This window comes from Mchenga conophoros, linkage group LG15, assembly GCF_057382185.1.
Source record: "Mchenga conophoros isolate Kocher_MC1m ecotype Shallow Benthic linkage group LG15, M_conophoros_male_GT1.1, whole genome shotgun sequence".
NCBI lineage: Eukaryota > Metazoa > Chordata > Actinopteri > Cichliformes > Cichlidae > Mchenga > Mchenga conophoros.
Genome location: NC_140540.1, coordinates 13,112,898 through 13,398,061, shown reverse-complemented (window position 1 = coordinate 13,398,061; position 285,164 = coordinate 13,112,898). Strand labels below are relative to the sequence as shown.

The window sequence follows — 285,164 nt, the reverse complement described above, 5'->3', positions numbered from 1 at the left end:
CGCATGTCCGCCATGACCTGGCCGGAACAGGAAGTGACGTCATGTTGCGGAAATGCAGTTTTTTACCATCAGGGCCTTATGAGCCTATACTTGTGTTTTAAAAAGTTATGTTTGACTTTATGACTTTCTGTGTCGTTTCTGGGATGCTTAGGACTCATATTGCACTGCTGGAAATAGTTTATTATTAGTTTTTGATGCATATGCTGTTTTTTTTGCAAATTTGCATTATAATATTTATTTTCGTTTTTCCTGCAGCATATAAAAATTGGTGTATTTCAAAAATAAAACTATGAAGACACTTAAAATAAATTTCCTGTGGTGGGAAACTATTTTGTGTTTATTGCACTTTTTTGCAATTTATGTAATTACTATGCACTTAATACATACATATTATTAAAATTTGGGCTATACTGGTTGTATTGATGTATAGCAACTTGAAATGCTCCCAGAAATGGCACTACAGCATGTAAAAATATAATATAAGCTCTGGCGGACTTGGTTCTATGGTAGGTCTTAAAGGGTTAATAAAGAGAGTTTAAGTTTATGGGATAATAATTTTGTTTTGTAATCAAATCAAAAATCATTTACTTGTCAAGCGTCACACAGTCATTTTTAGTCATTATTAGTCATTATTAGTCATTATAGGGAGAAACACAAAGTACTAGTGTCTTGATGCATGCTCAAACATCCAAGTAAGGAATCCCAAAAAATGTATTCTGTTCATCTGGACATAGCTTTTTCTACTAGTACTACTAGTATTTCAAGCGAATGAATTACTCCACTTTTGTTGAAAATAAAAAACTAAAATTTTATCACACCATTTCCCATTAGATATGTATGTGAAATTCAGTTGTAATTACTTTTCAATGACAATACTATTTCTGGCAAAACTGCAGTTCAAACACCTGAGAATGTAAAAAACAGAAAACCCCCAACTCACTTATAATGATTGCTGCTTCACTTCTGTCTGTTTCTACCTTTGATAGGCATTAGGTTCACTACAGAGTTTCTGCTGCTGAAAGACACAGTTTATGGCTGTCTTGACAGGACAGGTCCACTGGATAAGGTCTCTACCTCTGGCCTCACATCCTAAAGTGTGCTGATTCAGCTGGCCTCTTTCGTCTGGTTGCCATTTCATTTGCACATGACCTCTGTCACAGCTCAATTTCAAGGGCATGGAGTTACCCTCATGCCTCACCTCTCATCAAGGCCATGACACTTTTTTTCATTGATTATCCAATCAGGCAATAACACCACATGCATATAACTTTGTGTTTAATTGACTATTACCCACCTGATCTGGAATTGAGGTTGAGATGCATCAAAGTGTCTGTTGAATAAAGCAGGTATTGATTACATTTGAACTTTATATTTCAAAAAGAAATTGTTCTAAATACTCGTGATGACATAATATCTAATCTCAAACACCTGCTGATTTGGTCAGATCACACCCTTGGGTGAGAGTTGTAACCTTGAAGATTCTGTAGCAAAGCTGCTGCTGATCCTATTACAGAATAATCAGTCCTTGTCTGGCTCCTGTTCTGCAGCGTCAGCACTGGGTTTGTATTGATTCCATGTAGAAACAACAGAATCGCTAACCTTTCATCATTGACTGTGAAGGAAAATAAATACTAGGCTTTTGTGATTCTGTTGTGTGGAAAGCAACTCAATACCAAAGGCAATTTCACAGTACTGATTGTAAGCCAACAGTAATAATTTCATTAAACTTTTGAAAAACAGTCACGAAAGTTACTGCATTACCAATATAATCAATGCAGAGACTGATCTGTGTCTAGCAATTGTTGATTAGATATTTACCACTGCAAGCAGGTTTCTTTTATTCAAAACAAAGCAGCCCTTACAAAGTTCATATTCTAACAAACAACATTTAGTTTTTTTGATAATTTCCTTTATCTCACGCCTCATGGACTTCTTCTGCTCATTCTCGGTACCTGCCATAACAGCTGAGCTTAAGACTGGTATCCTGAAACAGATTAGAGGTATTCATTAGGGATTCTTAATCAACTCATTTACAGTGCAATCCCTTGTACACAGAACCTTGTATACCTCAGACCTGATTTTGAAAGTCCTGACATACCGTCTTTGACCTTGAACAGGCAAGGGTGCCTAACTGTGGTTGTAATGAAAGGAGGGGAAAGGGATAAATAAAAGGCTGGGTGAGCGGGGGATTAAAGGGCAGAGAATAAATTTCAAGAATGTTGAGGGACTAGAATGTCCAAGAAGAGGGTTAAGGATGAAAAGAGGGTGGAAATGCATCAGGTACTAAAAAAATAAAAAGGAGACATAAATACGGAGAGGTGTCGGTGCCCCACAGAGGGAGATGGGAAGTAAGTAACAAGGTTTGATTTGGTAATCCTATCACTGACCTGCTTTTTTAAGGCCAAACAACAATGTGACAGCAGCTGACTGATTCAGCCTAGACACCAACAACCAACCCCGCACCCCATTTCTAATCCTGTCAGCTGACTATCCACTAAATCAGCTGATGGATGCCGCGCCATCACCCCACTAAGGGTCCTGACAGCTGACTAGGTCCCCTGTTCTCCGACGACCCCCATTCCAACTGCACACTGCATACGTCTCCATTACTGCTGGTGCACTGTGCAACAACAGACCTTCTGGTTATACATTTTTAATTTCCTTGAAGGATTTTACAACATCAAAATTAGACTTAAGTGACAATTACAGACTAATCAACAAGTCGACCTTGACTATTGTCTTGTCGTAATCATCCAAGGCGTAATCCTAACCTTTCCCAGTGACAGACACAAACCTATTTAGCCACTTTGTTACACAACACTCATTTAGCCACTTTCTTATCCTCAGATCAGCCAGGTTCAAATCCGAACGGTCATTTGTCGAGCGTGGGCATTCTTGCAGTGAGGACAGGATTAGAGTGACAGAATCTGGGTTACAGACACTACACAGTCCATCTGTTGTTTTGGTTTTTCCTCTATAACGACCACAAGCAAGGCTTCACCTCCCTCTGCTTCATTCTTCATTTCTCCAAATGAAAACAGTCGGGGCGGAAATGTAAATGCAAACAAAATTAAATGATTTGTAATCATTAATCTAACAGAAATAAAGATACCAAATATCAGATCTTAGTGTTTTTTAACAAAAGAAAGTTAAGTAACGTGTTTCAAAAAGGTGGGACAGGAGCACGTTTACCCCTTTGTTGCATCACCTGTTTATTAATGACCCTCTTTGTTTTCAGAAACAACAGAACTATCCATGCCATTTTGGAAGCTACATTTTTCTCTTTGCACTTGATATACTCACTTACTGAACTCGTCCTGAACCAATGCAGTGATGTGTAAATGTCAGAAGACAGTTTTCTCATTAATGGTTAGCAAGAAGCAACTCCACTAGTTCCAAAAAGTCAATTCTTACCTTTGTCTTTGAGAAAATGGCCCACCTTTGTAAATGTTTTTTGAATATGTTTGTGTTTTTTGTTGCTGGGTTAAAGTCTTCTGCAATACAACACAGTGTTCATTTTGTACACTGTGGATCAATTTAAAGAAAAAGTAGACAATAGAAGGTGTAATTTTGGAAAAAGCGTATATAAGCATGTAGTCCCTGATATGCTTAGTTTCAACATCATATATGTTGTCTTTGTACTTCGGGTATACATTTCACACATCCCTAACTTAACTTTCACAACAAACAACTGACTTTAAAGAGATAGTGTGGTTTTTGAAATCACTAAAAAGGAAATATGTTTTTCTCTTGAACTCCTGATCCATGAAAGCAGAATAATAGAGTTCATGGCGAACAACTCTTCTTACTTATCTTCCTCTCTCTGTCTGTTCCCCTTTGTCTTTATCTCTCTTCATCTATATTTCACTATTCCAGTTTCCAAGGCGAATAAACTAAATAATCCGTTTTAGCAATTTCTACATGGATACACTAAACCCTCAACATACACTTCTTACTTAGCCACATGTGAGCACAGGCGCATTTGAACACACTACGTATTTAACACACACACTATTTTGTTGTTTTTCACAGACTGACTCAAACACACAGAAATTCTGGGACTCTTCTTTTGAAGAACCTATTTATCAATATAGCAAAAAATAATTAACAATTAAGCAATTAATGCATATTTAATTACCACAGGATTAAGATAATACTCCACTATAGACAGTCTTTACATGAACACCCCATTGTAATCTTTGTAATCACATTAACGTACACAGTCAAATTAGATCACAGTCTGTATAAATTAATAGATGATTGTTGTTTTGCATTTTATAAAGCTCACAAGCAAAGTGGATGTAGAAATGTTGTCACAAAGCACAAATGTTGTAAAACAACTGATGTTCTGAACAAGTTTTCTAAAAGTATACAAAACGATCATTTAAAAGTTTATTTATGCGGTTGAAGTAAATCAAATCAAATCAAAAAAATTTTCTATAGCACATAAAAATACAACAAAGTTGACCAAAGTGCTTCACAGTCAGTCAGATCAATAGCATAAGACGGAATAAAAAAAGAAACTGTTAAAAAGAGGGCAGGAAACAATATGACAATTGTTTGAAACTAAAACTAGCCACGAAATAACATACTAGTTTGAAGTAAATAAATAAACCCTTATATAAGATGCTTAATGCTACCTTTTGACAGTTGTTGGTTTTGTTAATATTTGGCAGTAAAGACAAAGCTCTAGTGTGTGTTCATCAGGGTAATTCTCACAGAGGCTTTTCAATAAACACATACATACAGAGTTAGGTCCATAAGGTTTTGGAAAGTAATACGATTTTGCAATTTAGCCCCTTCAAGAGCTTTATTGTTTGTTTTTTTTATTTTAACTGTTGCATTAACATTGCATTAGGAATTGCAGTCACAATCCTTCATTAGAAGAGGCTCAAAATGAATTGATGTATTGACAGAATTATTAGTAAACAATGTTGAAATAGAGCAAGTCTCGGATACAAAATTTCTGGGTGTGATAATAGATAACAAAATCTGCTGGAAACCTCACATAAAGCATATACAAGCCAAACTGTCAAGAAGCATCTCCGTACTAAGTAAAGTTAAATATTTTTTGCCTTCAAAATCACTCCGGGTACTTTATTGTTCACTTATATTGCCATATTTGGAATACTGTGTGGAAATTTGGGGAAACACATATAAAACTGCACTTCAACCACTATGTAAAATTTAAAAAAAAGCAATCAGGATGATTAATAAAGCAGGATTTAGAGACCATACTAACATCATGTTTTTGAAATTAAAAATACTGAAGTTTATGGATCTTATAAAATATAAAACTGCAAAAATTATGTACAAGGCCAGATACAATATGTTACCAGGAAATATACAGAGGATGTTCTATGACAGAGAAGGAGACTATGAATTGAGGGGGAAATTGAATCTAAGGATTCTTAAAGCACGGTCAAAGGTTAAAACCTTTTGTGTCACTATTTATGGGGTAAAACTGTGGAATAGTTTTACTATAGATCTACAGCAATGCTCAGGAATTAGTAAGTTCATGAAAATACTTCGAAAACTGATTTTGGAAGAATATGATACCGATAAAGATGATCACCCATTGTATGTATAAAAATATCAAATTATATCCAAATTATATCAATCACGGTAGCCAAGTTTATATAGGTTCTCCTCGTGTATCGTGTGGAGTATGTGATGATGGGAATTAGGTGAATTATGTGGGATCAATAAGATGTTGAGCAGGGGTAGGAATTAATAAGTATGTTCATACTTCTTCCTACTCCTTTTCAGACCAAACATTGTTACATTATGTCAGACGATTTTGTTTTATTTCATTATATATTTTGTTTATCTGAACACATACGTGTGTGTGTGTATATCTACATATATATTCGTATCTGTAAATGAAAATATATGTAGTGTGTATATATTGTTTTTTGTTTTATATGTCTGAAACAAATAAAGATACAATACAATACAAAAAAGATACAATACAATACAGAATTGGCAAGGTGAGACCTGATCCCTTGTTATTTCCTGACAGATGAAGCAAATCTGGAGCTGATACCAACTGTTGAATTTGCTGTTCATAGGAACTCTTAATATGAGGTCCAAACAGATGTGGATGCAAATGAAGGAAGCCATCATTAGGCTGAAAAACAAAAATAAACCTATCAGAGAAACAGCAAAAGCCCAAATTAGAATTTCGCAGAAAACATCTGAACAAAAAAAAATACTTGAATTGAAGCTAAAAGTCTGTGATTTAGTCACATTTTTACAAATCCACTGTGGTTATGTTGAGATAAATTATTTCATTGTGCAAATATTTATGGCCTAAACTATAATGAAAAGTGCAATTCTCACTAAAGGCCCTTGAATACACGCCATAATTATAAGATAATCAGATAAGCCCCGTGACCCAAGTGCACTAAATAAAAATATGAAAAACAACAACTTCTAAACAATTTATTCTTTTTGACACATAAACATATTTTTCTTATTGACCTTATTTTACATTAATGGTACAAATTCAGATTTTATTCTTTGCAACACACAGGAGAACAGCAAAAGGTTTGGCAATGTAATCTAAAAATTACTTGCATCTGTGTGTTTGGAATAAATGCGATAAAAAAAAAACCCAAACATGTGGCCCTTCACTAAGTGTGGCCCTCCTGTGTATCTGTTTAAGGACTCTCAGTCCAGCACAAAGGCAACCTTACACCAGTGACTAAAAGACGGAGGGAGTTAGGGAGTGAACGAAATGATAAATCAAGCCTGAAGAAAGACAAAAGCAACTGGCCAAGGGGGCCCAAAGTGTCATCTTGCCTCCACTTGGGGTGAAAAGAAGGGAGAGGAAAAAGAAAAAGGAAATCTAGAATTTACCAGAGGAAAGTTCTCTTTCTTTTCCTGGACAGCTGAGCGTCTTATTATGGGATTAGATTTAACCAGTGTCCCCCTTGGAATGTGGAGCAGAGCGCTGGTGGTAATGGGTGGAAGAGTTTTTAGGGGAAGATGTGGGTTGGGGAGTGAGGTTTACGGGTGGGCCTCGGTGAGGGGTGGGGTGCCGCTGGGTGATGGTAGGATGGGTCAGGGAGGCAGTATACAGGAGGGTTTGGCAGGGTGCCCGGGGTGGGGGTGGCGGGGCGCACAACACAGGGGCCCACATGGACCCTTGCCAACAGTGCAATTACTCCACATTCTGAACAGCTGGCACATAATGGGTATTCAGGCACTTGTAGTCCTTCGATAGGACATTGAGATCCCAGGTCGTCCCCCCTCACGTGCCTCAGCACCACGTGGCAACCAGAGATCACGCCACCAAACTCCTGCTGGGAACACCGTCATGCCAACAGTGTCAATAAAACACACCGAGGTGATGTGATTGATAACGCCAGGTAAAGCGTTAAAATGACTTCCCGTGCCTCGTGAGAAGCATAAAACGAAGTAGGTGCAAGCCCAACGCAAGCGTCTGCACACACGAACGCATCAAAGTGCAAATGCAGGCCTCGTCTGCATTTGATCCGCAGTAATATGCTAGCAGGCTGGGACCCGTGAGTTGAGTGTGGGGGAATTCTGTGTTTATAAATTCAGTCTGTTTGAAACTCAGTCCAAGTTTATAATCTACCCACTGTGTGGCGGCTTTGCGCTTTCCCTCAAAGCGCTCACACAGTGTAAACACAGAGTTTAAAAGGGAGATCTTTTTTTTTAATCTAAGGTCTAAAACAAAGGGAGCACAGGAAATAGACTCCGTCTTGAAGAGGAAAACAAACAGACCGCCTGTCACTCAGGCTCACATGGTGCCGTGATGTCATGCAGGACGAGATGTGGGGCCGAGGAGTTCAACCCATGTGTGTGTGTGTGTGTTTGTGTGTGCGCTCGGCTACCAATTCCAGTAGCCGGGAACACATGGCGAGTGTATGTGCGGTCTCAAGAAAGGCTGCATCCGTTAGAAATACGGCTGACTTCCTGTCTGCAAATTCCTTTCTTTGTCAGGTGCTGATGATGAAGATTGATATCCTCTGTGCAGTGATGGAGCTGTGAATCAGCCTGCCTCCGAGGCAACGAGGCCACAACCGCTCCAGGGTTCTTTGTGACTTGCAGAAAGCTTCATCTTCAACTCCACCCTCTGAGGATCATACGCAGGACGTGTGCAGACCATCAAAGAGCATGTGTAGGATGAGATGATAGTATCGATACAATTGTGTGTGCGCACGTGCACGTGCACTCGCACGCGCGCACGTATCATGCCTATGCAACTGTGTGGGGTACAGAACAGATGAGAGCCTTATGTTGAACATTATAAAACACTCAGGCCATCTGATAGAGTTTAACTAGTGTGTTCCACTTCACTTAAAGAGCAGCAAACAAGGGGATCTCTATGTGCTGCTAAGTCAACACAGACCTCCTTCCTCTGCTCTTTAAATGTGATTAAAAGATTTGTTTAGAGTTTATTTATCTGGTCTTAATTTTAGCTGCTCTATAATCTCTATATCAGTCTTCTAATAAACCGATCACAGCTATCATATAGGATGAGCATGTGTTAATCATTTTTTCTTTCACAAATGTTTATCATAGTGTAAACCACTGAGGAGCACCACTGCAGTGTCTGTTTTCACTAAAAAGCCATTGACAGGAACCAGTTTGGGTGACAAACTAACCCCAGTTTTTATCAGCTGGTCTCAGTTCGATTCGAAGCCTCCTGGTGACAAGTGCATGACCTCGATTAAATATGGTATTAGAGCAATAGAAGCCTTTAACAAGATGCACTCGGAGCCTCAATAACAAGTTAATTTTCTTTTGTTCCCATTTTTACCTCATAGAGCCTTAAAGCTTAGACAAGCTGGTCCAACAACATATTTGCTTTGGTTGTGTTGTAAAAAGCATAAGAATGCGCTCTGTGATTTCAGCGCTTTACTACATGACTGCACTCACACACATAGCAAATAAAAGTTAAGTTACATTTCGTTGCAAAAGACTTGCACGCGAGAAACACAGATGTCTGAGGCAGCCGAGTTCAACCTGCCGACATGCTCAACTCAGGTGAGCCCTCACGTGAACTAAATGGAGTATTTCCACAAGGTGAGATTCTGTTTGAAGTTGACTAACTTCTGTTGAGAAATGAAGCCAGGAAGAAAAGTTCATCTATAACATCTGCAAATTCCACACTAAGCAGGACCAGGAGAGCAGTAAAACATGTTTAATGATAAAGAGAATCAACAACTGTACAAAAAGAGACAAAAATCTTTAGGACTCTTTTAAATATCAAGCCAGTGTTTAACACCGGCGGTCCAGTGCTGGAGGCTGAGTTTAGCATGCGTATCAGCAGGAACCGTGCCAAGAACATCAGTTTAGGGCTAACTGTAATATGATTAGAAACACACAACATAAGTCGCCGCCTTCCTGGGAGCATAGCCATAACTCCCATGCTCATGGGCAGGATTATGCTAATGTGAGACAATTTGTGTGCATGTGCGATTGTGTGTGTAATAGACAGGGAGAAAGCAGAGTGGAGGAAAATGCAAGCAAAAGGATGAAATGGCACAAAACTCTCATTTTCTTGATGTTTTTCTTGTCTGAACACACCATTGGGTTTTTTTGTCACTCCCACTCTCCATTGTCTTGTCACCTTTTTATCCTTTTCTCTTCCTCTTCTCGTGCTTTTCAAACTTTTCCTACCATATCAGGTGGCAGGGCCTCAGCATCTGCCCTGTTGGCACGGACCCTGACTGTAGCTGCCAGCAGAGGCTCAGCAGCCCGGTGATGTCAAAAGAACCTCTTTCATCTAAACCTGCTTCATTCACCAACTCCACTTTTTGCCCTTCACTTTTTTCTGAGCCTCCTTTTGTGTGTCTGGGTGTGTGTGCATGCCTCTGTGTGTTTTCTATCAGCGTGTTTTTCCCCATAGGGTGGCCTTCAATTCAGAGACACACCTGTTGTTAGCAGAACAGGAGCACAGACGTCTCGTCCATGTACAGCGAGACAGGTTCAGAAAGATTGGCTGCCAAGAAGCCAGAAGCCAGCATTTGTAGTGACAGCAGGAGCTGAAGTGATGAGTGCAAACATTTGAAACTCAAAAGAAAATTCTCTAATTTATTGGTCTGTTTATTCTGAAGTTGAATATCTCTACAACTTATGAGGACTTTAAAGAAATAGGCCTTGTGCCAAACAAGGCATGTCTGAACAGTGTCAGTTGGATTGAGATTCAGGTACAGGACTACTGCCACAATAAATAGTTATATTTAGCCAAGCTTACAAAAGAAAAGAAAAGAAAAGAAAAGAAAAGAAAAGAAAAGAAAAGAACAAAGCAAAGAAAATAAATGAATGCTATAAGAGCGCTGTGTTCACAGTCAAGAAATCAATTTAAAGTTGAGTGTTAGGAATGGTGTCTCTACTTAAGTGTTGGCAGCGGTTTGTGCTGCTCCAGTGCCTTCTAATTTCATGATTTATAAGATCATTCAGAGCGGAGAGACTGAAGCGATACAAACACATGACTCAAGGGCCCTGTAATTACATGGGATTAGTTCTGCTTTTGTCTGAGCCATTAGGATGCCTCGAGTGGGCCAATATTTACATACATCAATAATCATGCAGGATAAAAAAAAATGATGAACACTTAATAACTTCCTCCCATTGTCAAGTACATCTCTGCTGCCCAAGATCATGGGGACCTTTGTTGGAAAATGTCAACTCATGGGTGCACCCCCACCCAACCATCCCCCAGGCAGCTGATCTGATTCATTCTGGTCATCCCTGGTCTTGGATTCATCATCTAAGACATAACCCCTGTGCTGTTAGAACGCTGAGTGTGAAACACTGGAAGACTAAACTTGGGAGCTAGATGACTACAAATCTAAGTAACCCACCGGCATCCACCTAGGGTTAGTGAGGCCAAGCCCGAACGCTGGTTCTCAGTGTCTGGGGACATTTATGACGTCTGGGTCTGTGAACAGAGGGGGCTGCCATGACTTACAGGACTAATCTGAGGGGTTATTCAACCCCTTGGAGCTTACAACCATGCATGCTTTGATGTCATATATTGTTATTGCATCTGTCCACATTCCATGGCTTGGAGACGTGATTGGATTGTGTTTGCTCTCCGCACATCTGTGTGTTTGCCAGGCAGGATTAATGGCTTGTTGACCGCAGTTCAGTTGGGTGTTTTCTATTTTCAACCCCCGCGGATTTCACATCTTATCACACTTTGTCAATCAGACAGAATGCAATCTATACTATGGCTTCCAGTACAGCCTCTATTCTGTATTCGGATCAAATGCTACCACAGATGTAAAGTTTTGTGTCTGAAGTTCACACCCGGAATACTGACAGACAAACTGAAAGTGTGAGCGACACACTGCCGCTCCTGTCACAGGTGCCATGTTAAATGTCAGCTCCGTTGTGTAATCCCTCAGCTGTCGTGACGTTGCTTGGTGTTTCCAGCGTTGTCCCTGACTTAGCTGCTGTGCTGTGCTGTGCAACTCTCAGCCTTTTGGTACAGAGCTCATTTCCATACTGTTCCCTAAGGAATTGTAATTAAATTTCATAATTACTTTGGGGATCTTAATTCTGCCGCTTTGACCAAAACACTGGGGAAGTAGGCTACTGTGTATGTGCGTGTGTGTGTGTGAATGAAGGTATATGTGGAGCATGGTATATGTTAATGTGCCAGTGAGTGATAAACTATTTTTTCAGACTAGCTTGACTTCCTGTCATCTTTCTTGTCTTGTCCTGTTTCCCTTCCTGTTCCTCATCCCTTCCTCTTTTTTTCTTTCCTAGCCCATAAAGTCTTTGACCTTGGGGAGTTCCACTACTTTACCATATCCCTTGTTTCATTGCTTCCCATTGTGTATACACTCTGTGGGTTAAAGGTCATGGCAGGAGGTCACAGTGCAATGGTGTCCAGACAGCTCACTTAAATGCATTTTATTGGGGATCCTTAAGTTTTATAGGGTTAATGTCTGAAAAATTATACCTATCATTTTTGGAATCAAATGGTTTTATTGCCATTACAGCACCAGGAAATTACCGCACACTTCCAGGACATAAAAATGATATGTGACCATGAATATTTACAGCAATTTAAGAGGTAAAAATGTGAAAACTATTAAAAATAGATATATAAAATAACTTTCCCCTAAATAGCCCTTAACATGTACTTGAGCAACACACTTAAGCCTCAAAATTCCCAATGGTACTGTACAAGGAAGGGTTCAATTGTGTGTGTAAGTGTTTTATGGATGCAAAACTTAATGGGGATGAAAATGAGCAAGTGTTCTTCACAAAACACTCCTCGGGACACAGGGATATTCTATTGTTACAGATGGAATTTGCCGTTGGATTAAGATTGTGTAAATTACTAACACGCCTGAATCCCCAGTTGTAGTGCAGCTGGCGGTGCAGAGGTGCCAGCGAGAGGAAGGGGAAGCGCTGGCACAGTTGGGGCTCCACTAGATTTCCCTGTATTCAAGTAGAAAGCAGTGGGGAAGTGATATAATCCTCAACTGGACATCAGCCAATGTCTTCCATCCTGTGTGTACAGCACCTCCAGCACCTTCCCGCACTTTGCAGTGTGCATATTGTACGCATCTGCTTGTGTATTCCTCTTGCGCCTGCCTATGTGATAAGTGCCGGGATCACAGGGTTCTGCGCTATGAAGACTCATTGAGGGAATGGTGGGCACACTGTGCGCATATGTGTGTGTGTGTGTGTGTGTGTGTGTGTGTGTGTGTGTGTGTGTGTGTGTGTGTGTGTGTGTGGTGGGGCCCTCAGGGGATTCGGCAGCATTCCAATACATCTCCCTTTTACTATTACACACACACACACACACACACACACACACACACAGAGTATTCCTTTGGGGTCAGCACACGACAGGTGCTGACTTAAGAGCCCTTCTTCTTCCTCCTCACACACCCACTTATGCCCCCTTTACATGTACTACAGCATATTCAGCCACCATCCTGCTTGTGGCCAGACCAGTCTGTTGAATATGTGTTTCTGAAGCTACACCTATATGAAATAGGACACGCACATACACACAGATATACCTACATATCAATGGACAGCTGTTGTCATAACAGTAGACCAATGTCCTCTGCACTGCAGATACATTTTTTTCCTGGGACATATAGACAAAAAACTATATTTTAGGCTCTGTAGGTACTTCATCACTGTCTCCCTTCTTTACCTTCTCTGCCTTACTTTCTTCTCCCCTTATATCCTTCCTATTGTGTTCTCACCTCATTTTTCTTCCTATCAGCCACTTGTCTGTTTTTTTTCTATATTACATTTGTATTTTTTTCTTTCCCACTCCATTTCCTTTTCTTAAATCCTTTTCTTAAACCCCTCAACGTCCCAGAGCATCCTATTGTGTCTCTCTCCATCTTTACCACTTACTTCATCATTCTATACATTACCTCTTCCTCCTCCTTCTCTGCATTAAACGTTCCCTTTCTCTCTCTTTTTTTCTTTGTCCTTTTTTTCTCTCTCCCTGCAGTGTCTCTCCTTCCCCTCCCTCACTCGGTCTCCTTTCTCTCTTTCGCTCTCTTCCTCCCTTGTGTCTATTGGTGTTAGCCAGTGCCAGACTGTTGTAGAAAGAGAGTACTGCAGACTCCGGGCGGTTGGTATTTGTGCCAGCCGTTAGGCGCACACACACACATACGCAGAGTCAATGAGGACAATGTGTCTGTGCTGAGAAGGGAAGAAAAAATGCATGCTTTCGCTGCCACCCTGAGGCGACAGAGAGTATAGCTGCAGCTGGGGTCATTGAGGGGAGACAGAGAGGATGATGAAATACTGGAAGCTTTTCAGTAACGACTGAGCCGAGCCGGGCTGGGTGGGCGGGATGAGCCGCTGTGAGCTCACTGCTGCTACTACGAGCTCACGGCTGCTATTATGCAAGAGAATGAAGCGAAGGGAGGGAGAGAGAATCGATGCAAACAACAGGAGGTTCAGCGAGGATAGTCGACTCAGTGGGATGATGTACAGAATATCATCAGCGCTGGCGCCTTAAAGCCAGCCAATGCACGTAGGGATGATTTTTCACAGCTCTATTGTTTCCAATAGTGGTGATTACTTTCTTTAGATGGCATTCCAGTGAAGACTACTGCCCTGAACAGTAATCATCACAAAGACAAATAGTGATGTCCTTAGGCACAGCAGGGACATTTAGGAGATAAATGGCTTTAATTAATCTTGTTGCAGACAGCTTCGAGATATGTTAATCGATGAAATATGGTGAGAGCATCCTTAGTTACATAGATATGCAAATAGTCAACTGCAGGGCAAATTCATTTAAATTTGTATTGTTTCTCAACACACCGAGTGTTAGCTCAAAGGAGGACAATGCATTGCGTGCAAAGGGAAACACTTGTGGAAACACAAGGTGACCTTAACAGAGTGGCTCAGGCATTTTTTAAGGGTACAGCGTTTCTTCATTGCAGGTTTCCACTCAATATCCATTTTTAAGGAGTGATGGAGATGATGAGAGTGACAGTCAAGGGCGAGCCAGTACTGTTAGGGTGGCGTTACACAACTCATAAGAAAACATTGATGAAGGCTGAATGTTATGCCAAAGGGTTCACAGGAGACAGCAATGCTGTGCTTCCTGACAGTTAGTTCTTTTTATAATGCAAGCAGGAACTAAGGTCAGAAATGTTCTTCAGATTTCAAAAAGTGGATATTCAGTTTTATTCTTGATCAGGTGTCTTTGTCCTGATTAGGAGCTAACACGCTCCTGTCTCCTTTGTTTGTGCTTACTCTTCATTTCTGTCTTATTCCACTTACTTCTTATACTTCCACCCCCACTCCTGCTCTACTAATACAGTCAGTGCTGAGGTGACCTTCAGGAAACAGAAAGTGGCATACATGCATACATTGATTCCTATGCCTATGTCTTTTCCTTTCTGTATGTACAGAGGTACGGCTGAGAACGTCTACCTTTCTATGGTGATGTTATGAAAATCCCATAAAACTGTTTTCCTCCTTTTTTGCAAGATGCCTTAGTCAAAGTTGGACTGTCAGTTCATTTTCAGTTGTCAAATCATGTTACTTCTCACATAGGTGGTCATGTTGGCATGTGTTTGTTTATGTCAGCACCTTCCCAGACCCCTGTCCATCCAATGAGCACACAGGCCATCAAATGCATGGGAAAATTGCAATGAATATGAACCTCATAGCACGATCAATTAGAAACAATCGAGGACTGCCGGGACAAAGGGGGGGAAGACAAAAAAGGAAAAACATTTTTCTTTTCACTGCCATCTAAGTACACTGTTTAGACGTGTAAAGTTTAGTGAAATTGAGGCCGACAGCCTTCTTTGAGCCCAGTGGGGTACTTATAATTGTTGGGGGAGTAAGGGAGGGAGGGAGCTGAGGCATTGTCCTTGTTGTACTAGAAGCCTGCGCTACTGTCACTACAGATTGTTACTAGTAATTTGCTTTATGCTGAGTGGAAGGGGGATCAGGGATGAAGTGAGGCGTGTGTTAAATCCTCTACAGGGATCACAAAATCTTATCAGTCTCCAATCACAACTCCATCCGTGGGGGGTTACGTAATGCCCGTAAACTGCCACAGTGACCACCCAGGGCCGGTGCGCACTACTGCCACGTTGATGAGATTGCAAGCAACTGGCATCATACATCTGCCAAAAGCAACGCAGGATCAATACACTGTGGAGGAGCAGACGGGGTCAGGCTTATTCCTGGTCACATCTCTTGCAATGCTCAAATTACTTATGCGTCTTTTCTGCAGCAGCAAGACCGCAGGGATTGATTACGAGTGGCTGTGATCAATAGCAGACAAACAACCATCTCAGCATGGTATGAGCAAAGCAGAACCTAAATCCAGTTCGTTTAGGATGAGCACATGTAAATACAAAATGAGTTCACATGCTAGATCAGTGGCTGACAGTTTGTCCACACGTGTCCACTTAACTGACATCGTCCAACTTCATTCAGTTGGACGGAGGTAATGACAGTAGTAAAAGAGGAAAGAAGAGACCAAGAGATGGCGAAAGCAAGCAAAATAAAAGTTAGACACAGCTAATGCAGGCGGACAGTAGCTTTGTACTAGTCATTGTGGAGTCCACTGTGTGATAGCTTCCCTCAGGCCTCTGTGCCCTTTGTTGGCTGTAATTTGCTGTTGTCACATTCAGTTCATATCAAGACCTTTCTACAGGCCACATCATATGAAAAGATTAGTGCAGTTGCCCTATGCTTTCCCCTGGCTCCTGGTCAGAGGCCCAGCATAAGGGCTCAGGGTGAAGCAGCCGGGATGACAGTTTGGGGAGGGCAGCTTGGTGGCCTCCTGGAGCCTCAAAGGTTCTCAAGCCAGAGCTTCGTGGTACAGACAGCTGTGAGAGGCCTGGGGACACGATTGGAAGGGCTACTGAAGAGGAAGCGCATTTTTTGTTGAAGGGTGTATTGTCACCACCCATCATTTCTCATTGCCCCGTTGAGACTTGAGGAGCTCGACTCACATTTTTCTTTTCAGATGCTCTCCTGCCTTCTCCGATATCACAGTAAAACTTGACAGATGCATGAAAATTGATGATGCAGTCCTGAAATTTCCAGAAGCACATGGTAAATGGAGTGGTGTATATTTACGCAGAGCACTTTTTCAGTCTTGTGGACCACTCAAAGCACTCTTGACACCCATTCACACACACATCCAAGCATACAGCAATGTTTTACACAAACGACACTTGAGCATGCAGACTGGAGTAGCGAAACCATTGACCTTCTGCTTAGTGGACAATCCCCTCTACCTCCACAACCACCCCCCACTCCACATGGCCAGACTAATAGCAGCCAGACTAATGCTTGCATCAACTGCATCTATTAAGTTCATATTTGAGGAATCAGCGCCTCTTAGGATTTTCTTCCATCTCTAAACACATCAGACCCATAGCTAATATTGCAGGGCAAACATATTTAGACTCAGCTGTCTGTTCTCCTACATCCTATCGGCTTTGATCTTCCATTTTCTCCTCTCCTGTGATAGATATTTACATTACATTACCAGTGAAACACACACGCATGAGGGCCCATATGCGCATATACACGTTCCCCATCAGAGAGTGCTACTGACACCTCCCAGAGGGGTCGTGGTGGTGGAAGACATCCTGCACATCAGACCGCAGGGTCATCGTTATTAGTGTACTTTACGACAAAGAGCAGGCTCCAACACTTACGCTCAACTAACTGCCGTGAGACACGGGAAGTGTGTGGCAAAGTGTAAAGGGAATTAGGAGGCTGAAGAAGAGGGGAGGAGGGGGAGGCAGAAAAAGAGGGAGACAGTGAGAAATAAATGGAGTGTCACAGTTCAAACAAAAGGAACAAAAGACAAAGGCAGGAATGGGGCAATAAAGAAAGGTGGGATTGTAAGACAAAGGCACAAAGAGAGTTGGGGTTGATAGAGAAAGACAGACAAAGGGAGATGATGCACTACCTATGCAGAGTACAGCAGGAAAATCTGTCTGGACTCCCCTCCCCAAGCAGAGCACGCTGGGCTATTACAGTAATGAGTGCAAGCACCAGAGTGACGTCATGTATCTATAGCATTAGTGATGTATAGACAAAGAGACTGAAGAACAAAAATCAAGCAAAACCATGGGAGGCAGTGAGGGATGTGAAGAAAGACACTGACTGTGGGGTGTAGCAGGAAACAGCGTAAGCGCAGTACATAGGACTGGAAAGCAGAAAGGGTTAGAGACAAAGAAAACAGCAATAGGAAATTAATTTACATAGGCTCCTCCCTCATTTGCCTCCCCTGCTTTGTTACACCTGGAGGTGGAAAAATCAGCTTGAACATAGCATATTAGATAACAACAAATCCTCCCCACCTCCCTCCTCCCCCTCATCACACACATTGAATCCCCCTCCACAGCCCAGTTCACAAAAACAATAAAACACTTATTGCACACATATGCAAGTCGGTGGCTTTTTCACAAGCCAAGATCGGAATAATGAAAGCAGTGACAAAAGAACATCATTAATTATCTGGTTCTTCAATCCTAATTGGCTGGAGATTATTATCACTGTCTAATGGGATGCACAATGCTTTTAAACTAGAGCACATGATTTGAATGAAACGTACTCACGGAATCTCTCAGTGAATTTACGAGACAGTTGAGCTCATAGTAAACTCACGTATTGGGCATGAATGAGGCTCTCTTGTGCACAATTCCACAGTTCAAAAACCCAAACAGCTGTGAACTGCCCAGACAACCAGTCTTTTTTTATTGGCCACTGGGCTATTCAGAATTGCTGGGGATTTCTAAGGGCACCATGATGGTACGCTGCAAAAAATCCCTATTGTTAAGCAAAATATTTATAAAGTAACTTGGAGCAAGACTGACACTTCAATTCATCTTCTTTGTTATATGTGATGATGCTCACTTTTGGTTTTGAGTGTGACAACAATGCAATGCAACAAACACGTTGAATATCCTGGTACTGGAAATAACTTTGTATGAAAAATTAACCTGACAAGATTTGTCCTTGATAAGAAAAATAAGTCTCTTTCTATGATGAACAACATGAGCTGTGCTTTTTGTTCCTTTAAGAAGGATTCTAGGTAACTGTTAACTTTAAGTGTTTAAGCACTGTAATAGAACAACCAATGATTTAATCTTACATAAGAATAGGACACCTAAGTGTACAAATTAACAGAAATAATTAAAGATTTCTTCTTGTCCACAATTACAAATGCTCATCAATGTCTATTGGCTACTGAAATATAAGCTGCTTGTCTGAGGTATATCAATGATGTTTCCAGAGCACAAAGGCAGACTTTATTCTGGGCAGGCATGGCAGGGGGCGACCTCAGAAGCTATGAAACAGGGGGCCTCTTGAGTGCGACCACCCCAAAGACAGACCACTGCCGGTGCTGACACTGAGATCTGCACAGGAATTTACCGTGACAGCGGAAACAGCCTCTCCTCAGGTGAACGTTCATAAAAAGAGGGCACACACACACACACACAGAAATACACATGCAGACCTTGGCAGTGAACCCTGCTTTAGCTCACCTCCCTCTAACCTTGATGGTGAGAGTCAAGGAAAATGTAAACCTTTCCTCACCTTCTGATCTTCAAAATGTTCTCGGCCTCTCTTACAGGACTGCCTTGTCAGCAAGGTGTCAGATTAACAGTCATATTATCTTTTCTCTTAAAGGGGAAAACAATTAAATCTGAAGTCAGACTTCCCATAACATCTAAACCAGAAACTTCTGCCTTGTATGTTTATGTATGTGACCACATAGTTGCCTCCTAGAGGTCTTGCCGTCCTGGGAGCAAGTAGTTGGTGGAGAAGAAATACTTCCTGTATTTCTAAGTATTTTGAAAGTAGTGGCACCGAGGGGCTTGATATAGACCAAGACAGAAATGTTTACATCATGGTGTCATCACTTTTGAAGATTCGAAAAACAGCCATGTTAAGAAACAAAAAAACTAAGCCAAGAAAGCCCTTAAACTGTCCTTGTGATGTTTTCAAAGTAAGACGGCGGTAGCAGCAGGGCCCCTTCAGAAGGCATCTAAACAACGGCAACCTGGTTATGTATTAGTAACAAAGTAGATTTACTGTTCCTAAGGGCAGGACCAGTCATTGGTTCCGATCCAGATCAATCAGAAAGGCATGCCTGTGAAGAAAGTCTGAACTCTTGTGACCTGGCAGTGCTGGATAAAACAACATGCATCCTGGCTCTGCTTTCAGGTATTTCCGGAGTGCACCTTGGGCCCATTTCACAGTGAACCCACGTATCAGCTTTCAGAGTGAAATAATGTGAATCTGTGTGCTTAAGATCACATGTACCTATGCTGGCATGCACACGGCAGCTCCTGTACGCTCCGCACATACACAAGTATGCCGCTAACATGTGTTTCTGATGAGACAATCTAGATCTGAATTTCAAATAAAGATAATGGGAAGCAGAGCAAGAGTGAATGAAAGGGAGAGGGGGTGGGGTATGGAATCTATAGGTGGGGAGGGAGGGGGGCATTCCTGAGGCCTGATGTAGGAGGTAAATTAAAAATATCCCCAGCTTCTTGGAGGGGGTCCAGGGCAGCTGACACACACTGCTCAGTCAGGGATCTCGCTGCTGATCCAGTAAGCACTCACTCACGGCCAATTATGCTTCCTGTGAAGTGTGCTCAACCCCCCCTGCACATCCCTGCCACCCTGCCTCCCTACCTTTACCCCTCTAGCAACACCAGCCAGAGAGAGAAGGCTGTCAAAGAGCTGGGATCAAACCTCCAATCAAACGCTGGCTGTCACACACCCAGGTGATGATTAATGGCTTATATTCTCTGACCCAGAGAAGAAAGGAGAACAGAGAGCAAGCTACAGATGGGAGTTTTCAACTCATTACAAAGCACAGTAACATGTGTTGAGAAGACCAGGCGTCTTCCGTGTGCCTGTGCAGCTCACCAACTGGCACTGGCACGCAATTATAGTGTCGAGAGATGAAAGTTCACTCCATTTAGTAAGCAAGGCTGTCAAGGTTTTCTTCGCTTCCGGGCAAATTAACAAATTAGATACAAGGGGTTCACAGTTCACCTGTGTTTCAAATTGTCAAAGAAACCAGAGGTTCTCACTTCTTTTCTCACTCACACTCACACACACAGTGAGGGTCTTGCCACTGGCGTCCAACCGTGTTCTACGGTGGAAACCAAACACTGGTCTGTTTTGACTGAATGTGATCCTTGTTTCCGGCCTGAATGCTGCCAGAGGCAGATTGATGGCTCTCACCCAGAGGAGGACGTTTACAGGAAAATCCTCCTGGCTGAAATTTGCCTTCTTTTTTATATTAGAATTGAAACACAGGGTCGCAGTCATGGCTGTGCAAAGGCAAAGTGTTCCCCAAGTGATAATGAAGGGAATTTAGCTGTGCATATCATCATACACACAAGTTTGTACTTCTGGGAGTTGCATCTCTAGACTCAGGCCTTTACATGCCTGACACTAAACTTTAAACTAACCTCAGCCTACCCCTGCTACTAATCCTTATCTTAAACAAAATTCTTCAATCTTGTTTTCATAATTCTGACCATCTCATCTCTGCTATGACAGCACGAGAAAAGAAACTGACAGAGCCCATCCAACCCATCCAAATTGGAAAAAAACAGCCCTATAGTTAAAACTACCTTATAGGTCAAGACTGAACTACTGAACCTTAGTAGATGTTTACAACAGAAACTCTATGTATACTTTTCACCCTGTGTGATATTGAGATAATGCAAAATAAATCAAAACTTGTGTTTTTTAAAAGTCATTAAAGATGTATGCTGTAGAGCCATTCCACCTTGGAAAAAGAACAGTTCAAAGAAATCATTAAAACACCCAAATTACCATTCATGCCCATGATGAGTGCAAAAACCTCTGACCACAAGTATATATGGGTTAACGTGTTTATTAACCCATCACACTCATTGGCAAAGCCATTTCATTTCCTCATATGTCACTGAATAGTGAAAACCTCTGGGCTGTTGACTTATTGACAAGCGGACACCACAATGGATGATTCCACAAATTTGATTTAGCAGCTTTTCACGCCTGATGCCCTTCCTGATGTAACCCTCCAAAGGACTTGTCTCCTCCCGCTCTCCAGACATTAATCATTTGGATGTTAGGCAAATGTGTTAACCACTACACTATGGAGCCACAGTGTTAACACATATACAGTACTGTGCAAAAGTCTTGAATCTTTATGTTTTAGTAGGAAAATGGAAAATACAGACATGCAAACATAAATGGAAATATATTTTAAAAAATACAAAAACAGTTTGTAAAATTCAACCTTGGTGTGGTATGACCACCTTCATTTATCAACACAACCCTAACTCTCTTAGGTAAAGTTTAAACAGTCTTCTGGAACAGTGCTGCAGGCATGTTGAAGGACATTGAAAGCTCTTTTTTAGATGTTGGCTGTCTTTTGTTTTTTCTTTCTCGAGATTATCCGATGCTGCTTCAGTAATGTCTGGGAGTGATATGCAAACCATGAAAGATCCTCCTCTGTGCTTTACAGATGGCTGTAGACACTCACTGTTGAATCAAATCATCTGCTTGTCTAACTTACCCAGATTTTTTAAGGACACACTGCACAGTACATAGAGATATGCCAGATTTACCGATATTAGCTCTTGGGTAATTGCCTTGTTGTTTAAAAATACTATTTTTTAAGCCTTTTTGTCACTGGCAACAAAGTTCCTAAAAATAGAATTTAAAATTGTTAGATTAGCATGGGCTCTTTGCTAAATTGTCTGTTATTTGTAGACTGCTAACTCAAGGGATGAACACTGATTCACTCCTTGAGTTAGGCGACTTTTATATGCCTGAATGATTCATGGGTCTGTGTTACGTGGCTTAAAAAAAACCCTACATAAACAACCAAAAATTCCTTTTAGAGATGGTCAGGTAAAAGGGCCGGACTAAAACTGAGCAAAAGGCAGCCAATATCTAAAGACAAACTTCTAAAAACTTCAGAGAAGCTTTTGTAGCACTGCTGCTCAAGACCATTTTGAAAAATGATTACAACAGTTTGGCTTCTTGGAACCAAACTGAAAGGAGTTAGCAGTGGATTAAACATTTTGCACAGTAATGTAGGCCAAGTTTCCCTAATATCATGTCTTACCGGCAGAGCAACTTTAAAATAAGGAGCACACTCTCAGGATCTGAACATGTAGCTGGTCCTAACTATACAGGAAGTATAAGAAACCTCATTGTCAAGTATACAGAGACATGCAAACACAACACAAAGTCTCATATATACGCATTGAAGGATGTATTTGTACACACAATCCTACTCCCTGTCTTTATAGCTTAAATGTGTTTACACATGTGAAAACTAACAAAGATGTACAGTACATGCCTGCGTATACAATGAAACAAACAGCAACAAACATTATTTACAGTGGGTGTTACAGTTTGCCTCCTCATCCCGCATCTCCTAAACGTCTTGTGTTATCCCCACCCCCACCACACACTAATTAAACTGAACTGAAATGAAAAGCTGATCTGCCATTCCTCCAAAGCAGCAGGAAGATAGAGCAGTGATTTCCGCTGTGAATCGATAAGTCAGAAAGACGAACACTTATTAAAGTTTCAGCGGAAGAAAAAATAAGATAAGGAAAGACAAGAAGGGAAGATAGAGGGAAGAGGCTACACAGGATAATGACTGGTGCTATCAGACATGTTGCATCAGGCAAACTGTTGTGTATTAATTGCTGTGGGCTTCACATTTCTTCATTTCTGTCCATCAGATTTCTTCATGTTGCATATCGGTTACTGTGAGATAAGAAGAGATAAACTGTAGATACAAACACTAAAACAGAGGGGAGAGGAGGAGGGGGTGGCGTGAAAGCAACAAAGAGCATAAGAAACTGAGAGGGGAGATGTGGAGGAAGAGAGATAGACGGGCTGTGGTGACAGTGATAGAGAATGAGCAGACTCCTGGGACAGCAGAAGCGAGTCCATCGATTTAGGACAGCAAGCTGGCTCACATTTCCCCTCCTCAGCAGTAATAGCAGCGCTTTGCCATGGAACTGAGCCTCATATCCCGTCTGGACAGGGTCACCTCCACTTTATAAGTGTGTGTGTGTGTGTGTGTGTGTGTGTGTGTGTGTGTGTGTGTGTGTGTGTGTGTGTGTGTGTTGAATGAGGGGATGTTGGGGGCTGGAGGGTCATGTGCATGTGTACAAAGACAGGAAAACATAAAATGTGGTATTGAATTTTTTAAGTTTGTTTGTTGTTTGTTTTTTTTACACAGACTAAACAACAGCCACATACAAATAACTTACTTCCATGGTATATCACATAGATATAAGACAGCCCGAAATGAGCTTCTTTTTGTTGCCCTGGTTTACAACCACATGGCATCTAAGCATTCTGTAAAGTCTGGCGCATCCCATAAGTCATATGTTGGCCTCATCAGAGGGAACTGATAGCCTGTATGAATCACATCTATCCAGAAGGGTGGACTACAGGGAGACTGGACTGGGTTCTCAAAGCCGTCCAGTGTCATCCAAGAGGGCCAAACCATGTGACAGACGACCGAGCATGTGGCATCTCCCTGACCCCTGACCCGGAAACCTTTCCCCTATCTGCCCCTGCTGTGGCTAACGGATGGCCCGGGACCTCAGTGACCACTGACCACTGGGACTCTTTTGTGTTAGTGATCAATCACATCAGAAGAGGTCACACAGGGGTCAGATCCCAACCAGGTGAACTTTGACTCTCCAGTGTGGGATCTAGCTTGTGGTATTTGGGTAGGGTGTCTATAGGACAGATAACACTGAGATCTGCAGATAGATGACAGATACGACAGATACAACATTAGCAATGTGTGTGTTTATGAAAACTGACCACAAAGCCTGCACACACTTGACAATCCGATGCAAGGACACCAACTCCAAGCAGAGAAAAAAGCAAAAATAAAACAACAACAGGTCTTCTGTATCAATTGAGAATTCCATAGAGAGAAAATCTACAAATTCTCTGGCTATTCACATTTTTCCAAGTGGTCAGCTAAGGACTGTTTTCTGGACTTGAGTCAAAACCTTTTCAGTACCACTTAGGTTTATACCCCACCTGATAAAGATGACCACCCAGGAAGCCAGCGACATTTACAGTGAGCCGTTTCAGCCCATTAGCCAGCATCAGATCCCCAAGCTTCAGCACCTCGTGAGCAACATGACCAGCGGGTCTAGGATTTAACTAAACCACAAGAGCGCCGCCATCACCACCTCCTCAATCATAAAGCCTGGTACTCTAACAGGAAGAAGAAATATGGTTTCTCATAGATTCCTTCCTGCTTGTAAGGGACCAAGCAGTCGAAGGATGCCCAGGCATAGGTATAATTTTTAAAATGTGGGTTTTTTTATACCCCATAAACACAAAGACAATATCAAGAAATATAATCCTAAATAGGCTATTTTAAGAAATATGTCAGTCTAAAAAAAAAAAAAAAGAGGTCAACTGATTAGAACTCTACACGAAAACAATGCCTAACAAAACCTAAACAAAGTGACCTAACTCAATGAAAGACAGCTCAGTCTATATACTAGCCACAGGTGCAATAAATAATCTTATATACAGAAACCACATTCTCACCCATGTGGACAAAGACGATGGTTCAGTCCATTTTGCTGGCCCTTTGGCTTAAAACAGCTGAAAACCAATTGCGCATGCCATCATTTATTATACAATGTAGTGTCATGATGTGTAGTAAAACAACAAACCAAAATTGATTAAATCAAACTAACTGCGCAACAATGTGGGAGCATAAAGTCTTGTGGTTGTGGACGTGACATCACACTGCTGTTTTACTGCTATTATCTCACATAAATTCTCACCCAAAATCATGATGAAATGACAAAGGGAAACTGTGGATAACAGTTTATATCCTATACATGAATCTGTGTGTCGGTTGGGGGACGTCAGTGTGTGTGTGTGTGTGTGTGTGTGTGTGTGTGTGTGTGTGTGTGTGTGTGTGAGTATGAGAGAAAGAGAGACCCAGATGTTCTTACAGGAAGAGACAAATTTAGAGTTCATCCCTCGTATATTTGGACATCACTCACTGACTGATTTATAGAAACAAAAAAAGAAGTTCAAAGACATTTTAACCCAAAATATCTTCAATTTCACGACTCTGAAATGTCAGGGACAGCCCTGTAGACAGTTTCATAGATTTAACTTTCTACGTTCACAGACTGAACTTCTGAACTCGAAGTTAAAGTTAAAAACCACAGAGGACTCGTCATTCATGTACACTAAACTCACAGCACTCTTGCCCCTGGTTGGCTTCGCCGCTCGAGGGACGCATCTTAAGCACTGCTAAACTAACATCACACTGGTCTCGGGTCAGGAATTAAACACAAGAGAAAAGAGGGGCTATAGAATGATTTTGGCCTGTGGCAGGCGCTTCTCACAGGAAGTTTATTTTTGTCGAGAGCCACACGGCTCACATACAGAGAAAAGATCCAGAGAGAGCTGCCCGCGCACACTTTCAAACATAAACACAGACATGAATGATTAACAGGGAAATTCCTCTTTCATTCATACTATATCATACAAGCATATTAGAAATGTTACTAATGGGGCTTTTCTCTTTTGAAATCTTTCTCTGAAGTGCAAGGTGTTTTTAAAAAAACCCTGTTGTGGCATTTTTTTTTCTTTTCAAAATACTGAGCCTCTCTCACTTTGACCATCTGGCTGGTCAAACAGATAGTAGTCTCAAAGGTCACAACAGCTAGGGTCCTTCATGACCCTGTCAATACCAGTGCCGCACTTATCTGTAATGGAAGCCACTCTGTGAGACTGGTAAGTGTGGTGGGGGGTTGTGCGCTGGGTACTGCGAGCAAGTGTGTGTATGCATTTGTCTTCATATGTGTGAGCAGTGACTGTGCTCAAATTATTCAAGTGTGAGGACTGTGTCCTTGAAATGCTCACCGGTCAAGGGTGCATCTGTCAACTGTCTGCTGGTGTCTGAGTGCGCAACAAAAGGCAAAGTAAGTGTGTCACCTGTTTCTGGGAACTAGTACATCAAGGGGTTAGTATGGGCTGGAAACAGCACTCTGATGGGCGGCTGAACACTAAATAATAATAAAAATAATAATAATACTAAGCTTGTTTTTTTGTTTTATGTATTGTACTGTGCAAAAGTCTCGAGTCACTCCTCAAGTCTTTATGTTTTTGATATGAAAATGGGAAAAGGTGCAGCAATTTATTGAAGCATGTAAACATGCATGGGAGTGCAGCATACCCATGTATAACCAGTAAAACCATGTTTGTATAATTCTAATGAGCTTGAAAGCCAGTATTTGGTATGATTGCCTTTAGTCTTGGACGTAGCCTAAACTCTCTTAGAGCAAGCTTATTTGTAGTTTCCTTTAAGTAGTCTTTAGGAAAAGTTCTCCAGGGTTCTTGAAGGAAAATAATGCATATTTGAATTCATCACTCCATAAGATCTGGTGCTTCTGATTTTCAGTCCATTTCTTGTGTAATTTATCATACATCAGCCTTTTATCCCTGTTTCCCTTCCTTAAGAACAGTCACTCTTCTACTGAAGAAATCTTGGACAAAGCTTCAGCAAACAGCAGATGGGTCCACTCAGGGTTTAGAGGCATCCCAAGTCTTTGCTGGATTTTTGTTATTAAGGACATAAGTGTCAGATACTATTCATCTGCAATAGATAGTTGACAAGCCTGCCACTACTTCTTCTGTCCTCCGCCTGTTCAGCTCAATGTTTTTTCAAGTACAGACTGCACACTTCCAAGTTTTCATAAACTGGTGCAAAAATTGAATTTTATGCTTTTATGCATTATCATTGCCATTTTTCATCGATTCATCTGTTGAAATATGAACAAATTATGTGTTTTTGTGACCGCTACACTGCTGTAGTAGATCTTAAAGTACCCGCACCCACCAAATGATGCTTTAACCCATTTCTGTCTACCCTGTGTCTTTCACACAATAAAGGACATAATGTATACGAGAGTAGCAGCCTATAAAAAGCCTTGTTGGAATGAAAGCGTCCTAGCTGTAGCTAGCACTGGGAGCATGGATGTTCCTGCGCTTGAGCCAGATAATAATGAAATGCTGGTGTCAGACAAGAGACAGGGAAAAGAATCAGGCCTGTGGAACAGAGGGCTAATAATAGCAGCTGAAACTGTGCTATTCCCACCACTGACTGAGGGACCATCATCACACTTCTACGCACACACACAGAGGCTCAGACAGACACACACACACTGGCTTGGCACAGAGTTTAAACAGTAACCTGATCAAGCCACCGCAGAAACCAAAGCAATCAGGAATCAAAGCAAATCCAGTATGCGTGCAGAACGTGCATGTGCGTGCATGTGCCGTACAAATGTGAACACGTGAGGAAGTGTGTGTACAGCGAGTAGGGCGAGCGAGCCAAAGATAAATGGAAGCAGAGTTTGGTGGAAACCACTTTCCCCTCCATAAAGTGAAGGAGAGCATGTCTCTGATGTGCCCTACCAGAGAGGAAAGAAGGCCTTTCATTCAGCATGAGGAGATCTGTCTCTTCTCCTCTAGCCCTTCATTTCCCCCCTCATCTTCACTCCTAGAGAGCATCTGAAGCCCATTCTCTCCCTCCGCTCCCCTCTCCATCAGCCGCAAATATAACAAAAGTCTCTCCCTGACAAGACGAAAGGCTTTCTGCTCCTAATTGTACCCAGCCGTCACAGAGACGAAGGAGGTGAGGAGATCGGGAGAGAAGAGGAGGGACGAAAGAGGAGAGGAGAAAGGACTAGGACAGGGAAGTGGACTTAAAGCAGGAGAGAAGAAAGGAAGAAATGAAAGATGTGTTTGTTCAGTACCTCATGCTGACACGTCTCTCTTATCTCTTGCCCAGCCAAACCATATGCCCCTAGGCCACAGAGGGAGGGAGGAGAGAAAGATGAGGTGTAAGTGTGTGAGAAGGATATAATAAGTCTTTGCAGGATGCAGAAAATTGTGAAAGAGGCATATGCCATGCGTACTGTAGGTATGAGTTATTCAAGGTCAGCCAGGGAGACAGACACAGAAATCTGAAGATGAATAGAAGGCGTGAAGAGCGGACGGAGAAGAGATACATGGTGAGGCCCTGTCTCGAACCAAAGGGGCTTCTGCCTTGACCCACAGCCCTTTCACTTCCCCGCAGCTTCTCGGTTGCCTGTTGACCACACACGCCGCCTGGCACAGCGCGGACGCCAACGCCACACGACACAGAGCCGCCATCAAAGTCTCAGACACTCCAGCAGCAGGAGCCATCAGGCCTGGCTGAATGGAGGAAGAAGAAGCAGAAAAAAACATAAGCGTTTCGGTAATGCACAGGCTTTCAGTCTGTGGAAATACAAAAGCGGACTCAAATAGTGAATGTCAAGCATGATTTCGACTGCTACTGTATTTTGGAACAGTTCTGTTTGGTTAATTTTGGGTTACGGACAGAAATCAAAGCTTGTCAAGACCTTAACATATAGCGAAAGGTTTGATTTGTTAAGTCGAATGGTGATTTTAATGTTCACAGTAGCAGCCTGACTGGGTGACCGGGGCATTGGCTATATGTGTGTGTGTGTGTGTGTGTGTGTGTGTGTGTGTGTGGGTGGGTGGGTGGGTGTTTGTGACTGGCCTCACATGTTCAACTCCAACTGAACCATGTGTCTGATTCTCCCTGTTTATTGGCTGAAAACTGATACCTTTAAGGGCTTCATTCATGCCACATTACGTGAGGTAAATTCAATATCTCAGACATCATGATTGGCCCATTCACCTCCTTGCCCTGGGTGATTTTTACATGTTGGATGTCTGCGCCTCCCAGCGTTTTCCTTCACAGAAACTGCTGTGTTTCCCAGCGCTCTGCTGCTCAGCCTAATTTCTCTTCAACACCTTCAGTCTGGGACACTATACGTGCCCAGAGGGCCGGTGAAGTCGGTTTTATTTTATTCAGTGTGAGTTTTACGTGCTTTTAATAGGGTCAGAAATTTATGCGGGTGGGGATTTTATCTGCTAGATTCCGACGTGTGAGCTCACATTACTGGAGCAGCATTAGATGTAAACTCCTGGAAAGTAGGAATAGATTCAAGTGTGGGTGTTTGTGTACGTGTGTGTCAGTGAGCGTGCAGCTATCTGCAGCTCATGCTGTGGATTTACAGTGCGCCTGCAAAGTATGCCACCAAGTCTTCTCACACGCATGCACGCACAAAAACAAGCACACGCTCTTGGGCGCGGAAGGTGCGCTCTTTATCACTGTGACATTTCCATTTAACACGCAGCCCAGCAGCTCGTACATTCACATCCATGTTTCCTGTGACCCATGCCGAGGCACAATAACAACCACTTAACATTTAGCAATAGCAGATCAGCCCCAAATTCTTCCACTTTCCATCGCTTCCATGGGAAAGCTCATTATTTATCTCTGATTTAGAATGACAAGAATTATGAAGGGGCCACGGTCTGCTACCAAGAAACAAAGGAAGCACGGGCTTACTGCTGGTTTATGGTGCACATTTAGAAGGCATTTTAGCTGCACTGAACTTAACTGTTAAGCTGCAGTGGATGCAAGTTATGAGGAGAGACAGAAGGAATATGACAGCAGTTTCCAACCTGAGGGGTGGAAAGCATTCCCGACCTGAGTCCATGGGTCATAGAAGAGATTTAAAGAGCAATTACGCCAAAAAAGTTTATTTATTTATGTATGCTTTAGTCTAAAATTTATGTTGGAAAATGCTTTCACCTCCTGATATTGCTTTAAATCATTCAGGATGACAGAAAATAACTACTGTAGTTGAAGACTGCATGTAGAGGTCATTGGTTTTCATTACTTCACAATAAAATACAAATTACCCGTTTCAATATTTGGCCCAAAACATACCAATAACACTACAATAAACACTATGGGCTTTGATCAGATTATCATCATCAGGTTCAGCAGATGTCACTATACTGTAAATCAACACGTCAGCTCTAGATGGAGTTTTCGGGGTAAATAACATTACAGCAATATGCAAGCTTGTTAGCATGATCCAGAGGAGAGGAGGGACAATCTCCAAGAAGTCCGTTATTTGAAATGATCTTGATATATAGATGTAACTTTGGAGACCTCATATTTTTTCTGCCACCACTTCAGAAACATTTAGGTCACAGTATGTTGGACTTCTGTTTGTGACTGCATCTCACCTCTGCTTTAATGTAAACCATATGTGACGGATGAGGACTTTTCTCCACTCTTTTATTCGCTGCCGACGGATGCTGACCCGAGGCCGTCCCGGCTGCCCCCCAGCCCCCGGGGTTCCACGTCGGCCTACCGGCCCTCTCTCCGCCCGGGGGACGCCCAGCTCCAGCGTTTAACACGGTGATTAATCACGCACAGCGGAGGATGCGCTGCACTGAACACGGGCAATCACCTCCATTAAAGCGGGGGAGCTCCGGCGGACACAGAGAGCACTTTGTGCCGGGAAATACAGGTCATTGTCTGCCGCGACGCCCGGGCCGGTAGGGAGACATAAAGGTGGACTTTGTGTGAGTGTTTAGACAAGCTCAGCCAGGCTTCCAAAAACTGCATGTGTGCCACATTTCCTCTTTCATATATCCTGATGTAGTTACCAGGATTACACGGGATAAAATAACTCCCATTTCCTTCCCCATCCCTCACTGATCAATTAAAGGTGCTTCTCAAAAACTTAAAAAAAAAACAATGAGTCTGTTTATAAATAAATGGCATGGAGGAAACCAAACACGTGTGCACATAATAAGGTTGATTACCTTTCTACGTTTATAAATCTATGCATTGATTGGCATCCACAAGTGGTCTCTACCGCCCCCTACTGATTCTGCTCTCGTTTCGTTAAAGCAAAGAAATCATAGCCCTAAAAGAGAGCCATAAATGTCAGACACCTTGCTATTTATAACTGAGAGTGTCCAAAAGTTGCACTTTGCATGCTCTGGACCATTTTGGGAAACTGGCTGCTAAAGTGGTCTGTAATAGCTATCTTAGGCTATAAACTAAATTGATCGTTTTAATTGCAAATAACGTGACTTTCGTATGTTCGTAACTTCCCTCCCTTGCTTCCACTGCTTGTTTCTCTGATGCTCCTGATTGTATCACAGCATCTGCATCAGTTGTAATAAAAATGTTCACTGCTGCAGAACAGGGAGTTGGTGGACACGTTTCCAGGGTTCTTGACAGGTAGGACATTTTGTTCTGAGCAGCTGAGCAAACTTAATAAGGTGATAAGATCAAAAGCTCTATAAACAGGTATGTGTACAGACAAAAAACAAATGTTATGTGAGGCCAGATGGAATAAAGCGAAGCATTAAAAGCAGATTGCAATCACTACAGATCAAAACCACCACATTGTCAGGGAGGTATATATTTGGTGGCAGGAAGTATAACTCATAAATTTCAACCTTGTTTGAAATACACCATTTTTTTTGTTTCTTATGAAAGTATGCACACAGTATAGTAGTGAGCCTCATCTATACTATCATTTGTTCTGCTACTTTTAGCATTTGCATAGATATATACTAATGTGATCAATGTATAGAAAGTTGACAACTGGCAGACAGTATGCTTTAGGAGTGGAGCTGATCAAGACAGCTGTCAAAGAGACTTTTCATTGGCCCAGTAGGAAGCTGGACAGCAGCGTCCCTGATGGGGGCTCTTCAGCCTGGCAGACATACAGGCGGGCAGAGCCGGGTGAACGACTTGGCACTGGAAGTGGAGCTGGCATTCTGGTGAAGAAGTGGCTGGCACCAAGACCAAGCTGGCCTCTCCAGTGGCAAAGAGGGAGATCTCACACATATACACACACTCTGCCACACTCCTGCTGAGGAGCAAACGGAGGCTGGCAGGGAGGGCTGCTCTTCAAAAGCTGCTGTTGTCTGGAGATGGCTTTCATGTGAATGGAGGCCTTAATAGGCGTTGTGCGACGGCTCTCGTTGCCCGCTGAGCACCGAGTGATCCTCTTCTGTTGGGTTTTAATTAATAAACAATGTTTGAAGGCCACAATGCACTTGGAGGGACAACACAGTGACTTCTTGGTGGCCTTGATGCTGTTTGTTTTTGAGTTGTACTCAGACTCCCACTGAGGTGACCACATAAACGGGAGGGTGCTGACATTTTTCATCAACTTTTTTTTCCCCACTCCAAAAAAAACAAAACACTTGCATGGCTACAAGTGCTGCAAAGTGCTTTCAGTTATGAAGATGATTAGCAATACCTCTTCTAAGACTGATTAAAAGAAATTATAACCTCATATTAGTCACTTATATGAGTTGGCAGAATGAATCATACTGGTATAATACCAACAGGATAACATGTTCTAATGGAGTCTACTTGCAAAATTGCAGTTGTGTATCTGACCTTGCTTTTAAATACATAATTTTAAATACATCTTTAACAATTTGTCCCCAGTGTGGTATATCAAGCACCCATGTTCCACCCATTACCGTCTCAACAAAGAAGTTAAAAAAATGCCACATGTAATACACAGTATTTTAAAAACAACAGCAAGGTATTAATACTTTCTCTGTGGAGGAGTTAATGACTGATTTCTGTAAGGACTGCAAAGCACAGTTGAAATAACCCACAATTCACATAGTTGATTCTCTCATGGACCAAGGATGCCATCTGGTGGATTATTAGGAGATCAGCAACCAAGTACACCCCCAAAAAACTTGGGATACCTTGTCTGCTAGTTGGAACATAATGGTAATACTTTAGTCCCAGGAATTACATATCTTTCTTCAGTTTGACCTTCTAGCTTGTGGAACCATTGTGAACCAAAAAGAACTGTCTGCGCTACAGAAACAGGGGCACCCATCTTCTAGCAAGGAGCCAAAAACTGTAATATATAGTAAAGTAGATGCAGCCAGGAACACTTGATTACTAGAACAAAGGGTAGTAGGACATCTTACAGCAAAGATCATTTTAATGGTCCCAAATTTTCTGAACAACTAGTGTACACTCATGTAAAAGAAAGGAAAAACAAAAGATATGACAAAATTCATCACATCTAGAATTCCACTCAATCTTTAATCAAGACGGGATTACAAATTCTCCAAAAAATCTGCAGTTTCAAAGGGCAAAAAGGGTAAAACTAGCTCACCTACTGAGGTCTTTAAAAACCTGTTCAAGTGTGACTGAAAACGTCCTGAACATTTAAAGGCAGGTCTTTTTTTTTGTAGTCATTTACAAAAAAAAAAAGAAAAAAGAAAAAGACTGTGACAAATACAGAACATAAAAGAAAATAATGAAGAAACTGCTGGCTTTTTTTCCTCTTCGGAGAAACAACGTCCGCTGAGGAACGGCGACACTGATGACATCATCAAATGACAACAAGGACAGTGCTTTGCCACATGCTGCCTCCCATCTGGTCCTATATGCTAACTTAAAAAGGGAGAAAAAGCAACAGACAAAGAGAAGGGAGAGAGCAGGGGAGAAAAGAAGGAGAAAGGAACAGGAAGGAAGTGGATTCTGAGGAGGGGACGGGGGTGCGAGTGGTGGCTCTAGGTCTGAATTGGCCGACCCGTTTGGGCCACTGTGATGTCCTTCCCTGAGTGGGGGGCAGGTGGGGGTCAGTGGGTTATGGTCCAAGCCCGCGAGCTCTCTGGGATTTCTGTCTGTGTTGTATGTGGTCTTTTCCTCCAGTTGCTAAATTACCAAACTCATGGCTCATACTGTTTGAGTCCGTTGAAGATTTATTGAGTGAAATTTTTTTCCCCTCTCCAAACTTTCAATCGTCTCTTCCCATTTTCAGACGGTTTTTCCACTCCTGGTCTCCTGATTGGCACTTGTATGAATTGGACTAGTGTGAGGAGCCTTCAGATCCATTCACAGTCTGCTCCTCATGTGGCCACCCGTTGACACTGAGCGGTGGTTTTCATTCATTCAATTTGTTTACAAGTTTGATCGTTCCTGTGTAAAGTCTATGCGCTGAGACTGCCTGAGCGGTGCACAAGCTGAGACAGTGACGCTTCTTTAGGAGCTCAGCTTGGACTTCTTTGAGGGTGGCAGAGGGTCTTCTTTACTCTCTCCATCCTCCTCCTCTTCCTCCTCCTCGTCATCATCATCATCAGGATAGTCCACAAGTCCCACCAAACCTCCCTGAAGCAGAAACGAGACACCCAGTTTGCAGAAACTGCAATTATTATTTGCAGACATGTTTCAACACTGCTTTCTTTATAACTAGCAATCATATGCCCATTACACATACATGTCAATATTGCATGCAATTCTTCACAACTACTAAACTCACTGCATTTTTTCCCCCCATTTTTGTATATAATTTGGTGTTAATTGTCCTGATTTTGTGCAGCGAGTCTTCCATTTTTAGAAATCTATTAAATCCATAAATAACACACTTTCTGATAATCTCCATCCCCCCTCTATTTTTCCACCATGTAAATAAAGTCAGCTAGAAAAAAATATCCTAGTCCAGTGGCACAATGGTTATCATGTCCAGTTTTTGTATTATATAACAAGAATAGAGGGGGAGTTGTGAGAAATTTAACAGTATAAGTGTGAAGATTCATAGCTAAATCTCATTTCTTACTAAATCCTTCACTTAAGTGTTTAAAGCATTGCCAACACTGTGCAAATCTTTTTTTTTTTTTTTTTTTTTAACTTTGCTCATTAAGAAAAAAAAAAATGTTGACAGGTACCTTTGTGGTTACAGTTGTGGTGGAGGGTGAGCTCCGTGCGCCTGAGCCTGGAGAGCCTGGAGACCCTGGCGATCCTGGAGAACCTGGGTTTAGTGAGGCAGATGAAGGAGGGCTGGAGAGGCTGGTTTTAGTGGAGCCCGAGAAGGAAAGCTTGAAACTGGGATTCTGTCTGCCCGACAAGCTCGACTTTCCCAATACTTCTTTCTCCTCTGAGTCTTTCACTGTGGGTCAACATGATGAGGTGATAAAGAAAAGGTCATTCTCTCATTAAAATTCTTTAAAATTTTGGAGGGGTGAATATAATTGTCTCCTCAGAAATCAGGACAGGCTTTTGCAAGACATATTTTCCTTCTTAGGCGTCTCTCACTACTTATAAATATACCTAGCCAGCATGTAAAAACTGGTTCTGAGTGGCACCGCTATGCTGAACCAAATGAAAACAGTTTTCTTTGAGTGAATCCTTACAAAATGCCATACAAGACAATAACAGAACACATTATGTGCAAAGCCCAATGCACCATTTTAAAAAAATCAAAATTAACTTATCTTGGCTCTGCAACACCTTACAAGCAAATTTCAGGAAATTCAGTTTGGTAGTTTTTGCTTCTTGCTGACAAACAACAAACAACTTTCATCTGGGGAGGAATAATGTAAGAACCATATACACTGGTGATTTCCCCATGACTACACCTAAAGCTATCAATGTAACCGAGACAACCCAATTACAATGTATTTTTCACCTAAAATTTGCCATTACATCTATAACCCTGAAATACCCTTTATAAAATCTATTCTTGTATCAAATTTACAGGGGCTTCGTTTTCAGAAATAATCAGCTAGTAACATTAATTTATATAATTAACAAAAGGAATGGATTCTTTCCAACCCCAATTTCCCACCAAACATCACAAGTTTCCTTGCACGTACATTTCTTTCTTTCCATGAACTTGCTAATTGGTTCCATGAGGTCTTCCTCACTCTTCATTTTATCAGAGGGAGGAACAACTGCCTCGCCATCCTCAAGGTCATCTTCATCTGCATTGAACCACATCTCCTCCTCATCCTCCAGCGTCCGTGCATCACGTCGGAAGCGGTGGTTCCTCAAGATGGAGCGCATGCTGTCAAAGAAAATGCACAGTTCAGCAATCAGGAAAAAAACAAAAGATTTTCTATTCTTTGAAAGCTCTTAGTTAGTCAAATTTCCTCTTACAGAACTAATGTAATCCACAAACATGTGGTTTGCATTAGTATACACATACACATGAAGTATACACATAGCCCAAGAAGCTGTTATAAAACATACACCACATTCGTTTAAAAATTAAGTCGATATTTTATAACATGAAATTTAACAGAAGTATTACAGATTAACAAAACAAACCCATCCAGTTTCGCTTTAAGAGTCATAGATGATCAACTGGTCTATTGCTTAACTATAAACGGTTAGACTGCGTTAAGTTGCAAAACCTTCTCTATAAGTGGAAACTTGCTTTTGTACAGTTGGTGAAATACAAGTGTAAGGATGCGTTTCAAAAGAATATAAACTGGGCACGATTTACAACACAGCAGCTCAGAATAGCACTATGACTCAACAAAGCTGCCTTCAGAAAAAAACAATTCATGAAAAAAAAAAATTCATCAAAATTAGTCATTCAAGATGTCACACGCACTTTTTCCATTTAGTGTCAGACAAACATTGTCTGTCAATACATAATTAGATAAAGGCAGCAGTCAAGACAAAATCTTCTTACCTATCAAGTTTGGGGTTGTCCTGCCTTTCTCGTTGTTGTTCATACCGCAGTTTTAGGCCTTTAAATGTCTGGACGTAGTCCACATCCTCAAGAGCCTTCCAGTAGTTCTCTATTATATGAGCCGTTAGAGACTTCACATCCTCCTGGGAGCAATGGCAATCGGGAGCGGAGAACACAGAAATGGTAGCAGAGGGGGAAAGTATGGAAAGAGAAAAAGATGGGCAGTTTACAGTTTTCGATAAAGCAGAGTGGGAAAAAAAAAGTTGGAAAGAAGCCAATGAGGGAAATACAAAAGGCAGATTAGAACTAATTCTAATGAATGCACACATAACAACTGGACTGAGCATTTTCAGACCTATAGTTCCTTTACTCTGGTCTAAATCAGGTGATGAGTTTGTAAACCTGTAGCTTTTTCTTCTGTTGTTTGCTTTGTTTTTGCATTGACAAAACCCCAAGCTAACTTCACCACCATCTCCTCAAAAGTCTTGGGCATGGTTGTTTTGGTCAGAACCAAACAACCTTAAAACACGTCACAGTTTGGTTTGAATGGACTCAATACTTGTAAACTTTTAGGGATTTAGTTTGACATCGTACACATATCAGTTTCTCTGATTAAATATAAAATCACTTAAGATAGAGAGAATACGTTTTTAATGCCTAACAAATAATTACAGCTATGTTTGCACATCAGTTAGCCATACATTGGTTTTTTAAACCTGTAAGACATGACCAGTTTTTTCAGTACAGGTTTTTCAGGCTCTTCAAATGTGAGAAGCAGAAGCAATAAAAAACAGGAACAAAAATCAGTAACACAAGTGAAACCAAACATATTTTTCCTTCCAGCTTCCCAAACCAAGTTAACCATGAGATGTACAGACCGCTATTATGGCGCTCTGACATCATTTATATGCTGATCATGTCGCTCAAGGTTCTTTTGTGTTAAATATATACTGTTGTTTACCTATTAAATTTTGGTATGAAAAATACTCACCACACGAACATACTCAAACATCTCAATAATAGCAGAGTTCATGAGATTGTAGCGTGAGCCGTTATTGAGGAAGGCCTTGATGACAGGTTCAAAGAGAAAATTTCTCATGATGTAGCGATTGTAGAATTCATCCTTTAGACCAATAATTCTTCGCATGAAACGCAGGGCGCCTGTGCAGGGAGAAACACAATGTTCAATATTAAGCAATAGATGTCCTTATTTGTCAAACAGACTTTAATTGTATCGTTCTCTACTTTGACAGATATAGTTGGAAGAACTGTGACTTACATAGAGCCAGGAAAGCATGCCGGGAGGCTGTGAGCACCAATACCCTCCTGAGAATATCCTTGTTGATGATGTAGTTCTTGATGTGATAGGTGTGATGCTCAACACAAAATGTTAGCAGCTCCAAAATCAAGGCCAGCAACTGGGATGTTTGAAAGTCATCTAAAGGAGGAAAGAAAGAACGTGAGAAAGCTAGCAACATAAAAACTTGTAGATTAAAAAAAAAGAAATCTAACAAAAACTCGGTACCTTTGCTAGGTTTTTCTTCCGTGGTGTTGGCCAGTAGTGGAGCTGATAAAACATGCATACAGTGCTTGTAGAAGAAGCTCAGAAACTCAGTTTTTTCTGTTTTCTGTAAAAAATAAAATAAAAATAAGGAAACAGATACTTTGCTGAATTGCTAAATTTTTAAAATGTACTTGAGCTTTTCACTCCAGTTCAAAAGAATTACAAGCAAGAAAGTGAAGCTGCAGATATCCTGGCCAACCTGTTGAATTGGTGGCAGTGATGTTTTCAGTTACTAGACAGTAACTTGATTAACAAGGAAATCTGCCTTCTTTTTTTTTTTTTACTGATAGGACTATTGTCTTTGTCCAAAGCGCAAGAACCCACCGACATAACATTTGTTCTCTTTTGTATTTAAGCACTTACACATTTTGAAAGCCAACTCTTATCTGCGCAATGGACTTATTTTGTTTTGTTTTGATTTTTGTTTGTTTTACAGTCAGTGTAAATAGTACATACATACATAGTGGAAACTATGTAAAAGCAGCATTCACACTCACATTTGCAGTAGCAAGCATATTCTCTGGATCCACCAGAGTTCGCAGCAGACCCATTAACTGCACTGCACCACCAAGCTCTGGGTCTGTGTCACAGATCATGTGCTCTATGATCAGGTTGATCAAGAGGATGTCCTGAAAGGCAAATAAGTTTTAGTTTATGTGCATCATTGTGATAAATGGACATCATTCCTATTTATCATGTTGCCTTTGTGTATATACTCACATCATCATTCTGCTGTGATTCCTGCATGACGAACTCTCGTACCATGGAGGGGTTGTATTCCACCAGATAAGAGAAGATATCTGTGGCTGCCCCACGCACCTGAACATCGTCCATTCCCTTTTCAAAATAAATCTATTTATTATATTTATCAGCAGATTTTTGATTTGCACGCCAGGAAATTTTGAAATGTACTTTAAAATTGTTCAAAAGTAATAACTTTTAAAAAAGGAACAACCTTTGTTGTTTCTCTCTCTGATAAAATCAAGAGTGATATAATGAAAACAAAAGTCATGATCAGCTTCAAAATCAGCTTGTGTGCACAGGTTTAAGAAGTACATGTAATTGTATCGATATAGTGAGAGCAAACAATTCAAAACCCAACTCAAGATTTCAAGAACAAAAACTATCGATTTAAACATAACAAAAATAAAAAGGTCAGTGGCAAATTATAGAGAAAAGACCCATACAGTGAAAGGACACCTCAATTGCACGTTTACGCATTATTGTTGCCATTTTGTGAGGTGCTAAACTGGTTTCCCCATGTAAAGTTAATCAAGTTGCCCACCCCCCTTTTTTTCCCCCATTCCCCAAGAAAACACTTTAAAATCTGTAAATCTCTCTGCTTTAGTGCCTGACCTTGCTTTAACTCACAATAGTAATCATTAAGCTCGAGTTTGACTCATAGTTGCACTTTAGTAGTTCTTGTAATGTCTAACAAATTCTTTGGACAGTGAATCCCCATTAACCCAATGGCTATATGAGCAGAAGGTCTTTCCTGACCTTCCTCACATACACTTTACAAGCAGATAATATGAATTGTACCACCACCAAAAAAAAAAAAAATCTTATTAGCTTACTAGCCAAAAAGCCCATCATGCCCTGAAACCACAACTTTGATGACTAACTGCATGCATGTTCAATGTATGTTAAGCCTCAGTGTTTATCACATAGCACTTCTTTTAAGCCCATTTAAACTCAAATTCCATGTGAGAAGTTAAACACACGAGTTAACTAAAAGAAAAAATAAAACTTAATTGAAATTTATTTTTGACAAGGGATGCATACAAAAGAAATGTGCTATCTTCTCAGTCACAACACATTTAATGCTACAGATATCACATGCTGGAGTCTGATTCTGCTTTCTCAACTAGGTGTTCCTGTGGTATGCCCTGGCAACCTTCAAGTACTGTTCAGCAAAAAATAAATGTAATGAGCAAACTAGCATGTTCCAGTTATTTTTTAATAGAATAATTATAGATCATTATAACAAAAAAAGAAGATTTTGTTGTTATAGAATTAAGGGACATACTACTAGTATGTCCCTTAATTCAATTTTATTGCATCAGAAAGTTGAAGGCATCACCCATGATCAAAATGCAAAAGGCTGCAACATCACCAAAGCTACTGACGTCAACAGACAAATTATTTTAGTGCGAGAAAACCACAAAACTATTCATCTGAGATTAATGCCACTGGACTTACCAGAATAACCTCTAGTGCAGGTAGAATGCCCATGTTTGATAATGTCTTGAAGAAAGCATCCCTGTTTTGAGGTTGTAATGTTTGAGAGAATGCACAGAACTCCTTTAGGAAGTTTACCTAAAAGGAATAAACAAAGAGAGGTCAACAAAACAAAGATCTTAAGAGTTTGTGACTGCAACAACTTTAAATAAATAAATTATTAAATTCTGGTATACCAGTTCGTGTCTTTTGTCATCATCTGTGGCCTCATCTGTTAGCTGTGCAAAGAGGTCTGTCAGGAACTTCTCATCGTCCTGACATCAAAAAAGGGAGATGAGATTTTAGAAGTCAGTATTAAGAGTATGATTAATATGTCAATGTATGACAGACACCCAATTTTCACAAGTTACAAAGCTGTTATTGGTTTACAATAGTACAAGTCCAACATAATTACACAGAAAACAAAAGTGAATTGCATCATGTTTGTCAATGAGAAATTTGGAGCATAAACAATGTGATCTATCTGGTCATAAAAATACTTTTGATATGTTTATGCTGAAAACACCATCTCATTCAATGACATCTACTACCACTTTAAATATTTTTTTAAAACCTTGGTTAGTGAACGGTTTGATTTAAGCTTGCCTGCCTTATGCTAATTAAGGAAGCAAAGACTCATATCTGTAGTGTTTGACTTCAGAGCGTGATATAGCAAAGAACACCAGAGTCAACAATGTGCCCGTTTCAGTTTTCCTCTAGCGCAGCATAACAGATTTACACAACACTACTGTGCCTCCATGGAGACAGCCATACATAAACAATGCTGAGTTGACACAGGATAAAAACACAAAGGTCACATGATCATAAAAGGGTGCCAGACAATCTCAGACAGGGTAAAAGTACAATCAGTCAAAAATAAAACCAATGTACAATCCTATAATTACTGTAATTTGAGGCTCACTAACATTTCATAAAAGAAATTCTCCTTTGTGAGGATTACAGTATATTCACAAGTTTACCTATTTATAACACTTGCTTCAATTAAACCATTTGTTTAAAATGTAGTGTTTATACAAAGTAAAAACAACAACCCCATACTGTTAGATCATACTACTACATGTCTGCTTATCTCACCTGTAGCATGCCCACAATCTCCACCTTGTTGAAAAAGATGAAGGAGTGCAAGGTGGACAGCATGTTTTCCTCAAAAACAGAGGGCGTGGGCAGCACCATATCCTGAATATACTGCACCCGATATGTCTGGTGAATTTTCTGACGCAGTTCAGGATCAGAGATGGGGATCACCTCCTTAAACCGGGCTGTTTTAGTGAGAAACTCACGATGCCGCCTTGGCTGCGGGAGTGCTGGGTCAAACTCCAGGCAACCAATGACGTCCATTATGCACTCATCAGAAAACATCACCTCAAAGAGTGCAGTACGATTCAGCAGGAAGATGCCTTTCATTATTTCATACAGGTGGTGCAGTCCCTCTCTGTTCTCCAAATCCTCACAAACACGGAACAATTCCAGGAGCTTGCGAATATAGCCTTCATTCTCCACAGCCAGTGCTAGTTTTTCACGCCGCAGTGGTGATGGGAGAGAAGAGGCCACCAACTCGGCCAGGTCCTCCAAACGGTTCAGTTCGCATGGTGGTAATTCCAAACCTGGGGATGACATGTCATCAAAACGCTCCTCCTCCGATTCGTCCACCACATCCTGTGTGATGTCAACTGAAGGGTCCTTTCCCTGCACCTTAATAAAACACAAGTGCGGACAAACATATTAGCACCTCAGGATGTAACTACATAAGGGATCACCAGGAACACAAATAGCATCAAACCCACAAACTAATGGAGATGAAAAACTCAAACCCACACAAATTAAGTACACTAACCTGGCATATTTTCTCCCAGATTTCATCACAGCCAGCCTTCTCCTGGAAACTGAGTGCTAGATCATAATTTTCAGCCTCTGACCACACTATCAATGTGTCCTTTTCAAAAGAAAAACAAAGCCAATTTACAATAAACAGAGCAGAATGGGGGGGGGGGGGGGGGGAATCAGTTTTGGATGTTCATCATGTTATGTACTGACCTGTTGTTTCTGGTAGGCTGTGTTTGGGTTAATTTTGGACTCCAGCAGAAGGGAACCTGTCAGGTTTAAAACAAAGGTAGCCCAAAATTGTAGGTTACTGCATTTGCTTCAAATAAGTAATACGTGTACAAATTTCAGGTGATACAGGTGGTTAAAATGAGTGCGGAACGTCTTGTTTTTGTAGTAATAACTGAGCTACTACAATCTTCGTGTGGTATTCCTGCGTTCGCTTACCATCGCTCTCTGCTCGCACCAGGAGAGACGTGCCTTTCAAGCGCTCCACATAGCCCGACGAGACGTGCCCGGTCCCACGGTCATCCCACTGTCTGTCCTCATTGAGGGTATAGACTTTGACTCGCCGACGAGTGTCCGTCATCCTGGCAGTTTCTTGTAACCCGTTCTCCCCTTCCGGGCCTTTTACGGGGTGCTTTCTTCACCTAGTAACGCCACAACTTCAATTCACTTTTTACAGCTGCTCACTTCTACAAGAGTATTAACTAAATATGAATCGGCGGGGGGTCACTTAGGATAAGTTCTAAAAGCAACTTAAAAGTGGATCGCCTCAACAAGTTTCCAGCAGGATTCCGCAATAATTGTTAAAATTACTACTGCAATATCTCGCATTTCTTGACGAGCTGCCTCAAAACTTACACTGCCAGCGCTATAGGCAAGGCGCCACGCAGACTCCGCGTACAAACCATTGTAGGAAGCTAACGACAAAATTAAAGAGCGGAGGACGTCGTTATCTTACGCGTTAAACGACAAAACAACGAATGTCACTGCAATATACAGCTGAGAACAGAGTACTGAAAAAGAAGCAGATATTACGATGACTGGCTCACGAAACACTCCTGCTTATATGTACAGTTTGTACGCTTACAGGTAACGTTAGCTATCAACCCTTACGAGTTAACTCGCTAGCTAGTACGCTAAGTACCTATGCTCCACATATCCAATGTTAAACTACCATTTGAAGCAGATTAACTATAGAGTTAGCTGTCGATAACATTACTTTATACTTGCGGACAACAGACACCCGTTTTAAGCCTGGAACAATGTTTCTATTCTTCTTTAAATAATACGCCAGCTAGCTAACGTTAGCTGCTATTTCTTTCCCAAGTGTTCCGCCATGTTCTGGCTCGGGGCCGCGGAGAGACCACTCTCTCCTTACTCTTACTCATGCATCCCCAAAACTGTGCAAACCAACAAACTGGAGTCGTATAATTACTTGAAGGTTACGCTTTACATTATACTGCTATTTGCCATTCATTGCCGATGTCTTGCTCAGATAATTGCTAAGTGCCCCCCGTGAGTATTCAGCCATCTTGGGTCCCTTCACAGTCAGTACGGGGTTTCCAGCACGGCAACAACAGGGCAGCCCGCCACATTTAAAGAGACAGTAACAGAGAAAATAAACTGTATTTGAGGCCACGTCCAGCATGAATGGGTCTAACTTTTGCGATACTCACCTGCCAGTCACACTATCATTGTGTATAAAAATTCAGTGTTCATCGCACTAATGGTCGCATATACACGAGTGGACACCAGTCAGAAACAATCGTTTATTTTGTTTCAATAAAAGAAAACAGAAATGCAGAGTTGAAATCAGTTGTTATGCAACACAGCAGAATTACAAAAACGTTTTATATCACAATGGTGGGCTTTTAAAACATAATGAAAACTCAAAAACGTCCATTAATTATAGTAACAAATATCCTGGGTCATCATGTGATCATCAGTCTTCAGCCACTGATCTACTTCAAAAATAAAACGGCTGCTTTCAAAGTCCACAACGTCTTGAAATTCAACCACCCAGGAAAATGTACATAGGAAAAAAAAATGAAATAAAATTCACATAACTTTTAGGGAAACTGAAAAACACACACAAAAAAAAGTTTTTCTACCCCGTGGAGTATTTCTCCATTCTTCCCATCATAGTGTAACAACTTAAACATGCAGGTTCCCAACCATGACCCAATTTTTCAGTATAAAGCCCAAAATGTACAGTTTCACCCCAATTATTCCAAACCTCTTTTGCCAATGAAAACAATGTGAAAACATTCCCTTTGTTAAAATGGGCAATGCAGTCTTTACAAAGAAAAAGAAAAGAAGCCCTTTTCATACATGTAGTCTTTTTTGATGGCACACATCAGATTCATAATTAAATTACTAACCTCATCAGATTTTTTTATGTATTACTTCCAAAAGGTAATGAATACGAATGAATTCATGTATGGCAAATGTCCTGCGAGATCAATGACACTTTTGCCACAGTTGCCAGTATAGCTGTTTTCACACACAAACTTAAAATGTTGGAACAGGCACATCAGGACATTGTGTAAATTTCTTTCTCACATGTAACACAAAAGCAAGCCTTCCATGTGGTTTAGGTGAGGGAGCTGCATGATCCTATAGAAAGGACACAATATGACTATAATATGACTAAGTTCCTATGCAAATTACATGAATTTTGTTCCTGGCTGAAATCCATTCAATGTCCAATCCAACTGCATCACACCTTTGTGTTATTACATGCACCTCTCTCAGGTAATGTCAAGAAAGACTTCAGGCTGCAGTGCACATGTGAAAAGAGCTTACGTGTCTGAATGAAACTGCAAAAAGTGGCCTGAATGGAAAAAGTGCCGTCACTTAAGCACAGTGGTGGAACCATGTCTGAAAAGGGCTTTGCGTTAAAAATTACAAACACATGCTGCCAAGGATGACATTTCCAAAAAGAAAATCCCCAAATTTTTTCACATCCCCCAATTTTCCCCCCCAATCTCTCTTCCTCATGTTTGGTACAATATGAAATAATTCCCCCTGTCAAACTGACTTTGCAGCTTGCTGAGCCTGACGCCGTAAGAGGACGTATATCTTCTCCTTAATCCAGTCTTTGTTGTATGGTTGATATGTTTGAGTGTCAGCTCTGTATCTGTATAAAAAGTAAAATATTTTATTGAAACGTGACCAATGCATCCAAAGGGAATGTTGTGTTGCATTCAAATTCATACACAGCTAATTATACTTACACAAGACAGCTCAGATCTGCCAAGTCATCAATAAAGTCGAACAACTGACTAATGTCATAAGTAATGGAGGGACTGTTTGGATTCATCCTCTTGAGGTGCTCTTCATACATTTTGCAAACACCTGGGGAAGAGGCAAATGACATGCTGAATGGAAGCAAAAACAACAACAACAAAATGCAATCCACAGGAAAAAGCTAAAACAGCAAAAAACAAGCGTAATTTACATAGACTTTACAGTGTGCAGTAATCACTGAAAGAGAAAGACAAGATAAATAAAGAGGCCCTAATAAAGGGAATAAAGTAATAAGTGAAAACAAACAAACCTTTGGCGTCACTTTCTGTATTTGTATCTGTATTTATTAGAGCTATTTTGAAATACCTTATATTTAACTGGTACGTTAATCTGTTATTTACTGGTCTTACTGTCTTGAAGCAACAGTGACCACATCATTTCCTCTGAGATTAATACAGTAGTCTGAATCTGAAAAGTGTATACTGCAGTTCAAGACACACAACACAATTGTAAACACCTCTTACTTTACAGATAATAAAGGCATTAAAAGGTATATGATAACCCCATTACTACGGAATGCATAACTTGAGTAAATGTACGTATTTTTAATCGCAGTCAGTTCTGAATATCATACTAATGATTATTCTTTGTGTAAGTGAACCTTGATTAATCTCTGTTCAATAGAGCTCAACTGCAGTTCAAAACCCATTAATGTAAAGCAAATGGTTTCCAGTGTATACTTTTAGTCTGTGTGCTGAGAGCGCTTTCAGTCACAGTCACCCTGTTCTTTGGGACAAGCTGCCTGCTGACCTGAGGTCAATTAGAGCTGTGTCAACATTCAAAAACAGGTATAAAACCTTTGAATTCTTTATTTTTTTACTAAGTTTTTTTGATGTTATTTTTAAACTTTTATAGTAAGCACAAGTTTACATGTTATTTGTGCTATATAAAAATGATGTTGACATTAGAGCAGGGCGATATGGCCAAAAATATTTATCACGATATACATTTGAAAATTTGCGATAACGATATAACTGACGATATAATTGATGCGAGACAAAATACAACTCCACAACATTACTAGCGCAAAAAGACAACCTTCCATTTATTTTCACTTAAACAAGAAGCTGGTTTTTATGTACATTAAAGCTTTATAAAAATGTAACAGTGCAAATGCAAATTCCTTGCTGAAAGTTTAACTAAAAGGCATTTCCAGTAGAAATGGGCTGACATATCCTGAGCATAACCATGTATAATATCCACTGAAGTTAAAAAGAGGTGCTTTGCAACATTAAACTGCAGTGTTTTTCGTATTTTTCGGACCATAAGGTGCACGGGATTATAAGGCACATTAAGCGAAACAAAGCAGTCAGATAAATCAAACTTTATTCAACTCATTCTTGCTTCCTCCACTTCTGTACCATTGATTCATTAATGTTGAATTCTCTGGCAGCTGCTCTATTCCCATGTTGTTGCAGTATATTAATGACTAACCTCGTATTGCGGATGGATTATCTCAGTTGTTCTCCTGACTGAAGTTTGGTCCGTTTACAGCATCCTGCCATGCGACTGAATTTGTCTCTAACTATCAGGAACCTTAACGTTAACTTTTATAAGTGGAAAAGTGTTAGTGTTCGTCCTCCAGCTTCACTGTTTATGTTATGCTAACATAGCTGTGTCGTTAGCGATCACGTAGCACATCATTATATACCAGCTAGCCCAACTTCAGTAACCCTACAAATGTCACTGCTGTTTAGTTTCCTGTCTTCATTTATGTTGGAAGTGATAGCAGAGCTGTACATTTGAATTTTTTCAGAAATCTCTCAGTCAGAACATGCAATATCATGCTTAGGTAACTAGCGAAACTAGCGAGCTAACTTCCGCTAGCTAACTTCCTGCTAACTTCTAACTCGTTAAATGTAATAAATTTTGTTTTCATGGATGCCTGGAAGTTAAACTTCATAGTTACACCTGGTAAAGCAGCAATGCTGATCGTTTTATTAAAGATGAAAGAATTTAGACAGTTTTTAACTCTCAGTGATGCTGCAGTGTTGTTTGACCTGAAGTATACGGAGTTTAGGACACAGATTACTCCCAGATTTAAGAGCATCTTAGTCCGACAAATACGACAATAACGACAGCCGCTTGCATGTTCTGCAAAAAAATGTGCTTTGTCGTGTATCTGACGGACAAACACCAAACCAGTTCCACATCACTGAAGTTGCACCATTTTTTACAAACCAATTCTGGTTCATTTGTTTCACTCAACAATCGGCCATGTGCGTATGAAAACAAAGGAACTGCGCATGCGCGTTTTACTCATATTCTATCACGATATTTCATTTTCCTATCGTTGCCTAACATTATACCGGTATTACCGTGAACGGTATAATATGGCCCAGCCCTAGTTGACATAAAAGAATTTTGTTTCCTGAGTCCATAGTTTAAAGAGAGTCACATAATTAATATATGTCTTTTCTCATGTTTTCTTTTTTACTTTCCAGAAACTAGAAAGTGATTACTGTCAGTCTGGGTTTTTGTTTTTTTCTCCACAAATTAAGATGAACCACATAATCCCATACACAGACAATACTTGGTACCAGGATTAATTTATTATTCACTGGCCTATCATTCGTATGTATTTACTATGAGAAAAATATCCTTTAAAAGAATGAGGAATCACAATAGATGATGAATTCAATAAAATTGCATCTGCTGCTACTACTAGTTACACTGAAAGTAAATATTTAAAAAAACTGCGAGATGATTTATGAATGAAAACATTAAACAGACTCACCCTCCATGCATTCATTAACTGACTCATAGTCAGCGTATGTGCGGCCCTCTGGTCTCTTGGTTGGTTGGACAAGCAAAATTGTGTGCGACTGTAAAATGATTGATAATGTTTAATACACACCACCACGTAGTTTCTCTGTGTCAAACCAAAGCACCTTAATTGGGCAGCTGATGCGAGTTTTTTGCGAGTTTTTGAGACTTGTGTAACCTTCTGCCCAGACATTTTCCAACACCAGTGTAAGGATGGTCATTCAGCTGCAGACCACCGACTTCATCAGTCTTTTACAAAACATCCACCATAACGTTACTTCAGCCACATCTCACATTAATAGAAATATGTAATTTGATTAGATGGTGAAATTAAGTTTTAAGAAACAACGAAGCGGTGGGCAAAAATGCGTGTTTGATAAGAATAGCAAAGCGTTAGCCTCGAAGCTTATTAGCTTAGCTGTGTGTGATTAGCACAAGCTAGTTGTGGCCTAAACTGAGAATTATTAGCTCTTTAGATGTAAAATAAAACACACTTACCATCTCTGTTTTCAACCCAAAGCCTCGCTATTTACTGGCTATGCAAAACTGAAAAAACTCGTATTCGGTGTAACTTCTCAGAACCCCGTGCGATGTAGCTGTTTGGTCTAAACGTAATTTAGGGGAAGTGAAAAAGACCTCTTCCGGTTGTAAAATCGAGTCCCTTCAAAGTATAATTTTTGCTTCAAAATAAAAGTCCGATAATGCAACAGTAATGATTAAAATGTGATTTTTTTTCAGCAGACTTTGTTTGTAAAGGTACACATTATTTTTTCTAAATTCTCTTTTTTTTAATTATCATAGACATTATTTAAATGGACCCAGGTTGTGCATCTGAAAAGTGTAGCCAGCAGAGAAGCGCTCTAAAGCTGCCTTACTTTTAATAGCCAGTAGGGGCTGAACGCTTTGTCAGCCCCTGCAAGGCTCCTGCATAAAAGACTTCTAGTTGTACAGAAGTTTGTGGGAAAACGGCCCCCCAATAAATTACTTTTCTAATGAGTTTGTGAACTCACTTGCTGATTATTTAATGGGGGAAAATGTAAATTTAAATTGTAGTCATTATATTGTTTTGCTGTTTACACATTCACTTAACATAGAGAGATCTCTGGTTCATCCCTGGGAGGACACACAAAACCCTTCAGGTCTGCATCAAGAAAGACATCCAGCATACAAGTGGAGCTAGCTGTTGTGGTGACCCCTTGTGAACTTGGGAGCACCTCTGAGTAGCTTTTACTATTATCCTGCTCGTGTATTGACATGTCAGTAATGATGCCCTACAAGAAATGAAGATGCAAATAAAGCATTTTTTTTCAAAATTACAACATAGCTGAACATTTATTAATTGGATATATGATTTAATTTGAGTAATTACAATGAAATAATTTTTTGTTTGAATCCCGACCTACAGGGCAACAACACATACACTGACATAGTGGAGATCACAAAAACAAACTGAAAGACAGTGAAACCAGGAAAAATAGCTATAATATTTGTGATGGCAAATCATATTTTTAAATGAAATATGTAATGTGGTTTGTTGTTCTTTTTTTCTTTATTTGGTGTGTATACTATAGGCTACATTTGTGTACCAAAATCACTTGATTTTCTTTAAACAGAGAGCATGACTGGGCACTTTTGGAGATATCAGTGACATGTGTGGTTATGGCCTTGCTCTCAGAAGGTCCCTGAGTGTCGCTCTCCTTGTAGTTTCTCTTGGAGATGTGGATACAGGCACCCTCGCCACACCTCCACACTCTCGTTGGCATGCCTCCAGGGACACAAAGTTGTTGGGATTGCCCTGGCAGCCTCCATACCAGAACTCGGTACACTTGGCAGTGGCAGGATTATAGCAGAACCGGACCGTCCAGGTCTCACAGGGGCCCTCATCACGAGGCAGGGAGCACAAATTGCCAGTGGATGGAGGAGTGGGTGATGGGTGCTGCTGATATAGGAGAAAACAAAGCAATATATACATTATATTTGTAGTGTGGTCTGCAGAAAAAGAGCTGCAATTGTTAGACATTTTAAATGGTGAAAGAAATATTAAGCGTTACATATATGATTATATAATTGTTTTGCAGAGACAAAGATACTTTCTTATGGTTGTTATTGTGAATAATGCTCTAAAAACACATGATATTTTATCCCTGTGGTGCTTCTATTTGACCATATCTTTTTGGTGAACACTCAAATTTAGTAAACTTGGCAAATACTTTGTTACTAAGTGAAGGTCATCACTAGATTTATATACACAGCTGTTATATTATTCAGAAAGGTTAACTGTGACTGGCTCATAAAATTAGTTAATAATGTGATTCCTACCACAGTCTGGTACTCAGGACAGCCAGCCTGTCTGAATCCTTGAGCGGGTGTCACCCCATCCAAACAACAGCCATACCTAAAACAGAGACGATGATTTTTCTTTTTTAATTTCAGTTTGAAAATGGGGAAAAGATTTCTCTACACTTTCACATCATTTTCTGCAAAATAGTGTTTAGAGGTACTCATGTTACCTAGTGCGGACACATTCTTGTGAGCATCCCAGGTTCCTGGGCCCCGTGGCAGAGGTACGGCCATCAGGACAGCAGCCGTAAGGCGACTGCGTACAGTGAGGTCTCACCTCATTAGGGTAAGAGTCATACACACTGTTTGTAGCTGGCCTTGAAACTAAAGCAAGTAAACAAATGAGGTCAAATATACTGTATGCATGCATTCCTTTCTAATTTTAAAAGCTTTTGACTAACATTTCTTAATAAGTCTGTGTAGGTTCTCAGTCATCTTTGTAGGTAATAAAAGATAAGTCATGAAAAGTTTGTTGTTGTTGTTTTTAGTTAAAAAAAACAGCTTTTATAATACAGAAAACGCTTCGTAGAAGGAAAAAGAAATGGCTGTGTTTGAGCTTGTGGCTTACCTCCAGTTATCTAAGTTGGAAATTAGGCTAAAACAAGTTTGGAATTTTCTGTTTGTCTATGAAATACAAGAAGGCAATGGGAGGGCAGCACAGTCATAGTCTAGACAGCAACAATTACAACATGCCGAAAGCGTACATTATCTTTATTGCGTGAAGAACCCTCAACTGTGTTACAATACTAAAATTACTGTCTGCGTCGTCTTAAGAAACGTTTGTTTTTTTTTTGTTTTTTTACAGTGGCTTTGATTTCACATATATAAAATGCACTCTGAGTTGTGAAACACTGCTATGTCTGTGTGGGTGAGTGTCTCTAAATGTTCATTAATTCATTATTCAGCACTGTAATATCAGTTCAGTTCAAATTAGTTCAATTCAATTCAGTAGTACCAAATCACAAGAAAAAATGCCTGAAGGAGCTTTGTACTATAAGGCAAACCCCAAAAATCAAACAACCCCATATGAACAACCATTTTGCAATAGTGGGTAAGAGCATAGAGACAGGACTAAATACAGACTACGGGACAGAGAAGACAAAGATTTGGTGCTGCAGTGGTGTGTAAACATGTGGGCAATGAAAAGAGGTGAGTAGACAAGTTCCTGAAGCAGTCTGTGCCCTATAGCAGTATAGCTACAATCTGCTTCAGGGTCAGCCAACCCAGCCTAAACTATAAGCTTCATCAAAAAAAGAACATTTTGAGCTTAGTCTTTAAAGTAAACTTCCCCCAAATCCAAACTGGGACCTGAATGCTGAAGGCTCTGCCTCCCATTCTGCTTTTAAAATCTCTAGAAACTACAAGCAAGCCTGCAGTCTGAGAGAAAAGTGCTCTATTGGGATGATATGATTCTATGAGGTTCTATTACACACAAGGGTGATCTTATGTTGTAGTGCCACATATAAAGAAATTGCATGCTCAACCATGCAAAGAAAGATGGTAACATTTCCACACTCATCATACCTGAAGGTTCTTCTGGAATATGGGGCACAAATCCTCTAATAGTGCTTCCACCTGGCCTTGGGTCCTGCACACTTGGGGCCGCTGGAAAAGAAACAAGGTTGACAATATAAAATAAATAAATAAAAGTAAAAATGATCAGAACTTGCTGCATTCAGATGTCACTCACTTTGCACCCCAGGGCAGGGCTGCGTGTTGCATTCCTCCACAGAATGTGGTCTGTGAGCTAACCCACAACGATCTTCAGGGTAGGGGTTCAAATCAGTGTCAAAACAGGCAACTCTCCTCTCCCTCACACCACCACCACAACTTCTCGAACACTGCGAGATAAACAAAGCTAGTAACGCTGAAAGGAAAATAACAGTTAAAGCTTTTTTTTGCTTTCTATTCCCTTACCAGGCCGTACTCTGTCATATGCCAGGTTATGCGTGTGTAACAGGCAGGTCTGCGGCAGGCCTGGACAGAAGGAGGTCGAACCAGTCCACTGCATGCATGATCAGGCAGATGTTCGCCTCCTGGTCCAACGCAAACAACTTCCCTTGTCTGCTGTCCTTCTCCACAGGTTGCTGAACACTGACCATCAAATGCAACAATTTAGTTAATATTTTTAACTGATTTGAGTTGATAAATACAAGCAGTGTAACAATCATATGAACAAGGTCATACTTTATCCAAGATAGGTGTTGTATCAGCCCAAAAAAAAATTAAAATGGCAAAGATGGTCTAAGTAGACATAACTGTTTCATATCATTAGGATAGTTCAAATATGATAGTTTTTAACCGTAGGAGACATACTCCACTGAAGCTGGACACGCTGTACTCTGCAGTACATGGATGCATGTTGCAGGCCTGCTGACTCGGTGGCCTTTGCAGGCGCTGGGCAATGCAGTAAGTCTCGTCGACCACATGGGGGTTCACTGAGTCCTCAACTACACACTCCACACTACGATGCTGCATGCCTCCGCCGCACGAGGCAGAGCACTCGCCAAACACACTAGCTCTATAGACATATGTGAATGTCTCTGTTGGACGAGGAGCAGCAACAACAACTGGAGCAGAGGAGTGTACTGAGTTAGTGTCTTCATCCAAGCCCATAAACTCTCCACGGGTCAGTATCTAAAAAAAAAAGACAAATTATTAGGAAATAACTATAAGAAAAAGAACCAACAGGTATTACAAAAGTGAAAAGAGTCCTATAAATCGCCTTTTAGGAGAGTAAAATTCTCTATGACTAAAAGAAAACTAAAAGACTGCATCAAAGAAAGGGAGGATAACAACAGAAATATCTTATGTATTCTTTTTCTACCTTTAACTTCAACAATCTTTTTTTCTAAATCTGGCTGACAAACAAGAGTTAGCAATAAAGAAAAAACTTCTTTGCTTTGAACAATCTGCATCTTTAAAAGTAAAAAATATACAGGCGATCTTTCAACCTTATTTAGATTCATTTTTATGCTCTATTCTAGCGTCACACCCTGCTCTTGGATTATTTGGTACATTGAAACCCAAATATTCAAACTAAGTAAGAGTCACATGCATAGGTCTAATCTGCAGCTCCAAATCTCACCCTGCAGACACCATCCACACAGATATCACTGCGGCCCACATAGCACGGGGTCCCATCTACCACTGCAGTTCTGTGTCGGTAAAAGAAATCCTCTCCTCTCGGGACACAGTTGAGCTCACATGGATTAGCTGCTAGAAAAGGTTAGGGAGTCACAAACCTAAAAACACTTAAATATTGTTGTACATATTGTACATGTACCTCCACAATAAGGCAACCATGTGTAGCGTTTGCCATTAAAGTCCATTCTGTCAAACTGGGAGCACTGCTCCTGTCTGAAATCCCTTGAGCTCACTGGGCATTCCTGCATGACAGGAAATCGAACATTTAAACAAGATACTATCCGTTTTCTCTTTGTGAAAGTATTTTTAAATGGGTTTAAAGGATAATTACATGTGTATTGCAGGTGCGGAATGATTTGGAGGATCCTATGCAGTTATGTCCACCATCTGTCCTGCAGAAGGAAATGAAATAAATGGCATTTGCACACTCAAGTGTTAAAAAAGACACAAATTAAAAACGATATAAGAAGAGTGTTGGGTCTGTGTTTCCACAAGCCCCGCTAATTCTAGAGACTTATTCATCATGAAGAAAACAAGACAGTCGATCGATCGATTATTTGCGCAAGGGAGGCCTCGTCTGTGTCCACCACGAAAATGACCCCCAGATCTGACCTCCTCCTGCTACCTTTTATTGAGAGACAGTTCACACAAAACACGTCAGAACAAAGCCACGCCCCCTTGGTTCTAAGACAAAGCATTTTATGTATATGTGTGAACTTCTGTAAGAGTGTGTGTGTGTGTGTGTGTGTGTGTGTGTGTGTGTGTGTGTGTTATGTGAGAATGTGTGTGTGTGTGTGTGTGTGTGTGTCAGACCTCCTGCTGACCAAAGGGTCGTAAACCCAGGAAGCTTACATCAAAAGAAACAGATCTTTCAGATAGGATGTATCTACACTAAAACCTCCCCCAGCACAGAGTGGTTGGAGAGGTGGTCAGGATTAAAGGAATGGCTTTGATCCTACTGCTTGAACTAAGACTGTACAAATTTAAGAAACACAATGGCAACATTCAACAATTAGACTTAACAAAGAGTCTTTTGTAATGTTACAAATGAATACAAAATTACCTTAAGTTCACATATTCAAAACACAATAGCAATGAATATAAATATGAGGCTCTTTACTTCATGCATTTCTTTGCCCTACCTTGAAGTAATACATTTCCTGGTTCTCACTGCCACCCCTGTGCCACAGCTGCGGCTGCAGGGTCCATAGGCTCCAAACTCACCCCAGTAGTCGTGGGTCGAACGTGTCAACTAAGCAAATAAGAGAAACTCAAAGTCAGGCTCTGGAACATGTTGTGCTCCCACATGGGACATCAGGACCTGACACAAATCCCTAACTCACACACTAAACGCATGCAAGACGCACTAAAAAAATATAGCATTTAGCCACAAACTAACACTTATACATTACACAACATTTTTACAAACCTGTTCTGTGACACATTGAACTAATCATGCTTGCACATCAGAAAATAAATCATTTACCACTTAAAAAAAAATCAAAGGAATATTTTCCTGTGTCATAAGGTACTGTTGATATGAATCTGTAATAATACAATACTATTAATATTGTTAACATAAAAAAACTCACTGTAAAAGCAGGTACAGCCAGCAGCTGTAGGAGTCCCAGGACTTGCAGGATATTCATGTTCACCTGAAGCCACTGCTGAACTACTGACGAGGATAGCAATTAATTAACGCAACTTACAGTGCAAGAAATTCCATTTAACACAAATGATGTGCGTGCAGTTCATTCATCCATTAACAGATTAACGTGTATCAGATGAAACCTGAGTCCCTCAGGACCCCTGCTAATGTCTTAACAAGTATCTATTCCATGCAAATACAAATGAAAAGCTGGATAAAAAAAACATGTAAAATCTTATTACTGAATTACCTGATTGAAGTGAATTCCCAGCTTGCTGACAAGCTGCACGGTGGGATGTGCACTTCAGCAGTGACAGCAGGCAACGACACCCAGCATTTCTTCTTCCATCACCCTCTCACTGCTTACTGACACCACAGCCCATAAAGTGTCAGATTTCAACCACTAAGAGAAACACTGGTTTTCTATTTTTTTTGTTCTGTTTTGATCGTAAATATGTTTCTTGCTGGAGCAGAATGTCTGAAGTTAGAACTTCCACGTACCGAGACTCATGTTGTTAATTTACATCAAGTCTTTTTATTCACACAAATGTTTTGGAGGTACAGAAATTATGCAAATGTAGAGGCAATGTATAGATTCATGCAGAAATGGAACATCATCAAAGTTTGGTTCATTTCATAATATAAAGGAGGTTACATGTGTCATCACGTGCAATTTAAATACGTCTCTGCAACATATCTTAAAGTTGTATTATTTGCGAAGCGCACTAAAACGTGACTCAGTGTGAAAGAGAATTTTCCATTGATTGCCTTTTCTGAAGTGTCTCACCATTGATTGTCTCCTTCACACATCCTGTAACCACTAAATACAGACGAGTAAATCACAACAGGGGAGCTAGTGGGAGGTAAACATAGGTTTAAAGCTCTATTTAGTTTTATTTTTAGCAAGAAACCACAGTGGAGCATGGCCTGGATGTGAACGTAGCATGGAGGACAAGGAACACCGGGAATCAGTGAACATCAACGTTCCTGTGCCAATGAGCTGCAATACTAGAGGAGCCGTTATAGTCTCTTGTCATCGCCTTTAAGATGCAAGTACATAGCAATCAAACAAAAAAGAAAGGCAATAAACTGTGCCTTTGTTGGGTTCATATTGTTAATGTTTGAATGAAACTATTATTTTAAGGGAAAATCCAGCATTCATATATATATATATATATATATATATATATATATATATATATATATATATATATATATATATATATACATAAAGTCAGTGATATTATATTATAAAAATAAGAAAAAATATTGTTGTTGCTAGACTTAGCAATCAATGACAAAAACCTTAACAAAGACAATAAAGCACGATTCAGCGATGTCAAACTTCAGCATCTCGCCCCATCACCGACCCATCCATTCAAAATGTAAGCATCCAAACTCAAAACCACAATCCCAAACACGATACAAAGAGAAGCTAAATCTGCCAGTCACTTTTTGTCCCTCAAAGCTGCTGGTTCAGCTTCTGTTTGCTTCTCTTGAGGTTCAAAGGCACTCTTGGTGCTGAACAGGTCGTCCATTGATTCCACGATTTCCTGTATTTCTCGGGACAGCTCGGAGTAGCTCTCTTTAAGGTCCTCTTGCTGCTTCCTGAAGTCTGCTGCCGCATGCGTCAGCTCAGAAACCTGTTCGCTGCAGGTGGTCCTCAACTGCTCCACGTCCAAAAGCATCACCTCCATGCTGTTTATCAGCTCCACCAGACGCTCAGCAGTTGTTTCAAACCCTGATGTGTCCAGACTTCCTTCTTCCTTGGAATTGTCTGGAGCGCTGGCTCCTTCTTCTGGATTTGGTTCTGTCTCCATCCTCGTGTTGTAGCAACTTTCAGTCACCTGATACTCAAGTCAGTCTTCAGTATAGCAGTTTTCTGGAAGAAAAGGGAAGCATTTAGCTGTAGCCAATAGCTGTGATAGGTTCAACTGCAAAGAAATTATTCAATTTGGGTGAGAAATGTCAAAGATGCAGATCTAAGCTCTTCACAGGGAATGAAAAATGCATTTCTATCTAACAACTTTAATAGCAGGAAATTAACTAGGCATATCATTATCTTCTTACTCTGTTTTTTGCTATATTTTTCAAGTAATTAATATTTGACAACAGCATAATAAAACTGAAAATGCTATTTTTGGTGTACCACCCCCAATATTTTCAGTGACTCCTATATGGCCACCCCTATGAAAAATTTCTGGAGGCGGCCCTGGGTGTATGTGTGTATAGTTGTATGTGTTTTATGTGTATCCAAGTGCCCTTTCACTGACATGGCTATACCAAGCTACAACCCCCTACTCCACCCACACCCACACCCCCTAGTCCAAATTACTGCCGGCTTCGATGAGGGGCAGGCGGGACATGAGATTATGTGTTTCTTCCCTCCTCCCAAATTGAGACTATTTACTCCTTCGGCTGTCTGAGCAGATGGATTAACCTCGTCCTCTGCCTTGACACACATGCACACAGTCATATGCATGTTATAATATAAGCTGAACTATTGAAGACACGTGGAGCTATACTACTGCAAGTCAGTTTGAAATGTCACATGCCATTTGGATAAATGCAGAATGTGGCTGGCCCATTCTTTTACATTAAGGAATTACAGGCAAATGCCAGCAGTTACTCTAACAACTGCATATTGTTCAGTAGTAATGGAAACTTTACAGATGAGCAGGCCAACAGTATGCACGAATGCACCGGCGTGCTGTCAATGCAATGAATTTTTGGGACCTCTCTAAAAGTGTAAAGTGATCATTTCACAGCCTGGACCAAAGACATCGCCACTATTCTTTTACATTGGTTATCCCAAAAATAAACAGCCTAAAATAAAACAGTGTATAATCATCTTCCCGGAGTTTTCTGGCGCAAACGTCAGAGAAGATCCAAAGAATGCTGGCAATAAACAGAGGTGACGGGGAAAAGAACGGGAAACCACAAGGGCTACGTAGAAAAGGGAGGGAAAAGTGATGAGACAGGTGAAAACACAAGGAAAGTAATAATAGGACTTTGGATACGAAAATATTTTTATATTCAATTAGTGCTGTAAAACAAACAAAAAAAAAAGTATTCTTTCCTATTTTTAATTTTTTAAAAGATTCGATTTTTAAAATATACACTCAATCAATTTTAAAGTCTTTAAAGAATTAAATAGTTAAATGCATTAAAACAGTGACAAAATCCAAATCTTCAAAAATGTGTTAAAGAGCCACCAAAGGTTCCTACCCTTTAAATGGCTGTAAAGATAAGGAGTCTAGACGATGACCTCACCACCCTCGGTCTCTTATCAAAACATGACAACTTGCTCGATGGAGGCCAATGTCAGGGGGATACCCTTACTCTGAAAGTGGTGTAAAATACAAGGGTGTAAGTTTCAAAAGAAAAGTAATGAATTATTAATGAATCGGTTCAGGACACATTACCTAGACAACAAAGACAGCAGCTCTGTGTGTGTGTGTGTGTGTGTGTGTGTGTGTGTGTGTGTGTGTGTGTGTGTGTGTGTGTGTGTGTGTAAGACTTTAAGCAGTTACATTACATGTAAATTTTTTGTACTGATGTAATTTTGTTGCATAAGTACAATATAAAATGTTACATTTAATGGAATCTGGTCGAATTACATTCACTTGTACACATACAGTTTATGCCAAGTACAGTTGCCTTAATGATCAATTATTTGAATAAATAAACCTTTAATTTCATGTATTTGAATATCTGAGTTGCGTTTTACTCAAAAAATATTGCTTCGTATTTATGAGGTGGCAGATTTAATTTTTCAAAGCAAAAGCTCACAAAAAATACTGGTATGACAGATCAGGAGGAAAAAGACCCTCATCAGTTCTTCACTAAAGCACGAAGAGACAAAACCAGACAAAAACCGATCAATAAAACAAAAATCAAGCAAAGTATTCATTATAGTATTCAACAAAACATATCAATAAACTTTAAAAATTTCCCATCAGCGAAATACAAGAAAATGAAGTCTTACTTGTCTCTGTGGTTATTTACTGAGCGTATCCGGAATGTGTCAACATGCAGACTAAAGATAATATAGATTATGTGTTAAGTATGGATCCCAGCCAGAGTGCAGCAGGCCTGCCCTCCTCCTAACTCACTCCCTCTGTGCTATGATGCCCACAATGGTGCTATTTAGGGCTAAACCCTGCTGTACGTTATCAACGCAGAACATTTAGTTGTAAAGGACAGATACCTTTTACTTTTCAGAGGCAACATCATGATGAACATGTTGCAGTTTATTTTAGTTCATTTCTTCATTCACAACCACATTTTCAAAACATGCTGGGACCGTGTAAAATCATAATGGTTTGTGGAAATTTAATGCAATGATTTCAAATTCCGGTGATCCCTATATTTAAAATGGGACAGCATATGAAATGTTGAAACCCTTCTGTAACTGTTAATGCGAAATACTAAGCTCTATTTTTGACAGTAACATGTTTTCTCATTCTTGCTTGGTGTAAGATTTCAGCTGCTCAGGAGTTTCAGGTCTCCTTTGGCATTTCATATAATGCTCCAGAGCACCCGGATCCTTACTCTGGAGCCATAAAAATGTAATGCATGCAGAAAGTGGCTTGGTAATGTCATCTGAATGAAACATCACAGATGTGTAAGACACCCATGCTGCGTGCGCTAATGCACCCTCACCTTTATTTATTTATTTTTTTACTTTACAATAATCCAAAGAAACTAGATACTATGGTCTATCTATCTCTCTCTTTGTGTGTGTGTGTGTGTGTGTGTGTGTGTGTGTGTGTGTGTGTGTGTGTGTGTGTGTGTGTAATGCTGAAAGTGTTGATGGTAAAGCCTGTGTATTTCCAAACATTTCCACATGATGGCGCTTTTAGCTAAGTTTTCCATACACTTCTGTGGAAGCTAGGAAGGTTGAGATACACTTTTTCTGTATCTTTTATGTGCACCAACTCGTTTTTTATGTGTGCTTTATTTATTGTCCTTTGCAAATGTGAATTCTCAATTATAGTTTGTTGAGGTTTAAAGTTGCAGGCGGCTGCCAACTCTATACAGGTTATGCATGTGTTTCAATGAGCTCCTAAAAACATTTAAGGACTAAAATGTGTAGCTTTGCATTTGTGGTTAGGTGGGTGCTCTTTATGTAAGTGCTGTGTGGGGGATCAGGAGTATGGATTATTTCACCCTGGGTCGTATTCAGAGAGGCCAGCCAAGCGTGAGGCAGACAGGAGAAAGGGGGCATTGTTGCGGTCTAGATGAGTGTCAGAGGTGCCTCAGAAAATAGAATCACTCTTGGAGGTTTAACAGAAACTTACTTGCAACAACCCCCTGACCCTTCAGATGTCTGACCGTGGCTGAACCCCTCTTTACAACAGTATATAAATGTATCAATTAACATAGCATTTGTATGTGGCTTATGTTAACGGATTGGTAGCGCACTAATTGCAAGTAAACCACAAAGAAACTATGAAAATTAAAATTAAAATTAAAAAACAAAAAAATAAAAGAGGAAGAAACAAAAAAGTGGATTTGATCTGGTTTGAATAATAAGTTTATGGGAACGGGGAAATTCCTGAAGGCTGATTTTGTTTACCTTGAGCATTAGGTGGCTGAGGTTTATCAAGTAAGGTGGTGGTGATAATATCAGTTTTCAAAACCTTGGGACTTTCTGGCACCTTGTTCATTCATCTATCTGTCTAGAATTCAGTCTAGGTAAAACAGTTACGTGGATTATGTGGACGCACATTTGTCTCAGCCGTTCTGTCTCTGTCCTTATCTCTCACTGGCTTGGATTTGCACAAACAATCTGAACACAAACTCTGGATTCGTCTGCATATGCCTTCAGAGAGGCCGCTATCATCACTGCTCATAAAGGAAGAAAAAGTTTCATGAAAATGTTTCCCAAATGTGATTTATTCTCAAAATGTGGGCATAAATAGGCTCTCTGTCACTGAAGAAAAAGGAAAGTTACGAGGTAGTGGCTCACGCATGCCTTCAGTCCTTAGGGCCTTGTAGGGTTCAGGGTCTTTGACACACAGAATTCCTACACTATTTATGGCACCTCATTGGTGTAAATGGGCCAGAAATATATGGCCATTTTTAGACATAGGGCCCATTTTTCAGAGGCTAACATGTAATTAGACAATTCACGGCAAAAGGGGCAATTTCTCTCATTATTCCATGACAAATTAGGCAGATAAAAGAAATGGAGGTGATTCCACATATTGAACTTGCATTTCATGGCTATTCATTGGAAGATTCAGTAGCGGCCAAATCAGCAATCTTCTACATTCTTAAAAAGAAGTGGTCAGCTCAGCAACACCAGAAGGACTGAAATACCTCAGACGTGGATGATGACAGAATTATTTCCATGGTTAAGGAAAACTGCTTCACAACAAATCAAGAATGCTTTATAGGAGCTAAACATATCATAGTTTACGATCTAGAAGGCTTCATGAATGGAAAGAGGTCTGCAAAGAGGATAAAGCAGCCGTTGATGATGTGAACGATGAATTGTGACATGTACAGAGTTATACTCTGCTCACATTCAGCTAAATGCTGCAAAACAGAACACAACTCTTCACATTGCAAATGGATAACAATCCAAAGCATACCGCAAAAGCAGGAGTTTCTCAAGACAAAGAAATGATATATTCTTCAGTGACCAAGTGGGTCACCTGATCTCAACACAACAGAGCATGCTTTTCAGTTACTGACTACAAAACTGAATGATGAACAACTCACAAGCAAGCAACTGAAGAAGGATACAGTAAATGCCCCGATTAACTCGTATGCATGCAAACATGCGCAGTACCAAAAAGAGAAACAGAGGTACATCCAGAGCCCAACCCTGAATGAATGTTCATTTTACTCTGTGCTCGCTTGATGTGTGGGATAGAAACAGAATAAATACTAAATATATGCTTTGTTTGTATTTGTCTTCACAGACTATTTAATGTATCGGCTGGTTAATTAGGTTTTTGTAGATGAAAATGATCATACAAAAAAAATCAAGAAGGGAAAAGAACTAGATTTGAACTTTTTTCTCTCTTTTAATTTAAATTTTGACTTGTCAGTCAACTGTCAGTCAGCTCTGTAAAGGATTTCAGCTAAATATCTTAAAAAGAAAGAAGTATTTTTTTTTCTTTTTAGAATATTACATTCTGAAAAAGATTTGGTCTAAAAGTGAAAGGAAAAACAGCTTAACAGAGCTCCACCCAGATCCATCAGATCGGGATCAGTTTCCTTGAGACGTTCTCGTTTTCTGGTAAATGGGTGGGATTCCCGATCCCGTCCCCCCAGGGAAGTACAAGTGCATGAATAGCTAATGTTCCAATCAGGCCTCCCCCGCTTTCATATGATGCCAGAGAATTTTTTTCTCCCCCTTAGAGAAACAATGTGAAGTCTGCTGGACACTGCTCAGAAACCTGATTGTTACAAAATGTTCCCTGGAATGGGAAGCTTCAAATATTTCCCCCCTTCTTTGCCTAAAACAAAAGGCCCAGATGATGAAAATGTGTGATTTCTGCTACTTTTGTCAAATGTTGAAACTGAAAAGTAATGTGCTTTGAGATGATGCCATTGATGAAAATGAGATTTGGTTTAAAGACTATAGCTGTGCTAGTTGGAGGCATTACCATAAATAGAAATGATAAAACTGGCTCTTACTGCGTGACCTGATCAGTGAACCAGGCCAGAAAAAAATCAGAGCAAACAGTAATGATTCTCATCAAAGACTTTGCAGGGAAATTGCAGGGATTTCATGCAAGGTTGAAGGCATCAAGTTGACCTTCTCATGACTTGTGTCCATTTTGAATGGCTAATGTGTCCAGACTGTCCATCAAGTGAAGCATCTGGGCCTTTTTCATGACAAGTGAGACGTCTGACATCGATCTGCTCACCACCTCAGAGCATTCCATTGTTGGGTCTCTGCTGCACCTGATATGAGATGCCTGCCAGCACTGCACTCTCTTAACAGAGCTTTAATTGTTTTGTATTTCTTCCACATTCTCGGGCGTGCAGTTTCCCCTCAGTATACACTCATACACATGTGCTTCCACACATGCCCACACATTGCAGGAACACTCACCAGACATTATTTTCTCTTTCCAGTGAAGTAAAACATTTGGCTAGCAGTAAAAACAAATAGAAGCATGTGGGAATTTGGCTTTTTAAAGAACCCCTGGCCCTAAAGTGAAACCACAGTTCATCCCAGCAGCAAGGAGGGCAGGATGAGAGATATTTACATGAAATTAAAGCCCTAAGATGGTCTAATTTTTACAAGATTATTTGGTGATAAACAAAAGTGGGGGAGGGTTCATGGAAAGTTTAGACACCATCTAAATTCTTTTTCTCCCGCTGATATATATATTATGATATTATATAAAACAGATATAGATGTTTGAGTTACTCCTGATTAGGCAATGTGGAATATTTGTTTCTCCCACAAAGAAGGATTAAAATTTCCATTCACATTTCCCATAACAACGCCACTCTTTGATAAATGTTGTTGTATGAGCTGCCATGTTTTTCTTTCTGGATATTTTCTGCTGTCTTTGCCAGGACCTCATTTACTCTTTTTCAGGCTGGGAAACGGGTTTTAGACACTGGGGAAATCTGGTGTGCCTCTGCCTCTCACAGCTAATTAGTGTGTGAACTAATTGCGTGGCTAACTTTAGCAAACCGATAGCCTAGTTCCATCTGTCCGCTATGTATAAAGTAGGGAGGGAGATGTAGAAGAGCGTATTGGTGACATTCTAGCTCTTTTTAGAAATTTTTGACAAGAACTCTCACCTGGGAAGCCTGTAACCGGATCCAGTCTGGCGCAAATGATCTTTAGACAGAGTGGCATAAACATTTATGTTGTAATAAATAATTTTATGCTGAGAAATCATTCAGTAAAGCTTTATAAATCAGTGATATGCTGGACTGAGGAAAATCTGATGTGATCTGTCATCTCTGTTTAACTGTGGCTGAACTAAATACTGTATAATAAAATGGACCACCTATGTAATGTGGTCTGAAGCCTCAGTTTTAACATGGTGATCATCCTTATGATTCTTGGCTCCATAATTTGAGAAAAACAATAGCATTATATAATTTACCCCAAAATTAATCTGGGTACATGACTTAGACGAGACCATCCATTCATTTTCCCCCACAGAGTAGCTGTAGCCTAACCTAGATGTCATGGGACACATGTCACAGAGATAAAACAGCGAGACAGACAAGCATTGAACGCCTACATCCAATTTAGAATGAACAGTTACCTAACCTGTAAATAATTTTTTAAGTGTAGGAGGAAACCAGAGAACACAGAGCAAACAGGCACAGGGAGAACATGCAAATCTCACATAGAAATGCTCTAGGCTGGATTTGAACTAACCCAGCACCTGGTTAGCATCTCCCTGACTAGCGGCAACTTTTGTTCAGACAAGACATTTATCCTGGAACAATGATATCACTTCAGGATGAAAACTTTATTGTACCACTTACAAGATTTTAACTTCATGCTTCCTGCTACATGATGACTGTTTTTTATGGAGGACCACAAGAGCCAAAAATAATGAATTGTAGAATAAATTCTCCATTTGTAAATTCATTTTTGAATTCCAATTTAATAAACTGATTTTTAAAATGCTTTTTAAAAACTTCATTTCAAAAAACATTTTTGAATTCCAATGTAATAAACTTCATTTCAAACCCCTTTTTCCAATTGCACTTTAATAAACTGCATTTCAAAATCCATTTCCCTTTCCTGTTCGCTCAGGATTAATTTTTGGATTAGCTGTTGGATCAACAACTTCATTTTAAAAATACTGTGGCTATTCAAATTAGCCACACCGTGGGATGTAAGGAGCTCTCTGATTGGTTGGACAGACACAGGCTGTCTGCCTGGATTTTTCTAGCTCATAGCTTCGCCATGCTAAGCGTGTGTACTTGTACAAAGGCCGTTCAGCCTTGGGATTTACACTCGGCTCAACACGGATATGTGAAGAATGAAGGGACCCTGCAGCAAAATGAAGAGCGCAACCTCTGACTGAGTGCCTGTTTATGCAGTCTGACCACCTGTTGAAGGTAACGTGCTAACATGGCTAACGCTAGCATCACCGCACTTAGCCCCATTATTTTAAGGTCATCTTAGCTTATGAAATTTTTACGTGGCAGCTGTACGAGCTAGCTACGTGATTTTGTAAGCTGCTGTGCTCTTCACAAATAAAGCTGGAAGCAGCTCAGACTATTAGAACCAGCACTGAGGCCTGTTACGTTTATACAGTGTTAGAGCAATGGCTGCAGCCTACAGCCTTTAAACTAGCGATTAAAATGCTGACAGTAAACTCGTCAGTCCAGATGTTACCACATTACTTTATGATACTTAGAGTTAAAACAACTGAGACAGGCGGATTAAAATAACAGCTGTCAGTTCTGTCATTCCTTATATCAAGACTGGAGATCACACTACTGATTTCAGTTCATTTAATATGTGAGTGCACTGATTCATTCTCAACTGGACATAAATGATGATCAAAGGTTGTATATATGATAAATTCATCAAATCCCAGCCTCTAACACAGTGCGCTGAATCTTAGCTTTGAATGTCCAGTATATTCTAATCAGTGCAATTTAAGCATTCACTTAACCTACAGTATCTAAACCTGTGTAGCAAATGTGTGGTAAAGACACAGATAATGAAATTTAATTATTAATACAATATACATCATGAAAAACGAAAGCCGAAATTGATTCAGTTTAGTACTTTTTTCTGTATGCTCTGTGATTTTAAAGGCCTTAAATTCAGTGATATATACTGTAAATGATTTTCTCAGAGATCTTAAAGTAGTTAAATCACTGCTGATAGTCTGGTTGTTTATATTTCCTCTTGTTTTTGTCTGTAGGGCTGTTCGATGATGATTTGGACTCCTCTGGGAGATGAGGACACACCCACATCTGTTCCATACTGCAGCCATTGATGGTGTGACAGATGCACACACTGGAAAACCAGCGCCTGGACTTCATGCAGGAGAGACGGCCTCAGAGATGGACCAATCAGAGAGCTCCTTACATCCCACAGTGTGGCAAATTTGAATAGCTGCAGTATTTTTAAAATGAAGTTGTTAATCCAACAGCTAATCCAAAGGTTAATCCCTGAGCGAACAGGAATCAAAAATGGATTTTGAAATGCAATTTATTAAATTGGAATTCAAAAATGAATTTACAAATGGAGAATTTATTCTACAATTCAATATTTAAGCACAGAATTCTTTATTTCGATGCGCGTGGCTCTTGTGGTCCTCCATAGTTTTTAGCTTAGCTTCATCAGCTCCAAAAAGATATTATGTCATGGTAGGGCTGCTCAATTAATCGAATTTTAATCACGATTACGATCTGGGCTTTCAACGATCATTAAAAATGACTGAGCCGATTATTAGCCCCTCCCTCATTTATCCGCGACACCTTAAAGGCCGTCCGTGAAAATATTGTCGGGCATAAACCGGTCCGTGGCGCAAAAAAGGTTGGAGACCGCTGATTAAGAGGACCCGAGGGAAGCTCGGAAAGCTAAGCAGAAGTTATTTGGAGAGGAGAGTGACTGCTGTTGGTTGAAAAGAGAGGTTAAAAAAAAAAAACTTCAGTGGTGTTGCACACTATTTTATATTATTTTTTAAAGTCATTGTTAACCCTTTAAAGCCGGTCAGAGCAGCACGCTCCGTTTTGCGTAACTATTTTTAAATCCCTGTAGAACCTGAACCGTGTAAGCTAGCGCAATAATTTGTTTTACATATGAAACCAGAGGAGTTGTACTTACATCTGATGCCATCAGCTTGTCCTCGGTCACGGTTTCCTTCCACATAAAGCTTTGCAAAAACTGCATAAAAAGCGCTTGCAGGAACAAAAACACAATATTCCAGAAACAGGCTTTGCCGATCCGATCAGCTGTTCGTAACACTTCCCACAGTGAAACAGACGTCAGCGCGAACGATCACATGTCCGCCATTCCCTGGCCGAAACCGGAAGTGACATCATTTTCGCGGAAAATGTAGTTTTTTACTTGTAGGCCTTAAAAGCCTATACTGGTCATGTTTGACTCTTCGGAATAGTTCCTGGGATGCTTAGAACTCGAATTGCGCTGCTGGAAATAGTTTATTTTGATGCACATGCTGTTTTCTTTGCAAATTTGCATCATAGGATTGTTTTTTCGTTTTTCCTGCAGTGTATATAAAAATTGCTGTATCTCCAAAATAAAACTTTGAAGACACTCAAAATAAATTTCCTGTTGTTGTAAACTATTTTTTGCAACTTTTTTGTATTTAAAGTTTTGAGGGATAAGCCTCTTAAATTTCTCCAAGTAGAAATATATGTAAAAAACAAACAAAAACGATTTTCAATTTTTTTTTGTAGTTTATTGCACTTTTTTGCAATTAATGTAGTTACTATGGACTTAATGCGTACATATTATTAAAATATGGGCTATAACAGTTGTATAGCAACTTGAAATGCTCCCACAAATGGCACTACAACATGTAAAAAAATAATATAAGCTCTGGCGGACTTGGTTCTATAGTAGGTCTTAAAGGGTTAAATAAATATCGTCAAATAATCGAGATCTCAATTTCAGTGAAAATAATCGTGATTATCATTTTTGCCATAATCGAGCAGCCCTATGTCATGGTTTGCTAAGAGGACTCGTGTACAGGACACACTGAAAGCAGGTTAACAATGTTTAACTAACAAAGTCAATATCAATTGAAAACAGCTGAAATAAACCAAAAAACTTTCTTTGAAGCAAAACTCAGAGAACTGTTAGTCAAAAGCAGGTAAGTAGCTGAGGTTTCTTTGATAATTTCACTGTAAGCTATATAAAGTTTCTATGAACTTGGCTTTAATATCATCGATTTCCTCGGATACAGTACTGTACAAATGCTTTGAGCCAACCTGACTTTCTTTGTATTTTTTCTCCAATAGGCACACCTCATTGTAGGCTTTTTTGAGGTCCTTGTACTTGGCTTCTTTCATCAAAATTAGTTTTTGTTTACTAAGCCCTGTAACACCAGCATGAATTATTCAAACATAAAAAAGGCACTCAATTCCATACTTACCCTTATTCACAACAACTTGGCATAGAACTGACTGAAATTGTGTCTCTAGGGACTTTGTCTGTCTGTCTGTCTTTGCCCATCAGAGACCCATCATTTGTCATTTCTTTTCTTGTCATTTCTGCAGGGAAGGGGTGGTGCAGCAGGTTTGAGGGGCAATGCCAGTAAGGCTGGGACACGAGCTGCAGCCTCATCCAACCTCTTTTTTTTTTTTTCCAGGTGCCCAGCCACCCTTCAGTTTCATCATATCATCCCAAACAATAGCTGTAAAGTTGGATGTAGGATGAAGACAGCAGAGAGAGCAAAAGAAACAGGTAAGAGCGGACAGGTAGTCCGAGTTAGAGCAGGGCGATATGACCAAAAATATTTATCACAATATACATTTGAAGATTTGCGATAATGAGCTTCTATCCCCAAGCCATCCGTGCCCTAAACACACACACCCGCCCTCTCACATCATCTATAATTGACTGAGACAGGACTCTCTTCCAGACACTCTAAACCAAGGCACAATGTACATTTCAATTCCTTTAATTTTAAATATGTTTATGTTGTCTATCCTGTAAAATAGTCAGATGTCTATTCATATTAATGTACAGAATTCACCTGCTTGCTGCTACTACTGCACATACTATATGTATATATATATATATATATATATATATATATATATATATAATGTTCTTCCTCTACACCCCCCCCCCCCCCCCCCCCCCCAATTTTTGCACATGTCGAGGAGCGTGTCAGGCTACATTTCACTGTGTGTTATACTTGTATAACTATGCATGTGACAAATAAAGAACCTTGAACCCCCTTGAACCCTTGAACGATATAACTGATGATATAATTGACGCGAGACAAAATACTTTACAACTCCACGACTTTATTAGTGCAAAAGAAACCCAATCAATGTATGTTCACTTAAACAAGCAGCTGTTTTTTATGTGCATTAAAGCTATATAAAAATGTAACAGTGCAAATAAAATCGTTTCGAGGTCAGTAAACACAACCAGAATTCATACATAAGGCACACGGGATTATAAGGGGCACTGTCGATTTTTAGAAAAATCAAAGGATTGATTTTAAGTGTGCCGTATTTTCCAAAAAACACGGTAATAACGACGGCCTGCTAGCATGCTCTACCAAAAATGTGCTTTGTTGTGTATCTGATGGACGAAAGCTAAACCAGTTCCACACCACTGAGGTTGCAGCATTTTTACAAACCAATTCTGGTTCATCCGTTTCATTCAGCGATCCACTTTCGCCCTTCTCATTCTCCGTCGCCAGCACGCTTTTTCCACCATGTGCGTATGAAAACAAAGGTACCGCGCATGCGCGTTTTACCCATATTCTATCGCGATTAGGGATGGGTATCGTTTAGGTTTTATCTGATACCGGTGCCAAATCGGTACTTTTGAAATGGTGCCGGTGCTCAAACGGTGCTCAAACCGGTGCTTAAAGAATGGAGAACACAAAATTGGTCCAAAAACCTCTCATATTCAGCTGGTTTTTTGTAAAAAGATAACAATGTTAGCCTTTTCTGCAGCTATGGGGCATATATGGTATCACTCTTAGCTGGAAGCAGTGCTTAAACAATGGAAAAAATACAAACCTTGTCCAAAAACCTCTCATGTTTAGCTGTTTCCCTCTTTTTTTTTGGTCATTTTAGCCTTTTTGGCCAGGGTGAAGGGAGTATCTGCCATCAACCAAGAAGACAGCCGCATGTAGCTATGATGATGTTTGCTAGTTCACCTTACATGCATTAATGTAATAACGTGGTTAGCCTACTCAACGTAAATTACACACAAACAACATTAAGCAACTCACGCAGAGAAGAACGGCTGCTGCTGCCATCAAATACGGCGCATTTCTCGGCTTTTAAAAAAAAAACGCTACGCGTCGCCAGGTGTTTCATCGGATTCGAGGTGTTACTTCCTTTGACAGTATCACAGTATCAGCTTAAAGCACTTGTTGCAGGCTGCTGAGTTTGCATATTTTGCTATGAAGTACAGCCAGACTTTTGACCGCTTCGCCTTGGACATTTTTAATCTGTAGCTCTGCATAAAAGAACGTACGTACCTGGCCCCGCCTACTATCCTCGGAAACGTAAAATGATTGGCTAGAAGTGTATCACAGCTCAGGAAAAAAAAAGCACCGAAATAAAGCACCGAAATGTGCGCTGCTTTTCGGTCTGGTTACTACCGTTTATGTCAGAACACCGGTACCCATCCCTAATCGCGATATTTCATTTTCTTGTTGTTGCCCAACATCATACCAGTATTACTGTGAACGGTATGATATGCCCTAGCCCTAGCCAGAGTTAACAAAAACTTTTAAAGCCAGTGTAGCTTCTGTTTTGAACACATTTATTGATGATGATTTTACATAAATAAGCAGTGTATTATACTGTAATCAGATGTGGATTCTCACTAACCGCTTTACTAGTAATTGTCACAAATACTGTTTATTTGCCGTATTTACAGATAGTGAAATAAAATGGAAAATAATTCTTTCATAATTGTATACTCAGCTTGGTCAAGATAATAACTCCAGAACAAGAGGCATAGGATTTTGAATTAATACCAATGGTGCATCTACTGATATTCAGTTTGAATATCAGTGACCTTGACCTCAAGGTCAAAGGTCAAGTTTTCTGAAAATCTTGTGAATGTTACAACTTGGTGACAGGAAGGAAGTCACCTAGTTTGCTCAAATTTGTACCATAGGTGTTCAGAAGGGTTAAAGAAATCTGAGCTGGCAGCAATCACTTCAGAGTGTCGGGTCAGGACACTTGCAAATGTTCAGATGTGAGAGGAACAAACAGGCAGAGTCCAGGAATAAAGTTGTCATTCTTTGTATTTTCAATTGAGAATGTGCCCGCAGCTGGGCGAGATAGAGTGTGTGTGTGTGTATGTGTGGTTTCTGCAGACAAAGCATAATAATACAATCAATTAGGAATCAGATTACATAATAAACATAAAGATACAACTGAGGTGTACTCAAGTACAGTATATAGCTAAATAAGCTGACATTATACTTCAGCCTGGTTACATAAACTTAAAGTCAGACATTATGCATTAACACACCGCATACAACTATGCACTGAAGGCAACTGTACATTGGTTTATCATCTGTTACACGGAGCACAGAATCAACAACACGATAACAACGAATCTCTCTCCTAGAAGCTAATTAGTAAACAAATCTGTTATGCTAGCGAACTACCACTTGTACATAATGTCACATAAACAGAAGCAGAAACTGCTGGTAAGTCATCAAATACACTCATGGCTGAACACCAACACAACTGAGTGAAGTAAAACATTAACTTACGGTCTTATGAACGCACACACTGTCCGTTGTTTGGCTGCCGTTTGTCTCTGAACTAAAGTTGCGGACATGCACCCCGATGGTGCATTCAGGGGGCATAGGAAATCCCATACACAACCCTAACCCTTTTGTACAATAGGTGCAATTACTAGTAGGCTGAAGGGTTGCGCTAGGGGCCATCTGTAGAGATGTAGGGTCAACAACCTGTCTGTGAACGTGGACAAAACAAAAGAGATGATTGTTGACTTCAGGAGAGCACAGAGAGCTCACTTCCCACTTAACATCACTGGATCCTCTTTGGAGGTCGTCAAGAGCACCAAATTCCTTGATGTCCACCTGGCGGAGAACCTTTTCTGGTCCCTTAACCCAAGCTCCATAACTAAGGAGGCCCAACAGCATCTCTACTTCTTGCGGAAGCTGAGGAAAGCCCATCTCTCACCATCCATTCTCACCACCTTCTACAGAGGGATTATCGAGAGCGTCCTGAGCAGCTGCATCACTATCTAGTATGGTAACTGCACCGTATCAGATCGCAGTACCCTACAACTGATAGTGAGAGCAGCTGAGAAGATCATTGGAGCCCCTCTCCCCTCCATCATGGACACTTTTAGCACCCGCTCCATCCGCAAAGCCACCAGCATTATGGAGGACCTCACACACTCTTCACCCTGCTGCCTTCTCGAAAGAGGTACCAGCAAGCCGTCAGACTCCTGAACACTCAGTGACTGGACTCACACACACACACACACACCTTCACACATCGCTACCAAGCACTTATCTGCAGTATCTCTCACACACACACACACACACACACACACACACACACACACACATAGGGCTGGGCTATATCATACCGTTCACGGTAATACCGGTGTAATTTTGGGCAACGATAGGAAAATGAAATATCGTGATAGAATATGGGTAAAACGCGCATGCGCAGTGCCTATGTTTACATACGCACATGGCGGCGACACAGAATGAGAAGAGCGAAAGTGGAGCATTACGGCTATATTAGGCAGGCGCCTCGCGGAGTGATACGTACTGTGCTTCAACATAATATTACTGTATTGTGTGTGTATAACCTCTTTTTAAGTTTAGTGGATATTATACATTGTTATGCTCAGGATATGTCGGCCAATTTCCACTGGAAATGCCTTTTGGTTAAACTGTCAGCAAGGAATTTGCATTGTTACATTTTTATATAACTTTAATGCACATAAAAACAGCTGCTTGTTTAAGTGAAAATACATTGATGGTTTTTTTGCACTAATAAAGTCGTGGAGTTGTAAAGTATTTTGTCTAGTGTCAGTTATATCGTCAGTTATATCGTTATCGCAAATTTTCAAATGTATATCGTGATAAATATTTTTGGTCATATCGCCCTGCTCCACACACACACACACACACACACACACACACCAAGTTACTTTTGCACAATACTCAGCATTTTGCACATATCCATTGCACTGTCTTGTCTTGTTTATTTTTGCAATTTTTTGCACATTGCACTGTACATTTCAAGCATGTACAGTGGGGTTGCTTGGAGACGAGTACCACACAGTTCCAATGAGCATACATTCCAAAATATGCAAACTAGCCCCATACATTATGATGACATATGTTCAGGGTATGAACATTCTATGCTGAAAGCTTATAAATATACAACTATTGAACTTGTTTTCAGTTGAACTTTTGCATAGCACAGAAGATTTTCACTGCGATCAAATTAGGTTCAAAGATGTTCAAACGCTTTTTTCTCAGAAAGGTAAGTTTGACGAGACTTGTAGCACATTTCTCTGTATATTTTCTTACAGTAAATAAGCATTTTGAAGCTTTTAATGGAGCTTCATAGATGATTTTTGTAAAAACTGAATTTTGAACCAAATGAAGTATTTTGTATTTCATACCATAAACTTTAAAACTCAAATTGAGGCATGAATAAATTGTTTTTAATTTATTTAAACATATTCATATCGGTCCACTTCATGAGTCGATAGCTCACTAAATTGATAAATAATCTAAAATAATACCAAATTTTCTAACTGGACACTTTTCATGTAGAGCCTCCCTTGGAATGTTTGTTTTATGCCATTACTGATGTTGGTTTTCTTCTTTCTAAACAGAGATCAAAAAACCAAAACGTGGCAGAGAAGGAAATTCCTTCTACGTCTCAACAGAGGTAAAGAAATGTGACTCTTTAATCCAATGTTGCCGGAGATATTTATAGCAGTGGTTTAGTGTGAGCTGTTTTATTTCCCTTTTATTGTTGTTTTTCTTCCGCCTTGTGTGTTTATATCGTTTTTACTACTTCTAGTTTTGTCTATTATTTATATCGATTCAGAGATTAGTTGAAAATATAGAGTGTAAATGTACAAAATACATGATTTTGTTCATTTTGGTATTTCATAACAGTTATTATTTTTTATTTGCAATATCCAGGATGCGCTCCTTGTTAAAAATTTCCACTTTGAAAAATAACATTTACACTTTTGTCCTCGATCAGCGTCCCGGATGCTTCTGTTGCTGCCACAACACCTAACCATGAAAATGGTATAAAGAAGAAGAAGAAAATAAAATGGAGACACTTCTTCTGCTGTTTCTCGGTTTGCTTTTACAGAAGACATATGAAATGCATATTTTCCTTAAAATGTATTTGTTAATTTTAAGTGACTTTTCTTTTTTAATAACATTATGTTTGTTCGTTCTCTACAGGAAACTGACAGCGATACAGAGGCAGAGACCCCCACTGTAAAGCCACAGAAAAAGTCCCGCTGGTCTATTTTCAAATTCTGGAAGGTATGTTTTATGGAAAGAGTCACTATCATCAAGCATTTATTCATCACAATGAAATGGGAGCAATTAAGAGCAATGAAGCACACAGCTATGTCCTGTCTTTTGGTTTCTTTCTACAGAGAAGAAACCAGGTTGCTCCAGAAACAACAGGGGAACCTGATAAAAAGAGTGACAAGTAAGGGAAACTTTAATCTTCTCACTTTAAAGAAAAAATCTTTTGGGATCCTTCTGGTTGCAGATTTGATACTTAATCTTCTATATATTTGTATATTTTTGCAGATTAAAGAACATGCAGCAGGACTGTACACCTGCCGAGGCAGCACCACCAAAAGAAGACTGCCTAGAAACAAAAGGTCGAGAACTGGTTGCTTCAGAAACAACAGGGGAACCTGATAAAAAGAGTGACAAGTAAGGGAAACTTTAATCTTCTCACTTTAAAGAAAAAATCTTTTGGGATCCTTCTGGTTGCAGATTTGATACTTAATCTTCTATATATTTGTATATTTTTGCAGATTAAAGAACCTGCAGCAGGACTGTACACCTGCCGAGGCAGCACCACCAAAAGAAGACTGCCTAGAAACAAAAGGTCGAGAACTGGTTGCTCCAGAAACAACAGGGGAACCTGATAAAAAGAGTGACAAGTAAGGGAAACTTTAATCTTCTCACTTTAAAGAAAAATTCTTTTGGGATCCTTCTGGTTGCAGATTTGATACTTAATCTTCTATATATTTGTATATTTTTGCAGATTAAAGAACCTGCAGCAGGACTGTACACTTGCTGAGGCAGCACCACCAAAAGAAGACTGCCTAGAAACAAAAGGTCGAGAACTGGTTGCTCCAGAAACAACAGGGGAACCTGATAAAAAGAGTGACAAGTAAGGGAAACTTTAATCTTCTCACTTTAAAGAAAAATTCTTTTGGGATCCTTCTGGTTGCAGATTTGATACTTAATCTTCTATATATTTGTATATTTTTGCAGATTAAAGAACCTGCAGCAGGACTGTACACTTGCTGAGGCAGCACCACCAAAAGAAGACTGCCTAGAAACAAAAGGCCAAGAACTGGACATCAAGCCTCCACTGAACAGTTCAGAGGACCTAGTACAGGTCATAACTACAGACAATCCCAGGTAAGTGCTTTTAATATTTTGGCCGATTGCTGATCACAATAAGAATTAGATGTTTGAATGCTTTTCTCCAGAGAGACCATGTTTGTTTGTTGTCCTGTTGTGCTTGCTATGCATCCCTGACTCCTTTCTTCTTTCTGCATGCAGCAGCACCCATAAGGAATGTGGTGAAAGTTCCAACCAGGTTAGAAACACCACTGAACATAGTGAGCCATCAGACCTGAGTTGGGACACTTTGCTTATGGAGTTTCTGGCACAAGAGGATGGATTGGAGCAGGTGTTTGACATGTAAGAGAAAAACGTCCTCCAAAATGTTTAAACTTCAAAGCTCATGCATACATGCACATACACTGCTTAGCTTCTTGACATCTTTCCTAATTGTGTGTTTGTGTTTTTACCTTTTTGCAATAGTTTAGGGAAAAATTTGAAGGATAGAAAAAAAAAGAAAAATAAAGTTCAGACTGTGGACCGCTTCGGGTGAGTACACGTGGTGCACGAGGACCAAAGCTCTCTTTGTCAAAGTGGAAATGAGTTATTTTACACTGATAGTGTAAACTTTGTGTATGTGTGGCAGGTTTCCAAACATTGTAAACAGCTGCTACATGAACTCCTGCCTGCAGAGCCTCTTCAACAATGAGGAGTTCATTAGAGATGTCAGCCGTCAGGAGACTTTGTGGAGAGCAGTCCCAGAAGCTCGGCTCTTAAGGTGCGCTACGTCAACCTTCTACTTTCTTCAGAAACCTGAAGAACAAAGATATCTAACACCAGAAATGTCTGTTTACCCTTTCCTTTTTACAGAAGGCTCATGAACATCAGGAACTGTCATGAATCAAGAGATTATGACCTTAAAAAACGCCGCCTAATGTCTTTTAAGAAGGCATTCAGCCAACAGGTTCCTGAATACGAAGGCAGTGCACAGAAAGTGCGTCAGCTATTTGGACATTTTGTTTTTTGCTTTACCTTCTAATGTTTATGTTCTAAATCTCCTCTGTGTTTTTCTTTCAGGACGCTCATGAATTCCTAACCTTTTTCCTCAATGAGGTGAAAAGCCTCTCACCTCACCTGAAGAGGGAAGCAGCTCTCCTGGGCCGAAGTTATACCTGCCCAGTAGAAGACCATCATGTTTTCAAAATGGAAAACATGAGGACATGCAAGAGGTAAGCCAGTCTTTCAGAAACACAGGGCTGATTGCAACATTTTCATATACCTCTTTTCCACCTACTTGATCGTTACTTTAACTACGTTACTCCTTAAATGTGTAGCTGCGGTCACCAGTCATCACAACAGGAGGAATTTACAAGCTTGTCCCTTGACCTGGTTCCAGAGGGGTCTGTTGAGGACATGTTAGGGACATACTTGAAGGTAAGATCACAAATTCCAGTAGAGATGTAGTATCACTGATCTTGTGTGTGCGCATAGGTTGTGATTTTTTTTTCTACCATAAAGCCTGTTTTCTCTTTGCCGTTGTTTAGGAACAAAAAATCGAATTTACCTGTGACTGTGGAGGGACGACCTCGGAAGTGAAGCAGTCTTTTGATACACTGCCAAGGTGAGTAAGGTCACATCAGAATTGATCGACTGACCTGATTTCCAAACTGTGGCGCACTAAACATCAGAGTTTTTAAGACAACACTTGAGCAGTCATTTTCTCCCATCTTCGGTTTGTGTTTGACACTCATTCTTCTTATTTTGTACCTTGGGTTTTTTTTTCTTTTCTGCCAGCGTTCTCATCTTTCACCTGAAGAGGTTTGGCTTTACAAAAACCCACAAACTTCAGAAGGTGAATGACCCCGTCAGGCTGCAGAGGGACTTGGTGGTGTCATCCAAACAGGTAAAAACAGACTGCAGAACATCTCAGAGAATCAGCTTAATTATCGCACTGATGTGAGACTTTATGAAACTGATCTTTGGATTTGTTCCTTCTCAGGGTGATGGCCGTTATGAACTCATAAGCATCATTAGTCACTATGGAGGCACAGAATCAGGTAAAACAACTGACTTGTTACAAACAGAAAATGCTACTTTTGAGTGAAGGACTCACACACAAAAGCTTTTGATGTTTTAAGAAGCACTAAGTCCAAACCACTGTTTGCTTGAATCAGTTGACTTTTAGAAGTTGGATTCATTTGTCTTAATGTGATCTTAGGACACTACATCTGTCATTCTGTGCATCCTGAGGAGAGCCCACAGTCTACATCAGATCATTGGCTCACCTATAATGATGCACGGGTGCTCCACACAACTGGATCGGCAGTTTTTGAGGAACAGCAGCAGTCTGCCTACATCCTGTTTTACAAGAGAAACGTAAGAAGACACAGCAGCTGAGAGAATTTTGAAATGTCCTATTACCTTGTTAATCATTTTTCTCTTCATTCTAAAACAGGGTGTGGAAGCAAGTTAGAGCCATCATCGTGCTGAGAAGGAACAACCGTCGTCTCAGACCGCTGGTAAGTATTGCCCTTAGGAGGAAGGGTCCTCCCAGAGAGCCTGGTTCCTCCCAAGATTTCTTCCTCCAGGAGGGAGTTTTTTCTTGCCACCGTCGCCCCACATTCACCGGTCATTCACTAGTAGTGCACCACTACTAGAGATAGTCAGGACCAGTGTTTGGCTTGCTCTCTGGGAACAACAAATAAATTAATAATAAAATAAAATAAAGATATTATTGTCACGGGCTGAAAGCAGGGACTCAAGCGCAGAGCAGGTTGATGTCTCAAAACACAATTTATTTACACACCCGTGCAATAATATATACAGTGACGGGAAATTCAGGGTTCCAGGGGATTAGGGGAAGGCTCTCTCTCTCTCACGCTCGCTCACGTCCTCACACACGTTCGTACCGCGGGGAGGTCACAGGTCCGGGAAGATAAGCTGGAACAGGGAAAGGGAGATATCACTCACAAATCACGAAGGCATAAAGGTGTAAGACCACGGGAGCTGGAAAGGTAGACTAACGTCAGTAGCGCAATCATCCCGCGATGAGAGGATCTGTGACCCAGCCTCAAATAGAAGACGGATAATCAGCTGATCGCCAACAGCTGTGAGAGCCAAGGGCGGGAGCCAGCTGTGAGCTCCGCCCAGGCAGAGAGATAGGGGGAGAAAGAGAAAAAAAACACAAGTGTAGCCTTGTGAGGCCGGCTGGGCAGGCACGGGGACCATGACAATTATTTACTTATTTATTTATTTTTTATTAAAATTAACGTAACAACAAAAACAAAAATAACTAATAAAAACTAATTAACTAAGTATTCAACTGTGTTTTGTGAAATTTGTAATGAGTCTCAGTTAAGTTGATGTCACAGAAGTTTCTGAATCAACCATTTAGATTGTTCAACAAACAGATTTACTCAGGTAAAGATGGTAAGCTGGAGCACTGGTACCCTTCTAGTTCAGTTTAAGTTTTTAGACAAATATTCCCTCATTCAGTTGCAGTTTCTGCTTACATTATACATTATTTAGCTGCAAATGTTTAGCTGCAAGTAGCAAAGTCCAAAAGTGACAACATTTCCACTGCACTCTCTCCAGAAATGGCATATAGAACTTTTGATCAAATTAGACATTTATCCTTGAAAAATCCATGAAAATCTTTAATTGTACCTTTTATAACATTGTGGTGGGGCGTGGTCTGCGGTGCCGTGCAGGGAGGGCGGACGCACCTGCACGGCATCCTTAATCACGCCCGCCTAGTTAAAAACACGGGGACTCAGGGGTTTGGGGATTGTTGTGGTGAGATGTAAATAAAGATGGCTCCGAATGATACTCCGTGGTCCCGCCGTGCCTTATTCTCGCCACATTGGTGCCGAAACCCAGGAGGCAGCACGGCGGGTCCGTATCGGAGCCAGGGAATGGAGGAGCTGGCCCAGATGGTGGCCGAAATGGCGGCCGCCCAGCGGGAGCAGGCGGCGGCGGAGGGAGTAGTAGTGACGGAGGAGTCGCGCGATGGGCTGCTCCAGCGGGGAGCGACGGCAGTGACGGATGGACCGCGCAAGGAGCTGGAGGTCCCCGTGCCAGGGGAGCCTGCTCGAGTGGAACTGGCGAGCGAGGCGTGTGCCACGCTTGAGATCGCCGTGCTCACCAGATCGGCCTCAGCACCACCAGAGGCCAGTACACGCCACACCTCTGCCCAGCCACCTGTGAGCTGGGGCTCACAACTGTGCCGGCCGCGCCGGGTGCACACGCCACGCGTCCGACTTCCGAACCAGCTTGGCCTGCACCGCTGGATTCGCGGGCGGCCACCTGAACTCGCACCTCCCCGTCGCTTGGCCGGGGCCTGGGGGCGCCAGCTGTCCGGGCTGATTCCCTCTCCCACTGGCGGTGGGGGAGTAGGTTCGGCCGGATGGCTCCCCAGCCTCAATCAGGCGATGGGGGTATGTGGTGGGGCGTGGTCTGCGGTGCCGTGCAGGGAGGGCGGACGCACCTGCACGGCATCCTTAATCACGCCCGCCTAGTTAAAAACACGGGGACTCGGGGGTTTGGGGATTGTTGTGGTGAGATGTAAATAAAGATGGCTCCGAATGATACTCCGTGGTCCCGCCGTGCCTTATTCTCGCCACAAACATTTTAACAAGTTACTGTCTCCTGCTGCATGTTTCTTGTTTTGGCTTAACTTCATCAGCTCAAAAAACACACCGTGCTGTGGTTTACTGAAAGAACTCATGTACAGGACACACTGAAAGCAGGTTTACAACGTTTAATTAACAAAGTCAAGATCAGTTAACAACAGCTGAACGAAAGATTTACTTTTTCTCGTCGATAAAATGGTCAGATGAGGTCCATGCCAATGTGCTCAAATGGTACCTCCATTAAGGGCAGTAAGGGCATAAAGGCACTTTTGGAATGGCCAGCTGGTTCACCAGCTGACACCACTGGACGCACAACATCAGCGCACATCCAAACAGATTCTTGGCCAGTAAAATCGGTCAATTTTTGGGTCCAGAGTCTTATCTTATTCCAGGTGACCAGCCATCGAGTTGTAACGAGCCACCTAAAAAAATCATTTCTCAGTGGCTCTTCTGCGACCAACAAGTAGATGTGTTCTTCCATTTTACAAGTGTCACGACACGCTCAACATGGTCTGTCGTTACAAAATGTGGAAATGTCAGGGCGCACTATTTGACTATCAGCTCTCATCATTTGATCAAAGGGCGAATTGCATAGTGCCATTATCTTCTGTGTAGCGAATTGCTGGAACCGGCAAGCTGAACGCGGCCCAAACGCCACGTGTCCCTATTGGCTGTGTGTGCAGCCCAGCATACTGCCCTATTGAGCTACCAAACCCCAACCAATCAGTTTTGAGATTTAAGGGGTATGCTAGCCGCCAGCTAACCGCAGCCGTTACTCTATGCATTTCCCCCCGATCTTTCATTTCCACCAGTACTATGGGGTATTTGTGAATATCCATGACTGAGCCGGACAGGTCGCCAGCTGGTCTTTGGCCAGGGTGATGGCAGTTTCGAGGTTCACCGGCTAGTGATAGCAGACTCACTTCACTGTCCTGGCCGGTAGCCCCCCCCCCCACAAATTTCTCTAGCACTACCATTTTCAGCAATCCAGCCTTTCTAAGTGTGGGGCCAGGCTGCAGCCACCTGGTTTAGGCAGAGGACTGGTCCTCCAGCCCCATTTGCCCCATGAAAGTTGCTGTGATGGTCTTCTGGAGAGACTGATGGCAGCCACTTGCAACAACCGGAGGGCACGTTCCTTCCCTGGCCACCAACACACATAATGTCACATAAACAGAAGCAGAAACTGCTGGTAAGTCATCAAATACACTCATGGCTGAACACCAACACAACTGAGTGAAGTAAAACATTAACTTACGGTCTTATGAACGCACACACTGTCCGTTGTTTGGCTGCCGTTTGTCTCTGAACTAAAGTTGCGGACATGCACCCCGATGGTGCATTCAGGGGGCATAGGAAATCCCATACACAACCCTAACCCTTTTGTACAATAGGTGCAATTACTAGTAGGCTGAAGGGTTGCGCTAGGGGCCATCTGTAGAGATGTAGGGTCAACAACCTGTCTGTGAACGTGGACAAAACAAAAGAGATGATTGTTGACTTCAGGAGAGCACAGAGAGCTCACTTCCCACTTAACATCACTGGATCCTCTTTGGAGGTCGTCAAGAGCACCAAATTCCTTGATGTCCACCTGGCGGAGAACCTTTTCTGGTCCCTTAACCCAAGCTCCATAACTAAGGAGGCCCAACAGCATCTCTACTTCTTGCGGAAGCTGAGGAAAGCCCATCTCTCACCATCCATTCTCACCACCTTCTACAGAGGGATTATCGAGAGCGTCCTGAGCAGCTGCATCACTATCTAGTATGGTAACTGCACCGTATCAGATCGCAGTACCCTACAACTAATAGTGAGAGCAGCTGAGAAGATCATTGGAGCCCCTCTCCCCTCCATCATGGACACTTTTAGCACCCGCTCCATCCGCAAAGCCACCAGCATTATGGAGGACCTCACACACTCTTCACCCTGCTGCCTTCTCGAAAGAGGTACCAGCAAGCCGTCAGACTCCTGAACACTCAGTGACTGGACTGATACACACACACACACACCTTCACACATCGCTACCAAGCACTTATCTGCAGTATCTCACACACACACACACACACACACACACACACATATAGGGCTGGGCTATATCATACCGTTCACGGTAATACCGGTGTAATTTTGGGCAACGATAGGAAAATGAAATATCGTGATAGAATATGGGTAAAACGCGCATGCGCAGTGCCTATGTTTACATACGCACATGGCGGCGACACAGAATGAGAAGAGCGAAAGTGGAGCATTACGGCTATATTAGGCAGGCGCCTCGCGGAGTGATACGTACTGTGCTTCAACATAATATTACTGTATTGTGTGTGTATAACCTCTTTTTAAGTTTAGTGGATATTATACATTGTTATGCTCAGGATATGTCGGCCAATTTCCACTGGAAATGCCTTTTGGTTAAACTGTCAGCAAGGAATTTGCATTGTTACATTTTTATATAACTTTAATGCACATAAAAACAGCTGCTTGTTTAAGTGAAAATACATTGATGGTTTTTTTGCACTAATAAAGTCGTGGAGTTGTAAAGTATTTTGTCTAGTGTCAGTTATATCGTCAGTTATATCGTTATCGCAAATTTTCAAATGTATATCGTGATAAATATTTTTGGTCATATCGCCCTGCTCCACACACACACACACACACACACACACACCAAGTTACTTTTGCACAATACTCAGCATTTTGCACATATCCATTGCACTGTCTTGTCTTGTTTATTTTTGCAATTTTTTGCACATTGCACTGTACATTTCAAGCATGTACAGTGGGGTTGCTTGGAGACGAGTACCACACAGTTCCAATGAGCATACATTCCAAAATATGCAAACTAGCCCCATACATTATGATGACATATGTTCAGGGTATGAACATTCTATGCTGAAAGCTTATAAATATACAACTATTGAACTTGTTTTCAGTTGAACTTTTGCATAGCACAGAAGATTTTCACTGCGATCAAATTAGGTTCAAAGATGTTCAAACGCTTTTTTCTCAGAAAGGTAAGTTTGACGAGACTTGTAGCACATTTCTCTGTATATTTTCTTACAGTAAATAAGCATTTTGAAGCTTTTAATGGAGCTTCATAGATGATTTTTGTAAAAACTGAATTTTGAACCAAATGAAGTATTTTGTATTTCATACCATAAACTTTAAAACTCAAATTGAGGCATGAATAAATTGTTTTTAATTTATTTAAACATATTCATATCGGTCCACTTCATGAGTCGATAGCTCACTAAATTGATAAATAATCTAAAATAATACCAAATTTTCTAACTGGACACTTTTCATGTAGAGCCTCCCTTGGAATGTTTGTTTTATGCCATTACTGATGTTGGTTTTCTTCTTTCTAAACAGAGATCAAAAAACCAAAACGTGGCAGAGAAGGAAATTCCTTCTACGTCTCAACAGAGGTAAAGAAATGTGACTCTTTAATCCAATGTTGCCGGAGATATTTATAGCAGTGGTTTAGTGTGAGCTGTTTTATTTCCCTTTTATTGTTGTTTTTCTTCCGCCTTGTGTGTTTATATCGTTTTTACTACTTCTAGTTTTGTCTATTATTTATATCGATTCAGAGATTAGTTGAAAATATAGAGTGTAAATGTACAAAATACATGATTTTGTTCATTTTGGTATTTCATAACAGTTATTATTTTTTATTTGCAATATCCAGGATGCGCTCCTTGTTAAAAATTTCCACTTTGAAAAATAACATTTACACTTTTGTCCTCGATCAGCGTCCCGGATGCTTCTGTTGCTGCCACAACACCTAACCATGAAAATGGTATAAAGAAGAAGAAGAAAATAAAATGGAGACACTTCTTCTGCTGTTTCTCGGTTTGCTTTTACAGAAGACATATGAAATGCATATTTTCCTTAAAATGTATTTGTTAATTTTAAGTGACTTTTCTTTTTTAATAACATTATGTTTGTTCGTTCTCTACAGGAAACTGACAGCGATACAGAGGCAGAGACCCCCACTGTAAAGCCACAGAAAAAGTCCCGCTGGTCTATTTTCAAATTCTGGAAGGTATGTTTTATGGAAAGAGTCACTATCATCAAGCATTTATTCATCACAATGAAATGGGAGCAATTAAGAGCAATGAAGCACACAGCTATGTCCTGTCTTTTGGTTTCTTTCTACAGAGAAGAAACCAGGTTGCTCCAGAAACAACAGGGGAACCTGATAAAAAGAGTGACAAGTAAGGGAAACTTTAATCTTCTCACTTTAAAGAAAAAATCTTTTGGGATCCTTCTGGTTGCAGATTTGATACTTAATCTTCTATATATTTGTATATTTTTGCAGATTAAAGAACATGCAGCAGGACTGTACACCTGCCGAGGCAGCACCACCAAAAGAAGACTGCCTAGAAACAAAAGGTCGAGAACTGGTTGCTTCAGAAACAACAGGGGAACCTGATAAAAAGAGTGACAAGTAAGGGAAACTTTAATCTTCTCACTTTAAAGAAAAAATCTTTTGGGATCCTTCTGGTTGCAGATTTGATACTTAATCTTCTATATATTTGTATATTTTTGCAGATTAAAGAACCTGCAGCAGGACTGTACACCTGCCGAGGCAGCACCACCAAAAGAAGACTGCCTAGAAACAAAAGGTCGAGAACTGGTTGCTCCAGAAACAACAGGGGAACCTGATAAAAAGAGTGACAAGTAAGGGAAACTTTAATCTTCTCACTTTAAAGAAAAATTCTTTTGGGATCCTTCTGGTTGCAGATTTGATACTTAATCTTCTATATATTTGTATATTTTTGCAGATTAAAGAACATGCAGCAGGACTGTACACCTGCCGAGGCAGCACCACCAAAAGAAGACTGCCTAGAAACAAAAGGTCGAGAACTGGTTGCTCCAGAAACAACAGGGGAACCTGATAAAAAGAGTGACAAGTAAGGGAAACTTTAATCTTCTCACTTTAAAGAAAAATTCTTTTGGGATCCTTCTGGTTGCAGATTTGATACTTAATCTTCTATATATTTGTATATTTTTGCAGATTAAAGAACATGCAGCAGGACTGTACTCCTGCCGAGGCAGCACCACCAAAAGAAGACTGCCTAGAAACAAAAGGTCGAGAACTGGTTGCTCCAGAAACAACAGGGGAACCTGATAAAAAGAGTGACAAGTAAGGGAAACTTTAATCTTCTCACTTTAAAGAAAAATTCTTTTGGGATCCTTCTGGTTGCAGATTTGATACTTAATCTTCTATATATTTGTATATTTTTGCAGATTAAAGAACCTGCAGCAGGACTGTACACTTGCTGAGGCAGCACCACCAAAAGAAGACTGCCTAGAAACAAAAGGCCAAGAACTGGACATCAAGCCTCCACTGAACAGTTCAGAGGACCTAGTACAGGTCATAACTACAGACAATCCCAGGTAAGTGCTTTTAATATTTTGGCCGATTGCTGATCACAATAAGAATTAGATGTTTGAATGCTTTTCTCCAGAGAGACAATGTTTGTTTGTTGTCCTGTTGTGCTTGCTATGCATCCCTGACTCCTTTCTTCTTTCTGCATGCAGCAGCACCCATAAGGAATGTGGTGAAAGTTCCAACCAGGTTAGAAACACCACTGAACATAGTGAGCCATCAGACCTGAGTTGGGACACTTTGCTTATGGAGTTTCTGGCACAAGAGGATGGATTGGAGCAGGTGTTTGACATGTAAGAGAAAAACGTCCTCCAAAATGTTTAAACTTCAAAGCTCATGCATACATGCACATACACTGCTTAGCTTCTTGACATCTTTCCTAATTGTGTGTTTGTGTTTTTACCTTTTTGCAATAGTTTAGGGAAAAATTTGAAGGATAGAAAAAAAAAGAAAAATAAAGTTCAGACTGTGGACCGCTTCGGGTGAGTACACGTGGTGCACGAGGACCAAAGCTCTCTTTGTCAAAGTGGAAATGAGTTATTTTACACTGATAGTGTAAACTTTGTGTATGTGTGGCAGGTTTCCAAACATTGTAAACAGCTGCTACATGAACTCCTGCCTGCAGAGCCTCTTCAACAATGAGGAGTTCATTAGAGATGTCAGCCGTCAGGAGACTTTGTGGAGAGCAGTCCCAGAAGCTCGGCTCTTAAGGTGCGCTACGTCAACCTTCTACTTTCTTCAGAAACCTGAAGAACAAAGATATCTAACACCAGAAATGTCTGTTTACCCTTTCCTTTTTACAGAAGGCTCATGAACATCAGGAACTGTCATGAATCAAGAGATTATGACCTTAAAAAACGCCGCCTAATGTCTTTTAAGAAGGCATTCAGCCAACAGGTTCCTGAATACGAAGGCAGTGCACAGAAAGTGCGTCAGCTATTTGGACATTTTGTTTTTTGCTTTACCTTCTAATGTTTATGTTCTAAATCTCCTCTGTGTTTTTCTTTCAGGACGCTCATGAATTCCTAACCTTTTTCCTCAATGAGGTGAAAAGCCTCTCACCTCACCTGAAGAGGGAAGCAGCTCTCCTGGGCCGAAGTTATACCTGCCCAGTAGAAGACCATCATGTTTTCAAAATGGAAAACATGAGGACATGCAAGAGGTAAGCCAGTCTTTCAGAAACACAGGGCTGATTGCAACATTTTCATATACCTCTTTTCCACCTACTTGATCGTTACTTTAACTACGTTACTCCTTAAATGTGTAGCTGCGGTCACCAGTCATCACAACAGGAGGAATTTACAAGCTTGTCCCTTGACCTGGTTCCAGAGGGGTCTGTTGAGGACATGTTAGGGACATACTTGAAGGTAAGATCACAAATTCCAGTAGAGATGTAGTATCACTGATCTTGTGTGTGCGCATAGGTTGTGATTTTTTTTTCTACCATAAAGCCTGTTTTCTCTTTGCCGTTGTTTAGGAACAAAAAATCGAATTTACCTGTGACTGTGGAGGGACGACCTCGGAAGTGAAGCAGTCTTTTGATACACTGCCAAGGTGAGTAAGGTCACATCAGAATTGATCGACTGACCTGATTTCCAAACTGTGGCGCACTAAACATCAGAGTTTTTAAGACAACACTTGAGCAGTCATTTTCTCCCATCTTCGGTTTGTGTTTGACACTCATTCTTCTTATTTTGTACCTTGGGTTTTTTTTTTTCTTTTCTGCCAGAGTTCTCATCTTTCACCTGAAGAGGTTTGGCTTTACAAAAACCCACAAGCTTCAGAAGGTGAATGACCCCGTCAGGCTGCAGAGGGACTTGGTGGTGTCATCCAAACAGGTAAAAACAGACTGCAGAACATCTCAGAGAATCAGCTTAATTATCGCACTGATGTGAGACTTTATGAAACTGATCTTTGGATTTGTTCCTTCTCAGGGTGATGGCCGTTATGAACTCATAAGCATCATTAGTCACTATGGAGGCACAGAATCAGGTAAAACAACTGACTTGTTACAAACAGAAAATGCTACTTTTGAGTGAAGGACTCACACACAAAAGCTTTTGATGTTTTAAGAAGCACTAAGTCCAAACCACTGTTTGCTTGAATCAGTTGACTTTTAGAAGTTGGATTCATTTGTCTTAATGTGATCTTAGGACACTACATCTGTCATTCTGTGCATCCTGAGGAGAGCCCACAGTCTACATCAGATCATTGGCTCACCTATAATGATGCACGGGTGCTCCACACAACTGGATCGGCAGTTTTTGAGGAACAGCAGCAGTCTGCCTACATCCTGTTTTACAAGAGAAACGTAAGAAGACACAGCAGCTGAGAGAATTTTGAAATGTCCTATTACCTTGTTAATCATTTTTCTCTTCATTCTAAAACAGGGTGTGGAAGCAAGTTAGAGCCATCATCGTGCTGAGAAGGAACAACCGTCGTCTCAGACCGCTGGTAAGTATTGCCCTTAGGAGGAAGGGTCCTCCCAGAGAGCCTGGTTCCTCCCAAGATTTCTTCCTCCAGGAGGGAGTTTTTTCTTGCCACCGTCGCCCCACATTCACCGGTCATTCACTAGTAGTGCACCACTACTAGAGATAGTCAGGACCAGTGTTTGGCTTGCTCTCTGGGAACAACAAATAAATTAATAATAAAATAAAATAAAGATATTATTGTCACGGGCTGAAAGCAGGGACTCAAGCGCAGAGCAGGTTGATGTCTCAAAACACAATTTATTTACACACCCGTGCAATAATATATACAGTGACGGGAAATTCAGGGTTCCAGGGGATTAGGGGAAGGCTCTCTCTCTCTCACGCTCGCTCACGTCCTCACACACGTTCGTACCGCGGGGAGGTCACAGGTCCGGGAAGATAAGCTGGAACAGGGAAAGGGAGATATCACTCACAAATCACGAAGGCATAAAGGTGTAAGACCACGGGAGCTGGAAAGGTAGACTAACGTCAGTAGCGCAATCATCCCGCGATGAGAGGATCTGTGACCCAGCCTCAAATAGAAGACGGATAATCAGCTGATCGCCAACAGCTGTGAGAGCCAAGGGCGGGAGCCAGCTGTGAGCTCCGCCCAGGCAGAGAGATAGGGGGAGAAAGAGAAAAAAAACACAAGTGTAGCCTTGTGAGGCCGGCTGGGCAGGCACGGGGACCATGACAATTATTTACTTATTTATTTATTTTTTATTAAAATTAACGTAACAACAAAAACAAAAATAACTAATAAAAACTAATTAACTAAGTATTCAACTGTGTTTTGTGAAATTTGTAATGAGTCTCAGTTAAGTTGATGTCACAGAAGTTTCTGAATCAACCATTTAGATTGTTCAACAAACAGATTTACTCAGGTAAAGATGGTAAGCTGGAGCACTGGTACCCTTCTAGTTCAGTTTAAGTTTTTAGACAAATATTCCCTCATTCAGTTGCAGTTTCTGCTTACATTATACATTATTTAGCTGCAAATGTTTAGCTGCAAGTAGCAAAGTCCAAAAGTGACAACATTTCCACTGCACTCTCTCCAGAAATGGCATATAGAACTTTTGATCAAATTAGACATTTATCCTTGAAAAATCCATGAAAATCTTTAATTGTACCTTTTATAACATTGTGGTGGGGCGTGGTCTGCGGTGCCGTGCAGGGAGGGCGGACGCACCTGCACGGCATCCTTAATCACGCCCGCCTAGTTAAAAACACGGGGACTCAGGGGTTTGGGGATTGTTGTGGTGAGATGTAAATAAAGATGGCTCCGAATGATACTCCGTGGTCCCGCCGTGCCTTATTCTCGCCACATTGGTGCCGAAACCCAGGAGGCAGCACGGCGGGTCCGTATCGGAGCCAGGGAATGGAGGAGCTGGCCCAGATGGTGGCCGAAATGGCGGCCGCCCAGCGGGAGCAGGCGGCGGCGGAGGGAGTAGTAGTGACGGAGGAGTCGCGCGATGGGCTGCTCCAGCGGGGAGCGACGGCAGTGACGGATGGACCGCGCAAGGAGCTGGAGGTCCCCGTGCCAGGGGAGCCTGCTCGAGTGGAACTGGCGAGCGAGGCGTGTGCCACGCTTGAGATCGCCGTGCTCACCAGATCGGCCTCACCACCACCAGAGGCCAGTACACGCCACACCTCTGCCCAGCCACCTGTGAGCTGGGGCTCACGACTGTGCCGGCCGCGCCGGGTGCACACGCCACGCGTCCGACTTCCGAACCAGCTTGGCCTGCACCGCTGGATTCGCGGGCGGCCACCTGAACTCGCACCTCCCCGTCGCTTGGCCGGGGCCTGGGGGCGCCAGCTGTCCGGGCTGATTCCCTCTCCCACTGGCGGTGGGGGAGTAGGTTCGGCCGGATGGCTCCCCAGCCTCAATCAGGCGATGGGGGTATGTGGTGGGGCGTGGTCTGCGGTGCCGTGCAGGGAGGGCGGACGCACCTGCACGGCATCCTTAATCACGCCCGCCTAGTTAAAAACACGGGGACTCGGGGGTTTGGGGATTGTTGTGGTGAGATGTAAATAAAGATGGCTCCGAATGATACTCCGTGGTCCCGCCGTGCCTTATTCTCGCCACAAACATTTTAACAAGTTACTGTCTCCTGCTGCATGTTTCTTGTTTTGGCTTAACTTCATCAGCTCAAAAAACACACCGTGCTGTGGTTTACTGAAAGAACTCATGTACAGGACACACTGAAAGCAGGTTTACAACGTTTAATTAACAAAGTCAAGATCAGTTAACAACAGCTGAACGAAAGATTTACTTTTTCTCGTCGATAAAATGGTCAGATGAGGTCCATGCCAATGTGCTCAAATGGTACCTCCATTAAGGGCAGTAAGGGCATAAAGGCACTTTTGGAATGGCCAGCTGGTTCACCAGCTGACACCACTGGACGCACAACATCAGCGCACATCCAAACAGATTCTTGGCCAGTAAAATCGGTCAATTTTTGGGTCCAGAGTCTTATCTTATTCCAGGTGACCAGCCATCGAGTTGTAACGAGCCACCTAAAAAAATCATTTCTCAGTGGCTCTTCTGCGACCAACAAGTAGATGTGTTCTTCCATTTTACAAGTGTCACGACACGCTCAACATGGTCTGTCGTTACAAAATGTGGAAATGTCAGGGCGCACTATTTGACTATCAGCTCTCATCATTTGATCAAAGGGCGAATTGCATAGTGCCATTATCTTCTGTGTAGCGAATTGCTGGAACCGGCAAGCTGAACGCGGCCCAAACGCCACGTGTCCCTATTGGCTGTGTGTGCAGCCCAGCATACTGCCCTATTGAGCTACCAAACCCCAACCAATCAGTTTTGAGATTTAAGGGGTATGCTAGCCGCCAGCTAACCGCAGCCGTTACTCTATGCATTTCCCCCCGATCTTTCATTTCCACCAGTACTATGGGGTATTTGTGAATATCCATGACTGAGCCGGACAGGTCGCCAGCTGGTCTTTGGCCAGGGTGATGGCAGTTTCGAGGTTCACCGGCTAGTGATAGCAGACTCACTTCACTGTCCTGGCCGGTAGCCCCCCCCCCCACAAATTTCTCTAGCACTACCATTTTCAGCAATCCAGCCTTTCTAAGTGTGGGGCCAGGCTGCAGCCACCTGGTTTAGGCAGAGGACTGGTCCTCCAGCCCCATTTGCCCCATGAAAGTTGCTGTGATGGTCTTCTGGAGAGACTGATGGCAGCCACTTGCAACAACCGGAGGGCACGTTCCTTCCCTGGCCACCAACACACATAATGTCACATAAACAGAAGCAGAAACTGCTGGTAAGTCATCAAATACACTCATGGCTGAACACCAACACAACTGAGTGAAGTAAAACATTAACTTACGGTCTTATGAACGCACACACTGTCCGTTGTTTGGCTGCCGTTTGTCTCTGAACTAAAGTTGCGGACATGCACCCCGATGGTGCATTCAGGGGGCATAGGAAATCCCATACACAACCCTAACCCTTTTGTACAATAGGTGCAATTACTAGTAGGCTGAAGGGTTGCGCTAGGGGCCATCTGTAGAGATGTAGGGTCAACAACCTGTCTGTGAACGTGGACAAAACAAAAGAGATGATTGTTGACTTCAGGAGAGCACAGAGAGCTCACTTCCCACTTAACATCACTGGATCCTCTTTGGAGGTCGTCAAGAGCACCAAATTCCTTGATGTCCACCTGGCGGAGAACCTTTTCTGGTCCCTTAACCCAAGCTCCATAACTAAGGAGGCCCAACAGCATCTCTACTTATTGCAGAAGCTGAGGAAAGCCCATCTCTCACCATCCATTCTCACCACCTTCTACAGAGGGATTATCGAGAGCGTCCTGAGCAGCTGCATCACTATCTAGTATGGTAACTGCACCGTATCAGATCGCAGTACCCTACAACTAATAGTGAGAGCAGCTGAGAAGATCATTGGAGCCCCTCTCCCCTCCATCATGGACACTTTTAGCACCCGCTCCATCCGCAAAGCCACCAGCATTATGGAGGACCTCACACACTCTTCACCCTGCTGCCTTCTCGAAAGAGGTACCAGCAAGCCGTCAGACTCCTGAACACTCAGTGACTGGACTGATACACACACACACACACCTTCACACATCGCTACCAAGCACTTATCTGCAGTATCTCACACACACACACACACACACACACACACACATATAGGGCTGGGCTATATCATACCGTTCACGGTAATACCGGTGTAATTTTGGGCAACGATAGGAAAATGAAATATCGTGATAGAATATGGGTAAAACGCGCATGCGCAGTGCCTATGTTTACATACGCACATGGCGGCGACACAGAATGAGAAGAGCGAAAGTGGAGCATTACGGCTATATTAGGCAGGCGCCTCGCGGAGTGATACGTACTGTGCTTCAACATAATATTACTGTATTGTGTGTGTATAACCTCTTTTTAAGTTTAGTGGATATTATACATTGTTATGCTCAGGATATGTCGGCCAATTTCCACTGGAAATGCCTTTTGGTTAAACTGTCAGCAAGGAATTTGCATTGTTACATTTTTATATAACTTTAATGCACATAAAAACAGCTGCTTGTTTAAGTGAAAATACATTGATGGTTTTTTTGCACTAATAAAGTCGTGGAGTTGTAAAGTATTTTGTCTAGTGTCAGTTATATCGTCAGTTATATCGTTATCGCAAATTTTCAAATGTATATCGTGATAAATATTTTTGGTCATATCGCCCTGCTCCACACACACACACACACACACACACACACACACACACCAAGTTACTTTTGCACAATACTCAGCATTTTGCACATATCCATTGCACTGTCTTGTCTTGTTTATTTTTGCAATTTTTTGCACATTGCACTGTACATTTCAAGCATGTACAGTGGGGTTGCTTGGAGACGAGTACCACACAGTTCCAATGAGCATACATTCCAAAATATGCAAACTAGCCCCATACATTATGATGACATATGTTCAGGGTATGAACATTCTATGCTGAAAGCTTATAAATATACAACTATTGAACTTGTTTTCAGTTGAACTTTTGCATAGCACAGAAGATTTTCACTGCGATCAAATTAGGTTCAAAGATGTTCAAACGCTTTTTTCTCAGAAAGGTAAGTTTGACGAGACTTGTAGCACATTTCTCTGTATATTTTCTTACAGTAAATAAGCATTTTGAAGCTTTTAATGGAGCTTCATAGATGATTTTTGTAAAAACTGAATTTTGAACCAAATGAAGTATTTTGTATTTCATACCATAAACTTTAAAACTCAAATTGAGGCATGAATAAATTGTTTTTAATTTATTTAAACATATTCATATCGGTCCACTTCATGAGTCGATAGCTCACTAAATTGATAAATAATCTAAAATAATACCAAATTTTCTAACTGGACACTTTTCATGTAGAGCCTCCCTTGGAATGTTTGTTTTATGCCATTACTGATGTTGGTTTTCTTCTTTCTAAACAGAGATCAAAAAACCAAAACGTGGCAGAGAAGGAAATTCCTTCTACGTCTCAACAGAGGTAAAGAAATGTGACTCTTTAATCCAATGTTGCCGGAGATATTTATAGCAGTGGTTTAGTGTGAGCTGTTTTATTTCCCTTTTATTGTTGTTTTTCTTCCGCCTTGTGTGTTTATATCGTTTTTACTACTTCTAGTTTTGTCTATTATTTATATCGATTCAGAGATTAGTTGAAAATATAGAGTGTAAATGTACAAAATACATGATTTTGTTCATTTTGGTATTTCATAACAGTTATTATTTTTTATTTGCAATATCCAGGATGCGCTCCTTGTTAAAAATTTCCACTTTGAAAAATAACATTTACACTTTTGTCCTCGATCAGCGTCCCGGATGCTTCTGTTGCTGCCACAACACCTAACCATGAAAATGGTATAAAGAAGAAGAAGAAAATAAAATGGAGACACTTCTTCTGCTGTTTCTCGGTTTGCTTTTACAGAAGACATATGAAATGCATATTTTCCTTAAAATGTATTTGTTAATTTTAAGTGACTTTTCTTTTTTAATAACATTATGTTTGTTCGTTCTCTACAGGAAACTGACAGCGATACAGAGGCAGAGACCCCCACTGTAAAGCCACAGAAAAAGTCCCGCTGGTCTATTTTCAAATTCTGGAAGGTATGTTTTATGGAAAGAGTCACTATCATCAAGCATTTATTCATCACAATGAAATGGGAGCAATTAAGAGCAATGAAGCACACAGCTATGTCCTGTCTTTTGGTTTCTTTCTACAGAGAAGAAACCAGGTTGCTCCAGAAACAACAGGGGAACCTGATAAAAAGAGTGACAAGTAAGGGAAACTTTAATCTTCTCACTTTAAAGAAAAAATCTTTTGGGATCCTTCTGGTTGCAGATTTGATACTTAATCTTCTATATATTTGTATATTTTTGCAGATTAAAGAACATGCAGCAGGACTGTACACCTGCCGAGGCAGCACCACCAAAAGAAGACTGCCTAGAAACAAAAGGTCGAGAACTGGTTGCTTCAGAAACAACAGGGGAACCTGATAAAAAGAGTGACAAGTAAGGGAAACTTTAATCTTCTCACTTTAAAGAAAAAATCTTTTGGGATCCTTCTGGTTGCAGATTTGATACTTAATCTTCTATATATTTGTATATTTTTGCAGATTAAAGAACCTGCAGCAGGACTGTACACCTGCCGAGGCAGCACCACCAAAAGAAGACTGCCTAGAAACAAAAGGTCGAGAACTGGTTGCTCCAGAAACAACAGGGGAACCTGATAAAAAGAGTGACAAGTAAGGGAAACTTTAATCTTCTCACTTTAAAGAAAAATTCTTTTGGGATCCTTCTGGTTGCAGATTTGATACTTAATCTTCTATATATTTGTATATTTTTGCAGATTAAAGAACATGCAGCAGGACTGTACACCTGCCGAGGCAGCACCACCAAAAGAAGACTGCCTAGAAACAAAAGGTCGAGAACTGGTTGCTCCAGAAACAACAGGGGAACCTGATAAAAAGAGTGACAAGTAAGGGAAACTTTAATCTTCTCACTTTAAAGAAAAATTCTTTTGGGATCCTTCTGGTTGCAGATTTGATACTTAATCTTCTATATATTTGTATATTTTTGCAGATTAAAGAACCTGCAGCAGGACTGTACACTTGCTGAGGCAGCACCACCAAAAGAAGACTGCCTAGAAACAAAAGGCCAAGAACTGGACATCAAGCCTCCACTGAACAGTTCAGAGGACCTAGTACAGGTCATAACTACAGACAATCCCAGGTAAGTGCTTTTAATATTTTGGCCGATTGCTGATCACAATAAGAATTAGATGTTTGAATGCTTTTCTCCAGAGAGACAATGTTTGTTTGTTGTCCTGTTGTGCTTGCTATGCATCCCTGACTCCTTTCTTCTTTCTGCATGCAGCAGCACCCATAAGGAATGTGGTGAAAATTCCAACCAGGTTAGAAACACCACTGAACATAGTGAGCCATCAGACCTGAGTTGGGACACTTTGCTTATGGAGTTTCTGGCACAAGAGGATGGATTGGAGCAGGTGTTTGACATGTAAGAGAAAAACGTCCTCCAAAATGTTTAAACTTCAAAGCTCATGCATACATGCACATACACTGCTTAGCTTCTTGACATCTTTCCTAATTGTGTGTTTGTGTTTTTACCGTTTTGCAATAGTTTAGGGAAAAATTTGAAGGATAGAAAAAAAAAGAAAAATAAAGTTCAGACTGTGGACCGCTTCGGGTGAGTACACGTGGTGCACGAGGACCAAAGCTCTCTTTGTCAAAGTGGAAATGAGTTATTTTACACTGATAGTGTAAACTTTGTGTATGTGTGGCAGGTTTCCAAACATTGTAAACAGCTGCTACATGAACTCCTGCCTGCAGAGCCTCTTCAACAATGAGGAGTTCATTAGAGATGTCAGCCGTCAGGAGACTTTGTGGAGAGCAGTCCCAGAAGCTCGGCTCTTAAGGTGCGCTACGTCAACCTTCTACTTTCTTCAGAAACCTGAAGAACAAAGATATCTAACACCAGAAATGTCTGTTTACCCTTTCCTTTTTACAGAAGGCTCATGAACATCAGGAACTGTCATCAATCAAGAGATTATGACCTTAAAAAACGCCGCCTAATGTCTTTTAAGAAGGCATTCAGCCAACAGGTTCCTGAATACGAAGGCAGTGCACAGAAAGTGCGTCAGCTATTTGGACATTTTGTTTTTTGCTTTACCTTCTAATGTTTATGTTCTAAATCTCCTCTGTGTTTTTCTTTCAGGACGCTCATGAATTCCTAACCTTTTTCCTCAATGAGGTGAAAAGCCTCTCACCTCACCTGAAGAGGGAAGCAGCTCTCCTGGGCCGAAGTTATACCTGCCCAGTAGAAGACCATCATGTTTTCAAAATGGAAAACATGAGGACATGCAAGAGGTAAGCCAGTCTTTCAGAAACACAGGGCTGATTGCAACATTTTCATATACCTCTTTTCCACCTACTTGATCGTTACTTTAACTACGTTACTCCTTAAATGTGTAGCTGCAGTCACCAGTCATCACAACAGGAGGAATTTACAAGCTTGTCCCTTGACCTGGTTCCAGAGGGGTCTGTTGAGGACATGTTAGGGACATACTTGAAGGTAAGATCACAAATTCCAGTAGAGATGTAGTATCACTGATCTTGTGTGTGCGCATAGGTTGTGATTTTTTTTTCTACCATAAAGCCTGTTTTCTCTTTGCCGTTGTTTAGGAACAAAAAATCGAATTTACCTGTGACTGTGGAGGGACGACCTCGGAAGTGAAGCAGTCTTTTGATACACTGCCAAGGTGAGTAAGGTCACATCAGAATTGATCGACTGACCTGATTTCCAAACTGTGGCGCACTAAACATCAGAGTTTTTAAGACAACACTTGAGCAGTCATTTTCTCCCATCTTCGGTTTGTGTTTGACACTCATTCTTCTTATTTTGTACCTTGGGTTTTTTTTTCTTTTCTGCCAGAGTTCTCATCTTTCACCTGAAGAGGTTTGGCTTTACAAAAACCCACAAGCTTCAGAAGGTGAATGACCCCGTCAGGCTGCAGAGGGACTTGGTGGTGTCATCCAAACAGGTAAAAACAGACTGCAGAACATCTCAGAGAATCAGCTTAATTATCGCACTGATGTGAGACTTTATGAAACTGATCTTTGGATTTGTTCCTTCTCAGGGTGATGGCCGTTATGAACTCATAAGCATCATTAGTCACTATGGAGGCACAGAATCAGGTAAAACAACTGACTTGTTACAAACAGAAAATGCTACTTTTGAGTGAAGGACTCACACACAAAAGCTTTTGATGTTTTAAGAAGCACTAAGTCCAAACCACTGTTTGCTTGAATCAGTTGACTTTTAGAAGTTGGATTCATTTGTCTTAATGTGATCTTAGGACACTACATCTGTCATTCTGTGCATCCTGAGGAGAGCCCACAGTCTACATCAGATCATTGGCTCACCTATAATGATGCACGGGTGCTCCACACAACTGGATCGGCAGTTTTTGAGGAACAGCAGCAGTCTGCCTACATCCTGTTTTACAAGAGAAACGTAAGAAGACACAGCAGCTGAGAGAATTTTGAAATGTCCTATTACCTTGTTAATCATTTTTCTCTTCATTCTAAAACAGGGTGTGGAAGCAAGTTAGAGCCATCATCGTGCTGAGAAGGAACAACCGTCGTCTCAGACCGCTGGTAAGTATTGCCCTTAGGAGGAAGGGTCCTCCCAGAGAGCCTGGTTCCTCCCAAGATTTCTTCCTCCAGGAGGGAGTTTTTTCTTGCCACCGTCGCCCCACATTCACCGGTCATTCACTAGTAGTGCACCACTACTAGAGATAGTCAGGACCAGTGTTTGGCTTGCTCTCTGGGAACAACAAATAAATTAATAATAAAATAAAATAAAGATATTATTGTCACGGGCTGAAAGCAGGGACTCAAGCGCAGAGCAGGTTGATGTCTCAAAACACAATTTATTTACACACCCGTGCAATAATATATACAGTGACGGGAAATTCAGGGTTCCAGGGGATTAGGGGAAGGCTCTCTCTCTCTCACGCTCGCTCACGTCCTCACACACGTTCGTACCGCGGGGAGGTCACAGGTCCGGGAAGATAAGCTGGAACAGGGAAAGGGAGATATCACTCACAAATCACGAAGGCATAAAGGTGTAAGACCACGGGAGCTGGAAAGGTAGACTAACGTCAGTAGCGCAATCATCCCGCGATGAGAGGATCTGTGACCCAGCCTCAAATAGAAGACGGATAATCAGCTGATCGCCAACAGCTGTGAGAGCCAAGGGCGGGAGCCAGCTGTGAGCTCCGCCCAGGCAGAGAGATAGGGGGAGAAAGAGAAAAAAAACACAAGTGTAGCCTTGTGAGGCCGGCTGGGCAGGCACGGGGACCATGACAATTATTTACTTATTTATTTATTTTTTATTAAAATTAACGTAACAACAAAAACAAAAATAACTAATAAAAACTAATTAACTAAGTATTCAACTGTGTTTTGTGAAATTTGTAATGAGTCTCAGTTAAGTTGATGTCACAGAAGTTTCTGAATCAACCATTTAGATTGTTCAACAAACAGATTTACTCAGGTAAAGATGGTAAGCTGGAGCACTGGTACCCTTCTAGTTCAGTTTAAGTTTTTAGACAAATATTCCCTCATTCAGTTGCAGTTTCTGCTTACATTATACATTATTTAGCTGCAAATGTTTAGCTGCAAGTAGCAAAGTCCAAAAGTGACAACATTTCCACTGCACTCTCTCCAGAAATGGCATATAGAACTTTTGATCAAATTAGACATTTATCCTTGAAAAATCCATGAAAATCTTTAATTGTACCTTTTATAACATTGTGGTGGGGCGTGGTCTGCGGTGCCGTGCAGGGAGGGCGGACGCACCTGCACGGCATCCTTAATCACGCCCGCCTAGTTAAAAACACGGGGACTCAGGGGTTTGGGGATTGTTGTGGTGAGATGTAAATAAAGATGGCTCCGAATGATACTCCGTGGTCCCGCCGTGCCTTATTCTCGCCACATTGGTGCCGAAACCCAGGAGGCAGCACGGCGGGTCCGTATCGGAGCCAGGGAATGGAGGAGCTGGCCCAGATGGTGGCCGAAATGGCGGCCGCCCAGCGGGAGCAGGCGGCGGCGGAGGGAGTAGTAGTGACGGAGGAGTCGCGCGATGGGCTGCTCCAGCGGGGAGCGACGGCAGTGACGGATGGACCGCGCAAGGAGCTGGAGGTCCCCGTGCCAGGGGAGCCTGCTCGAGTGGAACTGGCGAGCGAGGCGTGTGCCACGCTTGAGATCGCCGTGCTCACCAGATCGGCCTCACCACCACCAGAGGCCAGTACACGCCACACCTCTGCCCAGCCACCTGTGAGCTGGGGCTCACGACTGTGCCGGCCGCGCCGGGTGCACACGCCACGCGTCCGACTTCCGAACCAGCTTGGCCTGCACCGCTGGATTCGCGGGCGGCCACCTGAACTCGCACCTCCCCGTCGCTTGGCCGGGGCCTGGGGGCGCCAGCTGTCCGGGCTGATTCCCTCTCCCACTGGCGGTGGGGGAGTAGGTTCGGCCGGATGGCTCCCCAGCCTCAATCAGGCGATGGGGGTATGTGGTGGGGCGTGGTCTGCGGTGCCGTGCAGGGAGGGCGGACGCACCTGCACGGCATCCTTAATCACGCCCGCCTAGTTAAAAACACGGGGACTCGGGGGTTTGGGGATTGTTGTGGTGAGATGTAAATAAAGATGGCTCCGAATGATACTCCGTGGTCCCGCCGTGCCTTATTCTCGCCACAAACATTTTAACAAGTTACTGTCTCCTGCTGCATGTTTCTTGTTTTGGCTTAACTTCATCAGCTCAAAAAACACACCGTGCTGTGGTTTACTGAAAGAACTCATGTACAGGACACACTGAAAGCAGGTTTACAACGTTTAATTAACAAAGTCAAGATCAGTTAACAACAGCTGAACGAAAGATTTACTTTTTCTCGTCGATAAAATGGTCAGATGAGGTCCATGCCAATGTGCTCAAATGGTACCTCCATTAAGGGCAGTAAGGGCATAAAGGCACTTTTGGAATGGCCAGCTGGTTCACCAGCTGACACCACTGGACGCACAACATCAGCGCACATCCAAACAGATTCTTGGCCAGTAAAATCGGTCAATTTTTGGGTCCAGAGTCTTATCTTATTCCAGGTGACCAGCCATCGAGTTGTAACGAGCCACCTAAAAAAATCATTTCTCAGTGGCTCTTCTGCGACCAACAAGTAGATGTGTTCTTCCATTTTACAAGTGTCACGACACGCTCAACATGGTCTGTCGTTACAAAATGTGGAAATGTCAGGGCGCACTATTTGACTATCAGCTCTCATCATTTGATCAAAGGGCGAATTGCATAGTGCCATTATCTTCTGTGTAGCGAATTGCTGGAACCGGCAAGCTGAACGCGGCCCAAACGCCACGTGTCCCTATTGGCTGTGTGTGCAGCCCAGCATACTGCCCTATTGAGCTACCAAACCCCAACCAATCAGTTTTGAGATTTAAGGGGTATGCTAGCCGCCAGCTAACCGCAGCCGTTACTCTATGCATTTCCCCCCGATCTTTCATTTCCACCAGTACTATGGGGTATTTGTGAATATCCATGACTGAGCCGGACAGGTCGCCAGCTGGTCTTTGGCCAGGGTGATGGCAGTTTCGAGGTTCACCGGCTAGTGATAGCAGACTCACTTCACTGTCCTGGCCGGTAGCCCCCCCCCCCACAAATTTCTCTAGCACTACCATTTTCAGCAATCCAGCCTTTCTAAGTGTGGGGCCAGGCTGCAGCCACCTGGTTTAGGCAGAGGACTGGTCCTCCAGCCCCATTTGCCCCATGAAAGTTGCTGTGATGGTCTTCTGGAGAGACTGATGGCAGCCACTTGCAACAACCGGAGGGCACGTTCCTTCCCTGGCCACCAACACACATAATGTCACATAAACAGAAGCAGAAACTGCTGGTAAGTCATCAAATACACTCATGGCTGAACACCAACACAACTGAGTGAAGTAAAACATTAACTTACGGTCTTATGAACGCACACACTGTCCGTTGTTTGGCTGCCGTTTGTCTCTGAACTAAAGTTGCGGACATGCACCCCGATGGTGCATTCAGGGGGCATAGGAAATCCCATACACAACCCTAACCCTTTTGTACAATAGGTGCAATTACTAGTAGGCTGAAGGGTTGCGCTAGGGGCCATCTGTAGAGATGTAGGGTCAACAACCTGTCTGTGAACGTGGACAAAACAAAAGAGATGATTGTTGACTTCAGGAGAGCACAGAGAGCTCACTTCCCACTTAACATCACTGGATCCTCTTTGGAGGTCGTCAAGAGCACCAAATTCCTTGATGTCCACCTGGCGGAGAACCTTTTCTGGTCCCTTAACCCAAGCTCCATAACTAAGGAGGCCCAACAGCATCTCTACTTATTGCAGAAGCTGAGGAAAGCCCATCTCTCACCATCCATTCTCACCACCTTCTACAGAGGGATTATCGAGAGCGTCCTGAGCAGCTGCATCACTATCTAGTATGGTAACTGCACCGTATCAGATCGCAGTACCCTACAACTAATAGTGAGAGCAGCTGAGAAGATCATTGGAGCCCCTCTCCCCTCCATCATGGACACTTTTAGCACCCGCTCCATCCGCAAAGCCACCAGCATTATGGAGGACCTCACACACTCTTCACCCTGCTGCCTTCTCGAAAGAGGTACCAGCAAGCCGTCAGACTCCTGAACACTCAGTGACTGGACTGATACACACACACACACACCTTCACACATCGCTACCAAGCACTTATCTGCAGTATCTCACACACACACACACACACACACACACACACATATAGGGCTGGGCTATATCATACCGTTCACGGTAATACCGGTGTAATTTTGGGCAACGATAGGAAAATGAAATATCGTGATAGAATATGGGTAAAACGCGCATGCGCAGTGCCTATGTTTACATACGCACATGGCGGCGACACAGAATGAGAAGAGCGAAAGTGGAGCATTACGGCTATATTAGGCAGGCGCCTCGCGGAGTGATACGTACTGTGCTTCAACATAATATTACTGTATTGTGTGTGTATAACCTCTTTTTAAGTTTAGTGGATATTATACATTGTTATGCTCAGGATATGTCGGCCAATTTCCACTGGAAATGCCTTTTGGTTAAACTGTCAGCAAGGAATTTGCATTGTTACATTTTTATATAACTTTAATGCACATAAAAACAGCTGCTTGTTTAAGTGAAAATACATTGATGGTTTTTTTGCACTAATAAAGTCGTGGAGTTGTAAAGTATTTTGTCTAGTGTCAGTTATATCGTCAGTTATATCGTTATCGCAAATTTTCAAATGTATATCGTGATAAATGTTTTTTGGTCATATCGCCCTGCTCCACACACACACACACACACACACACACACACACACACCAAGTTACTTTTGCACAATACTCAGCATTTTGCACATATCCATTGCACTGTCTTGTCTTGTTTATTTTTGCAATTTTTTGCACATTGCACTGTACATTTCAAGCATGTACAGTGGGGTTGCTTGGAGACGAGTACCACACAGTTCCAATGAGCATACATTCCAAAATATGCAAACTAGCCCCATACATTATGATGACATATGTTCAGGGTATGAACATTCTATGCTGAAAGCTTATAAATATACAACTATTGAACTTGTTTTCAGTTGAACTTTTGCATAGCACAGAAGATTTTCACTGCGATCAAATTAGGTTCAAAGATGTTCAAACGCTTTTTTCTCAGAAAGGTAAGTTTGACGAGACTTGTAGCACATTTCTCTGTATATTTTCTTACAGTAAATAAGCATTTTGAAGCTTTTAATGGAGCTTCATAGATGATTTTTGTAAAAACTGAATTTTGAACCAAATGAAGTATTTTGTATTTCATACCATAAACTTTAAAACTCAAATTGAGGCATGAATAAATTGTTTTTAATTTATTTAAACATATTCATATCGGTCCACTTCATGAGTCGATAGCTCACTAAATTGATAAATAATCTAAAATAATACCAAATTTTCTAACTGGACACTTTTCATGTAGAGCCTCCCTTGGAATGTTTGTTTTATGCCATTACTGATGTTGGTTTTCTTCTTTCTAAACAGAGATCAAAAAACCAAAACGTGGCAGAGAAGGAAATTCCTTCTACGTCTCAACAGAGGTAAAGAAATGTGACTCTTTAATCCAATGTTGCCGGAGATATTTATAGCAGTGGTTTAGTGTGAGCTGTTTTATTTCCCTTTTATTGTTGTTTTTCTTCCGCCTTGTGTGTTTATATCGTTTTTACTACTTCTAGTTTTGTCTATTATTTATATCGATTCAGAGATTAGTTGAAAATATAGAGTGTAAATGTACAAAATACATGATTTTGTTCATTTTGGTATTTCATAACAGTTATTATTTTTTATTTGCAATATCCAGGATGCGCTCCTTGTTAAAAATTTCCACTTTGAAAAATAACATTTACACTTTTGTCCTCGATCAGCGTCCCGGATGCTTCTGTTGCTGCCACAACACCTAACCATGAAAATGGTATAAAGAAGAAGAAGAAAATAAAATGGAGACACTTCTTCTGCTGTTTCTCGGTTTGCTTTTACAGAAGACATATGAAATGCATATTTTCCTTAAAATGTATTTGTTAATTTTAAGTGACTTTTCTTTTTTAATAACATTATGTTTGTTCGTTCTCTACAGGAAACTGACAGCGATACAGAGGCAGAGACCCCCACTGTAAAGCCACAGAAAAAGTCCCGCTGGTCTATTTTCAAATTCTGGAAGGTATGTTTTATGGAAAGAGTCACTATCATCAAGCATTTATTCATCACAATGAAATGGGAGCAATTAAGAGCAATGAAGCACACAGCTATGTCCTGTCTTTTGGTTTCTTTCTACAGAGAAGAAACCAGGTTGCTCCAGAAACAACAGGGGAACCTGATAAAAAGAGTGACAAGTAAGGGAAACTTTAATCTTCTCACTTTAAAGAAAAAATCTTTTGGGATCCTTCTGGTTGCAGATTTGATACTTAATCTTCTATATATTTGTATATTTTTGCAGATTAAAGAACATGCAGCAGGACTGTACACCTGCCGAGGCAGCACCACCAAAAGAAGACTGCCTAGAAACAAAAGGTCGAGAACTGGTTGCTTCAGAAACAACAGGGGAACCTGATAAAAAGAGTGACAAGTAAGGGAAACTTTAATCTTCTCACTTTAAAGAAAAAATCTTTTGGGATCCTTCTGGTTGCAGATTTGATACTTAATCTTCTATATATTTGTATATTTTTGCAGATTAAAGAACCTGCAGCAGGACTGTACACCTGCCGAGGCAGCACCACCAAAAGAAGACTGCCTAGAAACAAAAGGTCGAGAACTGGTTGCTCCAGAAACAACAGGGGAACCTGATAAAAAGAGTGACAAGTAAGGGAAACTTTAATCTTCTCACTTTAAAGAAAAATTCTTTTGGGATCCTTCTGGTTGCAGATTTGATACTTAATCTTCTATATATTTGTATATTTTTGCAGATTAAAGAACATGCAGCAGGACTGTACACCTGCCGAGGCAGCACCACCAAAAGAAGACTGCCTAGAAACAAAAGGTCGAGAACTGGTTGCTCCAGAAACAACAGGGGAACCTGATAAAAAGAGTGACAAGTAAGGGAAACTTTAATCTTCTCACTTTAAAGAAAAATTCTTTTGGGATCCTTCTGGTTGCAGATTTGATACTTAATCTTCTATATATTTGTATATTTTTGCAGATTAAAGAACCTGCAGCAGGACTGTACACTTGCTGAGGCAGCACCACCAAAAGAAGACTGCCTAGAAACAAAAGGCCAAGAACTGGACATCAAGCCTCCACTGAACAGTTCAGAGGACCTAGTACAGGTCATAACTACAGACAATCCCAGGTAAGTGCTTTTAATATTTTGGCCGATTGCTGATCACAATAAGAATTAGATGTTTGAATGCTTTTCTCCAGAGAGACAATGTTTGTTTGTTGTCCTGTTGTGCTTGCTATGCATCCCTGACTCCTTTCTTCTTTCTGCATGCAGCAGCACCCATAAGGAATGTGGTGAAAATTCCAACCAGGTTAGAAACACCACTGAACATAGTGAGCCATCAGACCTGAGTTGGGACACTTTGCTTATGGAGTTTCTGGCACAAGAGGATGGATTGGAGCAGGTGTTTGACATGTAAGAGAAAAACGTCCTCCAAAATGTTTAAACTTCAAAGCTCATGCATACATGCACATACACTGCTTAGCTTCTTGACATCTTTCCTAATTGTGTGTTTGTGTTTTTACCGTTTTGCAATAGTTTAGGGAAAAATTTGAAGGATAGAAAAAAAAAGAAAAATAAAGTTCAGACTGTGGACCGCTTCGGGTGAGTACACGTGGTGCACGAGGACCAAAGCTCTCTTTGTCAAAGTGGAAATGAGTTATTTTACACTGATAGTGTAAACTTTGTGTATGTGTGGCAGGTTTCCAAACATTGTAAACAGCTGCTACATGAACTCCTGCCTGCAGAGCCTCTTCAACAATGAGGAGTTCATTAGAGATGTCAGCCGTCAGGAGACTTTGTGGAGAGCAGTCCCAGAAGCTCGGCTCTTAAGGTGCGCTACGTCAACCTTCTACTTTCTTCAGAAACCTGAAGAACAAAGATATCTAACACCAGAAATGTCTGTTTACCCTTTCCTTTTTACAGAAGGCTCATGAACATCAGGAACTGTCATCAATCAAGAGATTATGACCTTAAAAAACGCCGCCTAATGTCTTTTAAGAAGGCATTCAGCCAACAGGTTCCTGAATACGAAGGCAGTGCACAGAAAGTGCGTCAGCTATTTGGACATTTTGTTTTTTGCTTTACCTTCTAATGTTTATGTTCTAAATCTCCTCTGTGTTTTTCTTTCAGGACGCTCATGAATTCCTAACCTTTTTCCTCAATGAGGTGAAAAGCCTCTCACCTCACCTGAAGAGGGAAGCAGCTCTCCTGGGCCGAAGTTATACCTGCCCAGTAGAAGACCATCATGTTTTCAAAATGGAAAACATGAGGACATGCAAGAGGTAAGCCAGTCTTTCAGAAACACAGGGCTGATTGCAACATTTTCATATACCTCTTTTCCACCTACTTGATCGTTACTTTAACTACGTTACTCCTTAAATGTGTAGCTGCAGTCACCAGTCATCACAACAGGAGGAATTTACAAGCTTGTCCCTTGACCTGGTTCCAGAGGGGTCTGTTGAGGACATGTTAGGGACATACTTGAAGGTAAGATCACAAATTCCAGTAGAGATGTAGTATCACTGATCTTGTGTGTGCGCATAGGTTGTGATTTTTTTTTCTACCATAAAGCCTGTTTTCTCTTTGCCGTTGTTTAGGAACAAAAAATCGAATTTACCTGTGACTGTGGAGGGACGACCTCGGAAGTGAAGCAGTCTTTTGATACACTGCCAAGGTGAGTAAGGTCACATCAGAATTGATCGACTGACCTGATTTCCAAACTGTGGCGCACTAAACATCAGAGTTTTTAAGACAACACTTGAGCAGTCATTTTCTCCCATCTTCGGTTTGTGTTTGACACTCATTCTTCTTATTTTGTACCTTGGGTTTTTTTTTCTTTTCTGCCAGAGTTCTCATCTTTCACCTGAAGAGGTTTGGCTTTACAAAAACCCACAAGCTTCAGAAGGTGAATGACCCCGTCAGGCTGCAGAGGGACTTGGTGGTGTCATCCAAACAGGTAAAAACAGACTGCAGAACATCTCAGAGAATCAGCTTAATTATCGCACTGATGTGAGACTTTATGAAACTGATCTTTGGATTTGTTCCTTCTCAGGGTGATGGCCGTTATGAACTCATAAGCATCATTAGTCACTATGGAGGCACAGAATCAGGTAAAACAACTGACTTGTTACAAACAGAAAATGCTACTTTTGAGTGAAGGACTCACACACAAAAGCTTTTGATGTTTTAAGAAGCACTAAGTCCAAACCACTGTTTGCTTGAATCAGTTGACTTTTAGAAGTTGGATTCATTTGTCTTAATGTGATCTTAGGACACTACATCTGTCATTCTGTGCATCCTGAGGAGAGCCCACAGTCTACATCAGATCATTGGCTCACCTATAATGATGCACGGGTGCTCCACACAACTGGATCGGCAGTTTTTGAGGAACAGCAGCAGTCTGCCTACATCCTGTTTTACAAGAGAAACGTAAGAAGACACAGCAGCTGAGAGAATTTTGAAATGTCCTATTACCTTGTTAATCATTTTTCTCTTCATTCTAAAACAGGGTGTGGAAGCAAGTTAGAGCCATCATCGTGCTGAGAAGGAACAACCGTCGTCTCAGACCGCTGGTAAGTATTGCCCTTAGGAGGAAGGGTCCTCCCAGAGAGCCTGGTTCCTCCCAAGATTTCTTCCTCCAGGAGGGAGTTTTTTCTTGCCACCGTCGCCCCACATTCACCGGTCATTCACTAGTAGTGCACCACTACTAGAGATAGTCAGGACCAGTGTTTGGCTTGCTCTCTGGGAACAACAAATAAATTAATAATAAAATAAAATAAAGATATTATTGTCACGGGCTGAAAGCAGGGACTCAAGCGCAGAGCAGGTTGATGTCTCAAAACACAATTTATTTACACACCCGTGCAATAATATATACAGTGACGGGAAATTCAGGGTTCCAGGGGATTAGGGGAAGGCTCTCTCTCTCTCACGCTCGCTCACGTCCTCACACACGTTCGTACCGCGGGGAGGTCACAGGTCCGGGAAGATAAGCTGGAACAGGGAAAGGGAGATATCACTCACAAATCACGAAGGCATAAAGGTGTAAGACCACGGGAGCTGGAAAGGTAGACTAACGTCAGTAGCGCAATCATCCCGCGATGAGAGGATCTGTGACCCAGCCTCAAATAGAAGACGGATAATCAGCTGATCGCCAACAGCTGTGAGAGCCAAGGGCGGGAGCCAGCTGTGAGCTCCGCCCAGGCAGAGAGATAGGGGGAGAAAGAGAAAAAAAACACAAGTGTAGCCTTGTGAGGCCGGCTGGGCAGGCACGGGGACCATGACAATTATTTACTTATTTATTTATTTTTTATTAAAATTAACGTAACAACAAAAACAAAAATAACTAATAAAAACTAATTAACTAAGTATTCAACTGTGTTTTGTGAAATTTGTAATGAGTCTCAGTTAAGTTGATGTCACAGAAGTTTCTGAATCAACCATTTAGATTGTTCAACAAACAGATTTACTCAGGTAAAGATGGTAAGCTGGAGCACTGGTACCCTTCTAGTTCAGTTTAAGTTTTTAGACAAATATTCCCTCATTCAGTTGCAGTTTCTGCTTACATTATACATTATTTAGCTGCAAATGTTTAGCTGCAAGTAGCAAAGTCCAAAAGTGACAACATTTCCACTGCACTCTCTCCAGAAATGGCATATAGAACTTTTGATCAAATTAGACATTTATCCTTGAAAAATCCATGAAAATCTTTAATTGTACCTTTTATAACATTGTGGTGGGGCGTGGTCTGCGGTGCCGTGCAGGGAGGGCGGACGCACCTGCACGGCATCCTTAATCACGCCCGCCTAGTTAAAAACACGGGGACTCAGGGGTTTGGGGATTGTTGTGGTGAGATGTAAATAAAGATGGCTCCGAATGATACTCCGTGGTCCCGCCGTGCCTTATTCTCGCCACATTGGTGCCGAAACCCAGGAGGCAGCACGGCGGGTCCGTATCGGAGCCAGGGAATGGAGGAGCTGGCCCAGATGGTGGCCGAAATGGCGGCCGCCCAGCGGGAGCAGGCGGCGGCGGAGGGAGTAGTAGTGACGGAGGAGTCGCGCGATGGGCTGCTCCAGCGGGGAGCGACGGCAGTGACGGATGGACCGCGCAAGGAGCTGGAGGTCCCCGTGCCAGGGGAGCCTGCTCGAGTGGAACTGGCGAGCGAGGCGTGTGCCACGCTTGAGATCGCCGTGCTCACCAGATCGGCCTCACCACCACCAGAGGCCAGTACACGCCACACCTCTGCCCAGCCACCTGTGAGCTGGGGCTCACGACTGTGCCGGCCGCGCCGGGTGCACACGCCACGCGTCCGACTTCCGAACCAGCTTGGCCTGCACCGCTGGATTCGCGGGCGGCCACCTGAACTCGCACCTCCCCGTCGCTTGGCCGGGGCCTGGGGGCGCCAGCTGTCCGGGCTGATTCCCTCTCCCACTGGCGGTGGGGGAGTAGGTTCGGCCGGATGGCTCCCCAGCCTCAATCAGGCGATGGGGGTATGTGGTGGGGCGTGGTCTGCGGTGCCGTGCAGGGAGGGCGGACGCACCTGCACGGCATCCTTAATCACGCCCGCCTAGTTAAAAACACGGGGACTCGGGGGTTTGGGGATTGTTGTGGTGAGATGTAAATAAAGATGGCTCCGAATGATACTCCGTGGTCCCGCCGTGCCTTATTCTCGCCACAAACATTTTAACAAGTTACTGTCTCCTGCTGCATGTTTCTTGTTTTGGCTTAACTTCATCAGCTCAAAAAACACACCGTGCTGTGGTTTACTGAAAGAACTCATGTACAGGACACACTGAAAGCAGGTTTACAACGTTTAATTAACAAAGTCAAGATCAGTTAACAACAGCTGAACGAAAGATTTACTTTTTCTCGTCGATAAAATGGTCAGATGAGGTCCATGCCAATGTGCTCAAATGGTACCTCCATTAAGGGCAGTAAGGGCATAAAGGCACTTTTGGAATGGCCAGCTGGTTCACCAGCTGACACCACTGGACGCACAACATCAGCGCACATCCAAACAGATTCTTGGCCAGTAAAATCGGTCAATTTTTGGGTCCAGAGTCTTATCTTATTCCAGGTGACCAGCCATCGAGTTGTAACGAGCCACCTAAAAAAATCATTTCTCAGTGGCTCTTCTGCGACCAACAAGTAGATGTGTTCTTCCATTTTACAAGTGTCACGACACGCTCAACATGGTCTGTCGTTACAAAATGTGGAAATGTCAGGGCGCACTATTTGACTATCAGCTCTCATCATTTGATCAAAGGGCGAATTGCATAGTGCCATTATCTTCTGTGTAGCGAATTGCTGGAACCGGCAAGCTGAACGCGGCCCAAACGCCACGTGTCCCTATTGGCTGTGTGTGCAGCCCAGCATACTGCCCTATTGAGCTACCAAACCCCAACCAATCAGTTTTGAGATTTAAGGGGTATGCTAGCCGCCAGCTAACCGCAGCCGTTACTCTATGCATTTCCCCCCGATCTTTCATTTCCACCAGTACTATGGGGTATTTGTGAATATCCATGACTGAGCCGGACAGGTCGCCAGCTGATCTTTGGCCAGGGTGATGGCAGTTTCGAGGTTCACCGGCTAGTGATAGCAGACTCACTTCACTGTCCTGGCCGGTAGCCCCCCCCCACAAATTTCTCTAGCACTACCATTTTCAGCAATCCAGCCTTTCTAAGTGTGGGGCCAGGCTGCAGCCACCTGGTTTAGGCAGAGGACTGGTCCTCCAGCCCCATTTGCCCCATGAAAGTTGCTGTGATGGTCTTCTGGAGAGACTGATGGCAGCCACTTGCAACAACCGGAGGGCACGTTCCTTCCCTGGCCACCAACACACATAATGTCACATAAACAGAAGCAGAAACTGCTGGTAAGTCATCAAATACACTCATGGCTGAACACCAACACAACTGAGTGAAGTAAAACATTAACTTACGGTCTTATGAACGCACACACTGTCCGTTGTTTGGCTGCCGTTTGTCTCTGAACTAAAGTTGCGGACATGCACCCCGATGGTGCATTCAGGGGGCATAGGAAATCCCATACACAACCCTAACCCTTTTGTACAATAGGTGCAATTACTAGTAGGCTGAAGGGTTGCGCTAGGGGCCATCTGTAGAGATGTAGGGTCAACAACCTGTCTGTGAACGTGGACAAAACAAAAGAGATGATTGTTGACTTCAGGAGAGCACAGAGAGCTCACTTCCCACTTAACATCACTGGATCCTCTTTGGAGGTCGTCAAGAGCACCAAATTCCTTGATGTCCACCTGGCGGAGAACCTTTTCTGGTCCCTTAACCCAAGCTCCATAACTAAGGAGGCCCAACAGCATCTCTACTTCTTGCGGAAGCTGAGGAAAGCCCATCTCTCACCATCCATTCTCACCACCTTCTACAGAGGGATTATCGAGAGCGTCCTGAGCAGCTGCATCACTATCTAGTATGGTAACTGCACCGTATCAGATCGCAGTACCCTACAACTAATAGTGAGAGCAGCTGAGAAGATCATTGGAGCCCCTCTCCCCTCCATCATGGACACTTTTAGCACCCGCTCCATCCGCAAAGCCACCAGCATTATGGAGGACCTCACACACTCTTCACCCTGCTGCCTTCTCGAAAGAGGTACCAGCAAGCCGTCAGACTCCTGAACACTCAGTGACTGGACTGATACACACACACACACACCTTCACACATCGCTACCAAGCACTTATCTGCAGTATCTCACACACACACACACACACACACACACACACACATATAGGGCTGGGCTATATCATACCGTTCACGGTAATACCGGTGTAATTTTGGGCAACGATAGGAAAATGAAATATCGTGATAGAATATGGGTAAAACGCGCATGCGCAGTGCCTATGTTTACATACGCACATGGCGGCGACACAGAATGAGAAGAGCGAAAGTGGAGCATTACGGCTATATTAGGCAGGCGCCTCGCGGAGTGATACGTACTGTGCTTCAACATAATATTACTGTATTGTGTGTGTATAACCTCTTTTTAAGTTTAGTGGATATTATACATTGTTATGCTCAGGATATGTCGGCCAATTTCCACTGGAAATGCCTTTTGGTTAAACTGTCAGCAAGGAATTTGCATTGTTACATTTTTATATAACTTTAATGCACATAAAAACAGCTGCTTGTTTAAGTGAAAATACATTGATGGTTTTTTTGCACTAATAAAGTTGTGTAGTTGTAAAGTATTTTGTCTAGTGTCAGTTATATCGTCAGTTATATCGTTATCGCAAATTTTCAAATGTATATCGTGATAAATATTTTTGGTCATATCGCCCTGCTCCACACACACACACACACACACACACACACCAAGTTACTTTTGCACAATACTCAGCATTTTGCACATATCCATTGCACTGTCTTGTCTTGTTTATTTTTGCAATTTTTTGCACATTGCACTGTACATTTCAAGCATGTACAGTGGGGTTGCTTGGAGACGAGTACCACACAGTTCCAATGAGCATACATTCCAAAATATGCAAACTAGCCCCATACATTATGATGACATATGTTCAGGGTATGAACATTCTATGCTGAAAGCTTATAAATATACAACTATTGAACTTGTTTTCAGTTGAACTTTTGCATAGCACAGAAGATTTTCACTGCGATCAAATTAGGTTCAAAGATGTTCAAACGCTTTTTTCTCAGAAAGGTAAGTTTGACGAGACTTGTAGCACATTTCTCTGTATATTTTCTTACAGTAAATAAGCATTTTGAAGCTTTTAATGGAGCTTCATAGATGATTTTTGTAAAAACTGAATTTTGAACCAAATGAAGTATTTTGTATTTCATACCATAAACTTTAAAACTCAAATTGAGGCATGAATAAATTGTTTTTAATTTATTTAAACATATTCATATCGGTCCACTTCATGAGTCGATAGCTCACTAAATTGATAAATAATCTAAAATAATACCAAATTTTCTAACTGGACACTTTTCATGTAGAGCCTCCCTTGGAATGTTTGTTTTATGCCATTACTGATGTTGGTTTTCTTCTTTCTAAACAGAGATCAAAAAACCAAAACGTGGCAGAGAAGGAAATTCCTTCTACGTCTCAACAGAGGTAAAGAAATGTGACTCTTTAATCCAATGTTGCCGGAGATATTTATAGCAGTGGTTTAGTGTGAGCTGTTTTATTTCCCTTTTATTGTTGTTTTTCTTCCGCCTTGTGTGTTTATATCGTTTTTACTACTTCTAGTTTTGTCTATTATTTATATCGATTCAGAGATTAGTTGAAAATATAGAGTGTAAATGTACAAAATACATGATTTTGTTCATTTTGGTATTTCATAACAGTTATTATTTTTTATTTGCAATATCCAGGATGCGCTCCTTGTTAAAAATTTCCACTTTGAAAAATAACATTTACACTTTTGTCCTCGATCAGCGTCCCGGATGCTTCTGTTGCTGCCACAACACCTAACCATGAAAATGGTATAAAGAAGAAGAAGAAAATAAAATGGAGACACTTCTTCTGCTGTTTCTCGGTTTGCTTTTACAGAAGACATATGAAATGCATATTTTCCTTAAAATGTATTTGTTAATTTTAAGTGACTTTTCTTTTTTAATAACATTATGTTTGTTCGTTCTCTACAGGAAACTGACAGCGATACAGAGGCAGAGACCCCCACTGTAAAGCCACAGAAAAAGTCCCGCTGGTCTATTTTCAAATTCTGGAAGGTATGTTTTATGGAAAGAGTCACTATCATCAAGCATTTATTCATCACAATGAAATGGGAGCAATTAAGAGCAATGAAGCACACAGCTATGTCCTGTCTTTTGGTTTCTTTCTACAGAGAAGAAACCAGGTTGCTCCAGAAACAACAGGGGAACCTGATAAAAAGAGTGACAAGTAAGGGAAACTTTAATCTTCTCACTTTAAAGAAAAAATCTTTTGGGATCCTTCTGGTTGCAGATTTGATACTTAATCTTCTATATATTTGTATATTTTTGCAGATTAAAGAACATGCAGCAGGACTGTACACCTGCCGAGGCAGCACCACCAAAAGAAGACTGCCTAGAAACAAAAGGTCGAGAACTGGTTGCTTCAGAAACAACAGGGGAACCTGATAAAAAGAGTGACAAGTAAGGGAAACTTTAATCTTCTCACTTTAAAGAAAAAATCTTTTGGGATCCTTCTGGTTGCAGATTTGATACTTAATCTTCTATATATTTGTATATTTTTGCAGATTAAAGAACCTGCAGCAGGACTGTACACCTGCCGAGGCAGCACCACCAAAAGAAGACTGCCTAGAAACAAAAGGTCGAGAACTGGTTGCTCCAGAAACAACAGGGGAACCTGATAAAAAGAGTGACAAGTAAGGGAAACTTTAATCTTCTCACTTTAAAGAAAAATTCTTTTGGGATCCTTCTGGTTGCAGATTTGATACTTAATCTTCTATATATTTGTATATTTTTGCAGATTAAAGAACATGCAGCAGGACTGTACACCTGCCGAGGCAGCACCACCAAAAGAAGACTGCCTAGAAACAAAAGGTCGAGAACTGGTTGCTCCAGAAACAACAGGGGAACCTGATAAAAAGAGTGACAAGTAAGGGAAACTTTAATCTTCTCACTTTAAAGAAAAATTCTTTTGGGATCCTTCTGGTTGCAGATTTGATACTTAATCTTCTATATATTTGTATATTTTTGCAGATTAAAGAACATGCAGCAGGACTGTACACTTGCTGAGGCAGCACCACCAAAAGAAGACTGCCTAGAAACAAAAGGCCAAGAACTGGACATCAAGCCTCCACTGAACAGTTCAGAGGACCTAGTACAGGTCATAACTACAGACAATCCCAGGTAAGTGCTTTTAATATTTTGGCCGATTGCTGATCACAATAAGAATTAGATGTTTGAATGCTTTTCTCCAGAGAGACAATGTTTGTTTGTTGTCCTGTTGTGCTTGCTATGCATCCCTGACTCCTTTCTTCTTTCTGCATGCAGCAGCACCCATAAGGAATGTGGTGAAAGTTCCAACCAGGTTAGAAACACCACTGAACATAGTGAGCCATCAGACCTGAGTTGGGACACTTTGCTTATGGAGTTTCTGGCACAAGAGGATGGATTGGAGCAGGTGTTTGACATGTAAGAGAAAAACGTCCTCCAAAATGTTTAAACTTCAAAGCTCATGCATACATGCACATACACTGCTTAGCTTCTTGACATCTTTCCTAATTGTGTGTTTGTGTTTTTACCTTTTTGCAATAGTTTAGGGAAAAATTTGAAGGATAGAAAAAAAAAGAAAAATAAAGTTCAGACTGTGGACCGCTTCGGGTGAGTACACGTGGTGCACGAGGACCAAAGCTCTCTTTGTCAAAGTGGAAATGAGTTATTTTACACTGATAGTGTAAACTTTGTGTATGTGTGGCAGGTTTCCAAACATTGTAAACAGCTGCTACATGAACTCCTGCCTGCAGAGCCTCTTCAACAATGAGGAGTTCATTAGAGATGTCAGCCGTCAGGAGACTTTGTGGAGAGCAGTCCCAGAAGCTCGGCTCTTAAGGTGCGCTACGTCAACCTTCTACTTTCTTCAGAAACCTGAAGAACAAAGATATCTAACACCAGAAATGTCTGTTTACCCTTTCCTTTTTACAGAAGGCTCATGAACATCAGGAACTGTCATCAATCAAGAGATTATGACCTTAAAAAACGCCGCCTAATGTCTTTTAAGAAGGCATTCAGCCAACAGGTTCCTGAATACGAAGGCAGTGCACAGAAAGTGCGTCAGCTATTTGGACATTTTGTTTTTTGCTTTACCTTCTAATGTTTATGTTCTAAATCTCCTCTGTGTTTTTCTTTCAGGACGCTCATGAATTCCTAACCTTTTTCCTCAATGAGGTGAAAAGCCTCTCACCTCACCTGAAGAGGGAAGCAGCTCTCCTGGGCCGAAGTTATACCTGCCCAGTAGAAGACCATCATGTTTTCAAAATGGAAAACATGAGGACATGCAAGAGGTAAGCCAGTCTTTCAGAAACACAGGGCTGATTGCAACATTTTCATATACCTCTTTTCCACCTACTTGATCGTTACTTTAACTACGTTACTCCTTAAATGTGTAGCTGCAGTCACCAGTCATCACAACAGGAGGAATTTACAAGCTTGTCCCTTGACCTGGTTCCAGAGGGGTCTGTTGAGGACATGTTAGGGACATACTTGAAGGTAAGATCACAAATTCCAGTAGAGATGTAGTATCACTGATCTTGTGTGTGCGCATAGGTTGTGATTCTTTTTTTCTACCATAAAGCCTGTTTTCTCTTTGCCGTTGTTTAGGAACAAAAAATCGAATTTACCTGTGACTGTGGAGGGACGACCTCGGAAGTGAAGCAGTCTTTTGATACACTGCCAAGGTGAGTAAGGTCACATCAGAATTGATCGACTGACCTGATTTCCAAACTGTGGCGCACTAAACATCAGAGTTTTTAAGACAACACTTGAGCAGTCATTTTCTCCCATCTTCGGTTTGTGTTTGACACTCATTCTTCTTATTTTGTACCTTGGGTTTTTTTTTCTTTTCTGCCAGAGTTCTCATCTTTCACCTGAAGAGGTTTGGCTTTACAAAAACCCACAAGCTTCAGAAGGTGAATGACCCCGTCAGGCTGCAGAGGGACTTGGTGGTGTCATCCAAACAGGTAAAAACAGACTGCAGAACATCTCAGAGAATCAGCTTAATTATCGCACTGATGTGAGACTTTATGAAACTGATCTTTGGATTTGTTCCTTCTCAGGGTGATGGCCGTTATGAACTCATAAGCATCATTAGTCACTATGGAGGCACAGAATCAGGTAAAACAACTGACTTGTTACAAACAGAAAATGCTACTTTTGAGTGAAGGACTCACACACAAAAGCTTTTGATGTTTTAAGAAGCACTAAGTCCAAACCACTGTTTGCTTGAATCAGTTGACTTTTAGAAGTTGGATTCATTTGTCTTAATGTGATCTTAGGACACTACATCTGTCATTCTGTGCATCCTGAGGAGAGCCCACAGTCTACATCAGATCATTGGCTCACCTATAATGATGCACGGGTGCTCCACACAACTGGATCGGCAGTTTTTGAGGAACAGCAGCAGTCTGCCTACATCCTGTTTTACAAGAGAAACGTAAGAAGACACAGCAGCTGAGAGAATTTTGAAATGTCCTATTACCTTGTTAATCATTTTTCTCTTCATTCTAAAACAGGGTGTGGAAGCAAGTTAGAGCCATCATCGTGCTGAGAAGGAACAACCGTCGTCTCAGACCGCTGGTAAGTATTGCCCTTAGGAGGAAGGGTCCTCCCAGAGAGCCTGGTTCCTCCCAAGATTTCTTCCTCCAGGAGGGAGTTTTTTCTTGCCACCGTCGCCCCACATTCACCGGTCATTCACTAGTAGTGCACCACTACTAGAGATAGTCAGGACCAGTGTTTGGCTTGCTCTCTGGGAACAACAAATAAATTAATAATAAAATAAAATAAAGATATTATTGTCACGGGCTGAAAGCAGGGACTCAAGCGCAGAGCAGGTTGATGTCTCAAAACACAATTTATTTACACACCCGTGCAATAATATATACAGTGACGGGAAATTCAGGGTTCCAGGGGATTAGGGGAAGGCTCTCTCTCTCTCACGCTCGCTCACGTCCTCACACACGTTCGTACCGCGGGGAGGTCACAGGTCCGGGAAGATAAGCTGGAACAGGGAAAGGGAGATATCACTCACAAATCACGAAGGCATAAAGGTGTAAGACCACGGGAGCTGGAAAGGTAGACTAACGTCAGTAGCGCAATCATCCCGCGATGAGAGGATCTGTGACCCAGCCTCAAATAGAAGACGGATAATCAGCTGATCGCCAACAGCTGTGAGAGCCAAGGGCGGGAGCCAGCTGTGAGCTCCGCCCAGGCAGAGAGATAGGGGGAGAAAGAGAAAAAAAACACAAGTGTAGCCTTGTGAGGCCGGCTGGGCAGGCACGGGGACCATGACAATTATTTACTTATTTATTTATTTTTTATTAAAATTAACGTAACAACAAAAACAAAAATAACTAATAAAAACTAATTAACTAAGTATTCAACTGTGTTTTGTGAAATTTGTAATGAGTCTCAGTTAAGTTGATGTCACAGAAGTTTCTGAATCAACCATTTAGATTGTTCAACAAACAGATTTACTCAGGTAAAGATGGTAAGCTGGAGCACTGGTACCCTTCTAGTTCAGTTTAAGTTTTTAGACAAATATTCCCTCATTCAGTTGCAGTTTCTGCTTACATTATACATTATTTAGCTGCAAATGTTTAGCTGCAAGTAGCAAAGTCCAAAAGTGACAACATTTCCACTGCACTCTCTCCAGAAATGGCATATAGAACTTTTGATCAAATTAGACATTTATCCTTGAAAAATCCATGAAAATCTTTAATTGTACCTTTTATAACATTGTGGTGGGGCGTGGTCTGCGGTGCCGTGCAGGGAGGGCGGACGCACCTGCACGGCATCCTTAATCACGCCCGCCTAGTTAAAAACACGGGGACTCAGGGGTTTGGGGATTGTTGTGGTGAGATGTAAATAAAGATGGCTCCGAATGATACTCCGTGGTCCCGCCGTGCCTTATTCTCGCCACATTGGTGCCGAAACCCAGGAGGCAGCACGGCGGGTCCGTATCGGAGCCAGGGAATGGAGGAGCTGGCCCAGATGGTGGCCGAAATGGCGGCCGCCCAGCGGGAGCAGGCGGCGGCGGAGGGAGTAGTAGTGACGGAGGAGTCGCGCGATGGGCTGCTCCAGCGGGGAGCGACGGCAGTGACGGATGGACCGCGCAAGGAGCTGGAGGTCCCCGTGCCAGGGGAGCCTGCTCGAGTGGAACTGGCGAGCGAGGCGTGTGCCACGCTTGAGATCGCCGTGCTCACCAGATCGGCCTCACCACCACCAGAGGCCAGTACACGCCACACCTCTGCCCAGCCACCTGTGAGCTGGGGCTCACGACTGTGCCGGCCGCGCCGGGTGCACACGCCACGCGTCCGACTTCCGAACCAGCTTGGCCTGCACCGCTGGATTCGCGGGCGGCCACCTGAACTCGCACCTCCCCGTCGCTTGGCCGGGGCCTGGGGGCGCCAGCTGTCCGGGCTGATTCCCTCTCCCACTGGCGGTGGGGGAGTAGGTTCGGCCGGATGGCTCCCCAGCCTCAATCAGGCGATGGGGGTATGTGGTGGGGCGTGGTCTGCGGTGCCGTGCAGGGAGGGCGGACGCACCTGCACGGCATCCTTAATCACGCCCGCCTAGTTAAAAACACGGGGACTCGGGGGTTTGGGGATTGTTGTGGTGAGATGTAAATAAAGATGGCTCCGAATGATACTCCGTGGTCCCGCCGTGCCTTATTCTCGCCACAAACATTTTAACAAGTTACTGTCTCCTGCTGCATGTTTCTTGTTTTGGCTTAACTTCATCAGCTCAAAAAACACACCGTGCTGTGGTTTACTGAAAGAACTCATGTACAGGACACACTGAAAGCAGGTTTACAACGTTTAATTAACAAAGTCAAGATCAGTTAACAACAGCTGAACGAAAGATTTACTTTTTCTCGTCGATAAAATGGTCAGATGAGGTCCATGCCAATGTGCTCAAATGGTACCTCCATTAAGGGCAGTAAGGGCATAAAGGCACTTTTGGAATGGCCAGCTGGTTCACCAGCTGACACCACTGGACGCACAACATCAGCGCACATCCAAACAGATTCTTGGCCAGTAAAATCGGTCAATTTTTGGGTCCAGAGTCTTATCTTATTCCAGGTGACCAGCCATCGAGTTGTAACGAGCCACCTAAAAAAATCATTTCTCAGTGGCTCTTCTGCGACCAACAAGTAGATGTGTTCTTCCATTTTACAAGTGTCACGACACGCTCAACATGGTCTGTCGTTACAAAATGTGGAAATGTCAGGGCGCACTATTTGACTATCAGCTCTCATCATTTGATCAAAGGGCGAATTGCATAGTGCCATTATCTTCTGTGTAGCGAATTGCTGGAACCGGCAAGCTGAACGCGGCCCAAACGCCACGTGTCCCTATTGGCTGTGTGTGCAGCCCTGCATACTGCCCTATTGAGCTACCAAACCCCAACCAATCAGTTTTGAGATTTAAGGGGTATGCTAGCCGCCAGCTAACCGCAGCCGTTACTCTATGCATTTCCCCCCGATCTTTCATTTCCACCAGTACTATGGGGTATTTGTGAATATCCATGACTGAGCCGGACAGGTCGCCAGCTGGTCTTTGGCCAGGGTGATGGCAGTTTCGAGGTTCACCGGCTAGTGATAGCAGACTCACTTCACTGTCCTGGCCGGTAGCCCCCCCCCACAAATTTCTCTAGCACTACCATTTTCAGCAATCCAGCCTTTCTAAGTGTGGGGCCAGGCTGCAGCCACCTGGTTTAGGCAGAGGACTGGTCCTCCAGCCCCATTTGCCCCATGAAAGTTGCTGTGATGGTCTTCTGGAGAGACTGATGGCAGCCACTTGCAACAACCGGAGGGCACGTTCCTTCCCTGGCCACCAACACACCTCCGCCAAGCGTTGGAAAACTTCCAGGAAAAGCTTGCTGTTGATTTAAGTCAAAATATATTTGCTGATGTTGAGTGTGTGGATATTCAGAAGGACACCCATTCCATAATACATCATTTCCATAAGTGTAAAATCACCAATTATGTTGTCATTAATGTCCAAAAACAACTTGGAGTTTATCACAGATGCGCTTCTTACTACAGTCAGTATATTTAGCATGAAATGGAGTTGAGGAAAATGGTAGAATACTTAATATCAATGTTTTGAAGACTATGACATTAGGGACATTAGGGGATGTATTGGTTGGCACCATCACCTCACAGTGTGAAGGTCCTGGATTTAAAAAAATCCAGGCATGGTCTGTTCTGAGTGCAGTTTAGATGTTCTCACTGTGTACTCTGTCTTTGTCCTGGAGTCCAAAGACATGAATGTTAAATTAACCCATGATTTTAAAATGTCAATAGGTATGAATGGTTATCTTTTGTTCTGTGTTAGTCCTGCAGTAGACTTGTGATATGTTCAGGGTGTGCTCCACCTTCTGCCTGATGACAGCTGGGATATGATTAATTCCCTCCACAATCCTGAATTGCATAATTGAATGGATTTATTGCATTCAGATGATAGCACATATCTTAAAGATGTTTCAGAAAGTTGTACAAATAAAAGTATGTCAGCATGGCTAAACACCAGTAGACGTAAGTAAGGAAATTGTGGGGAAGGGGAATTTTTTTTTTTAACTTATCAGTATTTCAGTTCTTGAATTCGTTACAGTTTGTGGCTTTTTCATTTAGCTGTGCGGGCATGTTATAGCATTTGCAACTCACAAGTTTGTATAAAGAAGGCAAATCCAAAAAGCACTTCCGTCTGCCAGTAAATCTTAGATGGAAAAGTTTCAGATTGTGATAATAATGGTCCTTGTTTGAGGCTTTAAACACTGCTCCCTTTCTGGCAGACAAAAGCAAAGTTTGTCTGAGGTGAACCAGAAGCTCTTGAGATTTGATGACCTAGACTTCCCCTAATCTCTTTCTCAAGGTTAAGGCTGATGAAGAAAACAGGCTCCCTTTTCCAACGGCCTCCCCATCTTCCACCTTTTTTTTTTCAACAACCAAGAGGATTGTGACAGCCAGAGTGTCTGCAATGAAGTTAAATGGGCAGATAGAGTTGCTCTCCTCTGCCCGATATGTGATATGTAAGGCAACTAAAATGCAAGAGACAGTGGAGAGAAAGAAAGATGGAGCAAGATTAGGAGGAATGTATGTTTGTACGTATTCGTAGTAGATCGGGTTTCTGGGAAATTGAGTAGAAAGTTATATGGGGTTGTCACACTGAAAGAGTTCAGTACAGGTAGACTGAGTCTCAGTTTCTGATTAAAGTGAACTTGTCAAGTTCATGTAGAGAAAAAAAAAGAGGCACTTGGCTAAAATGTCCACATCTGCTGCTAAATGAGCAGCTTTTTAAAAAGAGCTATGGCTGATATCAGAGATCAAAGGTTTTTGTCCTGCAGACCGATCACAATGAAAAACTTAACTCAAATCTTCTGTTTGTTTCAAAGCAAAGTGGAACCTTATTTAAAGATCGGCTATGCTGACAGCTCGATAACTTTGGAAACCTCACCTTTATACTTGGCCAGCCCATTTGTGTTATTAACATCCAGATTTATGTGGTGTTTTATTGTTTAAAACTTCTGGCTGTTGACAACATTTACTGATTCATGAATGGATTAAAGAGAGATATTCAAAATCCCCTCCGAAGAACACCGAAAGGAACTCCGAGGATTAAATTTGCAATTGTTAGTAGCGGTTTTTGTTTGACCCCAGACAACGAGCAAGGGAAGCCAATGTTAACTAAACAAATATAAGGGATATAAGAGATAAGGGATGTGAGAGGTAAGCATAGAAAGGAAGGGGAAATAAAGAAGTCTTTGTAATTTGGTCTTCAGTCACATACGGTGCTTAAAACATTTTTTAAGCCACCACCCAATGTAAGGCTAATGCTACCGCTCCTCTAATTTATAATACTGGTAATTAACAAAATGATGTTTTATGTTTCTGTAATTGTTAATCTACCTGCACTCCCACATTTAAAATGCATTTTTTTGGAGGGGGGTTGTTTTGCTTTTTACAAATTGTCACTATCCTTACCCATTAACCCCTGTGTGCAACTTTGGACAATTTGTGAGAAGGTAAATGTACATATACTGGCATTAGTATAGTGCAATAAATCTCACTAAGCACCTCAAGTGTTTGTTTTTTTGTTTGTTTTTTTACCGTGCATTGGGTTTTTTGTTTTTACGTATATCCATATAGCACAGTGCATTATTTCTATACACTATAATCTGCGCCATACCCAAAGTCACTTTAAAATCATTCATTAACCTAACGTGTATGTGTTTGGACTATGGGAGAAAGCTGGAGTATGTGGAGAGAGCCCACGCAGGAATAATAAATAAAAATAAAGAATAAGAAAAGAGAGGCGACAAAGAGTGATTCATTTTCTTCCCATGAATCAACAGCAGTCTGCAGAAAAGTTCTCTCTTGAATGTCAGACACTAATGGATTGCGGGGCTGCAGGTGTGTCTGTGCTCCTCTCACGCTGATGGTTTTTACGTAACAGCACAAGTCAGGAATCATTTCTGCAATCATTCTCCATTGTTGGTCACAGAACAAGTGTGGGCAACACATCTCCGGTTATATATGAGATGGAAACTTCTGGCTGGTACGGAAGGACAAACTGGTCACAGACATTTCATAAAAACATGTTCTGGAAATTATCTCATCAACATCCTGGTATCATAACTACAGCCTTTATAATGTGAGATGCGGTTTATGCTGGGACCTCAGGGCCACCCGCTTCTACATCCAGCCTTTCACGGTTGGTTTAACAGAAAGAAAAGAGTTTTGCTGTTTCATCGTTAATCGGTGAATTCAGCAGAATGGTAAAACTGTAAACTCAGAGTATTTCATGGGATTTCGATGAGGTTAAAGATGGTGATGACAGACCTACTGCAGTTATTTAGATTAGATAGCAGCTTGTTCATTCTCTTTTTTCACTGTTGACATGGTTGGGTTCAGCCACTGATTAGCAGCTTTTGCACAGCTCAACCCACCTCAAATCCCAGAGAAATCCATTTAAATCAACTTAGTTTTCAATGACTTCTTTTATGCATTATTCATACTTTTTCGTCTGATCTGGCTTCCTGTTTACCTCCTGATGATGAACCTTTAAGTCAAGGGAAAAATATAATCAGCTTAAATAAAAATGCCTACTGTACAGATATATTCCTCTCATCTTTTATCTTTTCTACAGTTGTGGCCAAAAGTTTGGGTTTTATTTATTTGGCAATAAAAGTTTTTGAAATTATTTAGATTGTTCTTCATATGTCATAGAAACATACAAAAATCATCTAAATAAAAAGTGAACAGCCAAAGTGCATGGAAATTCTGTTTGTCTTACAGGTGGGACTTTGACTTGAACAAAAATCCAAAAACTGCTCTGGAGACATGTCAAAATATAATAGGTGTATAATTAGTGATATGGTACTATGCAAAAGTCTTGACGCCCCTCATTTCTTTGTGTTTTGCTTCCAAGGAGCTAGAATTATTAGTGAAACATGTTAGCTGAAAACTTTACATCTAGTGGCATTGTGTGTATTCTGTCCTTAAAAGATTGAGGAAACTGTGTGGAGGACAGATAAGCAAAATTAAAACAACAACCAAGTTTTTCTATAACGAATGAAAATTTTCTGACAGTCATGTCCTTAAGAAATAAGGTGGAAAATCCAGCAAAGACATGACACAGGAGCTGAAAGATGCATCTGACCCATCAGTTGATACTATTCACTGAAGCCTCATCAGAAATAGTCTCAGTGTCAAGAAGCCATTCTTAAGAAAGGGCATCAAAGAGAAGATATAGTGGCCCGCTAGAGACAAAGCAAGTACAAACTCCAAAACACGTACAAACTCCGAAGCACGTACAAATTCCAAAACACAACGGAAGTGCTCCAGGACGCTAGGATCAGTGTTGAGCTCGATTTGCAAAATAAACAGCAAGTTTGTTGCAAACACTGGTGGAAAACACCTGCAAGGATAGAACAACCACACTCATATATATTCAAATAATTAATTGTGTAGCCACTATAGGTAACAAAAGCTCAACACTGACCCTAGCGTCCTGAAGCACTTCCGTTGTGTTTTGGAGTTTGTACGTGCTTTGTCTCTGGGCGCCACTGTACAAAAGCACTGCCAGTGCATGAAAAGCACACCTGGATAGAAAAGACACAATGGAACATCAGTAGTCATGGACTGGCCTCCCCAGATCCCAGACCTCATCATTAAATGAAGCAGTGTGGGATCATCTTGACAGAGAACAGAACAAGAGGCAGCCAATATTCAAAGAGCTTTTCAATGTCCTTCAAACCTTGAGAACTATTCCTGAAGACAAGAAATAACAAGAAAGCTTGCCTAAGAGATGTCATGCTCGCTCTGGCCAAATTTCCCATTTTCACAGCAACAGATAAATAAACCAGGGGTCGAGTTTTACACAGTAAACTATTTTTGTTTTTTATTACTTAGTGTAAAATGTAGATAGTTACATTTTCTTACATGAGGATATTTTATTTATAATTTAAGGAAGTTCCTCAGTTTTAAATTGAACTTCAAACTGGTAACAGACATGCAGAATCTAATTTTCAAAACTGCCATTCATTAATAAAAAAGTAACCAATCCATCTGATTCATCCTCACAGTTAATTACGTTATTGTTACTCTGGCACTCATTGTGATACTATTTTTCTTATTGCAATCACTTTCTTTCTAAAGCATCTCAGAGTTGTTGTTTTTTTAACATAATTAGCACTCCCACTCATGTGCTACTGTAAGTACAAAAGCCACCAGTATTTTCCCACTGCATCAGCATACATAATGCGGGTGCCACACGGACAGTGATCAGAGTTGGCATTACACACCCTCTGAGGCATTTCCTGTGGCGTTTCCTGCTTTCTTCATGGCTTCATGTGCTAATGTCCATTAATCCTGGCACACTCGACAGCTTTTTCTGTCCCAGCGTCTGATAACACAAAGGCGCTCTCTCTCTCACTTTCTGTCTCACAGTCGTTGCTCTGGACTGAAAGCAGCAGAGCGGGTCGCCCAGTATTTCTCAGCTGATGGTGGAGATAAGCTTTCCCTTGTGTGTGTCTCCCATGACTTGTGTGTACACATATGAGGGGAAAAAACACTGTATACAGTTCTGCCCTCGGGGAAAAAAGTGTCTGGGAATTGTGAAACTCATGCCAAAGTGTTTTACACTGAAAATATCCGTATTAGTCAAACAGGAAGGGCTAAGATTAAAACTATCGGCTTTGAGCGTTTGATCCTGAAATGCATTTTTCTGTAGTGTTGTGTCTGCAAGGCTTAATGATTATTCCAAACGTACATTGTTTGTATATGCTCTCTAATCCTAAATGGGATGATGACATCTCAGTCAGGTCTATAATGATGTTTGTTATGGCTGCCCTCATCTTGCCTTCATTTATTGCCTTTGTCTATATGAGCGCAAACTCACCTAGTCTATTTTTGGCATCTCATCTGTCACACTGCCCTTTGACACTACAAACACCAGACACCATTTATCTCCTATTGCGTCACTCAGATCAACAGCACTCTTGCCCATGTCTCCTCCACAGTCTGCCACAGATAAGCATTTAATTAACCATTTCACTGGACTATTATGCAATTCACTCACTAATACAGGGACCGGCACTCTGAAAATGATGTATACTCGCAATTCTGTTTCAAGGACAATCAGAATCAGAATACTTTAATAATCCCTAAGGAAATTATGTAAATTATTATGTGGGTTAAATAATACAATATATTGCAAACTTTACAAATTTAAGAAATGGCACTAATCTATACAAGGTGAGAATATTAGAGAGGTGATATATTTGACTCTAACCTGTGAACTTTGTCATCTGTTATTTTACTGTAGAATATGTGCAAAAGGGTGTAACTATTGCAGTGTTTACAGTGTATTAAATGCAGGAGTTGTACAGGGAGATGGCCTCACTGAGCGTGCTCCTGTGACTGGCCAGCACGTCATGGAGTGGGCGGAGGTATTATCCAACATTGTCCTTATCTTGGACAACATCCGCCTCTCATACACCACCCTAAGGGGTGGGCTCCATCCCCACAACATTACTGGCCTTGTGGATCAGTTTATTCAGTCTGTTGGCATCTGGGACCCTCAACCTGATGCTCCAGCATGCAACAGCATAGAGGCTAGCACTGGCCACAACAGACTCGCAAAAAATCCTGAGCATTGTCCAACAATGTTGAAAGACTTCAGCCACCTCAGAAAATAGAGTCGACTCTGGCCCTTCCTGTAGAGTGCAGTGGTGTTTTTAGCCCAGTTCAGTTTATTGTCTATGTGTACTGCAAGGTATTTATAGTCCTCTACAATGTCCACATTGACCTCTCTGGATTGAAACGGGGGTGAAGGTTTTCCTGGTCCTCCTAAAAAGTCCACAATCAGTTCCTTGGTCTTTTGCCACGTTGAGCTGCAGAAGGCTCTGCTCGTACCACAGGTACAAGGAGACCATGCAAACTCAATGCAGAAGGGCCTCGGGCAGCAGGTCCTGGGTTCAAATCCAGTGACTGGCCAAGGCCTTTGTGTATGGAGCTTGTTTGTTCACTCTGTGCCTGCGTGGGTTCTCTCTGTGTACTCCAGCTTCTTGACAAAAGCAACAGGCTTTTGTCAAGAAAGCTCTCCAGGGTGTACCCTGCATCCTGCCTTGTGACAAACTCCTCACATCAGATAGCATCATAGTATCACCAGTGAGTACAGGACAGCTCATCAGTGGCAACAAGACCAGAATTGGCCTGATGAAGACTCCAATTAGGACTTTTAACTGTATTTACATTTTACAGCTTTTCCTACTGATAAAGACACCCCACCCCACCCTAACACCACTCATACTGCAACAAAGTAATTAAGTTATAAATAAACAATAAAATGACAGAAAAGTTCCTTTTTCTGTTTGTTTGTTCAAATGGATCCACAGTGAGAAAAATGACATTTTTCTGTGAATAAACAAAATCTTTCTGTTTTATAATTATATGGTATTCAGGCCAATGCGTTACCAGAACCTTTCTCTGTAATTTAACTTTTTAAGATTTAATGGTTACAGCTGCAATGTTAAAAAACATTTGCGTGAGGAATGATGTAAAATAGTGAAAGAAAAAATGTTTAAAAGACAACTGGTAAAAATAGATGGCCGGACAGCGAAAATAAAACAACATCTGTATGTATGCACATAATTGAAACGCATAAACAATGTTAAATGCAGGAAATCTTTATCAGGTCGTCAGGAAGTCGTTTTGAGTGTCCCAGAGTCATCTGAGATAAATTTCTGTTTTGAACAGCACATAATTTTCTCGTGTCACAGAATGTCACATAACACATCAGTCGCTTTGAAGCCTGTAATGTGAAACGAGATTAAACACATTTTTATCAGATGCTGTTTTAATATTTCGGTGCTTAAAAGTGGCGTTCACTCTGAAAATGATAAAATCATGTTGTCAAATCAAAAGCTGAGCAGCATCAGTGCGTGTATACTTTCAAAATGAAACCAAAGGAACAGATTTTATCTGTCACCATCAGCATAGTAGGAATTGTTCTCAATCTGCCCTATAGCTAGGTGCATGTCTGTTTCCACGGACTAAGGGATTTCCACGCTAAAAATGATCAGGCATGTCTCTACATGTACAGGGAAAAACAGCAATTAACAAGCTATATTTTCTTCCACTGAAAACTAGACACTGACATACTAGAAGGACAGCAATGTAAATAGACAGCTTTGGCATTGTTTGTCAGCTTTTACCTGAGGGAAAATCCTCCTCACTCTCAGGACTTCAGCAGTTTCAGTTGACAATGAAGTCATCTTATTCTGAGAAAGCTGATATCACAGAGAAAAGCTCAGTGGCTAAGCCTGTCCTCTGTGGAATAATCATTCAGGCCATGACCTCCCCAGTGACAAAGATAATACTCACCAGAGAGCATGACACCTATAAATCAAAATGAAAAAAGAATTATCAAAACTGTACAGACAAAAGAATATTGTTCAGTGAGTCACATAAAAGCTACAGATGTAAAACTATCGTCTGTCTGTCAGCAAGGTAAGCAGTAAGGAAAGGCAGGAATGTGAGAAATAACCACAACGCTGTTAGAGATATGTCCTATCCCGCATTCTGTTTTATGCCCAACAATAGACAGTGGGAAGATAAGAGGTTAGTTTTGGTTTTCCCAGTACAAAATACAAAGACAGTCACTATAAATAATGTATAAGAGATTTAAAATAAAGTGTTTTGAAGTCATCAAACTACTGGTTGCTTAATGTTTTTCATTAAAAGGGCCAATAAAAGGACAATTAGAGAAAGACTGAAGAAATAATGTACAGCACGGTGACTGGAGAAATCCAAGCGCAGCATGCCACCATTAACACCTTACATCCATTGTCAAGCAGTGGAGGAGGGGTGATGGTTTGGGCCTGTTTTACAACCACAGGACTTGGGCATCTTGCAATTATTGACTCAACTACAAACTCCTCTGTAAACCAAAGGAGTCTAGATTAAAGTCTGAATGCTAAACCTTAGATAAAAAAGGATCACGCAACATAACAATGATCCCAAACAGCAGCAGATCTACAGCAGAATGGTTGAAAAAGAAAATAATCCAAGTGTTGCAATGACACAGTCAAAATCCAGACCTCACCCTGATTGAAATGCTGTGGTGGAACCTATAAGTGAGCTGTGCATAAACAAACGCCCACAAAGCCTCAATGAACTGAAGCAACATCATAAAAAGACTGTATCAGAATCCCTGCACAACGATGTCAGAGACTGATAAATACATAGAGAAAATTATTGCTTCAAATTATTGTTGCTGAAGGTGGTTGCACATGCATCTTAGTGCCTAGTTTTTGATAGGAGTGTAAAAAATTTTATTTTTCAAATGACTGTACAACTACAGAAAAATGCCAACAGTATTTTCATTTTAATGAAATAGAGCAACTGTAGGTCTCTATAATATTTGACGTGCAGATTAAAAAATAAAACGATTGTCTCCCAAGAAGTCAAACCCGAGACCTCTCCTGAAGTAGAACGATGCGACTTCTAGGAAGTTGAAACCTACATAGATGGCCTGTTTTCCTTCTTACTAACAGTAACTCCTATTTCATAGCAGAAACTGTCAAATGGGGGCTGTGACTTTAAACATTATCCGATCACGTTGGTAAGCAATGAACATGTTCATTGATGTAGAGTTATATGAATAAGAAAGACAAAATTACACAAACAAATACATAACTAATGAAAAAAAATTCACAAAAATCTTAAATAATTTTTTTAAAAATTATAAATATATTTCTTCACCTTTACATCTAAACAGCTCATTTTATTTATTATTTATTTTAATTAAGTCCAAAAAAGTTTAACTGTTGAGTATCGACGCTGATAAAGTGAGCCGGAAAATGACGCCACGCAAAGGTAACGTCACTGAGGTTTTACGACCAGGTAAACGAGGGCGCTGGCAAAGTGAACAGGTGAGCCAGCGTGGCTGCGATTTAATGAAGTGTCGAGGAGGGTTTTCAGCGCTCCAATTCAAGGTTGACATGTCTCCGGTGGCTGCAGGAGGACGAGGATTTGCTCATGTGCCCTCTGCAAAGACACCCGCAACAGAAAACAGCGAGCGGAAACTGCCTCGGTGCACTTTTCGAGCAGGTCCCCCATCAATCCCTTCCCGTGAGTCTAACGAATTGCCCTAAGGTGAAGTTGAAACACGGATCCCGCGCTGTTATCAGCGGAGTGATTTCAGAAACAGGTGTGCTGCGCAGAGGAGTTACTGTGCGTGTGAACAGCCTGCAGGTCAGATCGCAGGACTGGAAGATAATTGCTGGCAGATGAACGCTGATAGGAGATAAGGAAGAGACTGCTGGCGGAACAGGTTGCATGAGAATGACTATGAATCAATAACACCGGTTATGTAATGACATGTAGCTAGTGGTAAGCTATGTGTCTGGTGAAGTTCTGCTTTTAACAATGTTTGGGTCTTTGATCTTTAAAAAAATCATCTTACAAAGAATCGGTTTTGCTAAAAACTGATGCTCTCTGTACTAAGAAAGAGCTGACAGTTCTGGACACACTCCAGGCTCTTATGAAACGCCAGCAGATGGCTGAAGGAAGTCAAATGTCACCACAGTGTTTTTCTCTCTTTTTGCCACTCACAGGTGACTTTCACACTGAATCACTTTAATCTTTATAAATAATGATTAATGCAGAACATCACCACAAATAACATATTAAGCTTTTGCAGCTTTGACTGACAAGGCACTGTTGTCATCACTGTGACTGTTCCTGCTGTTGTATGCTGGATTAAAGGGATAGTTTAGGTTTTGGGGATGTTTGCTCACTTGTTGAGGGTTAGATGAAAGGTTTGATACCGCTGCTGCTTATGTGCGGGTTGAGGGAAATGAGGGAAGTGGCTAGTTTTGTTCCAGCTGCCAGGAAACCAACATGTTACTGATGCAACACGTTGCCCCCATGGATGCATTATTGAAAAATGGATACAGGACTTAAAGATGGCACCTGCGCGTTTGAATTAATGGTCTTTGTCTCCCTGGTGTTGTTCTGTACCCTCACCTCCAGTATGAGGGGGAGGGAAGGGGATGGACCAGCCACCCGTTAGTATTTGTCTACAAAGAAAGCAGCAGGTATCTGCACATCTCTGAAAAGCAGTTGTGTTTACCCAAGTAACACTAAATCGTCGTTGCAGAGAATCAGTCATTTATGATGTTAGTTTATTTACCTGTAATAATTTTGTACTTTAAAATGTGGCTATCAAATCTTGCAGTTTTTTCTAATAAGTTCATAGCTTGCTATGTTTGACTGTGATAGAGCGGGTTGTATACCAAGTGGAAGGTCGGTGGGTCGATCCCCGATTTATCCATTTGTTTCATTTGTTTCTCAGGCACAAATGAAAACGAGCGCAAGATAAACAAAAAAATCAGGTATCAGCAAAACTGATATTTTGATCACAGATATAATCTTTTACAGAAATGCACATCCCTTATTAATATCATAACAGCAAAATTGAGTCACGTAGAAATATTCAGTTAAGCCGTCCGTGTTGCCTTCTTTCGTCACAGTCAGAGGAGGACGGCAGGTGCTGTGCTATTCTAAATCTCGTGAGAATGTAACCTGAGATTTAGTGACCTTAGCACCTTCACCCCCCGTGTAATGTTAAACCCAGGAAAGACAGGACCTCATATCCTGTAATCTAGTCCTGCTGATTTACTGTCTTCTGCTTGTCTAATAACACTGTGGCCCTAAGATTACGTATTACGCCGCCATAGGGATCTATGTTAGCGTAGACCGAAGGATGAAAATGCTAATCAGACTGTAAAATGTGTAGGCTTATGTAGCTCATCTTATCTTTGAGTTTAGGATGAGCTGCACCTGTCAAGTAGCTTTCTCTCTGAGTGATGTTTTTACCAAAGTACCTTCAGACAGATGGCTCCAGAGAATGCCTTCGGTCCCACGCTGTATCCAGTTTCTTTCTCACAAAGTTGATCATAAATCACCCCACATTTAAACTAAGGTCCAGGTGATGTGCGCTCGAAATATGCATGATGGTTTATAGGAAAGATTGAATGTGTGGCGACTGTGTGCGTACACATGGCTGCGTTTAAGGATAATATTCATACCTTCCTGATGTCCACTGTAATCCAACACTTTTATCTCTGTTCTGCCTGAAGCAGATCCAGATAGCATGTGGAGTTCAAACGCGCTCCAGGCGGAAAGGACTCAGTTGTGCTTCCATAGGAGCCTTGGCACATATGTGATGTATTCTTGATGAGAAGAGCTGCTACTGTGCATTCTGGGAGACCGATACAGAAGCAGAGCTGATTAAAAACACAAACAGGAAATGACCTATTTTGTCCACTGTTGTTTTCATCTCCACTCCTTTTGTTTCATTTTAAACAACCTCAAGTATAGATGCAATTTCACAGCAGTTCGATTTTAGGACTTGTTGAATCTCCATTTCCTGCTTAAGGCTACTGTTGTTGGTATTTTGTAATTGTTCCTGGTAAATTGTCAGTGTTGAGAGATGTGATAGGCTGCTGTTTTTCCAGTCTCTGCTGAAGCCGAGGAAGAGGGCAGCGAGTCTTTGTGTTGGGGGTCGTGATCTTTCACCTGCTGCTGGCGACCTTCCCTGCTGGGAGGTCACATGTAGGAGCTGAGGCGTGAAGGAGTTGACAAAGGGGATTCAAAGGAAGATGTGAAGAGAAGAGGTTGAAAAATATGAGGCAAAAAGTTTACCCGTCAGCTGTTTGACCTTTCAATAACTTTCTTCACTGTTGTTTATAGATCATTTTTACCCTCGAACTCGAAGCAGCAATGGCTTCTGTATATAGTATGCATGAAGATTGCTACAACAGTGAGCGGATGAAAACTGGTGAAATAAGCAACAAAAGGCCTCCAGCTTCCATCATCACCTGACTTTGTCTTAATCAGGCAACGTGGGCTTCAGCTGCACAGCTGAATGACCTTTCTTGCTTGTCATACAGGAAAAGGAAATGAGCTTTGCTAACAGCACATCCAGCTCTAATTTAAACTTCTTTGTAGAGACATACAAAGTGCACACTCTTAAAATCTTTAAATTTAGCATAAATTATAGGCAGTATTGTCAACCTTTTACTAAAAAACATGAAAAGCTTTACCACCACTTTTCCATCAAAAGGTGCTCATCTGTGAAGTGTTTAATAACAACAACCGAGAACAAATGCCTGTCATTTTTACTCTTCCTGCCGTGAGTGGAGATGCAAACAGTGGTGTTGGCCTTGTCTGAAATGCAAAGCATGTCCTTTCACATGCAAAGCTGCGTAAGGAGAAGGGCGCACATGAATGTTTGGTTTATTTGGACAAGTTCTGATCGCCCCCGCGCATGTTTGTGTGTTTTTAAAAATGTCGTCCCGTTGCTTTGATGGATGAACTTGTGCTGCTCTGACTGCAGCTTCCTGTTATAATTTCCAAAATGCCTGTGATTGTCTGTATGTCTGTGTGCGTGAATGTCAGTCCACAAAAAGGTTGATGGATATCACCATGTGCTTCCTATTTTATAGGAAGGTGTGTGTGTGTGTCTCCACGTCCAACCCCTGACAAGAGCTGTTGGACATGCAGAGACCTGCTTTGTGTTGAACCGGGATATTTTTGGACTGTTGTTACTGCGAGACAGAGAACTTTTAAACTTCCTTTTCAAAACCAAAATATACTTTTTTTTAAATTATTATTATTATTCCTCTGGTCTGGGTTACTGGATTGTCTGTTTACCACCAGACTTCCATCTTTCTATTCATAGTGTAGAGCTTTGCATAAAGTGTTTTTGTAGTAGGTGCTGACAGTGGAAAAAGCGACCAGGTGGTTTCATGGAAACACCTGCAGGAAAATAGTTCACTGTACTCTTGAGATTTGAGGATGAAAGATTCTCTTGAAGTTAAAAAGGATACTGTCCGCTGTCAGGACTTTCTCTAGCTATAAAACTGGGCTAACCTCCTTATCTGAGTGCTAAATACCAGACATGCAAAACTTTGAGCTGATTGATTGATGATGGTGAATGTCGTTTGAACAGACAAGACCAAAGAGCTGTTTGGCCATAAGTACCATGTGTGACATTTGTTCAACAGCTAAAACTTGTCCAAAATTGATCATGCAATTGATCTCATTAATGGAGATAGTTTGTTTTTGTTTTTTTCATTAAATTTTGAATTAAAGGATATTGAACTATTAAAAAGGAATTAAATTAATGATGTATACACAGTAAAACAGTCGTGTTCACTGTCAGACTGTGCAATATAGACAGACTGGTATGGCATCTAAATAGCTTAGTATTATTTAGATCTTTTAGTTTAGATGTTTATGAGACTGCGTGTGTCCGTCTTTGTTACACAGAGGAAAAGAGACACTGGGATTACAAACTGCATCATTTTACCTGAGCAGTCTAACGAGCACATATAGAAATGATGCCCCCTTTGCACACTTCATGCATCTACTTCACATGTTAAATGAAGCGTGGCTGGGATTATTTGTGTAAATTTGCTGTGTGTCACAAACCATTCTGTGCATCTGATAACAGAGATGGGTTTCTGTATTTGCTCAGCAGGCAAAGACATTCCAGGAGACATACCTGTAGTCTGTGATTTAAGTGCGTGTGTCTGCTCAAGCTTTTTCTATACTACTAACCACTACTTAAAGTACTTAGAGATATGCTGTAAAAACATGTTTTACCTAATTACAAGGTTTGCGACGGGGAGAGGGAAAGTTTGGCCCACTGACTTTAGTATTTGGCATGAGGTGCAAGTATGAAAATACTTTAAGTGTGGCTTCACAGCAACTTTAAGACCCACCTAGTTGAATAAGAAGTGTTAAGAGAAAGATTACCATGAATGAAGGTAGACATATAGTAAAATAGCCGATGACCCCAATATGTAATTTAATTTTAAATGTTTAAAAATTCATATTGGTTGGTATAGAACAGAAGTATAGTATATAAAGTTCTGTACAAAAGTGTTGTGCCACCCTTATTTCTTTATATTTAGAAATTTGGGACATGTGTGCAGCAATTTATTGAAACATGTGCAAACATACATGGAAATACAGCACATAAGCAAACACAGTTTCATAGTGAGTGAAAGCAAGTTTTCACAATTTAATTAAATTGAAAGTTGATATTTGGTCTGACCGTCTTTTTCGGGTTTGGGTTCCTTGTCATGCTGAAGAATGACCAATCAGCTTTCCCGATTGCATTTCATGGTACTTTTCTGCATTTATAATGTCATCAGTTTCATAAGATCTCTAACACCACTGGCTCAAATGCAGCCTCACATCTAAGAGCCTCTGTCATGTTTTGCAGATTTTTAGATTTGATGAAAGAAATAGAAACAAATTGTTTTTCTGACACATTGCTAGTAACAAAGTTTACAGATACAAATGCTTTGTTACTGTACTTAAGTAGAATTTTCAGGTATCTGTACTTGAGTATTTTTGTCTGAAAACTTTTTACTTTTACTCCCTACATTTTTATACAGTGTGCAGTTTGTCACACAGTGTGATGCTACCTAAAACTCCAGCTGCTGTACTTCAAAGGGTTCTGCCTGACTGAGAGCTAACTTCACTGAGAGATGGAGTAAGAAAACAAAGATAAGACAGGAGATAATCAGGTTAGTCTGCAGTACTGTGGTGAATACACAGTAAAGCAATATATTGGACTGCTGAACAGTGGCTGTGATGCTCATGGTTAGATTTAGGTTAGAGGTTATATCAAGCATAGCAGAGATGAATTTCCATTTAAGGTGAATATGCTTATTTTAATTAACTGAATTCCAAATTTATATTGTGTAGTGTAAAAACAGTATAGTGTCAGTGTAGGGAATGGTCATCGGCAATGACAGCTTGTCAAACATCTGTTGTTGGGTTCCCCACCTGCTAAATCCCACTGTGACTCCTGATTACTGTTTAGGTGTGGAGGGAAAGTCACACAGTCAAAAAGGTTAGCTTGAATCTGAATTTCAAGGAGCTACTTTTTACTTTCTTATTTTGATTACAATTCTGAGCCTGTACTTTTTCACTTTTACTTGAGTACAAAAGTTGCTTCGGTACTTCAACTTTTGCTGGAGTGTAGTTTCACGCTGGTATCTGTACTTCTACTTAAGTAAAGGAAGTCTGTACTTTTGCCAGCTTTGCTTATATGTAGAAACATCACTGGTTTGTTTCTTGGGTTATTTTCCTTTTTCATGCTTGAATGATCTATAGGTCAGTGTTAAGTGACTTCACACAAAGATGAAAAATGTCTTCTATATACAGCTAGACTGAAATTGAAAGTGAAAAAGTCTTGCAGTACTGTTGCTCAAGACCAAAATTTAAATAAAAATACAATAAAATCTGGCTCCTTGGAAGCAAAATATGAAGTTATTATATGTGTAAAGCTACACACACTTTCATGCACCGGTTTCCAAAGACCTTTGAGCTTTCTGAAGCTTGAGTAGTACTTAAAATATTCAGTACAAACAACTCACCGGATGCACTTACACCACATCTTAAATATGAAAGAATTACTATTTGAATTTACTGACAGCAACTGTACACTTGTGTCCACTGCGCCGGCTTTTCAAAGGATCCGCCTATGCACTTGCACGTCCCAGTCCATTGCTCCCTGCTGATTGTACCGTGTAAACCAAAGGCTAAAAGGTTGGAGGTCAGGGCCAGGGTGAGACTGAAATACTTGCTGAAATGCTGCTCCAAATGAAGGAGTCTAATTACAGGTTGTAAGAAAGTAATCCTGATTGAAGTCCATATATGGGAATGGAGCTCCATCCATATACTCACTTATTGTACATTGACACTATCACTGCATGCTAAGGGTGTGTATACATTATCAGGGGTTGACTGTTTTGGTTTGCATTTCTTACTAAGTGCGTCTCAAGTCCCATCTGTGTCCTGGTCTGCACTCAGTGTGTGGCAGTAGAGAGCTAATTCACTATAATAAGGGCATGTAAACATACATGCTTATCAAGTGGGTAATTATGGCACTTTGTCCTTTGTGGTGTGTGCAAGTGTGTGTGTGTGTGCCTACTTCACCCCATTGGTGGTTCAAGGTTCAGTTTATTCATCCATTAAAAACACAGCAATCACAGCACTCCCATCCAATCAACCAATAATTATTTACATAAGATATCTTTAAAAATGCAAGGTTTATTCTACAGCTAGGTGTTTATACATATTTGCCTAACACATATTTGTATTTTGATGTTTTTATCGTCTCGCCACATGTGTAGTTTATCCAGTTTTGGCCATGCCATACTGCTCAGCGGAGTGACGAAAGAAAGGCCTGCAAGTTGAAATTATAAGTGTAGGATGTGAGATGATGTTCAGTAAAAGCAAACCTTTGAGTGGGTGAGGCAGTTTTAGAGTAGCTGTTTGCTTTCTAACTGGTGAAGTCTTAGTGCAGGATTAAGCCAAGCTCCCACACTCCGCCCTGAGAACAAACCCCCATGAGGCGTTTTCTTCAAACTTTATCATGTTCATCTGTATTTAAAAAGAAGGCGGGCATATTCTTGCTAAATTTATCAGTTTAGAACTCTTATTGGGAAACTATGCAGAGATAAATGCTGTGGTAGAAAATGAATTCCTCTAGTTACATTTAAATACCCATTAGAAATGTTTCCCATCCTTAAGAATGGCATCATTTTTTGTAGATTCGGCTAAAGAAATGGGAACAAATTGTTTTTGTGACACACTCCACACAAGTTCATAAAGGTATCTTTGCCAAGTTGTTTATTATGTGTAACACAATAACACTGGTTCATCCCATTGAGTTGGGTTCCTTTTTATGCTTGAATGATTCAAAGGTCAGTATCTGTGTGTGTACCTGTGTGCCAACTTTCTGAACTGGTCATGTACGAGGATTTTGCCAGGATTTGGTGTGTTATAATAAAACGTGTCACCCCGATTTTACATTTCAAATGGTTTGTAAGTGTTTGAGTTTTTTTTTTTTTAATACATTAATGGTCTTTATTCAATATCTCACTTAATCAATGTGATTGTGACGGCACCTTTCAAAATATTGGTGCATTCCCCTAATTTTCCTGGGCATTATGTCTGTCAATGTTTTACTAAAAAAAACCTGAGATTTCATCAGGTATGAATAAGAGAGATTAAAGTCTGATGACTGAGGTTAAAGCTATGCAAGTGACAAGGGTGGTTTTGTTGGGAGATTATACTTTCTATTTCAATGGCTCAGTGAATAAAACATTTTGAATGTTTGGTTGTGTTGTGTCATGTGCCTCACTAGTTGCATTTCTCATCAAGTTTTTCACGATTACCCGTTTATTTTTCTGCTTCCCATCTTAGAAGAAAGCTTGTCTGTATTTCAAAAAACAAACAAGAAAGACTAATTATCAATAGTTGAAATGATAAAATTGACAGAATTTAAATAAAAACGTAATTTGACTCATTTCTGTTTGATCATCACAAACGCTGTCGTGTGGGCTGGAAGAGCAACCGCCAACCCTGTGATAAGTAGATGTGGTACCTCAGAGTCTATAGACATACCCAACAATGTGATAATAAGGCTATTTTAAGGAAGTGGGAGAAAGGATAAGGCAAATAACATGACTACTTATTTTCTACTTGGTGTAATTTTATACTAGAAAATAAAGGCAGAGTTTGAGTAGTCGGTGTGCTATCAATCCAAGCAATTAGTCGGCCTTCTGTTGTTTAGAGAATAAATCCTTTTGCACATTAGCTTTAGACTTTAGCACTTTTTTATATTAACATCCTATCAGAATTTTATTCTGTGTGGTGTGTCGCACTTAACAACTACAGAATGACACCCAGCTAAAGCAGAAAATGAATGTGTGCCATTGTTGGGCTGAGTGCCTCCCTCCCTTCTCCTCATGTCCCCTTCTGTGTGGCCTGGCTTCTTTCCCTGCTGATTTTGTTGTCTTCAGTCGCACCCCAAAAATACCCTGCGCTATTTCTGGCACGTATTCATTTTAATGTACATGTGAAAAGTACTGCCAGCTGACTAAGGCGGAGAGCAAAAGAAAAAGAGTGCGTCTGTTTAAAAAATGCTGAGGAAAAAAATGGAAAGCTGTGGAAAGGAAGTTGGCAAATTGAAACTAACAAACCTTTTTTAAGCTTATGGGCCAAATTATAGACTAACCAGCTTCCTTTTATTTGGCCAAAATATCCCAAATACGTTTTGTTTTGGGGCTACACTTGCAAATCTGAAAGTTTTCATTTGCTTACTTGTGTTTTTACGGGAGGTTAAGTGAAGTGAATGGTTATATTCGGATGTTCCCAGTGGCTGTATTAACTTGAACATCAGGTGTGTGACCTATGGATCGAACCAGGTGATCCAGAAGGGTGTGTAAAGTGTGCAACTCACATATTTGTGCCTCATTGTTTTGTCTTCAAAACATTCGAGTAGCTAACAGCAGGCTGTCAAATGGACTTTGAAAATGAGGTTATGATGTGTTGCTGAATATATATATAAAGTACTAAAACAATCAGAGTGCATTATGCTGTAAATTTATGAGAACATTTCTAAGAATTGCCCTTTGACATCAACATGTGTCTGCTGTCATAAAGACAACTATTCTGAGAGCAACACAACTCTTTCCATGTAGTGTTGGAAAAGGATTAAAGACATTTATTATTTTTTTGAGAGCAGTGTTTAAGTTAGCGGTGTGTCTCAGTCTTCCACATGAATACCAGAATATAAGGTTTCTCTTGTTGCATTCTAACAGCGTAATCAGGCCTGACGTAGTCAGTGATCACTTTATTGTGCAGGAAGAGAGTTCAGGGTACCTCAAGCCAACATTGTCACGTGTAGTTGTAAACAATTCGGTTTGTGAATGTGCAGCTTCTGCTGAATTTGATGAGCTTCGTGGTGTTTCAGTATGTTATTTACTTGTCTGGCCTACAATGGCAAATGAAAGTAACAAAAGAATGTTGGGGGGAAAAAAACAGAAACAAAAAAAACCAAGAATTACTATCTGTCCAGCTGACTGTACTTTTCTGACTTTTACATTTTTTTCCCAGGGCATTGTATCAAACAACGCGTGAGTGTTTCATGAGTCTTATCACATCGTTGCCTCCAGATCACCACTAGTTGTCAGAAATTACAACTGGTACACTGGACAAAAAGTACCAAGTACCAGTACATTGCACATAGAAACCCATGCAATGAAGCTCCTGGCGCACAGTTTTTATGCTGATGTTACTCTAATGATACAGTTGATGGTGGACTATCTGGACAAGAAGTAATTTCACAAACTGAGTTGTTGCAGTTGTGGCATCCTTTTGCATTTTCACAGTCAAATTAATTGATTACTTTTTAATAGACCTGTTCTTTCATAAATGTCTCTAATTTCTGCATGATTAGGTGCATGAGTTTATACACTTATATAAAACAGGTCCGAAAACACCTGAATTCAACAGCAGAATCAATGTTTTTCATCTGTCAGTTGTTTTAATCTTGTGATTGGTCACTTTAGGTGGCAGTAGCAAAAACAGATGAGCGTCACGGAGCTGAGTTGTCTGGCCTACAAGAGAAGAATGAAGATGGGCAAAACAATTTTGGGGGAAAAACACCATGGTTATTGCAAATAACTGTAGTGTATGTTTAATTATTAGCTCCAGATATTAAACCTTGATATAAGAGAAGGGCAAAGGTTCAATCCTGGCGAGTAAAAGCTTGTCACACAGACACAGTTGGTCTCTAGCTCTTGACTTAACAGCAGTTCCTAGTTTTCATCTCCATTCCTGTATTTAGCTGATCTTTCAGCACTCAGCAACTTCAACCACAGAGTGACACACTGACTGTAATATGGAAAATTCCTCACACAGAGGTATAGGACTATCTGTAAAGTGCAAAAAAAAAAGAGTATGTGCATGACAAGATGGCAGATGTGGACTTTCCACACTAATCCAATATTCTGGAGAGAATAGTGTGGCTATGAGCTACATCTTTTGTAAATTTGCGAATGCTTAAAGAGAACAGAGGTGGCCCATAAAGTGAAGCAAGGGGGGTCTATTCCTAACGATAGCTTAGCCTGAACAGGCTGCAAATATAAAAGTAATTTATTTCACTGACATAGAAAAGAGAGAAGCCCCCCCTCCCTTCCTCCAGCTTTCTTTTTTTTTTCTCCTATGCTCCCCCCTCATCCAGCTCTCCCACTCAGCAGCTGTTCCTCTCACTTTCCGCCCTCCCTCCACCCCACCCCGCATCCCTGCATGCCCACCCTGCTCCCCCTCCTCCTCCTCTGGCCCCAGTGCGATGGCTTTGTTTTATTGTTGCGCAGCGTTTGGCAGGGAAACCCCCGTCTGGAGTGGGGCAGGGGTCCGACTCCCTCTGAGCACTGGGGTGTAGCATTGTGGATGCCCAAATAAGCAAAGGATTAGTGGAGCCAGTTGGGCATTTGGTTTCTAAATGAGCTTTATGATGAGTTTAAGTGGTTAGTTTTGGACATTTTTCAACACTTAGCACTTGTTGTGAAAATGTAGTCCACTCATTTTTTTTATCTATTTATTTTTTGTAACTGAGTCAAATGAACCTGTGATTAATGTGAGTGAGGAAAAACATCTCTTGAGCCTAAATTGCAACCCTTGTTGCTGACTCTGTATGTTTTACTTTCTCTGTAAATAAAAGGCTCAGTCCCATATTTTTCTGGTTTGCTTGGCTTAGGAAAAACATGTATCACATGTCAGCACACACGGACAGACAGCAGATCAAGATCTGTAAAGCTGGTCCAAAAAAGGAGGAAAAAGAAATCCCCCGTCCAAGACAGGAAACAAACAATTTATTTGTGGTGTTGACAAACGACTGTTTCCTGTACCGAGGAGAAAATATGTAGAGGGAGGGGGAATCGGGAGCAGCTTTCATTCCAACAGTGCCAGCCAAAAAGTACAAGTACAGCCCCCAAATGAAAACTTAAGGATGTGTGTTTATCCTCTAACCACCTTCCTGTGGTGTGTATGCGTGCATGTTTGTTTCTTGCTATGGCAGATTCTTTTTGGCACTTGATGGTACTGTTGAGCTCGAGTTGGATGTCTCTTCCCATAGGTCTTACTCTGTTTTTAAATGCAGAATTATTCTATTTTATTTAGCAAATCACTAGATTTCAACTGGTGTTCTTCTAAATTTTGGAAGCCAGGTTAGAAAATCACATTATAGGTCATGTGTTTATGTGGCTGATGTCAATTTATGAGTCATATTTTTAACTACTTTAATTTATATTATTGTCTACCTGGATCTGATTTATGGGTTTCTGTGGTGAGGATGGTGGGTTAGTGGCTTGAAAATGAAGCCGTACCGGTTTCCTGTTCCCCTACTCTGTCCTACCACTGTAGCCCTGTGGCTTGCTGGTGGAGGGTTGGGAAGATAATGGTCTAAGCTGTTTACACTGGAGAGGCCTTTTTGAGCAGTTCTTGTGCTCATAGGAAGTAACTTGCTGAAAGGGCTGAGGTATTATAGTATTTGGGGAATCAGAGTTTATTGCGCATGCATTTCGTTTATTTTGTTTAGGAGCAGCTGTGTTAGGCCCTACAAAGACGTGGGGCCTAACACAGCTGCTGGAGAATGAAGGGCTCTATTGTGTCACGAGATGACATCTTCAGCACTTAACCCGGTGTCCAGTTATGCCAGGAGAAGTCAGCAGAACAGCAAGTCTGTGCTGATTTGCATGCAGGCATATATGAATTAATTCGGGTTTGGTATCCGGGAGTACGGCTTTGTGCACGCGTATAGAGTGCTAGTGCAAGAATGTCATTCTGTGTAACAGGTGGCATCGGCTTTTTTTCTTATTTGGATCCTGAACAAGGCCTGTCAATATTTCGTGTGTGTGTGTGTGTGTGTGTGTGTGTGTGTGTGTGTGTTACATATATGGATTGGCCATTGTGCCCTTGGTCCTCAGCAGATGTGGTCTGAACAATGAGCTGGGTGAATAAAAGGAAGTGGTGTATAAATAGCCTCTTACGTCTGCATGAGTGGACTCCGTGTGTTTGTGAGATCCTGTTTGATGTGACTGAAATGTACGATAGGAAGTTGCACTGTCGAGCGCTCCACAGGTGCCGTTTGGTGGACTTTTATATACATTCCCAGAACATCAGTATTTTGTATGGCTTTGATTTCATGCCCGGTGTGTCTGTTTTTGGAGAGTTTTTCTCTTCTTTTGAGTGATTCTCACCTGAGAACACACAGTAAGTACTAAAAGGCTCATCAGTGCTGTGTAAAAACTTTGCAGGTCCTTATAAGCCCCTACAGACAGCTCATAATGAGCTGTGAAGCTCAGAAACTCGTCTCTAAATCACATCCTGGTGATAAGTGCACATGGGGACCGGTGCTAAAAATAAACAAGCCTACTCCCTCTTCTATCTAGCTTTCCCTTCGTCTCTCTTGTAGCCTCTCAACAGACAGACTTGCACCTTTCTGTGGTTCATTTCACATCACAAGCACATTCATGCAGAGTTTGTTTTCATTCTCATTCATTTGTCCTTTTTGGTCAGGATTATCACAGCCAGCACCCACGCCCTCATGAAGGATGTAGTGCAGGGGGGTCTTGAGTGTAGTCTTCTGCTGCTGTAACTCATCTTCTTCAAGGTTTGATTTATTTTGAATGCAGAAATGCTCTTCTGCATACCTTTGTTTTTTACAAGTGGTTATGTGCTGAGCCTGTGCACATTGCAGCCTCAGTTTCTTGTTCTTAACTGACAGGAGTGGTATTTTAGAAATATTCACCTGCTGCCAACAAACATGGCACGTTCAGAGGCATTTAAATCACCTTGCTCTCCCATTCTAATACTCCATTTCAGCTTCAACAGGCTGGTTTGACCATGTCTAGCTGCCACATCCATTAAGTTGCTGTCATATAATTAGCTGATTAGATATTTGCATTAAACAACCATACCTAATAAAGTGGAGAATGAGAGTGCAGTAGAATAGTTGGGTATAATATCTGAAATTTGGAGCAGTTAGAAGCAGAATTGTTACACATTACCTTACGTCCTATTATGATGCACTGTTGTTATTTTATGGCTTGAGTCATTAATCTATGAAGTGAACAAAAGGATACAAGAATAATCATCTTTGTTCCCTTTGTTAATAGAGAAAAACAAACGGTTCCAAACAACCTACTGTAATCTGCGCTGTTTAAGATGAGTCACCGATTAGTAAGATTAACTGTATTGACTCTATTAGTGTATTATCTTGCATAAATGATTATGTAAATAGTAAATCTCCTTTTGATGGTTTCAGTTTTAAGCTGTTTTCTATCTAATGTTATCTCTCTCACTCTCCTCTCTGTCATGTCCTAGATCCTGAGTTCTGTTACAGCTCCATGGGGAAGTGTGTGCGCGTGCTTGCGTGTGCATTTGCATTGCAGGTTTAGGGTCTGGCCCGGGCTCGGGCGGCTGGGTGTTGTCATTGAAGTCCTGGCCTATATTAACAGCACACTTCGCTGAAACATTATACAGGTGGCAAATACTGCAGCGAGCCTCACAGCAGATAACAAGAGAAAGAGGGTAGGAGATAATTAAAGGTAGAATTACAGTGACGATGTGAGATAAAATAGAATAAAATCTAGTGGAGTATCTCCAGGTTAACGCCTTTTGGCTCGTGCCTGAATTTCACTCTTATCTTTCCATATGTTGGGAGCTGGATAGTTTATAACTTTAAATGCAACACAAATATGCATTCTGTCAGCATATAGAGAATAGCTGCTGATTTTGGAGCTTGTGATAAGATTTTCTTAATCTAACTCCGTAGAGACTGTAGAATGATTGCACATGTAGACGAATACTGTAGACGGTAAACTGCTAACATCTTTCTGTTGTGCAGTCACTTCTATCAGATAGTCTGTGTGCACTCTCTGCAGATAACCCAAATAATAAACTTCTCCATGGCAACTTTAATTACCAAACCTGAAAGGATAATGAGTGTTATTCACTTCACTATTTGCACAATGTTAGGTTGAGACTTTAGCTGTTTTTGCACATTGGCTTCTTCATTTTTGTTTTTTCCTTCAGTGCTGTGTCAGGATATTTTTGGGTGCTGCCATGTTTTTGGGGCCCTCTCCGTCACATCTGTGTCAAGTTAGGACCTGTCAGTAACATCTGTGCTTACAGTAAACACAAGGGCAGAAACTTTTCTTGTTCCACATCCTTTTGAAAATGTTCTTTGGTCAGACTGTCACATATTTCTAGTCTTGTTCTCTAGCTGTTATTAAGTAGCACGTGACCTCAGCACTTCTTTTTTTTTTTTCTTCTGTCAGCACAACCGGCAGTAACACTGAGCCAGTAACTGGACCACAGTTTACTCTTCATACAGTAGCTTCCAATCAACAAGTTGAAACAGGAGTCGGCTGCCCAGTCGATACCACAACAGATTTGAGGATAATGCTGCTAAGCAACATTAGAAACCAGCCATGCAAATAACAGAAATGAATATCTCTCTGATCTCTTCTCCCACGCATGAGCAGGACTCGCACTCAATGTGTATTACTCATCTGTACTGTGTAACTTTAAGTTAAATGGGGATAGTGTGAAGATGGTCTAGTGCCAGTTTACCAGTATTATTTGAAGACTGTAGTTTAAATCTGCGGTAACTCGTATTGTATGTTCTGTTCAGGGTTGTCTTTTTCTTAAATTTACCTATATGATAAAACAGAAAGTGGGGGAGCAGCTCCCTCGGTGCAGAACAGAGCAAACATTTATGACAACAGATTGATGAAAGAGATTGAATCAGACATAGGAGGGTTGCAAAGTGGCTTGCAGATGTATTGCCTATGCTTTATATGAGATTTCCCATTTGGGTGTTTGGGGGATGAAGATGAAGCAAGCGTTGTGGGATGAGATCCATCTAAAGTCACACATTCAGCAAATGCCTGTTGCTAGGGGAAAATTTTTTGTATTTGTATTGTCTCCTGTTCCAGACAAGAGAGACCTGTCTGGAACAGGTCTCTCTTGTAAATGAGACATTATACATTTGCATAGAAGAAAACTAAGATACTCCAAGTATATTTGGTCTGTTATTAATGTTTTTTTTAATAGTATCAAAGCATTTTTATTTGTTACACACTTCAAAGGAAGCATTTGTTTAGTTTAGATGGGATACGGCTCATTTAATGCATTCAGTGGCATGAAAAGACCCAGCTGCTTTTGAAATTTGTAATTTGCCTAATCTGCAATTGTTGTTAGTTTCAAATGATTTGTGAAGTTTAGAAAAGTGAAGCTGTTATGGAAAGCTTTTACTTATTTATTTATTTTTTTTAAGCAAACTTCACCAAGTGGAGTTTCTTCTCTTTAGAGGGATTTATATGATCAGGAAGGATTTTTCTGTTGGCTTTGAATGGCTCAGTGAAGATTGGCAAAGCTTCAGTTTGGGGCTTACGCCTAATTTTGGGCTTACTGGCTGCAAAACCCACAATTTACTTTATTATGTTATGAGACAGAGGGCTATAAAGAGAGAGAGGGCTGATTGAAGGAAAAGAGGAGGAAGACAGAGAAGACTTAAAGAGAAATGAAGGGACTGGAAAAGGGCAAAAAAAAGGGAAGCATTACAAGGAGACAGACGGCTGACGCTTGTGGCGGAGGGGGGGTAGCGTTTGACAGAGAAGCGATTTTTCTTTTGGTACTGTAAATAATAGCCCCTGCTTGAGTTGGACGGCTTTCATGGCTCCTTTTGTGTGCAGTGACATCTTAGGTTCCCTAAGAGAGAAGAGGGCCGGAGAGGGCTCGGCTTCCAGGGTTTTCACTGGCACTGCGTATTAGCCCAATATGAATATGAGGGAAAATAAAGCCTCCACAGGTCAAAGCGATCCAGCCAATACACACTCATGGCTCTTTATCCTTCACAAACCCGCATGCCTGAACAGATGCAGGCAGACGCACAGATTGTGGCGCCTGCACACACATCAGCATTTCACCATCAGCTGTAGTCAGATGCAGACAGCTTTCCTCACCCCTCCTTTATCTTCGTCCGAGCAGTCGTGTTTTGGCTCGTACTTCTGACGAGAGCAGCCCAGCGGCTGACTTGTGGCCTCTGCTCGGTTTCGAACTGTAATTTAAAGCTTTTAATCTTAATCCCAAACACATGTACTTGCTAAGATGTCCCATTCATATTTATAGCAGGGGGCCTAGTATCAGTTTCTCGTAGTGAAAGTCCCGCAAAAAAACTTTACTCTAACTTTGTGTATTTTACAGCTGCCCATGTAAAGTGGTGATGACTTAACAAATTGGTTACTTTCATTCTTAGTATGAGTAGTTTTCACGGTTTTGTGAATACAGAATAATAATACAGAAGAAATGACGTGTCTGAAATGACGTGTCTGTCTCGAAAGTAACATTGAGACATACTCAGAGTGAGATCAGAATAGGATGGCCACCAAACAAACAAAATGAAAAGATGATGATCTCATTAACATGTACTTTCCTTCACTTACATGACCGGAGGAAATCCCTGGAAAAGCTGCATGAGTGTGAATCACCTGCATAATGACATCACATCCTGTTTAATTTGTTCATTTGTAAACAAGAAGCTTAAGATAAGCAGGAAATGGTAGCGGGAAAGGAGGGGAGGGACATTCCTGCTGTTGCAGTTGTCCCTGCATCTCAGAATATCCACTCAACAACACCTAATAATCTCTTACTAGCCCCTCCAGACCAAAATATATTGACCTCTTAACGTTGTCCACAAGAAACATAAATTTAATGTAGTGTTCCTGGCTTATGGACAGGCACGCCCAGTATTGGGGAGTGGGATATGACTTATTTCCTTTGAATAATCACACGGCTGAATAACACCCACGACTTCACACAGGATACATAGTTTAACTGGACCTACTTTTTTGGTCCGTCATTATTAGCATATTAGCATTGCTTTAGACAAATTTAGCTTTTTTATTGTTTCTTTTATTGTTGTAATTTTAATGTTTGTCTGGAACAGGTCTCTCTTGTAAATGAGACATTATACATTTGCATAGAAGAAAACTAAGATACTCAAAGTATATTTGGTCTGTTATTAATGTTTTTTGTTAATAGTATCAAAGTAAAATGCATATAAGCAAGCATTACTTTAACTATTAAGTACTGTTTTGACCATTAATCCCAGATTTTAATTATTAGTTTACTGACTTCAGTTATTTTAGTCTACTTTTCTGGGTTTGAGAAGCTGCCCAACACTTCAGCCATCGAAGTAGAATTAAAAGCTTTAAAAGCTCGAACGTGTCATTGTCTCTTCAGGTTTTAAAGTGCAAGGTGTGGTGTTCAGTTGCAAGGGCTTAGCACAGTGTCTGTGTGTTTTCCTGGTTGGAATAATGGCAGCCAGTTAAGTGACTCACATCAGTCCTGTTTGTGTGGTCATTGCTACAGTAGGTCACAGATAAGGGTTAAAACAATTGCTTGGGTTGTTTGATGTATGCTAGTAGTTTCTGCACATTCCAGTGTTCACTCAAATGTATTTTTCAGAAGATTAAGGTCATTAGAGTTGTGTTTTTAGTTGGTTTCTTATCAAAGGTCAGTGTTTACCACCATATGCGACTGCCGTAGCACCACGTGCAGTTTTGTTTTTCCTGGAAAATCTCAGAGCAGTAAAAAAGAAAAATGTGGAAGTAAGAAAGTGTGTGTGCTGGTTGGAGCTGCTTTATCAATCCCAGGAAGCCTCGCTACCAGGAGGCAGGAACAACAGTCACTGGCTTCCAGAAAAGGGACTTTCCTCCATCCTTCTCTGTTAGGATGCAGAACAATAACCAAATGACTTACGCACACACCATGACCACTGGCTTGGATATTTGTTGTGTGTGCTCATACAGACCTGTTCGCAGCAGGTTGCACTTCAAGCTCTAAACCATGAAATATATTTTCTTGACCTTTTTTTTAAGTAGTTTTACCTTTTTTGTGCCCTGACCTTGACCTCGAGCATCCCATAAACTGCACCGTTGAAAGTAACTCCAAGGAGTAAAGAACAACAAGGGGGCAGAACACGAGGCTCCAGAGTGCTGCTGTATGCGACGTGACCCACTTGTTGGTGTGTTTTTTGGGGTTAGATGAGGCAGCTCATCCTTGGGCTGCCCTCTTTTCTTTTCTTCCCTCTCTCCCTGAGCATCGGATCATGTCGCCCACCCACACTCCCGATTGTTATTTCACATTGCCCAGTCACCTCATCACCATTGCTTCTGTTCGGTCTCTAGGCATGTTGTCACAGTTTCACTGACGGCACCGCTCGCTTTTTTCCAATTTCTGTCACATGTGTCGCCTGCAGCGCTGGCAGCTCTCCAGTTCTTGCGGCGATTCCACACCGCAAAGTGAGAGAGGGGGCAGAGCGAGGGCCCGGCTGGAAAGAGGGAGAGCGACCAGTCTTGCAGCAGTAATTGGTCAGGAAGTGGGCTGCTTGGATCTACGAGCTCTTCTCTCCCAGTCTCCCCCCCACTCCCTCCCGACTCCCTCCCCTCCCAGTGGGCAGTCAGTTCCGTTGCGTTTTGCTTCCATCTGTCCCCCCCCCTCCACACCCGCCCTCGCTCTCCCTCTTCACACTCGGTGTCTATCTTTCTCCCTGAACTGACCTCATACTGTAGAAGTGTGGACCACGGACTGGGCCGCCTTGACGCGAAGCCTTACCTACCTCGTGTCAGCGTTTCTAAGAAGGTGTGAAACTTTCTAAATGGATCTAACCTGTGAAAGGATACTGGGATACCAGCAGCTCAGGAAAGGCTAATCGTAGAAATGGTCTGTCTGAGGTGAGTGACAGGTTATCATAGCCTCTTTGTGGATCAGTAAACTGACAAGGCATAGAGTTTGGCCTCTGGTTTTGGCTGCGTGAACTGCTTTGATAATTACTGTAAATAAGGCTATGCCTCAGTGTGTCTGCTCTCAGACATTACAGAACACCACGTTTTGTGTCGTTTCCTCCTTTTTAAAAGCCCAGGTCTTTATTTAATCATAATTGCAGACGTTACTCCTCCAAACCCAGTCTGGCCGGCAATTATACATCCCAAAGTTTCAATTTAGCATGACTCTAATAGCACGTTTTGCCAACTTGTCTAATTAGACTGCATGGCAGCCCGCTGTAGTTAGTTTCTGTTTCAGCTTGAGGGATGCTGACCATTATTTTTGTGTTTTTTAAATCTGCGATCCTGAATTTGCTGTATTATTCTCCCCTATCTTCTAAATGCCAATAGATCCAATTATAATAGATTTGTCATCATTTTCACAGCAGTTTGATTAGAAATGAGTTTTTAAAAAGATGTGGACACAGTGAGTGTTTGACAGTCAGCTTTAAATACAACATAAATCACATTTTACAGCTTGTAAGTGAAACATTGTTACTTTATATTGCGATGCAATAACACAGACACGCCACAGTGTTTGGTGTATGTGGGTGTGCGTGTGTATCTGAGCATATACTCGTGTGTTCTCCTTTGTGGTTTGTCCTCATTTGAGGTGCCCTAACTGGAGCACCCAGCTTCTGATGGGCACAGATTTAGACTTATATTTTTGCTTTCCCCCAGAAGAAAGTGAACTGACCCAATAAAGTTACAGTTAAAATCTCTGGCATGTGTAGCATGACTTTAAATATTGTTTAAATCTGTTTAGCAGTAGAGTACCTCTAGGATCATTTTTGATAGTTCAACAATAATACATTAACTTCTATTTAAATTTGTATATGTGGATCGCTTGTATATATGTGTATATTATTAGGCTTGTGTCATGCATTTCCCTAATGTGAGAAAAATCCCCCTGTCTGGTCTCCTTTCCTGAGGCAGGACCCCCAGGTCCTGCATTTTAATCTGAGGCCAAACACCGCTTCCTCCTGATATCCGCCACACATGCTCTCATACTAGCTTAACGCACAATAACTCTGTGTATATACATGTAACACACACGCACTGTGGCCCTGCACATTACTCTCTCTTCTGTTTCAGAGCTTTATACTTTGTCACATTTTTAAGTATAATTTTCCTGTGAAAGATCGCTCAACAAATCTTGCTTCTTTTCATTTATCTGCCTTTTCTTGATGAAAATCCAAACATACTGAAAATCCCTCCTATCATAAATACTTTTCCAGAGTTTTGCTCAAGCCCCTGGTGCCACCCAGCTCTATCATTAGCTGCGGCTGTTGCTGTTGACGTTGTTGTTCTTGACGTAAATGCTTGAGTTATTTCTGTGTCGCTGTTGTTGTTGTTTTGTCTGCTGGAATGGCGAAGACACTCCTTTGCTTTCCTGGACGCTCCTTCTCTGGCCAACTTTGAGGGATTCCTACTCTTATATAAGCTGTATCTGCTGCTTAAGTCAGATTTCTGGCTGGGATGAGGCAGAAATTCCTGAACTTGTTCTGGCACCGAGAATGGACTGCTGCAGCCTGAGGGAATACCATCCGAGAATCAGAAAGACTTATAAATCAGGAAGTGGGGGGAAAATCACCGCATCACTTTAGATAATCGGGATCGCAGATTCTGCTTTCCTGTTTCACAAAATTAGTCCTAACACAACAAATGCTAGAATTTCCATACATCTGTTCATGATTTATAGACCGTGTTGATGCGTGAGACAGGCAGGCAGTAACAGGACAACAACTTCTCACATCACAGGTGGTGTGTTAAGAACAGTCAGTCTGTGTCACTTCAAAATACTTAACTGGGATGCATGTGGGTCAGTTGTTGCAAAATCATGCAGTTCAGCTAAGCTTGGTTCAAATTGTCACAACTTTATTTTGTATACCTTTCAATTATAGTTCACATGTGTGAGAACGTTCAGTAATTTTCAGTAACGTTCAGTAATCTCTTCCCCATGTTGATGTTGCAGGGGACAACATCAAGCCTTCTATCTGCTTTTAGTCCACTTGTATGTAATATTGACCGTGTAGGTAGCATGCAGGCAAACAGTCCAGGTCGATACCAAAAGAGTTACTGCATTTGCCAGAAAAGCAGCAACAGAAAACTGGCAACACACATGGATCAGATGGCTGTAGCTGTGTACAAGCTGCTGAATGTTGACTGAGATGAATCTGATATCCCTGTGTCAGTGGTGTTCCTGCATCATCATCATCATCATCAACCTGCAACATCATAATGTTGGTCCAGGATCAACATTGCAGCTGACCAATCATCTTGTTGTGATGTCATAGCTTTGCAATGCGGGGAAACGAGAAACAAAAGCTCTTGTTTATATAAAACGCTGTTCAAGGACAAATACTCTGCATTTTGAGTGTTTTTCTTTTTTATGTGATTTGTGCAACTTCATAAATATATTCTCAAGTTAGGTTTGCTTTAACCTAAATTTAGTTTGGCTCACTGGTGGTAGTTTTTAATATCATTAGCCAGCTTCTTGGCTAATGCTAATATGATTGTTGCAATGGTGATCCTGGACCAACATCACTTTGATGCTGTAGGAACAGGAACAACACCGACACCGGCGATATCATGCGTTGACTGTTAAGTTCAACTGTAATGTAACCACTTTGAGTTCCTGTTTGTTGTTTCTTAACGTTAAGCATACACTAGTGTGGAGGAGCTGGCACTGTAGGTGGATTTGGCTTGTTATCTTGATTTAAGGCGGGTTCTGCTGTTTCTGGTGTCTTTGCTGAGCTAAACTAATCATCTGCTGGGTGCAGCTTTATTTTTCATGATTATATTGGAAGGGATCTTATTGTTACTGAGCTACATTAGATTTCCAAGATTGCCCCCTTAAGGTCTGTTAAAACAGAATTTCCCAATATAGTATTTGTTGCCTACATATCTACTCCTTGATAGATACTGACGCTTCTTGGAGCCATTACTTTAACTTCCCTGTGAACATTAAATTATCCTCGCTACTGATTGCTTAGGTCCACTTCCAACAAGTTTTTGCTTCACAACTCTATGCTTATTGGACCTATTGAACAGCTGCTATTACATGGAGAGGTTAAACAAGATTTGAATCAATATAAACATTAACATAACATCTGGAACAACTTAAAACAGCGAACAAAGGCATCAGATGTTTTGCAAATGCCTCCAAATTACCTTTGTTTACATTCATGTGACAAAGCCCCCGAACAGCAAAGGGAAGTCAGGAGAGCTCAACCAACTTTTGGACACACGTTGCCCATTTCCTTTATTTCCAGCTGTGAGTAAACATTTTTCAATCCATGGAAATGATGTTTCCCTTACTTTGACCACATGGTTTGTTATTCGAACTGTGATGACAAAGGTCTCCTATGAAGACTTGTTTTAAGTGATAGTGATGCTGCTTCTGTTGGATATTAATTTCGAAGATATGTTGGATACAAAATAGATGATGAGAGACAGAAGATTTTTTTTTTTCATCCTTTCGGGTGAAAAGGGACAACGCTGTCTTTTTAAAGGGTTAATGAATAGCTCTGGCGGCAAGAACAAAGGCTTTAAGTGTTTATGACAGAGTCTGTGAGTGGAAGAAAAGACTGTGTATATGTGTCTGCTGATGATCCATCTCAGTAATGACAAAGACAGACAGGGTCACACAGGGAGGGGGAAACTGTATATGAATGACCTCTCCACCCACTAACTCCTGTCATTAATCACGGTCGTTCCCGTCCTCTGAATCTGTTTCCCGCTGTATTCTCACTTTACATTTCCTCGTTACCACAGAAACATTCCCCCCCCCCCCCCTCCCCGACTTTAAAATGTGAACAGCTGAGAAAATGAAGAAGCTGTCAGGCTATCAGAGTTGGAGATTGGACCTGGTTTCACACACATGCAAGCACAAATTCAGTCACCCACTGCCCACTGAAATAACAGCCATCAAATTAGTTGTCCGCCTCTCTCCGCCTGCAGTCCTTCCTCCTCCCTCCAGGACATGCAAAAGAGGTTTTGGAATTTTTGCTTTTTTTAAATTTCTGATTACACACTCACACAGTAAAACATTTTCAAGTGCCTCCGGTCTTTTAAGTCATGAGTTTACAGTGCTGTTATGATTTTGTGTGTGTGTGTGTGTGTGTGTGTGGCAGTAAAAGCTGATAAGAGTGTGTACGAACCTTGTGCCCTCCTCCAGTGTTTGCACTGCCCAAGTGTTATGAGGAATGGAACGGTTTATTGACAATAAGCATTTTCTTCCCTCGTTTCCTCCCCCTTTCTTGCTCTCTCACTGTCTTTCCACATGCCGCTCAACCATGGAGATGGATACCTCGAGGTTGCCATAGTGACCACTACAGCACAATGGCTCGAATTATCTTGGCAACCCCAAAAACTTTAATACTTACATCTCCTCTTAAAAGCGATGTCTACATTCCAGTGATAATCACACTTATTATAAAAGTTATACTGTTATTTTTTTAGTTAACATTACGCAAGGGAGGAGCATAAAGGGGGGCATCAGATAAGGAACAATGCGGCTGTAGGTTTCTGTCATCAGCAAGTCGTGCTTAGCTGAACTGAGGAGTTTCGAAGTTCCTGCTGCATGTTTGCCAAGCTGGAAGTGCTCGTCATGGACTGTGTGTGTGAGGGGTGAAAGGTAGCAGAGAGGGGGAGTGGCAGGTGGATAGTTTTGGATTTAGAGTGGAGCTTCAGGGGCTTCGTGGGTCAACGATCCCTCAAGTCATTAGAGAGAGGGGTCGTGCTTCTTTAGGTCTGGCCCTTGTGTGTTTGTGTTTGCGTGTGAGAATGAGAAGCAGAGAGAGAGAAAAGTCCAAGGGGGTCTCTATTCTAGTATTTGTGACGAGATGAGGTTGGCCGTTAGCAGGACCCCATACTGCTTGGACCAGTCCTTATCATTTAAGAGGGACAACAAATAGGCAACATATTTGCTTTAGTGTGTGAAACTGATGGTTCATTGTCTCACGTGTGCCATCCTGATGGGACACACGGCATGTCCTGATCTAAGTGTTGTGACATCCACAAGGGTTGCATGATGAATCTGTGGGATCCTAAGGAGGCAAGAAAAAGGACTAAATTCTGCTTTTAAAAAGTTGTTTGTTATGCAAAGCCTTTATTAAATTTAAGATTAAAGATCTTTTAAAAGTAGATGATGGGGAAAACAAATCAGTTCCCATAAGACATTAAATCTGCTGGTCACAACCTCTAACACAAATGTGTATGGAAACATTCTTACACAGAGCAAAAAAACCAAAGTTTGTAAATTATTGTCAGACTTACGAAATGTGTGCAGCAGCCTGTTTAGCTCTTCTTAACATGCCTATGTTAACAAATCAGAATCATTCCAAACGAACAGGCTTTGCAGTCTGTGTACAATACATACTATCTGAATACTGCTGAACCCAATTTCCTTACCTACATAAGAAAACATGTTCCCGTTCAGACGAGGTGGAGAAAGTGGTCACAATGTTGCAGGAGAGAAAGCTACAAAAATGTAAGGCAGGAAAACGGGAGAAAAAGCTAACCAAACAAACTGAAACTATTGTGTCCATGTGGAAAACAGCTTGAAGCCCTGACAGAAACGGCAAAGCAGTTCACAGTCGTGCACCAACTGTGCGCTGGATGGAGCAGGCTGTTGGAGATTAACCAATTGGATGTGTACAAGGATATCGACAGAGCCATAAGTAAGGAGATCAACCGATTCTCAGTTTGCAGCCGACTCTGACTTGGTGGTGTGCCTAAACTAACACTATGTTCCTTTTAGATACGGCTGTGTATTAAGCCTCAACACTTGTCATCTAATGATTAATGAGGTTTTAATAGTCTGAAGCAGGATTTACTCTCAATTTTTCACGTGTGTTTCTTGGAGTGTCCCTCTAAATTAGATGAGAGAATGATAAATGTTTAAGTTCCTGGAAGGAAGGGGGTTATTTTCACTTCACAAAAACATTTGTGTATGTCCACAGAAACACAACTCCAGCTTTTATCCTTAACCAAATATTCCAGCATTTTGAAATAGATTTTTATTAAAAACATCCTTTTTCAGCCATTGTGTTAAAGCAACATTAAAAGGATATTCCAGCCATTAAAAATGACAATGCTATACAGTTGAGGAGACTTAATGTGAATGATTAAAATTAATGATATCATTTGCTTTAGCCCCTAATCATTACTCAGTCCAAAAAAAGTCTAAGATCCAAAAGATTTTTTTTTTTTTTAAGAAGACCCTCCCACCTACTAACTACTACACACCTGCAGTTTGATATGAAGGCTTTCTGTTATACCCAAAACATATTCATCCTAACGATCTTAAAGTTTTAGAAACTTTTTAGAAACTTTAGACTGCTTCACAGCCCGCAGACGACATGATAGAGTGGAAAAGTATAAAATCAAGTTTAACATGGCATCCACTGTCCACATCCTTCCTCTTCTGAGATTTTGTGTTCTCGTTCCCTCCAGCCTTTCTCTAATCTGGGCACAATGAGCCGTGCGGTGGACGAGGAGCTTTTGTCTGAGCCGGCTCGCAGCCTATTGATCAGTCGTAACCCCCTCCCCCCTCCTTGTAACGTGCGTATATGAGTGTGATCTGTGGAGCTGTGCACTAACAACAGCAGTTCAGCTGCCCGCTGAGCGTGATGGACACGCGCGCACACACACAAAAAGGGTGCCGCCTGGCCTACAATGCATTGCGGACCATGCTAAAAGTTTTATTTTGCAGTACAAGTGTAAAAGAACGGGGAGAAATAAAGTAGGGGAAAAGATAAAAGAAGGAAAAGGGGAGAGGAGGCACTTAATGTGGAACTCCCAGCTCCTTATAATTTGCTGCAGGAGAGAGAAAGCAAGGGAGAGGAGGAGTCAGGGGGAGGGGAATACCCAGCGGGGAGGGAGCAGGAGAGCAGAGGCCATTCACTCCGACACACACACACAGACTCTCTCATATGCAGGCACACACATGAACTCTTATAGACACACACATGAACAAAATAGATGCATTGCCACAGAATAGAGGGAGGGAGAGAGGCATTCAGAAGGGCAGGCAGAGATCCTCGGCCAGCTGAACTAGAAGAAAGAAAAGAAAGAACATCAGCCTGAGGAGTGTGTTCAGGAGAAAATCCAACCTCAGTGTTTGTACCTCTGTGTGTTTTAGTGGAGCGGACTGCATGTTGGATCCCTGGAAAAAGATTCACAATGACTGGGAAAAATTTGGAAAACTAGGAGATTAAAAAAAAAAATCCAGACTGTGCTGGGAATACTGTTGGAATAATCTGAATATGTGACTCTTGTTGGAAATCCTTCTTTCATTTCTGAACCCATTTGTCAACTCATTCACTTGCATTTTGTTAAAGGGAGCGCTAAATCAAAATGCCTACTGGTAAGCAGCAGCTCTTTTTTTATTATTCATGTCTAATCTATTCTAAGTCAACTTAAACACATTTCCCAAGAGTTTATCTATTTTATTATTTTATTTATGAAGTGATGGGACTGGATTTTGCATGGGATTTTCACATCTGCACATCTCTTGACGGGAATTAAAACCACGTTCTTGTTGAAGAATATCTGGGTTATGTTTCCATTTGGTGAAATGAAATCTGTGGTGAACATTTGTTTGGTCAGCAAACTCAAAAAGTATAACAGCAGCCCTTTTCAAGTGGCAACTGGTCAAACATCAGACAGCGAGATATGATTACAAGGTATGCTTACTGGCCTCTGAAGGCTTGCTTGTTTATGCTCTTGGGTCTTTTGCTGGGTGTGTGTAATATTTGTCCACAGCTGACAGCGCTGCGTGAAGTGTATTTGGAGCGTTGGTCTCTTGTCAGCGCTGTTCAGTTAACGCCGTCTTCTGCTTGTTGTCCTCACCTCTGGCTTTGAGTGAAGCATGTTTGTTTTCTCGCAGACGTGTTGAGTTAAACTTCTTGTGATGCTGAGGTGATGGTGCGCACACACACACACAGCCTTTGGTGTTCTTTTACAGTGGTTAGAAATTTTATTTACTTGTTGGCAATTACAAATAGAGATCTGCTGCTGCAGAACATTACAAAACTTTGTGTGTTTATTTACCAAAGTAGATTTTCACCGGTAGCTACATTCAAAGCATCAGTTCAAATCCACATGTAAACTACCTTTTAAATCATTTTCTACTTTGCTTGTATATCCTCATGTCTCTGAAAGCCAACACATGTCTCAGTGTCCTCTGACCCCGGGTGTAGGTTGGACTGAGTGTTGAGATGCCATTCTACAGCCTGTGACCCAAATTAGAGCCTTGAAGACAGCAGTTGGGGGTGAGGCTACAAATGGGCAAAAGGAAGAGGAGGGGGAATAATTACTGTTTAGAGCAAACTCTTTGGTTTAGAGGTGCAGGAGACAATGGACCCCTCCGTCGTCCTCCTTGCACCCTGCTTGTCCAGTCATCTGGTCAGACATCTGCCCCCATCCAATCATGAGCACTTGGCACAAGGCACTAGAGGCACACAGCGGCTGGACGGGTGGAGGTTCGGGGCAATTTAAACAAATGAGATCTCACGGTTCATGTAGAAAGAGATTGAGAACTGATGAATCTTTGCAGAAAGCAGGCTGAAATCCAGCTTGGTCAGAGAATGAGGCTAGTGTGTCACTCTCATAGGGAGTTGAAGGGCGTGTGCGGCAAAGGGTCGCGTGAGTGTCCCAGGAGTGGGTGCGACACTGAGTGTCTGAAAATAGGGATGGGTTGTTGGTGAATGCTTTTCCCACAGCTAAACACCGGTGCTGTCAACTAAAAGCACACTGCACATTCCTCAAGTCCGCAGTGTCGGTAACAGAGAGTCTCGGCTTTTAACTCGCATCTTGTAAACATGGAGATACAATGTGTTAATCTGTGTACATAATGTGTGTAAATGAACCTATGTGTGGTGGCTGTTTTAATCATTTAAAGGGTTTTATGTAATTACGTGAAAGAAGAAGGCATTTGTTTGTAATTATCCTGCCAGCTGTGTGTGTTGACTTTGACTTTAACCATTTTCGTGAGGCCATGAAACCCCAGGGGTCTGCCGAGTCACAGATCGAGTTCAAGCTTCAGGCTTTACCAGCGATAACGTGCAAAGTGATGTTTTAAATCTGGCTGGCGGATGTGCACAGAAACACATTGAAGAAAGAAGGCTTCATTTTCCTCCATCAATCCTCCAAAGTGTCTGCATTATAACACATGTCCTGGTCATTGTTGGTCCATTGGGAAGCTGTTCAGTGGAAACCCCACCCCATGTCTCAAATCCCATCTTTCGCCTCACTCTGTCTCTCCCACCTCTGCAATCCCCCACCCCTTTTCTTCCTCTGCTCTCTACATTTGTTTGACTGCAGTGTGAAATCCAGGCTGACACTTTAAGGTCCTTAGTGTCAGTTGAAATCAAGTCTACGTCTCTATCAGAAACAGAGGTTGACCTTAAGTGGACGCAGCGGAAGATCGGGAACCTCTCCATAGCCTGTAAAAAAGATGAAAGAATTTGGTAGATTGGTTTTAAAATGGAGATAAAATGTGTTGGTTAAAGTGCCACAAAAGGCAGGATTCAACATGGGAGCGAGAGTGGGAAATGGAAAAGAGAAAAAGCAGTGGAGTGGGTGTTTTTCGACCTTTGGCCTCTCTTCTCATCTTTTCTTCCTACTTTCATTCCTCTGGGATCTCTCCTCCTCATTTCTCACTCTGTTGCAGTCGCACAAGTCTGATTGCTTGACGACTTTACAAAGATGCTGCCAAAGTGAAGACCACTGGGCTGCTTTACTTCCATCTTGCCTTTTACATTCTCGTCACTCATCATAGCATATCCTGGATTTAGTTACGTTTTTAAAGTCCTTGGATACCAGAAAAATGCAACGTCAGCAACAGACTGCATGGCATTGAACTCATTTGCCATCTGGTAGGCTTGGTGAAGAATAAACAAGAACACACACGAACAAACAGCTTTGATTGAAGGCTTTTTGAGATGTGCAAAGTGTGTGGTCAAGTCATGTCTGGTGCGCTCACTCCTGTCTTCAAATTCTGGTTCTTTACAGGTAAATATTTTTCTGGTGAACTTGTACAGATTCATTTTAAACCCTCCCACAGCTCCAACAGTACGATGGTTGGAATATAGTCTTGGCTATACAAGAGGAAAGCTGCATTTATCGGAGTATAAGTGCTCTGAGCGTGAAAGGCAAGTGTTATGAACACATGCGCTCCAAAAGCAAATATGAGCCCCGGTGGTCTGCAGCCATGTGCTATATGCATGCTGGTCAATGTGTATTTTTACATAGTAAAGTATATACTTGCAGAAGCATGGTTTGAGCCTGTAGGAATGTAATGTGCAGCTCATATTTAAACACAGCGAACTTGGCCGACTTATTTTATGAGCTGCCAAACACATTCAAAGCTTCAATGCATAATAGAAGGAGGGAAGAGAAGAATGACAGGAAGGGAGAAAGAAAATGGCCGGAATTAGGAGAGGGGTAGGATAGTTGTGAGAATTTGGTGAAAATGACCTAAATTGGGGGGGAAAGGAGTGAGCAAACAAATGGAAGCAGGAATGATTCAGAGGGTTGGGAGGGGGATGCAGCCTGAGCTTATTGATATGCCCAGTCTCTCCATGCTGTCATGCTGCAAATGACCATGTTGATGCCTTTTTATCTGTGTTAATCTTTAACCTTTGAATCATACTCATAAAGCAGGTGGCTTGGAGCATTTTCTTGAGGGTTGTGAAGTGGCTGTCTTTGCTTGTAATGAGTTTTGGCTCAAGTTGGCTCTAAGGAAGGTGGTTTGATCGGGATACTTTTTGTCAGGAAAGAGGAAAGGGATGAATGCTACAAAGCTACTACAAACCTTAATTTGTTTTCAAAACCGTATTCTGTTTTTGGTGAATTTCTTTTTGACTTTTCAGAAGTTTAGTTCATTTTCTAAAGAAGTCCGTTTGTACTTTCTGCCTCTGCATTCCCATAAGGGTCTCATTTGTTGAAATATTGCTGCGGACTTGCATGCAGAAATAAATTTGTGAACATCTGTGTGTGTGCATAAACAGATCTTTGTGCACATGTGGCCTAATTCACAGCATACCTGCCTTTTTTTTTTTTTTTTTTTGTTTGGCACTTTGTTTCCCCTCCTACGTGAGTCCCCCTCTCACTCTGTAAGATTGCTTTAACTCACACCAAACCAAGCTAGCCATACCAAGTGGGTATTTTCCATATGTCCAGTTTTTTGTTTAAAAAAAAAAAATCCCCTCTTTCGTATTCACATGCCTGTGTTTTATTGCTGAGGGATCCTCCCTGGAAGTAGCATGGCGGCTTTGTTTCTGGAATCCCCAAACTGCTGCGCTCAGTTAACTACTCGTGTACAAACCCAGTGATTAGGGATACCACTTAACTTAAAATAAACAATGTGAATTGTTTTTCACTCCAGAATCTGAAGATGACATAATACTTTCAACTTGTTTACCCCTTGGAGGTTCACATGTCCTTTACAAAGCACTCACATAGCTGTTTGTGCCTGCTGAGCTACTTGTAAGGATCCTGAGGGCCATAAAGAGAGAAGGTTGCTAACAGCTGTTTACTGACCTCTCCAGAACAAAGAACACTTCAGGTGACCATAAAGTGTGTTACTGAAGTTGAGTGCCGCATGAGTCATTAAACCTAGCTGGACTGGTAGTGAGGCTTGTCTGGCTAACTTTGTAAATGGAGCAAAACTGGCGCTGTGGCGGGTTGTCATGAGCATGTGAATACACTCTGTGTTTTGATGTGTGCTAGTGGCAGTCTTGTGAATGTGATTGATTCCACAAATTTGGATTTTAAATGGTCTTAATGCACGTTAATGAGGAGAAGTGGTGTTGACTCCTTTATACTTTGGAGTAAAGTGTTTTTGACCACTTCAGTGCATTTTACAAAGTAGACAACAGGCAGTTATGCTATCCAGATTTACATCTTCCTCAGTATTGCTTGTTAAAAATAATTATTGAGACTGTTTAGTTAGTTATATGGTTGCTTGCCATAAAATATTTAACAGATATGTAAAAGTAGATTTTATGTTCTATGAAACAATGAGTTAGTGAAGTTTACCTGATCTTCAAGAGCAGAACCGATTAAGAAAGGCTCTTCTTTGTTTCGCTTCTGACTTCCAAGTTACTGACTTGGTTCCCTCTCCATTGTTGTCATTGTTTTGGTCTCACAGAGTCATACTTATCCATAACATAAGCTGCTTTTTGCATGCGCTGCTACACGCAGACATATTATGTCAAATTCAGTTCATTCTGTCCTGCAGAAACTGAAAAGAAACGGAGAGACTGAGATGGTCCATTTCCCAAGTTTCTGCAGGGTTGAGGTGGAGATTGACCATGAAAAACTATTTTCATGGTCAGTAATTTCTGATAAGTTTAATAGTTTATATGGGGCTCATTCACCACTAAATTGCATGTGAAGAAAAAAATGTAAATAAAATCCAGATGAACGGGATTGTTTTTAATCATTTTATAATACCACCATTGCATTCTTTAAACAGTAAAACACAAAATGCGACTCATTGTTTTTTACCACTGTTTCTTTTTACTGTGTCTGCACAGTTTTCGGTCTGCTTCCTTTTAGTTGTTGCTGTCTGCCTTACAGATGGGTGTGATGGTCAACATATTAAGAATAGCTGAATTGTAAAGCACCCCTCAGCTTCTTGTGCCAGGGTGCTTTACAAAGTTTAAATGAAAGCCAGAGATTGAAGCCAGGTTGCTCCGGCACTCACTGACTCTCTCTCCCTCTGCTCTGGCAGGAAACTTGGCCCTCACACACTAGCCTAATCCTCATATGCGCAGACATTTGACACACACACAGAGGAGACACAGTCCCAACCTGCATGCTTAGGACCATAATTAGAGATCATTTACAAGGATCAAGTTGAACATAATCTGGACAGGAGGTAACTAAAGACTGGCCATCATTGGTGTGTGTGTGTGTGTGTGTGTGTGTGTGTGTGTGTGTGTGTGTGTGTGTGTGTGTGTGTGTGTGTGTGTGTGTGTGTGTGTGTGTGTGTGTGAGCCATTTCACCCAGGAAACGGACAGGGTGTGCCCCAAACATGAAGCTGGGAGGTGGTAAGGAGGGGTTGGGCAAACACACGATGGGGCAATCTTCTCTGTGATGTTTGGGTTTCACTCCAAGCTTGGCTTCTCTGTATTTGCTCTCTTTGTATGTTTGCGCATGAGCGTGCGTCTGTGTGTATGGGTGTAGGTTGCACGTGTGCGCACACTGCCTGACCATATCTAGCTGCAATGGCTGGTGTAAGGACCATTAAGTTATGAGCTTAGTTAGTCTTATCTTTGGAGTGATAAACCTAATGCATTTTGTGTGAAACATGCACACACATTATAGATACACATACATTAGCAGCTGTGATAAGAAACGATGTATCACAGATTTGTCAAAGTGCAAAGAAAACTGTCTGTTACCTATTAATGGCGAGATGTGTTATACAACCCTTTGGCCATTGTGTATGGTAACTTGAAAGCAGGGCGCTGTTTATAAAAAAGCCAAGGCCCTTTGGTTTTTCTGTGAATTGTTTTTGCCCAGCAAATTCTTTTTCTACTATCTGATGTTTTCGTTAGGGGGGGGGGAGTCAGGTTTGGCACTGCAGAAATTTGCATGGACACACATGCACAGGGAATCTGTTCCAAACTTGTCTGAGGGAAGTGCAGTTTCATGCTCCTTCAGTTTTTGGGCGCTCCAGATCCTTCCTGTTTTTCTTGGCACACTAGCGGAGCAAAATTAAAAGTAGAGAAAGATATGATGGAGCTCATTAGATCTCATTGTTGGGTTTTTTTGAGAGGTGGATTTAGAAAACTGGCTTGACAGCGTGAGGAAACATATGGCTGATAATATCGCACGGCTTAAGTGATTTTTCTGACTTAAAGCTCTTGTTTGTATCTGTTAATAAAGGATCAGATAAACGTGTCACGGGAAAGGTGTGTCGCAAGCATTATGAGACATTATCAGCAGACCTTGCAGTCCCTACAGCTTCACAGGACTCTGTAAGCAAATGTGCTTATTCAGTTGCATTTCCAGGTAAATTCTGACGAACTTTCAGTCCCAGGAATTTTTTTTTTTTTTTCCTTTCAAGGAACTGAAAGATTCCTTCAGACCTGTATGGGGGGTAAGGTCTGTACACAATGTTGGACGTCTGAAACTTTCGGTGACAGATGATCACACTTCCCATTTGATGTGTGTTTGAAAATCTGAAAGGCAGAAACATTAATTTGCTCCCAATTAGAGATCATTATAAAGAGATGACGGATGATATATTTTGAAGCGGCTCATAGCTAGGCTATCTCTTTTATTTCCATCCATGCCCAATGTATTTCTTGCAGAGTGTGTGTTATCTAATTCTTGCTAAATGAAACTGACTTTTAGCTCTAAATTTTAGAGCTAAAAGTCCCCACAGAACTGGATGGCTTTCAGAAGTGCGTACAGACATTTATCTTGCAAATGGAAAATGTGTCCAAAAAATCTGAACCTTGATCCAGTAAAGTTACATACAGGTTCAGTATTGATGTTATAAAAGCTGCTCCAGTGTGATCTTCTTATCACGGGACCAGTCTGACTAGTGTGCAGCCACCAAAGGGGGAAAAAAAAGCTGTCGCTGTAACTAAAAGCGTCCGAGGTACCTGTGTGAAAGGTGAGAGAGCGGGTTTTTACCAGGATTCTTTGAGCTTGTTCTCAGGTTCACGTTTCATGTTTTTGAACCTGAACCTGTGATCTCTGAGCCTTTGAAGTAAGATGGGCTTAGGGTGAGTAGGTGCTACTGGCAGCAAGCGAGCTACGCTGTCCTGAACGGCGCTGGATATCATTGTTGCCACAACATGGCAGCTGCCGGTTCACTGGTGCTTCTAGCTTTGATGGTGTCAAACCCCCACAGAGCTGTTATAAGGCTCTTGCACGTTGTTCTTCCCTTTGCTTCATCACATTTGTTCTCGGTTGTTGCCATCAAAGCCTTTCTGTGAAGCAAGACCTTGGAAACTTGGAAGGCTTCTGTCTGATACGCTGCATTTGTGGTTTCACTTCAGCTGCCCTGACTGTGGGGCCTTGGGAGCTGGTAATCATATCTTTAACACAAACACAAGGTCTTGAGCCAGTTTGGCATGTGCTGGATGCCAAGTAGACTCCTGTAGGTACACACAAACTTGTCTGCCTTGGAAATAGGGGTTTCATTCATAACTGTAAGTGGCGTGCTTTCAGCATTACACTGGTAATCTTTTTGTATTCTTGCAAAAATGTCTACTCACACAAACATAAAATCCTCGTCTATGCAAATAAATAAGAATTCAAAGGGTTGTGTTTCCTGTGGTTGTGTATGTTTTCTCATCTGGAATTGGAATTACTGTCAGCTCCTTGTGAGTCAAAGCATTTCTTTGGATACAAGTGGGGGCAAATCTGTGAAGGTTGGTGATGGGTGGTCAGTTGGCCCGTGGTCAGTAGGAATGTAAGGAATCGGGATGCTAAACGGAGACTGTGAAGAGTATAAAAGTCGTAGTGTTAAGTGTTTAAAGAGGGCAGCACAGCCTTTCAACTGAGTGAATATAATCAGAATTTTAGTGTAGGTCAGCGATTGAGTTTTTTTCCCCATGAATATTAATTTAGACAGTTTTTTTGAACTTCTTCTGTATAGTGTCTATTATGTCCATCCTTGTGGCTTAAAGTTTCCGATTGAGATTCTTCTTTTAAAATCTTTGTCCGAAAAGAGGACGTTGTATGCTGGAAAGAAGTGAAGACCACAGAGTGTGCTATCTTGGTTTATGAAAATAAAATCTGATTATTTTGTGTGACTTATGCTGGGGCATGTTGTACGACCTGTTCAATGCTGTGGCTGTGTTACCATAGATTACTTAAGACGGATGATGATACACAAATGAGGACGTGCAGTTTTGAACTGTATTATTAAACACCAAGACAAAGTACAGTGGTTTATGTAATGTATGTCTAGCTTTTACATCTCTGGTTCTCTTCTGTCCAGGGTAAATAGAAAGTCACCCAAAATGTAATTTCGATCAGGCATTCAACCCATTTGCACCACAATCTTTGGCCAACTCACTGACAATGCAATGCCATAAAACTTAAACCATGGCATTTTCAGTATTTTTTTCTAACCAGACTCCATGGAGCCCTCAGCAGTCTTCCAAGTCAGGGGCTTGATTGTAATAAATGAGGAAGTGTGTGAGTGTGTGTACGATCTACTGTTGTTGTCCTTGTTGTATTTCACTCTTTTTTTTCTTTTTCTTTTGGGGGCATCATCATCATCATTATTATTATTATTATTATTATTATTAGTATTATTATGGCAAAGCCAATATCTAGGACATGAACACAGAGCAATATGAATGTAATCTTAGCACTGGTGAATTAATGAGAATCTCTTCCTTTGCTTGATTTTCCTTCCAGACGATTACAGCTACCTACCTGATGCATTGCCTCCTGTTCCTGAGGTCCCGGACACCGGGTCAGTCCTGAGCTCCGTTGACATCCCAGCTCGCTGCCTCCGCAACCCAGCCTTCCGCCACGCTTCTTCTCGCTACTGCTCCGCCCTCAGCATGGACTCCTCTCCCGACAGCGCCGAAAGGCCCATCAGCTACAGCTCCACATCCTCCTCTGCCTCCTCCAGGGACAGTCACTGCTCGTTGGGCAGCCGCACAACTCTTGTCGCTGCCCCGCACTGTAACCCCATGACCGCAGACCGGGACTCTGGGGCGATTCGGTTGGAGCTGGTCCCTGCGAGGCAACTGGAATGCAGAGAGGAAGATGACAGAAATGATGGAGCAACGGACACAGGGACAGGGCAAGGAAGATACAGCAGTGGACAGACTCCAACTGAAAATTCAGAGCCTGAGCTGAGCCCAGAAGGAGGGGAGCGGGCGAAACAGGGACCAAGAACATATGTGGACCGGGTGGTGCAGGAAATACTGGACACAGAGAGAACCTACGTACAGGACCTACGTAGCATTGTAGAGGTAAGGGACTAGAATTCCAAATAATATATAACTTGGCTACACAACATGACATGTGAAGGAAATTGGAAACAGAAGGATCCTGCACATGCACAGAAACTTCAAAGCTTCAGAGTATTAGCATATTTGGCAGAACATCAAACAAAGAGAGAGATGTGGAAAAAAGTTAGAAAGACTACAACTATTTTTTTTGGGGGGGGGGGGGTGGCAAGTTATTGGTGTGTCTTACTAAAATATATATCAATTATATATAAAATGATTATTATTAGATAGTTTTTACCGATTTCTCCCTTTTCAGACATGTTCAAGCTTACTGTTGCTCAAGGTGGCGAGGTAATTTATGTCTCTGGTCTCAAACCAAGGGATCCAGCCACCTTAATGGATTATAAAGGCGATCTCAGGGGTCCTGAAATGAATAAAGCCAAATAAAGGACAAATTTTATGTAGTTTTACTTAAAAAAACACATTTTTAAGATGTATTTTTGGCGTTGTTAGACTTATTTTTGATAGGAGAGTAGAGAGAGAATAACAGCAAAGCAGAGAATAGGGAATTGAGTGAAAGAAGTGCCTCCTGACACAGGCAATCATTAAATGGATGTCAGTCCAGTGACTGCCTGACCCTGATCTCTTCAGGAAGGCTTTAAATTGCCAGATAATACATATTTAATGCACGTGACGCATACTGCTTGGTGCCTTCTGGAAAACTTTAATGCAATAAGGTCACCAGCCAGAGTTTGGGCGAGTTACATGACACCAGCGCCTTTTGTGCTGCACACAGAGGCACACACATACTGTATGCACACACACTCGAGCTAATGCACTCGTTTGTGTGTGTGTCTGTGTGTTTGGCTGGCTTTGAACTGCAAGGATACACCTTGCCTGTAGTCAGTATCTAAGTGGCTTTGTTAAGGATTGGGTGTAGAGCTTTTTATCAAAGGTTGCTCTCTTTGGCCTCTCCTGCCTTTTGGTTTCTGTATTCAGCTCTATGTAAAACTAAAAAATTCACTGTGTTGAATGTATGTGGTGCATGTTGTATCCTGCAGCTTTATTATAAAGTGGTGGCTTGAAATCTTCATCCACTTTTTCCCCACATTGTCCGCCCTTGGCGAGCTGTCGATTCATAGGCCAAAGTGTCTGTGCATGTGTTTGTATGTCTAGGTTGTGTTATTTTGGCTTTGGAGTGCACAATGGATCCATCATCACACATATTTTTTTTTTTTTTTTTTTTTTGTGATATGTGTTTTTGGTGTTTCACTCCTGATATTCCACCCTCTCCGACTCCTCCTCCTCCTATCAGAGGTGAGGAAATGGGATAGAGGGTGAAAATAGGAAAAGGGATTTAGCTCCAAGATAACAGTATCCTAAGTAGGTTAAGAAAACACTGAACAGGGCTTAGAAGCTGCACTTAATAACCCTCTACTGCTTCTACTACTGCAGCCCGCCGATTGCCATCAGTGGATCAGACCACCCAGCACTCAACCACACTTGCATTTCAAGAAAGCTAATTTGTCACTAGCACTTTGGAAAAGACACATGCATTCAGCCTTACTTTACTTTTTTAATGACTGTTTCAATGAGTGCATCGGGGATGGATTGCACTGATTGTATATGTGTGAAAAGGGCTTTTAACATCACAGTTAACCTACAGTGAAGAGAAAAGCACAGCTAGCAGCCACCACAAGCACAGCAACAGCTCATCAGTATTCAGCACTGTCCTGCATCATTAGCCATCTTGCATTTCAATAATCCAATGCTGCTGTAGGAGGGTGTGACGGCCTTAACACAAATATTTACCCAGACTCCCCTGGGCTCAACTGTGTTTCATCTTTCTGCAACTTTGCAGGCTTCTTTTTTTTTTTTTTTCTTCTTTTTTTTTTTTTAAATGCTCCTTAAGTGTTGTTAAATTGGTGAATATGATGTTTGTTTGCATGAGCCTAAATCCTCATTAGCCAACAATGTCACGATCCGGGAACATCCCTTTTCTGTCGTTTGCCCTCATCAGTGTCTGGAGAAACGGTTTCCCACTGAAGGGCAGAAGGACAACTTAGTTTTTTTTTTTGCGTGTGATTGTGGAAAAGGAGTGTGTGCTTGAGGAGATTAATGGTTAACACAATAAAGTTATTAAGCTTGCACATGTGAAGCCTGATGCTTAGCAGGAAGTGAACCCTCAGGTGTGTGTCTGTGAACGCTTCCCGTTGTTGAGCCTGCAGAGGCTTTGGCTGAGTGTGATGAGTGAGCGGGTCAGGCCAGGTCAGATCTTTGACCCTGTGGCTAATAAACTATCAGTTTACACATTACTGCCAACATCAACAAAATCTTAACATGACCTCTTTATGTGACCTTAGACATAATCACCGCCTTCCCTTTTAAGCACGATTTCTTTCTGTATCTCAAATCCTTGCCCTAAAACGTTGCCCTAAAGCTCTTGCAAAAACTCGTACACTCTTTACATTCAGATCACTTTTTCCAGTTGTTTCTGTTTTTCTATGCCTTTGCCTAACCAAACACAGTTTAATGGATTGCAGCTCAGACTTGAGCTAGTTAAACTAATAATGAATAAATGCATAAAACAATACTTGGAACAGAAACTCTTGGCAACCGACTGCAAATTAGGCCGACGGGAGAGAACATTAAAAAAACAAAAAACCAACCTCTCCCTCCCTGTCTTTGGTCTCTTAAAAACACACAAGTATTGTCTGCACTGAAATGGCGAGTTGTGTTTGTGCATGTCGAAGGCAGCCTGGCGCTTTTCTCAGTGTTGTAAGATTTTCCCAGTTTCAGACAGTAATGTGGTTTAAAAGCACTTTTTCTATTTCTATGTGCTCGTAGCTTGAAGGGACAGTTCACCCCAAAAACAAGTTAATATATTTTTCCCCTTCAATTCAATCTATATTGTTTTAGCGGCCTTCTTTGAGATGTTGTTTGTAGAAATGTCTGCCATCTCCTGGATTTAATGGAGACGGATTAAACTGTTACTCAAAGCACCAAAGAAAATAAATAAAATGAAATGCGTGTCTTTTGCCCAACAGCCAAAGGAAACATGGAGCACCATTAAAGATTAAATCCTGTAACTCAGTCACAAGCAAGAGGCTCTTTTAGATTCATTTTGTGTTTTTCAAATACATTTTTTCTCGAATTTGGAGATGTCATTTCACTGTATACAAAAGAAGACACCTTGCCAAAGCTGGGCAGGTCAAAAGGAAAATGCATAAATTTGATTTGGGGTTGAACTGTCGCTTTTCTAGATGAAATCTTTTGTGTTTATTTGCACTGCACTTCTCAGTAACTGCAGCAGTGTTGTGTTGGTTTTTAGTTGCCTGCAGAACGGGCAAGATCAGTTGATCTATTTGTTCTGTTCTTTTGAAATGTATAAAAAGCAGTGAAAAGTCCCCGTGCAAAACACACAGCTCCATTCAATGCTGCTGCTCCCAGCTACCGGTCGCCGCTCACCTTTCTCTTTCTTTCTTCAGGCCAGATGGATATCTGGCAGTGCTGTTGTTTAATAGCAGTCATATGAGCACTCATCACTAATGTCACTGATGGAGGCGGTGATAAGCGCCACAGAGTTAAAGCTTCCTGAGGCGACTTTTTTTTTTTTTTTTTTTAATGTTTTAAAACTGTTCTTCCCAGCAACAGCCAGACAGTTTCAGGGCTACAAGCTGTTGACCTGCTTTATCCTCTTATCAAAGTGTTGACACGAATCAGCAACAGAGGAAATTGGCTTTTAGTTGAACATAGTACACCAGGGTTAAGTGTTTTTACTATATTACTGCAGTTTAAATCGTTTAAAAGTAAGTTTTCTGTTTTGTTTTCTTGTTTTTTGGATTATGGCATTAAAAAAACTGATTATGAAGAACCCCCAGTTTACCCATCACTCATTGGCTCATAACGGTGTGCCTTTATTCTGCAAAAGTAACATAGTTCATAAAATCTTTCCTAAACATATTTTTTGATAACCTAAGAATGATATTTAAAAACAAATCAGATTCGTTTCAGTCATGGATTTAATATTGGTTTTCCTAGCAGGTGTAGTTGTTCCCCAACAACCCTTTTTATTTATTTATTTTTTTGGAAAGGCTTCTTAAAATGATGAAACAAAACCTATAACTTATAAGATCCACTCTAAAGATAAAGATCAGAGAGTCTGAGTGTGTCTGGATGTTGTCAGTATGATTCTGTTTCCAGAGTCAGCCGTCCAGGGGAGGTTGAAAGCTTCCGGTGTCTGCAAGAGTTTATGTGGGTGGGCTGCTGTATGTGTGCCGAGGCTGGTCCCAATCAAGACGCCAACCTCCTAACAGACTGTTGCTTCTTTCTCTCTGCAGGACTACTTGGAGTGCATAAGTAACCAGTCTCGACTGGCCTTGAGCTCTGAGGACAAAAAGTCACTATTTGGCAACATCCAGGACATCTACCACTTTAACAGGTACAACACAGAGCGACAGACATAATCAGGAAAATATAATATAATGAATAAGACTGTGTGGCATAAAGCAAAGACACTCAGATTTCCTATATTTGTTGGTTTCTGAATTTTTGGAGATCAGAAACGGAGATCATGTGTCGCTAAATAATTTGGATATTAAATTATTGTGTTTCCTTATTTCACATAACACCCAGTCTTGGTTAAATGGCTCTAATTTCTTCTCATATCATCGGGAATCTTTACTAAAATGACTCATTAGCCAAATATTGCAAAAAAAAAAATCATTTTAAATTACATTAAAATATATTATTTCCTCACAGGTATAACCGTCTGTGTTATTTTAATGCATCCATTAGCAGCTCTGCTCATTTAAATTTTCGCTTCATGTTTGTACTTTTATGAGAGGTGTATATTACTTTATTAATTGTGTCTCTCATAATTCCCAGGATATGCTGGTGTAATTTCAACTATTCCTGAACATGTTTGACAGCATATTCAGGGGTTAAATACACAACACTCCAATTTTACATCCACAATAGATTTGTGACTTTAACTATTTGCTGCTACTGCAATAAACCATTTAAAATGTGAGTTGCCTGACTGAAATTCAGTTTCACTCTGTTACTGAGTTCTGAGTTACAGATCTGTTTGTGCCACAGATGTTATTCTAATATCGAGAATATTATAAAATATCTCTATTAAATCTACTCTTTTTGTTATGGCATCGCTATGGTCTTAATGGAAAATTACGTTTAATTGGTGCCTCTCCGAAGGGCTAATGAAATATCATAAGCATCATCGTGGTCTAAAAATGATAACCAGCTTCTCACTCAGCTGTAAGATCATCCATCAGCTGCAAAATGTTGCAGTATCTGTTGGGATAGAATGACATTAGACATTAAAATCAACCTGGATTTGCCGCAAAGCTTCTCTAAACGGCTTTGTCTCTCCACTCACCAGTCACTTTATTGGGTACACCTTGCTAGTACCTGGTTGAACCCCCTTCTGAACTGCCTTAATTTTGGTCCATGATGTCGTCACGCAGCTGTTGCACATTTGTCAGCTGCACGTCTATAATGTGACTCTCCCGTTTCACTACATCTTATAGAGCAAAGGTGCTCTACTGCACTGAGATGTGGCGACTGTGGACTGTATACAGTGAACTCATTGTCATGGTCATGAAACCAGCAGTACTTAGGTAGGCTGTGGTGGTTTTAAAACAAGAAGTCAAATAGGTTTAAGGGACCCCCTAAACTGTTACATCACTGTCCGTCTGAATTGTTGATACAAGACGGGATGGATCCAGGCTTTCATGCGGATTACATTATATTCTGACCCTACCATCCAACAATTTTCCGATCTTCCACTGTCTATTTGCATTTGTCCACATATGTAAATGAACCAAGCTGCTGCCATGTGATTGGCTCTTTTTATGACCTCTTTGCCTTAAAGACCAACTGAACAGGTGTACCTAATAAAGTGGATGGTGAGCATAATGTGCCAGCAGCCTCCCCAACACTGAAAATGGACTGTGCCACCTGTTGTTGTTCTATGAAAGGCATTGTTGCAGCAGCCAGGCCTCTAGTGTGTGTGCATTTGCGTGTGTGTGTGTGTGTGTGTGTGTGTGTGTGTGTGTAATCAGTCCCAGTCTGCATGCTTGTCACCTCTAGTACCGCTCCAGACTGTGTGTTTCAGTGTGTGAGTTTTGTATTCAGATGAGATGGCAGGTCCAGCATCAGTCATGGTGGTCTGGAGACACAAACATTCACTCCCACCTATTCATTTCTCAGCTGCCCCACACAGTCAAACTGGCCAGTAAACGGAAACATAAAAGCAGTTAAAAGAGGTCACAATGACCTCATGCTTTAGCCATGAAACAATAACTTCAGGAGTGGCTGTTTCTTTCGTTCTTTTTGTCCCTACACTGAATTTACAGCTGCACAACAGGAGCTGCTCCCTGTTTGAATTCATGGAAGTTCTGAATTTGTTCAGTGGCCTATCACCTCATTTTGAACACCGAGATTTTACTCGTGAAATTCAGCACAACTGTTGGAACAATGAACCACGGGAGAGTCATTTATATGTGTGTGTATTCAAGGAAGAAACAAAAGAAGGTATAAAATGTAAATCCCGGGAATACAGTGTTAACTGCTGTGAACTTTTTTGCTTTAGGGATCTTCTTCATGATCTTGAGAAGTGCAACGCAGACCCCGTGGCCATCGCAGAGTGCTTTGTATCCAAGGTAATCAGTTTCACTGTTCACAGTACTGGAAGTAACTGAATACATTTAGTCAAGTGCTGCACTTTCAGGTACTTGAGTACATACATTTTATAATACTTTATATTTAGCTTTTTACCCCCCACTGTATTTATTTAACAGCTATACTTGCTAGTTTCCAGCAAATGCAACATATTGTAATAGTTTAATGCTTTTTAGGCTTATACAAAGAAACAATGTCACAATTCAGATCTTTAGAAGTTGTCCTCTGAATATCTCAGATGCTTTCATTTATATAGCCATTGAGAGCCAAGCTTAACTGTTGTTTATTTAACAGAATATCTAATATTAGAGAATATTGTGGAAAAACTAAAGATTTTGAATGAACTTTTACTTGCAGTGGAGTACTTTTGCTTAGTTTTATAGGTTTAAGTAAAGGTCCTAAGTACTACCCTGTACTGTCTGTTTCTTTGCTTGCATGGGCTCTCCTCCTCTGCTTGTTGAAACCTGTCCATACAGCTGCTTTGGACACATGCACACGCACACAGAACAACATCAACGAGACAGAAAATGAGAAACTAGAAATGTGAAATTATCGATACCTTCCTCAAATCAGGTGATGACATTGCTAAAATGAACTTCCTAGAAAGTGCATTGAGGTAAGAAGCATTATTGTGCTGGTGCGAATGTCAGTTTTAAAAGGAACAGCAGGGCGGGGAGGAATGACAGCACCTAATCACCTTTTTGCTTAAGAGGGATAATTGTAGTTTTCATCAAGGAAAATGGACTCAGACTCTGCTCACGGTGTCAGAGGTCCTCTTTTCTGTATGATTCAGCTCCTGCTCTGTCTCTCGGTGCCCTACAAACTGGTGGCACGATTATGTCCCATTATAAAGTGCTGCATACCAGCACTTTGTGTAAAACACTTTGCGTTCCCTCCCTTTCCTTCTGCAATTACACCCAAAACCGCAGAGCAACTGTCTGACCATGTACACACAAAAAAAGTCACAGTTAGTGTCACAGACTCTCTAAATGCAGCAACTGTTGTTGAGACAAGCTGGTTTTATGGCTGCATAATTAACTGAGAGCTATAAACAAACCAGCCTCATGACATCTTGAAACCAGCTGATTAATCTTACAGTTATCAAAAAGAGGTCTCAAAATAAAATGGCATTCATGTAGGGAAAAGAAGCTTTTTGTTGATGTCTTGGTGTCAGACGATTGTACCGCTTGCAATGTGCAAAAAATCGTGCGATATTTATTGGTTGTTTGTGCAGTGGATAAATTGGGAGACAGCCAGCTTGAGAGCAAGCCTCGGGCTTCTGAAAACACATCCGTACTGCTGACGTACTGCTCTTGTAAGACTCGCAGATACCCATTAAAACCATTTAAAATATTCTGTTTTTACTGGAAGTGGTAGCAGGTTCCTGCCCCGTCTTGCTGTCAGCATTTCTGAACACGGTTTAATTATAGTTGTACGGCAATATGTAAAGCTTCCTCTTCTTCTCACAAAACGCCAGAAATTTCCAGCTCATATCTAACTGGTTGATTGATTCAACTGGTTTCTCTTAAAATGTGTATGTGCGTTATAGTTTCACACCCTGTTACTAAGCCTTAAAGGTTGAAAGCACTATATTTTCACCTTGAAGGGACTAAAACTAGCAATGAACTTGCACACCTGATGTTAGAGTTAAACCCGGGCGCTAACAGTCTCACATTAGGCTCTTCTGTTTAGTGATATTTGTATTGAGAGTGGCTCAAAACGCTTGTTACCGATATTTATTCATGTCTGGATTTCAGTGTGTGTTTGTTTTTAAAGGATTTAGTTTAGTGTAGATTTGTCATCAAGTAGCTTTAATACAGTTGTATAGGGGGGTGGTCAAGAGTTGGACCAGCACCTGGAAATGTTTAGTCTCCACTGACCAACCCACTACTCTAACATTAAGAAGCCACAGTTAGAGCTCTGTGTTTGTGCATGTGTCCTTAATGATATCACAGGCTTCTGGTAAACGGGTTGTAGCTCAAATTCCACTTTATTGCTAAAAAAAAAAGGTTAGTCAAGGTTTCAAAAACCCTGGAAAACTCCTAAACCTCTCTTTCGCTATCTACAGTGAAATGCACACACTCGGAGACGCACACAAACACTGCTAATACCTTTCTAGTCTCAGCAGCCAAGGATCACATGCAAGCACAATGTTTGAAGAGGAGACAGATCTAGCTGTAAATCTCCGTCTCTCCCTTCTGGATAATTGGCTATCTATCCTCATGTTCTTTTCTGTTTGACTAAATCTTCGCTGTGCTATGTGTTGAGTAAGCCTTTAAAGCATTTTATGGGTTGCTACATGCTGACTGAAGCAAAGAGAGAACAATTACGCTGAATTTTTTTTGGTCCTAATGATCCTCTGAGTTCAGCGCATACCTGATGACTCACTGTGACCAGTCCGGTCTCGTAACAATAAAACCTGCAGCTTTATTACCTTGCTATTAAAGTGATGAGTGGGCGCGTAGCCATCTATCAAACTTAAACTTTTTCTGTCTCCCTGCATACCGATTAGTGGCCGCAGTTCAAATAAGTACAAGTCTTTTCTGTGTAATTTGAATCTTGATCTCTCAGAGAGGTGTGTTTATTTTTCGTGATGTGAAGCAGCTTAAAGTTAATAACTTTTGGATATTTTGACATGATGAGTATATGATTTTAAGATAGCTTATATGTATTTTAAAGGATAGTGTATTATAGGCATGAGTTATTTCAAGGCCTTCTGGTTTCCTGGTTAGGTTCAAAGAGTGTGCACGGACGGGTGCATGTCTGCGCTCATGCGTGCGCTCTAAAATTTATATTATATAGCAGACGTTATGCACTTTGTGGTCTTGTGTTCACAGTGCAGGAGGATATTAGGAGTGTGTATTAGGAGTGTGTTGGTTTGTGTCATCAGAAATCGATGGTGGCACATCTGGTTGTGTTTAGGCCTGGTCTGTGGCGGCAGACTGCTGGAGACGTGGAGAAGAGCTCTGCTCTTCAATTAAGAAAGGTTCCCACGAAGCACCTCAGGCTAACAAATCATGGGAGGATGTCTGTGTCTTTATGTACGTGTTCTTCTGTTCAGTATATTTTGGTGGGATATACTGTGTGCATGAGGTAGATTGACTCTTTGCTTCCAGCTGATTGGACGTCGTATTTAGTTCAAATCAAAACACGCACACATCCAAAGTGGGTACGTGCTCGAAGTTTATTAAGAATCCAGCGATCACATTGTCCTGGTTCATAATGTGCACTCTTTCACACACATGCAGAGCAAACTTCTTCTGCATGTTTATGCTAACACTTCCTGAAAGCTGTACACATCCTGCACCCTACTAGTGATTACGGACACAAATGGAGTTCAGTTACATTCTCACGTTACGCAAGAGAAACGAGTTTATCACAAGGCCTCCAAGAGAATATGATAAAGGGGAGCGATGAAGAGGAAGCGCTTGCAGGGAGAAAGGAGGGATCGAGGAGAAGAGAATATCCATAAGAGATTGGTGAAGAGAAGATATCAAAATGTGTTGTAGAAATAATCGTCGGGAGCAGGCAGGGATGATGGGAGGATGAGAGCAAAGAGGTTTAGACTAGCTTTGATAACTCATGCTGTCTTTGATGTCTTTGATGTTCAGGGAGGTATGCGAGGTGGGAAAAGTCTCAGTTAAAAGGGAGGTGGGTAAGGTACGAGGGGATATTTAATCTGAGTGCTCAGGGCTGTTGGGATAAACAGAGAATTAAAGGCCAGGATGGAAGCTAATCATAAGCTACAGGGATGAGGTTCAATTAGGATCAGTGAACGAAGGAAGAGTGGAAGCCTTGTCTGTGGGCTTTAAGTAAACATGAAATAACCCAATTCATCAAAGTGGACACAATCCACTGCAGATGTATTATAACCACTGATTAAACAGGCGAAAAAGCATGTGGATACATATTGACCTGTAAGGGATTATGCAGTACCACAGCTTTCCTGTCTGAGCCCATTTAATCACAGCCGCACATACTTTAAGTTACTGCTAATAATTTGGCTAGTAGTGCTGCTGGGTTTAATTTGAATGTATTCGCTCTTGCGTCGTGTGTTTTCAAATCATATCAATCTGCATGATATGAAAACCCATTAGAGCCATCTTCCTTGTCTTCCTCAACAAGCTTTGCTTTTTGACTTTCTGCCCTGCATAAACAAGATTTTTGTTTTAATCACTATCTTGCTTTAAAATCTGTATTTTCACAGAGAAATTATTGCTCTGAGAAAACAGAGCAGCACAGTCTGCAAATAAAACTATAATAGCACCAAGGAGTTGTGCAACACTGACAAAAACAAATGCCGACCTCGTGTGACTGTTGTGAGCCAGCTAATTCTTTTTTCAAAGACCTAAAATTGGGCAGACAGACATGATATTATTAGTAAATTGCACAAATCCAGACCAAATGCTCAGAGGTGTGATTGTTCTCCTCACAGACTTACAAGATATTTCGCTACCACATAATAAAGTGTCAAAAAAAAAACAGTCAAAGCAAACTCCACACTATCTCAACAACTATGCAGTTGCCAGTGCCATAAAATCCGGGCATTAATTCCCCTCCCCTTTCATCTGGTATAATCATCAGGTCAGCTTTGGTTAATACCTCTAAAATTATATACTTTCCCATCGGCTGTTGATGACATGGTGGACTTTACACCTGCTAAGTTGCTCTGTGTTAGCATTTTTATTGTTGGCTTCTTACCATTATCAACACCAGCATTTAACTCAAAGTACAGGTTTGTGCTTTCGCTTTGCTATGCACCTTCATGCATCCACTAAGATACAGTGCCAACAAGTGTGACATGACATCATACCGTCTGACACGTTTCTCCTCTACACTCCTCAGTCTGTCTCGTTTCATGTTACAAAGCTGCATCGACTCATTTGCTCTTTTTGTTGTTGTGTTTTACAGAGTCAGGAGTTCCACATTTATACCCAGTACTGCACCAACTACCCACGGTGAGAAAGCTACGCCCTGTGTGTGACCAACCATGCTTATTCACTAATGGGGCCCACTGTAGAATTGTTAAGTCATCCTGATCTCACCTTCACATGCCATCTTCCCAGCATCTCACATAGCTCTATTGTGTATGTTGTTCAATGCATTACCTTATCCCCCCTTTCTGATGAGCTGACACTCTCTATAGAAGCCTCCTCAGCAGGAGTCAGAGTGTCTACTGTCAGTTGTGCCTCAAGGTCTCTCTAAATCCCTCCCTTCTTCTTTCAGTTTTTTCTTCTTTTCCTTTATTGGTGTCCTATTGACAGAGTTACAGCCCACATACTGACAGACAGGGTATTAAAGTTGTCACCTTATCATAGCTAATGCTGTTAATGTTTTATCCTGCTTTGTCTGAGTGCCTCAGTTCCATGGTGCACCTGTGTGTTACAATGTACGGGGCTTTTTGTGTCAATTTCTATATTGTGTGTAATTAAATGAACTGAAATATGATGCAGTTCTTCCTGCCATGACACAGAGCACCTTTAAAACACTGATAAAAAGGCATAAGAAGGAGGAAATGCATACAATCTAATGATGACTAATTGAATGTTCTGTGTATGTGTGTGTGTGTGTGGGGGGGGGGGTCTGTTGTCAGCTGTTTAAGATAGACTTTCTCCTACATCCACACCACAGCTGGTGACCCCTATCAAGGTCACACACGACACACACAGACTCATACACAGACTGGGAGACACTTACATATGCACAGACACACACACACGAGCTGTAGATGTATCATGGTCATACTGAGCTCAGAGGTCAGGTTTCCTCCAGAACAATGTGAGGCCTGTGTGGAGCTGCGCTGGAATTTAGACATGCAGACATGCACATGAGTGCACACACACTTACACAAGACACAGAAGAAAGAGACAAGTTCACAACTGTCTTCCTCTGTCTTTTTCCACTGTGCGTGTGTGTGTACACATAAACTCAAACACATACAGCCTCCATTGGGTAGTGAAAAAGTTCTTTATTCTTCAGTAGGTCAGACAGCAAATGAGCTCCACCGAGCAGTAAATGTGGTTTTACGAGGCTGTAGAGTGGTACAATATGTTGCAAAAATTAGTTGATACAGGCCAAGCTAACAATAAAAGCATCAAATACGCAAATAGAAACTGATATTTGAGATTCTGGCCCTATTTTTGAATAAAAGACTCAGCAGACCAGGCAGCATTTTTCCAATCTTCTGTTGAACAGTTTTGGCAAGGCTGTGCGAGTTGTAGGCTCGGGTTTCTGTTCTTATCTTAAACAAGTGGCAGCCAGCGTGGCCTTCTGCTGATTTGGCTCATCTGCTTCAACGTTGTGCATTCAGAGATGCTCTTCTGCATGCCATGGCTGTAGGGAGTGGTAATCGCCTTGAAGCAGTCTTTCCACTCCAAAAACTGCCACTCACTTTGTATTTTCTCTTTTGTTCTGACTGTTGCCTGTAAAGCCTAGAGATGGTTGATCAGTAGATCTGGTATTGCTGAAATACTCAGCTCAATCCAAACAACTATGCCATGTTCAAAATCCTCATTCTGATGCTCGATTTGAAGATCAGCAGGCTATCTTGACCATGTCTACTTGCCTAAATGCATTAAGTTGCTGCCTTGTCATTGACTGATTAGATGGTGTTAATGAGCAGTTGAACAAGTGTACCTAATAAAATGCCCAATGACTGTAGCATGATAGCGGGACACAAATTTGGCTTATTTTTGTATGCATTTGCAAATGTACGTGCACACAGTGTATGGCTGCCAGAGCTTCAAGAATAATAAACCTCATGGAAAAAGTACACATAACAGCTCAGATATCATATTGTGTATTAATTTACATACCTCACTGTGTTATTCAGAATTAGCATAATATTAATTTAACCACATTGTTCAAGCGAAAAACTGAAAGAGAATCTCTCAGTCCTCCTTAAATGTTTTTATCAGGGCACATACCGATCCCTGTTATGTCTCTCACTCTTGGTTAATAATCCCTTTGTGTTTGGGTGATATATAATTTTTTTTTTTTCCGCCTCCTTCAGTTTTACTTTACAGCTCTCACTCGTCATCGCTGTCAAATTACAGTTTCCTGCAATTCTCATCTTATTTGCTGCTTTTTGTCTCCACAGGTCTGTTGCTGTGCTCACAGAATGCATGAGAAACAAGGCGTTGGCCAAGTTTTTCCGCGAGCGCCAAGAATCTCTGAGGCACTCCTTGCCCCTGGGCTCCTACCTGCTCAAGCCAGTGCAGAGAATCCTCAAGTACCATCTACTATTGCATGTACGTCTTTTTTGTCTATCCCAAAGCGCGTGCGCGCGCGCGCACACACACACACACACACACACACACACACACACACACACACACACACACATAATGTCATCCAAACAGTTAGTCTTTACCCACAAAAATGTGAGAGCAGCCATAATTATTATTATTATTTTAACCTATTCCAGTGCGAATGCATGTCTACGGTTAAGTAACTGAGCTGAGATTCCAGCCCACCTCTGATGGAGAAGCCAAATGTTTAGACATATGGTGCTCAGTATGCATGTTCCTGTGTGTCTGTGTGGTTGCATTACACTGCATGCATTGTTGTTATGAACACAAAACAAAACATAGTAGTATGAACATGCTCATGAATGTTTTGCTTTCATTGTGTGCAAATTCCAATTGGCAGCATTTAAAAAAAAAAAATATATATATATATATATATATATATATTATTATTATTTTTATTTTTATTTATTTATTTGTGCCACCTGTGCAGGAGATAGCCAACCACATGGAGAAGGACACAGAGACCTATGAGGTCGTACAGGAAGCCATAGACACCATGCAGAGAGTGGCGTGGCACATCAATGACATGAAGAGGAAGCACGAGCACGCTGTGAGGTTGCAGGTACAGCGAGCTCTCTCACATACATTAAAATTGCGACTGAACCTTTCCATAAATCATTACATGGATGACGTGTGATGGCGTCTCCTGCGTGCGTTCCACAAGTAAACAGCTACAATACTTTGAAAACCTTTCAAGGAACAAATTGTTTTAGCGTTCTGCGCAACAGTTATGTGAACTCCAGGTTTGAATCGGCCAAGGCCCCGATGCTCCCCGCATCTTACACAAGTCAGTGCATTTTCCACTGGGCTAATGATGGCCTTGCATAAGGAGGACACATAAAAGGGAAGCTTGTTTCTTTTATCTGCTCGGGGGACAGAATGGTCTGATGAATGCAGGAATGTGGGGGAACAATTTCCGTAAGAGTCTGAAGGAAGTATTTGCTTCATAAAAATGGTCAGTTTATGCTTGTTTTGTAATTTTCTTCCCTTTTAATTTTCTAAACATTTATTTAGGCTTCAGTGTGTTTGTCCTTCCACCCAGTAACCTTGTTCAGGTCATTTAACACTCTGTTTTCGTCTGTATTTCTTGTTTTTTTTGATAAGTTGAGTTGTCTCATCGTATTTATTTTTTGTGCTCCAGTTTGGCAACACAAATATGCTTAGTTTTTTCTTTGTTTTTTTTCCTCAATTTCGTCACAAGGGCATGATTGTGTGTCCCCCTTCTTGCTGTTACCATGTTTAACTCTCGTTACTCTGTAACCCTGTGATTGCTGCAGGAAATCCAGAGCCTTCTTACCAACTGGAAGGGCCCTGATCTGATTGGCTACGGAGAGCTGGTCCTTGAAGGAACATTTCGTCTGCAGCGTGCCAAAAATGAACGAACACTCTTCCTCTTTGACAAACTTCTATTAATAACTAAGAAACGAGAAGAAACCTACACGTACAAGGCTCACATCCTGGTCAGTGACGCAGCTTGGAGAACTTCATGCCCTGAAGAAATGCTAAGGATTTCAATGCTTGTGCTCCGTATTCTAACACTACTTCCTGCCTGTCTCTTGTAGTGCTGTAATCTGATGCTGGTGGAAGTCATCCCTAAAGAACCACTGAGTTTCAGTGTGTTTCACTACAAGAACCCCAAACTACAACATACAGTTCAGGTATAGCAACATTACATAAGAGAAGACATGTCAAACCAGACACCAAACACCCTTTGAATTTAATTACACGTTTGAAAATGTAGCTACGAGCGACATCGTGCAAGTCAGAAGTTGTGATGGTTGTCGCTTCGTGATTTGCAGCTGTCTTATTGTTTTGTATTTAGTCCAGGCTCACGTCACGGAGCTGTTCAGACACGTAGACTGTTTAAAGGCTAACGGTAGCCATTGTTGTTTCCTAATAACTGTTTTTCGACGAGCGCTGAAAAAGAAAGCTAATATGTGTTATGCAACAAAGCTGCTCTCCAGTTCTTAAGGATTTAACCCAAACCTTTTGAACTGTATTTAAAATACATGTATGAGATTATCTCTTCTGTGATGTTGTGCTATCTGCCCGCAGGCTAAATCCCAGCAAGACAAACGCATGTGGATCTTACACCTCAAGAGACTCATACTTGAAAACCATCCTGCCAAAATCCCTGCCAAGGTAAGAGGAGCTTATCTCCTGACAGGCCCCATCTTTATTCAAAGATTTTGTAACTGCTCTGAGCGGGATGTGCTGAAAATGTCACTCCCTCCTACTCACTCCATCTCTCTTACTTTCTCATATTCCCTTATCCACCTATCCTGCTTTTACACTTTCTAGCGTCTTCCTATCAGCATTCATCATCAGTTTTTAATGAATTCTTTTTATTCTATGTTATTCTGTTTTGGCTTTTTTTGTAATGTTTTATTGGGGTTATTCCTAAATTTTTGTATTTAATTTTAAGTTGTAAGTAAAGTATATTTATGAAGCACTTTGTGGCTACACATCTGTGAAAAGCACTTTGAACATAAACTTTACTATCTCTTCATCTGGCTTTTGACACGTGCAGCAAAAACTAAGACTTTTCAGAGAAAGTAAAGAGTGTCCATGAAGAGGCTCCTTTGATAAGTTTCAACTTGAACTGTAACGTGAATACAGTAATATGGTGCCACCTAGTGTCAAAATGCATTTAAAAAAAAATGCATGCATTTTTTTCTAATCCAAACTTGTCTTCTTGCAGTTCTACTAAAGTAGTTGAATTGTAATTAATTTAATAATTATTATCAATAATTCAATATTCTTGCATTCAAAGCAAAAAAAAAGGGAAAATTATTGAGAATGACAAAGATCCTCACCAAAGCACTAAATTTTTAACGCAGCTTATCAAAAAAGACTCAATTGCAACAAAGTGTTTAAGTTATTCAAAAGACTTCATCCTAATTTTTTTTGTTGTTGTTTCCGAATTCCAGGCCAAACAAGCTATTTTGGAAATGGATGCGACACGTAAGTACCAATTTCTAAATTAGTGATCATTTATTAAAATTGTACCTTTGGTATATTTTAGTCTAATGTTCTTTTTGCTGCAGGTATAAAAAAAAAAATTAAATATTCATTTATCACTTATTTGTTTTCCTCTACTGACATTTTTTTCCCCAGATCATCCCGGGTTTCACTATACCCCCGACGGTGAAAAGAAGGATTCCCCTCAAACCAAGGAAGGCCCCACTCCTCGCAGAGGGCGCAGGAAAGGTGAGAAAAGTCTCAGTCAATATTGTGTTGAGCAAAAATTATGTTTCATAGCTTAGTGTGTAAAATAAATACAAATTAAAGGAATTGAACACACATCTAAAATTTATCATATATTTATTTTTCTGTCTTCCCAGAACCTCTGTCCAAATTACTGAAGAATGCTAAGCAGAATGCAGCCAATGCAGACGGTGAAAAAGTGAGTCATGCAAACACAAACCAGGAGTCGGTGTACACACACTCGTGAACAAATTTTACTTAACCCAAAATGTGTTCCTTCTCCATGCAGCGAACAAGTCTAGGTGCCACACTGCTTTCTCCAGTGTCCCAGCTGGCTCTGGGCACAATTGGCCGCAGCCGTAGCCTCATCAACCAATCACAGGAGTCCTTAGATCCTGGCGATCACTATGACCACAGTGACCGGGAGGAAGGGGAGGAGTCACATCAGCAGGACGCTGACGATGAGGATGACAGTGGTCTGGTGGGTTTTGGCTACCTATAATTGTGCACTATATTTAAATTTGCCAAAAATATCCCTGTGAAATTCGGGGTTACATGAAAATCCCCCAGTTTGTTTCCATGTTAATCCAGTCTTTCAAACATATTGGTAATACTCTAAATTCTGCATTCAGGGAGGCGGAAAGAGGCTGCGGGTGCCTGGCAAAGGCAGTAGAAAGAGGCTGAACCCTCAGGCTTCTGTTGATAGCATTGAACAGTGGAAAACTTTCAACATGAGTTCAGCAGACCTACAGGTACAGTATCAATTTGGAGCTAATGAGAGATGCAATATAAAATTGTACTGGATCTCAGATTTTTCAGCTGCTTCAGTCACGTGCAATACAAATGATCTCTGCTGTCCTTCAGAGAGCCAGAGAATCCCTTGTACGGGACGGAAGTCACCACCCACCACTCCTCAGGACACCACACGTGACAGAGGAGCCTCCAGACTCCCCCATTCCCTCTGTAATAGTAACAGAAAGTGACCCGTCAGTGAGGAACATTTGGGCAGACCATCAGGCTCGCAGGGCAATGTTCCCCACCCGCCAGAGAACAATGCAGCCTGACGATGAAGACGAGGACATCTACCAGATGTTTGTTCCCACAGAGCCAAACGGACAAGAGCCAGAGGTGCCTTCAGAGAGATCAGAAGCTCCCTCATCGCCAAGGACCGCTCGGCCCTGCAGCTGGCATGTTGAACAGGTGCCCACGGTGCAGGTTGAACCTCCACCCAGCGGTAGCAGAGTCCTGCGGAGGGCAAGCAGTGCCGGGGAGAAGGCTACAGAGCCTCGAGAGAGCCCCGAAGATGACCAGGCCGGTCACAGCAAAATGGAAGTGATCCACACTGAATCATCCAGCAATGATATATCTGGATCATCTTCAGCTGAGCAGCTGACAATGGATGATATTGAAAATGTTTATGACAATATCAGCTATGAGGACCTAAAGAGCATGGGACTCATCAGAAGAGACCCTGAAGAAAGCCAGTCGCAGAAAGATGCTTCTACAGATGCACAGCGTTCCCGGAGTGAGGCAGAGAAAGCAGTCAATGTTCCAGAGGTCAAAGAGTCTATGTCCAAACCAGACAGTTTGCCAGAGGACCATAAGTCACTAACACAAGAGGGGAAGTCATTTGGGACATGTGAACTCAAAATAGTGGAGGAGGAGAATATCTATGACACAATCTGTTTTAGGGATCCGCCATCAACCGAGGTCATGGAAAAAAATGAAGGTGATAAATTAAAAGAAGAGAGGAACAGTGTGCTGCTTAGAGCATTTGTTTCTGAGCAGAGCTCCCACTTTAGAGAGGATGAAGGACCAGCCCCCTGCCTTGCCCCATGTTCTTCTGAGCCCGATCTTTCGTCTTCTTCCACCTCTGAGACCTTTTCTCAGAAAGGAGATAAGATGTCCGAGCAGGTCGATGAACTCTGGAACGACTTGGAAAACTACATCAAGAAAAACGAGAAGAAAGCTGATCGACTTCCTGCTGCATTCCCAGTGAGTGCCAGCGAGTCGCCGAAGAAGACCTCGTCTGTCAAAAAAAGCCCTGTGAAGAGCACTCCTGTAAATACTCATGCAGCCTGTGCACCCACCAGTTCCCCAACACATCAACCTAAGCCCCCACCTGTCACTGCCACACTCTCATTCACCATCCCACTTATCAACCTTCCTGAACAAAGTGAAGGTACCACTGAAGAAGAAACCCACAGCCCTTCTCCTGCATCACGCCCCCTTCCTGTCACCCCAGAGCCCGTCCCAGGAACCGTGAAGAGCATCCGCAACCGACTGGCTCGTCTAAGCAGCGGCAGCTTTCGCCTGGAGGATGACGATCTGGTGGAGCTTCCCCAGCGAAACATCTCTCAGAGAGAAAATTCCCTCAAGGACCTTCACAGTTTGTTCCCAGGGGAGCTGGCAGGTCTGGACTCACCCCTGGCATCCTCCTCTCTCCTGCTGGGTGAGTCTGTGGACTTTCCCCTGGAACTGATGGACAAAACTAAGAGCCGTGTGTTCCTCATGGCACGCCAGTATAGCCAGAAGATTAAGAAAGCAAACCAGCTGCTTCGCATGAGGAGCATGGACCCTGGAGACTCTTGCAGTCGGGCCAGAGCAGAGAAGAAACAGAAAGATCTCGCAGCCATCTTAGAGGAGAAGAAACAAGGAGGTGCAGCCATAGGTAAAAAATAATAATAATAATTCTCAGATGCTAGAGTATAGGTTTAAATTTGTTTCCATTTTGTGTTTCAGTGGGTAGAAATCTGTAGATCACCTATTCAAATAGCCATAATTTGACAATACAGCCCTTCTCTGGCAGCTCTCCTCTCCAACCAGACCAGCACAAACAAATGCAGTCACTTCATATGTGAATGAGGGTAGTAGCTTCCCTGTGCAGGAGAAGAAATGCGAGCTCAGAATTCAGCTCGAGGCCAAAACAGTTACAGTGTCACCATCTGACATATTTTGCCAGCAGGCCCTCTTTTAACATATCCAGTTGTTGGCAAAGCTGGAATAGCAGTTGATTCAAGTTTTTCATTGTCTCAATGGATTCACTTTTAAAACAACCAATAGGATTTTTTTTTTTTAATGAAATGCCAATGATTGGCCAAAGGTGAGCTATAGATGTCTCGTTTCCTATTGAGACCACTTAAATTATATTTTGTTGAAGTTATTATTGAATATTTGTCCAGTGAGAGCCAAAAATCTGAGTTTTAAGATGCTCAAAATATGGTTTGAGCAAAAAATGGTGCCTTTATTGTATACCAGTGCTGTTAGTTTATGAGCAAAAATGCAAACATGCCTCACTCACACTTCTTTTGCATCATTTTTTTTCTCCCATCTTAAGGTGCAAGGATAGCAGAGTACTCCCATCTGTATGACCAGGTGATGTTTAAAGATTCCTCCAGTCCAACCTCTGCTACCCCACATCACTCCCATCCAGGTCTGTCATCTTCTCCGTCCATGCCTGAGACCTCTCTGGAAGAGGACTGGCTCCACTCCACCTACAGCAACGGAGAGCTGGCCAGCTTTGTCTCCTCGTCTAGCGAGGTGGGAGAGGCTCGAGCATCTTCTACCCCTCAGCGCAGGCTTACTTCAGCCTGCTCCACCCCTTCTTTCTTCCCTCCATCTCCGACCAGTCCACCGGCACAGAGATGGAGCTCGTGCATTTCCGCGCCTATTGAGAAAGAAGAGCACGTGTACAGCTCCATTAAGAGACATCCTTCCTTTAATGCACCATCTTTGCCCGCAAAGTCCTCCCCTTCTGCTCAGTCAGTCAGTTCTACTGGCAGCCAACAGCAGGAGAAGTCTGGACTTAAATGTAACGGACTCGATGTAGATCGATCCACAAACAGACTTCATGGTCCAAGTCTAGGCCGAGCTGGCCGGCAAAGTAGCCTCCCAGAGCGGTCTACCCAGGGGCTTTCAGACCTCACTTTACACGATGGCCAAAAGGTGGTGGTCCTGAATCGGGCTTCTGCACTGAGCATACTCACCGCTACCCAGAACTACTTGGCCAACTTCAAGGACAATGGGGAAGATGACGATGACTATGTCGAAATCCGCTCAGAGGATGAGAGTGAACAACAGCGTGACAGGTTGTCGCAGAAGAACGGCAGCTCAGCCGCTCTTGCCGGTCAGAATCGGGGCATTATCCAGTCTCAGAGTCTACCGTGCACCCCAATCCGCTCCTGCGACCCGCTGAGACCTTTGGACCACGAGCATTTGGAAAAATACCTGTGGAACGAGCCGCAGCAGAGCCAGCCCAACATCGTCCAGTCTCTGAGGGAGAAGTTTCAGTGTCTGAGCTCCAGCAGCTTTGCCTGAGGCTGTGTGTCAACTAAAAAGCCAAATCTATATCAACAAAGGGAACAATGCTGCTTGGCCTTGACTGCCCTACATCTTAAAACACAAAGAAATGTAAAGCAAATATAACACAACTCTCAGTGTAGATCAGCCATATTTGTAATGACATGTTAATGCCTTCGCCTTCTGTTACAGTGCTTTGAAGTTTAACATAACAGGTGACCATTAACGGTCAAAACGCCACATCAAAGCTTGCATGTAAGCTGCCTTAGCACTTCCGGAGATCGGGGTGGGTGGGTGAGGGGTCGCTAGAACAAAGCAAAGTTCTCAGTTGTCTGTAAAAGGAGTCCAGTGTGACTGAAAAGATTTTAATATTCAAACTCTTTGATTGCTTTTTGTGTTGAACCTTATAGACATAACTGGTGTCATATGAACTGTTGTACAGTAGTTCAGGATACTGACTGAAATGTACTCTCTTCTGTGCTCAAGGTCTTAGACTTAGACTCAAACATCTAGTGGACTTTGACAGATTGTGTCAGTAGTACCTCTTCAGTGGTGTTCTTAAGGTTAATTTTAACTGCACTTTCATCTCTAGTTAATATTTACCTATATAGGAGAGGTGGCCCAGATTCGTGGCTAGTTTTAAAAAAAAATTTGCTTACACTATCAAACCGTTCCAAACAAGCAGCTTTACAAATATACAGTTCAGATTCGCAGTCTTCACATGTGCTACTCAGGCTAGTTTTTCACCTTTAGGTGGCTAATACAAGACCCAATAGGTTAAGTATGACTAAACATAGACTTGTAAGTCTATTTGAAGTTATTGTACGTCACTCTGCCTACCACCTTTCTAGGGTATCGTGCTTTAAAAATTGAGAAGATGCTGATATTTTAGATGATCAATAAGAAATATAGGATTAAATATTTATTTTGAATCTGTGAGCAAATCGGAAATGTTTTTTACGTGTTAATGTCTGGGGCCATCCATCGTGCACAGCTTAAATGTTCATCTCAATAAATAAATTGTGCGTGTGTGTGGATTTTTTTTTATTTTATATATTATAATTTAACCTTTGCTTTTAAGAGGGACCACAAAGGAAAGGATTAAGGAGATTTACTACAGTACTGTATATGGTGTAGTTTTTTTTTTTTTGTTTGTTTTTTTTTAATTGATCATCATCTGTTTACCTAGTTTACGTCTTGGGGCACTCCCAACTGTCACACTACTGATATTACATCCTCACTCCCAGAAAGTCACCTCGACAATTCGTCAAGTTTTTTCTTTCCCATCAAAGCAAACCCAAGATTTATGCCACACTTGTTTAATTTCTGAATGTCCTATTTATTTGAAAGCATCCCTCTGTTACTGCCCCGTGTCACTATTACTGCGAGCCACCGACTGGTTGTAAATGAAAGAATATATTTATTGAAAGAGTTTTATTATTATTTAGGAGCTCACAAAATTTGTATCAAATACTGTGAATATTATCCGAAAATGTTTCTATCACGCACTGCTTGATAAATACTCACGAAAATGAAAACCACACAAACATTTAAAAAGCACAAGATTGTGGCCTGTTGTTCATGTCAGGAGAACTGCGTCAAACACAAGTTAGGAATATGAAGTATTTTTGTTCCATTGTACATTTTTGTCCTGTTTCACTGGTGGGGATTGTCAGTTTTCATTTACTTTTTTTTTCTTTTTTTGCACTTTTTTTTTGTCCTTTTTTTTTTTTTACGTTGAATTTGTAAACACTTTGTAAAGATGTACATTTTAGGAATGTTATTCTTCTATGCCATAGGTATGCTTTTTAATGCTTTGTTTAAGTTAAGTCTACTGTATTTTTTTAACTGGCTAGATGTCGTGGCTCAACAAACTATGTTTGAGGTAATAAATACAGATTGAACTCACCTTTGCGTGTGTGGTTTTTTTTTTTTCCCCTCTTGTTATCTCACCACACTGAATAATAGGACTCACAGCAGTCAGGAAGCTTTTCGTTGTGTACTATAGTTCTTATTAGCAGAAGAGCATGCATGTCATTTACTTAAGTAAAACTGTTTGCAATGGCAGAACACTTCCCAGCACTGAAAGGCACTTCCCGGCACCAATGGTATGACTTTCAAAATCCTACATCACCTCATTCTTAAGTTATTCCATTCACAAACTTATGTGTCCGCTCTTCCTGGCTAGTTGACGACAATACCCCAGTCAGCCTTTTATAGCTGAGCAGTCAAAACTAAGCCAAAATTCTAAAGTGTGTTTAAAACAATTTAATAATAATAATAAAAACTACACCCCATGAACCTTTCAGCTGAGCTCTGGACTTTGACTGCCTCATCTCAGCAACTTGCTTCTTTTCTTTTTCAGCCATTGTATTGTAGAGTTGCTGTTGTGTAGGGACCTGTGTCCTGCATAATTCAAGTTGGCAAAGCTTTAGCTGTCAGACAGATGGCCTCACATTTGACTCTAGAATGCTTTGTTACATAGAGGAGTTCATGGTCAACTCAGTGACTGCAAGATGTCAAGGCCCTGTGACTGCAAAACAAGCCCAAATCATCACCCTTCCACCGCATACTTGACTTTTGGTTTGAGGTATGTTCAAATGCAGCTTTGCAAATATAAACCATGCTGCCATCCTGGTTTTTTATTTATTTATTTATTTTATATAAAGTAGAGGCTTTTCTTTTTCTTCCAAACATGTCATACTTGTTCCCTCTTAATTCTTAAAGTAAGGGTGTACTTAGATTTCCACTCACTGCTTTCACTCTTCATTTTGGCTTAGTTTTTGATAAATAAAAATAACGGCATATGTCATGTTTTACAATTAATCTGAGGTTGTAGTTACCTAATTTTAAGATCTGCTAAGGACTAGATTATCCTGATATGTAAAACAGAATTTAAAGAGGGTGTACTTTCGTTTCATCATGACTTTGTAAATAAAAATATTTAATTCATTCGAAAATAAATGTGCTTGAAATGGAAATATCATCTCTAATATATTATTTCCAAGCAACTAATTTGTCTCGTCGCTAAGCATATTATGAAATTGTTGAGTATATGGAATTTGTGAGTGAAAGCAAATATAAAATTAATTCAAATAGTTTGGACTTTCTGTTGATGTACTGACCAAAAATAAATACAAACAAATATTCATCTTTCAATACAAAAATAAAGAAAATACCGCATGAAACTAACGAAAAAGAAATAGGATATTCATCCGCATAACAACAGTATCAACCGTAGCGTGCGCACAAACAGCTTTAGAGCTTCGGAAAAACCAAGAAGAAGAACTAGGGCGCGGCGCGGCTGTTTTAGGGCATGCTGGGAAATGACGTTTATAAGAAATGACTCAACAAAAACGTTGATTTGTAATTTAAAAAGGGAACGACATCACGTGAAAAAATGTAAAACATTTAATAGCGAGTTCTACCACACAATTAAAAGCTCTCATACTGAAAAGATCGAGATTTTTAAGATATTTTCTTCTCGAACCTTCTTTCCAGTACCGGTTTACCCATAGTGCACTGCGCCGCTTCCTTTCTTCTTGGTTGTGCGGTGGTCCAAAAATGTCGCTATTAGATGGTCCGTTAAATGTGCTCGGCCAGAGGACAACTGGCCAATCTGTTCGCACTCAAAATGGTGAGTTTATGCGCTGCTTGACTTTGTAGGTCAGATAAAATTAGCGTTTCTGCTATGTGTTTATTATAACGGGCAAGAGAACGGTTTTATGCAACACACGTGTGGATCACGCTAATGCTAGCTAATGTTAACTTAGAGATTGTGCTTCCTGTCTATTACTAATATTATTAGTAGTATTATCATTATACTACAACACTGCAAATCTATTCTTTCTCAACTGCAGCACGTGTTGCAATTGTCTAATCCCATTTTAGTACCGTCCACTCGTACTACAATGAATGGAGGGTTATGCTAATGGGATAGAAAAACTCTGTCATGGTCTGAAGGTGTGGCGAGCTGAATGTGCGCCTCTCTGAATGAAATGACAGCATATCCCTCTGACTGAGGTCCGAAAGGTCAAAGGATGTGCCTAGTATCTTTAGATGCATTGAACTTTTTGCTTCACGCTCGCTAGTTACAGTTTCCTTTTTGCTTCTGCAGTTATGGCCGCTGCATCCATTGCCAACATCGTCAAGAGCTCGCTCGGACCCGTTGGCCTCGACAAGATGTTGGTGGACGATATCGGGGTCAGTATCACGTTTGTGTTCACTGGAGAAAAGAGGAATGAACGTCTCCAGAAACAAGATGGAATACATGCACGAGTTTTATTGACACTTAAACTATCATTCATGCTGCTGTTTCTTCTTCGTTATACTATCTTGTTGGACTTCCAACAGGTGTTGCTTAGAAAGTATTAAATCAACTTCAGATTGTGCAAAATGCAACAGCCAGACTTCTTACAAAAACCAATAAAACTGAACATATTACACCAGTCTCAGGAGCTTTACACTTGCTACCCAGTGCTTTAATAATTGATGTTTAGACTTTACATATTGAAAGCCTTTCATGGCCTGGAGAATATATACTCAAATTGCTGTTCCCACATTAACCAGTGCATAGGTTTAGATCACGAGGCAGAAACTATAATAACCACGTAAAAGCCATAGTTGCTTATCAGTCGTGTTTTGTGGTTGTTTCGACAGGACGTGACCATCACCAATGATGGAGCAACCATCCTGAAGCTGCTGGAAGTGGAGCACCCAGCTGCAAAGGTCCTGTGTGAACTGGCTGATCTGCAGGACAAGGAGGTCGGCGATGGGACAACATCTGTGGTGAGTAGCTACCACTAGCTCCACTGGTGTTTGTGAATGTTTTAGCAGCTAATTTGTTGGATTTTACATAATACAGAGCTTCAGAAACTGAATTGCAGCATCCTGTTTTAGTACTATGCACCTGCTTCTTATTACGGGTGTGTGGCTATGCTAACAGGAAAGAGAAACTGTCCATCATGATCTGAAAGGGTCGAGCAGCCTCATTTCTGCCACTCTTAAAGAAATGATGGTACAGTGCATGATCCGTATCTTTTGAGTTTTATTGTTGATAGAAAATTAAGCTTGTTCCCATATTTTAGCTCTCATTGTTTGCGTTGCTTTTTCTCAGGTAATTCTTGCTGCAGAGTTGCTCAAGAGTGCCGATGAGCTGGTGAAGCAGAAGATTCATCCCACATCAGTCATCAGTGGATACCGTCTGGCTTGCAAGTGAGATGATGTTAAATGTAAAATCATCCAAATAAGATCATTTAGGATCTGTTGCAGTTTTGTGATGCTCAAACTTGTCGTTATCTTTTAGAGAAGCAGTCCGCTACATTAATGAGAATCTCACTATTGGAACAGACGATCTGGGAAGAGAATGCTTAATCAACGCCGCTAAGACCTCCATGTCTTCCAAAATCATCGGCGTGTATCCTTTATTTGTTTGCAGGAAATCAGCAAAATTTACCAGTGTTTATATTTTGCATGTGCAGAAAGCTTTTCTCACTCTCTAAAGTAATTGCCTTGACCCAAGCCTTCAGTGATGCAGACTTCTTTGCTAACATGGTGGTGGATGCTGCCATGGCTGTGAAGTTTGTGGACAGCAAGGGGGTAGCTAAATATCCTATCAACTCAGTTAATGTGCTGAAAGCCCATGGCCGCAGTCAGAAGGAGAGTTTCTTGGTCAACGGGTATGCAGTGAACTGCACAGTCGGTTCACAAGGTAAGTCTGTCACAAAGCCTGAAATTCATGGATTTTAAGTGTAAAAAGTGAGGATGTTGGTGATTTCTTTTGATTAGACTCCCATTTAAATTTGCTGCTATGTCTTTCCTGATGGTGTATGCAGTGATACGCGTGGGAGACAGTAACCATGGCTAAGAGAAAGGTAGTCACAGCAGTTTGTGAACTGTGGCAAAGCCTCTTTTGGCCTGACAGTAGAATAGTTCAGGGACCGTTTTTCCCTTCAAACAGTTTTGTAACTGTTTTTATAATTAATTTTTATTGTCCTTTGGATTTTTAAAATGATATATTGTGTCACAGGCATGGTGAAGCGTGTCGTTAATGCCAAGATCGCTTGCCTGGACTTCAGCCTGCAGAAGACCAAAATGAAGATGGGTGTGCAAGTTATTATTAATGACCCAGAGAAGCTCGACCAGATCAGACAAAGGTGATTTTTGAACATTTTTTTTTCTTTTTCTTTAAACAGACACATTTTTAAGAATCATCCCATTAAATTTACTGTGTTGCTTCATCATTAGCTGACACAGTGATACGCGTGGGAGATATCATAAGCAGCCACATGTGAAGGCAGCAGCTCTTCCCTGAGATGCATGACTACTAATGTTGGCTGGACACTTTGTGCATAGCATGCCTTTATAAATATACTGTTTAAAGTGTTGCAGCTTATTGTGAAACTGATAACAAAGCTCAAAACAAAGGAAATGTGGAGGTAAAACTAAATATGTATTTTTGGTTGGTTGCAGGGAATCTGATATTACCAAGGAGAGGATCCAGAAGATTTTGGCATCAGGCGCAAATGTTATACTGACGACTGGTGGCATTGATGACATGTGTTTGAAGTATTTTGTGGATGTAGGAGCCATGGCTGTTAGACGAGTTTTGAAGAGGGACCTCAAACGCATCGCAAAGGCAACAGGAGGTAAGAAAGAAGTAAGCTGCAGTTTGTGTCGATTGGCATTTACTGCTTTTAATATTCACGTATGCATTTAGATGCGTCTGTCACACACTTAAATTTAGAGTTTCCACCAGCAAATATTCATGTTTGACCTTGTGTGTGTTTGTCCATTCATAGCCACCATCTGCCCTTCTCTGACCAATCTGGAAGGAGAGGAGACGTTTGAGGCCACTATGCTTGGCCAAGCTGAGGAGGTTGTGCAGGAGCGCGTCTGTGATGACGAGCTCATCCTTGTCAAAAAGTAAGAAATAAGAACTAGCAGCTGCTTGAGTAGTGGTGAGTTGCAGTTGCATGAGTATAAAGGATTTAATTAAGTGCACTTCTTCTACAGCTTTGGCAAAAGTTGAGGGTTTTCCCTTGTACAATAATTGTCCACATAAGACCCCTCCTTTTTTTTGTTTTTGTTAATTAAAGGCTGATGTCGTATTGTCGTCACCCTGCCAGGTGCGTGGCATAGTCACCCAAATTAGTAAATGCAGTAATTTGAGTAAAACAGTAATGCAGGATTTTGAAATTGATTCCATTGGTGTATCTACTCAAAATCTGAGTTTGTCTCAGTGACTTTTCTAAAAATAGCTTAGATTTTGCTGGGAGGCTGAGGAGCAGCACTGGCAGCTTCCAGTTTTTCGTTTTTGTTTTTTTTATCCCGGCAGTTAGCTTTGAAAAAGTCAGGACTGTGTGATGTTTACAGATGAGACAACTATGTGTTTGCATGCATTGTTTTTGAGTGATTATGAATAATACAAAGCCATTTGGAATAGGCTCACATTTTTCTGATAAAAATTGGAAGTAATTGAATGGCATGGTCAGTTTGAATGAGCCATATATTTTCAAGTTTAGCATTAATTGGTTTAGAGCCTCAATACTGCTAGGGTATTGGGTTTCTCTGTTTATTCTGATACTGCGTGTTGGCCCAGTTTAACTTGAATGAGTTGCTGTAGGTTTGTAAACCATTGTATGACAACTGGAAACAAATTGATTGCATTCATAGCACAGCATATGGTGGACGTGGACCAAAAAACAAACAAACAAAAAAAAATATATCAGTCAAATGCCAAGAAATATGGCTAAGAGATGAGTTGAGAGCCTCAGAAGTTATTTCAGAGATAGTGACTTCCAGAATGAGTCTGTAACTGATGTCAGATGCCTTATGCAAGATTTTGTAACCTACTTCATGTTACATTAACATGAAATGTGAGGATTCAGTGAGGACTACATTTTCCTTGAATTTCCTTGAATACCCAGGGAAAGTTTACAGACCTAAAGGACGGGTTTGGCTCGTCTTCTTGTCTCTAAAAACAAAGTTTGTTGCAGGGGATCAAGTTCTAGTTTTGGATTTGATAATTTTGTATTTGATTTTAAAGTCCTTTTTTTGTTTCTACACCTAGAGTTGATTCTCATTCTGATCACTATATTTCCTGACTTTCTTTCCCCTCAGTACCAAAGCACGCACATCAGCCTCCATCATTTTGCGTGGAGCTAATGACTTCATGTGTGACGAGATGGAACGTTCACTGCATGATGCTCTCTGTGTGGTCAAGAGGGTGCTGGAGTCAAAGTCTGTAGTGCCCGGAGGAGGTGCTGTGGAGGCAGCCCTGTCAATTTATCTGGAGAACTATGCTACCAGCATGGTGAGCTAGCAGCTGCTGGGAATCTGCGGTTGATGCTTTTTATTTATTTTTTTTAATTAAAGTAAATTGTGCTCATCAATTTGCTTCAATCTCTTTAGGGTTCCAGAGAGCAGCTGGCTATTGCAGAGTTTGCTCGATCTCTCCTCGTCATCCCCAAGACGCTGGCTGTGAACGCAGCACAGGACTCAACTGACCTGGTGGCCAAGCTGCGGGCCTTCCACAATGAGGCTCAGGTTAACCCTGAACGCAAGAATCTCAAGTGGTGAGTCTTACCTCAGCTGCAAGTTTGTTTATTAGGCATTTCCATTCAGTTAGTCCTTAAACGAGCACACTACTAACATGTAATTACACTGTCAGTGGTTTGTCTCTGGTTCCTTCTCAGTCAGTTTTGATCCTAAAGTTAATCTGCTGTTAGATTTTCCTATTTTGTCTTTAAACTGTTTAAATATGCCAGATTTTTTAATTATATATTTTTTTTAGACAGAACTGTATGAAAGTAAGATTTTATTTTGAAGTTAATCTGTCTTGGACGCTAAGTGAATTTGCATATTTTGGATTCCTTGTCCTTTAGGATTGGTCTGGACTTGGTGAATGGCAAACCCAGAGATAACCGTCAGGCCGGTGTGTACGAACCCACGATGGTTAAGACAAAGAGCCTCAAGTTTGCCACTGAAGCTGCCATCACAATCCTCCGCATCGATGACCTTATCAAACTGTTCCCAGAGCCGAAGGAGGGCGGGCATTCGTACCAGGAAGCTGTGGAGTCTGGATCACTGCAGGGTTAAGAGGCTCCAAATTGGTCCCAATAGATTCAACTTCTGTATTTATACTCGAGAAGCTCTCCGTGGCTGTTGCTCTAGTGTAGGCTGTGCACGTTGCCTGTTTACTGTTCTCCCACTCCCTCTGCCTTGGAGCTCTGTCTTCTAGAAGAACTGTAAGCGATTGCTTTTTTTTTTTTTTTTTTTGGACACTTAATAAAGCTCAGATGGTTGTAAATGAGTGCTGGAGTAGTCCCTTCATAATAACTTTCAAACACATTCAAGTTTATAAATCTTTAATTTCTCAGATTACAGGAAAAATATCTGCAGACATGCCCAAGTACAGGAAGCACGAGGTTTAAGAAGGCAAGCATACTTATGGCACTTTTCTGTTTGAAGGCTAATGCCTACGCAATTTGAGAAGGTCCCTTTAATTCCACATGGGAAGATACTGGAATGTTCAGGTTTTTAGAGCAAGCGTATTTAAAATCCTATAAGATTAGGAATAAATTACATTCTTTAGAGACAGTAACATGTTTGTCCATACTTGGTACTAAAAACTATCTTTTACAGAGTTAGTGTTAAACCTTATTTGCCTGTATAAGTAACTGATAGCAGCTGGTTTTTAAATGGAACAGTATTAGTTGTCTGCTTGTCAACTATTGAATGTAATATGGGCTCTGTCATATTACCAGCATTGTTATATTTAAGCTGCTACTGGTATTACACATTAGCCATCAGTATATGCTAGAGTTACATATTTGTACTGACAAGACTTCTATCATTAATTCACAAAATTCAAAAGCTAAAACCTGAGGACAGTTGAGTTTAAAATGAAGATCACAGTGAAAATTACAGCACACACTCAGTTTTGCCTCAAGTGTTGTGATGTAAAGATGATAAGTAAACTTTCTATTGCGTATTAACCCTGTTGTGTAAACAATGATTTTCAGTAGCCATTAAAAAAAATAAGATGAGATCAAGTGCAATATATTAAACAGCACAGAGGTACATGTCTCAGACTCTTTCTACACACATGGCGATACCCATTCCTCCACCAATGCAGAGAGATGCGATTCCCTTACGCCCTCCGGTCCTCTGGAGAGCATGCAGCAAGGTCACCAGCACTCTGCAGCCAGACATGCCAATAGGATGGCCCAGAGAAATGGCACCACCGCTCACATTTACCTGAAGAGAAAGGGACAGGGATGATTAACATCACTTACTCTTTAAGGCTGATTCTAACCAGATGAAAGATGGTATACTGTAATTGCAGCTATTGCACAATTACAGTATACCATTAAAAACTTTAAAAAGTAAGTAAACTTACTTTTTAATGTTTTTTGTATAATTATGTGTTTGTATCTGTAGCGCAGCATACCGATCCCATGGATGATTAATATATCTTTTCTTGCCATGAGCTGAAACCACTGCAGAAACTTTGAGGGATCACAGCAGGCTTGAGTCAAAATCAATTTCCAATTCATATGGTCTTTTCTTACAAAAAACATACAAAAAAAAACCCCAAAACAAAACATACAAAAAACAGTAATACTGTTAAGAATCACCTTTTCTTCATTCAGGCCAAGCTCTTTGACCACAGCAACTGACTGTGCAGCAAATGCTTCATTGATCTCAAATAAGTCGACCTGGTCCAGCTGCCAGCCTGCTTTCTCAACCTGGGAGGAAATGAAAGTTGTAAGTAGTAAAAGATATATAAATAAAATTCCTATTATCATATTTTAATCGCTGCAAAATTCTCACCGCTTTCCTAATGGCTGGTATTGGTCCCGTTCCCATGATAGAAGGGTCGAGACCAGCTTGAGCCCAGGATACAATTCTGGCCATTGGTTTTATGCCACGCCGCGCAGCCTCTGATTGGCTCATCAGGACAGTTGCTGCTGCTCCATCATTTATACCTATGAAGAGATAAAAGCAGGTTTCAAAATATCAGTGTAATTCTGCTCCAACCTGCTGGCAGATATCTCAGTGTAAGTGGTGGTTCACGAATAACCCTGGAACCTGAAGCATTTCCTGCGGTGACAGTGCCGCTGCTGTCCTTGACGAAGCAGGGTTTGAGTTTTGACATGCTGTCCATGTTGCTACCATGCCGAGGAAACTCATCAACCTTCACCTCCACTGGACCTGAAGGTCAGAGAAACATGTTTGCACTTTATGCATCATCATAACTATCGTATAGAACTGTGGATTAGAAACCTACCTTTTCTGGATGGCACCATGATGGGGACAATCTCCTGATCAAAGTACCTCGCCTTCTGTGCAGCTTCTGTTCTGCTCTGAGACTTGACAGCAAACCTGTCCTGTTCCTCCCGACTGACACCCCACTGCTTTGCAACATTCTCAGCTGATAAAAGAAGAATCAAACAAGAAGTAATGAGTGATACAATGCAGCATACAACCACCGGCTGCTGTGTGAAAACAGATCCACATCCTAACCCGTGATTCCCATGTGGTAGCAGTGGAAGATGTCCGTCAGGCCGTCTGCCACCATGGAATCCTGCAGGGAGGCATCGCCCATCTTCACTCCTGCTCTCATATGCACTGTATGAGGAGCCTGAGTATACAAAGAAGAAAACAAGCAGATTGTTTCTTATGCTGAGATTCTACCTGTTTACACAGGTTCACAGGTGAAATAGTGAATTGGTAAGCTTGACTGGCCACTTTGTTAGGTACACCTACTCAACTGCTTTTAGCACAAATAATCAACCTATAACATGGGAGTACATTCAGCTTCATTTTAGAAAAGTGCTTTGAGTAAAAAAGCGGTATATACCAGTCAAGTAGATATCACAAGTTCAAATTGAACAATTTGTCATACTGTACAAGTATACATACTGTCATACTTTCACAATAAACTTTAAAAATCTCTAAACAATCTGATCGGTTTCCATTTTCATATCTTTCTTCCTCATTCATTACCTACCCTGCTCATACTCTCCATGCCTCCTGCCACCACCACAGTGGACTCTCCAGTCAGGATGGACTGAGCTCCCAGGCACACAGCCTTTAGCCCAGAGCCACACACCATCTGGCAGCTCCAGGCCGGGACAGGGTAGGGGATACCTGCTCCAACACTGGCTTTACGTGTTGGATTCTGCCCATGACCTCAAAGAGAGAGAAATGTAATTATAGAAGGCTCATGACTGGCTGGAAGTATTGCCAAACATGTCAAATCTTTGATGTTCAGTAGATATTCCCAAATCTGCCTTCCTTTTATCTTAGTTTGTTCAACAGTTTCTACCTGCTGTTAGGACATGTCCCATGATAACCTCAGAAACCTCATCTGGTTTCACCCCAGCCCGCTTCAGGACATCCTTGATCACTGCTGAACACAGGTCATGTAGAGGCACTGTAGACAAAGCACCGTTCAAGGACCCTTCATAAAAATGGAAAGTTCGTTTTACGAAGAAGTAAAGAACTCCAAAATGTTTTTATTTACACGGTGAGTCATTCTGGTAACAGTTTTAGGCCAGTAAGGTATATTTAAGTCTATTCAAAATAGAATATAGGAATGTTTTCAGACAATCTGACAATTTCAGCCCCTGAAAAGTCCAGCCAGCTTTCCAAAAGTCAAAACATATTTAATTTAAACGCTTAAAACCAGATCAAGACAATGCAGATGAAAAAACTACCAGTTATTAATTCCAATTCAATTCTATATCAAAGTTAGAGTTGCAAAATCAAGACTTTTTATTTAGTTTATATCTGCAGAGAATAAAATAATACACATAGTAAAATTTGGTAAATGACTGAATTTAATGCCAAATTTAAAAATAATCACATCCTGATAAGAAATCACGCCCATCTTGCTCCACACAGCGTGCACGTTGTAGGTAGCCAATGGTAGCAGTCTCGTGCTCCGTGGCACTATGACCAGTGAACCAATCAGTGACAGCAAAACACTAGACATAAGAGCGAGCCAATAGCAGGTCTGCATGACTTGGCGTGAACTGAAGGACACGATCCAATTAAGGAAATTAAAAAAATGTCAAGCAAAAGCTGCTAGTGCTAATATAAATAGTACAGGATATACGCAGTATGCTATACACAAAACAAGCTAGCAACGAAAAACGTATTAACAACAGAAATCAGTACAGCTATCTGTCTGCATCAGTAAGCCGCATTACAGCAACGTTGGGCGAGCTCCGCTTAATGAATATTTTTACTTATTGTGGTTTAGGCTTTACCAATCGGCGTCCGGGCGGCAGAAACGATGACGACACTGTCGGTGCTCATGTTGACAAGCAGGTGTTTGAAGCTGGAGTCCTCGCTCAGAGTGCTGGTTCCTGTCTGCACACTCGCTCTGCGCTGTTGAAAGTGCGTGGACGTCTGTTTTTCTACAAATGTAACTGAGAAGGGGGCGGGGAGCCACAGCGCCACCATATGGTTGGGAGGATAAATGTTTATTCATAAAATTTATCCACCTTGGATGTTTTGTGGAGTCTATTTAATATTTTATTTATATTTACAGTCCATTGGATTATTGCCATGTTAAGCTTGCACTTAAATTTATAAGCACTTTAACACCCCATGTTTTACCTTTTTCTACTTCTTAGCATGACCCAATTTTAACCAATTGATGCTTGACATTTACATTGTATAACAGAGTTTTTAATCTTATTTTCATAAGGCACATAATGAGTTTTATTGGTTCTTAAACATTTTTAAAAAGAGCTGCTTAAATTTTTTCAAGCTCAAAAACCTTTGTTTTGTGGTAATAAGACAAGTCATGGGAAAATGCTGCTTTGTCACAGGTTGTAAGATAAATTACACAAGTCCTTTTACATGTTTATGTCTCCTCTGACTCATCCGATTATAAGGCTACATGAAATAATGAGTTTCCACATTTAATTTAGTTAATAATAGGTTTCACACCATAGTATTAAAAATCTTTATTGGTATTTGGTCAGTACATGAAAAGGACTGAAGTCAGAATAATATGAACATCGCATATGAACTACTCACATTTCAACAGAAATTTTTTTTTTTAACCGAATGGGTCTTTTTTGCCAATGAAAAATTAAAATTGCACTAAAAAAAAAAAGAAAAAAAAAAGAAAGAAAACACAGGTCAACATCTAAAAATGACCTTGAATATAGCGAAGCTACTGTAATTCAGTGATTTTACTGACTTTTGACAATGACTTACACCAGATGCCTGATTTCAGTGTCAAGAGCTAAAAGAAGAACAGCCTAGACGTGCTCAAATAAACATCAGAATCAAACATCCACGCAATTTAAATCTAACATTAAACCATTCCTGTTATATCCCCGTGTAGCAACACAAATGTGACAGAGGCATCACGATGGGCAGGGAGAGAAGAGTGAAAACAAAACATCTTGGACAGCAGTGCTGTGTTAAAGACTATGCATTTGTTGCTATGTCTGTATACGGTATAAAAAAAAGAAAGAAAAACAAACAAACAGATAATACATGTCAAAGTACACTACAAAACTGCACCATCGCTTGTCCCGGTGTCCAGGCCGTTCTGAGCGTGCCGTGACCCAGCAGTCCTGCTGCCCTTGGTCACCAGGGCAGCCTTGTCCTCATGGGGGTCGGTGGTGGAGTCTGTGTCATTCGAGTGCTGAGTCAATGATGTCTCGCTGCCTGTCGGAGAGTCCACGCTCTCGTACCCCGCACTCAGCTGGCTACCGAAACCCACAGGTCCTCCAACTCTGCCAGCAGCAGTCTGACTCCCTGTCACTTCCTCTGAGTGGTTGGAGAGTTTGGTCTCAGCTTCGCCAGGGCTTGAAACCATGGGGGACATGGGAAAGTCTTCCTCTGTGCTGCTGACCTCTCGGTACAGGCTGGGTGTAGTGGTCTCGCTCCTCTGGGATGAGCTGCCATTGCTTGGACCATTGAAGACCCTTCCGTAGTCTTTGCCCATTGTTTCAGAGGGTGCGCCGGCCTGCCCGGGCTGAGCGGATTGTTCCGCACATGAGCTGGAGGCAGTGGGTGAAGTCCTACTGGGTCCTGCTCCAGCTGAGGACCCCTGAGACTGGGAGAGCTGCTGACGGGTCTCTTTCAGCTGCTGCTGCAGGACGAGGATGGTGCTCTGCATGCCTTCCACCTCCTCATCTAGCTGGATGATAAAGTCATTCAACTCTGGGATCGACAATTCAGGAACAGACAAAGAACAAAGTCAGAAATGAACACAAATGTCACAGGATTAATGGCGCAAATATGAGATACGGTCACAGTTGGCCAGGCTGTAGGGTATAGATGCAATGTTCTCACCGTCTTGGCTGCTCTTAAGCTCCTCGCTGTACTTCTTCTGGAGGGCCAACTCAGCCTCTAATTGGGCAATGCGTCCCTGGGACAGCTGCCGACCCAGCTCCTGGTTTTCCTGAATCAGCATTCGACACTTGGCCATCAGTTTCTTCCCTGTTTGGCTGTAAGGGAAACAAGTCTCACATCACACGGTGAACCAGGAGACAAACAACAGGCAAAGAGGTCCCATTGATCTGACCCACTTTGCGATTTGCCAAGGGTCAAAAGAAACTCTTCAACCTGGTTGTCCGTAAATTGATCTAACCAAAACACAAATGTCATTAAATCTTTCAGACTTCAAAACAACATCAGGAACCCACTGACACAAATCTGTCCTGTACAAACACATATCAAAATCCATGGAAAAAACACTTTTTTCTGCAAGTGAAATTAAAAGTTGAATGATGTGTATTGAAAATGGTCCCCACTTTCCTGAAACTCAAAAACAGTGTTACACTTTAACTGTATGTTGAAGAAAGGTGGGCATTTTGGTATCGATTCGGTCACTAGCAAACTTTCAATTTTAAATAATCTTGCTACATCACTGGGTGTGAGGAACAAGCACAATGAAAAAAATGTAACATAGCAGTGTGATATTAGGGTGACCCAGGACATTTTAAATACCAACCTTTAGCTATGAGTAGCAAAAAGCAAATGTGCACTGCAAAACCAGGCACAGGTTTTCTGTAACCACTTGAAATACACAGAAAGTAAGTGCTTCAACAGTAAACTCAAATAGCTTCAGGTGCTGCTTTCTCAACATTACAAAAGGTCAAGAAACAGGGCAACAGTCCAGCACACCATTTTACATTAGTAGGTATTGTGGTTGTTCTTTTAAAAAGGTCTTAATCAAGAAGCCAAAGATAACTGACTTCATGTAATGCTTTAAACCATTTTTCCCACCATGCATTTGGTCTATAAATAAAGACGTTATATAGTCAGAAGACACTAAAATAGTAACATAATATTAAAGTAAGCAAAGTGATGATGGTAGCTTCAAAGTACCTCACAACCCTGATCAAGAACAAATGTTATTTATAATTATAATATATGATTATGTATTTACATCAGTATCATTTACTGGAACCCTCCTCCATTCTTACTCATAACCATTACTGCCTCTGCAGGAGGAAATGTGTTTTAAGATGTTCAGATTTCATCATTTAGTGTGAGAGCAGAGTAAAAATTGTTGTTGTTATTTGTTTTGTTTTTTTAAAGACAAAAAGTAAAACAGACCCCATGAGGGATTCACAGCGTGAACAGTGCTAAGAGCTGTGCTACACAGGTGAGAAAGGAAAATATAATCATCTATTTGTGTAAATGGCTGAGGGAAAGATTGTTTGGTCAATCACAAAAATACACAGAAATACAATCAATACAATCTCATAAACTCATAACAGGACTTCTTGAAGACATCTTTAGTCACAAATTGAAAACAGGACTTCGTGCACCTACAGCAGTGTGTTTTGGTAGGAGAAATTAAGCAAAGCTTAATTCGGCATTAAATCCCATGTGAATATTTTTACACAAGTATTCAGGGAAGGCCAATCATGCTTCTTAGCTCACACACACTGCAGTAAGTGCTTGTTTCAGAGAAACAAAATCAAATTAAATACCAATAAAAATAAACAAGTCACAAAATAAAACAAGTAAATACACTCTACCGTGTGCAGGCCCATGCTCAAAGACACAGGCGAATGGACCCTCATGCCTGAACCATAGTCCTTGATGGACCGAGGATCTGGCTCCGCTCACAGTCTTAATGTCATTTCTAGTGGCTCTTCCCCCAAAGTCTTACTTTTAAATCCTAGAAACTTTCCTCATATTACTGGAATGTATCTAGACTGTCCAAACAGTCTCTGCATTTCTCAGCAGGTCTTTGTGTGGTCTATTCCACTGTTAATGTCTTTTTAACCCAAGTATGGGAATCGTCTTTAAAATGTTCAATTGCCGTTTTAGGCTAGGGATCCTCCCTGCCTGACTCAACCTCCATATTACCTCCACCATAACCCCCCTATTTAATAAGCGAACTGTCTGGTTTGAGCGGCGGGGGCAGGGAGGCCATATCCACGTCGGGAAGCGAGTGACCACCTCTTCAGGAACAGTCCGGACTCCTTCAGGCCCTTGGACGGTGAGGGGAACTCGAGGGGAGAGAGCTGAAACACAAGTGTCACCTGACCATACTGTCTTTTCTCTTTAGGTTATGTGATATGTAGCTGGCACAGTGCAAGAGTACAAAAACAGTTTGGGGTTTGTTTGGTTTTTTTGGGAGTGACTGGCTTTCTGTAAAGTCTGAATCTCGTGGTGAGTACAGCACTTTGTCAGCCTTCCCCCCCACCATTGTTCCTGCATGTCTGCAGTGAGAGTGAGGGTGGGGGGCGTGAGGAAGTCTTGACTTTTCTGTTTTGTTTTGTTTTTTGAGGGGGATTATTTTGATTGTCTTTACCTATCAGGTGTAAATTTCCAGGCACTCAGTTCATTTTGGGCCTGCTCCAGTTTGTCTTTAGTCTGTTCCAGTTCAGCCTTCATTTTGAGGAAAAACAAGTTGATGGACGGGTCCACCATGGACGACCGCAGTTGGGCCACGCTCGGCTGCTGGACTTGCTTGAGGTACTGGATCTGCGTCTGCAGGATACAACAAACACATGTCAGTGGCAGGAACAGATAAACAAGTGTTTTATCATGGTTCAAGAGAACATTCTTGAGTTTGGCTCCGATCTCCAGTAGCCGTGTTTTTCCCTCTTAAAAAATAAACAAAATGTATAAAATTGGAAATCGCAATCTTCTGATGGAAACTTTTGATGTGGACTCAAACAATTTAAGCATATTGCCTTCCATCTACAAAGTTTTCAAGACAAAATCTCTAAGTGAACAATTACTTCCAATTATTTGACAGCTGCCTTTCCAGGCCCGGGGAGATCAGACTGGTCCAAAAAAAACCCAAAAAAAATAAAAAAAACTCACCTGCCAAAGTTATGAAGACATCAACCATTTTTTGTTGGGGTTTTTTTTTTGTGTGTGTCTCAAACACATTTAGCTTAAAATTCTGGCATTTCTGTTCAAAACTGTGTCCCCATGCTTTCCATTTCAATGTGACTGCAGGGTTTCCAAGTTTAAAGCCTGTGCGTTGAGCTCACCTCAGCTGCACTTTAAGAATGGCATGTGCTACCATAAAGCAGCTGTTTGATCCACTGAACTGTCAATCTGGCAAGAGCAAAGGATGCCTTGGCTTGAAATAATTTACTTTTAGCCTCTTTTCCATGATCATGACAGTTTACTAAGGAACGCTCTCTGCTGGAGTGTTGCAAATTATTCAATTCATTGAAATTTAGTAAAAAAGTTAAATTATTTTGCACTTTGAAAACTTGTATTATCAAATTTAGAATATAGGATAATAATTACTCAGTTTTGACTTGTTTAATAGCAAACTGTAACATCATTACTTATTCACAAAGTTACCCATGTTCTTATCCGTGAAATCTTAATGAAAAAAAGATCACTTAAACGTTATGTTAGAAGGGCTCAATATTCCTATAAGAAATAAGAACTCAAACTGTGGGACAAATAGAAACTGAATTCTATTCAGTCATGTCAAGCGTAATCAAAATGAGAGGAATAAATACATACTGTGCACTCTTGCATTTCCTGCTCCTTGGTGGCAAGTCGCATGACCAAGATGTTTTCCCTCCGCGCGGACTCCTGCTGCTGCTGCTTGAGCTTTTCCTCCGACTCCTTCAGCCCTGGAACGTCATTGGCTGAGACGATAAAAGCGGTGCAGAAATGCAAAACATATCAGATTAATTCCTTTCACTGACTGCCACAGACAGCAGCACCAGGCAAAAACATGGTGATTGTTGAGATGCTGACAAGGTTAAATCATAACCATGTCTTATAGCAGGTGTACTTACAACATAGCTCCGCATATTTTGCCTCCAAGACCTGGACATAGGCTTCATGCTGTTTCCACCTGTGATGGGCAGAGCATGTTTTAGCTGCTCATCCAAAACAAAAACACCAAATTCCCCCTACCACATTATTAATCACCAATAGCAGAGCTGTTACCTACCTTGCACACAACTCTTCTCTGGTCAGAGTCTTCATGTCCGATTCACTAAGGCGAACCTGTGTGAACGAAAACCCAAGCACTGGTTACATAAAGAAACCCATTAGAATATTTGGAGGGTGGTGGGCAGGGTCGTGACACATAACAAATTACAAGGGGTACATTAGAATAAGAAAAGAAACTCACTTTCTTGGGTAGAGGCTCCTCGTTGGTCATTGTGAACGCTGTAAGTAAAAAGGCGACAGGAGATCAGCAGTAATTACAGCTTGGGCTCGTGTGCTTGAAGGACTGCATCATGTTTTAACGCGATGGCTATCAACACGCAGTACAATGTACAGCAACTCTGCTAACTCGGTACAAAAGCGGTGCCTTTCAGCTAATAGATGACCCTGATGGCGTGTGAGGAACACATTAACTATCCCGCAAAACTAAATCAAAGTTAATATAATAGCAGTTTATAAGCGCAGCCGAGCCTTGTGTTAGCTCGTGTGACAAGCAGCAGCAGCAACGGACCGCGAGAAATGGAAAATATGCTAACCAAGGTTAACACCAGGCTGCTAATAAGGTTTAGCTGTTTCCGTTAGCAAACTAACTACACGTAACGAAACAGCAGTACCGAGCTTCACTATTTCCCTATGTCCAGCCTGGCAGCATACAAGTCTTGGCTCTATTTTCCGCTCCTTGTTATCACAAAATGGCGGTGAAGGAAATGACTCCCTCCCTAGCACTCCTTTTCCTGAAACTAGCGGGTTCTGGGTTGCAGATATCGGGCCTTCAGCCATCAAAAAAAAAGCACTTACCAGATCAGTTTCTTTCGATGTTTCTCGGTCCTCTTGGCGTCAGGGGTTCTTTATGAAACGAGAACCTGCGACTTGGTTAAAATTTATGGGGAAGTTATTTGTAGTCGTCTCGCTTCGGCGTGGTCAACAGCATCTTCCTCGCGGTCGACTAAACAGAATGGCTGTAGCTGGGCGCTGCGCCGCACTTGCCTTACTGCAGAGTTCTAGCACAGATGGAGGGAAAGAGCGAGAACTCTCACTCCGCAGCGATTTTAAGATCAAAAAATGTACCCCTCAAATAACAGTAAACAGTAGATATTTTTTATATGATTTTGATGAATTCATGCCCGCATTACTATTTTTATTGTATTATTTTTAGCCTTAGTTTGTATGAATGCATGTTTTTAAGTCATTAACTAATGTATTTATGTTAACAAATGTATTTAAATATATACACAGCACAAAGCTCTCCCTTTTGTACTATTGGTAGGAGTAGTTTGAAGAAATATTTTTAATTATTATGAGTCTTCATAAACCTAATTATTTGAATTAATTCATTAAATAAATCTAGAGTAGAGAAAGCCTTAGTGTACCTTGACATTAGTCTTTGGTGCATCATCGACTGTGAGTTGTACCGAAACTTGTTTAGGCTACTGAATAAAGAAGTGGTTCTTTTTAGGATCTTGAAATGTAGACTTAATCAAAAATAACTCGAAATTGTGAGATAATAAGCCATATTTTCTTTTTTATTTCAGTTGCAGAAATAACTTCCTGTTGTTCCATGAAGTTGACACTTCTGGTGGATGCTAGAATTGTTCTCAGTTTAGTGTCCACCACAAGTGATTATGTGTTCCGAATTCAAACCTGAGGGTTTTCCCTTTTAAGCAAGCGTTGTTTGCTTCTTAGTGCGCCATTTGTCTTAATATAGACGATCTCCGCCATTGCCTCCACTGTTGCGGGGGAACGTTCACGTGACTCTCTGCTGTTATTTTTTTATTTTTTTAATTATGCTTGTAGACAGTAATAAGAACTACTCCTTTAAATATATGCTTTGTTTTGCAATAAATAAACAGAGTGAACAGATTTACAATAAATTAAACGGATTAGAATAAAAAATATCTAAAGGGAGGAGTTGCAAAATAATACAGAAGGTAAGGAGCTTTTTTATTATTATTATTCCAGAGTATCGGGATGCGTTTTTAATACAGTCTCTCTCATCTGCCAAGTGTCTCTAATAATGTGTATCGTTGTCACATGTAGCCGTTGACTCTGTGTTTATCTAATTCCCGGACACCCCCACAGCATAGATGTAATGGTACGGTCGCCTCCTCTGTCAACTTGAAATTGCACATTTCAAGGGCAGTTGTAATCAGCGTGTGTATTCCTTCATTCTGTCTATTGAACAGCATTAGGAACATGCTTTGCAGAGCTGGACAAATACGTAGGTAAGATTGTTGTCACATTGTTGAGCATTTGGTGCGTGTACTGCGCTCAAAGTGCATACGGAATGGGGACTCTTGACTTCTGCTAGCAGCAGTGACAGTTGCTTATTGAGAGCTAGCACTTAGCTAACCGAAATGCTAACTGGCAGCTCAGCTAGGTTAGCTTATGGCGCACTAAATACAGGTTTTTGTTTATTAAACGCGTAATCATGCTGTTATGAACTCGTGCATGAAGTTATGAACCGAATGTCTTAATATTGAGCCAGTATCATATGTTCAATGAACTAATATGTAGATGGCTGTGCTTCAAGAGCTGCGCAAATCTAGTATCAACAACAGTCATTTAGGTCAGTTGCTTAAGTAAGCTAAAACTAACTGAAAATCCTACCTCTGATACCCTGCAGGGAAGTAATTTGGTACGGCTTAGTTGCACAGCCTTGTCAATTGCTCCTTAGCAAATTACTAGTTGATTAGGAAACTAAAGTTTTAAAAGTAGTTCTGTTTGGTATATCTCAATTTCTGTTGGAATGTATCCCTAAATAACTGAATAACAGTTTTCTTGCTGATGTCATGACATTTTCATGATGTCATGCCTTATTTCATGCTGTATTTATTCATTATTTGTTTTCAGGTGTGCAGCCAGCCTCAGCCACACTATTAGCAAGGTAGCTGCATCGAGGCAGAAGCATACTCTCCCTGACCTGACATACGACTATGGTGCCCTGGAGCCCTACGTCAGTGCAGAGATCATGCAGCTGCACCACAGCAAGCACCATGCTACATATGTCAACAACCTAAATGTTACAGAAGAGAAGTATCAGGAGGCACTTGCAAAGGGTATGGGCAGAGTTGCATGATATTTCACTTCGCTTGAACTCGATTTGAAAATGAAGACTTTAAAAGTAGTTGTCTATATGAAGTTGTAATTAAGATTCTGATACATACATTAGTTTTTTTTTCCTTAAAGATTTTTCCCCAAAACATAAATGTGTAAGAGTTTGACAGAAGCTGTATGTTGTGTATTTTTGACTTACATTTTTAGGAGACGTGACAACACAGGTTGCTCTCCAGCCTGCTCTCAAGTTTAATGGAGGCGGCCACATTAACCACACCATCTTCTGGACAAATCTCTCTCCAAATGGTGGAGGCGAACCACAAGGTAAGACAGAGAAATTTACAAAAATTGAAACAGGGTTTTGTATTTTGTTTGTTTTTCTACTCGGGAGTGGATATTGAACTTAAAACCAACAGGAGACCACAAAATGTCTCTGTTAGATACATGAGTATTTATGTAACTGTTAACTAGCAGAGTTGCCTGAGCAACTTGGTAACTTGCTTGTCTGTCAAGGATTATAGTTTCCTTCCCCCTAGTGGTATGAAACTGTATATGACCAGACTAAAACTATTCATAGCCAGTTAACATATCATCTTGTCTGTCTTTAATCAGATCACTTCTCTGAGACATGACTCTTATTGAATGTGCAACTTCATTTTATGACGTGTTAAAGTTGATTAATATGGTTGCAGAGTTTGTTTGTTTTTTATTGTTGCATAATGACTGAAAATTGCACCATTTCCTAATTGGCTTAAAGCTCAGTTTTGTTAATATGGAAATTGAATAGTACTCATGGCCACTGGTCAAATTTCATGACAGTTGGGGGAATGGTTGCATCATCACTTGGATGATGCAACGTTTCTTTCACTGAAAACACTCCAGCCAAGACATTTGTGTTGTGCCATTTCACAGAAGCATACTCTGTTTGACAACTTTGTAGGAGAGCTAATGGAGGCAATCAAACGGGACTTTGGCTCCTTTCAGAAGATGAAAGAGAAGATGTCTGCTGTTACGGTGGCTGTGCAGGGCTCAGGCTGGGGGTGGCTTGGCTTTGACAAGGACAGTGGAAGACTTCGCATTGCTGCCTGTGCTAACCAGGATCCTTTGCAGGGGACAACAGGTCAGTTGGACTTTCTGTGATTTGGTGCTATATAAATAAAACTAAATTGAATGAATGCGACTTGACCTTCTAACTGCAACATGGCCTATTTATATTAATTTTTTCCTTTTTTTTTTTTTTTTTTTTTTTTTTTTTTTTGGGCGCTTAGGTCTCATTCCCCTGCTTGGTATTGATGTATGGGAGCATGCTTACTACCTTCAATACAAGAATGTGCGACCTGACTATGTGAAAGCTATCTGGAGTGTAGTCAACTGGGAGAACGTGAGTGAGCGTCTTCAGATGGCCAGAAAGTAGAAGCTGATGCACAGCAACCACTAAGACTTGGATCAAAGGGTAGTTGCCTGCATTAAATCAGACTTATGACAGTTCAAATCTTCAGAAGGTAACTGGTATTTAAACTGTCTTTAAATTTTTTTTTTTTTTTTTTTTTGGTACATATATTGTACGTGGAAAAGCTGAAGCTAGCGGGCAAGTACTGTTTATCTCTGGTCTGTTCTCAACTGCCAGTAATTTTGAAAGCGCACAATAATGGACAACTTTAACATCAAAGCTGGCTTTTGCCATTCTCACATCTTATGAGTGGCATACTAGGTGTAAGATAACATGAGTGCATATTCTTATAGCTGTCTCAGTCAAGTTAAGCCACACTAAAATCGGACAATGTTATTGCAGTCCTTGTATTTGCTGTATGATAATAAAAAGCAGAAATTGTAATAAAACGGTTGTAAAAGCTTGATTCTTCTTTCTTTCCTTTTTTCATTACTTGTAAGATTCTAAAATTTCACTTTTTCCCCCTCTAAGCTATAAGAGAAGCTGGAGTTAAAAATGCAGTTTTAAACTTTATTTAGTTTAAATCCTCATGGCCCCATTATAGGGCAGTGTTGAATACTGGTCACTGAAGCTCATGTTTTCAAATGCATTTTAGCTCAATTGGTGTTAAAAGATGGATGTCAACATTGGGTTGTTGTTGTTGTCGTCTAGCACTTTAGAGTTTCACCCAAGATGAGTTCAGTCCAATCAAGATTTAAATCCAGGCAGGAAATGTATAATAAGCACATGAATGGGGAGGCATTAAGTACCTTGATTTCTTAACAAAGGTCCTATAAACCTCACGATTCTGTCAAGCTGAAAAACTTTAGGTTTTATGCCTACATCTGGTCATAGTGCTACTATTTACAATGTTGCCAGAAGAGGGCAGTGTTCCCTTAACATTTGTGCTTAGGCTCCTGCTGTGTATACAGGACTGTGCAAACTAATTTACAAAGTTTTGGTTCAATGAAACTGGACAAGATGACGACTACCTGAAATTCATGTGTGTAGGGGGCAAACAAAAACAAAGCCACCTGCTGTTGATGGAAATTTCATCAGAAATGATCTCAGTGGAAGGGTGGCTTTTCATGGGGAGAAAAGACTGAGGTAAACCAAATTACACAAGAATCAAGACCTGTACAACAGTAAGTGTCTACAGCCATCTGTAAAACTCAGTGGAGACTCTATCATGGTTGGCACTTCAATTCAGCCAATGATGTTGGAGATCTTATCAAGACTCACAGAATTATAAATGCAGAAAAGTGCCAACAGATTTTGATCCACCATACACTACTACCTGGAAGGCATCTGATTGGCAATGGCTTCATTGTTCAGGATGACAATGATCCCAAACGCACTACCAATAAAGTAAAAGCATAGCTGGATAGGAAAACACACAATGAATCACTATCAGTCATGCATTGGCCTCCCCAGAGCACAGACCTCAACATTATTGACACTAACAGAACAAAAGGCAGCCAGCATCCAAAGAAGAGCTTTTCCTTCAAAAGTCTGGAGAAGGAAAAAGAAATGACAAGAAAACATGGTGAAGAGAGTTCAGACCACTTTAAAGACTAAAGGTGAACACACCAAATATGAACTTTTAATAGAATTGAAACTCTGTTCTTGCTTTATATACAATAAAATCGCACTCATTTCCTATTTCACAAACAAAATTTAAAGAAAAATACTGTTATTATTATTATTACCCACTGGTGTAGCATGAGTTTAACGTACCGTTGCATGGACTATAACTTCAACAGCAGACTTACAGGGTTTTGTAACAGATTATGTACTAAAGCAAGGAGGATTTGGATTCGTCAGAGCAAAAAGTATAAGCACGCAAACAGGATTGGTCTCATTTGTGACGTTGACATTGCCAGCCTTTAAAAACAGAAGTCTCCAAATTTATGAGAGGATGACTCTAAATGTGGCCTACTTTTGCTCTGTAAAAGTTTGAGTATGCCAAAAAGTATTTCCCTCATCTACGAGTTGTAAAAAAAAGATGGAACTCACACAGGATAGTTTCTTTAGCTTCTGGAAGGGAAGAGAGGAAAATCTTGAGCAAACGTCTCAGTCGCTGAGTTTAACTCCTTTTTCAAAAACCACCTTTGTTCCTTACCCCTCTACCCTCTTCTCTTTGTACTGCTTTTTCCTAAAAAAGTGCATCCAAGACTCAAGTAATACGTAGACAAACATGCATATATATTTAGCTTTGTTGCCTATCCCCTTTTCTTCAGAAACGACATGAACTTTCACATTTTTATACACACGTTTCATAGGAAACACAAGTTCTGCTGTCGTTGTGGTTTCTCGCACACAGGCATGCAGCGAGACTCGCATGCGGCTGAGTCTCGCATCCTGATTTTTATTGTCAGGGCCTTTGGGGTAGAAATGCGTGCCCAACAAATACTTTGGTCTTTACTGATTAAAACTGTGGCCTCTACTTCCACACTCGCAGACTTTACATTTTCTTCCACAGTGCTGTTTAAGGTTGTCACAAATTTGAACCACAAATGTTGGGTGGGCAAGAAAGAAGAAAAACAAAGAAGCCTTCAAAAATAAGAACATAATATTCAGTCAGACTTTGCTCCTTTCTTCCCTTTTCAAGCCTTTTATTGTGTTTTCAAACACAAAGTGCTGACAGAATCATGCAAGGGAACGTCCAGAGTTCTTAAAGTGGGTCATTTTTGTTCGCTGAGCTCTCTCAGTTTTTGCTCAGATCTTTAAAGGTCAGGGAAGGTGGAGTTGGAGCTAGATGACCTGACCTTGTGTCTTCTGTTTTGCTTCTCTGAAGGCCTCAGGGACTGTCTGCTTTCAGGGAAGAGTAGATAAAGACTAAACCTCTGTACTCTTGTAGCACATGTGCTCATTTCTTAACTCTTTTATTTTCATAACAAATGTTTATTTTGTACTTTAACTGAAAAATGATCTGTGTGCTTCTAAAACCTGATCTGCTCTTCATATGACGTCTTCCTGAATAAATGTCAGCATCTTCAATCTCTTGTCTGCCTCCTAAATCATTTTTCAGCTTTGTCATCACATTTCTATGATCCGCCATCCTGTCCTCCAACCAGCAAAGCTGACCCGTGGTGTTTCTCTGTGTGAACTGCCCTACACAAGCTGTCATTGTCCCATTTGGACTGGAAAAGCGAGGTGTCAACACTAAGGAGGTAAAACTTTCCAGGATTCGTCGTCCGTTGTTCCTGGCAGAAAGGGCGACGGAGCTAAAATTCAGGGCACCCGTTTGGGTCTGAGCCTGAAACTGAGTGCTTTAGAGAGGGAGCTCTTCAGCAGGCACCGCGAGCCAGGAACCAGGCAGCAGGGTTTTGTGGGAAACTTTGTCCATGTCATTTTTGTTAAAAAAAAAAAAAAAAGACCAGACACACAAACAGAACTTGAACATAGTAGAAAGGCACGCAATGTGCTTCTTCCTCTGGTAGCGCTTCGTGTGATCGTTGACATTTCTACAAGTGAAACACTGTGAAAAGTCTGTGCTGCAAAGAAAAGAAAGGAAAAGACTGTTTTAGCGAGAGGGTGTGACGGTGTCTGGTTAATTCTTTGCAGTTATGTAATAGTCACTCGCACCAGTGAGTCCAAAGGCTTGTGGACATCGTTTAGGCAGCAGAGTGTGATAAATCACTGCAGGCCTGGGGTAATTTGGGTTTATGTGGGACTGATCCAAGCTTGACAAATCCACACGAGCTCACTGACTTTTCATTTAAAAAATGAAAAGTTCACCACACTGCCAACTGTAGCTCATGAAAGGATGCTAACTGTAGACCTAAGATCCCTTCTCTCTATAAAGTGAACAATAGTTCGTGGATAACTTTTCATATTTGTGGATATATAACACCCGTAGTGTGTTCTTTTAATCTTAAAAGTGAGAAGTTTTGAACTCAGACATTTTCTTTGTATGTATTTTCCTTTTCCATATCCATCATTTTTTTAAGCTGCTTCCTCTGTTTCTCTAGTATTCGTCTTGGCAATTAAGCTTGAATGAGATTCAATCATTTCTTTGGATTTAATCAAGAGAGCGGATAAGTTTTTCTGTCAAAAATTGGCTGTCTTCTCTTCTCCTTTACAGAGTCAGCACTCGGCAGATCCTTTTTGGCTGGGTACTCAGGATGTCAGAGGAAAGAAACTGAAAAGAAACAGAGAAACTGGAGGACACCCAAACACTGGAGTATTAAAATACAATAAGGTGCCTTCATCTGCAGCAGACTTGACTTCCTTATGGGATGGAGCTATTCCCGGTCTAAAATGACCATGCCCAAAATTATGTAGCTCCTGGTGGTCTTGTAGAAGAAAATCCGTAAACACATAAATATTGTTTCAATGTTTTAAAAGAGCAAACAGACAGTAACGTGATGGGCAACTTGTTTTTTCTTTCTCTTTCTTAAAAGATTAGCATTCATCACACTACATACAACCCTGTGAGCTTCGTGCTGAGTTTCTAAATATAAGTCAAACTGTGAGTAGAGTAAATACTCGTTAAGTGCTTCTTATAGACTATAAGCAGAAAATGGGTTTAGTTTTCTCTGAATGTATAAAATTGTCTGACAAAAATTACACTGCTTCTTACTCAGCACACTTTTTCTTAATGGGTCTTAGTCTTAGTTGATGGTTTCTACTTTTCTGCAGTACACTATATTTACTTTTTATGGTCACATTTAGAGTAAAATACAGAATATAGAATAAAGAATAAGGAAGAAATTTTTACCTTATGGTTTTCTCAATCAAGCACACCCCTTGTTCATGACATACATTTTGAAAACAAAACAAAACAAAAAAAATCGGGAAAAATTAAAGAAGAAATATTATGCTGATATTTTTCAATAATAATCCACAAACCAGTTGGTAACAGAACTACCTGCATGTTTTTTATACAGTTTATGGTGCCACCCTACTAGGTTGTAACAACTTTGTCTGTGAAAGACAGTTGTGTTTAGACAGAACAGAGAAATTCTTGTGTCCTTCTATATTATCTCCAAGGATCAGCTGTACAACAGTGTACTGGCTTTAAAAACAGGGAAGGAATTTTTAGTACCAGGTCAACATCTTGATAGAAAGAAGTGTACACGATTAAAAGATTCAAAGTTCAATGTCACAGTGGGACAAAATTGCAAAATTTAATAAAGATCGAAATCATTTTATTGATTCTAAACAATTAATAATACTAAACACCCCTAATTTCTTTAGACTTTGCTAGGAAAATGGGAAATAAGAGCAAAGATTTATTAAATTGTGTGCAAACATACTTGAAATACAGTATATAACTTAAAAAAAATAGAGTTTGTACAATTGCAATGAGCTTGAAAGTCAATATTTGGTCTGCCCACCTTTATTCTTCAACACAGTCTTAACTCTCCCAGGGAAGCTTCCTTGTATTTTCTTTAAATAGTCTTCAGGAAAAGTTCTCCAGGCTTCTTGAAGGACAGTCAAAGATTTTCTTTGCATGTTGGCCTCCTTTTGTTCTGTTTTCTGTGAAGATGATTCCACACTGCTTCAATAATGCTGCGGTCTGGACTCTGGGGAGGCCAATCCATGATTGATTGTGTTCCATTGTGCATTTTATTTTATCCAGGTATGCTTTTACTGCAAGATCCCCAACACCACTGGCTGAAATGCAGCCGCCAAATCATTGCGTTTTACAGATGACTACGGACACTTGCTGTTGTACCTGTGAAGATTGATGATGATTTGAGCCAAAAATGTAAAGTTTTGATTCACCACTCTATAAGACTTGTTGCCACTGAATTTCATTCCAGCTTTTGTGTAATTTGGGCTATTCTCCCTGTTTTCCTTCATTAAAAATGGTTTAGTGAGAGGCACACTTCCACTGAAACCATTTCGATGAGGAGAGATCATTAGAGGGAACTGAACATGATTTATTTACAGAATTCAATCAAGCTGTTTGGTGATTAGACTACAATGGCCCATCACAGCAGAATGGATCCCAGCGGTGATAGGAACTGGGGAAGGAACCCCCGGAGTCTAGACACTGGTGGTGGAGAAAAAGGTGGAGGCTTCCATGGAGCTTGAGTAACATGGGAGAGGCAAAGAGTTCAGTTGGACAAAAGTGTCTGCAAGGGAGAATGACAGATGAGATTTTGGGCAGATAGATGATTGGACTAGACCAGCTATGTCAGAAATGAGGTTGACAGCATAGGAGATTGGAAGTGATGTAAACGATCAATTAGCCACCAAACACCCGGGAAGCAGACAGACGTGTGAAGAAAGATCTTACAGACCTTCCATCTTAAACTTACGCATAAGCTTAATTTCTGCTTAATAATTGCACCTTAGAACACACATGCATCAACACTACAATGAGCGGGTGGAGGGAGGTTTGGAGTCTTCTCTCACCCCCATTCTCTGCGACCTGCTGGAGCGGGGGGGCTAGGAGGAGGAGTTGGCCGTCCGACTGCGGTCTGGAGTGTGGGGCCTCCCTGCTGCTGCGGAGTCGGGGCGGTCTGCCTCTCCCCACCGCAGGGAAAAGGGTAACACCACCTGGGTCTGGGTGCAGTTCCCCCCTCCAGGGGCAAGGGCACCTAGACCCGGTTTGTAGAGTACGCTTGGGGAGTGTGATCGTGTGTACAGCGTCTCTCTATGTCTGTCTCCACGTTGGTTGTGTGGAGTAAGTGCATATGAGAGCATGAGGGTGGGAATGGATGTTTGTATATGTGTGTGCCTGTATTTCTGTGTCTATATGTCAGGTTGGGTGTCAGGCGCCACCTCTCTGGGGACATCTCAGGCCCTCCAAGGTTTGGAGGCCTATCTCCCCCTACCACCACTTCCCCTGCCAGTGGCGGACTCCCTCAGACATCGGTGCGTTGGTGGTTCTTTGTGTCCGGGGATGGGCGTCCAGGTACACACCGGCTCACTCCTTGGCGGCCGCTTATCGGGGCCTGGAGCCTGGGGCTCGCTCGGGCCACTTCGGAGGTGGGGTGCCCCCGGCCTCTCGGCCTGGGGTTCGGTCACTCAGGCACGGCTGGCTGCCGGCGGAGCTCACGGGCGCGTCACTGCAACTCCCCCTGGCTTCTGCTCCGCGGCTGCTGAGTGAGCCCTCATCTGGGACTCTCCTCAGCTCTTTCTGGGACAGTGGCGCGGCTGCCCCTCTGTTGGTCTTCCTTGGTCTCTTGTGTTCTGGGGGCCTCTGGATGTCTGGAGTTTTGATCTCCTCCATACCTGCTTCATGCCCTGGAGGACGGGGCTGTGGCCCCCCACACCCTCTAGCAGATCATTACATGAAGGAACCTTTTTTAAAAAAAAAACAAGCGCGTCCATGCTCACAGGTGTACACACGGGTGATCACACCCACAAACTACACCCTTTTTGGCTCCTACCTCAAAGCACACTGTGTTCTGTTGATCTTATGTGCTGCACAATAATGTTTAATATTTAGTATTTACTGTCATATTCCCATATATCATTGTGATGTTGTTTATTCTATTACTCTTGTTCTCTTCTGCTTGTTTTCTTTTTTCTTTCTCAGCAGGTGATCCAGGTGATTGATATATGCTTTTTTCCCCCTTTTTTCCCCCTGCTCATTCTGTTGGTTTTTGTTTTTTGCCCTTCTCCCCCGTCCCTCTTCTCAGCCGTTTCTCTTTCCCTCTTTCTTTCTCCCCTTCTTTCCCCCAGTCAAGTCTGTCCCGTATTCAGTAAGTGAAAATAAAATAAACAATAAAAGGTGAATCAAATGGATCATTACGGCAAGGCTGGGATGGTCAATTTGGTAAAGTAAATCCGTTGGGCATCTTTCTTTGCCTTTAGACAACAATTCTGATGGCAAAAGAGCCAAACGGGACAGGCAAAAAAAAAAAAGAAAAAAAAAATTCTGCTGAGCTTCAACAAAAAGTAATAAGTGATAACTGAAAGGTCAGATGGACAAAAATAAGAAAACCAAAGCCTGAAAAATATAACACTTTTACACAACGTGCTATAATGACTGCAATATTGATAAAACCTCCTTTGCAGTAACAATGCTATGTAAAACTTTATTCAGATGCTTGTTATATGATTGATGACTTAATTATGACACTTAATCTCTGCTGTTGTCGTTATTACCTATGCTGTGCTGCAATGAGTTTAAAATCTATACACTACCAGTTTTGTACATTCACATACAAATGCAGGATTTTAAATGCAAATAATACTTTTAAGAAATGTCTGGCAAGCTCACATTAGTCTTGTCTATGTTAAAGGTTAATTGCATTACTTAATGAGATCTGTAATTTTTGTAGTAAAAAATTTTGTTATTTATCAGCTGATACCACAAGCTTTGATCCACTATCTATCAGCGACACTCTGATAAAATCAGAGGTTCACTTGAGGTGGAACACGGTATATTCTATTCTAGTACTCTGATATATGCTGTCCCTGTGCATTTTTTCCTCTTAACCCTTACCAATTCACCGTGGAAAGCTGGCTGTGTTAGCAGCAGCAGACATATATTTTCCTGGAGGTATCATAGCAGAGAATCTCTGCATAACACACACCATCTGGAAAGCAGGTCATTTGAAAAATACACATCCAGACAAATAAGAATGTAACGTAAGCTGTGGCTTATTGTAGCTAAGCACATGTCTCCTGACTGAAACCATAGCCATATAGACCTCTGCTTGTCACAGTCTGAGGGGCTTTATGCCATTTTGAGCTTTGAATTGTTAGTCCATAGGTTTGAGTTTGGGTTTCTGTATACATGTTACTGCTTTTCTGTTTGAAGATTTCATTTTTATGTTTCTTAAGTTGATTTTCGATTCTAATTTTAGTGCCTTATACCAGCCTTAGTATTAATGTAATATTTGAGTTCTGGTTCCTGGTTTCCTCGAGTTTTGGATGCCTTTTAAGTTGGCTTTATTGTCGGAGTGTTTTATTTTGAGCTCTTGGTCTTTAGCTTCACTTCCTGTTTTGGATTTTTCCAAGTGTTTTGTTCCCTCAGTGTTTCCCTGTTTCTCTCTCTATCATGTCTTTCTTTCCTGTCCCATTGTCTGTGTCTTCCTATTTAGTCAGTCTTGCCTCCATGCTTAATATGTGAATCTTTAGCTTGTTTCCTGTTTCAATTTGATTTGTTTTGGCTTTTACTTTCTGTCTGGCTGACTATTTTGATTACTTTCACCTGTGTCTCAGTTCCCCCTTTCCATTTCCCAAATCCTCAGTGTATACATAATCCTGTTCCTGGTATTCCCTGGTATTCCCTGTGCTCCTAGTTTGTGTATTTTTATGTATTTATTTGGTTTGTGTTAAGCTTTGGACTTTGTGTTTCAAGCTGAATAAAGGCTTAGTATTAGTTCATTTGATCCTGCTCTTGGGTTCTCTCCACACCACATTACAACACTGTCTTTTTGATACATGTGTGCTTCCAGTCAGCAACATTTCATTGAATGTGTTTTTAAACTGATGTTGATGTCACATGGCAGTTTATGAGGCAACATGTGAGCTCAGTGGGAATATTTTCTATGAACAATGGTCAGATTTCCATCCAGATGTGCTGAAACCTTTTAACCAAAGAAAATCTGATGACCCATTAAAGAAGATGTTTTATTTTGATGACAAATAGTAAATGGCACTGGTTGAATCAAATCTGCCCATTTTCTTAATTTATTTTAGGCTCATTGGGGACTAGAGATTATTCCAGCTGACTCTGGACAAGAGTCCAGTCTATCATATGACTAGTGGAGAGACACAGAAAACCATGTAATTTAGGATATCGAGTTAGCATGCACCTCTTGAAGCTGGAGTACCTGGAGAATCCCCATGCAGGCACCCCGGAAAACTTAGAAGCTTGGAAACACATGCAGAACAAACAATGGAAAATCTTTGTGTTTTTATAGAAGTAGAAACTTCAGTATTTCATAATTTGTTTGCTTGCACTATTTTGGTATCTCTTTCTCCTGTTTTGGGGTTTTCGTGCACTAAGAATAATAAAAATAAACATTCCCAGTGATCAGTGGCCAGATGCACTGAAGTGAGGATTTAAATGTCTCGGAGCTGTTTTCAATTCTTCACACGCCTATTTTAAACTTGTGTTTGAAACCGTGAAGAAAGTGATGCCAAGTAGGTATTTTAAGGGTCCAAAAACCTAGTTACTGACAACATGTGAAGAGTTTTTAGGGTCAAACAACAGTTCCACTTAGCTAAGATCACCGACCACAACAGAAAATCACCCTAGAAAGCATTCGATTATCAGCTCATTACCTGTTCTAGAGTGTGATCCAGCAATCATAGCAAGTTATTTTAATCTGTGAAAGCAGTTCTAAGCTGACTTCATATGTCATACATAATGAGATCATGCTGGACAGAAGAGATGGTTGTCTGTATTTTTGCAGGAATACATGAGAATCTATTTATCATTCTGCTCTGTCATATTTCATTGTCTGTCTAAACACATCTCCAAATGGAAAACTAAGAGCACAAACCAGCATGGAAAAAATGACTGGGTCACATCAGAAGGTATTTTGAAAAGAGAAGAAAAAAAAGTGGTCAAAGCTACTTACGATATCACAACAGAATATTTTTCATCTCTTGTCCAGCGAGTTTGATAAAGAAGAGAAAAGCTCATTTTTCATCGGAGTAGTTTAGAGCAGTTTTCAGTATAGGAAAGAACTAGGGCTGGAGGACTGTTGAACTAGTTTCCTCGTGTACTTGATTCTCCTGCTCTCAGGCCTCACAAGTCTGAATTTTATTTGAAATGTTGACTAAATAAGACAAAAAGTCTAAACAGCAGTTCTTTTCTGTGAACAAGCCCCCTGAAAGTCAAGTTAAAACCCTGGAACGTGACCACTTCATGTCACAGGAAGGGACATGTGAGGAAGAGAAAACTTCTTATATAACAGATATGCAGAACATAGAGATACAGGTTTAATGTCTATGTTTTCCTGCATGTATGTGTGTGTGTGTGTGTGTGTTTGGAGATTATTCCTGCCAGGGGATTTTCCATAGTAACTGCTGTGTTCAGAAACAGATGCAATATTGGCAGTGTGACCAGTAGTCGGGTAGACGGACGTAGAAATTTAAGCCCTCAAAGCATTCTTCTGACTGTCCCATCTAATTTCACACTCAGTCAACTTCATACTGCTATTCCTTTTTTAATACAATCGCCTTAGTTATGTTCATTTCGGGAACGTGCACTATTTTATACTTCTATTTCTTTACTCGTTTTTTTCCACTGTTCTTTAAGGTTTGTGATTTAAGTGTCTTCTGTGCAGCCAAGCATGCAGCCAATGCCACTCATTTAATATCTGAGAGATGAATGTCATAGCTAGTGTTTGTTTCTTGCAGACTTAAATCTTGTAATTTTTCAAAAGCTTTTTTTTTTTTATCAAGGTAGAACAGAAGTATTGCTGTGGCCTCTCCTGTGAGCTCTCTGTCCATGTGAGGTGATTCAGCATCAGCATAAGTCTTTAAGGCAGCATGTGAGTGACCTCATCCTCACACATCTGCTGCAGTGTTTTACTAACCCGAGCACCGCAGAGGGCTTCGACACTTTGCAGGGGTTACGATCAACACACGAGTGCACAGCCGCACAAGTCCCGATGAATGAATTAACACAGCGCACATGTGTCCTTTCAGATATATAAACATAACACATTTCAAAATGCGTACTGCATGCAATGCTGCACACAGACACACAATTAATTGCTTTCACAGCCTCATAACAGAAATTTCTCAACCTCATAAAGAGTGCTTGTGTGTGAGATTAAAAATAGCAATTGTGAAATAACTGGTTTTGTGATTGAGGTGCTACATATTGCAAAATAAAAACCTGATGTTACTACTATGGATAAAATGTGCTAAAGTCATATCATAATTTAATACAGGTATCGCATTAAAAGTTGCGTGTTTGTAATACATTTTTCACTCCTGAGCTTTACTGGTCAACTTCAAAGCTCCTTTAACTGATTTATCGTGGCTATTTTTAGCTATGAGACAACAAGTGAGCATGTAAATACAACATTGCCAAATTATCACCCTGTAAAGTATCGGTGAACATGTTGACAACAATGGACTTTTATGTAACAGGCCCACCAGATATATTAGTATTAAATTAAAGCTAATTTGTTCTTGTAACTCTGTAATTAAGTGTGTTGTGAGCTCTGTCAGTGTCTTATCTTGTTTCCCAGTTATTTACAAAAGCATGGATTGGTGGATTTCATTAGCAGTTACACAGTCAACGTTTCCTTCGCTTAAGACATTCCATGTATTTAAACATCACGGAGATGTTGCACCTATCCATAAACAGCTTGTGTTGTGTTGCCTTTGTTCCTCCCATGTGCTTCTGTTTTTTGGCCATTGTCTTACCTTAGCCAGCGAATGCAGGCATCTCCCGTTGTGATGTGACTTTTCCATGCAGACCTGTGGCCAATCAGTCTGAGAAGAGCTCAGTTTGTTCTTTCACAACAACTCCTGGCTCTGCGATTTAGGATGTTTTTTTTGTTGTTGCACTGAATGATTAATAAGAGTTAAAATAAAAATACTCCCCTGGAAACCTCTTCAGGAAACAGCATTCTAAATTTTCCATGTATGACTTCTCTTTGCTGTGAGATTGCTTTTCAAGATGCGGGGCTTTTCTTTTCTTTTCTTTTTTTGAATCAAGATTTACTGGTGTCATGAATTTGCCAAGAGGGGAGGAGAGCAATGCATATTTTTATTTCCCACTTTGAGGGCTATAAGACATTAGACAACATGTGGGTCGAGCATCACTTCAAATCCTTGAGATGATGAGTCATACTTTATGTCTTTACGCATATTTGTGTTGATATTGTTCGTGTGTGATCTCTGCAGGATGGCGCAGGCTTCCACACACGGAAGCACTTCTTTCTGTTTAGTCCACATCTGTCATTATCCCTCTGTGTATAAATAAATCTTGTCCCTGAAGTGTTTTTTACTTGTTTTTCAAGGTTGTTAAATGGTAAGTAACAACATAATAATAATAATGGATACTTTATTGATCCCCATGGGGAAATTACTTGTTTTTCTCTGCATTTGACCCATTCACTCAGTGAAGCAGTGGGCAGCCCACTAAGCAGGCGCCCGGGGAGCAGTGTGTAGGGACGGTACCTTGCTCAGGGGTACCTCAGGGTAGCCGTTAAGTGGATTCGAACCGCCGACCTTCCGATCATGGGGCGACCACTTTACCTACTGAGCTATCCCTGCCCACATCTATTGTGCACACAAGGACTAAATTTATTATGTCTTCGCTCAGAACTACCCCCTGCAAATCCCAATTTGTGTTGTCAGTCTGTTTCTTTAACCTCTGGCAGGAGAGTGAAACATTCAAAACCTTGAGAAATAAGGAAAGATGGTACCAAGTGTAGAAGATATATAGAAGTAATTTCAAGTTTTATATTTTTTAAATGCACTAAATCAAAGGTTGGGGCTCCCCAGTCTGGATAAAACTGCATTTTAAAACAGTTCTTTGGATTTAAAAATGTATGGAGCTGTGTTTGACACATAGAGACTTGAATTAGCCTTAGCTGAGCAAGTCTATTTGAGCTGTGTGACACTCTAGTGGGTTAAAACGAATGCTAATAATTATTGGCAACAAGTGTGCGTGCTGATCCTGCGCAGCCAAGGTTGATTGATTTTGAAGGATCACAGCAGCTGAGAAGCACAACCCAATAACTCAATGGCATATGGGGATAAATTCCAACACAATAACACACATATTCCACCTTCATCCAGCACCTAACAGAGAGGAATAAATCAGATTTTTTCAGGTGTACAAATGAGCTGAGAGAGACAGAGAGAGAGAGTTACCATAAGCCAAAACACTTTCTATCCTGCACTAAACAGAGAGCCGTATCTGCCTCATGCTATTAAAGAATTATCCATGCCCTACTTTACAGTGTGTTTACAGTTTGATCTGTTCTGATGATGCCATTCCTCCTCACTGTATTCCCAAAATCTGATGTAACATTCTATTAATTTAATGCTAAATATGTTTTTTCGAACCAAACAGCTAAGCATAGGGTCAGTCATATGAAAAAAAAAATGCTTTCATAGCGCTCTATGTAATCCTCTGGATCTCTTCCCTCTGAAAAGAAGATGGCAGCATGGATCACGTTTGCAAAGTTGCATCTGAACAAATCACCAGACTTCTGGAAAAATGCCTTTTGGACACAGAGAACCAAAGTAGAGATGTTTGACCATAATTCACTGCCAAAACGAAACACTGTGTATCAACACAAAAACCTAATGTCATCTTTCAAGCATGGTGGTAGAGGCGTTACTTTTTATAGCGTCTGAAACTGGGGGCTTTGTCACACAACCAGTGGCTGTCCACCATGAACTCCTTTGTATACCAAAGCATTCTAGATTCAAATGTCTGAAAGCTAAAGCTTGGCTGAAATTGGGTCATGCAACAGGACAGTAATCCCAAGAACAGCAGAAACAACAGAATGGCCGAAGAATTACCTGAGGAGAGCCGTGCATAAATCAATGCCCCGAAACTTCAATGAACTGAAGCAATGCTGTAGTGAGCCAAAATTCCTCCACAATAAGAAATTGATTAAAGTCATATAGAAAATAATTACTTCAAGCTATTGCTGCTAAAGGTTATTCTACAAGCTACCGACTCATGGGATGTTCGAAGGAATACATAACAATTTTTCACACGACTGCATTCCAGGTGAAAAATGGCATGCTACTAGCTCTTATGGTGAAGCATTGAACTTTATGGTCAGTGCACAGTTTAAAGGAACTAGTTCATGCAGTTTGTCATACTACTAATAAAGCTGAACCCTGGCTGTCAGAGAAGTATATACAGTCACAGACTTTCAGACCTTCTCATCTGAAAGGCATTCGTGTTGGACCAAGTCTTTACACATGACAGGTGTAAAAGAAAAAACTCTTATCTGCACACCAAAGTGATTAGTGCTCGAAGAAGGTGCAAATATCTGAGTGATAGTTTAAGGCATTTCTGACATAGGAAAAAGGGGGCTGGGGTGCTTCTATGGAACAGTTTAAAGCTGTTTTACCATTTATCTAGGTGTCTGCTGGAGTATAAGATGCCCTGATAACTTTCCATAACAGTCATATCTGGCTTTAAAGGCTTGTCTCAACTACAGTGGAGAGTCTTGGCATCTGATAAGCCTTCAAACTGAATTTCCTGGTTTGTACTTTATCTTATCTTTATCTTTTATCACTGGTACCAAGACAGCCTCCATGTGTCTTTCTTTTCTTTTTTAATGTAATTTTTCAAATTTTCAGTCTGATTACAGCCTAACAATTAGAAGAACTGGCTCTTTCAGAGAATTTCCTGAACAAATATAGGAAAGCAAATCACTTTTCCTCTTTCTTATTTGAAGGAAACAATAGACCATTTGTCTAATTCCAGATTTATTCTACAAAATTAAGATTAATGCACTGAAGAATTTGCTTAGACGCAGTTGTTATCGGTATGTTTCCAAGGACAACAAGAGAAAATGCTGCACGCTCATTGCATTATAATAAAATATATTATATTATGTTCTGTTATATTTTATTTTGAGATATATTCTCATCCTTCAAAAAGATCACTAAGATAGATACCACACTTGCCAACAAAAGCAAATGGACTGTTTATCAAATGCTGACCTCTCACTTTGTTCTTGCCTCTGTGGGAATTTTTGCAAACAATCGTTATGAGACTATTTTTAAAATGTTTTTTGAGTGATAAGTGAAAAAAATAACACAAGAGCAATTAAAAACTGTAATTGATGAAATCATTATCTTAGAACTAATCAATGGGGGGGTTACATGCTGAAAAGTTAACGCAGAGGGAGATGCCTTCCAAAAACAATAAACTTGTCGAAGGTAAGATACCCCTGCCACGTTTTTGTTTTGATTATCAAGGAAAGCCGCTCCTGGCCTTGGCGTTCACTGATACAGACTTTTCCGATGATGTATTTGTATCTGCTGTGAGGAGGAGGATAATAATGGAGTAACAGAAAATATGAGCAATTTGGCATTTGACAAAAGCATTTTAGGTGTTTTAATAAGCCGTAGGTGCCTGTGAGCTGGAAAACGGTGCCCGATGATCTCAGTATCAGCTAGCTAGATATATTATGAAGTTCTTACTAAATACACCTTTGGTTTTTTGGCACTAAGCAGTCTCACTTGGATTAAACTTTATAAATATTTGTTTAATCACGCTTCACAGCTCACATTACAGAGTCCCACGATTCTATGCAGTCCTGCAAAAAAATGAAATACACCCCACAATTCGTTTTAGCAGTAATTTTTTTCTGTATGACTTTATCTGTCTCTCACATCATTGTGGAGGAATGGTGTGACAGAAAACATTCATTAGGGTTGGCAGATATTGATTTATGCACATCTCTCTTAAGGTCCTGCCACAGCATTTTAATAAGGTTGAGGTCTGGACTTTGGCTGGACCATTGCAACACCTTGAATCTGATCATTTCCAGCTATTCTGTTGTAGATTTATTGCTGTGCTCTGGACTATTGTCCTAATTTGTGGCAGGCTGACTTTAAAATAATTTAATATAGAGAGTTTAGGGAGAATTCACTGACTGCAAGTTATCCAGGTCCCATGGCTGCCTTAAAACACACCCATATCACAACCTCTCCACCATCATTTTTGACAGTTGGTATGAAGTGTTTGTGCCAATACACTGTGCTTGGTTTCAGCCAAACATGGTGCTGTGAATTCTAACCAGACCTCTCCACTTTGGTGTCATCTGTCATGTCATCTGCCAGAAGTCTGGTGATTTGTTCAGATGCAAGTTTGCAAACCTAAGCCATGTTGCCATGTTCTCTTTAGAGGAACAAAGGATTTCTCCTTGCCTCCCTTCCAAACAAGCAATTTATATTTTCTAATTATGCTGTCATGAACTTTGATGTAGCTCTTGGGTTTTTTATCATTTCTGTGAGGAATGGACACATTGTGTTAACACCTGAATGCTCCAGACCAACAAACTGCCGAAACCTCTGCTTTCATAGAGACGGTTAAACTTGCTGATGATCAGCCAATGAAGTGCTTTGATTAGCAGCTTATGGCTGCTACTTGCCCTACTAATTCAATAAGGGGATCCTTTTTTTTCACAGGACTGCACAGAGTCGTTTAAAAACTTCTCCTCAAAACTGTATATGTACTCTATGCTTAGCTGTTTGGAATACAACATTTTTTAACATTGGTTAAATTAATAGAATGTTGCATCAGATATCTGAAATACAGCATTTCAAGACTTATATCCCCGGAATAAGTTATTTTTTCTTTTCCACACTACTGTAGGTGAACATTTTGAGAAACCCACTTACTCCTGTTAAATTAAGATCAGAAAATTGATACCAATTTTAGATGTGTTATATATGAAACTATAGGCAAGGGACAGTTATCTAAAGCTTACTGTATTTTCTGGGATAAATAGGATAGATAAATAGTAATATTTAACATTAAGGAACTTCATTCTGAATATGAAAAAGTCACTAAAGTAGAGATTTTCTGTTGTGTGAAACAACAGTACCCTTGATACAGTGAATCAAAATAACTGGGTTGCAACCACATAAATACCTCTGCTAAAAAGGTGAAAGATCCTCTCTGTAGTCATTCTTTAGTTTTCCTGTTCTGGGCTTTTGTAACAACATGACCGTGCAACACGGCTATCTGCCTGTTTTGGTAGAAAAGGCTCATTTTAAATGACAAAAACACAACAGTGATATTTTGAGGTGATTGTGCATGAATAAAAATGTAATTTTAAATTTTACATTACATTTCTGCCAATAGACCAAATGACGCTGAGATCATTCTTCCTAATGACAAATTCTGGTTTATTAAAATGTGGGTCTAATTTAGCTAGGCAGCCAGATAATCTGAACACTGGCTCGTGAACACACCCAAACTCGTGTGTACACAATTGTGGAAAGTACAGCGGGTCAACAGTGCAAGAGGATGCTTGTCTTTAAATATTTACATATTTACAATGCAGAGTTTGAGTAAGACTTTTGCATTTATTTTCTCATCTGCATAGTTTGGTTGAGCTGGGCGTGTGTGACCACTCTGTTTCTCCCTTTTTCAGAGTTTTGCATTAAAACTAATTAGAAGAATTGGCATGACTACAAAGCCAAGACCCAAGTTTGACAAAACTGAAGCTTGCCTTTTATTACTGTCTAGTATTCTTTGCTAGTATTAGAGTGGTCTAATTGTATGATTTAGATGTGACATCTTTTGTCTGTCTGGAGCGTTTCTCAATGAAATGGGATATTAGTAGCTTTATTTCTTTTCACTCGAGCTTCAGTGCTGTTTCCTTGTTTCCTTGAAATGGATTTTCTAATAGCTAACACTGTACAAAGATTAAACTAAGCTGGAGCAGCTAAAATGCCTCTCAGTCCTGGCAGTCAAGATGTTAGGAGCCTCATTAGTCAATCACAGTGTCTAAAATGGACTTTGGATGTAAAAACAAACAGTCAGGCCTTTCACTGTTGCTTTATTACTGTAGATCTATATAACCAACATGTGTAACATAACATGATGTAATGCTTTAGGTAGCTCGCAAATAATTATAATAATTACCCAGCAACCCTAAATTAAATCCATCTGTTGTGGTTTAATAGCCAAAAAAGTGAATATTATCCAGAAGCCGTTGGATTAGGGAGGATTTGTTCGCATATTTGCCTTGACCTGTGGAGTCATAATGGTGTGCTTTTGCATGCATTAATGCATCAGCACTTGTTTACGAGCAGCATACGTGTTTTGGTATGTGTCATTGTCGGTGAATATTACGACTCACAAGCAACATAAAAGCACATCAGACCTCACACACAGGCACACAGGACGGTCAGAAACAATGAATGTCAAAGCTTAAGTGTAAGAAAATACCCTGCTGTCCTTGAGTTAATGATGTCTAAAATCTTCCCTACTTTTCCAGCTTTATTTCCATCGCGCAAAGTAATTTTAGACATCCACGTCATAAAATGAGTTTACCCGTTGACAGAATCGGGATATAGAGCACTTTCTCTCTGCATGACCTGATTATCTTGGATATTAGTTTCCCTTAAAAAAAGTATCAGAATTTTACCGCTTTAGATTGTGGTTCTTATGTGATTGTGTTGTCCACACAATCACATGATGGGAACATGGCTTTCTTATGAGGACAACAAGCAAGTTCCCATAGTATAAATACTTGGATTTTAAGGTCAATGCACATTTTGAGGTTATTGTAATGTAAAGTTAGGTATTAAGGCTGGGGATATGATGAAAATTGTTAGAGTGGGGACTGCATGATGTCCTCTGAAGTTATGGATACACTGTGTCTGGGTGTGTGCACGCTCGTGCTGCACACATAAAACGATACACTATTCCTTTACGAGTGTGGTAACTGTTTAAAAGTGGATTGGATGAATGTTGGCAACAGGAACTAAGCTTAAAGATTTCCACAGTCTCCAGTTTCCATTGATTTCTGCCCCCAGATTGAGTTGATTTTTTAATTTAGAAAAAAAATATTTACTGCAGTTACTCATCTTATCTCGCTTAAGATTGTACATTATAGAGACAAACCAAAAGCAAACCTTTTACAGCAAGCATCTGGCAAAAAATAGGAAAATAAAGATACCTCTTCTTATAGGTTCATATTTCACATTTTGGATTTTAATGTGTTCTGTGTAACCCAGTCTGTTAAATGGAGATAACAAAAGACCAAGTGCCAATCATTTCATAGGATAAGAATGATTTTTCGCTCCTTTGCACTGACCTTGCTCGTCCCTCCTGCAGAGCTTTCCCAGGATTATGTATGGCCGAATTATGTGCCAAGAGAATGATACAATCACAAGGCTCAAAGCTCAAGGCTAAACAGGCTGGGTTCATAGGCCCAACTCACTTTTACAACAAGCTCAGAGCAGTGAATAAAACAGAGCCGCAACTTTAATCCAAGCCCAATTAAAAGAACAGTGAGCTGAGAGCAAAACAACCAAGTCTCTGTCAGTGTGTCCTGGATATTATGTCATCTTGGAGTTTGGTAAATATTATGTCTGTGAGCAATTGAAAAATTCCCAGATCTTTTATTTCGTTGAGAGCTTTAGGGACCTTGTTCAAAGGGGAAGGGCATTTCCTCTGTTTTTCTGTTGTTTATGGCTCTTGTTTGTGATCTCCAGTACCATGATTCATTGCATGTCCTCATCCTTGCCAGCATGGACTCCTTTCTGATGCAGGTAACATTTTTTATTGAGTTGCTTAAAGCTACCTTGAACTTTTTAAATCTATAAAGAACTTAATATTCCATCGTAGGGTGAAAACAATTACAGCAATAAATATATCAGAGAAAGAAACCCCAAGTATTTTGTTGCTTGTAGATTTACCATGAAACTAAGGTTACATTCCAAACAGCACATTGTGGACATTTGAACAGAGTAGGGCATTTAATAGGTAGATGCATAACCTTCAGGAGTTAGTAAAGACAAAGAACTACAATTGAAAGTTTATGTTGGACTTAAATTAAAAAATGAGTCAAAAAACATGATTACAAATTAATAATATGCTATCAGCTTGATAATGACTTAAAATAAATAGGCAATATCATTTGACTGTGACGGTGGTACACCTTGTTGCACTGATGAAAGATACATCTCACAGATTTGGTGGGGTAACCTCGTAACTTGGACTCATCAGGGGTTTCAGGTCCTTCACCATCAGGCGGGCTTTTCCAGGAGACCCAACCAACCAGGATGGATCCCAGCACCAAGCTATCCACAAGTACGCACTCTTGATCCTAATCCACCTTTTGGTTTTCTCTGCAGTTTCAGTATTTGATCTATGGCCCTATTTTTATCCTTCCAGTGATGCCTAGCAATAGAAGTGCTTTGCAGAGTGAACGCCCTGCAAATCCTTGGCAGCCAACCTGCACTGGCTCACAGTGGGATTACCGGCCTTTCCTTTAGCGTGCATCTGCTAGTTCATGGTACCTGGCATGCTTTCTTTAATTTTCTTTGCCCATTGGGGTCCCAGCATGGATTCAATACAATGATTATGTCTGGTTACAGCCATGTTGGTATCTGGGTTGGGTACTTCAGTTGTTTGCTAAGGTCTTCTTCCATATGTCAGTGAAGAGATGCCAGGATTTGTTTCTACAAAGGTATTAGTGTTTGGCAGATGGTGGTGTTTTCTCGCACATGACTACACTGCCAGCAAATATGTTGAGGACCTGGTCATGGTCCAAACAATAGTCTAAAAGAGCTTATAGGCAGTTGCTAAGAAGGTGTTACAAGGAGCCACTCCCAGAACAAAGAGGTAAAGTGCTTCATTCTGCCTACGTGTGGAAGTTTGGAGGATAGATTAGGACATCATATACAGTTTAGACCAAAACTCTATGGAGTGGTGGTCAGCTTATCAGTCCCAAAGTCAACTGAATAAATGCAGGTTTTACACTCTAAAATATTAATTTGAAAACTTTTTGGTGACACTTTGAATCAAAGAACATGTGCTTCTCTCAGGTGTCACCATTTGGCAGTGATGTGCAGTTGTGTTAAAGGTAGAGAAAACTTCAAGCAAAAGGCAGATGGCAGTTTCCCCTCAGTGCAATGCAGCTACTACTTTATTACTGTGTGAAATTAATGTAACTTAAAACATGCTGTGATTTGCTGGCTGATTACAAGGTGTATATTACAAAGGAGAAACAAAGTTCTTGCAATCATATCATACAAAAATCAACTTATTAAATGCTCCTTGCCTAAATATTTCCATACACAAATAAAAGAAATAAAACCTGTAAACGTTTTTTTCTGAGTATGTTTCACACCCTTCTCTGCTCTTTTTGCTTTTCTTTCCTCAGCCTTCAACTCGTTCTTCTTGCGATGATTTCAGCTCTCTAGAATGAAGTCTAACTTTTTCCAGTCCAAGTAGCATGTGACCCACTTCTATCAAAGAGAAACAAAAAAAGCTGCATGTGGAAAACAGTCAGAAGACCTGCATTCTTTTGAAACCACATTTTGTTTCTTTATACATTCTTAATGTTTCTGCAATTAAACTATTAAGTGTTACATCCAAATATATTGAAATGAGCTCTTTCTAAATCACTACAGCAATGGCAGGGGAGGGGTAACTTACTGTTACTGAGAAGCTGGTTTAAGAAGTAGCTAAATTTATAATGCAAGAGCCACGTGTGGAAAGTCAGCTGGGTCTGGACTCAATCAAGCTAGCATGGCCTTTTGCCCCTTTTTTATAAAAAAGGATCAGCAGTTTGCTCTGTGCAGAGACCTTAACTGAAAACTCTTACAGAGTTTGTGCCAAACACTGTAAAATAGCTGACATATGATGTTTCAGTGGCGTGTCATAATGGATTGGTGTCGCAGTGTTTACTTGGCTGAAAAAAGCAAAATTTCAACATCTTTGAACAAAATTAAAAGGCTGCATTTGTGTATGGGTGTGTGTGTGTGCGTGCCTTTTTTTGTCTATGTGCGCATGGGTGATACCGACCACCACTTCATCCCTTCTTTATCTTCTGATGTCAGCTTTTGGCTGCATGTCCTGAACGAACCAGATGCAGTAAATTACATTTCAATTCTAAGTCCAAAGTCTAATGCTGCAGAGTGAGAAAGTAAATTCTTAATCAGGAGACAAAGTAACAGCAGCACTTGGTTAGCCAAACTTAGTCAAGGCCATTGGTATGCATGGCACATTTTTTGCCCCAAGTAACAAACAAGGCCACCCTGCACTGATGAAAACAACTGTATACGTGACGTAAATGTGGTCTTAAACAGACATTTGTCAGTATTAACTTCACTCAATGACACCAGGCTGCAACCATCAACAGTCAAATAGTCTTGTGATCAAAAGAATATTTATTAATATGAGATAAATTAAATTCCTTTGGCACAATAGATTAGCTTGGAGATTTTTGTATGAATGTATTTCACTGTTTGGATTTTAATACTACTTCATGCCTCTGCCACTTCCATTCCTTACACCCTTTGTTGTAATGACATTAAATTAAAGTCAAGTGCTGCTAACTACCCCAGTATGATGTGTATGTGTGTCAGTATGATGTCATCTGCCAATCTTTTTGTACTGCTTTTTATTACTCATTGAGATTCAAAATATATAGCTCTATACATTTTTATTTTTACCGTCTTATTTCTTTAACAAAAGTTTGTGGACTGCCTATATGGGTAACAGAGGTTAGTAGTCCAGCAGGGCATATGCTAAGATATTAGCTAGCCCTAGCTAGCTGGCTGATAGGTTAGCTAGGTTAGTGAGGTAAAACCATAATTTATTTGAAAGTGTTATGTTGTGTTAAAGATTTGCATTTGATGCTTTTAAGCTAGCACTAAAACAGTTGGTATGAGGGGCTGATATGTTTTGTTAGGCTTTTGACACTGAGCATTATGGACGAATGTCTCTACGTTGATCTCCTTTGCCCTACGACATTGTTCCAGAAGGCTTCTGGTTTGTTCAGATACAAATGTGCAAGCCTGAACTGGGCTACCATGTTCTTTTTAGAGAGAAGTGGCTTTCTCTTGGCAACTTTTCCAGAAAAACAATATTTCTTCAGACTTCAATAGCTGTATTGACATAAGCTAATAGGACTGTCACGCTTACTGAGGTCTTTAGCATCTAAGATGTAGCTTTTCTTCTTTATGCAGTTTCTTTGAGCATTGCACAGACTGACTTTTGTGTTACGTTACTGAGATGCGTACTGCTGGGAAGATTAAGGAAATGGGTAAACCTCAGAACATCAACCGGCCCAAACCTCTCCTCTTATGGAGGTGCTCATGCTTGCTGTTACCAGTGTATTTGATTAGCATATTCTTGCTGCTACTTACCCTCTTAATTTCTGTGGAAGCAGTAAGGGTGTTCTTTCTCTTCACACGACTGTAAATTTGCTTGCTGCCAAGGACATCCATCACAACAACTTTATCTTAAAGAATCCAAGGTAGCTGTGACTTGAAATATACCCTATCATCTCTATAAAATCATTATAAATCTGTATACACTCTAACATCAAAAAGTAACTTTACACACTGGTATTGCATATGGAATCAGTTTTCCAAACTGGCTGCATTTAGTGAGCTAATGTGTGGACAATAGCCCGATGTTTTATGACAGGCCTCAGTTATTTAAATCTTTCTCTAACACTGTATCCCTGAAAGCAATATATTCATCTGTCTCTGTAAACCTCTGATCTTTTCCTTGATCAAAAACGTCTTTTGTAGATAAAGACTGATATTGAAATTTCTTGTCTCAATGGCCATCTCAGGTCTCAGAGTAGGCTGGAGTTCCCCAATGTGCTTAGAATTAAATATTGCAATATTCTCCATTCAGGCCAAATGGCAATACAAGCTGCAGCCAATGAAAATATTTTGGGGCAAAGAGACTCTCATCACTCACTGAAAACACATGGTAGCAAAAGCATTCATCCACACAGTGTACCTGGAAACTATGTTCGAAATCTGACAACCACCCACTAAAGCGTTGACAAATTGGTCTGCTGACTCCAAAACAAAACCATTATCCATTATCTTTTAGTCATTGGCCAGGGGAAATATTTTTGCCCTCCCAGATCTCACGATGCATTTATTGTGTTTTAAATCTGACTGCCATAACAAATCTGAGCCAAGCTCAACAATTGACCGCCTGTGCTCCTCAGATAAGAGACTATGTTTGGACCTTTGATATATTTGAAAAGGAAGCAAAATGACTGCCTCAAGAAAATAAGTGATGCGTTTGCCTACAGTGAGCCTAGAGAGGGGTTTTTAATCAATGCAGACGTGCTTCCATGCAGTCTTCCAAAATCCCAACTGTACAGTGCTCGACATTGATGACACTATGCTTTGACTGAATGCTGATTTGTCGACAAGTAAAGGGTAAGGCAGTTAAGCAGAGTATAGCTCCTACTCCATCTGAGGTGTTACGGGGATGTCCTACTGGGAGAAACCCCAGGGCAGACCCAGGACACCCTTATATCTCAGGTGAATTGGAAATGACTTGGTATCTCCCCAGATAAGCTGGAGGAGGTGACTGGGGAGAAGCAGGTCTGGGCTTTTGGTCGGATGGATGGATGGATGGCCAAAGTAGTATTATGAGTAGTAAAGATTGATTTCAATCTTTTTCATCTTGCAGGGATAGAAAAAGTGTTTTCCATTCTCATAAGAACGATGGGGATTTGTAAGAGTAGTACTTGGTTTTCCTCTGACACAGAGATGGTTAATATCATCATTTTCCTTACAGTCACAAATGACTGAAAAATGTTTGCAATGACTTTTAGGCAAGCTCTCAAAAGAGTAGCTGTGGTTCTGCTGTTGGAAAATAAATCTAACCACAAAAGATTCACCTCAAAATCTAAAAAAAAACGCAGCACTGAATAATCGGCAATCAATACAAAGAAAGCTTTCTATTCATTCAGCTTAATTGGTGAAATACTTTCCACCAGGTTTATTGTGGCACAGACCCACTTAGGATTAAGTTTTCTTCTGTCAGTTATTTCACCAAGAAGCAGAATCATTTCCACTCAAATAACACAGCAAAATATGAGCACCGCAGATGGTTTTGAGTATGGAAATAAAGTTGATTCCTTGAAAAAACTTTCTCTGAATTTTGTAACAATAAGATAGGCAGATAATTAGATTAATATTTATTTTTACATTATCCAAAGTATACCAGTGGTAATTGGCTCAACAAAATCTTACTGAAAGTCTTTCCAAATCCGACCCTGGAGATGTGATTCGTACATCAAGCTGCTGTGGTTAAAAAAATAGGTATTCTGATGCTTTAAATATAAATACAACTGTGTTCAATCACCCATTTTTATACAATGGTTTAGAAGAAGAAATTATACATTGTAGTAGTTTATCAAAAGTTAAGTCAGGGGCTGGTAACAAACAACATTTAACAAAGTAACAAAGTATACATTTCAGATACATCAGTGATTCCTTTTTTCTTCCTCTTTATTACATGAATAATGTAATCATAATGAAATTATGCTATTTCATTTATATATATATATATATATATATATATATATATATATATATATATATATATATATATATATATATATATGTATATATATATATATATATATATATATGTATATATATGTATATATATGTATATATATATATGTATATATATATACATATACATATATATATATATATACATATATATATATACATATACATATACATATATATGTATATGTATATATATATATATATGTATATGTATATATGTGTGTGTGTGTGTGTGTGTGGTGTGTGTTGGTGTGTGTTTGTGTGTGTGTGTGTGCAGGCAGGGATAAAGGTGATTTAAGGTGTTGGTGTCAGATGTGCAGAAGCTGCTGATCCACTGGGATTTTCTCACATAACCACCTCTAGGGTTTATAGAGGATGGACCAAAAAGAGAAAATTTCCACTGAACAGCAGTTCTCTGAGTAAAATTACCTCATTGATGCCAGAGGTCAGAGGAGAAAGGTAAAACTGCTTTCAGCTGTAAGATGCAGAAGAGCATCTGAACACACAACAAGTCAAACCTTGATGCAGGTAAGATACAGCGCCAAAAGACCAAGTCAAGTGGCACTACTGTCAGCTAAGAACAAGAACCTGAGGCTACAATTTGCACCAAAATTGGGTAACAAAAGATTTAAAATATTTTGCCTGATGTTAAAGTCTTGATTACTTTTGCATAATTCTAATTTTAGGCAGAAACAACATGAAAGCATGGCTCCATCCTACCATGTCCACCTCTACATAGCTACTGGGTACACATCTTCTGATGGCTGTTTCCGGCAGGATAACACACCATGTCAAAAGCTCAGATCAACTCAAACAGGCTTTTTGAACATGGCAATGATTTCATTGTACAGTCATCAGATTTCAGTTCAAAAGAGCGCCTGTAGGAAATTTCCTTTGAGGACGTGCAAAACAAAAATATCTGAAGGATCTCTTTGTTACTGTCTTGTCAGTATGAAGCAAAACCCCCGAGGAATTTTTCTAGAATCTTTTTGAATCTATACCATGAAGATGAATATTTAAGGCAATTCTGAAGGCAAAGACTGGTGAGTGTAAATGCGAAAATGTGCAATATTTAAACACATAATACTAACTATATAATGCTAACTATGTAGTGCTAACACGCAGAAATTCTATTTTGGATTAAATGTTAAATTCCAAGTAAAATGACATTATCAGAACTCTGCAATACACAGAGGTACATGTCGAAGCTGACTAGTTTTCACTGACTATGATTGCTTTTCAGTTTTTCTTTGTGCACCTGCTGCTCTCCACAATGTGTTGTTTTTGAGATTATAATAGGTGGTGTTCCAACTGGCTCAGCTAAACCGTATCTGATACTCTGATCTTCCATTAAGTTGATTAAGTAGCTCTGGATCATGTGTAAAAGCTTTTGGTAGAGAAGAATGTGTCAGGAGAGGAAAGTCCAATATGATTCATGTTTTTGGATTGCTGTTTCCCATACCACCTTTATTAAATCTCCCACAGTTCCTGAGCAAATATTTGGTCTTTTATTCTTTCTCCGTACACATACAAAACTTACACAGTAACTTTTAATGGATTCTGGTGAATACCAAAAGTTGTAAAAACAGTATGATTGTTTATGAACACAATAAAGCTATTACATTATGAAATACAAATGTCATGATTAAAAATGACCTATACACACACCTCAAGTGCCCATTCTTACAGTTTGCTTTGCAGCTTCTTCTTTGGTCCAATGTCACTGCATTACTGGTCAAATAAATAACACTGGGTGGGGACCTGTCACTGGAATGGTTGGAAATAGGGCACTCTGAGACAAGAGTTAAACTAAGCAAGAGCACACATGCTTCTTTTTCCCCCTCATATACAGACTGCTTTATATAAAAAGTGCATTGTAAAGATATACACTGAATTGTTTAAAAGTACTATATTCTCCTTTTGTGTGAAGCTGTAACAAATTCGAAGTGGTGTCTTTTTGTAGTGGCAGGCAAAAGTCCATTTTTAGGGCAGGACCGGAAAAGGTGAAGGCCTGCAGCAGGATGCAGAACAGTTGCCCAACAATGTCTTTTCTTCTCACTGTGTTACCATTTTCCAGGAATGGGCACCCCGCATTCATACCAGCCCACAAATGGATGGGGCGTGCGTCGGCCAATAACCCCAAATGTAACTGGCTCTTGTCTGTAGGAACGATAGTATCCTGCAATAGAGAAAAAGTTATTTATAGCTAAAAGCCATCCTCATTTAGACAGGTAAATAAATAGAAGCATCCCCATCCATTAAACTGCACAACAAAATGAGATAATGTGCAACAATTCAATGTGTGAGTAGTAAAAAAGCGCTGGTCAAAACCTATACAGGTATGAATGGCATTTCTCCACTGGCACATCAGTGGACATGAGTTTATGGCAAATGACATGTAAGTTGGTTTCTAATGGAATTTGAAAACAATAACACTATTTGAGAATTTATCAAATGCATCTATTTTTATGGAACTGCAGTTTTGTGAACGCATCAGAGACACTCTCATTGTGGCGCAGAGTGGCATATTCTTTGAGCATAATAGATATGGTGTTTTAGGCAATCCTACATACCCTGTTCTGATGCAAAGGTACTGCTTCCACAATAGTAATAGAAATAGTCCACAACAAATGCACTATTTACTCTTGTTTCAGTTATGTTTGATAGAAAAGGACAGCACCGCAGCACAGAGAAGCTGCTACCCCGGAGGTTGTGAATTTGATCATTTCTTACATTGTAAAACTTTCAGAGATAACTGCCATTAATGTGGGAATTAGACAAATCTGAGACCTGTTTCATTTGCTCCAGCACAATGTGACTGGCCTCCCTCCCATTCATACATATTCCCAACTGGTCTTTCCCTTGCCAGGTCAATCACAGCTGTATATATAATACGGGGTGGGTTTGATACACATCTGTGTGGTTGCTCAGCACCACATCTCTCTCTCTCTCTTTCTCTCTCTCTCTTTCTCACACACACACACACACACACACACACACACACACCACACTCCCAATCGTACATTCGCCTGATGCCACAATGCTAAAATGCCTGGCATATAAGAAAATACCCTTAGAAGATTGCATACTTACCATAAATATAGTCAACTGCTTATATGGAGCAAGTTTTAAGCATTTTCATGGTGTACCAAAATGACCCGAAACTAATAACTACCAGCAATTCATGACTTTAATCTAAGAACTTATGGTTTAATTAGAAAAATTGGGGTAATGAAAAGCATGTGAAATTTGGGCTAAAACACAACACAAAAATCACTTTAACGAGCATTCATGCAAACAACATTCTGCATCTTTATATGTTGCATGGGTATAAATCAACCAGCTGGCCCTTTACAGAGCCAGAAAGGCAGACGGCATAGAAACAAATGATAAGTAAGGGCTAACAGTGCAGGCTGCAAATTTAAAACAATATGCACAGTCTGTTTTTATTTACCTTGTGCTGTGGGCAGATTATTTGACAAGTAGGCTGGGCCTGTCCTTCCATCCCTGTAGGAGTCCACAAACTGGCAGTGGTCCTCTCCCTGGCCAAATGTATCTCCTATACTGTAAAATGGGTCTGTGGGTAAAAGGGAGAGGTATCTTTATTATAACATTTCCCATTGCTATGGTGGGAGGCAATTCATAATAAATCTTGCCAAATGGTGTAATAATAATGGCAGAGCCAGGCAAACTATAGAAGCGTTTTACCTGAATAGAGCACTTTTCTTTCAGACCTGTTTCTGAAAACAGAATGAGAGGCAGAGCCCTCAGCTTTAAGGCTCCTCTTTTTTGGAACCAGGTCCCAGTTTGGGAGAAAGAAACATTCTCTACTTTTGAGATTAGGTTTAAACTTTCCTTTTGGACCAGGCTCATGAAGGGCCTGGCAGGTTTCTTTCTTCTGTTAAAAGGGAGGTTTTCCTTCCCACTGTCATCTTTCTTATAGCAGGTAAGCAGGTAGCCAAAAAGAAAAGGTTTAGCAAAGAACAGTAATTACCAATTATAACTCCAGGTCTGTGGCTATGTGCTTTGCATCCTAATAGCCTTTATCATTGGTTGTGTGATCACACTTTAGTCGGTGGTGACTGCCACACCTCTTCCTCCATAGAAACAGTCTTTATTTCAGATTTTTAAGCATCAGAAATATATTTACCTCTTAGACTGTCTCCCATGAAGATCTTGTATCGTAGGGAATTGCACAGAACCACACCCACAAACTTCCTGTACCATGTCCGCTTGACATATTGGCTGCCCTTACAGCTGCTGTGGACTGGGTTGAACTTGAAAGAAAAGGGAATCCAGATTGGCTCGCCTCCTGATTGCATTAAGGAATAGAGGAAGAAGAGCATTAAGTTGCATTTCTACCTAAAATGTTCTTTGATATTTTTACCTTTTGGTTTCTTTTTTTTTATATGTCAAGTGTTATATTATTCAGGAATTCATCAAGTGATGAATATATGTTTTGCCTACACACAGAAGCATTTAAATGTTTTACTTATCATCATTATTGCCTTTTAACCAAGTCAAAATATCATTGTTATGAAAAATCACTTGTGGCCAGATCACTCCTGGGGTCATATTGTTATAAACATAAATACAAAGGATAACAATAGACAAACGCAACTGTCACACACTAGAAAATAGTGAACACAATATCCAGTTAATTATCACAGAAGTTCAACATTAGCTATGTTACTATTATAAGGAAAGCTTTGGAAGAGAAAATCCATCCTAAATTACTGTAACTTTTCATTATTTTTCAGTATAACTTGTCTCTAAGTTGGAAATGTGTTGTTAGTGTGCAGACCTACCAGGTGGTCTTTCAATGAGGAGAGGGTCATCTGAAAAAACAAAAAAGAAAGTAAACACCAGGGGCGAAAAAGACTGCATATCAAGTTTAATGCATTCACCTGATGATGGGAAAGAAAAACCAATAGACCGTGTAATGCAGTGTACATGTGCAAGTCGGCTTCTCTTCAAGGGCGACTCTCTGTGTGAATATTGTGCGCTGAATATAACCGCGAGAATTATTCTTCTATTTTTGTACAGTAAGGAAAGAAAATGTAGAGTCAGTCTGAACTTTAATCATTAGGGTATCTCAAAGTTTACAGTTGCAGGTGATGACAGAATACAACCTGATTCAGTAACATAGGAGAGCGTTTCGCTGAATGGTCCCACACCAAACACATTCTTCGCTTGCACCCTGAAGTAGTACCTGAATGACAACAGAGCACAAAGTATAGCTTTAATAAAAGTTTTAGCATTTAACGTGCCACTCCACCTGTTTGTTGTTACTGGTTAAAAATAGGAAAATGATAACGATCGCAGCAGATCACTTGACATTCTTTAAGATTTAAGAGTAGCCCGATTTATGCTTGTATGAATCCAAAGTGAGCGCAGCACAATAAAAAGGCTCTCACGTTCAAGGGAAAAGGAGAGCAGGACTGAGGTGAGGCAAAAGGGATTGTTGAGAGGAAAAAGACACATCTATAAAAGCAAAGGTTAACAGCTGAGAGGAAAGTAGAAGAATGAATGACAACAAAAAGGAAGGATGTGGAAAAGTAAAGAAAGCGAGAGAGACTCTAATCAAAAGAGAAATTTGTCACCCAAAAGCGTTACTAGATGTCACGAGCTTTCTTGCCAGAGTGCAAAACAAAGCCAAACAGTGATCTCATTTCATCTCCAGGTGGTTGAGGAATTATAAAGTCCTGTCACATTTGAAAAAAAAACAGCAGTGACAACACTGAGAGACTGCAAATTTTTCCACTGTGCATGATGTGCGCGCGTGAGCTTTCGTATACTGTGCAAGGTCACACACAGTAAGTTCATCATCTGTCAATTTCAAGTCTAAAAACTTTCAACACATACAGCCATGAAGCCTGGATCCAATCACCACGGCCATATGAAGAGGTTCACCAAATTATGTCACGGGAGAGGGAGAGAAGAAAGCAATGCAGCTATAGAGAGATGACGTCATGGAAGAAGAAAGACGAGAAGAAATCTGAGTGGGTAGGAAAAAAAGGACATTGTGAAAATAAATACAGTATCAAGGACCAAAGTTGCTTGCTATTTGAAACTTTCAATGCAGAGACCTTCATTCAAAAAGAAATTCTATGTGGCAACTGCACATGTTGTACCTTTTCAAGCCAAATCTGGCCTGGCCTCATAATATGCTTTTCATAATAAATGACAGCTGAACCACAAGATGAACCCACAAAAGCAAATTTTAAACTGTTTCAAAAATATTCACATATGTAAGAAATTCACAACCAATTTGTATTCTGTAAACTTCTCTTACATACAGCAGGAGAAATAGATGCTTAGAAAACCAGAAGTAGGGAAATTAGAAAATTGTCAATTTCTATGCATAAAAAGGCTTTAAATGAATTACTACATGTTGTTAAATGGTTGCAGATTTCCATTTTTACAAGTTCAGGTATTCATTAGCTATTTAGAGTGAAAACTGCTAGACTTTTGTTTGACGAAAGCCAGTTTTACATTTAAAAAAACCTTATATACAATGGAAGTAGAATATATATATTATGTATGCACTATATGGCAATACTTTAAAACAAAGCACACTATTAAGGGTTAGTAAGGTATTAGGAAATACTCAAGTCATCCTTTATAAAGCATTACTTCTCTGTAATATGTCATTTATAAACACAGACATAAAAGGTTCTTGCTAAATAAGCTCATATAAAGGGACTAATGTCAGCATTTTATACTTTACAAATGATGGATTCACCACTTTTAAGTATTACATCAAGTAAAAAATAGCTTTTTAGGAGCTGTAATGGTTTATGAAATAATTTAAAAAGTCTTAGTAATTAACAGAGTACATAGATATACATTTATACATGTAATGATTAAGATATCAGTTATTTGTGAGAATGTTAATTGAGGTTTTATAAATACTTATCTAATATTGTAATTCATGGTCTATTAAAGGAGTTACGAGTTTTTCTAAAGTGAACCTATTTATGCCTTACAAAGCTGTTATAAATGACACAACAGGAAGAGCACAAAGCAATACGCAACATATAAATATTTATTGTAAAATTCATGCATAACCCATCTGAGGTCTTCACTAATAACTTATTAATGCTTGTGTAGTTATTATAAAGTATTACCCACCACATGACTCACTGATAGAAAGAGGGAAACTTGTGGATGCAAAAAAAAGGATAAGTTTCACTTATATGCAGTTATGCTGTTAGTCAATGCAATACAAATTTGCTCAGTAGTTCTGGAAACCATGAAGGAGCCTCCAGCATGGGAAATGCTAACACTATCCCATAAACCATTCCGTGATCCTGGATATAAACTGGTTGGCGGGAATAAAAACCCTTTGCATACTTTTGGAAAGCTTTTTGTGTTCATCTGTTTTTTTGACAGTTCACAAACCTAAAAAGACTCTTGCTTTAGACTGTGCAATATACTATATAAAAGCCTTTAGTGTCCATTAATAGCATTCATTTGAACTATGCATGGTTCACACATGTTGTTTTTGCTAAAGGATATAAAGTAGTTTCACTTTTGTGTCTTCTTGCACTTGCCAGTACTTAATCACTATATTTATTGAGAACTGCTGAAGATTATCTGGATGGCCTAAATGCACCAACTGACTAAATAACACATAAACTTTGTGTATCGATTTCGAAAAAATTAATCTATTTTTAAATTACTGCAACTAGGTATAAGTTACTGCACCATTTAGAGTATCGTAAATTCTTTTAGCAGAAACCCCTAAAAGCACAGGTGAACAACAAAGGAATCCAAGACTCTCTTTCTGTCTTGGGTTCATGTTTCCATGCATTTATTTTGACAGCCATGACCCATGTCTCGTAACACACGGCTGTGGAAACATGCTCTAATAACTGAAACAGACTGAGATGGCTGTATCTCTGTGCAAGTGTCAGATAATATGTGCTGTATTTATGTTCCGCTGAATTTTCTCGGGTCTCATCTGAGTTTTACTGCACGTCACAAAAAAAGATTCATATCTGTTTCTTAACCAAACTGCTGGTTTTCCACTTTAAAGACTTTTCCTGCCACTACTGCATAAAATGTACATGCTTTGAATAATATAAAACTAATTTGATCACAGTCAGCCATGTTCCAAACAAAACAAAACAAAAACATCTACATGCAATCACACAGAACACACAGGCAACATGCATATTTGGTCACGCAGAGGTCAAGGTAAAAGATTCATGCAGCTAAGTAAGTCTTTGTTTGTAAAATAAGCTTCTTTTGTTTTTATGACTCCCACATGGGAGATGATCTTGTACACTGCTCCAGCTGGAAAGTATTTTGGATGTTCACACATTGTACGTGCAAATGCATCTAGAGAACATTAACATACTGTAAACATACACAATAAAATATGTTACCTAGAGTTGGGCTTGAGATTTTCCACAGCCAGGTGTGTCCCAGTGGCAGCTTTAGAGGACCACCTATTGTTGAGGATGTCATCGTATGAGGCACTCTGGACCATGTAGCCTGCAGAGAATAACACAAAATTAATTGCAGGTCTCCTTAGTCATTAAAATGAAAATCTCTAAAGCAGATGTAGAATTTTTATGTTTATATCAATTTGAGGGTCAGCATAACAGGAAACGTTTGATATCTTGAGAAATAGACCTACATCCTTTTTGTTTTCTTTTTTTGGCCACCAGAATTTGGTTACCATAGCACAGCACAAAGACTGAAACATATGGAAAGAGCCAACCTGGCACAGTTCAAAACCAAGGTGTAAAAATAAGGGCCATATACCAGAAGTTCTTGGCAGCGTGCAATAAGTTCCTCAAGTCTCCACTGGCAGCCCAGCCAACCTTGCGGTGATGAGGTTAAGCCTCCTAGTGGCTGGTGGCAGCTTCATATTTACAGTTCATGTCAAACTATTCCTTTGTGGGAGTAGGTGGTCTCAAACACTATAAAGAAAATCTGCAGTTCTGCATTTTCTGTTGCTCATACCGACTGTCTTCCAGCCTGCCTTCCTCTCTGTCTGCTTTCTTCTTCTTCTCAGACACACAGACAAATCCTCAGAATCCGGTGAATACCTGAGGTCACACAGCCCTCGATCGCTCACTTTAAAACTATGGAGACCAGTTCAGCTGCACGTCAAACTACCGACTGTTTCTATTGGACTTTTGAGCAGGACTTTCTGTTTTTACTGGCGCTGGACCAACACAGCTGGCTGCTGACAGATGAGAAGGGAAATACTAGCTACTTTGTTTTTCTTCTGTTGAGTTTTTATTCCTCATTCCTTTTGCATAGTTAAATCGAGGTTTGATAGAGTAGTATCCTTGCTTTTGCTGTCTGTCTGTGTAATCTATAGAGGGCAATTTCTCCTACTATGGGTATAAATTGTGTCTCTTGAAGGTAGTTCTTTAAGCCAAAAGCAACAATTAAAGTATTCAGTGAATAAAGTGTATGTTTTGTCTAAAGCCTTCAAAGGAAATGCCCTCAATGCATCAGAGTAAATGGAACCAGAAGTTGGGTACAGGTGAAAACTCACAAAACCAGATGCTAACAGCTGTTTCCATGCAATAGTTATTAAAAAAAGCCATGACCCGCAAGTCGTAATGCATGGTTGTGCAAACACCCCCTAATTACAAAAACAGTCCTTTGTGATTAGCTCTGGATGTGTGAACTAATCCCGCATATATATATGCCAGTTAATGTATATTGTATATCTAGAGTAATATATAGTAGCCTAGACCATTAGGAAAGGAAAGGAAAGGAAACACAGGAAATTGTGACAACAATGGAGGTCAACAAAATACTAAAGAAGAAACTACATCAGATTTTGTGCACATGGAAAATCCTTCTTATTGCGATCGATTCTTCCTTTTTTTCATTTCTATAATAAGATTTGTGGGCAAGAAAAAAGTAGATATCTGAAGTTATTATTTAGGACAGTTTAAATGGGAGAAATAGTAATCACTGATGCCAAAAAAGCACAGACAGATAAGGCACAAAAGTCTAATAAAACTTTAAGTAACCAAGAACAGTGGGTAAGAATCCAAGGAAAGAAAAGACTAGTGACAGCACAGACCTATCTGTTATACACATCAGATGATGAACCTGTGCACTGCATGACCATGAGTCTGTGGTTGCCTGCCAAAGAAAACATACTGCTTCTCTTGCTGGCCAGATTGCTACCTCTGATAGCGCATACAGAAGGCCGTTATCTCCACTCTCCTCTCTTTTCCCTTTTTCCATGTGTCAGTTTCAAGGTCAGATGAATTCTGGTTTTCTCTGAGAAGCGGTGGGAGTTTAGGAACACTATTCCAAGTGTTCTACGCCGTCTGCGCTTTCACAATTTATTCCCAATAAGCTGCTGGACTGAGTTCTAAAATGTGAGTCTGGAGGGAGGCTGATAACATGTTCAAGGTATCTGGTGAACCACAACAGATGAGAATATGATGAAACAGACTATGTATTAAACAGGTGTGGATGTCACAGAAAAATGTAAACACAGCAATACTTTGCTGGAATTTGACTGATTTGATTGATCTAATTAGTGGTCCGGGTAGTTTTTGTTGCCAAAAAACAGCTGTATTCACAGTGTGCTCTAATCTGCCACACAATCAAACTCTGGAGTGCACCACAGCTTCGGTTGTTGTTGTTGAAAGTTCTCCCATCAGATGCCTCAATACTGAACAGTAGAAGTCCTCACTAAAATTCTCACTTTGGGGGACAAACTGTCAAACAAAATCAACAGCAAGCTCCTGGTCTGTCTCTTCAGCTGACTTTTCAACTGCTTAAAAGTACTTGGTCGTCACGGGCGATGATCTTGCGCACAAAACTGAGGTCAGTTTAAAAGTGAAGAGCTTATGTGTGATTTCTGCACACATTGAACGATCTGCCGGAAAATGTTTCAACTGCACTGAAACCTATTGAGACGTGACGACCTTTAGGGTAACATTGACCAAATTTAAATCAGCTACAGCTTTCCTGTTTTCAAAGCTTTAGTTTCATTTCATTTCTTTAGTAACATTTTATAATAACGCTCAAATAATGTAATCACATGCAGTGCAAAGGTGAATTTAAAACACAGACACTGGTCTTTACTTTTGTCATTCAATACATTTAAACATATTTATGACTGTCATTAACACTGCATTTTGTTAGTTCGTTAGTAGTAAGTTGGGAGATTTGTTCACAATAAAAATTTTAGAACTTGCTGAATTTTCAAACAAATATCTCATAGTTAGGTTTTTCCCATGTGGCCCCCACGGGGGTCCCCTCTGCTCCACCACGTTTAATTTAAAAAAAAAAACAAAACGTGGAAATGTCTCTGATAAAATATGTATAAAAGCCAACAAAACAAAACTACCGATGCATAGTCACTGTAAAATAACAGAACCATCTTGATTAATGACATTTCTTACCTGACACCATATCATCCTTGAGAGGGCGGGCCCAGTCTAGGATGATAAAGGAGTGGCAGCCTTCCATAGCGACCACAGTGAAGTTATGAGGCTTGTTTTTGGGAGGCTGGTTGTGATTGGTTGCCAGGCTGTCATTTTTCATTAAGTTTTCCAGGATGTCAACCTGAAGGTACTCCAGAGCCTCTGTTAAAGAGCAAGGTGCTCCCGGGTCCTTCTGGATGTAGTTTACGTATGGAGCTGATGGAAAGAATAAATGTAGGATTAGGTTACTTATTTTAATAACATAAATTTGAGGAAGATATCTTCTTAATATAGAAAATTTGGAAAAAAAAACATATAACGTTGGTAATTTTTAAAATATTTATTGTAAATGCACACAATAAAAGACATGACAAGATTCTAGTACTTTTTCTGGTTACCCAATTTTGATTTATTATTTTCCCTCTACAAATGCGGTGAAAACTATAATTCTCTTTTCTGAGTTGTAATAAGGAAGTCAGATTCTAGCCACATGCTCATCTGACTGTCCCTTCCCTGTCCTTTCCATTTAAAATTTTACTTGTTTTCAGTGATTCTGGAAAGGAGAGCTGAACCTACAGCTGTGAATACTGCAAGTATCACAAAATTCCTAGTCAAACTGGGATTTGGAGGGAACCACTGAAGTCTGGCCTCGCTCCCACCTCCCCAGATGACTGGCCCTCTTTGAATGCCGAAAGTCTAGCACATGTCAGTATCAACTCATCAACCCTCAGACAGTTAAACTGCGTGGGTTTCGGCTGGTAAAGCCTTCGATATGTGGTCATATGGCTTTTGTTCTCTGCATTCATACGCTGAAATACATCATCTGCCACCGCAGTGAGCAGATTTATGTGCCTATAGGGTGCTTGTAAGGCTGTGTCCACATGTCTAGGATCTGTGGAGGCCCGTGCTTGTGGATGATCCAAATGTTTTACTTTCCTCATGTGTTCATTTTTCACTGCTTAAAGCACTTCCCTACAGAGACACACTATCTTCTTCTGCTTGTTAAAAAACCAAAAAAACCCCCCAAACAAATCCAAAATCACACAGGCAAAAACTGGCGTGTGTAAGTCTGATGTGTATCAAAAGTCACTGGGAAACAGTATGAGGAAAGTTCATATAATGTCAGCTGTAATATTAGTCTAGTAAGGCATAAATTTGCATTCTAATAGTCCAAATATCCTGATGCTCATTTTCTTGCCCAATGCGGCAAATTCCATCCATCTGGAAGTAAGTCCAACGCATATTCACACAACTGCTGAAAATGATTAGTTAATACTTTTTGTCCCATGTCTGCTTTTGCCAGATTAATGCAAAACAAACCAAGCATGGGCAAGGACAGGAAGGGGAAGTCAATGTTGGATGGTTGATGAAACGCATATCAGTAAACTGGCAGGCTGCTAAAGAGGACCTAAGATATATTAAACTAATAAATAGGAAAGAGGAAGTCTCCACATTGAGCCAAAAGACTCTTCCTTCTCTGCTGAGGTCAGCAGCCTTAACTTTTATGATTTCCATTTTGGACTCAGGAAAGTAATAGCTTTCAGATGGCTATGTGAGGTGTGTAGTCGCAGGACAGTCGTCGTGTACCGAGAGAGAAGCTGTGCTATCGTTTCACTGTGGCTTGACATGACTGATAAAAACACAGCAATAAATCTCTCCCTTCACAATGCTTCTTGAAAAGATCATTCTAAATGATAATGACATGTTGCATTAAATCTGTCAGTAAGTTAAAGTAAAGCTTTTATTTATGTCTTATATAGAAGCTAATTGTGCTCTGAGCTCATTCACAAGCAGAATAGATAAACCTTGACTCTCATTGGCCACAGTGACTACAAAACTTTTACAACAGCTTCATGCTGCCACAACTCTACTTTAAAGGTGCACTCCCAGTATTTTTTCCACAAAGTCAATAGACGCGCCATGAGGAAAACTACAAACTCAGTCTTTACAAACTCTTGTACAACATCTTCTGTTGCTCTGCGGATGTTTAGGCGTATCTGGAGTCCACAGCGAAGCAGAAATCCTTATTGACACGAAGGAACTGATGCTTTTGTAGTTTGAATATTGCAATAATTTTGACTATCATTAGTCATCCTACTTAACAGCTCTCACTTTATGAAGTCTGTCTTGCACTAATTACAGAACAGTCTGTTTTCAAACTCTCCGTATGTTCACCATGAAAACATCCACAGTTAAAAGAAGTTATTGATCATGTTCTTGAAATGCTGTAATTTATTTTTAAAGCCTGTGGCTAGAGTCTACATGCTATTACAAAAAGGCACCTATTAAAAGGACCTTTAACATTACGTAGTGTTTGGAATAGTAACATAGATGTTGCTTTTATTTCTGTTGAGAGAACATTTCAGTCTGTTTGTGAAACCATATGAGGTGACGGGGTATGAGAGGCCAAAGAAAGCACGCAAGAACAGTTAAAAGACAGTAGGGGCCATAGTTAAGGATGAAGTCTAAAGACCCTGAATAAAATGTCCTTCCTGAACGTAGTTATTATGATCCAATTAAGGTGTGGTTGTATATTTTCTTTTTTGTGGCACGTTGTCAACGTGCAACCTGAGAAGGTCATGCATTTATTTATTGATACGAAAACCAAAATCAAGGTCCAAAATGTATTACTCCTCTACAAAATAAAACAGAGCTCCGGTTATTATTTACAGCAGGGTAAGACCTCCATCCATATGAATAAGAAATTGAGCTGTCTCTTGACTAAACTCACAGTAACCCAAATAAAGATATACTCACAGCTAATTGGAGGAAGTGGGAGAAAAAGAGAGTGCAGTGTAAATGCTTGTTTAACTAAAGGGTATATCATGCATATAGAAATCTGTAATATTAAACTTAAAATATGGGAGAAGCTAAAGTAATTTAAGTCTTTGAACTAACATATTATGTCTATATTTTAGTGTAGTGAGTGGAAATCTGCGCCAAAACATCCTGTTTTGCTCCTAAGGTGTAATGTAGACTGATCAAGCAGTTTAGGAGTCTGAATGCTCAGAAAGCTCCCGGCCCAGACGGTGTGTCTCCTGCCACCCTCAGACACTGTGCAAACGAGCTGGCCCCAGTGTTTTCTGGCATCTTCAACTCCTCACTGCAGGCATGTCATGTGCCTGCCTGCTTCAAGTCCTCCACCATAATCCCTGTCCCCAAGAAACCTAGGATCACTGGACTAAATGACTACAGACCCGTGGCTCTGACATCTGTGGTCATGAAGTCATTTGAGCGCCTAGTTCTCTCCCATCTCAGGACCCTCACGGCCCCCCTCCTGGACCCCCTGCAGTTTGCATATAGAGCCAACAGGTCTGTAGACGACGCCATCAACATGGCCCTACACTTCATCCTGCAGCATCTGGACTCCCCAGGAACCTACGCCAGGATCCTGTTTGTGGACTTCAGCTCTGCCTTCAACACCATCCTTCCAGACCATCTCCGAGGCAAGCTTTCCCAGATGAATGTGCCTGATCCCATCTGCCGGTGGATCACTGACTTCCTGACGGACAGGAAGCAGCACGTGAGGCTGGGAAAGAATGTCTCGGACTCCCGGACCATCAGCACCGGCTCCCCTCAGGGCTGTGTTCTTTCTCCTCTGCTCTTCTCCCTGTACACCAACTGCTGCACCTCCACCCACCAGTCTGTCAAGCTAATCAAGTTCGCAGATGACACCACCGTCATTGGGCTCATCTCGGACGGGGACGAGTCTGCCTACAGGAGGGAGGTTGAACGTCTGGTGTCTTGGTGCAGCCACAACAACCTGGTGCTGAATGCCCAGAAGACAGTGGAGATTATTGTGGACTTCAGGAAGCACACAGCCCCACTCCCCCCCATCATCCTGACTGACACCCCCATCACCTCTGTGGACTCATTCCGCTTCCTGGGTACCACCATCACCCAGGACCTGAAGTGGGAGCCCACCATCACCTCCGTCATCAAGAAAGCCCAGCAGAGGATGTACTTCCTGAGGCAGCTGAAGAAATTCAACCTGCCAACACGGACGATGATGCAATTCTACACTGCAATCATCGAGTCCATCCTCACCTCCTCCATCACCGTGTGGTACGCTGGAGCCACTATCAGGGACAAACAGAGACTGCAGCGTGTTGTGCGCTCTGCTGAGAAGGTGATTGGCTGCAGACTCCCATCTCTGCAGGACCTGTACACCTCCAGGACATTGCGGCGTGCAGCTCGGATCTCAGCTGACCCTTCTCACCCTGGACACAGTCTGTTTGACCTGCTCCCCTCAGGCAGGAGGCTCCGGTCCATTCGCACCAGAACCTCTCGCCACAAGAACAGTTTCTTCCCCTCTGCTGTCGGACACATGAACAATAACCACATGACTGTCCCCGCCACTAACACATGACCCTACGCTGTGTCACTGCATCATTTCATGTTTGGCACTGATCACCACCTGCACTCATGTATATATCTTTCTACGTAGCACTCATAATTCTTATTCTCATGTATATATCTCATGTATATCTCATGCACACATCTTTCTTTCTACATAGCACTTTAATTCTTATTGTCTGCACTGAAGCACCGCAGCAATTTCCTAATGTTGTAAACCTCAACATCTGGCAATAAACCCATTCTGATTCTGATTCTGATTCTGATCAACAGATGTTCACTAATGATTCTGAGACTGATCCAGCAGAATGGTCACTAAAAATGGAAACCATGAAGCTTTTGGCTGCAAACTCTAGTTCAGTACATAAAGATTTTTTGTTATATGTAGATTTATACTATTGGACAAAAGTACTGCCACCTATAGGAGCCTATAGTGGCATCCTATTACAGCACATCACTTGATTTGAGTTTGTTAGAACAACCTATTTTTTCACAAATGTTTGTAAAGGGAGACTGCATGACCCTGTACTTTACACATCTGTTGTAACAGGACTGGCAACACACAAATTCAAAGATTAAGACAATACTTTTGCCTATATATTGTATTTTTATATATTTTCTGTGGCCACTTGGAGCACCAGAAAACAGTTGTAAACATGGTGCTGACAAACCATTACCTACTTAAACATCTCATGTTTCTGGAGAAATATCAGTCAAATATTCAGTCTCATCATAGCGCTGTTTTGAGTCTATGCTAACTCCTAAAACACCTGGTTTTAAAATAGAAATACAGGCTTCCAAATGCCTCCTTATGTTATCTAATTATCTACTTTATCTCTGTTCTTTAGTAATGAGCAGGTCTGTGGAGGTTTTTTTTCTTTTTGATGATAAGAACTGTTATAGCTGTGGCTCTGCAAATTCCAACAATGACCTGAAAAACATGACCTGAACGACACTATGAAGTGTCCAGTTTCAGTCTCATCACACTGTGTGATCCTTCCTCATAAAAGCAGTCATATCACACACTTTTTTCTTTTTACATTGTAGTAATATTTGCCATTGAAGAGTGGCATGTTGTGAAACTGCATAGATCGCATTAAGGCACGAGTATGTACAAGCATGGATTTGTAAGAAGATATACAAAAAAGACTTTAAGTACCTGTGAACCTCTTCTTCCCACTCAGGTCAAACTCGTTTGAAGGGCCTTTGTTGATGGGTCTGATGTGCACCTTTGGCATCGTGATCTCTGTGGTGGTGGTGGTGGTGGTAGTAGTGGTGGTGGTGGTTGGTGGCGGGGTGGTCTGGACAACAAGCTCATCTAGCAAAAGCACATGTGTCAGTGAGGTTTTGATCCAAATAGATTTATGTTATTTATATCCTAGTTTAATAATCTGCTGCTGTGTTTCATTAATCCTTTGTAAGAGTTGCCATGATCTGTGTAATGAGAATGTCAGATTTAATTAATTGAGGGCAGATGTGTGACCCAACACCCAAAGCTGTACTTTTGCTACCCATATTTTCCATGTGGGAAGTAGAGGAGGGGGATGGGGGGTGGTGGGGGGCTTGGGGGGGAGAGACTTGAAGACAACAACTGTTTCAAAAGTCTCCAAAGCAAACCAATGTGGCGGGATTCAGTGGGCTTCTTCTTTCATCACATATTTTTTTCCTGCGCTGCACCAGTGGACCTTAGCATTACATCATGGTCCACACACATGCAACCAGCTATGAGGCACGGCAGGGAAATGCTAAGAAAATACTGCAACACTTACTGTGACCTTTCTAGCAAACCTAAGAATAAAAGCAAATGTCACATGCAACTGATTCCTTTAGATCTCAAAATTTACTGTAATAAAATAAGAAAGTGCAACTGCTAACAGCAACCAACCTCTGCAGCTCGAGCTTGAGTTCAGCTATTACATTACAAAAGAATGTTAAAACATTGAATGCAATGCAAGTGCATTGCATTCTCTTCAGCAAGTCAGTTTACATGCAGTGTGTATCCAGGAAGAAAAGTGATTAAATACAGCGTGTAATGGAAAATATCCTAAATCCAAGCAATGAACCATGACCAAAACAAGCAAAATGAGAAACAAAGAAGGACACAGCAAGGAAAAGGGAAGAGATGGGAATAGCCTGCAAACAGATGCACTGACAAACAAACAGACAATAAACAAACAGTGCAGCGTAACAGACAACAAACAGTGAGCATACAGTGCAGTTTAGTTGGTCCCAGCCCAGTGGCGCTATGATGGTCCGAAGCCAAACTCAGCCAATACCTTTCTTAAGAACTAAAGCATCAGGCACCCTGGTCATTGTAAGCATGAAGTCCATTTCCATTCCTGAGGAGTCCTCTGTCAGAGAAGTAGAACAAGCTATAGCATCAATATCACATGACTGCAGACACATTTCGAAGTGCATTTTATTTTAGCTTATAATGTAAGACAAATACGTATTATTATTATTGCTGTAACATTGTATCTGCAAATTTGATCGTCTAGTATAGTGTTGTTGGTATAGCTTGAATATTTTCAAATTACTCTGTATGCATCTATATAATTTACTTTTTTGTGTTTATGCATTTGTCTAAGTCTGTTTCTTTGATTTTGTTTGTGTAATAACATTAATGCAATGCACAACTGATGGTTTCATAGTGTGTTTAAACCAGCAGGACTCTGGCTATAGTTAGCCTCCAGATGTCCATGTGGTTTCTGTGGTCTCACATAGACACTCACAGGCACTTATACATCCAGACACACAAACTGACCCGATCACACGTTTATATACACATTTAAAGGGTTATAGTGGGATCTGTGGCTGCAAACGGGAAGCACTGTTGGCCTTGGGCTAGATGGTCATGACAAATAATACAACTGAGAGATTTAGTGAAGTCATAGTTTTTTATGTGAACATTCTGGCTCTGAACTTGACTTCAGCTCTGTGGAAAAGCTATTAAGTAAACAATAGTGTACGTAGGTGAACTGGAGTATATTCTACTATTCCTGCTGTACATATTTCTGTTTTGATGAGCATTTTATGACAATGTCTGCAGCATATGAATTTTCAGTTAAAAACATACCTTCTGGATAGCAGTCCAAGATTCCATCTGAGTCCAGAATGGGATAACCATATTCATCTGTTTTGGAAAAGGTCCCAGGTGGACAGGTTGGGTATGGAAATCCAGTGGTAAACTCCTCTGTGGTCCAGTCAGTGGTGGTGGGTTCAGGTGTGGTAGTAGGAGCCATGGTGGTAGTAGTGGTGGTGGTGGTGGTGGAGGTCCTGGGGCGAGGCCGATCCAATCCAAGTACACGTTTCCCTCCAACCATGAGGACCTTGTCTTTTGGATTGATCACAGGTTGACTATCTCTCCCATGGCCAAACAGCGCAATACCGTCCTGGCTTACCAGAGGACTACCCATGTGATCTGGCGATGTGTGATTGGGTAGAAATGAAGCTGAATATTAATGCCTGTGTCTTCAATACAAACCAGATTTGCACTAAAATGCATAAAGGTGCAAAATACCAGAGTTTCTTTTGTAACGCAAAAAAAAAGATTAAGCTTGTGATAACTGTGAAATATTAAAAAATAGCAGGTGTGAAAGAATGCTTTTCTACAGCTGTTTTGTTTTTAACCTGCATCCAGACAGCTGACAATGGTCAAAGTTTCTAAAGCACTTTCAGCTGATATTTCATTAAGCAGTCAAGTCCACAACAATACAGCTCTTGTAGTTCTGCCTCTGCAATAATAATACCAATAAATAAACAAACAAATAAATAATAATCTGACAGATGCATCTCTGACTGTAGACCTCAACATTGGTACGCCTGCCTGATTAAAAGTGTTTTTGACATAGTTACATGCCAAATAATTTATGATCCGTTAAGTACTCTCCTTTATTTGGATACTCCTATAACCCTATACTCTATTGCTTATAACTGTTGTCTCTTGTGGCTTTATATTTAAAATTACAGAGAAAAACTCTAAAATACAAAATCAACTTTGGATGAACTTCAGACATTATGTTTGCTTCATTTGTCATGTCATACTGTACATGACAGGCCTCATCTGGTTATGAAACTTCTTGTCAGTCAGTTGAGCTGATAAAATAGGGGGCTGTGTATAAAACTGGCTATAATTCCTGAAATCTGCACCAAAACATCCTGTTTTGCTCCTAAGGTGTAATGTAGACTGATCAACAGATGTTCACTAATGATTCTGAGACTGATCCAGCAGAATGGTCACTAAAAATGGAAACCATGAAGCTTTTGGCTGCAAACTCTAGTTCAGTACATAAAGATTTTATGATTTTATTATTGCAAAATATTTATGAAGCCCAAAGGATTAAACCTGGAAGACTGTAATGCAATCGCATCTTGATTGTTTGATTTAAAATTCACTGTGGCAGTGTACAGAGGCAAACATACAAAAGTTGTGTCTGTATCTAGCCAATAATGGACTCACTGCACTTTTTAAATACATTGTCCAAGCTGTAGATGTTAAGATAAAAATGGCTGAAGTATTTCACCAAAAATAGTGCGTCCATCCTCTCCGAGGACCACTCTTTTGGGTTTGCCCTGGGAGTCCTGGAGAACTCTTCCATCCCCGTTCATAAGTATCCCCTGCTCCAAATCTACCACCTAAAGAAAGAAACATGTTTGCAAAATTGATGGAGCCACATGTGAGGAGTACGCTTCATCCTGACTGTGATGCTTAGGAAAGTCATAGTCCTATTCAAAACGGGTTCTCATAAACATAGACATACAGTAAACAGTTTAAGTGGGAACATCTGACTTGTGGAATTTTGAAGACTTTTTAAAGAGGTGAATAACTTTCCACATTTGTTACTTTGAAAGACAGCTTTTTGAACAATTAGCTCTGTTACTTTTTTTCTGAGAGTAAAACTAATATCAGCCGAAGTACAAAGTACAAAGGTGACGAATTCTAACCACAGACACAGCTTATGTTACATCTCATCTCACTTCTGAACAACAAACATATTGTACTTTCATTGTTCAGTCCCAGAACATTTTGCGTAAATGGGTGGGTAAACTCCTCGAGTCTAACCACCACTCTGTTTCCAGTTTTTAGTCTAAATTAATAGCTTTATTTTTTATTTTTAACAAAAATATAGTCCCAGTCAAAAGAAAAATGGCAAAAAAAATCATATTTTGCATGGTTGGATCTTAACAAGGTTTCAAGTAGAGCTTCAAGATGCAACAAGAAGAAATGGGAGTGAGACAAAACATTTTTTTAAAGCATGCAATTTATTGAAAACAATAAACTAAAACTGACACATTTTCTGTCAGGTAGGGTCTCTCGGAGCGCATCCTCACTGCTGAGGTGGGATGTCTTCAAAGGCCTTGTCTTCTTGAACGCCACAGAACTGATCATTTGAACTTTGCAAGAGAGCACCAAACATAGGACATTGAAAGGTCAAAGAAAGTTTTAACCTCTGATGAGAAAAAAATGTAACCTTGATGGTCCTGTTGGTTTCCAACATTACTGGCACAACAAGCAGATCCCACCTGAGATGTTTTCTATACGCCACAGTGGAGGGGGTGCCATAATGGTCTGGGGTGCTTTTTCCTTCAGTGGAACAACAGAGCTTCAGAAGGTGCTGGGGCGTCAAACAGCTGCTGACTATGTCCAGATGTTGCAGAGAGCACTCCTCATGACTGAGGGCCCTCGTCTGTGTGGTAATGACTGGGTTTTTCAACAGGACAACGCTACAGTACACAATGCCCGCAGGACAAGGGAATTCTTCCAGGAGAATTCACTCTTTTGGACCATCCTGCATGTCCCCCTGATCTAAATCCAATTAAGAACCTTTAGGGATGGATGGCAAGGGAAGTTTACAAAAAAGGACAACCGTTCCAGACAGTAGATGCCTTTCGTGCATCCGTCTTTACCACTTTGAGAAATGTTCCCACTCACCTCATGGAAACCCTTGCATCAAGCATGCTGCAACAAATTTTTGAAGTGATCAACAATAACGGTGGAGCTACTCATTCCTGAGTTCATGTATGGAACTTGGATTTCTGTTTTGGGGGGGGGGGTTACGTGTTTTGTGGAGGTGTGGTCTTAAACTTTTGATCAGCTCTAAAACAGTTGGTTTCAGTTTAATTTTATTGTTCTCAATAAATTGCACGCACAAAAAATGTTTAGTCTCACTCCCATTTCTTCTTGTTGCAGGTCAGAGCTCTACTTGGAATCTTGTTAAGATCAAACCATGCAAAATGTGATTTTTTGCCATTTTTCAAGTGATCTTAAACTTTTGATCGGGCCACAGGGAAGTTGCAGAATGGCCTCTGGTGGACAAACAAGTCAAGACTCATTACTAAGGCTATTGATGACTAATCGATTAAATGTTTGAAAGTCGCTGCCCTTGCTAGTCAGCACCAGAAATACTAGTCGGTTGCATGCAATATTCTTATTTTATTAATTTCGGTAATGGCAGTTACTGGCTGAAAGAATTTACAGCACTAACTGATGGCTACACCCCACCCTCCCACTCTCTCCATAAACAGAAGTTGTTAATGATTGACATTGAGATGTAGATCTCCTATATTTTGATGTAAAAAAATAAATATAACCAACCAATGTGTAACCACAGGCTGCACCAACATGTGGATGCTCCCACTTAAGAAACCAGAGCTTCTGCTACAAGCAGCACTAACATTAGTCATACTAATCTGACACTGTGTGCATGTGCTACCCAATATAAAGTGCTGAACATTTCAACAGTACTTATTGTATAACATTATTTGATTAGCAAGGAACGTAATAGTTGTCTATTTAAAGTATGCTCAGTTTCAAATGTTATCTGAGGCCTTTTTTGTGTCTTTTATTTGCCTTTTCTAGGCACCCAAAGCGCTTTACAATTCCACTGTGGTGAAGGCAAGCTACAAGTTGTAGCCACAGCTGCCCTGGGGCAGACTGACAGAAGCAAGGCTGCCATATCACGCCATCGGCCCCTCTGGCCAACACCAGTAGGCGGTAGGGTCAAGTGTCTTGCCCAAGGACACAATGACCAGGACAGAGAGAGCAGGGGGATCGAACCGGCAACCTTCCGGTTACAGATGAGCTTCCCAATCCCCTGAGCCACAGGTGGAACATAAATTTGGAACGCTTCACGAATTTGCGTGTCATCCTTGCGCAGGGGCCATGCTAATCTTCTCTGTATCGTATCCAATTTAGCGTACGCGCTTGCCGAAGCAAATTTGTGTCTTTTAGACTAGTTGACTAGTCTGATTTTTTTCCCTCCATCAAATGGCTATCAAATTAGCCTCTAGGAACATCACTACTTAAAACCTTCATAGGTAAAATGTGTTTCTTCTTAACTCTTTACTTTTTACATTTTTATTTGTTGACTGTTATAAATTAAGCTTTTGTGTAAGTTTAATAAGGAGGATTTGTATTCACTCAGTTGTCTGGTTTCCCCAAGTGTTTGGCTGCTATTCTATTCATTACATGCTGACTTCATTGCTGTAGTCCAATCATCTTTCATCCTGCCTCCTTCAAACCAATCAGCCTCCATTCTTAATACCATGATCATCTTTCATTCTACCTTGCAGACTCAGAGTCTAATCACCAAATAGCATAAGTGAATTCTGTATATCAATAAATTATGTTCAGTTCCTTCTGATGATCTGTCCTGGTCTCTAAACTGTAACAATAAGTATCATATTGGACATACTTCAGCTCAAAGAGTCAGGAACAGGTAAAACTAAGGTTAGTGTATTAAATATAGTTACCCATTTTGTTCCATCTGGTCCAGTGATAAACCTTTGACCAGTGGCCTTGCTGGCTCCGTGAGAGGAAGAGGACTCTTTATCATCTGTTGCTGTCAGATTGGGTCGTCCATTTTTACCTGACAGGTACAGAACATAAGCAGAGGCATGATGTTATAAAATTATTTAAAACATTTGTAAGTTAAACTGACGTCAAAAACTTCACATAATTGCATATAGGAATTAACGTTACCATTTCCATTGCTAGGTTTGATTCCTCTGCCATTATTTTGTTTCCCTCTGATGGAATAGCGAGGCCTACTCCCATTGTTCCTAAAGCTATCTCGAGATGAAGATGAGGATGATGAGGTTAATGTAGAGTGGGAGTTGCCTCCAATCAATCCCCCTGTCCTTGTCACCGTAGTGTCACTGCTAATGTCACTCTCTGAGGTCAGTACTGGTTGGGGTAAATTTGAGGAAGAAGCTGAATCAGATGATGATGAGGTAGAGTCAGATGTTGAAGAGCCCAGTCTAGAGTTTTGTGCTGGTTGTACTCTTAGGGGAAGCCTAGACCCACCAAACTGCCTGTTTGGTAAGAGAGGAGAGCGTACCCTTCCATTCACCCCTACACCAGGTCGACGATTAGTTAGAGGGACTCCAGAGGAAGTGCCAGGTCTGGTCCTGGATGAACTTTCTCCTGTATCCACACTTGCATTGTCTTCTGCATTTTTATCAGACTCTGCTGGCTTCTCTTGAGCTTCTATAGGATCGGCAACTTTATCATTTTCCCCATTCTTCTCACTGAGATAATCCTCATTGCTATGTTTGTCATTTGTAAGTTCTCTATGGCTTGGCTCACCGGAGTCTCTGTGCCCACTTAAGGAGTGATGATGATGATCAGGACTTGAAGAGATGGATGGTGAAGAGGAAGATGATGAAGATGAGGTAGCTGGGTTTCTAGTGCCGCCAGAGCCTACATTTTGATTGATCAGTGATGGCTTAACCGAACTGGCTCCAAAACCATTCTTTAGTGAGTCACGAGTAGAAGAAGCACTTGGATCTTCACTGGTTTCCTGTACTGAGGGCACTCCAGCAGCACCTGTAGCCCCTGAGACCCTGGTAGTTGTCCCCCTCAAAACCGGTCTGCCAGCCCCAACAGAAGATGACATCCTGGTCAAAGGAACTCTACTATCCTGTCTTGGAGATGCTATCCTTGCACTTGAAATGACTTTTCCTGGGTAACGACTAGCTAGCCAAGGGTATCTTTCAGCAAATGAAGGCCTGACTCTGGTACCTGCGGAAACTGGGGGTTTTTCTTTAGTTCCTTCATCTTTTTCCTTGTCCTTCTTCATTGGCTTCTCTGTCGGTTGTGTTCTAGTAGTTAAAGCAGAGTCCTCAACTTTAGTTAATTCTCTTTCTGTGTTTTTGTAGTTAGTGTCATCATTTCCTTCCACATTTGATGTGTCTCCCTCAGATGATGTGTGAGAACTCTGTGAGTTGTGTGTGTCATGTGATCTTGCAGAACTGTGAGATTCTCTTTGTGAAGTTCTTTGAGATAATCCTGATGTATTTGCAGTGGAAGGGTGGTTCGCATTTCTTTGTGAAGTGGATGGATTTGTCACTTGCAAAGATGTCGAGCCATGAGACCTAGATTCTAAAGTAGAACGTGACTTGTCAGAATTATGGGACTCCAAGACATCTTCACCATTGGAAGTCCCTCCTGATTTTGACTTTGATGTTGATGGATTGAGAGTGCTTGACTTTTCGTGGTTTTGAGTGTTTTCCGGTAAAGTGGCCTGTGACGTTGCTGAACTATGTATGCTTGAAGTTACTTGACTCTGAGTTCTTCTTGGAGAACTCGACTGTGAGATGACAGCAGGTTTGTAACCATTCAACATTCGGGTAGAATTCCCTCTTAACAAGCTCCCAGGGTATCTTCGGCCTAAACCATATCTAGAACCAAAACCAGTGCCACTGGCGCGTCCTGCTGAAGTGGAACCTCTACCTACAGGTGTAACGTGTGTCTGCTGTGAACTGTTCACTTTTGCAAGTGATGTGGAGGGTTTTGCATGTGTTATGCTGGACTTTTCAAAGGTGTTTTTCGACTCTGGATATGTGAGAGCTACATAGTCCTTTCTGCTTGCTGCAGATTCTTGTGAGGGAGAGGACAGTGAGGTCGTAGAAGGGGATGATGAGGAAGATGAGGAGGAATCCAAAGAGGTAGAAGAAGAAGTGGAGGTGGGGGAATTAGAATTAGAAGAAGAAGATGATGAAGCAGAAGAGGATGATGATGATGATGAAGCAGAAGAAGAAGAAGATGATGCGGAAGATGAGGATGAAGATGAATCAGTGGATGCATCCTTGGATCCTGCTTTTTGATGGACCCTAATCTTAAATGGCCTTCTTCTTGGTGGATTAAGTCGATTAAATGCAGGTTTAGTTGGAGAAGGTGTTAAAACTTTGAGGGAGGGGGTTTTAGTAGTCAGAGGCTCTTCATCATATTCATCTTCATCCTCAGTTTCAGGGGAAACATCATTATCTTTAGGCTCTGGTACAAATTCCATTGTTGTAGTCTCTTCTACTGGAGGTGGTGTTGTGGGTACTTTGTTTTCCTTTTCCTCTTCCTCTTCCTGTTCCTCATCATTCTTAGCCCTTCTTCTGTTAGAGCCTCTGTTTCCTGCTCTCCTGATTGACCCCCTGACGGAAGAGAAGATGCTGTGATAGGAGCGTGTCTGGGAAAGTGGACGAAAACGCCTGTTGACAGGTGCAGCAGGGAGTGGCTGCTTTTGTATGGTTGGTATTTCTGGCACTTCTGTTGACTGGATGTCATCATGGTCGGTATCTTGTTTGGAAGGCGTGTGGCCAGTCCTGCGGCTGTCCTTGCTTTTTGAAAATGCTGAGGCAGCACTGCTGCCTGCTAGGAGACAAAAAATAACAATGACAATGAAAATTTAGAATGTGCAAGTCTCAAGCTCAAATGCACACATATGCCTAATAGCTCAATCACAACAGGAGGAAAAAGGACAGCAACGTCCTTGCAACTAGGAACTAGGCGGTACATCTTTTTTTGCTTTCAGCAAATGATTGCATGAAATTGCAAGATACCCAGAGGTCAACCATATTCAACTGCCTAGTGGAAGGCAACCTGTTACCCAAAAAGCACAATCTGACTTGGACCAGTTGGAAGACAGATTGGCAAATGTTTGGAAATAACTGCTGAAAACTGGTTGCATTCTGGTTATATCCCTATAACAAAAGCCTGGTTATCAAGTGCCTACAAAATTTTAATTTAAATCAGTTAAATTGAGAGTCCTGCAGCAACTATATTACTATTTGTGGAAATTTTTTGGTATTTATGTTTTAAATCTATAAGGTTCTGGCTGGACTATGGCCATAAGTAGTTATGTAAATTTCTGATTATTGTGAAATTCTGTGTATTCAGACAGCAACAGATTTGCAACAGATGGCAAAAGGGTAGACAAGGTTGTTTTGAAGACAGCAACTGACTGTAAGTGGTCACAGACCTGGTCCCCATCTTTGAAGCAACAACTCCAAAGTTGCTGTGCCACATGTGGCATAGTCTCCAAGGACTGTTTTCCCCAGTGACTATATAATTACATTATCAAATATGCTTACTTCCTGGCATGGCGACACTGAAGGTCTTGCTCTGTGGTCCTTGTCCCTTCCTATTGGTGGCCTTAATGGTGAAAATATAACGGTCTCCAGGTGTGAGGTTATCTATGGTGGCTGTCGTGGTGCTTCCATGGTACTTCACGCTTTTTGTTTCAAAAGGCTTCATGGCAGGGACATAAGTCAAGATGAACTCTGTTTGAAAGAGAAGTTTGGAAAGGTAGTGAGATCATTCAAGAGAAAATACTGATGCTATTTCAACATGTCTGGAAAGCATTAGCTGGCTTTCTTTATTTGTTCCAACAGTGACAGTAAACTCACAGCAAAGATTAGCCCTGTGACATCAGCGTGCTGCACTTTGTTTTGTAGGACACATCCATAAACAATGCAAATATTGTCACTGGGTGAAAGATCCGTGGCCAACATAGAACACCAACGTAGGTGGAGTAATCATGGCACGAAAATGAATAATTGTTATGTTTTGCCATCATGATAATAACAATAGTTTCATTATAATGGTCTGACCTTTTATTCTCCCATTGGGCTCTTCAGGTGGATCCCATGTTGCTACAACAGCAGTCCCTTTTCCTCTTAATGGCTTGACCTCAAAGTTCTCAGGTGGCCCAGATGGTGCTTGTGAAAGTGAAGAGTAAAAGTGAATGGAAAGACAGGATGGAAAACAAGTAGCATAGGCAACAGAAAGTATAAAGGGTGAGGAAATTGCTGCTTAAAGCATGTAAAAACAGTAAGGATATTTGTGCCAGAAGGCTACAACTGAGGAAAATATTGCTGCCATACACTGTCAGATCGTGCCCCCTGAGATTGTGTATGACGGAGACCTAAACTGTGAGCCAGGCAGTAAATGTTGACATTCCAATGAACTGCAGCTCAGGAGCTGAAACGTGGTATAAAAGCTTCAATAATGGGAGCGCAGCAGCCAAACCTAGGCTGATATATCAAAAAGGAATAATAGGCAGCGAATGTGAAGAGATGTGGTATGAGGAAAGAAGCTTAAAAGGGTTGTGCAAGAATGAATTGCCTTTTGTATTTTTTTTTTTTTTTTGAAAAAATCATTTCTGTTTTCATTTTATTAAAAAAAAGTCAGTGGTTTTGGCTCTTTCTAACCCTTCACTTCTTTCACACAGTTACAGACTCCTACTGCATCATACACTATGAGATATCATGTAAGTAATTCTCAGCAAACAGAGTCAACACATACCTGACTCTGGAGTCCTCTGAAAGACTGAGTCGCTCCACTTGCTGTGATTTTCTTCCTGAGAGATTCTGACAGAGAACTCATACATGCTGTCAGCAGACAGGGTGTCTATCAAAATTCTCCTTTGCGTGCTCTCCTTGTACTCCCAGCGTGCTGACTCACCCTTCTCCCTGTACCTAACTGTGTATGATCTGAGTTAAGAATAAAAAGAAAATGAAGAAAATGCCTTATTCCATTGAGAAAGATTAGACTTCAGTTTTATTTTTTCTCTACTTGTCATCATTTTTCTTTTTTTCCCCCCTTGTTAACTGACACTTTAACAGGGCCCACCTGGATGCCCCAGGGGCAACTTTCTCCATCTCGACAGCAGGGTCAACCCACGAAATGAGAACTGATTTAGGAGACATGACCCTGACACTGATGTCCTGGGCCTCATGTTCAGGTGGAGCTAGACAACACACAAAGAGATAAAAACCCAAATGTCTGGATCCAAACGAATATTAAAGTCACTGGATATACATCATCCCCTGACTTCTTCTAAACTTTGGCAAGGTAGTTTTGCAGAATTTTTGCAGATTTTCTATATCTACTATGAAAAAAAGACATACAGAATGATTCTCTATAAACCTGCAGGTACCTGGTGTGGTTGTTTTGGTTGTGACTGGTCTGTTGGCAGGTTTGCTCTGACCCTGGGCCTTCTGTGCCTGCAGTGACACCACATGAACGGACTCAGACGCTATGAATAAAAAAGGGATACCAGGCACGGCCAGGGTTTACACTCTGGAAACTAAAGATAGTACAAAAAATGTATCCTCTTAGCTAAATTATTTTCAATAGGAAACAAACAAATAAATAAGAAACTAGGACAAATCCAAATGCCTTCTAGATGTTGTTAACCTTTTTATTGCTGGTTTATTTCAGTAATCTTTGCCACAGGAAATTATTGTGTGCCACCTAAAGTCACAGTCAAAGATACATACATACAGTAATCATGGGCATGAATTTCATAGCAATTTAGGGCTTTTAATCATTTATTTGAACTGTTCTTTTTCCAGGGTAGAATGACTCAAAAGCATCTATTACATACTTTAAAAACAAGCAGTAAGTGCACAACTTTAATTGGATTTTGGATTTTCTCTAATCCACACAGGATTAAAAGTTTATGTACAGGCTCCAATATGTAGATTTCCACAAGTTGGGAAGGTCTCTTGGAACCATTTCTTAACAACTGCAAACACCTAGATCATCAGTTTCCATCACCATGGAGACAGAAACCGCTTCTCCAATGGACTGAGAGGGTCATAACCAAGAAAGAAACCCCTTCTCCAAAACTGACACCTTCAGGCTCGAATAAAATTTGCAGCTGCCCACACGTATAAGCCAAAATGCCTCCTGCAGAAAGGTTTTATAGTCACATTAGATAAAGATTGAGCTATTTGGTCACAATAACAAGAGCTCTTAAACCTAAACACTGTACAAAATGTCAAGCATGGTGGTGGTAGTATCATGGTCTGCAGCTGTTTTGCTGCCAGTGGTGCTGGTGCACTACACAAAGTGAATGAAATAATGAGGAAAATTTGTAAATTACACTCTGTGCTATGAAACCAATCTATTTAATTAAACTCTATCAACTCTCCTAACAGGCGTGATCAAATCTCCAGCCAGAATAATGCCACAAGCTTGTTGATGGCTACCAAAAATGTCCGGTCAAGGTGCAACTTGCTAAGTGGCATTTAACCAAATATTAGTTGTGTGTATGTATGTATTTGAGCCTGCATCTGTAATTTTGGCACTGTGTGGCTTAGAGAAAATCCAAAATCAATTCAAGTTTCTCTACCCAATGCTTGTTTTTTTAAGAGGTCTGGTTTAAAATCATTCTACCCTTGGAAAAAGAAAAGTTCAAGGAAATTAAAAGTCCAAAATGAGCATGAAATTCATGACTATGTAAACGTTTGACCACAACGTATCTTCCAATACTATAAGGACATGTTGACATTTCTTACTCAGCATCATATTTGACTAAAACCTAAAGCTTTGTTCATTTCATCATTTCATTTAGTGATCAGTAGTATAAAATATTGGCCCTCTTACTTAGTTTGCGTGCGAGTCGGTTTCTCTGATCAGACTGAGGCTTGGCGTAGTGTTGGCGTCTCCTTTCCAGCAGAGGAACTCCTGCCAAAACTCTCTCGGGCTGCCTGGGACCAGAGGAAGACTGAGGTGCCCTCCTGTGTGTTCTGACATCAGGCGACAGCTGAGCCTTCCTGTCCATCCTGGTTGCCCGTTTTACGGAGGAGTGATTTCGGGGCACCACTGTTTGTGAAGATCTTACTGGACCTGCTGATGGATATAATAAATTTAAAATTCAGACTGCACTGTTCATTTTAACTTTAAAATCCCAATGTACATAATCTGGTTTTTGTGCTCAGTTTGCCTTTGGGGCCTTTTTGAAACTATCCTCCATGGAAAATGTTTCCACATAACTTTTCCACTCAAGACACATCCGCTTATTGATAAACACATAATTACTTGTCACACTCATCCAACACCGCCTGTCAGCCTGGCCAGTTGTCACAGAAGGGAAATGCTGAAGAACTGCATCATGTACCCTGTCATCTGCTATAACTTCTGGTGCTCTGCTTCCCGCTTCAATCCAAACCATCTTGGACAACATCTCAGACACTGACTCAGACAGTCAGACAATCCCTCTCATCTGGCTGCAGTGCTTAGCGATAGCATTTCCAATACAAAAACAAAAAACATCTGCCCCTCCCTCTTTTTTGTTCTTCCATTCTCTCCATCTGTTCCTCCCTTTTCTGTTTACCATAATCACTTTCAGATGGAAAAGGTCCACTCTGTTTCCCATCAGGACAGCTGCGTGCACAGCTGGGGGAGTACTGATAAGTCAGCTGATGTAAAAAGGTGAACATGATGCATTTCAAAAAGGTTTAATCAATACTTTAATGTAAGACTTTATTTTCTATTAAACATGTAGAGTGAGCCAAATTAGATTATAGGTGTCTACATGAGGCCACCATATCTAAAAGTGACTTAAAAAGAAGGAGTTTTGTAGTTAGGGGACAAAGAAGATGTGATGAGGAAACACAATGTATAGAAGACCATGAAGAAAATACATGTGTTTGGGGTTTTTTCTGGTTCAACTTGGATCAACTTGGATCACTCTGTTTATTACTTAATGTCTGTATCTCCTGTCTGTACTGCCAGCACAGCTGAATGAATGTCTTCCCTTTGGATTCAGACAGTACTGGCTATTTGTTTAATAATGCCCTAACCCCATTCTGAATCCTTCTCTTGCTTTTCCTGTCAGCTTTGCGTGTTTTCACACATTTCCAGTAAGTGAACTGTGAAATCAGAATAAGAATTTGTGTCATGTGTGATTCAAATCACAGATTTAATGTGGACAAATGTTGTGTTGGTCTTTCCCACTACACTTTTCAGTTTAACAAGGCTTTAAAAAAACTGTAAACAAATAAAAGCATACAAAAATGTGAACAAGAGAGTTTTCATAACAGTATATACATCCTGTTAAAAATGAAGTACATCCCATGATTCAGCAGCTATACTATACAGGGGAGTTCCTGGTCCATTCAGTGAATGCAAGGGGACCAAATCCTGTGGCTGCAAAACAAGCTCAAATCATCACCTCCACCCCCGTGATTTGACAGTTTGCATGAGGTGGTTGTACAGATATGCTTTAGACTAGTGGTGCTATGTATTGTGGTCAAACATCTCCACTTTGGTGTGGTTTGTTCAAAGTACATTGCTACAGAAGTCTTGTGGTTTGTTCAGATGCAACAGCTTTCTCCTGGCAACCTTCCAAACAAGTCATACATGTTCAGTGTTTTTGTTCTGTAGAGTCTAAGATGTAGCTCTTGGGTTTTTTGCATTTTCTCCGACCTTGGGGTTAATTGGCTGGGATGTCCATTCCTGCAAAGACTGGCAGCTGTCTTGAATGATATCCACTTGTGAATAATCTTTCTCGCTGCAGAATGATGGATTTCAAATTGTCTGGAAATGGCCTTATAATCGACAGCCACAACTGGTTGTTTAATATCATGGGTGATGCCTGAACTCTCCAGACTATCAAGCTGCCAATATTTCTGTTCTTATGCTCTGCTTTCTGTGCTCACGCTTACAGTGCTCACACTTGCCGATGATCAATTAATCAAGTGCCTTCGATTTGCAGCACATTGCTGCTGCCTACCCTATAATTGAAGTGAAAGCAGTAAGGGTATGCATAGTTTTACAACACACAATTAGCTATTTTTAACAGGTCTATTGGTTTAAGTGCTAACAAAAATTGTGTTCTTCTACCTATACCTGCACTAATCCTATAAGCGTAAAATACCCCAAAAATAATACTTTAAAGTGTCTCATTCATAGCTTTTGTATTTTTTGTAAACATTGTTCACCATATGGCAACTAGCCATGACCCTTTGACAATTAATTTTCATCCCAAGCACTTTCCATTTGTTTCTTCTGATACCAAGAGTAGCTTAAAACAGAAATATCCCCATTTGGTTTTAATCAGTCTTCCCTTTTTTCTGTCTGGAAAACTGTCACAATACATAATTTGGCCCAGGTCACAATGCCACGAACCACTAAACCACTGACTTGACAGTGCTGGTAATGCCAGATCCCTTATGTCTTTTCCTGGAAGCTCAGTGGACCGAGGTGCTATGAGGCTTGCCTGCTGACAGACAGGCATATCGTAGCAAAAACAGAGCGAGGCACACCTCAGTGTTCAGACTGAGGTCCCCAAGAATGTCTCCGTTATGTCCTTGGACGCTCCTCAAAAACTTTGACGTTTTGCAACCTTAAAAAAAGAAGTCTAAATGTTGCAAACAAATTGGTCTCATACTTACTCACTTTACCCACAGTTTAATTTATACAAACAATTCCCAGTCAATGGCAAAGTGTTCCTTCCAGCAGAGCTAATCAGTTTAGCCTGTAGTGAAAATATACAGTGCTAATGCCAATGTTGTCGCCATAGTTTATGTATTAGCATACCAGACTGCTAAGTCATTGTGTACCTTAGATGACTTATAAATTAGATGAGCAAATTAGTATCATCCCAAAAGACGCATATCAAATTGCAGTTGTAAATTACCAGAAATTGCCTGGCAGCACTTTAACATTTGATAAGCGCCTGTGACTGATTAATAGTCATGTTCTAATCATGCTATTGTTATTTGTTTTCATTACTGAAGCTCAATAAATGTTAACATGCTGATTTTTTTTTTTTTTTTTTTTTTTTACAATTGAACTGTTTCATCAAACAAAGAGGAACATTCAGTTTGCACACATGCGATCTCATTTCAGTTATTTTCATATATAAAGTAAATTTAAAGCATTAAAAAAAACTTCAGGATGGTATACACTGCCATTATATAACAATGTCAGTGTGCAGGAAGTGTGCTAGCTCTAGTGCTATGCTTGGTAAATGGCATGGAACGAGTTATCAATTATCATTAATAATTAGATTATTAGATTATTAATAAGCTCTCAGCTGATAGTAAATGAAGATTTATAACATTAGCTACTTCTCCTTTTGGCTCTTACTTTTCATTTGGCTTTGTTCTGCCTTTCCAGGCGTCTCCATTCCCAAAAGTAAATCAACAAATATGATTATTCATGTTCCTGGAGCAGCTCTGCCTCAAACACATAAAACTGAAACTCCAGACTAGCATTGCGGTTACCACTGCTGCCTTGCAACAAGAAGGCCCTGGGTTTCCTTTCTGCTTCCCATCCTTTCAATAGGGAATTTTAAAGAGTTTCTCCACGTTCCCTGCCACGATTAAGTGGTTTAGAGAGACTAAACTGTCCACTGGAACAGTATGATGCATGTCTACGTTTGATTAGACCAATGAGCATTTACATGACATAAGCTCAAATATCACATTGGGCTGCACACAAAAAAAGTACAGCACTATGCAAAAGTCTTGAGCCACCACTAATTTTTTTTATACTTTGGAAATGGAAAATAGTGACAGCATACAGAGATTCAGCGAAACGTGCAAATATGCACATGCATGCACAATACATGTAAAGTTTGGAGAATTCCACCAAGCTTGAAAATTAATATTGGAATGACCACAACGGCTCTTAGGAAAGCTCTGGGGAGGCCAATCCATGACTGAATGTGTTCCACTGGTGTTTTTCTGTCTTTTACCCCATTAGCAGTGTGTTTGAGATCATTGTCAATCTGAAAAATGAAGCTGTTGCCAATTAGATGCTTTCCAGATAATATTGTATGGTTGATCAATATCTGATCATACTTTTCTACATTTTTCTGCAATTTTGACACGATTTCCAACACCACTGACTGAAATGCAGCTTCAAACCACAACAGAAGCTCCACCATGTTTTACAGATGACTGTAGACGCTGTCTATTGTACCTCTTTCCTGACCTCCTCCATACGTACTGCCGATAATTTAAACTACAAATTTCAAATTTCAATTGATCGCTCAATAAGATCTGTTGCCATCGACTTTTAGTCCAATTCTTGTGTAATTTGGCACACCCCAGCCTTTTCTCCCTGTTTCCCTTCCTTAACAATAGTTTTTTGCCAGCCACCCTTCCACTGAGACTACGTCTGATGAGGCTTGGCATACAGCAGGGCCAGATGTATCACTCAGGTCTTTTTGCTAAGTTGCTCCTCAGTGTGAAAAGGGTTAGGTACGAGATTTGAAAAACAAGTGAAGGAGCCAATGTCCAAACAAAGAAATTTGAATGATCATCAAAAATTTGGAGAGCTAATACTCAAGACACTTAAAGAAAAGAAAAAGTCTGACTCCTTGGAAGGAAAATGCAAAAAAATATGGGGTGGTTCAAGACTTTTGCACAGAACTGTACAAATAAGTCCTAGAGGGCCATATGTTTGCATTGCTATCACTACTGCTTACATCGTTTTGGACTGACCACACAATGACATTAACAGCCTTTGAGAATGTTATAACACCAATTATTAATACATTTCCTTGATAAATTACTCTTATAATTAATTACCAAAATTGTTTGCAGTTAGTTTTCACTTACCTGATAAATCAGTAAGGCCTGCTTGACAGGGCACTCATACCCGCAACCCAAAGTGTTCACTTTCTAAATAGTCTGCCAATATTGGCTTCCAGCAATGTGTCTGTTCCTGATTTCTTGTGATTTCACAGTCTACTGAAATCTCTGACAGGTAATTTTTAAAAAAAAAATAACTGTGGCATATGTCATTAAAGGTAACACTCTCTAAAACAGATTTAAAATATGGTTCACCTACAAGAAAAACACATCTATCTAAATAGACAGAAATGTGGGCGTCAGAGACAAATGAGTGTTTCCCTTTATTCATCCCGTGGGGAAGAACCAAGTAAAGGGATAAAGAAAAGGGTGATTATTGCCTGAAGAAAGAGAATTCAAGACAATTCTTCGTGCTTTTAACCCATTGTCATGTAATGTTGGTAATGATGCCCTCTGATTAGGTTTACCTGCTGATAAATTGCTGACAGGTGCACCGCCCAACACAGCAAAGCCATCCAGGTTAACCCATTCAGGGTCTAGAAACAAAAACACAGGATATCTGGATATATCAACTAGTAAGGAAGCAGTTCATTCTGTAGATAAAAAGAAAAACAAACTGATTTTTAAAATATTGTTTACATAGTCTATATCATATTATATCATATCAGGTCGACGTTTTGTCTTTGTTGCTCCAGACACATTAATGATGTTGAAGCAAACAGTATGGGGTTATTTATGACAGCTGATGCTGCTCTCATGCTGCTGAGGGAACAACACATGATCTGCAAGGAATTTCTGGAAAGGCGAAGCTGAGACTGAGCTCGGCTGCCAGATTTTTGAGATTTACGGTGAACAGTGCTGGAGCTGGAGAGACCACAGCGGCCACCAGAAGTTGTACTGGGCAACACACAAGAACACAAACACACAGGCATCTGTAGACACTTTTTTTGAAAACACAGACAATGCATGACTTCATCAGTTGGCACCACCCAGTCCTTCACCACAACGACCACCAGACACACATAAGCTGCGCGCACACACATGCACAGAGTAAGTGGCCACAACACAGGATTATAGGAGCAGGGCTGGGTTGGCTGCAGACTTTGATGAAGCATGGTGCCAAGGATGGAGGAAAATGAAATAATGACAAAAGCAGGCTGGACTCAGTCAGTAACACAAAGTGTATGTATGTATGTATGTATATGGAAGGATAAAGACCTTAAGTTTTACAATGTGGGATTAGAAAATACCAAAAGAAGCTATTAAAACCTAAAAATAAGCCCCTTCTCTAAAGCCTCAAACAACCACTGTCTACTGAGCTAGGATGACGATGGCCTGGTGTGCTTTCCCTCTGGCAAACTTTTAGGACAGTGCATCCAATTATGAACTAATCCACATATAGAGATTAATCATCATTAATCAAGTTAGCATACGCATGCACTTTTACACACCTCACTGTCTTGAGTGTCTACTTTGCTTCTTGTTCCTTGTCTCATTCTTGGCATTTATCTTGAGAAAATGCAGAACTGTGAGATTTCAGAGCTCACTTCACGGTTTAAGGCAAACCTTATTTGTATGCTCTGTGTCCATTTATATTCTCCTGGATTACTTTTTTTTTGTCTAGCAGCTCTACCAGCACTTACCATTAGTTCCAGTTCACTTACAGGCATAACTTCAACATGGTTATGGAATCGTGACCATCTGATTTTAACATCTCACATTCTCATCCTCCTCTTTTTGAACTTTTATTGACTCTTTCTTACCTACATCCTCCAACATAGGAGCGCGACTGTCCTTGCTCGCTTTAGTGAATCGATGGGATCTCGTGGGTTTACTGGAGCTGATCATGAAGCGGTCCACAGGTCTTCCATCCAGATGGATAGACGGCTCCCAGCTTTCCCTAAGGCCCTTCTCCACAGATGTTGGTTTCACATTTTGTGGTCGTGGGAGTTTCTCTGCTGCAACACAAAAACCACATTAAGATACATTTCAGGGGCATACATTTTTTTAAAAGAGTTTTTTATTTAGCATTTAGCATGCAAGAAATGTGGAAGTGCATTAAACATGAATTCGGCAAAAATAAATCTCCCTAAGAAAATAGTCCTCTCTATAACCGAATTTACAAACTCAGGAAACATTTTCCAAAGTCTTTCTTGCAGGTTTCAAGTATTATTTAATACAATATTGTTTCTATTTTATGTATATTTAGCATCACATCTATAATCAAATACACAAAGAAACAGACTTCGCTGCAGACTTTGCAATAACTGCATAAAAATTACAATAGCTTTTATACACAGCTCACCATTTTTAAAAATAACTGTACACATGACTGACAGCCAGTTTAATGGCCAGACCAGATCTGTTCCCTTGTTATCTCGGGACAAATGAAGAGGACATCGTATCTGAAGTTGAAAATACAAAGTTTTGAATTTGTATTTTATGCCTTTTCACTTTAAGTACAACTTCATAAGAACAATTTCATACCATCTAATTCAGTCAAAAACACTCGAGGGGGTAGGCATACCATCGTCAAAGTCTACAACCAAGAGACACTGTCATGACTGGAAATACAGAGGGTTAACAACAAGGTGCAAACCACTGGTTGCATTCGTGTGGCCTACAGACGGAAAAGATACAAAAGCTGGGTAACTGGCTCTAATTGCCCAGTGTCCTCCGTTTCTCGGTCAGATTTCAGATCTCACTCAGATCATCAAATGTGACATCACAATTAGTACTTCATAAAATCTAAATTCTGATGACTAAAAAACAAAAATATACAAAAAACTTTATTGGGAGAAGTACAGAACTGACCAATTATTATATTTTCATGGATCAATGGTAACAAACAATTTCTATTATTTCGTGTATTTTTTTTATCCACCCAATAAACGCTGATCTAATGGGCCTATTTCAACTCAGGTCTGCTGTCCACCAAGTTCTCAGGGAAATTTTAGCTCTAAAATTCACTGCGTACGCTGTGTTATCTGTCTGCTGTTTGATCCACCAGCCTTGTTCACATGTTGAAATAAATTACCAATCAATCAATCAATCAATCAATCCAGAGCAGGTGGCATGCACTCAGTTTTTAGTGAAATCAGCTGTCTGTAGCTGCTGCTATAAATTTGAGAGCAGCAAGAACAAACCAAAACTGTATCATAAAACACCACAAACAGATTCTCCTTTCAGAGATGCACGGCCATTAATGCACTCTTTCTTTAAAAATATAGCAGCTTTAAATCGAAAGATCCTAATAACATTGGAACATTTGCTAAACAGATGATATGCTACAGTCATGATATCCTTGGCTTTCCCCTGCAGAGGTTTACATGAGCACTTTTGGTTTAGTATCATCACAAATTCACCTCTCCCAGCTGGATCTTCACTTTTTAACATTTAGATATAATTGCTACTTAGGCCTCCTGAGCTCTGTTATCCAGATGGTCACAGCTGTTCATAGCCCTTTAGCGTTGTTTCAGGACTTTAGCCTGTGCTGAAAGATCGTCTCCTATTTGTTTTTGCTGAGTTCAGCCATCACCAACTCCTGAGATAATGGCTTATATCATTTTGTGATCTAAGTTAAAAAAAAAACCCACACACACACACACACACACACACACACACACACACACACACACACACACACACACACACACACACAGTCGACTCATTATTTCCTCATTAATTCAGTCTTACAGTGGACTAAGCTTCATCAGTTGTGCATGACAATCCCCACTGACGCAGGCTGCTTCTAATAAGGCTGTGTGTTACATAGGATGGGATCCTTTCCTCTGTCCAGACAGCCTTCATTTGGCCTCTCAGGAAATTTTTGATCCAAGGGCAAACCAGATTAAATCAAGACGTCTTCAGAGACAGCAGATGCACAAATGATATCCAAGAATAAACACGTTGGGAAGAAGCTGAGCAATAGTGGCTGTACCAATCCTAATCATACAGAGCAAGGCTTGCTTTCAGGGAGTTGCCATGGGAGACTGGTGCAGTAATATAATAGCATTGTCTGTGCTGTGTTTGTGAATGTGAAATGGAAAGATGGATAGAGTATGATTGAGTTAGACAGTGGAAAGTATTAACTATGTTAAGAATGAGGGCAGGGCCTGAGGTCATTATGTCACTGCCTTTTTCATTTTTATGCTTGTGTGTCTAGAAAAGCATGGGCCCTTGTGTTAGATGGATACAGGACGTGAGGTACACATGCACCCTTGAAGAGTCACACACAGGTACGCACAGACATGTATGAGCATGTGTAGAAGCACATGGAGGTAAGCCCTGAGGTCAAATGACTGCTGCAAAACTGTTCTATAAAATACTTGTGCTGGAGCACCTGCAGTCTGCTCTGCTTTTACAAGAACACTTTTTTTTTTTTACCTTACCTTGCATCAAAATCACAGGTCGTGACCTCTCATTCACCTCATAACAATTCGCTAATAATGTCTAATAAATGTCACTTTCCACAAACTCCCATCAACAATAAGAGTTGCTAGTGAATTGCCAGATAAAGGTGGCATAGACATATCTGCTTTGCTATAGGGTTTTAATCATTTTAGCACAAGTTTTGCACATGTGTGTTGTGGGTATATGAGCCTTATATAGCAGTAAAAACAGTTAAAACTCAAGATTGAGGTGAAGTCCAGTTGCTCAACTGTATTTTGTTTAAGTTGCTTAAAATAGATGTGCTTGAACCACTCAAATAACACAAAAAAGAAAGAAAAGAACATTTTGCACATGTTTTGGGTTTGTTTGTCCATATTTTTTTTTTGCTTTTTTCTGAAGTTTCTGATACAACTTATATAAACACCATTTTTATATGCAGAAATATTGCATTAGAAAAAAAAGAGTTAACAACAGCGTGCCTTTTCAGAAACAATGTCCCATTAACTTTTGATAATAAACAGAGCATGCTGTGAGCAGTTTTTACTGAAAGGCTTTTCTGTTCACAGTGGGTTCTGTGTTTTATACAGAATAAATGAAAAACGTATTCTGAAAAGATGCTGTTGAATGTAAGTTTTAAATACTGAGAGAGCACCACAAACAAATTATCTAAACTGTACTTGGCTGGAGGCGAAAAATTGCTGTAAATGGTGTAAAATTGTGGAGAAAACCACCCAATTGTTGGAGCTTGTGGGAAGTTGGAAGACGTGTCTTTTGCATTTGTGCTCTGCTTGAAAGAATACACGAATCGACAAAAATCTGCAGATTTAATTACAAGACTAAGAAACCTATTTTCGTGTTTATGTGTTCAGGGACCCGAGGGAGTTAAATAACACAATATTTTCTTGCTTCTCTTGTCTTTAGATGTTTCAACCATTGGCTAGAGCTCGTATCGCAAGTGTTTCCACATGGTGTTTAGAAACGTGTGTAATATCAGTTTTCTTATCCAAGTCACTGCCGGCTTTTCCCAGAAAGCCACAAGATTACTCTAAATATCGTTTTCTTTGATAGTTAGTCTTAAGAAAATAAGTGGAATTTGCACGTTTAAAAGAATTCAGATGCCTGTGTGAACATACATTCATCTATGTGGGAGGTGTGAAATCTTGCCCAGTGCTACATTTCTCTTTTTACCAGTTCACCACTGCCTCACCTCTAACGACCAGTAAACTCTCTCCTGCAATCGACTCTGTGATAAAGCCAACACACCAGACTGAGACTGTGCCCAAAGTTTATCACTGCTTTCTGACTGCAGTCAGTCACACCAATCGCTGAATTGCCTGACTTTCTGCAACCAGTTTATTGTGTTTACTTGAGCTTAATTTGCCACTGAATTGTGACTGAGGACAGATTTTATTTGAAGCGACAGCCTCAAGTGAGTAAGCGCTTAGCTTTGGGCAGGTTACACGCATCCATATCCAAAACGTTTATGGCACATGACATCTACAATCAGAAGCAGACCAGAACATTTGGGATCTAACAGCATATTTAGCTTTTCTGTGCTGGTGCTCACATGTGACTTTGCTTTTATAAAAAACCTTTCCAAAGTTATTCTAAGGAATTATTCAAAGCAGTTAGTGATGAGGTCTGACGCCTCATAGTGTTGGTTTATTGTCTATCTTCTCGCTGCACATCTAATATGCTCAAATCAAGCTTTGACAGGGTGCTCGTAGGCCAGGTGGTACTTGTTAAAGCAAGTGGAACAGTGCCCAGAGATGACATCATGACACGAGACATGCTGTTGCTGGCAGGTTTGATATGCAGCCGAGGTGCAGGTGAGCAGGGGCATAGGGTCAGGTGATTTAAGATTACGGAAAGCATTAGCAATATTAGAAATATGCAGGGGGGAAAAAGCCTCTCAGTAAGTCTCTATTTTCCTGAAGTAAAAAAGTTGAAGTTATGAAACTCCTCATCCTAAAACTCTTGCATGTAGTCTCCCTTGAAGAATCCTGACATGTGAACTGGAGCAGAATAATGAAATTCCAGTGACCTGCAAGGACATGATTCCTTCTCCTCACTCCCTGTCCCTCGTGCTCTTCACACAGTTTGTGTAAATTCCAGAAGTTGATAGGCAGATTTCGTTTTTCCTGCACTGCCCCTGTAGAGGTATTCAGATATCCCCACGAGCTTACTCGTCCTCTTTTGTGAATAATTTCAGAGTGACGGGCTGATGATATGTGAGCAGAGAAAGCTAATGAGTAACACTATCCTCTCTCTTAACAACTACTGTCGAGAGGCCCGAGAGGAAGCCATTTAACTCAAAACTGGTCCAATCTACAGTGAGCTGTAGCTGCAGGGGCTCCCAGGTGTAAATGTGTGGAAGTGAATAAATGTGACGCTCTGAAAAGAATTCCAAAACGATGGAAAAGAAAGTGACTCAGAGAAAGGACCACAATAAATGGCAGCTGCCTATATTCAGTGAAAGCAGTGATCTCATGCGCTCAGCGCTTATATTTGAGAAGGAGGCATATAGAAGTCTACAGATCAACTGACAAAATAAGTGAACTGAATAAAATCGAGGAGGAAGGGAGGGTGAAGGAAAGTCTGGCCTTTAAGCCCAAGCCAAAAAGATTACCTTTGTCCTCTGTGAAACTCCTTGGGCTTTGTGGCACGTTTGATATTTTGAATGTTTTCACTGTCTGGAGGATGTGGAATACTTTCCCTGAAAATTGATTTTACAAACAGCACTTAAGAAACTTCAAAAACATATGTGCAGCTGTGGTTTGCACTCTCTGTGCTTGTCAAAAATTCGCTGCACATCTGATATATCACTGCGCCTTTCTAGTAAAATCCTGCCAGCCTATGAATCAACAAAAAACCTGCATAGTCTCCTGGGTTCAAAATCTGCTTCACTGTCCAGCCATTCCTGACTATAGCTGATGGATGATGTGACTCAAATCAACTCCTTCACTTCTAGTCACTAATCAAAGTCCACTTTAAAGCCATTTATCTTCACATTCAGCTGAATTAGTTCCATATTTAATATGCCACCACTCACAGTATTTCATGATGTCGCCAGAAATTTGTCATCATCTCCTAACCATGCATCACAGTTACTTTCGGATGTGGCCACTAAGGAAAGGACTTGTTCCATAACTCTCCTGCATCATAGTTTCCCCCCACAAAGTTTCATGGGTGAAAAATGCTGTCACTTCATATTTTCTCTAATAGCTCTCATTTAAACGAAATCGTTCACATCTGATAGTGACTCAAACTGCACGCTTGAAATGAAACGTCCCAGTGAGTTAAATATGATGCACTTAATCTACTTTGTTTTCTGCAAATGGAAACGTGGACACTGACGTGCACACATGCAAATACCTGCACATTCTAGGATTCCTTTTGTTTAAACTTGTTAATATGACAGCTTCTTTTGAATGCATTTTAAATATCCAATCACAAGGCACGTGACCTCTTTGATAAGTTCAACTTTCTCTTCACGAGTGGACAAGAAAGCAACAGTACCTGGATAATCAGATACACGTAAGTGCTCTACTTGCACCTGCTTATGAAATAGTAAATCAACGATTTACCTGCCCAGCTGCATCCTGGCCCACAAAGCGTAAGAAATAGTGCCACGAGCGTCCTGCCTGTGGCTAAAGCCATGGTGAGTGTGGCGAACTACTGCTGTGGTGCGACGCACCAGCTGGATGCAGAGGGCTGGGACACATCAGCCCTCTTCCCTCCCATCTGCCGATGGGAATGCTGCACTTCGCCGTGAACTGCCTCTCGTTTACATCGGTAAACCTGCACACAAACACACTATTAATGCCTCATTAGTCGTTTGTGATTTGAAACAAGTATTTCGAGGCTGCTTTTCAAATCATAAAATGTTATGAAGAGGAAAACTAACTAACTAACTAACTAACTAACAAAAAAACAAAACAAAACATACAGACTGAGGCCAGAGTGCTGATTACAAACATGGAGACTTAGATATTTTTTTTCTAAATTCCATGAAGTTAAGCTAATCATTAATTTCTGGATAAAATACTAATATGAACGAGAGAAAATGAGAAAATGTCTCCCTCTGGAGGTAACCAGGATGATTGCATCCAAAGCTTTAAGGCTGGAAGCAGCTATAAAGATGAAACAAATGGGAGGACTTGAGAAGTACTAGATTATAACAGACCTACGGATCAGTAATCTATTAAAAGAAATAAAATTAAAAAAATAAAGCCAATATCTACCTTTTAAACCTCTATGATATTCTCAAGTTTCGTCTATACGACTATCGGTATTATTCTTCCAGCCCACCTGATCCACCCCAGGATTAAACCTTTCCATGACACCATCCGTGCACCAGGTGTGAGAGAACAGAATCGTGGGCCAAGTAAAATTCTATCACATGATGATCTAATCAGTGGAGACAAAGTTCATAATTACATCAATTTTCCGAAGAATTAATTTAACCACTAGATGGAGCAGACTGTTGTTGTCAATAAAAGGAGGCATTGAGGAGAAAACTGGAACTAATTGTTGAGTATTGTAAACACTGACCTAGCAATACTATGGCTTTTATCCACTGTTGTTTTGGATATAATCTGAACCGTTTGCCTTTCAAAAAAAAAAAAAAAAAGGTGTGATGTCATGTTACAGTAAACTGATTTATATCCATTTTTCTCTATAACTGAACTATTAATATATATTGTTTATTTCTTTTCCAATGTGCCCACCACACTGAAGTCAGGAAGATTTTCTACTCATTTTTTAATAAGAGAGCTTCTCTGATTTCTTAGAAATCTTCTGGGTTCTGCTGTAGATTCCCTCGACCTTTAATGTTATAACAGCAAATGTCCCGCACGGCCTGCGACAATATGGTAGTAAAACTGACTGAACTGACAGTTATTTTAATGAGTGTCTCCATTGGTATTGTCATGAAAACATCTCTATGTCCATCTGTACCAGTGTGGGCCCAGCCAACAGTTTTCCAACAGTTCCCTCTGCTGGCTAAAGCTCATATCACTACTGGAAAACAATGTCAATCATTTGCATGTGACTTAATTTATGAATGACTTTGATGTCTTTTACATCAAAGTTATTCATCCAGAACCTTTCTAACACGGGGTTGGACCCCCTCCCCCGAGGAAAACACAAGAGAACTAAAGGGTTTAAGCCAGGGGCGCGGTTTTTAACCACACTTTGATAATAGGAAGCAGTGGCACAAAAATTCAGATTAAAAAAAGAAAATTGAATAATAACAAGAAGCAGCTTTGATGTCTGCAGCGCTGCTGGCTTTGGATCATTTGCACAGATTAAATTGGTTTTTTTTTCAGTATTAGTTACTTTATTACTCATCTCTCTATCTCTCTCATACATGAGTCAGTGCAAACCGCAATACATAATTTAAACAAAAGATACTTACAGACTGTCACTCATTCACACCAGAGAGAGAGAGACTGTGGTAGAAATGTGTTCTCTCTTGTTATACACATGCCTGAGGCTGTTTATGCCAGGAACTCCCGTAATCGGTGAAGAGGCAAGTTTTTGTTTGTTTATGATACAATACTGGGCCATCTCACCAGATTTATTGTATCCACAGAGACTCACTGTCTAGTAGTTATATCAGTAGGTGTTAAAGTATAGTGTGTGTCCCAGTTCTGTCATTATTGTGTCTTTACTTTGTTGATCATTTTTGTCATTTGTCAAGTTTGTTGCATTATGCTCTAAACGGAATTCTTTCATATCTAACTTTATTTAAAACACAATTGATTTGTGTTTTATTACAGAATAAAGGATGGCATGTTGGCTGGTGTGTCTTCTTTTGGAATCTTTATTTTTCTTTGTACAAAGATGATAAATTCAGGGATTGTTCATTTCAGTCTGCTGTTGTCTGTGTTTTCCATCATTTTTTTTGAAGGTGCTCATAGATACTCCCTAAAACTGGGTGTTGTAGTCATCTTTTATACCCTGTGTAAACCAGTTTAGACTATGATGCTGTTTTCTCAGTTTATAACACAGCATATGTGTATTTGTTTGGAATCCATTCTTAGCAGAATATTTGACAGAATATTGAGTGCTGAGCACTGCTCCTGGGATGTTAAGGACCTGAAGCATCACAATGCTGTGACAGGAACTCCTGCTGCTGCCTTTGCAACCAGAAAACAGTGGCATTCCTGAAGAAACTCACAGCTCTGAAGTTTTGGTTTCATGCTGTGAGGAACACTATATGAGCGAGCAGATGTAGAGCTTCTCTGCAGTTGTTTGCAGACACATCTGAACACTGCATCAAAACAAAGGTTTTCACACAGTTGCGCTCTTGGTATCTTTACAGTGATACCCATTACTACTGAATGATAACTAGTTTTCAAATCTAAAAAGAGGAGCCCAAAGAAACCTACCGCCTTATCTTTTCTCATACCAAATACATATATACTCATATTCCACTTTATTAGGTACACCTTGTTAGTACTGGCTTGGACCCTCTTTTTTGCCGTAATTCTTCCTGACATAGATCCAACAAGCTGCTAAAAACATTCCTCTAAGATTTAGGTCCATATTGGCATGCTAGCATCACACAGTTACAGATTTGTCGGCTCCATGCCCCAATCTACCACCTCTCAAAAACGTGCTATTGGATTGAGATCTTGTCACTGTGGAGGTCACTTAAGTATAGTGAAATCACTGTCATGCTCAAGAAACAAGTTTAAGGTGAGTTGAGCTTTGTAATGTTGTACTGGAAGCAGCCAT

At 40.8% G+C, this 285,164-nt stretch overlaps 16 protein-coding genes, 1 long non-coding RNA gene and 2 other non-coding genes across 38 annotated transcripts; 11 read left to right on the top strand and 8 right to left on the bottom strand.

The window, feature by feature from the left end:
• Positions 1-33,389: 33,389 nt before the first annotated feature.
• ppp4r3a (protein phosphatase 4 regulatory subunit 3A) lies at positions 33,390-44,098 on the bottom strand. 3 transcript variants are annotated; one of them, XM_085246068.1, is made up of 15 exons: positions 42,964-44,096; positions 42,730-42,785; positions 42,530-42,628; positions 41,770-42,387; positions 40,872-40,949; positions 40,657-40,773; positions 39,175-39,291; positions 38,952-39,083; positions 38,416-38,518; positions 38,170-38,328; positions 37,882-38,051; positions 36,891-37,030; positions 36,067-36,257; positions 35,140-35,360; positions 33,390-34,582 (listed from the first exon to the last, which is right to left on the bottom strand). In XM_085246068.1, the coding sequence occupies exons 1-15, from the start codon at positions 43,103-43,105 to the stop codon at positions 34,457-34,459; spliced, it is 2,469 nt and encodes an 822-aa protein (XP_085102194.1). In that variant the 5' UTR covers positions 43,106-44,096; the 3' UTR covers positions 33,390-34,456. The 3 variants fall into 3 exon arrangements, with proteins under 3 accessions (XP_085102194.1, XP_085102193.1, XP_085102192.1); XM_085246067.1 differs by having other exon boundaries at positions 36,891-37,033; positions 42,964-44,095; XM_085246066.1 differs by having other exon boundaries at positions 36,891-37,033; positions 38,170-38,518; positions 42,964-44,098.
• A 179-nt stretch (positions 44,099-44,277) lies between these two features.
• On the bottom strand, positions 44,278-49,238 carry erh (ERH mRNA splicing and mitosis factor). The gene is made up of 4 exons (XM_085246069.1): positions 49,096-49,238; positions 48,569-48,656; positions 45,759-45,879; positions 44,278-45,661 (listed from the first exon to the last, which is right to left on the bottom strand). The coding sequence occupies exons 1-4, from the start codon at positions 49,096-49,098 to the stop codon at positions 45,553-45,555; spliced, it is 321 nt and encodes a 106-aa protein (XP_085102195.1). The 5' UTR covers positions 49,099-49,238; the 3' UTR covers positions 44,278-45,552.
• Positions 49,239-49,907: 669 nt separating this feature from the next.
• paplnb (papilin b, proteoglycan-like sulfated glycoprotein) lies at positions 49,908-56,084 on the bottom strand. Of its 5 annotated transcripts, none has more exons than XM_085247877.1 (13): positions 55,983-56,084; positions 55,677-55,756; positions 55,227-55,336; positions 54,416-54,476; positions 54,224-54,326; positions 54,026-54,156; positions 53,254-53,574; positions 52,855-53,031; positions 52,628-52,778; positions 52,462-52,542; positions 51,108-51,261; positions 50,917-50,992; positions 49,908-50,536 (listed from the first exon to the last, which is right to left on the bottom strand). In XM_085247877.1, exons 2-13 carry the CDS (start codon positions 55,731-55,733, stop codon positions 50,255-50,257), a joined length of 1,704 nt encoding a protein of 567 aa, XP_085104003.1. In that variant the 5' UTR covers positions 55,734-55,756; positions 55,983-56,084; the 3' UTR covers positions 49,908-50,254. The 5 variants fall into 5 exon arrangements, with proteins under 5 accessions (XP_085104003.1, XP_085104002.1, XP_085104005.1 ...); XM_085247876.1 differs by having other exon boundaries at positions 55,677-55,759; positions 55,983-56,080; XM_085247879.1 differs by having other exon boundaries at positions 49,908-50,533; positions 55,677-55,759; positions 55,983-56,080.
• An 875-nt stretch (positions 56,085-56,959) lies between these two features.
• On the bottom strand, positions 56,960-59,848 carry LOC146558001 (uncharacterized). 2 transcript variants are annotated; one of them, XM_085247067.1, is made up of 3 exons: positions 59,721-59,848; positions 58,961-59,075; positions 56,960-57,614 (listed from the first exon to the last, which is right to left on the bottom strand). In XM_085247067.1, exon 3 carries the CDS (start codon positions 57,550-57,552, stop codon positions 57,181-57,183), a length of 372 nt encoding a protein of 123 aa, XP_085103193.1. In that variant the 5' UTR covers positions 57,553-57,614; positions 58,961-59,075; positions 59,721-59,848; the 3' UTR covers positions 56,960-57,180. The 2 variants fall into 2 exon arrangements, with proteins under 2 accessions (XP_085103193.1, XP_085103194.1); XM_085247068.1 differs by lacking the exon at positions 58,961-59,075 and having other exon boundaries at positions 59,721-59,837.
• A 13,696-nt stretch (positions 59,849-73,544) lies between these two features.
• Positions 73,545-75,361, top strand: LOC146558000 (uncharacterized). Its single transcript, XM_085247115.1, has 6 exons — positions 73,545-73,906; positions 74,265-74,320; positions 74,645-74,744; positions 74,854-74,937; positions 75,054-75,109; positions 75,214-75,361. Exons 1-6 carry the CDS (start codon positions 73,880-73,882, stop codon positions 75,344-75,346), a joined length of 456 nt encoding a protein of 151 aa, XP_085103241.1. The 5' UTR covers positions 73,545-73,879; the 3' UTR covers positions 75,347-75,361.
• A 567-nt stretch (positions 75,362-75,928) lies between these two features.
• On the top strand, positions 75,929-79,304 carry LOC146557999 (ubiquitin carboxyl-terminal hydrolase 37-like). 2 transcript variants are annotated; one of them, XM_085247112.1, is made up of 12 exons: positions 75,929-76,062; positions 76,207-76,347; positions 76,471-76,536; positions 76,634-76,765; positions 76,858-76,981; positions 77,065-77,216; positions 77,322-77,421; positions 77,532-77,608; positions 77,782-77,890; positions 77,987-78,044; positions 78,206-78,363; positions 78,443-79,304. In XM_085247112.1, exons 2-12 carry the CDS (start codon positions 76,301-76,303, stop codon positions 78,458-78,460), a joined length of 1,041 nt encoding a protein of 346 aa, XP_085103238.1. In that variant the 5' UTR covers positions 75,929-76,062; positions 76,207-76,300; the 3' UTR covers positions 78,461-79,304. The 2 variants fall into 2 exon arrangements, with proteins under 2 accessions (XP_085103238.1, XP_085103240.1); XM_085247114.1 differs by having other exon boundaries at positions 75,937-76,062; positions 76,210-76,347.
• A 6,331-nt stretch (positions 79,305-85,635) lies between these two features.
• Positions 85,636-89,256, top strand: LOC146557998 (ubiquitin carboxyl-terminal hydrolase 37-like). 2 transcript variants are annotated; one of them, XM_085247105.1, is made up of 13 exons: positions 85,636-85,758; positions 85,863-86,012; positions 86,160-86,297; positions 86,421-86,486; positions 86,584-86,715; positions 86,808-86,931; positions 87,015-87,166; positions 87,272-87,371; positions 87,482-87,558; positions 87,734-87,842; positions 87,939-87,996; positions 88,158-88,315; positions 88,395-89,256. In XM_085247105.1, exons 1-13 carry the CDS (start codon positions 85,640-85,642, stop codon positions 88,410-88,412), a joined length of 1,401 nt encoding a protein of 466 aa, XP_085103231.1. In that variant the 5' UTR covers positions 85,636-85,639; the 3' UTR covers positions 88,413-89,256. The 2 variants fall into 2 exon arrangements, with proteins under 2 accessions (XP_085103231.1, XP_085103230.1); XM_085247104.1 differs by having other exon boundaries at positions 86,157-86,297.
• Positions 89,257-95,359: 6,103 nt separating this feature from the next.
• On the top strand, positions 95,360-98,981 carry LOC146557997 (ubiquitin carboxyl-terminal hydrolase 37-like). Of its 2 annotated transcripts, none has more exons than XM_085247107.1 (13): positions 95,360-95,485; positions 95,590-95,739; positions 95,887-96,024; positions 96,148-96,213; positions 96,311-96,442; positions 96,535-96,658; positions 96,742-96,893; positions 96,999-97,098; positions 97,209-97,285; positions 97,459-97,567; positions 97,664-97,721; positions 97,883-98,040; positions 98,120-98,981. In XM_085247107.1, exons 1-13 carry the CDS (start codon positions 95,367-95,369, stop codon positions 98,135-98,137), a joined length of 1,401 nt encoding a protein of 466 aa, XP_085103233.1. In that variant the 5' UTR covers positions 95,360-95,366; the 3' UTR covers positions 98,138-98,981. The 2 variants fall into 2 exon arrangements, with proteins under 2 accessions (XP_085103233.1, XP_085103232.1); XM_085247106.1 differs by having other exon boundaries at positions 95,884-96,024.
• A 6,104-nt stretch (positions 98,982-105,085) lies between these two features.
• On the top strand, positions 105,086-108,707 carry LOC146557996 (ubiquitin carboxyl-terminal hydrolase 37-like). 2 transcript variants are annotated; one of them, XM_085247111.1, is made up of 13 exons: positions 105,086-105,211; positions 105,316-105,465; positions 105,613-105,750; positions 105,874-105,939; positions 106,037-106,168; positions 106,261-106,384; positions 106,468-106,619; positions 106,725-106,824; positions 106,935-107,011; positions 107,185-107,293; positions 107,390-107,447; positions 107,609-107,766; positions 107,846-108,707. In XM_085247111.1, the coding sequence occupies exons 1-13, from the start codon at positions 105,093-105,095 to the stop codon at positions 107,861-107,863; spliced, it is 1,401 nt and encodes a 466-aa protein (XP_085103237.1). In that variant the 5' UTR covers positions 105,086-105,092; the 3' UTR covers positions 107,864-108,707. The 2 variants fall into 2 exon arrangements, with proteins under 2 accessions (XP_085103237.1, XP_085103236.1); XM_085247110.1 differs by having other exon boundaries at positions 105,610-105,750.
• Positions 108,708-114,806: 6,099 nt separating this feature from the next.
• LOC146557995 (ubiquitin carboxyl-terminal hydrolase 37-like) lies at positions 114,807-118,425 on the top strand. Of its 2 annotated transcripts, XM_085247108.1 has the most exons (13): positions 114,807-114,928; positions 115,033-115,182; positions 115,327-115,467; positions 115,591-115,656; positions 115,754-115,885; positions 115,978-116,101; positions 116,185-116,336; positions 116,442-116,541; positions 116,653-116,729; positions 116,903-117,011; positions 117,108-117,165; positions 117,327-117,484; positions 117,564-118,425. In XM_085247108.1, the coding sequence occupies exons 1-13, from the start codon at positions 114,810-114,812 to the stop codon at positions 117,579-117,581; spliced, it is 1,404 nt and encodes a 467-aa protein (XP_085103234.1). In that variant the 5' UTR covers positions 114,807-114,809; the 3' UTR covers positions 117,582-118,425. The 2 variants fall into 2 exon arrangements, with proteins under 2 accessions (XP_085103234.1, XP_085103235.1); XM_085247109.1 differs by lacking the exon at positions 114,807-114,928 and having other exon boundaries at positions 115,330-115,467.
• Positions 118,426-130,470: 12,045 nt separating this feature from the next.
• On the top strand, positions 130,471-190,697 carry LOC146557994 (pleckstrin homology domain-containing family G member 1). 3 transcript variants are annotated; one of them, XM_085247154.1, is made up of 17 exons: positions 130,471-130,687; positions 166,727-167,292; positions 171,612-171,712; positions 173,885-173,954; positions 178,885-178,931; positions 181,073-181,223; positions 181,714-181,845; positions 182,561-182,743; positions 182,846-182,941; positions 183,339-183,425; positions 184,214-184,247; positions 184,401-184,493; positions 184,628-184,689; positions 184,780-184,971; positions 185,123-185,242; positions 185,355-187,161; positions 187,828-190,697. In XM_085247154.1, exons 1-17 carry the CDS (start codon positions 130,513-130,515, stop codon positions 188,805-188,807), a joined length of 4,896 nt encoding a protein of 1,631 aa, XP_085103280.1. In that variant the 5' UTR covers positions 130,471-130,512; the 3' UTR covers positions 188,808-190,697. The 3 variants fall into 3 exon arrangements, with proteins under 3 accessions (XP_085103280.1, XP_085103282.1, XP_085103281.1); XM_085247156.1 differs by lacking the exon at positions 130,471-130,687 and adding an exon at positions 150,020-150,234; XM_085247155.1 differs by lacking the exon at positions 130,471-130,687 and adding an exon at positions 157,230-157,696.
• Positions 190,698-192,160: 1,463 nt separating this feature from the next.
• On the top strand, positions 192,161-198,102 carry tcp1 (t-complex 1). The gene is made up of 12 exons (XM_085246523.1): positions 192,161-192,426; positions 192,907-192,992; positions 193,449-193,577; positions 193,906-194,003; positions 194,095-194,205; positions 194,318-194,499; positions 194,818-194,944; positions 195,261-195,436; positions 195,590-195,713; positions 196,911-197,103; positions 197,202-197,365; positions 197,675-198,102. The coding sequence occupies exons 1-12, from the start codon at positions 192,354-192,356 to the stop codon at positions 197,886-197,888; spliced, it is 1,677 nt and encodes a 558-aa protein (XP_085102649.1). The 5' UTR covers positions 192,161-192,353; the 3' UTR covers positions 197,889-198,102.
• LOC146557993 (small nucleolar RNA SNORA29) lies at positions 192,668-192,805 on the top strand. The gene has a single exon (XR_014888818.1). It is a non-coding gene; the product is annotated as a small nucleolar RNA SNORA29 (small nucleolar RNA).
• A 38-nt stretch (positions 198,103-198,140) lies between the features above and the next one.
• On the bottom strand, positions 198,141-202,215 carry acat2 (acetyl-CoA acetyltransferase 2). 2 transcript variants are annotated; one of them, XM_085246525.1, is made up of 9 exons: positions 202,070-202,215; positions 201,124-201,258; positions 200,806-200,987; positions 200,319-200,436; positions 200,083-200,226; positions 199,884-200,006; positions 199,626-199,780; positions 199,430-199,540; positions 198,141-199,049 (listed from the first exon to the last, which is right to left on the bottom strand). In XM_085246525.1, exons 1-9 carry the CDS (start codon positions 202,116-202,118, stop codon positions 198,879-198,881), a joined length of 1,188 nt encoding a protein of 395 aa, XP_085102651.1. In that variant the 5' UTR covers positions 202,119-202,215; the 3' UTR covers positions 198,141-198,878. The 2 variants fall into 2 exon arrangements, with proteins under 2 accessions (XP_085102651.1, XP_085102650.1); XM_085246524.1 differs by lacking the exon at positions 198,141-199,049 and having other exon boundaries at positions 199,056-199,540.
• Positions 202,216-202,759: 544 nt separating this feature from the next.
• wtap (WT1 associated protein) lies at positions 202,760-209,213 on the bottom strand. Its single transcript, XM_085245839.1, has 8 exons — positions 209,016-209,213; positions 208,402-208,439; positions 208,219-208,274; positions 208,061-208,119; positions 207,780-207,907; positions 206,599-206,777; positions 204,120-204,274; positions 202,760-203,987 (listed from the first exon to the last, which is right to left on the bottom strand). Exons 2-8 carry the CDS (start codon positions 208,429-208,431, stop codon positions 203,329-203,331), a joined length of 1,266 nt encoding a protein of 421 aa, XP_085101965.1. The 5' UTR covers positions 208,432-208,439; positions 209,016-209,213; the 3' UTR covers positions 202,760-203,328.
• Positions 209,214-210,283: 1,070 nt separating this feature from the next.
• sod2 (superoxide dismutase 2, mitochondrial) lies at positions 210,284-213,127 on the top strand. Its single transcript, XM_085245840.1, has 5 exons — positions 210,284-210,439; positions 211,068-211,273; positions 211,479-211,595; positions 212,212-212,391; positions 212,540-213,127. Exons 1-5 carry the CDS (start codon positions 210,411-210,413, stop codon positions 212,683-212,685), a joined length of 678 nt encoding a protein of 225 aa, XP_085101966.1. The 5' UTR covers positions 210,284-210,410; the 3' UTR covers positions 212,686-213,127.
• Positions 213,128-232,548: 19,421 nt separating this feature from the next.
• Positions 232,549-235,609, top strand: LOC146557988 (uncharacterized). Its single transcript, XR_014888645.1, has 5 exons — positions 232,549-232,658; positions 232,795-232,851; positions 233,273-233,392; positions 233,477-233,597; positions 234,468-235,609. It is a non-coding gene; the product is annotated as an uncharacterized LOC146557988 (long non-coding RNA).
• A 4,523-nt stretch (positions 235,610-240,132) lies between these two features.
• Positions 240,133-282,754, bottom strand: fndc1 (fibronectin type III domain containing 1). Of its 5 annotated transcripts, none has more exons than XM_085247384.1 (22): positions 282,008-282,754; positions 275,792-275,986; positions 274,496-274,564; positions 269,089-269,334; positions 267,635-267,733; positions 267,328-267,445; positions 267,001-267,188; positions 266,307-266,414; positions 265,788-265,976; positions 262,405-265,068; positions 262,176-262,291; positions 258,947-259,058; positions 257,500-257,844; positions 256,700-256,774; positions 255,583-255,741; positions 250,047-250,283; positions 247,041-247,149; positions 243,780-243,859; positions 243,456-243,485; positions 242,798-242,959; positions 242,102-242,224; positions 240,133-240,826 (listed from the first exon to the last, which is right to left on the bottom strand). In XM_085247384.1, the coding sequence occupies exons 1-22, from the start codon at positions 282,078-282,080 to the stop codon at positions 240,711-240,713; spliced, it is 5,613 nt and encodes a 1,870-aa protein (XP_085103510.1). In that variant the 5' UTR covers positions 282,081-282,754; the 3' UTR covers positions 240,133-240,710. The 5 variants fall into 5 exon arrangements, with proteins under 5 accessions (XP_085103510.1, XP_085103511.1, XP_085103512.1 ...); XM_085247385.1 differs by having other exon boundaries at positions 269,089-269,331; XM_085247386.1 differs by having other exon boundaries at positions 275,792-275,983.
• On the bottom strand, positions 261,536-261,639 carry LOC146557987 (U6 spliceosomal RNA). The gene has a single exon (XR_014888836.1). It is a non-coding gene; the product is annotated as a U6 spliceosomal RNA (small nuclear RNA).
• Positions 282,755-285,164: the final 2,410 nt, after the last annotated feature.

Bases quoted from the DNA above. Each gene is read 5' to 3' on its own strand.
- LOC146557998 (XM_085247104.1), top strand. From the start codon at position 85,640: ATGCAGCAGGACTGTACTCCTGCCGAGGCAGCACCACCAAAAGAAGAC. The intron at 85,759-85,862 runs GTAAGGGAAACT...ATATTTTTGCAG, and splicing joins CCTGATAAAAAGAGTGACAA to ATTAAAGAACCTGCAGCAGG. The intron at 87,559-87,733 runs GTGAGTAAGGTC...CTTTTCTGCCAG, and splicing joins TCTTTTGATACACTGCCAAG to AGTTCTCATCTTTCACCTGA.
- ppp4r3a (XM_085246066.1), bottom strand. From the start codon at position 43,105: ATGACGGACACTCGTCGGCGAGTCAAAGTCTATACCCTCAATGAGGAC. The intron at 40,950-41,769 runs GTGAGATAAGCA...TTTTGATGTCAG, and splicing joins AGATTGTGGGCATGCTACAG to GACGATGAGAAGTTCCTGAC. The intron at 36,258-36,890 runs GTAAGAAGATTT...TTTCTTTGACAG, and splicing joins GACAACCCCAAACTTGATAG to CATGCGCTCCATCTTGAGGA.
- sod2 (XM_085245840.1), top strand. From the start codon at position 210,411: ATGCTTTGCAGAGCTGGACAAATACGTAG. The intron at 211,274-211,478 runs GTATGGGCAGAG...TTACATTTTTAG, and splicing joins TCAGGAGGCACTTGCAAAGG to GAGACGTGACAACACAGGTT. The intron at 212,392-212,539 runs GTCAGTTGGACT...TTGGGCGCTTAG, and splicing joins TCCTTTGCAGGGGACAACAG to GTCTCATTCCCCTGCTTGGT.
- wtap (XM_085245839.1), bottom strand. From the start codon at position 208,431: ATGACCAACGAGGAGCCTCTACCCAAGAAA. The intron at 207,908-208,060 runs GTAAGTACACCT...TTATCGTCTCAG, and splicing joins AAAATATGCGGAGCTATGTT to CCAATGACGTTCCAGGGCTG. The intron at 203,988-204,119 runs GTGAGAACATTG...TGTCGATCCCAG, and splicing joins GCTTAAGAGCAGCCAAGACG to AGTTGAATGACTTTATCATC.
- paplnb (XM_085247877.1), bottom strand. From the start codon at position 55,733: ATGAATATCCTGCAAGTCCTGGGACTCCTACAGCTGCTGGCTGTACCT. The intron at 52,543-52,627 runs GTGAGTGACATC...TTTCTTTTCCAG, and splicing joins GCCCTGCCCTGGGGTGCAAA to CGGCCCCAAGTGTGCAGGAC. The intron at 50,993-51,107 runs GTAACATGAGTA...TCTCTGTTTTAG, and splicing joins CAAGAATGTGTCCGCACTAG to GTATGGCTGTTGTTTGGATG.
- LOC146557995 (XM_085247108.1), top strand. From the start codon at position 114,810: ATGCAGCAGGACTGTACACCTGCCGAGGCAGCACCACCAAAAGAAGAC. The intron at 115,468-115,590 runs GTAAGAGAAAAA...TTTTTGCAATAG, and splicing joins TTGGAGCAGGTGTTTGACAT to TTTAGGGAAAAATTTGAAGG. The intron at 117,012-117,107 runs GTAAAAACAGAC...GTTCCTTCTCAG, and splicing joins TGGTGGTGTCATCCAAACAG to GGTGATGGCCGTTATGAACT.
- LOC146557999 (XM_085247112.1), top strand. From the start codon at position 76,301: ATGGAGTTTCTGGCACAAGAGGATGGATTGGAGCAGGTGTTTGACAT. The intron at 76,348-76,470 runs GTAAGAGAAAAA...TTTTTGCAATAG, and splicing joins TTGGAGCAGGTGTTTGACAT to TTTAGGGAAAAATTTGAAGG. The intron at 77,422-77,531 runs GTAAGATCACAA...GCCGTTGTTTAG, and splicing joins TGTTAGGGACATACTTGAAG to GAACAAAAAATCGAATTTAC.
- fndc1 (XM_085247384.1), bottom strand. From the start codon at position 282,080: ATGGCTTTAGCCACAGGCAGGACGCTCGTGGCACTATTTCTTACGCTT. The intron at 257,845-258,946 runs GTGAAATACTTC...ACACATCGCCAG, and splicing joins GGATGGACGCACTATTTTTG to ATCACATGGGTAGTCCTCTG. The intron at 243,860-247,040 runs GTAACATATTTT...GTTGTCATTCAG, and splicing joins AATCTCAAGCCCAACTCTAG to GTACTACTTCAGGGTGCAAG.
- LOC146558001 (XM_085247067.1), bottom strand. From the start codon at position 57,552: ATGGAGACAGAACCAAATCCAGAAGAAGGAGCCAGCGCTCCAGACAAT.
- LOC146557997 (XM_085247106.1), top strand. From the start codon at position 95,367: ATGCAGCAGGACTGTACACCTGCCGAGGCAGCACCACCAAAAGAAGAC. The intron at 96,894-96,998 runs GTAAGCCAGTCT...TTAAATGTGTAG, and splicing joins AACATGAGGACATGCAAGAG to CTGCAGTCACCAGTCATCAC. The intron at 97,568-97,663 runs GTAAAAACAGAC...GTTCCTTCTCAG, and splicing joins TGGTGGTGTCATCCAAACAG to GGTGATGGCCGTTATGAACT.
- LOC146558000 (XM_085247115.1), top strand. From the start codon at position 73,880: ATGTTCAAACGCTTTTTTCTCAGAAAG. The intron at 74,938-75,053 runs GTATGTTTTATG...TTCTTTCTACAG, and splicing joins CTATTTTCAAATTCTGGAAG to AGAAGAAACCAGGTTGCTCC. The intron at 75,110-75,213 runs GTAAGGGAAACT...ATATTTTTGCAG, and splicing joins CCTGATAAAAAGAGTGACAA to ATTAAAGAACATGCAGCAGG.
- LOC146557994 (XM_085247154.1), top strand. From the start codon at position 130,513: ATGAAGTGTCGAGGAGGGTTTTCAGCGCTCCAATTCAAGGTTGACATG. The intron at 178,932-181,072 runs GTGAGAAAGCTA...TTGTCTCCACAG, and splicing joins TACTGCACCAACTACCCACG to GTCTGTTGCTGTGCTCACAG. The intron at 187,162-187,827 runs GTAAAAAATAAT...TCCCATCTTAAG, and splicing joins ACAAGGAGGTGCAGCCATAG to GTGCAAGGATAGCAGAGTAC.
- tcp1 (XM_085246523.1), top strand. From the start codon at position 192,354: ATGTCGCTATTAGATGGTCCGTTAAATGTGCTCGGCCAGAGGACAACT. The intron at 192,427-192,906 runs GTGAGTTTATGC...TTGCTTCTGCAG, and splicing joins ATCTGTTCGCACTCAAAATG to TTATGGCCGCTGCATCCATT. The intron at 197,366-197,674 runs GTGAGTCTTACC...CTTGTCCTTTAG, and splicing joins GAACGCAAGAATCTCAAGTG to GATTGGTCTGGACTTGGTGA.
- erh (XM_085246069.1), bottom strand. The intron at 45,880-48,568 runs GTGAGTCTGTTT...CCTCTTCCCCAG, and splicing joins AGTTAATGAATGCATGGAGG to GTGTTTGCAAAATGTATGAA. The intron at 45,662-45,758 runs GTAAGTATAATT...CTTTTTATACAG, and splicing joins GCAGATCTGAGCTGTCTTGT to ATACAGAGCTGACACTCAAA.
- LOC146557996 (XM_085247110.1), top strand. From the start codon at position 105,093: ATGCAGCAGGACTGTACACCTGCCGAGGCAGCACCACCAAAAGAAGAC. The intron at 105,466-105,609 runs GTAAGTGCTTTT...TTCTGCATGCAG, and splicing joins ATAACTACAGACAATCCCAG to CAGCACCCATAAGGAATGTG. The intron at 105,940-106,036 runs GTGAGTACACGT...TATGTGTGGCAG, and splicing joins CAGACTGTGGACCGCTTCGG to GTTTCCAAACATTGTAAACA.
- acat2 (XM_085246524.1), bottom strand. From the start codon at position 202,118: ATGAGCACCGACAGTGTCGTCATCGTTTCTGCCGCCCGGACGCCGATT. The intron at 200,988-201,123 runs GTAGAAACTGTT...TCTCTCTTTGAG, and splicing joins GGGACATGTCCTAACAGCAG to GTCATGGGCAGAATCCAACA. The intron at 200,007-200,082 runs GTAGGTTTCTAA...TCTGACCTTCAG, and splicing joins CATGGTGCCATCCAGAAAAG to GTCCAGTGGAGGTGAAGGTT.